The sequence below is a fragment of the Podarcis pityusensis genome (assembly GCF_964106645.2).
Source record: "Podarcis pityusensis genome assembly, chromosome: 6".
Lineage (NCBI taxonomy): Eukaryota > Metazoa > Chordata > Lepidosauria > Squamata > Lacertidae > Podarcis > Podarcis pityusensis.
This window is the reverse complement of record NC_138030.1, coordinates 30,855,362-31,143,719: the sequence shown is the minus strand read 5'-3', so window position 1 is coordinate 31,143,719 and position 288,358 is coordinate 30,855,362. Positions and strand designations below refer to the sequence as shown.

General features: G+C 41.8%; 9 protein-coding genes across 35 annotated transcripts in view; 2 read left to right on the top strand and 7 right to left on the bottom strand.

Annotated features, from left to right (window-relative positions):
* Positions 1 to 20,056, bottom strand: part of UQCC1 (ubiquinol-cytochrome c reductase complex assembly factor 1) — a 41,106-nt gene extending 21,050 nt beyond the window's left edge. Inside the window, exons 1-6 of one of the 3 annotated variants that reach the window (XM_081010409.1) lie at positions 19,898 to 20,056; positions 17,916 to 18,020; positions 15,940 to 16,044; positions 9,868 to 9,975; positions 4,433 to 4,505; positions 1,501 to 1,558 (exon numbers count right to left, since the gene is read on the bottom strand). In XM_081010409.1, the coding sequence (XP_080866535.1) occupies positions 1,501 to 1,558; positions 4,433 to 4,505; positions 9,868 to 9,975; positions 15,940 to 16,044; positions 17,916 to 18,020; positions 19,898 to 19,921 (473 nt within the window). In that variant the 5' untranslated portion in view covers positions 19,922 to 20,056. Of the gene's footprint in view, positions 1 to 1,500; positions 1,559 to 4,432; positions 4,506 to 9,867; positions 9,976 to 12,468; positions 12,614 to 15,668; positions 15,710 to 15,939; positions 16,045 to 17,915; positions 18,021 to 19,897 lie in introns of those variants that run through there. The other 2 variants (XM_081010410.1, XM_081010411.1) reach the window with 2 other exon arrangements.
* The window catches only part of CEP250 (centrosomal protein 250), a 129,324-nt gene extending 31,731 nt beyond the window's left edge, over positions 1 to 97,593 (top strand). Inside the window, exons 1-33 of one of the 7 annotated variants that reach the window (XM_081010400.1) lie at positions 54,961 to 55,498; positions 58,677 to 58,859; positions 60,295 to 60,351; positions 60,899 to 60,981; positions 61,121 to 61,286; positions 61,934 to 62,040; positions 62,191 to 62,448; positions 63,210 to 63,306; positions 64,024 to 64,122; positions 64,614 to 64,766; positions 67,657 to 67,835; positions 68,340 to 68,522; positions 68,892 to 69,036; positions 70,411 to 70,557; positions 71,938 to 72,168; positions 72,887 to 73,080; positions 73,589 to 73,716; positions 73,853 to 74,022; positions 75,712 to 75,891; positions 76,458 to 76,592; positions 77,535 to 77,678; positions 78,190 to 79,028; positions 85,283 to 85,442; positions 85,803 to 86,160; positions 88,034 to 88,161; positions 89,895 to 90,015; positions 90,660 to 90,814; positions 91,539 to 93,992; positions 94,763 to 94,891; positions 95,180 to 95,332; positions 95,710 to 95,817; positions 96,052 to 96,099; positions 96,642 to 97,593. In XM_081010400.1, the coding sequence (XP_080866526.1) occupies positions 55,472 to 55,498; positions 58,677 to 58,859; positions 60,295 to 60,351; positions 60,899 to 60,981; positions 61,121 to 61,286; positions 61,934 to 62,040; positions 62,191 to 62,448; positions 63,210 to 63,306; positions 64,024 to 64,122; positions 64,614 to 64,766; positions 67,657 to 67,835; positions 68,340 to 68,522; positions 68,892 to 69,036; positions 70,411 to 70,557; positions 71,938 to 72,168; positions 72,887 to 73,080; positions 73,589 to 73,716; positions 73,853 to 74,022; positions 75,712 to 75,891; positions 76,458 to 76,592; positions 77,535 to 77,678; positions 78,190 to 79,028; positions 85,283 to 85,442; positions 85,803 to 86,160; positions 88,034 to 88,161; positions 89,895 to 90,015; positions 90,660 to 90,814; positions 91,539 to 93,992; positions 94,763 to 94,891; positions 95,180 to 95,332; positions 95,710 to 95,817; positions 96,052 to 96,099; positions 96,642 to 96,902 (7,980 nt within the window). In that variant the 5' untranslated portion in view covers positions 54,961 to 55,471 and the 3' untranslated portion in view covers positions 96,903 to 97,593. The other 6 variants (XM_081010399.1, XM_081010401.1, XM_081010402.1 and 3 more) reach the window with 6 other exon arrangements.
* On the bottom strand, positions 43,279 to 48,743 carry GDF5 (growth differentiation factor 5). The gene is made up of 2 exons (XM_081010306.1): positions 47,133 to 48,743; positions 43,279 to 45,850 (listed from the first exon to the last, which is right to left on the bottom strand). Exons 1-2 carry the CDS (start codon positions 47,767 to 47,769, stop codon positions 44,982 to 44,984), a joined length of 1,506 nt encoding a protein of 501 aa, XP_080866432.1. The 5' UTR covers positions 47,770 to 48,743; the 3' UTR covers positions 43,279 to 44,981.
* A 1,182-nt stretch (positions 97,594 to 98,775) lies between the features above and the next one.
* Positions 98,776 to 121,478, top strand: ERGIC3 (ERGIC and golgi 3). 3 transcript variants are annotated; one of them, XM_081011906.1, is made up of 14 exons: positions 98,776 to 98,909; positions 102,889 to 102,959; positions 104,829 to 104,916; positions 105,908 to 105,994; positions 106,251 to 106,344; positions 107,184 to 107,349; positions 109,407 to 109,464; positions 113,074 to 113,088; positions 114,764 to 114,795; positions 115,409 to 115,505; positions 119,408 to 119,472; positions 120,006 to 120,142; positions 120,534 to 120,589; positions 121,018 to 121,478. In XM_081011906.1, exons 1-14 carry the CDS (start codon positions 98,822 to 98,824, stop codon positions 121,095 to 121,097), a joined length of 1,134 nt encoding a protein of 377 aa, XP_080868032.1. In that variant the 5' UTR covers positions 98,776 to 98,821; the 3' UTR covers positions 121,098 to 121,478. The 3 variants fall into 3 exon arrangements, with proteins under 3 accessions (XP_080868032.1, XP_080868030.1, XP_080868031.1); XM_081011904.1 differs by having other exon boundaries at positions 105,908 to 106,027; XM_081011905.1 differs by lacking the exon at positions 113,074 to 113,088 and having other exon boundaries at positions 105,908 to 106,027.
* LOC308480436 (CMP-N-acetylneuraminate-beta-galactosamide-alpha-2,3-sialyltransferase 2-like) lies at positions 121,363 to 135,370 on the bottom strand. Of its 5 annotated transcripts, XM_081011908.1 has the most exons (8): positions 133,239 to 133,638; positions 129,686 to 129,850; positions 129,312 to 129,646; positions 127,052 to 127,242; positions 125,912 to 126,091; positions 125,096 to 125,141; positions 123,224 to 123,343; positions 121,363 to 122,176 (listed from the first exon to the last, which is right to left on the bottom strand). In XM_081011908.1, exons 3-8 carry the CDS (start codon positions 129,582 to 129,584, stop codon positions 122,009 to 122,011), a joined length of 978 nt encoding a protein of 325 aa, XP_080868034.1. In that variant the 5' UTR covers positions 129,585 to 129,646; positions 129,686 to 129,850; positions 133,239 to 133,638; the 3' UTR covers positions 121,363 to 122,008. The 5 variants fall into 5 exon arrangements, with proteins under 5 accessions (XP_080868034.1, XP_080868036.1, XP_080868037.1 ...); XM_081011910.1 differs by lacking the exon at positions 133,239 to 133,638 and adding an exon at positions 135,219 to 135,370 and having other exon boundaries at positions 129,312 to 129,867; XM_081011911.1 differs by having other exon boundaries at positions 129,312 to 129,867; positions 133,475 to 133,644.
* Positions 135,371 to 138,443: 3,073 nt separating this feature from the next.
* On the bottom strand, positions 138,444 to 172,847 carry LOC308480431 (arf-GAP with SH3 domain, ANK repeat and PH domain-containing protein 1-like). 6 transcript variants are annotated; one of them, XM_081011885.1, is made up of 29 exons: positions 172,610 to 172,847; positions 171,709 to 171,889; positions 169,881 to 169,953; positions 167,079 to 167,224; positions 166,130 to 166,195; positions 165,713 to 165,762; positions 165,470 to 165,599; positions 163,585 to 163,670; positions 162,575 to 162,650; positions 160,751 to 160,846; positions 160,048 to 160,148; positions 158,793 to 158,862; positions 158,322 to 158,409; positions 157,389 to 157,437; positions 156,504 to 156,667; positions 155,743 to 155,876; positions 154,984 to 155,075; positions 152,747 to 152,936; positions 151,924 to 152,009; positions 150,510 to 150,625; positions 149,801 to 149,868; positions 147,759 to 147,866; positions 146,329 to 146,566; positions 145,199 to 145,360; positions 144,148 to 144,211; positions 143,143 to 143,192; positions 141,672 to 141,811; positions 140,814 to 140,932; positions 138,444 to 140,264 (listed from the first exon to the last, which is right to left on the bottom strand). In XM_081011885.1, the coding sequence occupies exons 2-29, from the start codon at positions 171,832 to 171,834 to the stop codon at positions 140,177 to 140,179; spliced, it is 2,976 nt and encodes a 991-aa protein (XP_080868011.1). In that variant the 5' UTR covers positions 171,835 to 171,889; positions 172,610 to 172,847; the 3' UTR covers positions 138,444 to 140,176. The 6 variants fall into 6 exon arrangements, with proteins under 6 accessions (XP_080868011.1, XP_080868012.1, XP_080868013.1 ...); XM_081011886.1 differs by lacking the exon at positions 172,610 to 172,847 and adding an exon at positions 172,494 to 172,589; XM_081011887.1 differs by lacking the exon at positions 172,610 to 172,847 and adding an exon at positions 172,517 to 172,581.
* Positions 172,848 to 172,971: 124 nt separating this feature from the next.
* Positions 172,972 to 231,473, bottom strand: LOC308480430 (fer-1-like protein 4). 2 transcript variants are annotated; one of them, XM_081011883.1, is made up of 46 exons: positions 231,424 to 231,438; positions 230,030 to 230,249; positions 226,965 to 227,020; positions 226,281 to 226,369; positions 224,783 to 224,882; positions 223,808 to 223,899; positions 222,684 to 222,725; positions 221,303 to 221,458; positions 220,602 to 220,662; positions 219,529 to 219,660; positions 217,910 to 217,972; positions 216,682 to 216,766; positions 215,441 to 215,600; positions 215,054 to 215,237; positions 214,430 to 214,616; positions 213,432 to 213,802; positions 211,499 to 211,607; positions 210,251 to 210,449; positions 209,229 to 209,349; positions 207,956 to 208,056; positions 207,453 to 207,540; positions 206,337 to 206,453; positions 205,653 to 205,805; positions 204,416 to 204,599; positions 203,448 to 203,572; positions 202,410 to 202,544; positions 201,718 to 201,891; positions 200,491 to 200,607; positions 199,542 to 199,703; positions 198,306 to 198,474; positions 197,360 to 197,526; positions 195,743 to 195,874; positions 194,341 to 194,383; positions 192,614 to 192,720; positions 191,541 to 191,672; positions 190,072 to 190,182; positions 188,046 to 188,173; positions 187,295 to 187,465; positions 186,439 to 186,593; positions 185,600 to 185,778; positions 184,863 to 184,948; positions 183,465 to 183,563; positions 182,858 to 183,099; positions 175,488 to 175,777; positions 174,769 to 174,869; positions 172,972 to 174,251 (listed from the first exon to the last, which is right to left on the bottom strand). In XM_081011883.1, the coding sequence occupies exons 2-46, from the start codon at positions 230,106 to 230,108 to the stop codon at positions 174,071 to 174,073; spliced, it is 6,135 nt and encodes a 2,044-aa protein (XP_080868009.1). In that variant the 5' UTR covers positions 230,109 to 230,249; positions 231,424 to 231,438; the 3' UTR covers positions 172,972 to 174,070. The 2 variants fall into 2 exon arrangements, with proteins under 2 accessions (XP_080868009.1, XP_080868010.1); XM_081011884.1 differs by lacking the exon at positions 230,030 to 230,249 and having other exon boundaries at positions 231,179 to 231,473.
* Positions 231,474 to 234,657: 3,184 nt separating this feature from the next.
* CPNE1 (copine 1) lies at positions 234,658 to 287,838 on the bottom strand. 7 transcript variants are annotated; one of them, XM_081011899.1, is made up of 17 exons: positions 287,711 to 287,796; positions 284,514 to 284,568; positions 253,042 to 253,170; positions 251,225 to 251,404; positions 249,311 to 249,385; positions 247,698 to 247,769; positions 246,822 to 246,905; positions 245,984 to 246,073; positions 243,018 to 243,116; positions 242,373 to 242,459; positions 242,230 to 242,289; positions 241,704 to 241,837; positions 240,626 to 240,680; positions 240,495 to 240,546; positions 239,719 to 239,852; positions 238,915 to 239,151; positions 234,658 to 238,284 (listed from the first exon to the last, which is right to left on the bottom strand). In XM_081011899.1, the coding sequence occupies exons 3-17, from the start codon at positions 253,168 to 253,170 to the stop codon at positions 238,168 to 238,170; spliced, it is 1,605 nt and encodes a 534-aa protein (XP_080868025.1). In that variant the 5' UTR covers positions 284,514 to 284,568; positions 287,711 to 287,796; the 3' UTR covers positions 234,658 to 238,167. The 7 variants fall into 7 exon arrangements, with proteins under 7 accessions (XP_080868025.1, XP_080868024.1, XP_080868029.1 ...); XM_081011898.1 differs by having other exon boundaries at positions 284,514 to 284,600; positions 287,711 to 287,761; XM_081011903.1 differs by lacking the exons at positions 243,018 to 243,116; positions 284,514 to 284,568 and adding an exon at positions 243,184 to 243,279 and having other exon boundaries at positions 287,711 to 287,838.
* On the bottom strand, positions 276,273 to 280,518 carry RBM12 (RNA binding motif protein 12; the record flags this gene model as incomplete). The annotated part of the gene is made up of 1 exon (XM_081011896.1): positions 276,273 to 280,518. The coding sequence occupies one exon, from the start codon at positions 280,516 to 280,518 to the stop codon at positions 277,876 to 277,878; it is 2,643 nt and encodes an 880-aa protein (XP_080868022.1). The 3' UTR covers positions 276,273 to 277,875.
* Positions 287,839 to 288,358: the final 520 nt, after the last annotated feature.

Below are 288,358 nucleotides of genomic sequence, written 5' to 3'. Positions count from 1 at the left end.
ACGGACCTCCGGAATGAATTAAGTACTTAACCTGAGGCACCACTGTATTTGAATTCTTTAAATATTTTGTCTTTTATTAAAATGTTAATGCTTGTTTCTTGTAAACCGCTTAGAGAGTCTATTTCCAATCAAGTGGAATAGAAGTTTGTTAAATAATTAAAAATAATTAAATAAACAAGATAGATATATGCTTCAGCGCTTTTGCTCATATACGGCAACATTCCTCCTCAAGAACACAGACTGGAGAGTCAAAGTAAAACAATTCCATTTGATTACAAACTTGACCTGTCAATCACAAGAGAGCATTTCCCCCCTTAGCTTCCCATCCTGGTGTCTACTCTCCCTTCCCTCACAGCCTACCTAGTATTTCCCTTTCAATGTAAGCTTAAATACATTAGTTTTTCTGTTAGCAGAAACTTTTCTGCAACATTTTTAGACATCTTAATAACTGAGGCACTACAGGACCTCACTTTACTTCAGGTACCTGGTCAGATCCCCAGTTCACCTTGGGACATAACCAAAATCCCCCCAAAGCACCCTATATTAGCTCAGGATTCATGTGTCTCTGTGTCACACCTTTATTTCCCCAAACCAGTGATGAATGTGCTCTAATAAGGGACTTTCTTAAATGCACTCATGAGATGCATACACACTTTAATCTTTCAGCTGTCTCATTTTCTGAATGCCTGTTGTAAGCTAACACCACACACCACTGGAATAAAGTTCATAATATCATTTGGAACCCTGAAGTAATTGAGAAAGCTTGGAAAAGGAGAGATGAAAAAAAAGTACACATGCTATCTGGGTCATGTGGTTACACTTTGTTCGGTGACACCTTTTGAGCGTCTATATTGGTAGACTCAAATCTAGTGCTATTAACTTTCAGAGAGGCAAGCAATTGGAAAAATAATTTCCTTCCTTCTGCATCATTGCTATATCACTTTGACCTTTTCAAACACGTAACTTTAGATGAAAACTATATTTTGCCTAATTATTTTTCTTGGCTAGTTATTTAACAAATGAAGGAAAAACTCACTTTCTGAGGTGTTAAATATTCTACATGCAACCAACCTGGCATTCACTTAATCTGTAGGTACATTTTAGAGGTGCAAATGTAAATGTCAATGGTATAATTTGTTAAAGGCTTCTGACAACCAGAAAGTAAAATCACCACAGGTTCTCACAATTCAAACCACTTTTACGTAAATGTGAGATTTTCCTATAACAGCTAAATAAGAGACCTTTCCATTCAAGGTGAATGAAACCTTTATATATTTATTTATTTTAAAGTTATTCCTAGCCATATCCTTCCCCCTACTAGACTTTAGAAATAACTACAAATATTAGGCTTCTTTGACCTTTGTTTTTTAAAAAACTGCCCACAAGTCCAGTATTTTTGTCACTAGCAGTGACAGACTTCTGTAGTTGGTATAGATGTTGCAGAATTCAGAAAATACAGCTTTTGAGGGGCAGAAAATATAGCTTTAAAGTTTTGCTTACCAGACGTGAAGCTGTGCTACTAAAAACCATGAGTTCAACGTGTCAGGCATCTGAAATTCTTAAAAAATATATATAATTATTTTTAAAATCATTACTTTAATCTTTTTTTTAAAAAAAGTAAATGAATTTACACAAATGTATTTTTTAATGTTTGACGCTTTATTATGTTTTTATATGTATTGGAAGCCACCCAGAGTGGCAGGGGAAACCCAGCCAGATGGGCAGGGTATAAATAACAACAACAACATAAAATACAATAATAAATATTGTAACAAAATCAAATGTTTTCCTATGCAAAGTTTAAAAATGAATGATAATTTGCTATGCAGTTAATACCACAAGGAAGATAAATTGCCCACCAACAAAACCTCCATCTTATCTGGATTGAGCTTCAGCTTATTGCTCCTTATCAGGTTTTAGACTGACCTAGTTTCTGTTTCACTGTTAGTGTGCAATTCATAGAACAGGGAGATGTCCAAACTGTTCTGGATGGGGCTGGATACAGTGGGGATTTATGGGCCACCCACGGCATGCAGCACCTTCAAGTGGTTAAGCCTGATACACCAGCTGCAGCCATGGGCGTAGCCACAGCGGTGCAGCTGCCCCCCATTAAGTAAATAAACAGAAATGCTTAACTAGCTGCCTGATTGTATTGCAGGTATTTTGATTTTGCCACGCCCCACAGCATAAAGCCTGCCTCCCCCTTAAAATACTGTAAATCCTGGCTATGCCCATGGCTACTGCCTGTCTTTAACCCCCCCCCCCCCAAAAATGGGCAGCAGCTATCCACACCCTGGTAACTCATCTATATTATTGCAATGTGCTGTAGTGCTTTTTAAGACTTTTTGGAAACTTTTGTTACTGAAAAATTGAAGAACTAGGCTACTAACTAGGATAACTTATTAAATAACTGTAGTGGCTGCAGTATATTTCCAGGAACAGTTCAAGGGCATTTAATGGCTTAGGACTCAAGACACTTGATCACACAAGCCTGCCCAAATTTTACATTATATGAAGGCCCTTCTCTAAGTTCCTGACTCCTAAAATTAGGTGATTACCAGGCAGAGGCAGTTTTATCACCCATTATGTGGAATGCCCTCTTGAAGGACTTTTGCCTGGTACCAAGTCTCATGTCTTTTCCAGTATATTTGCCCAGGCTTTTCAGCATGTTACCAAATCTGTTTTAAACCAATGGTTCTGCTAGACTTAATACTCTCCTGTGCTTCTATTGCTTCGTGTACATTTTAAGTTTAATTTTATTTGCTATTTAATTGTCAGAGTCAACTTTGGTTTTTCTTAAACTGGAGAATCATAGAATTGTGGAGCTGAAAGGGACCTCAAGGGTCATCTAGTCCAAACCCCTGCAATGCAGGAGTCATAACTAAATGCAGGAATCGCAGCTAAGCATATAAACATTTTAAATAAACAACAAATGCTGTATTTTGAGTGAGCAAGGTGTTAACATAAGACTGTAATACCAAGATCATGAACTATCATCATTAATATACTTGCCTTAAAATGTGTCCTGCGACCTCTCACCTCCTCAGAGGAGGAAGACAACCCCCACTGTATCCCCATGGCTCTGGGGGATTTTCTCAGCTGTGACTAGTGGTGATCAAAGAATGCTCCCTTTTTAGCCTCAGACGATTGGTCCATATAGCTCAAAATCATTTGCATGCTGACTGACAGCAGATCTTCAGGGTTTCAGACAGGAAACAGGCCTACCTGAAGATGGCAAGGACTAAAACTGGGGTGCATGTACTCTAACACTGAACTATGGCCCCCTCCCTTCAAGCTGTAGCTGACCTCTGGAATGGAGAAATGATTAGCACTCTCAAAATTATCACTCCCAAATATCCAATCTTACGAGTGAGAACCAGATGGGCTCTCTAGTTTCTGGGAGCTTCGATTAATTAAAAAACTGCAGGGATGAGAGTGGCAGCAAGCAAAGACTTATGATGAACCCAACTGGTGTAGTCCACTTGTGCGTTTGATCCTTGCTCTTCATGGCTTAAGATGGGGTGACCTAGCAGATTTCCTAAACAGCCTACATCAAGGATACTTAAAGGATCAATTCCTTCTACCAATCTTGCCAATCCACCCAAATCACTGGAAGAGGTCTTCCTACATCTCCCAACCCCATTTGAGCATGATTAGTGGGAACATGTGGGAAAACTCTGTTACGGCAACTTTTCTAGAACTCTGTATCTTCAGAGATTCATATGGCACCTTCTCTGGTGACATCTCACCACTTTTTTATTCATTTTTTATTCATTAGGCAAGCCTTCTGTCTGCAACTTGGTTAATTTTACATGTTTACTTCTTTAGTTTTTGTGGTTTTATTGATTCTGTTATAAACTGGAAAGATGAGGAAAAATGGATTAATGATTTCTGGTTGTCCACTCAATTGCTCATTATACACTGATCTATTAGTTGAAAACTACTCTCTTGTTTAACAGCCAAGTCATTAATTATTATTGCAGGGCCATATTAATGATAGCTCTCTTCCAAACATGGGCTTCACATTCCATTCTGTGCTTGAATAATTAAAGGATCATAGGATGGTTGAAAAACAAGTTGAGCATACAGGAGTGGCAACAGGGCAGGAAACTCAGTGCCTGGGTTACCTGCAGTGACAGTGAAGACTAGTGTTTTCATATTGGTAAGATTTGGTTTTTTTAAAAAAGTAGGTTGGATATGAATGACCTCTTTCTTTTCCTTTTAAATATGCAATATGTTGCCTGTATAGCGGGCTTTGTTTCATAAGAACTGTTCCTTATAACAGGCAGAAATAAGTGTAGGCATACACACTTACAAGGAAATAAGCAAGATTTGAGCATTAAACCCACGCTGCAGGCTGTCCTACTTCCTCCATAACCTAAGGGTGGGGATGTAATAGAAGTGAATAAGAGATGAGAGATGGAAAACTTACTGTTAAAGAATTCCTCATAGTCTGTTTTCTCCACACAGCATGTGTACATTCGCAGGGCTGCTATTTTGATTTTCTGGAGAGGAAAAACAATTGCTTTTAGTACTCACAACATGCATAATGTGAGAGTTTTCATTAATCACACCAAATACACTTCTTCTGCTATCAAAACTATACATTTGTTTAGGGATTGTAATAAAATAGTCTGGCTATCTTAAAACATTTGCATAAATAATTGTGGAGATGGCCTTCAGTCTTCTGAGATACTTATATTATTGTGCTATGTTTGTTGCTATTTAACTGTGAAGCACTCTCCCATACTGAAAACAAGCCAAAATACTAAGTTAACTTTTGGGTTATCATATCGATGACTCCAAATGCTCAAACTGTCTAGTCAGCAGTGCACCATTTTTATCAACATCTGTCAAGGTTTTTTGCATGCATTTCAGCTCTTCACACATTTAGGCCATCTAAATTCCTGTTAATGACAATCATGAGCAATACTGTTTTCTAATGTGTTTGCTGTTTCATTCCATTATATGGAGATCTGATGAGTAAGTTCATAAATGAAAAAATGTTTGCATACTGTACTCACTTCTAAGACTAGCCCTTCCAAGGTCTCGTTTCATGTATACCATTTATACATTGACACATTAGTCAATATTCTAGCCAATATTTTTTTCTACTCCGCCAATAAAAGTTGACACAGTTCCATGTTCTTAAGTCAAGAAACACATTATGTTTACTGGATTTTCCTGCCACAGAATGATATTTTGTTGGGCTGGCAATATTCTTAAACTTATACTGGCTAGTAGCCACCATCTCTTTTCAGTCCAGGAAATTATGACTAACCAATTTATTATTTACACTAACAATTTCTTGGGCAGTAAAAATTATAGCAATTGATTAATTAGTTCTTCAGGTCCTCTAATCCTAACCCTTCCCCTTTCTAAGAACTCCAACTTGTCTAGACCAGGTTTTTTTTTTTAAAACCAACAACAGTGTAGGAGACTGCAAGCCAATTTCCAGTCAGGTTTCTGGTGAGCCTCTGCAAAGTTAAAATAAAGACAAAGAAAGAGCAGGACGCTCAATACTCTTCCATCTCAGATCTGGGAAAAAGCAAGAGCAGCAAGAGAAAAAGACCCTCAAAGGGCCCATAAAGGAAATTATAATGAAAACAAAGATCATCTGGAAAATAAGCTGAATGAGCCCACAGTGACAACATATCAGAGAATATATGGCACATGTGAAGGAGCACATGCTCTGTGCAGTTTTGAGTACTAGGCTCAATGAATGCATGTATACAAAAGATGGACTGAGGATCTTCACCCTATGCAAATCACCCCACAAGTTTCAGCCCCATTCTATTCCCTATTATACTTGTTGCAGTGCAAGCACAAGATGTGCAAGAGAAGCAGATGGGAAAGCCTCTGACTCAGTTGCTGAAATACAAAACTCACTTCTTCACTACAGCAAAAGTGTGCTCTGGCATTAGCCCAGGCTCCACCCACTCCAGATTTTTTTAAGCCCCTTGTGTTGGCATTCCTGTGCTATGTAGAACTTTTTTTTTTTTTTTTTTTTGAGAACCAGAGCCAAAGGATTCAAAAGCACAAGGAGTCCCTTTGTGCTGCTGCTAGAAGCCCAGAGCCTAATGCTATATTCCAGAATCTAGATTGGGCTCTTTAGTTCCAATTTGATTGGCCAAGTATTTATTTAAACTGCATCTCACAAGGTCGCAGAAGCACCCAGAAATCCAGGTGCTATTTAGTGAACTAGTTGACATTCTTATTTTTTTTCCTGTGTTGTTGGCAGTAAAAGTGGAAGCACACATGCTTAGTATGAAACAAGAACCCAAATGTAATCCCTGCCATCGCCAGCTAAAAGTGTCAGGTTGTGTGTAATGTGAAAGACCCTGGCCAACATCCCTAGAGAGCCAATATAAGTCAGATGAGGCAATGCAAGACTATATGGGCCAAAAATGTCTGATCTGGTATAAGGCAGCTTCCTATAGGGCAAGCATAGGGAACATCTGGCCCATGGGGCAAACCAGGCCTGCCAGGGGTCCTCATTTGGTATGTAAATCCATTTCTCCTCAGCTACACGCATCTGACATCAAGGTAAAGCTGTGGCTACAAAGAACAAAAAGGAGTGTTGGAGTGCACTCCTGATCATTCTTCTGCAAATGGGACTTGTATTTAGCACATTTTAAATTTGGTTCCAAATTCAATAATTGCTGGGATTGGCTCCATTAAGGAAAAAAATCTTCCTTTCCAGATGAACCCTGAATTTAAGCTGTACTTGCAAAAGAAGGAAAAAAAGAATCCATGTGTACTAAATCACCAGACACCACAATGGAATCAAGGTAGCTGATAGGCAGGCAGAATAACTCAAGTTATATCTAAAACATATTGCTAACCATATTGCTATGTGAATTATCTATATGAAGCCACAGGGAGAAGTCATTTTTCTCTTCTGCAAGCTTATTCTGAGGAGACTGTGGAGCTCCTAAACCATTTGGGGAGAATGAGGGAGAAGCTTAATCCAGATATGACATAGGTACTGTGGGTGGGACAGTAGACACCTTTGTATAGAGCTTTTCAGCCTGTCCTTGACACTGTTGCACTAAACCTAAAGGATCAGTTGGCAGTTAGTTTGTATTTCCGGAATTACTGCTGTCTGGGAAAGCTCTGGTGATGATGGTAGCTTAGGCTGGTACTCCAACTGCAACCCTATGAGAGAGGTCAGATCTCGCCTCAGTCATTCATGCATTTGTCACATCCAGATTGGACTACTGTAATATTCTACATGGGGCTGCCTTTGAAGATGGGTGGGAAACCTCAGCTGGAACAAAGTGTAACCAATCGGTTACAGGTGGGTATAGTCAGAACATGCTACACTGATGTTGTATCAGTTGCACTGGTTGCCAGTTCATTTCCAGGCCCAATCCAAGGTTCTGGTTCTTACATTTTAAGTCCTGAATGATCTTGAAAAGAATGCCTATACTCATTACCTGTACCGTGATCTGTGTCACAGTAACAGCAAGCAGGCTTAAGAACAGCCCTGTTTACGAACTATTCGGTATAAGAACTCCGCAAAACTGGAAGTAGTGTTCCGGTTAGTGAACTTTACCTCAGTCTAAGAACAGAAGCCAAATGGTGGAAGGGCACCGGCGGCGGGAGGCCTCATTAGGGAAAGCATGCCTCAGTTTAAAAATGGCTTTGGTTTAAGAACGTACTTCCGGAACGGATTAAGTTCATAAACCGAGGTACCACTGTATAGGGCCTTCTTGCTCTACTACTAAGTTCAGTAGTAGAGTTATGGGACTGGAAAAATTAATCCCAAATGGAACTGTAATAACTGACAAGTAACTTCAGTATGCTTTCTTTCGAATAACCTCTCAAAGTATTGTTACATTGTGACACCATACTAACATTCCAACTATCTTCCACCAAGTTTTCCCTCAAGTATAGTAATTAGAACAGCAAACATCTAGATTTTGCTTCCATCTGTCTTTGTAAAATTTCTGATAGTTGGTGCAAGCACAGAAGCTAAGCTTTAAGTTCTCATAAGATTCTTAGTTCTTTCAAGAAGACCAGCTCAAATAAGTATCTACCACTTATTTTTAAGAACCTTCCTTTAAAGAAATAGTATTTAATTTTACAAATTGAACAACTCCATATTACAGGAATGTTTACAGTATTTTGACTACATGGAAAATTATAAGTATGACAGTTATAGAAATGGTTAATTTAGTGAAAACTCCCATTTTCACATCCCAATGCCATAGGCAGTTTGACAGTATACCACATCCAATTCCAACTTGACAGCATGGGCAGGAGGGTCAATTGTGGTACTGAAGAGAAGCACTATAACATAAACCGTACTTTTGATTGATATAACACTAGACATAGGTAGGTACAACTTTCTAGTTCTCTTTAAAAACATAGTTGAAATCCCAGGAAATTGGTATCTGGAGGGCTCAGATAGGAGGCAGATTTTTTTTTAAGCAGTGAGGATAGTTAGTGGATGAAATGAATCCAAGAGAGGTGATGGAATAATCATTTCCAGACCTCAGACTAAGTGACCGTAGGCTTGCTTGTGAACACTATTGTTGGTGCTTACTATGGAATGCAATGTTTGTGAGAGTCAAGGAATCCCATGTATGCTAGCCAAACCATCTGCTCAGTCAGTCAGTTTTTATAGATTCAGCTACATCCATGTCTATACAACATAAAATCACAATGCAATCCAAGCCAGCCAGATCAAAATTTCACAGGGCCCAGGATAGAGCTTCATACCAGCCGATGATGGTATATGGGGTCATTACTAGAAATGGGCCCTCTGAGAACTTTCCATGTTACTAAGGTGCCAGGCCAGCAGCAGAAGTGGTCCAATAATGCCAGTGGCATTATTCTTATCTTCAAGTAATAACATCTTAAAAGATCAACAGGCTTATCAAATCAATGATTGTAGAGATGGGATGGCAGACAGTTATTTTGTTGTGTAACATCAGTATATGCTCTTGAGATGTTTTCATCTAATCTAATTTTGATTCATTGTTGTATCTGGATAAAATTTTACTGCAGTGCTTTTTATATTATATTTAATGTGTTATTTCACTGTACACTGCCTTATCATGGCAACTGCCCTGAAAGGTCTATAAATCTTTTAATAAAATAAAATACACACATAGGAGAAGACTAAAAGGAACTGAAATTAAAAATAAAGCTTCTAAACAAAAGCAGCTGGTGCATTTGCTACGGGAAGAGGAGCATTCCAGGGGCTGGGGGTGAAGATCAATCTATCTCCTGGACAAAGCTCAAGAGATACCATCACCACCACACCCGGAACTGCCCCGTCCCATCCTCTTTAACAAATTTAGCAAGTCACTGTGTACACCCCCACCCCATCCTTTCAATGTATTTTTAGACAGGTCATTCAAGGTGAGATATGAGCTCTGTTGTTGTTTTAGACATATTTTATGTTTATAATGTATTTTTACTTCATTTGGCCTTTTTTCACCCAAAGAATTTTAGTGCCTTTGAGCCCCTGGGGGTCAGACATATTGATAATAAAAAAACAACAACTGCTGTAAGACACTCTGGGATTAAGTGGAATATCAATAAATAAATCAGATGGTAGTTCCACCAGAAAATGTGGCACAAATGTCCAGGCAGTCCACTATAATTGGCTGAAATCCACACATACACAAGCTTTTAGCCATTCAGATACAAATGTGAAGTAGTATTGCAATCCTACAGATGTGTATCTGAGAGTGAGCCCCTACTGTACTCAGTGGGACTTCCTTCTAAGCAGACTTACGTAGGATTGCACCGTAAAAGACATTCAGACATGTGCTTGTAAGCAGAAGTTTGAACTACTTTATTCTGGTAATCCTTCCTGATTTAGAGCCACTGAAAACAAGATGAATTTTTTACCCATTTGTTATATTTTAGTGGTCCTGTGAAACCCATTGCTTCTATTATCTTCGTGAAAGCACCTACTTTCTCTTCAGATGGCTGAGGGGAGTCTTTGGCTGTAAAAACCTATAATAAAAGCAAAGAAATATGTTAACAGGAGTCACATCTTAATCAACAAAGCATTGTCTGCAAATTAAAGCTACATTAAGCCAAAAGGGATGCTTCACACATTGGAGGAAAGGTATTGTCCAGGCCAGGCCAATCTGGAGTAGGAGGTGGAGGCTGCCATGCCTATCTGCCACATGCATGGTCCTATTTGACCAGGCCACACAAATGTGAAATCCGGCGTCTGTGTAGCCTTGGCGGTGTAAGTGACTGTGCAGTGTGGGCTCATCTGTGTTAGACTTTATGCTTCTATATCACATTTACATATTATACATGTTTGTGGGACTCTAGTAGTCCTGAAGATGGGATAAGTGTATCCCACGAGGTGGGAAAACATAATCTTTCCACATTGTTGGGAAGAAATCAAAGCCATTAAAGGTAAAGGTAAAGGTACCCCTGCCCGTACGGGCCAGTCATGTCCGACTCTAGGGTTGTGCACTCATCTCACTTAAGAGGCCGGGAGCCGGCGCTGTCCAGAGACACTTTCGGGTCACGTGGCCAGCGTGACGAAGCTGCTCTGGCGAGCCAGCACCAGCGCAGCACACGGAAACGCCATTTACCTTCCCGCTATAAAGCGGTACCTATTTATCTACTTGCACTTAGGGGTGCTTTTGAACTGCTAGGTGGGCAGGAGCTGGGACCGAAAGACGGGAGCTCACCCCGCTGCGGGGATTCGAACCGCCGACCATACGATCGGCAAGTCCTAGGCACTGAGGTTTTACCCACAGCGCCACCCGCGTCCCCTTCAAAGCCATTACATGACAATAAAAACAGTGTTTCTGATTACCTTTGTCACTTCAATAATATTCTTAAGCCTTAAAAAAACAACCATTGTTCCTAACATGGGAACACATAAAAACCACACAGCATGGTCTGCAACAGTAACAGTAACTCTGTGTTCCAACTGGCGGCTGGACTAGTTGAAGAGAGTTAGGAATGAAGGCCACATGTTTGCGTATGTGGCCACATGGTTGCCTATGAGAAATAAGACATCCAGCCCTATGAGATAATATATTATTAGCAATACATTTGGCCTTCCTGTTCTAATTAACCAGGTAATTTATGCCTACATGAACTTGAAGAAGCCAATGTGAGGCTGGCGCTTTAAAGAAATAGAGAAATCCATGACCAAAAGCACTATATGCAACATGAAAAACAAGATTCGACAAATTCATGGATATACCTATAGCTATAAGTCAGGATGAGAGGTTGCTGATCGCTGTCTAAATATACTTTCAAAACCCTGAAATGAACAATCGGAGATGGAAGATCTCACAAAAAAGCTTATTCCTGTACAGTTAAGTTTTATCTTAACAACTTTTACTGTTAAATGCTTATTTGTCCCTTTAAAACTAGCATTATATTGCCTACTAATAGCAGCATACAAGAACTTCATTAAAAATCCTTCTAACGTGCGTGTAAAAGGAACTGGGCTCTGAAATGTAGTTCACATAGTACATTGTATATGTTCTTCCTTCTAGAAGGCTGTTAAGAACTGTACAGTTGTTAATTTTATAAGCCTTAAACTATCACAAGTGAAAATGAGAATACCTTAGGTTCAATTCAGACCTGAAAAAAGGTGAAGCAAATTGTTTGCCACTAAGCAGGTCCACTAAGCACATGTGATAATGCATTCTGGAATAGACTCCTCTTTTAAGAATATTCAGTTCACTATATTTTCAAATTGTCTACCCAAACTCTTGAGCTCTCTTTTAATCAGTCTAAATACCATAATGGACTTCGAGTCTTTCGAAGTTAGTAGTTTCAGGGGCGCCGTTTCAGAAGAAAGGCATGAAAGAATATGGTATAAAGAGATTCAGCAGTTCAAACGTATCTACTCTGAGATACATTTTATCTGTTTTCATGTCTTGTAATAAAAACAAGAACAACACAGCATGGTGACTTTTTTGTAAGCAGCAAAGATTCTCTTTGGCATGTAAGCAAAGCACACAAGACCATTTACAGTATTTGTTTTCTAAAAAGATATGGCAGTATATGAAGCCATGTGATGGTCCGAAATACAAGTGTTTCTGATGAATAGTCACATGTGATCTGCAATTCCAGGGTAAGGAAAGCAGATATTGCCCATATCTACCCTCTAGAAATGGTACACCTAAACAATTATTTATTTTATTTTATTTAACAAAATGCTTATATTATTTGATTGTAATAAAATCTCAAAACAGCTCACAAAAAAATTAAAATATTAAATTAAAATGATAGAAGAGAGTTAAAAACATATATATAAATAATAAAAAGTAATTAAAATGAACAATAAACTAAAGTATTCTGATATTACCTTGTCATACAAGTTAGTGGACATACTGATTAAAGTGTCTTCAACAGCTAGCACTTTCCAGTAGCTCTGCTACTGTCATTGCAGGAGATGGTGGATTGATGCTGGCTAAAATGATAACACAGCTGCCTGGAGCAACTGCTGTTTGAGCCACTTACAAAGTGTACATATGAAATGCCCTGTCCCTGCCCATACTGCTCCCTTTTTCTGTGAAGATACTCCATAGGTGCATCACTTTGTGCCAAGTAGTCTTCGACAGGCATCAAGGACACTGGATGGATGGCCCTCACACTAGAGGGTTTCCTAATGAAGATCCAATAACAACAACAAAACTATGAAAATAAATCACAGCAGTAGGCTCTACAATTAGGCATACACCTCATTTCTTAATTCCCCATGTTGGTTTCTTACTGTAGATATGAGCCTCTTCAGACAATTATTGTAGTGCCCCCCCCCCCAAGTTGAACAAATCATAAGTCGGGGGGCAGAACCTATGATTCACAGGCCAGATGTGGCCCTCAGGGCCTCTCTATTAGGACTTTGACTCTCCTTGAGAGACACCTCTCCTTGGCCCTTTACCCTTACCAGCCCCACTTTGTCCTCTCCTGCACCCCACAGCTTACCTATGAAGTGGCTGACAATATGCCCACCCTTATGTTTACAATATGGATGGGGGAATAGATTAACTGAAGGCAGTGGATCTGCGATGGTTAATGATGTGAGTGAATATGAAAAGAACAAATGCTTGTGTGGGGATAGTTGTGTGAGAGAACAACTAGAGCATGTGATTGTGAAGGGTGTGTGTGTGTGTGTGTGTGTGAGAGAGAGTGAGAGTGAGAGAGAGAGAGAGAGAGAGAGAAAGAGAATGTAATGTATGCCTGTGTATAGGTGTGTGAGAAAATAAATGAACTGAATGGCTGTAGCCTCACCTACTTTTGACACCAGCCCCCAGAAAGTTAGCTATAAGGGAATGCAGTCCTTGGCTTGAAAAACATCACCCATCCCTGTCACCAAGATAGAAAACACTTTTCATGTTTTCATAAAGAGTAAGAAGTTAAGAGAAAACCCAATCTGACATTTTCTTTACATTCTGGAAAGAGGAAAGGTGAGGGGGTGGGACTAGAGAAATATATGGGCCTGTTCCAGCTGTGAAGCTTGCCAACTTGGCATTTTAAAAAAGTATTCAACCAGATGAACAAGTGAAATACAGTGTGCGTTTAGCTGTGAAACTGCTGCAATATTTAACAGCTTATGTATCTGAATTACTATGCAGGGCCCTTAGCATGTGACATAACCTAACTCACAATTAATGTCTCAGAGGCAGCTGAGTTAAAATGGACATACTCAGGACCAAAATTTTGTAACTGCATCTCAAGCACTTCCTAAACTACTTTCCAGATTAGGTTTAGTCAGATGATATTTTTTTAATTTTAAAAAAAGTACCGGCTATGCTTATTCCAGGTTGTTGAGAAACCACTCACCCAGTATGGAGAGGAAGAATTCACTATTCGCTTCAGGCAACTTGACAACAGCAAGTTGTGCCCATTGTTAAAGAGTGTCTGGGGTTTGTTGTTTCAAGCCCAAGTGCCGCAAATTATTAGTGCAGGTACATGTGGGCTGACAAGCAAGAAACCATTTTTGTGTCTTTTTTTAAAAAAACAACCTTTTTTTTTTGCAAAGCTGGCTTAGTTGATAACTGCAATTTAGCACTTCCATTTACAGATAGGTAGCCGTGTTGGTCTGCCATAGTCAAAATAAAAAAAATCCTTCCAGTAGCACCTTTAAGACCAACTAAGTTAGTTCTTGGTATGAGCTTTCGTGTGCAAGCACACTTCTTCAGATACACTGAAACAGAAGTTGCCAGACCCTTCTATATAGTGAGAAGGTGGGGAGGGGTATTACTCAGAAGGGTGGTGGGAATGGGAGATTGGCAGATAGCTGAGATGAGCCTGCTGACGACTCTTAACGACTGTAATAGGTCTTACAGGAAAAGGCAAGGGGTGAGAAGGTGAGAAATGGCTTAGTCATGTATAATGGGATAAGAATCCAATGTCTTTGTTCAAACCAGGTCTCTCCATGGTTTTAAGTTTGGTAATGAGTTGCAATTCAGCAGCTTCTCTTTCCAGTCTATTTCTGAAATTCCTTTGTAGTAAAACAGCTACTTTGAGATCTTGTATAGAATGTCCTGGGAGATTGAAGTGTTCTCCTACTGGTTTCTCTGTTTTGTGATTCTTGATGTCAGATTTATGTCCATTTATTCTTTGGCGTAAGGTTTGGCCTGTTTGTCCAATATAGAGAGCTGAAGGACACTGTTGGCATTTGATGCCATACACAATGTTAGATGATGAGCAATTGAATAGTCCCGAGATGGTATGTGTGATGTTGTTGGGGCCAGTAATGGTGTTGTCCGGGTGTATGTGGCAGCAAAGTTGGCATCTGGGTTTATTGCAGGCTCTGGTGCCAGTGTCCGTGTTAAGTCTGGTTGTAGTATTATTGTGGACTGTAGTATTATTAGCACTTCCATGTCAGTGTTTCCCCTGCTCTACACCAATGCTCACAACTTTTTTGTCATTCAGTCTCCTTCCCTCTTTTGCTTTATTCTCCCAGTCTGTTAACCCTCCTCACAGAGTATGGCATAAAAAGCAGACGGACTTTCACACACCAAAGGAATTTGGGATACATGTGGGCCATGCCATATGGCTGGCTTCAACAGACTACAAGCCAAGTCATTTCCACTGCACACCTCCAAATCTAGAAAAAGGAGCAGTAGAACCCTAGGGACAAGATTCTTAGCCTTATATCTCCCCACAAACAGGCAAGAGGATTATACCTAGTGTACATTATGAATTTACCAAGGTGCAAAAATAGCTCATGCCATGGTGTGTGTGACTGGTTTTGATGATAGCAAATCTACAGGATTTTTTTTTTTTTTTAAAGAATGCTTAAAATATCAGCCTGGTAGCCATGACATCAGCAGATAAGAATTTTTAAACTTTTCAATATATTTCCCCCCCCCGTAACTTAGAAAAATGGTTTTAGTTGTTTTTTAAAAAATGTTTTATCATTGGTACGCCTGCCACCCTGGGCCCCTTTGGTAAGAGGGCAGATATAAGTCAATTAAATCACAAACACCATCAGGCACAATAAAGATACGTTGACATAAGAATTGCTTTGGATAGCTATTAGCTGAATCAGACAAGATGCTATGCAAGATGCAACTAAAAACAGTTCTCAGAGATCTTTTGCCCACTCTGAATTTGAATGCATAAAAAATTGTAGTATAAAAAGCAATCTCATTTTTCTTCCTTGTGGATCTTAGTAGTCAGAATAACTTAGTACCCTATTTGTGCTATCTCACCCCTTAGCATTCTGGTTTATAGCCATTTAAGATCTTCCATGAATTTGTCTGAATTATTGAAAGTATTCTGTCAGTTTCAGCAGGTGTCACTTCCTCAGATTACTCTGGGATTTAATGCTTCTCCTGCATAATAAGACAACAAAGACTGTGCATTTAAAGTTTTGCTTGAAACCTGTTAACTCAAAAAATCCCAACCCCCAATAGAACCACAATCCTAGTTCAATAGGGGCAGACAGCATTTTTGAAATACAAGACTTCAGTTTGGTCTGACCTTGTTTGTGTGATGAAGTGTTCTGTTTGGCTGCTTTACTGTACCAATGGTTTGTATTAATCCACAGCAAACTTGGGTTAGTTGTGACTGGCCATTCTTGCGTCTCTGGTAAAACAACAAAGAGAAATAACCAAGCATAAAAAATAGTAGTATGGAAGGGCAACAGTGGATCATACAATTAGGCACACAAATTACACATTAGTGTTTCCCTATGGAAGAATTTCAGATCATAGACTTGCAAAGTTATCAGGTTTATTATACACATGAGCACAGATGAAGAAAAGTGGCAAATACATAAGGAAAGAGTTACATTGCTTGGCCTTCTAAACTTACCAGCTTCATACACCAGAAAAGATGAAAAGGTCATGAAGATACCACACACCCTCGACCTAAGAAATATTGCAACTATCAGGAATCTCTTAAAAACATAAGAAGAGCCTGCTGGATCAGGCCAAAGGCCCATCTTTTCCAACATCCTGTTTTTACAGTGGCCAACCAGATACCCATAGGAAATCTGCAAGCAGAATCTTCACACAACAGCACTCTGCCTTCTTGTGATTCCCAGCAACTGGGAACAATTACAGTAAAAGTTATCTCAATGAAACTGAAAAGTCTGCATTCTTCATTATCTTGTGAACCAAAATACTTTCTGTATATGCTTGGATGTGGTATAGAGCTTATGGTATTTATTATTTGCTTCCTATTTTCATCAACATTCAAATAGCAAATACCCATGTCAGACCATTTAAAATATTGATAACTGTCCCATATCCTTGAGGCACTCATAGGCTAAAGCAAATGATGAGCAGCCACACAGATTTCCTTTAGACTGTCTTTCTGACACAAGGCTGATACCATTTCCAGTTAGTGCACCCATAAAACCACTGAGGAGAGCTGTAAGCCTAAAGAATTACACTCAATATTTCATCTGTTTTGCGAGGAATAATGTTCCATATTGTATATATCATGCTGGGCCTCGAGAAGGGGTAAATACTAGTGTGGCAGGTCACACCTGGCTCAAACTATTCAGTTCCCTGAAATAAGAGTAAATACAAGCCATGAAAAGTTAATATTGGAATGTTAAAGAGAGTAGACTTGCTGGATCAGTTCCCAGACCTATCTAGCCCAGCATTCTGTTCCCACAGTGGCCAACCAAATACCTGTGGGAAGCTCACAAGCAGGACATGAGGGGATGAACACACTCACACTCATGTTCTCCAGAAGTTTTATTCAGAAGCAGCAATATATAGCCATTATGAAATACTAACCATTGAACCACTACAGATTTGCAAAGCATTTCTCTTAGGGCTCTGAAAACAACAACTGACAGGTTATTACGGTATTTTTCGCCCTATAGGACGCACTTTTTCCCCTCCAAAAATGAAGGGGAAATGTGTGTGCATCCTATGGGGCGAATGCAGGCTTTCGCTGAAGCCTGGAGAATGAGAGGCATCGGTGCACACCGACCCCTCTCGCTCTCCAGGCTTCAGGAAGCTATCCGCAAGCCTCGCGTGCCCGGCGGGAGGTCCCACCGGGTGTGCAAGGCTTGCAGGCGGCAGCCTGCAGCCCGAAGCACGGGGCGCGCTGCGGAGCACACCCCGTGCTTTGGGCAGATGTCCGCAAGCCTCGTGCGCCTGGTGGGAGGTCCCACCGGGCGCGCAAGGCTTGGGGCGGCAGCCCGAAGCACGGGGCGCGCTGCGTAGCACGCCCCGTGCTTCGGGCAGATGTCTGCAAGCCTTGTGCGCCCAGCGGGAGGTCCTGCCGGGCTCGCAAGGCTTGCAGGCAGCAGCCTGTTCTGGGGGCTGGGGTCGGGGGAAGCTCGGGATTCCCCCGCACCTGGGGGGGAAATATTTTTTTTTTCTTTATTCTCCCCCCCCCGAAAAATCTAGGTGCGTCCTATGATGCGAAAAATACGGTAATTCCATGATAAGCTCTAGCAAAGTTCTCAATCTTGCAATTAAAAAAAAAAATTGTACCTGGAGAGTACCATGGAGCATCCTGCCCCATTGTTGCTGAGCTAATGTCGTTTGTATCAATCCACTGCATAATGCAATCCATTGTGGTACTCCAGCTCGATGAGTCTATAAAATAATAGCCACTAATCAGCAATGATTATTTTGACCAGCATTATCAAACACCCACCTTCCTATAACCCCATGTTTGAATAATACTGTAAAAACACAAGTGCTGCTCATCTGAAGATTCTGTATCTCCTCAGCACGATTCAGTATGAACAATTATAGTTCAAAGTAACATACTGCTAGAAGTTCAAATATGTAATGGGCAAGCAGAAGTATCTGCTCAGGCAAACTGATACATTCTCTACTAAGAACTATGAAGTCTTAACTAAAATCACAAAGATATGAAGAAAAACAACTAAATGTTCCCAGTGTAAAAGGACCCACAATCATTCTACATGACTGATACAAGCAAAAGTCAGGAAATTATAACTGGCTCCATGTGTCTAAATTATTTCCTGCCTCAAGACATTGTGTGTCTTACCACACCTTGCTCACTGCTATTCTCTTACATAATGATTATATCCTAGATTATATAATCAGGGTAACATGGCTTAACTTCTAAAAGATCCTGCCTGGCCAAAGAAGATTGGATAAATCAACCCACATGTCCCTTCCAGTTCCAGCCCTTTTGCTGACTACATAGCCCATAAGAAGAATGCTATAAGAGACAATGAGACTTAAAGGGCTACTGCTAGTAAGCTAGCAGAAAAGCCAAAAAGAGGTTTAGCTTCCTATTCTTTAGGTTTAAGCCAGGAGTGGGGAGCCTTGGCCGTAAATATGACTCTCCGCAGACTCACACCTCACCAGCCCTGTTTCATACCCCAAATGTCTTTGCTTGGCTGGAATGTGTGTTTGAACTCTGATAATGCTTCTTGCTTCCCTGAATGGAGGGGTGTGTGTGTTTGTGTTTACAAATATAAACTTTCTATGTGTTGCTTTCCCCACATTTGCCTCTGGCCCTTTCCACCACTGGCACACAACTCCCAGAAGGTGGCCCAGAAGGATATACAGCTCTCCAGCTGACACGTATGCCCCATTTCTGATTTAAGCCATACAGACACAGAGAACCAGGCATGAAATGGTGCAGTGAAAACAGAGCTGAAAAACGTGGCGTTTAAGTCAAGACCATCTCTGCAAAGAGCTTTGACTCAGAGCCCACCTCCATTGCCATTACAAATATTTAAAAAATAGCACTGCTGTACTACTAATTATGACAGAGCATGAGCCAGACTATTAAATTAAGAGCTGAAGATTCTGGTTATACAACCAGAGCTTCTGCCTCAGCCGCTGAAGTTACTTTACAAGCATTGTAATGGTTAGTGTTGGACTAGTACCTGGGAGACCAGGGTTCAAATTCGCCGCTGAGCCATGAAGCTCACTGGGTGATCTTGGGCCAGTCACAATCTCTCAGCCTAACCTACCTCACAGGGTTGTTGTGGGGATTAACTGAGGGGGGGGGGACTATGTATGCCACCTTGAGCTGTCTGGAGAAAAAGGTGGGATACAAATGCAACAAATAATTTTATGCCTAATTCTGTGAAGGCCGGTGATGCTTCTACGACGGGTCCCAACATAAGCAGCTACGGCGCTTTCATCCTTCCCACAGCAACGTCTGTCACCTCGCCGAAGCCTCCAAGGGCAAAGCCTTCCAGGGCGAGCAGGAACCCTCGCTCCCGATTTCCTCAGTCTTCCCACCGCCAACCGGGTCGCAGTTTGTGGGGCTGCCCACCGACAGCCCCCTGCGGACCCTTCTCTCCCCCGCCCCAACACACGCCCACCCCGCGCCCCTTGGCTGGCTCAAGCCCACGGAGCCGGAGAGGCTGCCCGAAGCCGGCCTCCCCAGCCCTGTCCCTCGGGCCCTTGCAGGCCGAGAGAGCGGTGCCAGCACGCCGAGCTCACGAAGGCAGCGCGCAAAGGCAGTCGCCAACCTCACTCACCACAACCCTCACCAGCGCCGCCATAATCCTTCAAGGACGAGCTTCCGCTTCCGCCAAACTTCAAAGTGCTTCCGCTCCTTCATCCGATGCCGGCGCCGCCACCTAGTCCCCCCGGGATGCTCTTGCGGAGCGTGTCTGGCCGGGGGCGGCGGGGCATGCGCCTGAAGAAGCTCCTTCGTAGCCGCGATGGTAGTTTTGCGCCAGGGGCGTAATAACGCAGCTCTATTTGCGGGAGCTGCCATAGGGGCGACCTGTGCCTGCGGGGCAGCTCGTATGTATTATGGGGAAGCCAGGAGCCTTTCCGTAAGGGGTGGGGGGGGTGGGGGTTGGCTGTTGGGAAACGCCGTGAAGGTTTCTTTTAATTTTATCCTTCTCGAAATCTGTTCCCCGTAAAGCCTCGGAAACTTGATGTAGTTTTAATGGCGAGGAAGGTGCTTTCTAGCAGTACCGGATTTACGTATAAGCTAAACAAGCTATAGCTTAGGGCCCCACTCTCTTGGGAGGCCCCCCAAAAGTTATAAAGGAAAAAAACAACTGGATGCACATTTCCAAAATATAAGATAAAAAACAAATAAAACAAAACAAAATAAAGATTATGAGTCTTTGTAAATTGTGTTTCTAAAGGAACTTTTGTTATTGCCAAATGCCAATCTGTTTGCATTATTAAGTTTGTTATGAATAAAAAATCATTTTAAGTTAGAGCTTAATAATTATTTCACTATTAATATACTTCTTAATTGTATTTCAGTTCAACAATTACTTTGATAAAATACATATTTTGTTATGTGCAAATGGCTTTAGATACCTATTCGGTACATAAATTACCATATAGCATATATTCAATGCAAAAGACAGCGACAATTTGTTGTTGACAAAGGACAGCTGGACAGATAAAGGGCCCCATTAACCTTCAGAACCTTAGGACTTCATCAAACCTAAATCCGGCCCTGCTTTCAAGAATGCACAGAGTGCAATTTTCTCCCACCAGTTAGTATCCACAACCAGCTCCCCCAACACACATACCAAGGATGAGGTGGCAGGACCTAATTCTGGCCACGTTGTTCTCTGTTCTCGCCCTCTTCTTGTGCGCTTAACCAGTGCCATAACTAGCCATAACTGCACCTGGTGCAAACCATACATTTGGTGTGACACCCATGTCAACTGCTCCCAATGTATGTTTAAATTAGAACCACAGATTTATAATTACATAAGAAAAGCTTTAAAAATCAGTGGCAGCTGGTAAGATTTTGTCTAGGCAGGGCTGTGATTTTGAACCTTGTGGTTTTTTTCACAATAAGACTAGTACAGCACTCATTTTGGAAAGTGTACCATTTCACATGTACACTGTCTCACTAAAAAAACAACCTCCATCAATTATTCTCTGCGCTTTTATGGACAGGGGAAGAGGTTCTGTATAAGAGAGCAACAGCATTCCCTCCATGCTGCATTCAATATATTTTGAACTTTGCTCTGAGAGGGGCATGTTGGAAGCAGATACACTTTTTCTGGAAATACGATGACAATAATTTATTTATTAAACCTTGCTCATCTGACTTGGTTGCCCCAGCCATTCTGGGAGGCTTCCAATAAAAATACAAGGGGAAAACCGACATAAAACATTAAAAGCTTCCTAAAACAGGGTTGCCTTCAGATGTCTATGAATTTTTTTTACAGTTGTTTAACTCTTTGACATCTGCAATCAAGCAGTCTTTCCTTACTAAACAGCTGCTGCTGCTGCTGCAGTAACTTTTAATGAGTGAATGCAGGGAAATGGTTAATACAGAGCTTGTTGCTACATAAGCCATCAACCATTTCTCCTCCAGGCAAATTCACAAAAATAAATACAAAATTGATAGATATAGAGACACACAGTGTCCACTGTTCTCTCTCTCTTTCTCTTATCCCCCACCCCACCCCTAGAAAGGGCTACAAAACAAATACTATATAAGTATTTGGAAACACACTCTGTTGCTTTTCTGGTTTACCAGAACATGCTAAAAAGTATGAGGAGCTCTGGCCTTCAAGGAAAGACTGGAACCTATAATGTTTGGAGGGGAGATGTTAACATGTAGTAAACATGTATCTTCTGAATGATGGCATTATTAATGATCATAACTTTCAACTCTGAATGCCAAAGATGCAGGATGCTATCAGTCAGATGCCCAGGCCTTGAAAGTTTCCTTAAGGCTACTTCTGAAAGTTCTGCCTCTGAAAGGAGCTGTGAGGAGCCATTCATTGTGTCAGTCTTGGCCTTCTGTGGTAAAAGGCCCATTTGTGAAAGAGGAGCTAGCAAGAATGGAGTCATGATGAACATGGAACAGTAGGAAGGAAAGACTTTCTTTAGCCATAAAGTATTTGTGTTGTGAACAAACTCCATTCTTAAACTGTTTATGCTTCTAAAGTTCTATACTCCAAATACCCAGACCATTTCCAGCAGTGTATTGGCAAGTTCCCAGATAGGCACACTGCCAAATCATATTGGCAGATGCTTTTCCCTGGCCTATTTTAAAATAATTTCCAATGAAAGGAATTCCATAATCACCACTATTAACTTCTTCCACTCTCCAACAATTTTATATTTACAATTCTTTTTGTAATATTTAAGCTGAAAATGTTCTTGTAACTCAAAAACCATTGCTTCCTCCCTTACCTTCAGTAGCTATGGAGAACAACTGATCTCCATCAACCTTATAGCAGCTGTTTAGATATGTATTTGAAAAGAGTTGCCAGCTTTCTGATAGCATAGGCACTTTCAAGACTGGAACTCCTGTTGTTTTCTCCTTGATAAATATTTTCAGTGCCTTCAGCTTCAACTTAACCAGCTCTCAGATGCCTGGTTAAAACTATTTTATTCCAGGAGGCCTTTGCAAAGTGAATGCTGTTCTGATGTGTTAATCTCTGATGTTTTAAATCTCTCATGTTTAATTATTGTTTTGAATTTTTGTATATTTTATGTTTCCATTTTGTAAGCCACTTTGAGACCCAGATGGGGAATAGTTTAATAAAATAAGTAAATAAGTTAAAAAGTTGCCTTCATATATATTACATTTTAAATCCAATATACCGTATTCCTGCTTTCTTTTAAATAATCCACTTGTTTCTTAATGTCATTGCCTGAACCTAGACACAAAATTTAACTAGACGCTAATGGCACATTGGTTCTAAACAGTTGCCCAGCATTATGATGCTACAATTCTTTTGTGACATGGTACCAGCTAGCTAAGGGACGCGGGTGGCGCTGTGGGTAAAACCTAGGGCTTGCCGATCGCATGGTCGGCGGTTCGAATCCCCGCGGCGGGGTGAGCTCCCGTCTTTCGGTCCCAGCTCCTGCCCACCTAGCAGTTCGAAAGCACCCCTAAGTGCAAGTAGATAAATAGGTACCGCTTTATAGCGGGAAGGTAAATGGCATTTCCGTGTGCTGCGCTGGTGCTGGCTCGCCAGAGCAGCTTCGTCACGCTGGCCACGTGACCCGGAAGTGTCTGCGGACAGCGCTGGCCCCCGGCCTCTTAAGTGAGATGGGCGCACAACCCTAGAGTCGGACACGACTGGCCCGTACGGGCAGGGGTACCTTTACCTTTTACCGGCTAGCTATTGATACACTCCATTTTAAGTAGGAAATCAGCCTTTGCCAGCTTGGTACCCTCCAGATGTTTTGAATTACAACTCCCTTCAGCCCATTATCATAGCTGTGATGGCTGAGGGCAGTGCTTATTTTCCGAGGGGACGCAGGGGTACACATACCCCTAAACATTTTGTGAATCAAAGCTTGGCCTCATTGAGGAGCACTATTTCAATATGAGTAGGAAAATGAGAGTACTCCTAAACATTTTTTTAAAAACAACAAAGCACTGGCTGAGGGTGACAGGATTTGTAGCAGAAGACATCTGGAGAATACCAGGTTGGCAAATGCTCTACTAAATAGAGGGCTGGTATGGCAATATAAGGTTTGAGAACTAGATCATGTATTGAAATCTAAGTGTTGAATTCCCCCTCCCCTAATTTTGTGGTGCCTCTCAAAGAGGTGTTGACTTGTGACAACAGGGGGTATAAATAACATTATACAATAGTTTTTGTCACTGAGAGCAAAATTCATTGAAGCACATTTTTGTGTCTGGGTAACTTGTCACCTATGGTGACATTTCTCTTTGTGACATCTAATTCCACCTGTCATTGACTGGTTGGATGCAGAGGAATGGTTGGAGGAACCAACTGGGAAATCCCCAAGGGAGTAAGACTCAGGGCCCGGGGATTGGTGGTGGGACAACGATGAGTGATCATAGTAAGAAGACTGGGAAGAGGAGGTGTCAGAAGCTGAAGGGGTAACAGGGCTTAGTGAGCTGGGAGAGTCTGTGTCAGAGAGAAGTCCAGAATCAGAGGAGGAAGCTGTGTGAGTTGGAGGAGGGAAGCTAAGAGGCAGAGATGAGTCAGGCTGGTGAAGACTCCTGGGTTGTTTCCCTCTTCTGCTGCTCCCTCGTCTCCATCTCCCAGAACTTGAAGAGGTCTGAAACTGGCAAAGCTATGGCAGGCTGCACGCAGGCATGGTGTCCGATTGCTTGGGGAAAGCTCTGGAGAGGGGGAGGCGTAGACAGCTGTGGGGAGGCGAGGACTTTCAGTCTCGGCAGCTGATACATGGGATAAGACACTCAGCTAAGTCTGAGTCTTTTTTCTTTTTTCTTGTAATAAAGTAATCTCCAATTTCGAACAGTGCGATTTATTGCTGGTTCTCTCTTTGACACCACCAAAACCCTGTTTCCATTTGCTCCTCACCTGAGCACAAGATGGCCATTTTGTTTCAAGTAGATTCCCCCCTCCCCCCATATTAGCATGCCTGTTTCCAGCAGCTGGCAATGTTGAAGCCATGTTCAGATCTCAACAACCTGTTTAGGGGGAGCTGTATTCTCAAGATACTTAAACAACAACAACAACAACACAAGGGTCTTCAACAATACCTCTTTATCATTTGGGTGCAAGCCTAACCCAGATAAATGTAATTTAGCCTATTTTGGTATTAAGTAACATATTTTTAAATGAAAATTCACACATGCACATATAAAAAGACAGCACAAACCTTCATTTTACCCATTAGGAAACATGATAATTAGTAGGTCTTGTAAAATTTGCTCTTGCACACTTCCTGAAAATTATCTATCTGTGTGTATGCCCAGAACAGAAAAGGGTTGTGGAAAGGGAAAGGAGCAATTGAAGGGAGTGACAAGCTTCTGAATAAGATCAGCATAGCAATGAAGATTCATGACTCGAAAAAAATTGTGTTTGGAGCTAATGTGCAGGCAGACAGACACTAAAATCAAATCTAAATGACGCATTTGAAAGCACCCTTAATGAGATGAAAGTGATGGACTATATGACACTGGCTGAGATGACTGGCAGAATCCGCGACCAGGGGAAGGAGACGGCGGAAGAAGAATGGAAGAAATTTAAAATCTATCTTAAGGACTATTATAAACTTGATGAATGTTAGAATGTCGAGGTTTTGAGAAAGAAAGGGTTACAGCGATATAGGATTAGACTGAAGGGAAGATTAAGAAGACATATGTTTGACAGAACTATTTAGAAGTTGCTGGAAAATTTTGGACATTGGGATGCAGAAAGGGGAGGTATGGGGGAGTCCGAGAAAGAAGGTTTATGAAAAAAAGGTCATGAAACTATACGTGTTTGTATGTCTCTTTATATGTTTGTATTGTCTTAAAAATTTTGTAAAACTAATAAAAATTTATATATAAAAAAAATGAAAGCACCCTTAATGCATGTTGCAATATGTTTGTGTGTATGTGTATGCGTCTTGCATTCCTTAAAATTAGGTTTATGTTTTGGTTATGTATACTGCTCTGGTGTTGCAGTAGATAAATTTTGGCCTATTAATACTTTTATAAATGAAATAAATAAATAAATAAAATGCCCAACTCAGGTACACTCCGCCTGGAAGCTCTCTTCTGCAAGACAAAACCAGGTACAGTGGTACCTCGGGTTACATATGCTTCAGGTTACATACACTTCAGGTTACAGACTCCGCTAACCCAGAAATATTACCTCAGGTTAAGAACTTTGCTTCAGGATGAGAACAGAAATCGTGCTCCGGCGGCGCGGTGGCAGCAGGAGGCCCCATTAGCTAAAGTGATGCTTCAGGTTAAGAACAGTTTCAAATTAAGAACAGACCTCCGGAACGAATTAAGTACTTAACCCGAGGTACCACTGTATAGCCCAGCTTTGATTTTAAACAAATCAACTGCTCCCGGCACTTCAAATGCAAGAATAAACATTGATACCATCTTAATAAACATAATCCCCAGATGTTAAGCAAACGCATAGAAATAGCTGTACAAAGATTAATCTGGAATTGAGGTGAAGTTTAAGCTCTAATATTCATTAACACTGAGGTCTTTCCAGACTTGTCCTCTCCAGAGAAACATATGTTTGGCATTTAGAAATAAAAGTGTTTTTAAAAAAATATTGAGGATTGCCATATGCTAGATGGAACACATCCGAATTTGAAGATGTGGTTACCATAGAAGGCTAGAATCCATTATCCAATTTGACTTGTTAAAGCTACCTTGGGCATTAGAGCAGTCTACCTCTATTGCCAATGTAACAACCCCTCTGTCCTAAGCGCCTGTATGAAATTGTAAAAGACTGAGAATGTTCTGTTGTGAACATTCCATGACATTTCATCAGCTCAATCACTGCCAGAGGTTTCACCACCACAAAATTCTTTAGGGTATTACAATATAAAATTCTTGAAACCAACAAATTTAACACAGTTAGTGGAATTAATGTATTTGACACCAAAAGCAGTTTAATAATTACCGTATTTTTTGCTCCATAAGACACACTTTTTTCCTCCTAAAAAGTAAGGGGGAATGTCTGTGCGTCTTATGGAGCGAATGCATGGTCCCTGGAGCTGAATTGCCCAGGGGCAAAAAACAGATCGTGCTTTTTTTTTTTTTAGAAAGAGGGAAGGGGGTGGTGAAACAAAGCCGCTGAGTAGCTGATCGGCAAGCGACCGGGAGGGGAGATGAGGGACTCAAGCAATAAAGGAGGCTGCCTGGGAGGTGGGAGGTAAAGACAGCAAACTTGCAAGGAGAGCAGACAGGAAGATTAAAGCAATGAGGAGAGAAATTAGAAGAAAAGGAGGAGCAAAAAAACTGTTCCAGCTAAGGAAAAGACACTAAGGCAAACAAGAAGGAAGAGGGTGTTGAAACAAAGCCGCCGAGCAGCTGATCGGCAAGGGATCGGGAGGGAGATAAGGGACTCTAGAGATAAAGGAGGCTGCCTGGGCGGGGGGAGGTAAAAGCACATGGATCCTCAGGATTTTTGCATTGGGTCACCCCAAATTCACCATCAGATCACATAGCATGTCCATGGCTACAGCCTGCACCAAAAAAATCACACATCCACTGTTTCGTGGGGCAAAAACATGGTTATAAAGCACGGATCCACATGGATTCTACCCGAAACTCACCGTCAAATCACATAATATTCGTTCAGAATATTTTTTTTCTTGTTTTCCTCCTCTAAAAACTAGGTGTGTCTTATGGTCAGGTGCTCTTATAGAGCGAAAAATACGGTAGTAATGCTTCTGGAACCTCCATTTTCACTTGTGGTCTGCACTTCCTTGAGGACAAGTACATATCAAGGAAGTTGCGGAGTGTTTTTCAGGACTGAGCTAATTTAATTGAGGTTTGTTTTGTTTTTATTTGCTGTAATGCTTTCCACTATGTAGTTGTGCCTTGTCTCATGTTCTGTGATCTCAGGTCTTGCTCAGTAGATTCCCCACAAATTAGTCATTGATCATTCAGTTGCTACTTTGGACTAGACTCTGTACTTTCTGCCAGTTCCAATCTGCTTTTATCCTGTTGGGACTTTTCTTTCACAGTTCTGAAGCCAAAATCAACCCGCAGCACAAGTTTCTTGACTTCCGTACTGCTTGTTGTCACCATCCGTTTTCTATCAATCATGCCAAGATTTTTCCTTCCCTTTCCCAGCCCATGGATTCAGGGTAATAACAAAATAGGTTGGCATTTTTGTTTGTGTTTTTCATGCCAAAGTTTATCCTTCCTTTGCCTCATGGCCAGGGTGTATGAGGTTAAAATTAAAGCAGATTCCTCACAAGTCCTCTAATTTGTAATTTGCTTACCTTCAATAAGAAAATAATTTGGACCTTTCAGGTATCAGGAAAACTTTGGGGTTTGGGAAACAATAGGTGACAAAAACTAGACCTATCAAACACAGAAGGCAAGGTTTTGCAATCGTATTGGTGCTTGGAATGGTTAGTGATTTTCAAGATTGAAGCTGTAGTGGATGACGGTACAAAAATGGCAGAGCAAGTAAAGCAAGTGGAAAGAATAGCTCGGAGGGAAGAGTGGCTGTCATTCCCACCCCCACCTTCCTTTGTTGTTGCAAAAGAGGGATGGTGACATTTAGGGTATGGTGCCAATTAGCACAAAATACGGCAGCCAGACTTGTCTGGTACTCTTAGGCTGGAGCACTGAACTGATTTTACACCAACTTCATCAGCTTCCCACTTGCGTCTAGGTCCAATTCAATGTTCTAGTTCCATCCTTTAGTGTGAAATCGGCAAAGAGCAGAGTGGTCCAATGTGTGGGCCGCAAGGCCTTTTTTGGCAGCCCTCGGTAATCTTAAAATACATTTAGGGCTCTAATCCTGCCTGGAAAGCCATACACACAAGCCCAATCCCCATGTTCCCAAACTATCTCAAGGCAGCAGAGGTTGGCAGGGAAGTTGACAGACAACGACATGAAGCCAAGCTGCCACTGCGTGCCTCCAACTTTTCTCCCACACATATCAACTGCAGATTAGTGGGTACAGTGGTACCTCTGGTTAAGAACTTAATTCATTCCGGAGGTCCGTTTTTAACCTGAAACTGTTCTTAACCTGAGGTACCACTTTAGCTAATGGGGCCTCCTGCTGCTGCCACACCGCCGCTGCACGATTTCTGTTCTCAACCTGAAGGAAAGTTCTTAACCCAAGGTACTATTTCTGGGTTAGCGGAGTCTGTAACCTGAAGCGTATGTAACCTGAAGCGTATGTAACCCAAGGTACCACTGTATTCAGTATCTTATGATATAGTTATATATTGGAGCATGAAATAACACCCAGGGATAGGATCATAATATCCCCCATGTCATGGGACACTTCCAGATTAAAGTTTGTTCTGGAATTGGTGCTATTCATGCATGCTTGCATTTCCCCCCAGCACCCACACAACATTGTTGGCAACAAAATACCTGTCTGGTCCCCCCCATTTCCCCATTTAATCTGCATCTCCTGACAATAACTCAACAAATGTCCAGAGCAGGGTCATTGGAGACCAGTGTCCGCAGAACGTTACCCATGGCCAAGCAAACCTGTATTTTGGCAAATGCAAGCTTGTTCTATAGACAAGCCCTGTTCCATATTAGATTGTTTTGATCATATGCATGAATGCATTTGGTGTGAAAAAGAAGGTCAAGAAGGCTGAGGTACCATCTATGAGAAAACATTTTCCAGATTTTGGCTTTCTCTAAGGTAATATGCAAGTGCAATTAAAACAGAACCTGGAAATACAGAGTACAGTAGCCTATTCAAAGCTTGTTGTATGAGCTGAACTCCCTTCATTGATAGTTTTCCAAAACACACAGCTGCAATAATCTTTATCCAGGGGCAGGGAATAAATTAAGTCTGAACACCTCCTCTACATATAGTGTGGTACAGTGTGCAGCCCTGTACGCTGTATAACCTCTTATTGGTAATGGAAAGCTAAAGCAGGCAGGAGTGAAAAACCTGTCTGACCAGCAAAGGTTCTCTTCTTTAAACAGCACACAAATGAGAAGAAAAATCGGACAAAGTAGAGGGCAGCTTAATCACTGTTCTGTTCTGTTGCTGTAACAATGTCTGCTGGAGTCATCAAACCTTCCAGTTGGGCACTGGGCCAAAACATATTCAGAAATTGACAGGGAGGGATGAAATGCCAGGAGCATCCTGCTGGGCAGGTAGTCGCAAACAGAGCCCCCACAGATGATCAGCTAAAGTAAATAAATGTGCCATTCTAACAGGAGTAGCAGGAACCACTAGCCTTAAAGTTGGGTAAAGTTTTCCATTCGCTTCCTATGATTTTTGCCTCCATCCTTTTATTTTAAAAAGTCCACTCCTGGGACTGAAATCTGAAGACGGATCCTCTCAAAATCATGTAGTGGAGTGTGCATTAGTGACCTCTGCCCTGATACATTTGGTTTCATTATTCCAAGTTGCGGTGTTCAGACAGGGGAGTAAAACTGAACCAACTATATCCAGATAGTAAAACATTTTACAGTATTTGCTGCCTGTGCTAAGTGAGTGGTCTAAAAAACTTGGTGAGCAGAGCTCATGCATAGCATACGTCTAAAACTAAGAATCAACGACAATATTATGAGTTAATTGCATTTTAATAAGTGATGTCAAGATTGGTTTTGATTTCAAAGCCATATTTATCACTCCTATAATTGAACTTGCTCTCATAAATACACTGCCTTATTCAATGGCGGTTGGAGTCATCATCACTTCCTTTTTTAAAAAAGAAAATTCTTGGCCTCCCTTTCATTGCATTGAAGTATGACAGTCTAGTCAATAAATATGTTTAATAGATTAATTCATACAATATTTAAAACATCTGTGGGGATCCAGATTTTGTATGACACAGCATCCAAAATGCACCGCAGTACTGCTGGTACTGCTACACTCAATATGCCAGCAAATTTGGAAAACTCAGCAGTGGCCAGAGGATTGGAGAAGATCAGTCTACATCCCAATCCCAAAGAAGGGCAGTGCCAAAGAATGCTTCAACTACCGCACAATTGCACTCATTTCACACGCTAGCAAGGTTATGTTTAAAATTCTACAAGGCAGGCTTAAGCAGTATGTGGACCGAGAACTCCCAGAAGTGCAAGCTGGATTTCGAAGGGGCAGAGGAACCAGAGACCAAATTGCAAACATGTGCTGGATTATGGAGAAAGCTAGAGAGTTCCAGAAAGACATCTACTTCTGCTTCATTGACTATGCAAAAGCCTTTGACTGTGTCGACCACAGCAAATTATGGCAAGTTCTTGAAGAAATGGGAGTGCCTGATCACCTCATCTGTCTCCTGAGAAATCTCTATGTGGGACAAGAAGCTACAGTTAGAACTGGATATGGAACAACTGATTGGTTCAAAATTGGGAAAGGAGTACGGCAAGGCTGTATATTGTCTCCCTGCTTATTTAACTTATATGCAGAATTCATCATGCGAAAGGCTGGACTGGATGAATCCGAAGCCGGAATTAAGATCGCCGGAAGAAATATTAACAACCTCAGATATGCAGATGACACAACCTTGATGGCAGAAAGTGAGGAGGAATTAAAGAACCTTTTAATGAGGGTGAAAGAGGAGAGCGCAAAATATGGTCTGAAGCTCAACATCAAAAAAATGAAGATCATGGCCACTGTTCCCATCACCTCCTGGCAAATAGAAGGGGAAGAAATGGAGGCAGTCAGAGATTTTACTTTTTTGGGCTCCTTGATCACTGCAGATGGTGACAGCAGTCACGAAATTAAAAGACGCCTGCTCCTTGGGATAAAGGCGATGGCAAACCTAGACAGCATCTTAAAAAGCAGAGACATCACCTTGCCAACAAAGGTCCGTATAGTTAAAGCTATGGTTTTCCCAGTAGTGATGTATGGAAGTGAGAGCTGGACCATCAAGAAGGCTGATCGCCGAAGATTTTTTTTTTTTTAAATAATATTTATTCCAAATTTAAAATCACAGAAAAAAAGAAAAGCCATACAGAGTACAAAGAGAACTTTGACCATAACAGAGCAAAAAATAAACAAGTAAAAAGAACAATGAGATAGAATAAAAAAAAAAACTTAACAAAAAATATAAAAATGTATTAAGTTAAAAATAAAACAAAAGCAGGTTAAACCTTTACATATCCTTTTCCCTTTACTTATTTCCATTGACCTCCTCTCACCTCCCAATTTTGTATTCTTGTTCAAATCGTATTTCCAGCAAATCCCTCTAATCTTATTTTCATTTACATATTTTAAAATTGAAGTAATATAATTAAACCTCCTCTATTTCATCAAATTCATCAACTCATCTTTACTTATTCCATTATATCGTATCTACCGAAACGACCTAATATTCTTTTTCCAACCTCCTTCTAACATTCTTTTATATTGCTATACTTTTGAAGATATATTTTAAATTTTTTCCAATCTTCTTCCATCGACCCTTCTCCCTGGTCTCGAATTCTGCCAGTCATTTCAGCCAGCTCCATGTAGTCCATCACTTTCATCTGCCATTCTTCTCGGGTAGGCAATTCTTGTGTCTTCCAGTACTTCCCGATAAGTATTCTTGCTGCTGTTGTAGCATACATAAAAAAAGTTCTATCCTCCCTTCGCACCAATTGGCCGACCATGCCCAGAAGAAAGGCCTCTGGTTTCTTCAGAAAGGTATATTTAAATACCTTTTTCAGTTCATTATATATCATTTCCCAGAAAGCCTTAATCCTTGGGCATGTCCACCAAAGGTGAAAAAATGTACCCTCCGTCTCTTTACATTTCCAACATTTACTATCTGGCGAATGATAGATTTTTGCTAGCTTGACTGGGGTTAAGTACCACCTGTAAATCATTTTCATTACATTTTCTCTTAAGGCATTACAAGCCGTAAATTTCATACCTGTGGTCCATAACTGTTCCCAGTCAGCAAACATAATATTATGTCCAAAATCATACTTACCTGGCAGGGGAGACACCTTGATCATAATATTATGTCCAAAATCTTGTGCCCTGATCGCCGAAGAATTGATGCTTTTGAATTATGGTGCTGGAGGAAACTCTTGAGAGTCCCATGGACTGCAAGAAGATCAAACGTATCCATTCTTAAGGAAATCAGCCCTGAGTGCTCACTGGAAGGACAGATTGTGAAGCTGAGGCTCCAATACTTTGGCCACCTCATGAGAAGAGAAGACTCCCTAGAAAAGACCCTGATGTAGGGAAAGATGGAGGGCACAAGGAGAAGGGGACGACAGAGGACAAGATGGTTGGACAGTGTTCTCGAAGCTACAAACATGAGCCTGACCAAACTGCAGGAGGCGGTGGAGGACAGGAGTGCCTGGCGTGCTCTGGTCCATGGGGTCATGAAGAGTCGGACACGACTAAACAACTAAACAACAACAACAACTGCTGGTAGGATAATTAATGTTTTAGAGGAGTCTCATTGCACTCTACATTTCTTACTGTAGGCTAGTCATAAAGTCATTCTGTGTAAACCTGAGGGCTTGTAACCGAACAGCATGATCTACAGAATGTGTGTCTGATGTATCATATCAAAGGAACATGAAGCTAGCATAGGAACACATGAAGCTGTGTGATTCAGAATCAGACCATTGGCTCATTTAGCTCAGTGTATTTTCTACACTGACAGGCAGCAGCTGTCCAGTGTTTCTGTTAAGTTGTGGGTGAACATATCAGACAACACAGCAATTCTTCAAACAGCTCTTGTTTATTCACAGGCCAGAACTGAACTGAAGGGTTCAGCCCGGCTGCTTACATAGAGCTCCTCTACAACGCAACAGTAACAACTTTCTGTAACTATCCAATCACTGAACGTCACTTTCAATTCCTTATTTGCATATGTGGACCTGAGTGAAAACTATCTACAGTATCCCCCTGCTGGCCCAGGGTGAGAACTTCAGTACATAACAGTTTCAGACAGAAGTCTTTTCCAATCCTACCTGGAGAAGCCAGAACCCAGGGTCATCTGCATGCAAAGGAGCTGCTCTATCACTGAGCTATAGCCAACCCCACTGAAATGTGTATAAAGGCATAAATCATTAGGGACAGCACAAGTGCCATAGCTGGGGGGGGGGGGTTAGCTGGGGGTTTTTTTGCCCCGGGTCTCCTGAGGGGTGACATTGAGGCTCCCAACCTCTGTGTGTACATAAATGGGGTTTATGTGTGCTAAACTGGGTCTTTGACCCAGGTGAAATAAATGCTAGTTTTGCCCCTGGACAGCACAAATATTCAAATAGGGAACTTGAAGAAGAAGAAGGAGAAGAAGAGTTTGGATTTGATATCCCACTTTATCACTACCTGAAGGAGACTCAAAGCGGCTAACATTCTCCTTTCCCTTCCTCCCCCACAACAAACACTCTGTGAGGTGAGTGGGGCTGAGAGACTCCAGAGAAGTGTGACTGGCCCAAGGTCACCCAGCAGCTGCATGTGAAGGAGCGGAGACACGAACCCGGTTCCCCAGATTACGAGACTACCGCTCTTAACCACTACACCACACTGGCTCTCACCAGTGGCAGGCAACCCCATTCAGATGTTTCCAAGCAAGGCACGACAAAGTGGGCCCTGCTCACCTTGAAAGTGAGTGCCACACACCCCTTCCCGTGTCCCCAAATCTCAGTAACTTACCTTGGGCATAGGAAGGATGCAGGTACTGCCAGGACTCCAGCAAAGCATCTTCTCCCTCACTCAGCAGTCATTCATACTCTGTCTCTCATTGCTCAGGAGGGGTTCCCAAACTCCAGAGAGGGGTGCATGTGGTTGCTGAGTGGGGAAGGTTGCCTGCTGAGTACTTCCTGAGGTAACTTTCCTTTGGATCCAAGGCACTTTTTAAAAACAACCAACAGAAAACTGCACATTTATAATAACAATATCAAGGATAGTATGTTCCAGCCGCTACTGCAGATGAGCAGATATTCTCTGCTCTGCATTGGATAAACATATGTTCTTTACACGTTATTTTCTGGAGAGAAAAAGAAAACTGGGTGGAGGGGGTACCCATCGCCCATGATATCATAGACACTAACATCTAGTACAGTGGTACCTCGGGTTACATACGCTTCAGGTTACACACTCTGCTAACCCAGAAATAGTGCTTCAGGTTAAGAACTTTGCTTCAGGATAAGAACAGGAATCGGGCTCCAGCGGTGCAGCGGCAGCGGGAGGCCCCATTAGCTAAAGTGGTGCTTCAGGTTAAGAGCAGTTTCAGGTTAAGAACGGACCTCTGGAATGAATTAAGTACTTAACCTGAGGTACCACTGTACTGCAAAACTGGCCTCATAGCTGGGAACTAGTTTACTGTTTCCTCAGGTACTGCTTGCAGAGTTACAGAAATCTGCAAAGTTGGTTTGTGCCAGGAGCTGTGGTGGGACAGTTTAAAAAAACCACACGAATAGGGATTGAAGCTATGATGGCTCTGTTACACCACATCCAAGTCCCTAAAAACTTGCCGTCCACACAGTCTTATGAATTTTAGTGGCACAAAGCTGTTTCTTCGCTTCTGCACCTTTGCAGTCCCTGAGGATTAGGCGGCCTGTCAACTAATTTGACTGTTCATGCTTGACAATTATTCAACAATTGTTGAAAACCATCGTCACCTGATATGTAACTTTATGTCAAACTTGTAAAAAAAATACCCCTGCACTATGCAACAAGAATAACAATTCCTAAAATAAGATTAACCAAAACCACAGAGTAAAAGTTTTTAACAGCAAAAGAAAAAGAAAAAAATCTTATCAGGCTTGGTTAAGATGTTGTAAAAGCAGTATCTTTTAACACCTTTTATTATACAAGGGCCAAGGGGGTTTTATGTTTCTTAAAAGCAGCTTCAAATAGCCCACATACTGGGTTACTGCATCTTTCATATGGCTGCTGTATAAACAAGCACATTTTATACAGGAAATGACATAACCATGTAAAAGTGTACATGGAGTTTAGGCACATATTCAAACACTAATGGGAATGCATTGTTTTAAATGGCATACTTTTATGTTTACCTATTCAGCTTAGTGTTCATATTTTAGCCAAATGCAACAAAAATTACCGACACATACCTGTCTCATAGTGTACTGTTTATTTGAAATTTGGACCTTTACAAAGACTCACTAGGGACAGATAATGACCCTAGAAAGTAAATACAAATGAGACATTTTCAGTAAGAGGGAGAGAGAGGAGAGAAACCTGCCATCATAAAGGTGGAAAGCTGAACTTTTAACCTGTATTATTTTACCACTCATGTTTCTTCTCATTTTTACCATTTGGCTAATGCCAATTCCCCAGTGGACAGCAGGGCACTTGGCAATAACAATAATATGGGACGCCAGTCTTCACACTCTGTATCAGAATCTGACAGCTGATAAGAGAGTAATAGCTGTGGGGTTGTAAGCCTTTGGCGTGTTTCGGTATAGCTTTTCATGCTTCTAGATATGGGCTGCACATGCAACATATATAAATGTATATATTATCATTAAATGGGACATACTTACAGGAGAACGGGCTCATGGCTGCAGCCACATAGCATCATGAAAGCTCAGAGTTAACAATTAAAGTTTGTTCAATGTGGGAACTTGAACTTGGACAAGTGATATGTTGGATCAGACCAATGGTTCACTGTAGATCAGTGTTGTGTCTTTCGAACTGCCAAACTTCCCCAAGGAAGTTCACAAGGAGGGTGAGTTGTTGATATCTATTTCTTGTTTGCTTCCAAAATCCATTAGATGGAAGTGGTACCACCACATTCAGTAAACGTCTCTGGGGGTTTCTTAAGCCATTTGTGCTATTAGCTAACATAATGTGAATTCTATAATGTAGTTTATGTGTTATGAGAAGTACTTTAGGCTGCAGTCCTATAAAGTCTTACCTGGGATGAAGTCTCATTAAATTAAATGTGTCTTACAATGGGGGCACATGGGCTTCTGCTGTTAATTATGTGAAATCAGTTTAATAAGGGGCCCTGACTAATTAAGAGTGAATTATTTCTTTGCTCAGTCTCTTTATACTAGATCTCATTTTATCATTCTTTCTTTTCTGGTTTGCTAGAACAATAAATATTTATTGCTCATAGCCATTGCAAAAAAAAGAAGAAAATGTGTAAAATGCAAACAAACACGAGCAATGGAGCTTCCTAGTTCTTATTTAACATACAGAGTTTAGCTAAAATAAATTCTTAACAATACCTTCCGAAGGTTTCCATTTCTTAGGTTGTTCACATTCATGAATCACTTTTACAGTCCAGTTACACTTTATTGTAAAAAATCCACATAGATTCTCTCCACTGCTCCTGCAAATAATGTAGCTTGGTAACAACTTTCTTTCTTTCTTTCTTTCTTTCTTTCTTTCTTTCTTTTCTTTCTTTTCTTTCTTTTCTTTCTTTCGCTTGCTTTTATATACCACCAACTCATGTAGAAGAAAACATAAAACACTATAAAATAGTACAAAACCACCATTAAAATGATTGGCTAATCAAGAAAATGTAAACCACTGCATTGGCCTATTGGCATAAAGAAAAGTCTTCAAGAGATGCCTCAAAGTTAATAGCAAGTATGCCTGACAAATTCCTGCTGGAAGAGGATTCCACAGCATGGGACTGGCACTCCATCTCCAACTTCAAGTTGAGGCCAATGAGGCCTCTGTAACATGCCCCCCCCCCCCAAATTAGAACAAATTGTGGGGCGCAAACAATGAACAGCCCCAAAAGATGCAATGACACTGAATGCCGACTGAGGGAGGGACCAGGTAGAAGGGAGAAAGGAATGGAGTGGCTGGGAAGAAAGGAAGGAAGCAGGGATACATAGATGGCAAAAGTATAGAATGTATAGAAAATTCCTGCTTCAAACGGAGAAGCTACCATAAAATGTTCTTCACAGTAGAAGACAGAGCTGATCATAAATATCAATGGGAAAATTAAATGTTTTACTCTACCTGGGATTAGGCACAAGTATGTCCAGCCCATCTCCACCCCCAGAAAAACAAAACAAAATGGCGACCTATCCCTACCAAAAAAAGTCCACTAAGGACTAGGCATGTTCAGTAGGCGTTATATGTTTGCCGACTGTTATGCTGGCTAGGGAGGAAGGAAAATGGAGTGGATGGAACCCTGAACAGAACTACCCAGCACTGCAACACTTTGTTGCATGCACTCACTTGTAAACTTATGATCCCAGTTATCCAATCTTCTTCCCCACCCCATTCCCAACCTCAAACATAGTGGGACTTACTAAAGACAGGGGCATTCCATTAGCACTTTTAACTTTTTTTCTCTCTTTTAGGTCCAATATGAAAAAATTTCAAGTTTTAATTAGCAGTTCTGAAAAAACTTACAACACTTTTCGTAAGCTTAAAAAGATCTAGTATACAATCCTGAAAGGTGTTTTTTTTTAAGGTGGTCGGCCTCCATACATTGGCGCTATGTAGCAATGTATGCCACATCGTGTCCTCCCCACCGCCAGTCTTTCTTACTCACTTTTCTTTTCTTTTTTTTGTAGAACTATTTCCTAATATTTTTGGAAAGTTTTTCTTCTTTGGGTGGGGCCCTCCAGACTCATTTCCTTTTCCAGTGATCACTACCATGCATGGGTTGAAAATGAACTCTGCCTGCCAAGTCATCTTTGCTTTGTTTTTTTCTTCATTACATGTGGGAAAGATCAAACTATGTCTTCCTTACTTTGGAGAGGCTCACTGTGGCAATAATTGCCTGCCTCATGCTCAATACATACAGGGAAGAGGTTCTTAAAAGGAAGTAAGAAAGAGATATTTTCACAGGCCAACTAACAGTACCGGCTTAGCAGCAGACACAGAATCTAGGAATCACGATTTGAGGAGTACAGGAGCAGGACAAGAAGTTCAGAACTGGTCAGAAGCAACGAAGATGTCCCAAGAGTTTCCACATCCTGCCTGTCAAGCCTTTTAAAAAACAGAGTGTTACACTCTCACTCATGAGATTTGCTTGCTTTGCGGGTTTGCAGATGTACACTCCTCTGGGGTGGATGGGTCTGCTCAGGTCTGCAGGATTGGTGCTTGGTTCTAGGGGAAAATACTGCACTCTCCTATTCAGGCTCCTGATCAGATACTGCTGCCTCCTGAATTGCCTTCCCCCACAGCTGCCCACAGCCCAGCGCAGCCTCGAGTAAGGCTCTCCACTCAGCCAGGAGATCAGAGTATGGAACTGGCATCCTTGCCTCCACTTCCAAAGTGGCTGAAGTTGTGGAAGACACAAGATCTACCCACCTTGGAAGAATGGCAGATGAAGGTGATGGACTATATGGAATTGGCGGAAATGACTGGCAGAATCCGAGACCAGGGAGAAGAGTCGATGGAAGAAGATTGGGAAAAGTTTAAAGACTATTTACAGAAATATTGCAAAATTAATGAATGCTAGAACGATGTTCGATTGAAACTAAGTGGTCTTTAGCTGAAACGTTATAAGGCAATATGAAAAAATGGATTATAAATAGGTAAAAATTTAAAATTATAATACTTTACGATTAACGACTAGGATATACAAAGAGGGGAGGGATTTGCTGAACTAACAAACTGAACTGGAATACAAAAAAGGGAGGTGTGAGGAGGTCCGGGAAATAAGCAAATGAAGGATAAGTAATGGAAAGAATGAAGTGTTTTTAACTATTTTTATTTTGCATTTTTCTTTTTTCTTTTTCTATATTGTAATATTTTGAAAACCTTAATAAATATATTATAAAAAAAAACAAAGTGGCTGAAGTTGAGTCCCCTTCCCCAATCCTTGCTCTCACCAATCAGCTGCCCCCGCCCCACTGGTTGGTCGTTTCTTCCTCCTCCTTCGTTGGGGCCTGTCAACCCAAACCTAATCCTGATATTACTGTGAGGTGTACTACGGGTGTCACAACACTTATGGATTTCAAAAGCATGAAGCACAACTTCTCAGGAAGGTATGGCCATTTTGCCATTTTATTTATTTGGGCAGTATATTTATTTGGATAAGTGTATCCTGCTGTTCAATGAAAAAGCATTTCACAAGCAACAGTATAGGTATGCTAATTTAGAAACAATAAACAATTAAATTTTAGAAGCCAAAGAATTTCCCCGAAGCTCTCTCTTGATTTCCCCAGATAGGGACTCAGGGCTGTTTAAAGCAAAGGACAAGACTATTCTCCTCCCAGACCATTTACCTCTTATGTTGTGTCTTTTCCGATTGTAAGCCTGATGGAAGGGTCTTTTATTTTTTAGCAATCTGTAAACTTCTCTGGGACCCTTTTTTGGCTTAAGAGCAGGGTGATCTTTTAAATATTTATATAATTGGCAGTTGAATCTCAACTTGGGTCCTGGGACAGCATCCTCCGCTGTACATTGCCATAGCAGGGTAGCTTTGTAGGGGACTTGGGGGGAATGGTGGTGTTGGGGCTGCCTCCAGTGGCTGCCTCCTTCTGCCTAGTAGGGCCAGCACTAGATAGATCCTGGAGTCCGCCTGCAACTACCAATTAGTGCAACACACCCTTTTGTTTCACCCTTATCCTGAATGTTACCACGCATAATGGGGCAACATTTTAGTTTTCACAGCCAGTTTGTGTTCCAAATTGTTTCACGAGGCTCTTCTCCCAGGTGCTATAAAGACTTCTGTGGGTCCATGTGATCTTGCTCCCATCCTTTACCTGCTGATGAAATCCAGATGTTCTGTTATATCAAAAAGAAACCCTAGTGGCTTAGACGTGTCCTGTCTAGACATAAAGCAAGCCTTCACCGTTCTCTTGGGGGTTTTAGTGTAGTATTAATGGATTATAGCTAAGGGTACAATAGCTATTTATGAATGGATTGACATGACCACTTTCTCCTGGCTATGAACAGAACGCTCCATGTGTTTTGTGGAGATACATGTGAAGATCAGTCCTGTGATTGTGAATGGATCAAATGTGCATGTACTACAAAACTTGGGAAGCGTATCTTAGGGACGGACTCCTTCCTTTGGGAGTAATGCAGCTGAAGTTCTTCAGCAAATTAATTCTTGGGCCAGCACTGGACTAGCCTTGGAGGCTTAGAAGGTATACCGGCTGGGTGTATCCTGACATGATGAAGGTGCTCAGGTCACTGTGCCATCCAGATGCTTTGGACTACAGCTCTCACCAGACCCAGCCAGCATGGATGCATGGCTGGCTGAGAAGGATGGGAGCTGCAGTCCTAAACAGCTGGAGAGCACCAGGCTGGAGAAGGCTGCTGTCGAGCCATCCATGCATACTCTAGTTTAGTCAAGCATACAATCTCTTCTCTACAGGATAGTATAGACATACAGTGGTACCTCGGGTTACAGATGCTTCAGGTTACATATGCTTCAGGTTACAGACTCCACTAACCCAGAAATAGTGCTTCAGGTTAAGAACTTTGCTTCAGGATGAGAACAGAAATCGGCCTCCGGCGGCACGGCAGCAGCAGGAAGCCCCATTAGCTAAAGTGGTGCTTCAGGTTAAGAACAATTTCAGGTTAAGTACGGACCTCTGGAAGGAATTAAGTACGTAACCAGAGGTATCACTGTACCTTGGACATATTGTGGGTTTGGTTCCAGACCACCATGATAAAGCAAATATCACAATAAAGTGAGTCACACATTCCCCCCCCCCCCCATTTCCCAGTGTGCATAAAAGTTATGTTTACACTATACTATAATCCAGTGGTTTTCAACCGATGCGCCACAGCACCCTGGGGTGCCTTGAATGATGGTCAGGTTTTTCCCAGGTATCACACAGGAGAGCTGCAGAAAGAGTATAGTCAAGGGAGCCGTGGACTCAAAAAGCTTGTAAACCTCTGCTGTAGTCTAGTAAGCCAGCACCCGCCACTGGCTGCAGGGGCAGGAGGGGGGAAGCCCAGCACCAGCTCTAGCCAGCTCCACTCCCCGGGCCAGAAGAAGGGTGGCAGGGGGCTTCCTTCCCCGGAAAGTGGCCGGGCTGCCTGCAGCTGTACCCACATTATTGTAAGGAGCAGTATCTGTAAAGAGCAATAAAGCAAAGATCAATAAAATGAGGTATGTCTGTATTTTGCTAGTAGCCAGTTGTGCACAGTGCTGATGGGATAGCCTTTGTGGCAGCATTAAATCTCTCCTCTTCCTCTCTTCAGAAAGTTTTTCAAGCTTTTTATTTTTTAAAAAACTCGATTTTCAAATAGGCACAATACAAGCCTTTGATCAAAAATTGCACAAGGGAAGGGAAGAGAAAATCAGCTTGTATTCCGAGGCAAGTTTGTCTTTTGAGGAGCAAGGCAGATGAAGCCTGTATGTCTGTTTGTATGCATCCAGTGTCCTCTACCACTTATTTTGTCACAGCGTGTAAGTAGCAAAAATAAAAATAAACAGGTTTTCATGAACACTATGACTGCAATATTCACCTTTTTGAGGGAAATTAAACCTATGTTCAGTTCTGCACCGAAGACAATTTCTCTACAGTCCCTCAAGAGCAGTCATAAAGTATCGGGAAGAAAGGTGGACTGAGGCTACATTTTTTATTTATATTTTTTATCTCCCAAACTTCTTCTTCAGATATTGACTCAGACAAAGGCCAGAGCTAGCGGCCCTGAGTCACTCAATAGCTATTTACTGAAATGAAGGTAACACCCACAGAAATTTAAGTAAATACGAATATATGAAACTGGCAAACTGTCTTATTCCACCCGATCTAAAGTCCATTTAATCCACTGCTGAATACTTTGACTGGCAATAACCTTCTGTGGTCTTCAGCATAAACCTTTCCAGCAATGTTGCTTGAAATCTTTTAACGCAAAATGCCAGGGGATACTTACGTAGGTTTTTACTATATGCTACCCATGTCTTGTACAATTGTCTTGTAGCCACCATAAATTGTTAGAACAGCACACACTAGTCCTTTGACAGCTGTTAAAACAGTGGTACTTTGGTTCTCGAACTTAATCCGTTCCAGGAGTCTGTTCAACTCCTGAAACTGTTTGAATAGCAAGGCATGGCTTCCGATTGGCTACAGGAGCTTCCTGCACTCAATTGGAAGCTATGGAAGAAGCGTCGGATGTTCAGCTTTCGAAAAGCGTTCACAAACTGGAACACTTACTTCCAAGTTTGCAGCGTTTAGGAGCCAAGCCGTTTGGGAACCAAGGTACCACTGTAACTGGTTATTGTTCCCCCCTTTTCTACCCAGTTGAGTTCAAGTGAAAGAAGCAGACTTCTGGTACTAGTATATCAGATGCATTAGTAATCCATAAACCCTCACCTGCAACTCTTTGCAGTGGGCTGTCTTGTGCTACTAGCACAGGGTGTGGGAAGGAGCCAATAGGATTCTCAATGTGGCAGCCCACTGGTGGGATCCAATAACAGATTCTGGCTGGAAGAGGGGGGGGGGCGTTGCCTGAGGTAGACTGGCAGGAGAACCTTCCTATAGGCCGCTCCAAGGGTATAAATTGCAAGTACAACCATAGCAATTTCCTCACCCACAAACCCACCAGAGAAGACACAACTGCTGGCAATCAAACATTTGCGCAAGACCATAATAGCTCAGAAACAGAGCCCACCTCAATCCTAGGTTCTCTTGTTTTGTTTTCATTAATTGAACAAAACATTCAAAACAAATAGCTTTTAAAATAAAATTATATTTATGGTAACTATGGCACCTAGATACACTTAACACTGTCAATAATTTAGTACATCTTAAGCTGTTATTTTACTACGAGCAATAGAGAACAGCGTGAATTAGAAGCAGAATAATACAACAGTTTGAACGTTAACATGAAAAAGATGGATATTTAATAAAGATATGAAGCTGAAATAAAATATACATTGAAAGAAATAGGTTTGTCTGCAGTTCTCTAAATCCATGTATAATGCTTACAATTTAAAACAAATTCAACATTTATTTATTTATTTATTGGTAAATATACAGTTTTAAGAATTATGAAATGTTGCTCATAACTATTTGTGTTAAACTAGTTAGTTTAAACACTGTGGGTAGAATTAAACATGCTCTTCCAGTCATTCCATCTGTACAAGCCTTCTGGCTACCAGATGGAATGATACCCCTCTCCCTTTCTCCATGCGCTGTTCTGGGGGTTCTTCTGACACCCCCTCCCCAGTCAATGTTTTGGATCATGGGAGTAGGAGATGAGGCAATGCTCCATTGCAGACATGGGGCTGGCTAATGGGGTTCGTTATGTGAATCTTGTCCACTGTTTTGTAGAGATATCCTAAAGCACATATGAAAGTTATATATATGATGATGAAAACAGAGGATTAATCCTGCAAAGATGGATTATTATTGTTCAGGCTTCGAAACAGTGCCAGAAGGAGAAAGCGAAAATGTACAGAAGCAACTTGCACTGAATTTGCCAGTGTCCTTAGGAATTCAAAAAACTGTGTCATGTGAAAATTAAATGTCCTTTGCAGAAGGTTTTCATAGGAAAGTTGTTACTCTGGGTGAGTCTGTCAACTCTAGGCCTGCCCTACTGTATGTCAAAGTGAATCAAGCTGCTTCAGGCAGAGGAATTTAGGTGGATAGATGAAGGCAGGAACTGACTTTCAGAAGTGTTGGCTCTAGTATCTGGAGCACCATTTGGCCCTCTGCTCCAGAGAGCAAAATGTCTTGATCTAGAACAGAGTCTGGAAGTAATAAATTAGTGTTGGAATGAGTCCAAAAGGTAGATACAAAAACAATTACATTTCAGTAGATTTTTCATGTCACTTCTTCTATAAATCTATTCTAGCTATTAGAAAACATACAGCCTGGTCCTATGAGTTGTGTCACTAGTACAAACATTTAAGGTGCAGTGCAACAGATGCTGCACTGATGCAACAACATTGTCTATGGCTTGGCACCATGAGCTGATCCAAGGTTTTAATGGCTACATCAGCATATTTCAAGCTGCTGTGTTGGCAGCTGTGAGCCTCTCCAAATGTGGCACAACAGCACTGCATACAATTGCTAATTAGTGTTGAACAGGACAGACAAGAAGCATGATGGAGGCATGGTTGATGTATGGCAGGGAACAACTGAAAAATGTAGCACCACAAACAGAATTTCAGCCACCATAGGGTATGCAGTATTACACAGTCCTCCATGCCACTGAGCTTTGATAGTAGCTTGTAGAGGCAACTGAGAGGCAGCAAAGCAAAATAGGCTTGCATTAATTGCCAACCAATGCATTGCTTGTGACAGATGCCACAACAGCTATCGACCAGCGCAAACCACTCTGAGTGATATCACAGTGCTGATCTGTGTCAGTTCATTTTTGTCAGCTGCTAGGAAAGGCTTTGCAGTTAGTACTGTGAGAGATTGCACTGCTGCTACCTGCAGCCGCAGGACTCCACTACCATGTCTTCATATTGTTTGTAGACTACATTATTAGCAGAGTCAATAAACAGGATGCTAATAGGACTCAGTCTTGTCGGAACACAACAAGTTGGAGGTGTCGACTCTGGGTCCATAGAGTTCATTAATGTTTGGATAACAGCATGATTGGTGGGTTCCAGATGGGACCGAAGAGGAAATTCGCAAAGTCCTTCACAATGATAAGCTTCATATTCAAGAGGGGCTATTATCCAGTCATCCCAGCCCATATCCTTAAAATTCACATGAAGTGCTTTTTTGCTGCATCTTGTCTTCAGATTCTTGTTGGGCCTCTTTCCTTGCCGAGTTGCTAGAGGAGCCCTTCTCTTTCTTCTCTGATTGAATAGGTATTCATAAACAGTTTTGTCATCCTGGCCAGATCTGGCTTTTATTTCATTGAAGAACAAGTCTCTTTTCTTTGTCCTACCAAATACTAAGAAGAGAGCTTTTTCATTGACTTGCCTCCCTGTTCTGTTAAATCCCACAGTCCTTAAATCAACAGGCCTTCCCCTTTCAAAAGCCTCCAGTTCAAAACACAAGTTAGCAGAGTTTTTAAAATTCCTAAAAAGCTTCCAAATGTCAAAGACTTCCCATTTTGCGGTATCTAAGATGTTGACTGTCCGAGAGTCCAAGAGGATGGATGCTTGCCTGCTTATGGAGCAACTGAATAGTTTCATTTGACATGTTTTCCCATGAGAAGTAGGCTTCCAGTTGTCAGAAGGTTTTTTCCTTAAAATACGCAGTTCTGCCCCCAGTAAGCCATCCTTTTCTAATGCACTGATATCAAAAATGTATTTCTGCTTTTTAACAGCTGGAGCACGGTCATCTAAAGAGAGAAAGAGGGAGAGATGTATGTATATTGAACAGAAATTTGTTCAAAATTTCAATTTCTCTTAATAACATACAATGACCTTCACTATTAGTTTGCAGCCTTGGGAATTATAAAACATTGCTATGGAAATGCTACAAGTTCATACTCCATGGAGGTTTACTAAAACAACACTTCCAATTCAGACATAGAAATATTTCTGCATTATTTTAGTCTGCGTTCTTGTCCCCCAAAGTTAATCCGACAGTGCATTAAGGTTAATCAATAGGACTTAGTTTCCATCTGACTGCATTTGGTATTAAGATTCCAGACGGCAAATTTAATACATTTTGTTTTATTGTAATTTTGGTAACTTATGTGCTGACACTTGATTTAGCGTTTGAAGGCATACATTCTCTTTTATATACTGTCTACCTATTGAGATACATAGAGAAAGTGTGAGAGAGTCTTTGTTGTCCATTAGCATGACACTTCCTTTAGTCTAAATAAAGTTGGGTTGCATCTCTTCCGAATCACTCTACACTTCTTTATATGACTTCAAAACTCTCAACATAAAATTGTATGATCCATTGACTGATCCAAGCTAAATTTACCAAGCATGGTTGCGCAAATCATTCATTCCAATGGTGCTTGTGTCAGAGACCTGTGCACCCAACAGCACTGTCACTTGATCCATCCAGCATTCACAGGTTGCTGTGGGGCCCTGTGAGGGTCTAAGGAAGAATGTGGATGGACTCCTGATGAGGTCTTGGAGACATCACCGAAATATTAAATCTCCTGCTTATTTCTTATAACAAGGTACATCTAAATTTGTTTGATTCATAACAACAGACAAACAACACAATCCGAAAGGAATGACTGACTGACTGAAAATCAGAAAGACTCGAGAGTCTTCTTCTCCCCAAGTCTAACCCTTTAAATTGGTATTTTAGCTGAATTGGATTAATTGGGTATTGTTTGCTGCAGCAGATATACTGCCATCATACACTTTTAGTAGCATGTTCTGCAGGAATAAAAGCATTTTATTTCACTGTAAAACAACAACAACAACATAATCCTAAAATTACTAATATCACTGAGATAAAAGCATGACCGTTTTGTTTGGTCATTGTAAGCATACCAAAAAGCTGATGTGAAAAATGCTCTTTAAATCTATATTGCAAGGATGAAAATGCCTGGAGTCTGCCAAGCTTTTTGGAAATACAGATCCCCTCTGCCCTTTAACTTCTGACATGGATTTCATACACTTGAAAGATAGGCAAACATTCTATTTTCTTACCTTGCCCCTTGTCTATGAAGCTTGTAATTGTATTGGCAAGCCCAGTCTCCAGTTTTACGCTTCCATTAACACCTTTCCGTTCTGCATCAGAGAGAGTCCTGTACAGGGAGAGCATGTATTCATGTGGGGTGATCGCAGGATGCCTGAATGCCTCCTTAGATTCCCTTTGGGCAATAGCTTCTTTAGTCTTTTTGGTTTTGTAGGAGCTGGCATCTGAATTGCTGGTGCCAGTTTTCTTCAGTGGGGCCTTGGGGCCAAAGTTCTGTAGCTTCGGGGTCACCGTCCTTATTCCCGATTGTCTGTTTGAAGATTGAACTCCTACCTTTTTGTCTGTGCTCCCTGCTTTAGAGAGAGTCTTCTTTGAGTCATCAGTCTTTGCCAAGAGAAGTCCGGCTTGCGCATTATTATTTTTTGCCCTAGACTTTGAATTCCCAGCACTATATCCATGGTTCCCCGTTCTAAATGTACCTGCCCTTGGCAAGGGGTTTCTCTCCTTTCCATCTGTGTTTGACAATCCTAATTTGGATCCTGGATTGCCTTGACTTGCTTCAGCAGGACTCAGCGCTAAGGAAATGAAAACGAGGTAAAACCAGCTAAAGTGCCAAAGCAGTAGAGTAAGAAAGTGCAGGATTTTCATCCTCTGGTCTTCCTTTGAATGCCACCAAAGAAAAAATCAGAAAAGGTTCCTCCAGTTTGGCATAAGAAAACATGAAAAAAATTAAGAACCAAAGTCAGCAGAAAGCGTTTTATTTTAAGCTTAAAGCACTTTAAATCTACTTGTTTAATATTTGTATCCAGTCCCATAGTGGAAATGCTAATTTAGTCAGTTTGGTCTTCTCCTGGTTTCTGCTAGCAGCTTGTTCTTGAAAAGAGAAAGTTTACCACCCCCCTTTCTTCTGTAAAAGTGACTAAAAACTTGAAGGACTCTTGTTTAAATCGGAGAGGGTTTTTTTTCCAAGAAGGAAGAATGGCGTAATGCTGCCTCTGTATTAAAAGGTTTTTTAAAAAGTTTTGAATCCCTTCCAGTGAAAATATTTCACACACAGAAACCTGCAGGTGCTCAGAAATCTTTTACAAACCTGAACTCAGGAATTGGAAGCGGAATTCCAACAAAAACCTATTTAATTACTCTCTGATGTCATGCTGTCTAAACTAATTTAAGTGTGATATATTTCTTTTAAAAAGTCTTCTTTGCCCTTTCCATTAGCATGAGTCATACTCTGCTTCATGTAAAACAACTCTGTAGGACCCAAACTCTATAGAATATGCACTTTAAAGTAGCAACTTGTTGCCTCTTTTAGCCTTAAATGAACTCCTCATTTTAAACAAGACAAAGCCGTATAAGAGAAAAAGTAGAAGCCTTTAACAAAATCATTTGGAATAAATGCATTAAAGCATGCTCTAATTCACAGAGATGTTTTATAAAGTTCTTCTGAACATAGACGCTGACCTTTATTAGCAGCAATTTCCTTCTGTCACTGGGTGATGAAAGGATGAGAGTTAACAAGAGTATTAACAAAATAAACTCTTCTTTAATAAGCACGTTAAAACATTTATTATGACATATTTTTAAAAGTCTTTAAGAAATTAAGCAAAATCTCATGTGATGCCTAGCTAAGGGAATATTTGCTAGCGCTGCATAAAGCTTTTTAGAGTCTTTTATTTAACTGGTTCTCTTTACCAGGATTAGTCAATGTTTGAGCAGCAGTGTCCCCTGCAGGAACCTAGAGCTCCTGTGAAAGAAAAGACAGCTTGTTTAAATAGTTTAGTATAAATGTGATATTTTACAGAAAAATTAAAAATTGCTGTTACAAAACAGACTGCTGGAACTGTAAAGGTACTATATATCATAAATACCTTTATATGTGGAATGAAGCTTTCTTGCAGCATTGATTCCACAAAACAGGATATAAACTTTGGGAAAGCAGACCGTGAATTAGGCAAATAATGTCTTCTAGATTGTAAGAAAAACAGGTGAGCTTCGCTGAGCAATGTCTTCTGCGTGAAGAAGAGCATCCCGAATCTTTAATTTTGTACATGTTGCTCAATAAAATTTGGCCCCAAGATGAATTCTGCTGCATGGGGAATGTTTCAGGGGCTTCTTGTCCACCTGTGCACCACAACCTACATCACCTGCTGAAATATGCCCAGAAGTTATGACTGCTTTGTCCAATGCTTATTTTTGTTTTTATTTATTTATTTACTTTAGATGGAGGAAATGTCTGATTGGGGCTGTGTGCACCTTAGGCATTCATATGCACCTGGGTCACTGTTTCCCTGTGTATATTTTCTGTGCATCCAAATGTGAGCACTTTTAGTTTTAAGCCTCTGAAATCTCCCATGTGTTTCCCAGCCACATCAGTTGGTGGTGTTTGATGGGATTTATTCACACAGTGTGTTGCTGTCTCCTCCTCTTGATTAGGACTCCCCCACCCATCATCTTTTCCAGGAACTTGTGCTCCACTGTAGGCATGTGCACAGATATTATTTATCTTAATTTAAGATAAAATTATAGGTTTTTTGAGTTACCAAATTTGTGCAAAAGAGCAGGCAAGTAAAAAAAAAGGCGTGTGTGGCTCCAAAATGAAAACAAAATGGAAGAAGTGTGGCAATAGATGGCACACAGTGAAACATCGCCGTGTATGTAAACAAACTTGCCCATGCAATGTGCACAATGTGCTTCAATGCCTTCACAGTTAGGCCACATGTGATTTTATATTGGATCTTATTCCCTTATCAGATGATTGGCATATCAGGAAAATCTGAAAATCTGAATGGGGGGCAGGGAGGAGTGCAGGGTACCATTTGAATGAGGAGGATGTCATTTGTCAGACAAAAATACAGAGGCACGAACAGCTTCAAATCCACATTAAATTTCAGTGTGTTAACAATTACAATCCCATAAATACTTATCTAATGCATATTTACTATGAATGGAAACCGTATACTTCATGATGAATCACCCTGTATATATATTATTGTTAACTCTTGTAATAATATAGTAGACCTTTTTCTTTTTTCACTTTTTCTTTTTATGTTGTTAAATTAAAACTGTTCTTTAAAAATATTGTTTAAAAAAATTAAACTGCAGTGTAAATAAGTCCTGGATCTTCCATTAACCTTAAGGCACAAAACAAAACAAAAAATGTGTGTGTCGCTCCAAGTCAGGCAAAAAACAAAACAAAATTCAAAGCAGAGCTGGTGGATTACTGATTTGATTGGGGAAGCAGGATGGAGAGGGTTAACCCTTCTCTACTATGCCATCCCAACTCCAAACAAAATTGCCCTCTAAAGCTGTTATTAGGATGGCAAAAGGTACTGATGCACCTTGGCCCTACAGACTTTGCTGTTAAGTCTCCCAGTTGCTGCAGGAACACCACAGCTTTGTCACATGTAGTCAAGTTTTTAAATTCAGAATAATTACAGGATTTCTCCTGTATATGTCAGAAAAGTGACTTGTTTCTATTAGAAAAAGGAATGAGCCCCACCAGCTCAGAGAAAATAAAAAATAAAGGAGGTGTTAATTGGGGTTGAGGGTGTCATTTGATCCTTAAACCATTTTTTTCCTGCCAACAGTTGGTTTTGACCATGACCAGAAGCAGAAATGTTTAAAGAAAGTACTACTTCAAACATTAATTTTCTTACTAACTGTGCTCTAATAGCCTGAGCAAGCGGCATGATCTCCATTGTACAAATAGAGATTGCCGTCCTCAAACCACTAATGAGCGCTATAGTTTTTTATGCTGACGCAGCTGTTTGGGGACTGAGCAGTTCTTTAGAAGTTAAAGCACAGGGAATTTCAGCAGTTTGACAAAGAACACATGAGGTGCAGCGTTAGAAACTCAGATATATAAGCTAGGCACCAAATAGCTCATTAAACCTGGGTTACAGTCGCCAAAACGGAATGCCTAGTTGCCATTTTTATGCCAGAAGGCTCAAAAGTTGTCTTTTTCAATGACTTTTTGGTTCCTGACATTCATTCTGATTGTGCAAATAAAATATAAAGAATAGAACAGAACATACAGGATATGTTGCTAGTGTGTGAAAACAGTCAAGATCCAAGAATCCCCAGGCATGCCCTTCCAGATGGTGGAGACATCAGGCACCATTTTGGCACCCAGGCATCTTCACTTGGTCACAAGTAGCTGATAGCTAGCTGCAAAATGTGTCTAGTGCCTGGCAAATTTTGAGCGCTGGTGATGAGAAAGAAAAGCCTGAAGTCAGGTGTATACAGTTATCCCGGCTCCCCAAGGCAAGGCATTTCCCAATCTCCTCATTTTACCAGATTTTAATATGAAAACTTACTATATTTTCAGCTGAACAATGTAGACTTGCTTGAGCTCAAGAGACTTTAAAGTCAGACACAGGCAGAGGGTACAGAGGAAGGAGAGGAAGATGGAGACAAGGGTAATGGGAAGTATGTGCACTTAGGATTGGTTTAAGTGGAACAGGAATGGAAAACCTGTGGCCTCCAGATCTTGTTGGACTCCATCAGCCAATGGTCAGGAATGGTAGGGGTTGTAGTTTCGAGGGCTGCAGGTTCCCCACCTGTAGAGGATGAGGCCTAAGGGATTCTACTATTATATGAGGACATACCCCTCTTCCTAGTGTTGGCCTGGACCTTGGACCCTGCCCCCTTTAAATGCAGAGCTTTTTAGTACTTGGAAAGTTTGAAATGGCCAGGATAAAAAACATTTAAAGTGGCAAAACATTGGGGTGGGGATGTCTCCATATTAATGGGGAGACAGGCTGGTGCAAATCCACATATTGCTTCAGTGTGGATAAGCTCTTCAGTCTAATCTCCTCCAGTTAAGACTTTTTGGACTGCTTGCTAGAGGCCATCCCAAACCCTAGGATCTCTCATGAGTACTTTACAATTGTCAACCCAGTTGTTAGTTTCCCAGCATTCAGTCTGCTGGATTTTTGCCATTCTCACTCCAGCACACCAACTATCCTCCTCATTCTGCTGAGGGAATTGACTATGTATGTTTCCAGTCGGGGTCTTAATCTGCAAATGGGTTGTTGAGATGTTGTAAACAGGCAACAAATTTGTCTTGACTGGATTTTCTGTGGGAAGAGTAAATCTAGAGGGGAAAATATGGGTTGATGTTTTGATGCCAATGATGTGGCTACTGCAAAAACAAACAAACAAACATACAAAAAAACCCCACAAAACTTGCATGCATGAGGTGCACTGATCCCACAATAAATGTGTCTGGAAGCATTCTATGGTAGCATAACAAATTCTTATTATATGTCCATGGTATTACTGGTAGGTACCTCGCTCATTTTTTCCACCTACCTAGCTGTGCAATTTGAAACAATTTCCATGCTCTGTTTCCCCCTTCTTCGTTTCAGAGGCTGTGTGCTTTCTGATCCAGTGCTTGGGTACAAAACTGTAGCCATTAAATTTCCCCCCTGGCTATCTCCAGCACAAAAGCTTGTTCCTGGGCAACCAGGCCAATTCCACCCATTAAGTAGGAATAAGTCTCATTAGAGCTGTTTAGTGCTGTTACAGCAAAACCTTCAGTTTCATTAGCTATACGGACAGAAACTCTTCATGATAGGAGCTGTCCATAAATTGTACAAGCAGAAAGTGGAGGCCGAGGGACTGCCTAGATGTATGCCAAATATATGCCACAGCAGGCTATGGCGCCCAAGAATGATTGCAAACTTTTAGAATGTCTCACTATATGGAATATCCTGGCGTAACCTTAGCTATGGCAGGGCTTGAGCTTCACTAAAGTAAACAGAAAAGTGAAGAAAGAATAGTGTGTTTCAGTGTCAAGAGGCTTAGCAAATATATGCAGGCAATGTACTCAGACTGCAACAGTACTCCGGAGGGAGCAGTTTTAAAAATGGTTCCTATCTACAAATCACTGCTCTTCAGACCTTATGTTTAGCTAGTTTCAGAGAGAAAAATCCCTTTGCTAACCTAGGAAGCCACGATATGATATAGTTTAAGCCGTCACAAAAAGACATATGGCCAACCATCTTCTTTGGAAGGAAATAATAAGTTGTACAGCACTAGAACGTCACACTCTCTGCTTTGTAATAAAGCTAAGAAAAAGTTCTCTGCAGGATTCTAAAGAACTACAACTTGGGTTTCATGCTCCCCAGCTACTGGGAACACCTGCTGAAGTAGCCACTGATGTGAGTTCTATGCCATAGTTGAGAGGTAGCCCTTTATGACCAAGGAACCAAAAGGCTGCAAATACATTTTCTAAAATGTGCTCTCGTAGTGGAGGCCCCTCAAGGGTACAGTATGGATACTGACAGCTTCTGTGAGTTGTTACAAGAGACCTGAGGAAGAAAGGGGCCTCTAAGGGGCATGGATACTGTGGGCTTCTTTGGCATTCACAAAAAAGGTTACCAATAATTTCTGTCCCTTTAAATAATAGAAACCAGATGTTGCTGTTGGCAGTGTCTAACAAATGACATTTCTAATAATTGGAAAGCAGAGTCCAAGGTCTCCAGCTTCTTGGGCTTATAAATCAATAACATTAGTGTCTTAATGCAAACAGAAGCATAAGAATCTGAAGAAGCAAGTGGCTGAGTACAATAATCCAAGGCATGGAAACTTGGAGACAGAATCATGTGATTTGCTTGTCTGCAGCAGCGCCAGAACGTTATAGAAACAAGCTGCAACCAGTCTACAGAAATCATGAGTGTATCCAACAGAATTTATGCTAGATCTGAAGCACATGCAACAATCTTCTACATCTTTGAGCCAAAGTTAACATTATCCGAATATTTTCCTGATCAGTTCCATGTGGTTTTTCTTCTGAAATCAGTACTAACTTGAGAAATTATATTTTATTAATAGGTTTTTTTTAATGCTTCATATAAAAAAACAAGAGTTCCATAAAAAATCTAAAGGAATGGATTCATAATTTCAGCAGGGCAAAACACAGATAGTACTTATGTAGTAGGACAGATGTGTGGCAGAAGAAATTTTACATTTTTAAGGAAGACTTTTCAGGAAAAATAATACAGTAGTATCTTGGTTGGCAACTGCTTTGGATTACAACCATTTTGGATTACAACCACGTCAGACCCGGAAGTGCGTGTCCCTTTTTTTTTATTACAACCCTTTTTTTTTTGGATTACAACCAATTTTTTTGGGGAGGCCCCATTGGCAAAAGTATGCCTTGGGTTACAACCTGTTTTGGTTTACAACCAGACCTCCGGAATGGATTATGGCTGTAAACCAAGGTACCACTGTATGATGGAAGGAGTCTTTGGAGCCTGACAGAAACTATTTGCAGTGAATGGGAGGCTGATACCACTACTGTATTTATTTGGAAAGAAGTTCAGTTGAAATAAAGTTGTCTGCTGGTCAACAGGTTTAGGCTTTGCCATGTCTGAAGTCTGGTCAACTGTAGAGGAACTAAGATGGCAATTATGGATGCTGAAAGGCAAGGCCTGTTGGTCAAGTAAAGAACTGCTCAGCTTTGAAATTTCAACAGTGTTCATACATTTTGAACCTTTGGCACAATCAAGTTTTTAACGGTACTTCTTTAAAACAAACCATGAAACTGGACATTCTCAGGTGCTGAATTCTTCATATATACCAAATTCTGTGTTTAAGTAGTATGATTCACAAGAGGGGTTCATATGAACACCCGTGTGCTGACAGAGCAAGCAGTTGTTCAGCCAGTGTGAAAGGCCCTACAGGCATACCTTCATATACATAGAATGCTTCTAGTATAACTTCCCATTTCATATCTGTGTTAATTAACTTGGAATAACTACCCCAGTTCTGTTTTCACAGCCCCTAAAGAGATTAGAATTAGTACTCGTAAAAGTAGTTTATATTATTATTATTCACTGTACACGTTAATTACATGCTCTCAGGGCAGGTTACAAAAAACGATCAGAACTGCAAATGCTACCAAAATACACATTTACAGCAACCAATTCACAGGAGATAATTTACAACTCAGCCATCAGGTCAATTCCAACAGAGGTACTGAGAGCAACTAACATGTTATTGGGCACAGCTTGAATCTGGGCAGAAATTTCTGCATTCTTACACCTGACACCATAATCCTAACCAACTTCTTTTGGAAATGTGTCCTATTACTTTTCAATGAGACTTACTTCTAAGCAAGCATGTAACCTGATTCAAAGGCCTAAAGTGGCAATTCTAATCCCATTTACCTAAGAGCAAGCCCCATTAACATTCAATAAAACATAATTTCTGGGGTGTTAGGATTGCATTGTTCCTCTCCAGTTAAGACTGCTGCCTCATTCAGCCGATCCAGTTAAGACTGCTGATTCAGCCGATTGAAAGCAGAGAGACATCCTACCATGGTACTTGAAATAAACCCCATTTCATGACTCAGATTTTGGCAACCTTAAAGGTATTATCTGGGAGCGTATGTGATTGTTTTACATGTTTTAAATATGTTAAATTGTTTTAACTGCCTCATGTTGGGGGAAAGGTGGGACATAAATAAATATATACTAACAATAGTAATTCGGTAAATAAGTAAACAACGTGAAAGAGAACCCCTCTGTATTTTGAGCACAGGTTTGCAGCCTATCCTATGGAGAGCTTCTGTGGGCTTAAGAGCCTAACTCCGCATAGGAGTGAGCTGTCCCTCGGGACGAACCAAACGCTTATGTACCCCAAATTGCGAACAGCGGGGTCAGCACTTGCCCAGACTTCCCGACGCGGCCTGGACGGCCTTCGGGGCGCTGTGTACGTGAATAGGCGGCGGCGAGAAGCCGAGCTCTGAGGGCCCAAACGGCAAGCGCTCCACAACCGCCAAGGGTGCTTGCGTTTCGCTGGAGGGGCTGCCGTGAGAGGCCTAGCCTCGTCGCTCAGGAAATAATCGCGGAGCTCGAACTTCCGAAAAGCCACTGCTATTGCCTCGCGCTATGCCGCTCCCCCTCCCCCGCCGCGCCGCCTTTCCTGCCGGCGGCATTGGCTACTGGGAGTCGGAGCTTCCCACTAGGCCTGTCCTGCCTGTGGGGATAATGTACCAGGCCTAGACAGTCCCCTTGTTCCCCGGCTCACAAGGGGAACGTGCGCCCTCATACGCCCGGGCAGCCAAGAGTCTCTTAACTGTGGAAAAGCGGGGCGGCACAAACCAGTCGCTTGGCCGCTGCCACTAAGCGAGCGAGCAGGCGGGTTTCCGTTGCCGGAGCGGAGAGAAGAAATGTAATAGGACTCCGGCGGCCCCCTTTCCCCGCCCACGAAAGCCTGCAGGCGGCAGCGGAAAGGAAGTTTCACCATCTCTGGGGAGGTGAGCATCCCAGGTGCACGTTGAGGCGTGTTCAGGTGAGGGCGGGGAGGCTTGCTTGCTGTTATATACTAGGCAGGGCAGAACAGGTGAGGGATAACGTGCTGCTATTGACAGTTATAACGGAGTGCCATCACCTTGCTCCGCCTCCGCGCCCAACCCGTTTGCAGAAAGGGAAGCTGCAGCTTGCGATCTTCCCGGACTCTGGATTGGAAGAATCTGCCATTAATAGAGGAACCCCCCCCCCCAAACAACCGCCTCAAACTCGTGCAGATATATGTGGCTGCTTACTGTCGTTGCAAACTCAAAAGTCCTCAGGTTAAAATCCTAAGCACTTGCAAGTAAGCCCCATTGGATTCAACGGAACTTGTTTTTGAGTAAGCAGGCAGGAGATAGTGCCAATCTGCATTACAAGATTGTTGCAAATAGACGTGAGATGCATTAGGTTAGGGAAAGTACCAGGGATGCATTTCTAATGCAATTCCCAGCAAGTAAAATGCATGGAAATCCATTACACTTTAAAATAAATGTACAGAGGACTAGGCTATGGACTCTGCGCCATGAAAGCTTGGGTCTTGATAAGTTTGTAAGTGCCACAAGACTCCTAGTTGTTTTTTGCTTCCACAGACTAACATGGCTAGGATGTATAATGTTGTTCACTGTAAAGCTGAGATGGGATAGTTATCTTGTCAAGGACAAGTGTTGAGAAAAGAGAATTAATATTTATTTGTGCTTTTCACACGTGGAATTCTTGCATAGATTTAGTTCTGTGTTGGAATTCGTACTTATTCCACGTGCATGTGTGACAATCCTGCATGTTGTGATTTGCTACTATACAGAATGGACTGTAGGAATTTGTGTCAGAATATTGACAGAGTTGTGCAAAACCATAGATTATTGACAAACCATAACATGTTGTATCAATCAATCAATAGACTTTAGTTGCGTAGCCGACAGGCCATAGCATCAAAGGACAAACACCGACAAAAATACATTACAAATATAGTTACCATAAAATCTTATGACCTGTTAAAACCCTAGGTAGAAGCTGGATTATCATTCATCAATGACCCTCTGTCCCATGGGCGGCAGCCTTTTCTCTGGTAGATTGTTCCAGGTCGGTTAAGTAAATAGACCAACCAAATTGAAAGATTATAAATATAAATATAACCTCGGAGGGATAGTCAGGACAGGGAGAAAGGTAATAATAACCAGAAGCAGATAAATTAATAATCTCAGTACTTAAAACTTGGCAGAGGTAATAAAATAATAATAATAAAACATAATGATAATAATCATAAGATCCTAGGCGAGGAATCCGGGTGACGACACTGATGTCATTCAGATAGCAGCTCTCAGTCTCATTGCTCTCTTGATAAATTTGGCAACCTTCTCTGTTGTCAAGCTGTTCTGGTTGGCTAGGAGTGAGAACAATTTGGCTTCACAAGAGCGGCCCGGGATGGCAGATAGGAGCGGCGTGATGGTCTCGTCCCTGAGAACATGTTATATTGAAATTCCAATTTCTAAAAATGCAGACTGATGCATTTACTTGAGAATAAGCAGCATAGCAGGAATTGTTTTTCAAAACAAACAAACAAACAAACATAGGATCACACTTCCTTTGTAAGAAAAAGGTATTGGATCAGTTGGTGCCAGGAAGATTTCCATTTGAAACGTATTAGGCACATTTTTGCTTTTACTCAGTCATATTAAAACTTTTTAAAATGTCAGCTTGAGGTTGGTCTCTCGCATCTCCACCTGCTTTTTCTTGACTCTGTAACACACCGCTTTATGGTTTGTTTGTGTGTTTTTGGTAATATCCCCATTCTCATAAAATATGACTCAAAAATGACTGACCAAAATGTGCTAGATGAAATACATATATCTAAATTTACAAGAATTGTCATTCGCTGCGTCCATAAGGATTAGGAGTGCTGAACTGTCACCTTTGTTTCATGTGTGTAACTCTACATTCTTGTCTGGAAATACAAAGAACCATTTCTCAACTGGTTAGGAGTCCAGAGAAACCTTTTCTTTTTCCTTTTTGCCAGAATTTAGGCTTGACAAATGTCATAACTAATGCTTTTTCATTCTTTATACAGAATGGAAGCCTGCAACAAGACTGTTGAAATGGCTTTCCAGCTAACAACATTTTTTTTCCCTTCTGTTGGAAACAAAGCAAATTATTTCCCATCTTTGTGCATTTTTACTTTTGAGAAAGTAGAGCCATCAGGGCCATCTTGTCTGCTAGATTAATTAAACCAGTCTTGATTCTTTCTGCTTTGACCTTTAGATGGAAGGAGACCAAGCAGCAAGCAGTATGAAAACACAGACAGTTCACTTACTTCCAGAAGAGCAACTAGTGGCACTACATCACCAGATGGTGGAAAATCAGGCATCCTATCAACACAGACTACAGAATTCCCAGGAGGCACAGCATAGGCAGGCAGTACTTGTACAAAAGTTACAGGCAAAGGTAAAACCATTACATTTCTAGTGATATCTCAAACAAGGAGATGATGAATTTTGAGTAGAGAGCTCTTGGTGGATGGAAGAAGGGTACATGAAGAATAAAGTGCTTGCTTGAAAACAAGTTTCCTTCTGCTGTTCTTCTAAATATGCATTTTGGGCATAGAACCTTTTTCCTGACTTGGCGAATTGCTCAGTTCTAAACTTGCGATATCCCCCGTTTTTCTGTCTTTCTGAAAACCTGTACCCCCTCCTCCCCGAAGCAATGCCACTACCGAAATTCAGGAGGGGGTGGGGTTGCGGGCTCACGACCCCGCCCACACTCCCGCGAGGCTGGCCCCAGCCTCGCGGGAGCCGGGGATTCCCTTTATTAGCATACCCACGCCCTGCCAGCCAATCGGCTGGCGGCGGGGGCGGATCTTCTAGGGCCATTTAAGGTCGGGGCAGCCCTCGGCTCGCCCCTTTTTCCGGCTTTTCCCACGCGGCTTCCCACCCTCCCGCCCTTTAGGTTTGCCCTTGACTTTGCTATGGGTTTCGACTGGTCGCCGCAAGGGGCCTGGTAGGAGTTTTTCCATTTGGCTAATTGGCTGGAATTTGAAGCCACTTGGTTTTTTCGCCTACCTCGTAGCAAAACGTCACAACTCTGGGTTTTGGCGGTAGGCATTGGCAGGGGTATTGTCATGCAGATGAGATCGGGGGGGGGGAGGAGCGCCATCACCTCCCCCCAAGGCTTGGAGGGTAGTTCGTTAAAGGACTCCGAGGGGCGTCGCCTCGTCCGAAACCTACGGAGGCTAGGGCCTAAAGCGCGCCCCCGAGCGGTAACCCCTCGGGGAGCGCCTAGGGATATGCATCTCGGGTGGCTCCCCCTGTTGGTGCTTAACCCTCACCGGGTAGACCGGTTAGTCTGGTAGGGCCAATGCCTAAAGCCAATACCTCTCTTGCCTGTAATCAATAAAGTTGTGGCCATTTTCGCCCAATTAACCTAAATTCTGGTGTCCTGTGTCTTCATTTATCCACATGTGGTGGGGGAGGGAATAGCCACGCAATGAGCTGCTGTGCCAATTGGTAAATATTAGTATCATTGTACTACTTCAAAGGCACTCTGCTGTGCTTGCTGGAAGTTAAGCTGATGCATCAATAACCAGCTAATTTGCCATTTGATATAAATGGTGATATAAATGCTGGCCACATGACCTGGAAGCTGTACGCCGGCTCCCTCGGCCAATAAAACGAGATGAGCGCCGCAACCCCAGAGTCGGTCACGACTGGACATAATGGTCAGGGGTCCCTTTACCTTTACTTATGTATGTGCAATGCACAAAATCATCCCTAAACAACTTGGAACAAACTCAGAACTCTTAGAATTTCATGAAGGGTGTTGCTGCATACACACTCTAAGAGGTAATAATAATAATATACCAACTTTTCCTGTTTTATTGCAGGTGCTGCAATATCGTAATTGGTGCAAGGAGTTAGAAATGCGTCTGGAAGCAAATAGGGTAAGTTTTAAAGTATGTGAGTACCATTTTTTTGTGGTTTTGCTATTGGTAACAAAGTGTTGGAGAAATTGGTGCCCTTGTCCTGGCAAGTGATCACTGTTAAAAGAAATTAGCATAGTTCAATATATGCTGTAATGTCACAAACAATGGGCATGCTTATTTACATGGAAACTAGCAAGGAAATCAAATTATGACATAGCTTTGACTAATCTTCTATTATGAACAGCAGGTGTGTGTGGAGGGGTGGATTCTCACTGGGATAATAGTGGGGCCAAGTGATTATAGTTCCATTTTCTCCAGTTATTTTCAAAAATAAGCCACACAAGGACTAAAGTTGTGAATGACACTGTGTCTTGTTTGGCCCTTAAGCATCTTTCAGTAAGCAAGAAAAACCCTAAAAATGCAAACAAATGCACTTCAAGTTGTGCTCATCTCAGCTGTTCACTGGCTTATTGATTCATGGGACGTTAACAAGGAGATCCTGAAGTGAGGGAATAGACTTAATATGGATGTTGTTTTGATTAAATTGTCTGCCTTTTTTGCAAAGGGGTCCCATCCACACCAGTGGGATCGTAAAGAAGACCGTAGTCTAGAGAAAGCGCTGATCCAGTTGGAAGAAGAGCAGCAGAGGTGAGTGAGCTTTTGCAGAAGCTTTATCTTAGCTGGTTTTTGGGGAAAGCAGTGCAACAGCTGCAGCACCATCATTTCATCTTATTGGGACCTTTACAATAGAGATTTGCTAATCCATTGCCTTTCTCCTACGCTTCAGATGTGAGAATTTGGCTGGGGTGAACAACTTGCTCCGTGAGCACTTGGACAAAGCCAATGAGGTGAATGGGGCTCTCCGAGAGGATGTCAGCAAGCTGATAGCTGACTGGACAAGGGCCAGAGATGAGCTAGAGCACAAGGAGAGCGAATGGCATAAAGAGCGGGAGGTAGGAATGTGTCACTAATAAGATACTGGGTAGGGAAGGTGGATTTCCTTATTGATTAACCTTATATTCTAGGCACAAATACTCATTTCTGGTTTGGCAGGCATTGGCTGGGATTAAGAAAACAGTAGAATATTAATTCAGGGTGCGTACAGATGTACATTGTTCTAGAAGTCAAGACGCTGCGGAAATTGTTTCATATTTAATATACGTAACTTATACTGTAAGTTATAGACATGCAGTTCCCAGTGAATGATTTTCAGAGGTAGTGTCGTGAAGAAAAAATAACTCCTGTATTCAGTATAGATCTGAACATACCTTTAATTGATGTGGAAAATGCTGTGTATTATGAGATTATCCTATACGATCCATGCATTCTAGGTTAGAAAAGTATTTCTCAACCATTTGACTTCTTTCCAGACTTCTCAATAATTGATCAGTCCTAAACAATATAATAAAAGCTTTTTCAAATTTCAGAGAAATGTATTTTTTAACAGTTTAAAGAGACTCAGTTTTGTTGGTTCTGAAAATCTTTAACATGATTCTGAATGCTGCTGGCAATAATTAAATATGCATTTTTGAAAGAAAGCAGTTTTTGTTTTAGGCTGGGAAAATAAAGCTGTGACTTGCTGTTGTCTTTACATATATAGTTCTTTGAGAGTTATATGCGGACTGAACATGATCGTCTCTTTGGCATATGGCGGCAAGTAGTGACCTTGCACCGTTATTTTGTGGAAATGAAGACAGCAACTGACAGGTGAGGTTTTTCTGTCAGTTGAATGTGAAATCATTTGCTGAGCTAAAATAGCTGATTAACAGGGGGGGAAACTGACTCTAGCTTTTCACGTCTTTAAATCTGTAATTTAATTTTTTTTGTCCAGTATAGTATTATTTGTTTCTGTTTCAGGGATCTGTCTGAACTAAAGGCTGAGCAAGCAAGACTTTCTGGCTGTATACTTGTCAGTTGCTTACACTTAAGTTCTGGCACACAGCTCTTGGATACCAATAGTTTTGAAAAACTTACCCTGAGGGGACAGGCCCAACAGCAGCAACTTCATATCAGGCCCAAGAAGTTGGATACGGAAAAGGAAATATACCAGCAAGCACAAGCAATTGTGAGTTTGCATGTCAAAGGAGAATTAGCAAAGGAGGATCTTCATAACAGGTAAAGTACCTCCTTAAAAGGCCCCACTAGCTGCTGTCCTCATTTACTGTAGATTTTTTAAAGAGTCAGATGGGACATAATGACATAACAGTGCTGCTGAATCAGACCAAAGGCCTATTGAATCTAGTATTCTCTTAAAGTGGCCACCTAGAAGCTCCTGTAGCCAATCGGAAGCTACACCTTGGTTTTCGAATGGTTCCGGGAGTTCAACAGACTCCTGGAACGGATTAAGTTCGACAGCCAAGGTACCACTGTACTAGAATCTCAGAGATCAGTCACTGATCCAGAGAAGGGATTCAACCCAGTGTGGTTTTGTCCCTAAAAAAAATATTGACCGGTGATTCTTGAGCTGGGGGTGAGGGGGGGTGAGGAAGAGGATAAAAAAGACAAAGGCTATATTTTAAGCTAGTATAGTTGATGTCAAATGAGTTGTGAAGTATAGACTAAGTGGTTTGGTGTCTGCAACTTTGGGCATGTGAAGTTGGATAGGAGTATGTGTTGCTGCACAATTTGCTTCATAACTTTTTTCCTAAGGTGGTTGGAGATTTACATTTTTTTAAAAAAATGAAAGCTCAAAATCTGTGAGCCCTGCCTAGGGTCACCAGTGAAGACTTTCACAGGTGCAGGATTGACAACCCCTGTGCTAATGTGTTAGCCGCCCTGAGCCCGGCTTCGGCTGGGGAGGGTGGGATATAAATAAAAAAATATTATTATTAGTGAAAAGCCTAGTGTGCTGTAAATGCTTCTCTTCTTTTTCCAAGGGTGATAGAGTTGACTGCCTTGCTTGAACAGTCTCAAAAACAGAATGAGGAGAAGGAAATGTCAATGAAGACTCTCAGAGACACTGTGGAGATTCTGGTATGTTTGCAACTGTTTGAAAAATAATCCAGTGGCTGTTGTGGAGAAACGTTCCTTTGTCCTATTGTAAACATGAAGAGGAACTGCTCATTCCGTATATATATCTAATAGTAGAGACTGTCAGCACTTAGAATAGAGGTGTCTAAGAGTGAGTTGTTGCGAAGGGTTGCAATTCTCAAGTGATTCTATAGTATAGAATGCAACAACTGGAAAAAGGTTATCTGAAGTTTCTGAGGAAATCTGCTTTGCTTCTTTCTTCTGGACTTGCCTATAGACAGACTTTTTTAAAACGTATTTTCTTTGGCATCTTAGTTCTGGTTAGTGACGTAGCAGGCATTTGGAGACACTCCACTGATATGATGCTGTCATTCAGTACTCTTCTTAAACCTGTGCTCTAAAATATGAGCTATATCTGAGGGAATTGCACCTCTAGAAGAAGGTGTAAAGGTAAAGGGACCCCTGACCATTAGGTCCAGTCGCGGACGACTCTGGGGTTGCGGCGCTCATCTCGCTTTATTGGCCGAGGGAGCCGGCATACAGCTTCCGGGTCATGTGGCCAGCATGACTAAGCCGCTTCTGGCGAACCAGAGCAGCGCGCAGAAACGCCGTTTACCTTCCCGCCGGAGCGGTACCTATTTATCTACTTGCACTTTGACGTGCTTTCGAACTGCTAGGTGGGCAGTAGCTCCCTCTTAATCTCCCTTATTCTTTTTCTAGGAGGCTGATCGCTTGCGGAAAGAATATGAACAATCACTGAGCAATAATACACATGAAGAGATACTTTCACTTCAGCATGTGATAAAAGAAATAACTGAGGTAGACCTAACTGGAATCTGTCTTCATGGTTGCTTCTGTAGAATTTCCCATGTCTGTATTTAAAAACAAAATTAATGAAAGCAGATGTGGTATAAACATATGATCTAAACTTTAAACACAGGTTTTACATATTTTGCACCTGCTCGGGGCACTTCCATTTGTTCATGTATTTCAGTGTTTAAAAACTGATTTCAAAACTTTTGTGAGGACTAAGCTTGACACAAATTAAGCCCTGGTACTACTACTACTACTATTACTACTACTACTACTACTTTTATTATTATTAGTTGATTTCCCTTGGCTGATTATGTAATCCTAGATTTTGCTGCCGCCATTTTGCTGGGTTGTATTTTGCCCCATCATCATAATTTCCCATCCTTGAAAATGCAATGGATCACTATTTTCCAGCAGAAGTGAAAGACAAATAGGGAGCGAGGTGCAGTGTTTTGATTGTACAGAACTGAGAAAGTAACGTTGGTCTTGGATTTCAGGCAGTAATCAATGAGAGTGATGCAACAATTGGCACCCCACAGGATGAGAACTATGCTGAGCCTTGTAGCTTCTTGCAGTTGAACCCTGGTGACCCAGAGAGGGCTGTCCTGCTGGTGCGTGAGGTGCTGACTAGGAGAAGCAATGAAGTGCAGGTGAGAGAACTTCAGAGGTTCCCTTGCCAGTAAGACTATCACATCACCAGTAGTAAAACTCCACACCTCGTATAGCACTTTTCTCTGCCTTTGATGCTCTGCCTTATAAATTTCAACCTCTTCCTCTTCCTGCTAATAAGTATTCCTAGTTCCGTCAAGCTGGTTTTGACAGTCATTTCTTTCCCAGACAGGTCTTGCATTGGTGATTTGTTCTTTCCACTTTTCTAATCACTCCCTTTCCCCATGAGCATTCTGTTTATGTCCAATCTTACAACTTTCTCTTTTTATTTTTTTATTATAATTTTAATTAAGTTTTCAGTTTTACATTTCAAAATAAGCATTTTGCAAACTTTAAAATACCCAATGATTTCCCTCCTTCTCCTTCCATGGTTCATTTTACATGTCATACATTCCTGCATATTTTACAATAACCATTCAGATCAGTTTTCTTCTTTTACATCAATCAAATATTATTTACACTGTTGAATTTATCTTAATGATGCCAGGTTTTTCAGCTGTATACAGTTATTTTCCATTTATTCAATAAATGCTTTCTACTCTTATTTAAATATATGTTCTTCTTGCTCTCTTATTCTATATGTTAAATCTGCAAATTCTGCATATTCAATCAACTAAAGTTGCCAATCCTCTTTTGTTGGGATCTTGCTCAGTTACCGTTTTTGGGCTAACAGAACATGGGCCACAGTTGTTGCATACATAAATAACCTTTTATGACACCTTGGAATTTCTGTCTGGGTTATTCCCAATAAAAAGGACTCTGTTTTTTGGGGCGGAAATAATGTTAAACATTTTTTTCAACTCATTATAAATCATTTCCCAATAAACTTTTTACCTTTTTACATGTCTACCACATATGAAAAAAGGTTCCCTCCACTTCTTTACTTTTCCAATACGTATCTGATCTTGGCCAACCTATCTGGAGTTAAACACTATCTATGGATCATTTATAAATACTTCTCTTTTAGTGAGTAACATGCAATAAATTTCAGATCATTTTCCCAAAGTTTCTCCCAGAGGTTGAAATCTATATTGTGTCCTATATCTATTGCCCATTGTGTCATTGAAATTTTAATAAGCTCGTCTTTTGTTTCCCATTCTAATAAAAATTGCACATTTTAGACAGACGTTTACCCTTGTAAAAGTTCTTTTTCAGATTGTGAGCTTTGGTCCAGAAATCCATTCTTTTAATCTAATTTAAACATATTGTGTGTCTGTTGATATTGTAGCCAATCCGTAACCTGGCTCCTTAAGTTTTCCATTGGTTTCAGTTTGGGTTCCCTCCCTGTAAAATCCAGCAGTTCCCTGTAAATCGCCCATTGTCTATCCATATTAACTCTCTTAATTGTAATTGCTTCGATGGGAGTTAGCTATAAAGGATTTTTTATTTCCAGTAGATTTTTGTATTTCTCCCAGACTCTATACAGATTCTTTCTAAGAATGTGGTTCATGAAACTCTTATAAATTTTAGCCTTCCCATACCAGATATGCATGTCAGCTAAATTTTAATCATGGCCTACTAAATCTAAAATGTCTGCATTGCCCAATACAATTCATTCTTTTAACCAATTCAAACAAGCTGCCTCATAATACAGTTGCAGGTCTGGCAGGGCAAAGCTTCCTCTTTCTTTTGCATCTATCAGAATTTTTTGTTTAATTCTTGGCTTTTCTCCCTGTCATATGAATTTAGAAATATCTTTTTTTCCATTCTTTGAAGAAGCTTGGATTATTTACAATCAGATTAGATCAGAATAAAAACAGGATCCTAGGGAATATATTCACTTTAATGGGTGAAATTCTACCTAACATGGGGGAGAATGAAACTTTCCCTATCTCCAACTCTTTCTTAACCTCTTTCCACAATTTAAATATAATTACTTTCAAATAGGTTGAATTTGGGAATTTGTCAGCCAAATTTCCAAACACTTAATTTTTTTGCTTATTTTTAAACCAGACATCCTTTCTAAAAAATTTATCGACTGCTCATCCATGTTTTTGACCAACATTTTGGTTTTATATGGGTTTATCTTGAAACCCACCACTTCTCCAAACCTTTTATTTTCTTCCAATGTTTTGGGAACACTCTCCAAAGGTTGTTCTTGTGTCAACTCCACATCGTCAGCAAATGCCCTTAATTTACAGTCTCTACATCCCACCTCAATACTTTTAATTTCTCTATTTCTCCTTACATTCTGAAGCAATATTTCTAATGTCATAATAAACAACAGTGGAAATAGGGGACAGCCTTGTTTCGTTTCTTTTTCTATTTGGCATTTATCTGAAAGAATATTGTTTACTAATATATTTGCAGATTGATCAGTATAGATTGCTTTAATTCCTGCTAGGAAAGAATTACCTATTTCCATTTTCTCCAGAACCTTAATCACAAAAGACCATGAAATATTGTCAAAAGCTTTCTCCACATCTAGAAAGATTAGGGCAGCCTGTTTTTCATTTCTTACTTTCAGGTAAATTGATTGCATTTCTTATATTGTCTTTCATTTGTCGGCCTGGTCTCTGTGAACTGACTCAGTGTCCTTTTCAATCTACTAGCCAAGATTGTAGCAAATAGTTTATAATCACAGTTCAAGAATGAAATTGGTCTGTAAATTTTAGTCTTTGTTAAGTCACTGTCTTGGTTTGGGATCTGGGTAATGAATGTGTGTTTCCATGAAGCTGGAACTACTGCTGTCACCAGAATTCTGTTTATGGTGACCTCAACCTTACAACTTTCTCTGCCTGTACATAACATTCCTTCAGTCTTCAGCTGCTGCTTCTCTGTGGACTAATGCTTAACCACCTCTGTCTGTATATAATACCCCTTCAGTCTCTCACTTTCCCCCTAATCATTATATTTTGCCGCCTTCTGCAGCACCTGAGACAGCAGCTCTTGTCTAGTCAAAATTCTGTCAGCTCCCTGGAGAAGCAACAAGAGCAGCAGAAAGACCATTGTAAGTTCCTAAGCCAAAAACTTGAGCAGCTAGAAGGAGAGCAAGACACACTCATTAGCCAACTTCAGCATCTGCAGTCCATGGTGGAGACTTACCGCAGGTCAGACATGTAATGCTTTCCCCATCTTTAAAGACTTGTATTGTAAAATAGATCCATATGCTTCTCTTGGCTTGCAGTGTTCTTTCCTCTTGTCAAGTCAGTAGGTTGTCTCCAGTGTTAGTCCTACTCAGAGTAGACCCATTGTAATTAATGGGGAAAAGTGGCTTTTCCAATGGGTCTACTCTGAGTAGCAATTAGCTGGATTCAGCCCAATATCTCTCTGGATTTGAAGCACCTATTTAAGTTGTGAATAAACCTTCATATGTGGTCTGTGCTCTTCAAAGTTTGCCTGGGGCAGTTTGCATCCACAGGTTGGAGAGAGACAGTACTCAAGAAGTCACTCTGCCTTTCAGATGTGATGGTGTCCTCATTTCCCTGTATTCTCCAGTAGCCCAGATAGGAAAAGGAGTATGCTCAGTCAGTAGTAGCTAAACAAGTGCAATGAAACTTTGCAGTGTATCTCTGTTTTTTGTTTTTCTCTAACTGAAGACTTTTTCTTCTCAGTGACCATGTCACCCTGGATAAATCCAAGATAGAATTACAGCAACAGCTGGAAGTCTTGGAACAGGAAGTCCAGCACTTGCGCCGAAGCAATACTGAGCTACAGCTGAAAGGAGACATGGTGGATGGCCAAAAAGAAGAACAGCAGCATCAATTGGAAAGGATGCTGCGGGAGAGAGAATATATGTGAGCCTTTTGTCTTTCCCCCCCCCAAAGGGCAGTAAGTTTGTTGCTAGGGAAATACAGGAAAAAGAGAAGCTGGCAAGAGCATTCACAAACCCAGTTCTTACAACAATCCCTCTCCATTTTATGAAGGTTGTGGAAATTTGGAATCTTTGCACTTTCTTCACCCTCTTGTCAGGATTGTGTATGGGCTCTGCCATTTCACTTTTAAAAATGAGCCCCTCTGGATAGCATTTGTGAAATTTGCAAAAAAAAAATATGGTGCTGTATGAGGATTTTTATGTTAGAAAATGAAATTTGCAGCCCCGGTTAAGCTTTGGAGCTCTCATGTACTTCACTACTTAAAATAAATAAGTGTATGTGTTCATTCAGTCAGGAAGACCGGAATGCTCTTGAAGGAAAGCATTCATTGTTAAAGAGTGAGTTGGTAGCCATGAAAGAAGCACTGGAAAAATCTCACCTTGATGGAGAACTGGTGAAACAAGAAAAACATGAACTTGCTACAGCGCTGGAGCAGGTACAGTTATTTTCTTTTCCTAGTAATAGTCAAACACACTCTTGAATTTAAACAGGAAACTACATAGACACTCACTGTAGACAGACACTGGCATGTTCATTAAACTGCTGTAAAGTGGTGGTCAGTGAGCATAACAGTAGAGTTTACAAAAAAAAAAATCAAAATTCTGGTATTGTCCTGTTCTGCAAATCCAGTTCCCACAGCAAGTTTCCATGTTTCCTGGCCACCGCATGCTCCCATCTCTTTCCCCATGGTTTAGTAAAGCCTGTGAAGGACAGTTATGGAGAAACAACATTGTAGCAGCATTTGACATTAGTGCATGTATATTGGCTATATGGCTTAAATTTATGCATCTGGGGCAATTCTTTATCTTACCTTTGATTAATTTTGAGAGGCTAAAAACAGGAACAGCTGCAACTTTCCTACTTCCCTTCTTCTCTCCTGCCTGGCTCCATTGCAGCCATTCTTCCACTGAAAGTCAGAACTTCTTGGACTGCATTTGATTTTGAAAAGAAAAGAAAAAAGGAGGAAGTTCAACAAATAATGTGTAATGTCTAGTTCCAGTCTAAGTAAAATGGTGCCAAAGATTTCTACTCAGAAGTGTTCTGGTTGTACTAAAAAAAGAAAAATATATATATCTGGCAATTGGAACGTGTTTCTGACACAAGCATGTCATCCTTGTGACTGGCTCAGAGATTTTTTTAAAAAAAATAAACATACACATTTGGATTGGTTTTTTCATGATCAATCAGAACAGTGGTTTTTTCATGGCATTTAAGCTACATACTCATACATTAGTAAAGTCGTTGGGTTTCTATTTAAGGAAGAAAAGGAGGCATACTGATGGAAAACCAGTGACATAATGGAAGATTAAGAGGGTATATTCTAAATAATCCAACAGATATTAATCTAGTCTTTTCCCCATTAGAACCCTCAGTGAAGGTTCCATGCCACAGGGAGGCATTGAGGATAGAAGTTATCTTAAAAAATATGTATGTATCTTAAGTTTTACTCGAGTGCTGCCATTGAAATTAATTGTTCTAAGTTAGCTATGTCCATTAATTTCAAAGGCTGTATTCTAACTGTGACTAATACAAGACACAACACATTGCCTTGAATGGCTTCAGAGAGGCATTTGACCTTCCTCAATGGGGAATCTGAAATATCCAGCTGTAAGCCCTGCATACTATTCGGGGGAGGTGTCTCCTCACCTTCAGGGACAACCTTTTAGGGAGTGCAAGAGGTTGCTGCAGGAAAGTCCATTTGGACAGCATGATAAAATATGGTTTATTGTAAGTTAACAAAGTTAGGGGCAAGTCTTATTCTGCTTTTATTGACTGGTATTTCTTTGTTTTGTGTTTTTGGGTCCACAAGGCTGAGCAGTCCTTTGCAAAGTTAACTGGTGCACACAATAAGCTAAAAGCAGAAACTGCTCACCTTCATGATGCAGTTGCAAAGATGAGTGCCCTTAATGAAGCTCTAGCATTGGACAAAGTGAGTTTGAATCAACTTCTCTTGAAGGTAAGAAGACTGTTGCAGCTGAACTATTCTTATTCTGTGCAGCCTACAAAATATATGTAAGGAATTTGCTAATATGTAGGTTGCATTTTTAGCAGTTCGAAAGCACGTCAAACTGCAAGTAGATAAATAGGTACCGCTCCAGTGGGAAGGTAAACGGCGTTTCTGTGCGCTGTTCTGGTTCGCCAGAAGCGGCTTAGTCATGCTGGCCACATGACCCGGAAGCTGTCTGTGGACAAACGCCAGCTCCCTCGGCCAATAAAGCGAGATGACTGGACTTACGACTGGACTTAATGGTCAGGGGTCCCTTTACCTTTACCTAGGTTGCATTTTATTCAGAACGGGGGAAAGGAAGGCTGCTGTTTTAAAAAAAAAAAATTTAATAAATTTTGAATATAGAAACAATCATACAATCAATTACAGTTCCCCCCATAACAACCCCAACTATGTCCAGCTTTATTAGTAGTAATAAACTGAAACATAAATTCAATAGCTGTCAATTTAAAAAATGTTGTTCCACAAGTTCCCATGGCCTATACACATGTTTTTTCTTCATTGCAAATGAAGTAAAAGTGGACCACATTTTGTAAAACTTTTGTAGATTCTTGTGTTGTCTTCTTTCTTGTACTTTATCTCTCAACCTTCCCATCAAGATAAAGGCCCAAACAATAAGCATACCAAATTTCATATGTTTGCATTCCATATCCTCCAGTGCCTTGCAAGAGCAAGAAGTGCTGCAGTTATAATATGCATAATTAAGTCTCTGTATCAAATATAATTTGCTTCAGCTGCAGATATTGAAATAGTGCCATTTTCACATCTAATCAATTTTAAAGTAATTTGTTCCATTTCCTAAAATACCCTTAACTAGAAGTTTTTAATCTGTGGCATTTTCACCACATGTGTATAAATGTTCCTTTATCCCCACAGTTTCTCCAACATTGTAGAAAGGTATTTTTGCATATTTTACTTAGTAACATGGAGTGCTGGTACCATCTGTGGGTTAGCTTTAAGATGTTTTCTCGTACACGAGCAGAATTAGCTCAAAAAGGAAATATTTTCTCACATTCTTTCCCATAAAACATAATAAATTTCTTTTAAGTCTTTCCCATCTAGTCTTCAAATTGGAAGATTTTGATGTTTAAAAATTAATGATAGATTTATAAGCTATAAAACATTTTAAAACAAGGTTAATGAATTTGTCCCTTGTTTGCAAATTTCTGTGATACTGATGAAGTGAATGACTTGAGTGTTTACCATCCAATTGTGGGAGAAGTTTGTTGTATAGCTTTTCCAGACAAAGGGGTACCTCTGGTCTTTAAGCCAGAATATGCCCATTGAAGGCTGCTCTTTTATCAGTTGCTTCCATTTCCTTAAATGTAGATGGAGCAGGAAAAACAGGCACTTTTGGACAAAGTTGATCACCTGGAAAGACTAAGGACCTCTTCACAGAAACAGCTCAACCAGATGGCAAGAACAAATGAGGAACTAAGTGCAGACAAGACTCGGTTACAGCAGTTGCTGCACAAGGCTGAGGGAATGCAGGAAAGTTTACAGGAAGAGTTAAAAGTACTGAGAGATGAACAGAAAGAGACTTGTGAGAAGCTGAGCCAGGTGAGTGTTAGCAGCAGACTTGAGTTATCCTGCATGGACATTGGGCAGCAGCAGTGTTGTGCTTCTGAAGTTGGGTTCAGTTAGATTATGGAATTCTGCTTGAACAGTGAATAGCTCAGTTTGTTTGAAGGTGGTGCTGATAACACCAAGGTTGCAGGTTTAATCTCCATATGTGACAGCTGCATATTCCTGCATTGCAGGGGGTTGGACTAGATGATTCCAACTCTACAATTCTATGATTCTAGGAATCTTTTCAGTAGCTAGTGCTGCTCATCACAAAGTTCATTTTACTATCCTTGCATAAGACAATCTTTTCAATCTTATTTGTACTCCATAAGTGTTTCTGGGTAAAGTATGTTTTGCAGCCATTGTAACACTCATCTAGATTTTCTTCTTTTCCAATACACATTCTTTCTAAAATCTGGCCACCGGTGAAGTGTCACAGTAAAACATTAAGTGCGGTGGCCTTCAGGCAATTATATATTTTGTACTTTGGTTCTCTCCTGTGTATAGATAATCAAACTTCTCCATAGCAGTCCATCTGTAACAGATCCATTTTTCTTTGTAATGTGCAGTCAGGCAGGTCCATCTCTTCTGTGAGAACAATTTTCTATCCTTCAAAAGAAGCTATAGATCTATTTCTTTTTACAGTGCATTATTGCTTAAAGTGACAGAGCTTTGCCTTTTGCTATAAATTGATTTTCTTTCTCCTTCATAGGCTCACCACCAGCATGAGACATCTAGTACTGATTTGGAGCATGCACATCAGGAGTCAAGTCGTCTTGGAGAGGTGCTGGCCAAGACGTCCAAAGAAAAGGAATCATTAATGCGTGAGAAAGCCGCATTGGAAGTACGACTAGGGGCTGTTGAACGAGAGAGGTGGAGTTTTTCAGAGCAAGTGGCAGAGTACAGGTAAGAGGCTGACGAATGGAAGAACCTTGCCTATTTGAATAATTATTTAATGCAATCATTGTAGCTCTGGATTCTGAGAGATGACTTTCCATCAGAGGACTATGCAGCTTTTTGTGTCTTGGCTGTTCAACCATGTGGCAGAAGTAGTTCCACATCTGCAGAAAGAAATTCAACAAATGCACAACAGGAAAAATGTTTAAGTCAAGCCCAAGTTTGAAATCCTGTACACAGTTTGACAGGTCTGTTTTCCATAAAGCTGCAAAACTTACACTTAATAGTATTTCTGTTCTTCCAGACATTGTTTCTTGTATCAGCATGACAAACGGCCTGTGATTGTTGTCCTTATTGTCTGTATATTTAGAGGCTGACTGGTGCACTGCTACAAATGAATGACCTCCTTTTGTTCATAGTGTTTCCAGGGTACTCAAACTGGCTTTGCTGGGATTACATTTATGATGTCATGAGCAAGAGATTAAAGTCCCACAAATTCTGTATATGTAATTTGTAGATCAACGAAGGATCTTCTGGAATCAAGCCTCCTTCAAGCTCAGCTGCAGGTGTCTGACCTGGAAGTTACCAAGGGCCAACTGGAAATGAAAATCCAGGCAATCAACCAGGCCAAAGAAGTGATACAGGGTAAGATGTTTTCAAAGGCTTCCAGCAAAAGGTAGTATCAACAGAGCACCCTCCCTTCATGTGATAAAAGGCCAGTGGTCAAACAAGCTGTTATGCCTCATACATTCTGACTCCTGCTCTTTGTTTATTCTTACAGGAGAGGTGAGATGCCTTTGCACTGAACTGGAAGCTGAAAAGTCAAAATTTAAGCAAGAAAAGGAAGAAAAAGCACAACAGCTCTTGCAGGCCGAGCAGAAGTACCAAGAAATGCTTGACCACTGTCAAATTGTACATAAGGAGGAAGTTAATACACTACGTCAAGAGTTGGTAAGCAACCATATGGTCACCTCTTTAATTCATGATATATATATTTTTTGGGGGGTGGGAAATTGAGCAGAAGATAGAATTAATAAAGTGGCTCAAAATGCCAGATGATTACCAAGACTTACTTTTCCATTCAACTGTTATGCCTTGTACTAATTAAACTATTAGTCTTTTAAACTACCTTGCTTTGGATGGGTTGTTTTCAGCATAATGCTAAGGTGAATTGTTTGTCAGCTCAAGGATTTCTCTGTGCACAATCAAGTGCTCCCCCCTCTCCTCCCCCTGTGCACTCTCTAAATCTGTTCTGCGAACCCCCAACACTCTGGAGTAGAATTGGTGTGGGACAGATGCAGGGGGAGGAAAGGTGGGGAAGCCAGGTTTTGATGGACACAGAAATAAGAATCTTACCTTAGATTGCCAGGAATTTCCCGTTGCAGCAAACCTTAGCAGAGGGTGCAGAGAGGTGTTTTGTACACATAATGGTCCAGTGTCTTGATCTCTAAACTCTGGTTCTCTTATACATCTGCATCAGGATGCTCTCTCTGCCTTAGCTGATAAAATATTAGTGATATAATGCTATTAAAGTGTGTGAAGAGCTCTGAATACCTGACATGCACATAGGCCATGTTGTAGTGAATGGAGGGGTGGGGTGGATAGCTTCCTTATACTATCCACTACATCGTAGTTAGTGTTGTGGCTATAATAGTATGCTGCCTTGTTAAATGGATCTGGAGTAGTTGTGAGTGTGCATTTGTGCCTCCAGTTGCATGATATGTCACGTCTAAAACGTTGCCCAAAATATTTACTCTTTGTTGTTGTTGTTGTTGTTTTACTTCTAGTGCGTTTTTCAATATAAAACAAATTCATGAGGTGCTTGTATTATTGTTGCATGTAATTTTAACTTTAGTCTCTTCTGGCATTGATCAGTTCAGGAAAAATCTGTGCCTGGCAACCTTGTGGTACAACTAATTTGGCTTCCGCTACATCCAACCTTACACAGGCGCCTAGCTATTTTGTATTCTAGCTTTCCTCAACACCAAACATATAACAGCAGCAGAAAATGGAGAAAATATTCTGTTGCAACAAAGTCCCTAACATCTCTCCACACCCATCTATTGCAATGTTACTCATGATTCTTTCATATTAGCTAGGCTTGGAAAGCACCAAGTAACATTTGGAAACTGGAAATAGCCTGATATTACTTAATCCATTCCATGTTCCCCACCTCATACACACACATAAAAGGCACAAAATGCTGCCAAGAAGAGCTCACAGTGCCTCTGGCATAGCTTATGCCACATCCAGTGGTTAGGAGAACAGCAGCTGATGTCTGCAGCCACAAGCACCAAATTTCCCAGTCTTTGAAACCCCTAGGAGCTCAAGCAGATCCTGTTTGTAAACAGTCACCCTTTTGGCATGGCCGCACAGAGAAAGGAGGACTGACATTCCAGTTGAACAGTCTGCCAGTTCCATAGGCCAGTGACTAATAGGAAACCTTCATTTAGTACCCATAGGTGATAATTATTACTCTCAGAGCAAAGTGTGATAAATATCCTTCCCAGAAGCAAAACTCATAACACAATACACAGCATCTGCTAAGGTAAGTAGTAAACGTTACATCAGTGGCTAGAAGCGAGACTGTTTTTTCCTTTCTTTTTGTTCATTTATTGGAATTGGCTGAAATGCTTCCAGGAAGGTGAACGAGAACGCCACCATTTAGAACTGGAGCAGGTGTTGGAGCGCATAGTCAAGGAAAAGGAAGAGAGTGAAAGTGTCTATGAGAGGAAGCTGCTGGAACTACAACAGGAGGTCGTTGCTGTAAAAACACATATGGAAGACGAGCTCATTAAGGCTGAAAATGCCAAGCAAGAGGTAAAGTTTGATAGGTGCTTTTGACCTAGAGACATCCCCCCACTCCTGCCTTTCTCTTTTGGAACCTTGTGATGGAATGGTATCTGCAGGAAGCTGTCTCCCGCAGAGCATAGTGATTGGATTTTGTATATAAGGGATGAGACGATCTTTTAGGTATCCTAAAAGCATGGGTGTTGTCAGGTTTTATGTTGGGGAGGCAGGCTTTATGTTGGGGGATAACCTCAGATAGTTAAGTATTTTTTATTGATTTACTTGTTAGAGGGAGGCAACTGCTCCCCTTAGCTATGTCCATGCCTAAAGGTATTATATGAGGATTGCTTAGGTGTTGTATGAGAAATGATGTATTTTAGGTATTATGTGAGAAGGAAAAAAGCTTTTCTCTATCCACTTATACTACACCATGCATAAATTTATGCATCTATAGCATGTCATCATTATTCACCTTTTCTCTAACTAAAAAGCCCCCCATTTTCTGTAATCTTTCCTCCCAGGGGACCTGCTCCAATCTTTTGATCAGTTAGGAGTTCAGCTGGAATGTTTTAAATTCTCTGCTTGCTAATATCTAGGTGCTGCTAGAAAAAGAGAATGAGAAGAAATCATTACAAGAGCTTCACCTCCAAACAAAACAGGAACTCACTAGTACTTGCCAGCAGCTAGATTATCTCCGTCAGGAAATAAAGAAGAACCAAGAGAGGGAGCAGGTAGGAATAGACCAGAGCAGAAAAGCTTATGACATCTACCAAGAATCCAGCAGAAAGCTATGACGCAAATATGAAATAAAGCATATTAACATGATAGAAAGTTGGCTCAATGAATGGATAGTTTAGACCAATTACATAGTGTGTGAAAGGTTTTCCTAGGACTATGTGCATAGAATTGATTTCAGAACTCTTGCCCAACCCAACCACATTTGATAATGCTTCATTTTTGAAGAACTGCTTGTTGAATGCCTGTTAATTAAGGTTCAGACAGTTCCTGCATTTTTCCAAAGTTGTGACATGTGATAGAACCAAAAGCAAGGAGATGGGTTCTAATTCTAATGCAAAATTGCATCTTATTAGCAACCTATCAAATTTTGGCTTACGTTTGGTAACTAAGGCATTTATGAAATCCTTACACAAAAGTTTATCCAAATGGTTTTAGACAAAACCATAAATGAAGCTACTTGCAGCTTTTTCTTGTTCTGCCCTCCATTTTTCCAGTATAATTTGAGTAAGATATATCCAAAATCCGCCACCTTGTTCTTTTTTTAGAGTTCATTTTGATGTCAGTGCAAAGATTTTATCTTTCATTGCATGCTCCTCATGCTCCTCATGAACCCTATTTCTCTTTGTAGAGTATAATCCTTAATTATGCCCTACATTTCCCCTAGATACTTGGTATGATTGTTAATATGCTATATTGAAATTTGCATTTTATGTCTGCTTCATAATTGTTCATCTTCTTACTGTCATTTATTGATTTTTGACTGAAGTATTAAGTCTTCATCCCACAAGATTTGTGGCCTGACTGTTGTGAGATGTAGATCATATTATCTTGCGCAGCAGTTGCTGTACATGTATTATAATTGCACATTATAAAATAGTTCTCAAACCTGAACCTTGGAAAATAACTCAACTTTTTTGGCCGGGTGGGGAGTGCAGGATACTTTGCAAGGTTTGGAAGCTAAGCTGAAGGAGGCCCAAAGTACTATAGAAGCACTAGAAAAGAAGTACAAGGAGGAGCTCAAGTCTCTCAAAGAAGAAATCAACTTTCTCCGTAAACAACGAGACTCTTTGCAAAGTCAGGTGATTTTACTTAAAGCTATGTTCTAAGCATTTCGTTCAGTGCCAAATATGTGGTTTTTCACAAGCTGCTTCAACAAGTAGAAATGGAAATCTCTTTGTGGGGTAAAACTAAGTTATGGGAACCTTTCCCAAACCATCGTGGAAAATTACTTGAAGTACTAGGGAAACCAAAAAGCCATTATTTGAAACAGTTTTGGAAAAATTTTGATGCAATACTCCAAGAAAAGCTATGTGTTTGGTTCTGTATAAGAAGTCATAGGCATGCTAAAAATGTATTCTGTTTCTTTCATGTTACTCAAATGGGGCAATGTCTCTATCATGCTTGTAAAAAAGTCTGGCTTGGTTTATGAATCAAATAAAAAACTGCATTCTGTTAAAGTGGATGTTTGAATTGACATGAAACTCTGTTTCTTGAAATAAGATGCTTGTATCTATATTATCTCCTCATGTGTACTAAAATAAGTGGATACTGTAACTGCTGCATCTTTGCTGTTCTCCTGTCTATTTCTAGGTACAAGAGTTGCAGTCACAACTACTGACAGAAAAAGATTCTTGCCATTTGATTAGCCAGGAGGCTCAGCAGCATTTAAGTGACATACAAGAGTTGTCCAGACAGAAAGCATTGGAAGTTGCACACCTCCAGAAGATGATGGAAGCAGAAAGAAAACTTCGAGAAGAGAGAGAACATCAAAACATGGAGTTGCAGAATCAGAAAGAAGAGATGGAGCACAGAAACACAGAACTGCATAATATGCTGCAAAGTCAATGGGAGGAAGAACAGCATCTGAACAGAGAGCTGCAAAGCAAGCAGGAAGAAATTGAGCACCAACGTGCCACAGTTCAGGCCCTGGAAAAGGAGCAGAGCCAGTGGGAGAAGGCAAAGCGCCAGAGTTCAGAGCAGCATTCTGCACTCCAGAGGCAGTGGGAGGAGGCAAAATGTCAAAATAAGCAACTGCAAAATCAGAACATAGAGCTGCGGCACCAAAAAGAGGAGGTAGAACGTCAGAATGCACAGCTGAAGGCTGTGCTCCAGAGACAGCAGGAGGAAGCGGAACATGAGAGTGTGGTGCGTCAAAACCGTTGGGAGGAGGCAGAACAACGTTATTTAGAGTTGCAGAGTTGGAAAGAGAAAGTTGAACATCAGAATTCAGATTTGCAGGCCCTTCTCCATACCCGGCAAGAGGAGTTGCAATGTCGGACCATGGAGCTGCAGGCAAAGCAGGAGGAGATGGAACAGCAGAGCACTGCTCTACAGAAGATGAAGAAGGAACGGACTCAGTGGGAGGAAATTGAACGTCAGAATTCAGATCTTAAAGTAGCATTGCATGCTTTGGAGCAGAAACACACCAGGTGAGCCCAACTTTCATAATTTATGGGTGGACTAATTGTCTCAAATAGCTATCTCACCTCCACACACCCGGTGTCTAAACAGTTAGGTATTGTCAGGGAACTGCCATCGGAAGGAAGGGAAGTGAAAGGGCTCACACAGGTTGGGAGAGACTCAGCAGCTGAAGAGGGAACCAGTAGGGGGAGAGGAGCTGGGCTGAGGGAAAGGGAGCTGGAGGGATGGCTCAGAGACACTTCCAGCGAAAACAGTGGGGAGGTTTCAGGACCTCCTGTAGGGACACCCACTCCTCGCCGGAAACTGTCACGCAGAGAGTCCAGAAGACGTGTTTCCGTTAAGGAGCTTTTATGTTGGAAGCGATTCCGAAAGCAACCACTGTCGGAATCTGCCAGCGACTGACGGAGCCATGTTTAAGGGGCTCCGTTACAGACAGAGGTTTGCAAACTTGACCAAACTCTGAGGGACTAGGATTTTACACACAAGCAGCTCATCGTCCCATCACAGCATTCCGACAGTCTTCGTGAGCAGCTTGTGCAGGAGAAGGCATCATGAGCAACCCAGCCGGAACCGGAGAAGCAGGAGCTGGAGCGGGTCCAAGCCTGGAAGAAAGGTACCGGGTGTTGGAGGTCCAGCTAGCGCTGCAGACGGCGAGGCTTGAGGAGAGGAGGGCTCAGGATGCAGACAAAAAGGGGAAAGACACCCAGCTCGTCAGAAAGGTACCAGGATTGGTGCAGAAGTTTGGGGGGGAGCCCAAAGACTATCATGGCTTTCGGACAGAGATGCAATATGCCCTCAATCTGCAGTTTGATGAATTCCCTGACGAGGAATCACGAGTGGCTTTCGTGATTGGGCATCTTGAAAAGGGGGCGAGAGACTGGGTTAGACCCCTGATGGCAGCGAATAGTGACGTCCTAAAGGACACGATGAAGTTCTTTCGCGCCATGGATCTGATGTTTTCCAGCGATATTGAACAGGGAGTGGTCCGCAGACAGTTAATGGCTTGCAAACAGGGGAGCCGATCTGTCCGTGAATACTGGACTGAGTTCACCATGTTGATCCATAAATTGGGGTGGGATCTATCGGCGGAACCCATTCAAATGCTCTTTGAAGAAGGGCTTTCTTCGGCTGTGAAAGACGAACTTTCCCGGGCGCCCAGGGCGGAGTCTATGGACCAGCTGACCAAATCAGCGCTGACCATAGGAGCGCGCCAGGAGGCGAGAGCATTGGAGAGGCGGGAAGGGAAGGGGGAACGTTGGAGGGAGCTTCGCATTCCAGACATTCCAGAGCCAACTTTCCCGCCGGCAGAGCCGATGGAAATCGGAACAGCGCGCGCGCGCGCAGTTTCAAAGCCCAGTGAGGGGGGAAAGAAGGAGGGAAAAGGCGCCCGGAAATGCTATCTCTGCCAACAGCCAGGTCACTTTGCCAGAGTCTGCCCCCAGAGGAAGGAATGGCAAGGGATGGTAGGAGCTGTGGAGGGAAGAGAGGAAGAAATACCGAAGCAAGTAAAAGCCAACGCCTGGCTGCCACCGTCGGGGCACAGCAGCCAGGCCAAAGAGCAGTGAAAGTGCCCACGCCAGAACCTCCTAAACCCGCCCTAGTGATAGAAGTGGCGCTAGAGCTGCCAAACGGACACCCTCTAAAGATAAAGGCGCTGTTGGACTCAGGCAGCTCCTGCAATTTCATGAGCAAAGAGTTTGCAGCTGAACACCAGATACAGACGATCCCTTTAAGCAACCCCCTGCAGGTGACCACGATCGATGGCAGGGAGCTGTTGGGAGGAGAAGTCAGCTTGCAGACAGTCCCAATGATAATGAAGGTGGCAAGGCACACCGAACTGATAGCGTTTAATGTGGCCACCTTGGGAGGAGCTCCCATTATATTGGGGATGAGCTGGCTAGCGTTACATGATCCGCTGGTGGGCTGGCATCAGAGAGTGGTTTCTTTTGGTTCAGCACATTGCTTAGAACACTGCAAAGAGGGAAAGGGTTTGGCAGGGGCCCAAGCCACCCTAGCAGGGACTGAAGTAACGGAGAACGTGAAGGTACCACGACAATACGCAGATCTCCGCGACGTCTTCAGCGAAAGGGAAGCTGACCAATTACCCCCGCATAGACCCTTTGACTGTCAAATCAATTTACTCCCTGGGGCACAGCTCCCTGTAGGCAAGCTGTACGCCATGTCAGACAGAGAGATGCAGGAGCTAAGAGAGTTCATTGACAAGAACCTGAAGAGAGGGTTCATCAGAGAGTCCAGGGCGGTGGGGGGCAGCCCAGTGTTTTTTGTGGATAAAAAAAACACGAACAAGCCGAGGCTTGTGTGTGACTTCAGGGCCTTAAATGCAGTGTCAGAACCAGTGGCTTTCCCTATGCCCAGGATTGACGACATTTTGACAAGGGTCAGGAAGGGAAAGATTTTTACTAAACTGGACCTAAGGGGGGCGTACAACCTGATACGAATAAGGAAGGGGGATGAATGGAAAACCACCATGTTCACCCCTTTGGGGGCATTTGAATATTTAGTTATGCCCTTCGGCCTACAAGGAGGCTCCGCGTGCTTTCAATCGTTTATGAACCACGTCCTGGGGCCTTTGCTTTACAAGAATTGTGTGGCCTTCTTAGACGACGTGTTGGTGTATTCTGAGAATGAGGAGCAGCATGTGAGAGACGTCAGAGAAGTGTTGAGCAGGCTGCAAGCCAACCAGCTGTGGGTGAAACTGGAGAAGTGTCAGTTTCATACCAAGGAGGTGGAATTCCTGGGGTATCGCCTGTCAGACAAGGGATTGGCCATGGATCCCGGCAAGGTCCAGGCGGTGCTGGAATGGAAAACACCCAAAACAAGGAAGGATGTGCAGAGGTTCCTAGGATTTGGGAACTTCTATCGTAAGTTCATCCGAAACTTTGCCCACCTGACGGCGCCCATTACGGACTGTCTCAGCAGTAAGAAGAAGTTCGTTTGGACTGAGGAGGCGGAGCGAGCATTTGAGGAACTAAAAAGGGCCTTCGCCTCGGAACAACAACTCCTGCATGTGGATTTACAAAAACCGATGAGAGTGGAAACTGACGCATCAGACAGAGCTATTGGGGCGGTGCTTCTGCAGCCAGGGAAGGAGGAGTCAGAGTGGAGACCGTGTGCCTTTTTTTCGCGAAAGCTGAACAAATCCGAGAGGAACTACACGGTGTATGACCGAGAACTACTAGCCATTCATGAGGCGTTCCGGAGATGGAGGCACCTGCTAATTGGCGCACAACATAAGGTGCAAGTGTGCACTGACCACAAGAACCTAGAGTATTGGAGGACGGCACGAGTGCTCAACCAACGGCAAGTGAGATGGGCCCAGGAGTTCTCCAAATTTAACTTTGAGATTTGTTACGTGCCAGGCCCAGAGAACATTAGGGCGGACGCTCTCTCACGCAAACCTGAATATTTGGAAGGGGAGGGAGCACCCGAAGAGAGACATGTCATTCCAGAGGACCGCTGGGTGTGTGGGGCGGCATTGGTGGGACAAAGAGAACTGGTAGAGGAAACAGAGAATGATGAATACGCCCAGAATAAGCTCAGAGGTCTTAGGGGTGAGGGAGAGGAACCAGGGGGTTTCGAGGAAAGAAATGGAGCTTTGTATTACAAAGGGGCACTGTATATCCCTGAAGGAGACTTAAGGGGGAGGGTACTCAAGCAGTTGCACGACAGCCCCACGGCGGGGCATTTTGGACAACACAAAACCATGTGGTTGGTCACCAGGGAATTTTGGTGGCCTAAGGTGAGGGAAGATGTACGGGAGTATGTAAGAGGGTGTGAGCAATGCCAGCGAGCCAAAGGGGAGAGGCGGGCACCGGCGGGGCTATTAGAACCCTTACCAACCCCAGAACGACCTTGGGAGGCAGTGTCGATAGATTTTATGACTGATCTGCCGAAGTCCAAGGGGAAAACAGCCATCATGGTGGTGGTAGACCTACTAACAAAGATGTGCCACTTTGTAGCCTGCTCGCATGCAGTCACGGCGGAAGAGACAGCGAAGTTATTTGTAGAACACATTTTTAGGTTGCACGGGGTGCCATTGAGGGTGGTCTCAGACCGAGGAAAACAATTTACTTCCAGGTTCTGGAGGAAGCTCATGAGCTTACTGCAGGTGGAGGTCAACTTTTCGACTGCCCGGCACCCTGAAACCAACGGGCAGGCGGAAAGAGCAAACGGGGTCCTCCAGCAATACCTGAGGTGTTATGTCAATGACAGAGAGAATGACTGGGTAGAAAAGTTGGCGCTGGCGGAATTTGCCTACAACAATGCCGAGAATGTGTCCACAGGGATGAGCCCCTTCTTGGCTAATTATGGGTGTCATCCCAGGGCTTTCCCAGGGGGAGAAGGGGAGAGATGGGGTGTCCCGGCAGCCGAGCATTTTGTAGAAGAAATGGAAGCAATCCATCGTCAGCTCCAACTCAACTTAGAAAGGGCGAAGGAAGAATACAAGAGGCAGGCAGACAAGAACCGAAGGGAAGGTGAAACCATAAGGGTGGGAGATAGGGTGTGGCTGTCAACCCAAGGGTTGCCGTTCAAAGGAGGTTGTAAGAAATTAAGACCCAGGAGATTGGGTCCCTTTGAGGTCATTCAACAGGTCAACCCAGTGGCTTTCAGGCTCCGGTTACCCAACCACATGAAACTGCACCCAGTATTTCACAGGTCGTTACTGTCACCGTATGAGGGGGGACGAGAAGGGATGGCCACTCGGGGACCGGTCATAGAAGAAAGGGAATGCAGCAGCCATGTGGCAGAAATCCTCGACGCCAGATGGAAGGGGGATCAGGTGGAGTATTTGGTAGCGTGGGAAGGAGAACCGGAGTCAGAAAACACTTGGGTAATGGCAGAAGATATCAATGACGAGGTATTGATAGAAACGTTCCATCAAAGGTTCCCAAGGAAACCTCAGCCTGTGGAGAGGTTCCGGAGGGAATACTTTGGGACCACCGATGAGGAGGAGGAGTTGGAAGGATTCTCGGAATCGGAAGGGGAAGGGGAGATGGACTCTGAGGAGGAGGAGTACTTCGAGACCAGGAACCGCAACAGGTGGAGAGAAGTGTTCGGGACATCGGAAGATGAAGGAAGTTCATTCCGGGGTTTTGCCTCCTCACCGCCCGTAGAGGAGGGGGCGAGAGGGGATGAAGGGGGCCCTGGAGGGGAGGTGGATGTCAGGGAACTGCCATCGGAAGGAAGGGAAGTGAAAGGGCTCACACAGGTTGGGAGAGACTCAGCAGCTGAAGAGGGAACCAGTAGGGGGAGAGGAGCTGGGCTGAGGGAAAGGGAGCTGGAGGGATGGCTCAGAGACACTTCCAGCGAAAACAGTGGGGAGGTTTCAGGACCTCCTGTAGGGACACCCACTCCTCGCCGGAAACTGTCACGCAGAGAGTCCAGAAGACGTGTTTCCGTTAAGGAGCTTTTATGTTGGAAGCGATTCCGAAAGCAACCACTGTCGGAATCTGCCAGCGACTGACGGAGCCATGTTTAAGGGGCTCCGTTACAGACAGAGGTTTGCAAACTTGACCAAACTCTGAGGGACTAGGATTTTACACACAAGCAGCTCATCGTCCCATCACAGGTATGTATACATAAATTTTCAGAAACTGCACTTTTCAAAGCTTCTCTTGGAGAAATACTGGGCATTAATTGTCTACTCACTTCAGATTGCCTGATCTGGAACTTTTGGCAAAAAGGGGTCCTCCTAAAATCCCAGCCTTGGCTGGGATCAAATAGTGCACGGCGGTTGTGTCTTTCTCACACCGCCCTGCCAGCTCTGAGCTGCATTGCGATGCAGGGATCTGATCTGAATGGTTTGCCTGGTGAATCATATCCTAGCCTCACAAAGGAGTGCAGGGCTGACAGGGCGGTGTGAGCAGCACCCCCCAGAAAAATGCACCCAGGGCCATTGTCCCCAGCCCCCCCAACACTATGCCCCAGCTCTCCACCCCATTTATGAAGATTGTAACTGGAATGCCTCCTTTTCACTTAAATCCCCCTTTTTGTCCCATTACATAGAAATTATACATACAAGATATATAGTCTGCACTTGAGATTATCATTTATTTATTTTTTAATAATTGCAGTGTCTTGTGCACATATGTTGGCACACTGTTTGTTTGCCATAGCCAAGTCTTTCATAAGTGTGTCGTGTAAGAGAACCAAGGTGAAAAGCCAAGTCTTGTAGTTGCTTGCATCGGGTTGTTTTTTTTTTTCATTCTGTAATAGAAGTCCTGCTTTTTTCCGGTTTCAGTTTGGCTGCATCCTTGGAGGAGAAGGAACTCAGACTCAAGAGACTGCAAGACAGTGATAGTGCTCACCAGGGTGAAGTCACCAAATTGAATACTGCACTACAGCAAGCAGAGCAGCTGCTTGCTGAGCATAGCCGAGAAGAGCAGGAGCTCACTAGACAGGTATTACCTGAAAAAAACTCAATACAGGGTGCAATGCTGCTTTTTATTTTTCTGCCCTACTGCCAGCCCCCATCTGCTTCACATGGTGTTTCTGTTATATAGCCCCCCTCCCAAACATGGCTTCTTTTCCATAACACACTGGCTTCCAAATATACGTGTGTGTGTGTGTGTGTGTATAGAACTCATATTAATACCTGATGCCTGGTCCTTTTCACAAGCAAATTATATCCTTATCTCCTTTCTATGCAAATTATATCCAGCTTCTCTTCTTTGTTTGGTTGATTATTCACCCGGTGCTAACTTCTTTGCATTCTAGTCCACCATTCCAAAATCATTGCAAGCTGTGTTGCTTTCCCCCAGATACAATCCCTCAGGGAAATTGTGCTAGAGAAGGAGGCTGCCTTGGTAGCTCATAAGGAGCAGCTTGCCCGGAACCTGGAAGAGTCACGTGCTAGTGAGCAGTCTTTGAAGGACTCCATGAAAATGCTGGAAGGTGAAGTATCTCAGCTCCGCCTGAGCCTGAGCAGCACAGAGAGTCGGGCAGTGGCATTGGCATCGGAATGTCAGCGTGCTTGTTCTGCCCGTTGGGAGGCACAGTCTCACTTGACTAAGCTACACTCGGTTCTGCAGTACATGCTGTGCAAAAGTCCCGAGGCAAAGCTGGAGCATGGAGGGAGAGGAGACAAAGCTATTCGAAGCTCATTGTTCAGTGCAAGAGGTGAGTCTAATAAGTCGACTAGTATTATGTCCTTTGCAAGTAAATTGTTGAACATGTGACAGAGCCAGAACTCTGCAATAGGGGAAGGTACCTTTTTGTGTGTGCTTTGGTGCTTATTACTTATTTTCTAATATGATGTCTTGAAATGGCACACCTTTTCACGTTGATTCAACTTCAAATGGAGTGGCAAAGTGCCCTAATGTTGCCATCTTTGCTTAAAGCTAAGATAGTGAGTGACACCTTGCTCCTTTCAATAGCAGTGGTATAAATTGCTTATTTAAGCAGCCCCTGCCAGCATGTGGCACATGTCAAGCCATTGGCTGTCTCAGGTATACAGGATGGAATTGATCTTTCCTGAGATTAGTTGGGATAGCCCAGAGGAAAGAACAGGCTGCTGTTGGAGGCAGAGGTGACTGATAGCACCAAAAGTCTTGAGGCCACTTCCTTGTAGGGATGGTACAAGGTTTTGTGTAGAAGGAAAACTCAACTGTGCCAAACAGTTAAGAACCATCAAATGACAGAGCAGTGTCAACTGTGTCCTGAGAGTTGAATCAGACACAGAAGATTGGGGTGGTGAGACTGGCCAAGGTGTGTAGGTTAGATGGGATGGGAACACTATCATTTTTCTGTGGAATATTGCTGAAAATAAGTCATAGTGACAAGTCTTGGGCCTAGCTACAAATTACACTGATACCTTGGATTCTTGTTTGTGTGACAGCCCTGACATCTTGTGGACTGTGTAGATAATGCACTGGGTATGATAGTTACCCTGTGAGGTCAAACTTTTCAAGAGCTGTGAAGCTGTTGCTTTGTGGGTACTTCCACATGGAACACCTCTGCTGATTTCTTTCCCTTCTCATTCCACTTTTGTCAGAATACAGGGTAGCGTGGCACCATCCCCACCTTTCCAAAGTTTTTGTTTTTGTTTTTACACCTATGGTATTCCATCCGCATCAGTAGGTGGTGCATATCTGAAAGTGCCTATCTCGTTCTTGGTGATCCTTGCCCACTATTGCACATCACTGAGCATGCACAGAAAGTATGAAGCAGGGTCTGGTTTTTGTAATTGTCCAGCCGCAGGAAATGTTTGACATACAGTTGTACAATTGCCCATACATTTCATAGTACATCTCTCTTGCTGCACCTGCAGAGTTGGGTTTTGTTTTTTTTATAATAATAACTGGATGGGACTTGCACCTTGTCAACAAGCCCAGCTTATGCACAGCAGAATTGCCATCTCTTTCTCCTTCCTTTCAAAGTAAAAGCAACAGATGTGGCTATTCTGGAAATAAAATGGTTCAGATGAGCCAAACTGGAACCAGGCAGAAGTGGCTATAGAGCTCACCTCAATAAATGCCATATGATGTGTCAGAAACTACATTCAAAAATGGAATAGCTTTGCTCTGAAACAGCCGCATCTTCAGAGTTTTCGCATTTATACTGGACTTAACAGTAATACTTAGATTCTTCCAGGGAGAAACTGCTTTAACAAGGGTGGCAGGGTAGGGGGCAGATGGACTGGAATGCATACAATTCAAGCACACGGTCGTAGATCTCCCCACCCCAGAAGTGTGCTCGGGGACACTACAAATATGCAGTAAATAGTAATCCTCTGTGTCTTTTTGCTATATTTTTCTTGGAATAAGCAGTGTCATACATTATTGGTACTATGTCATGCATCTCTTCCATCTCCCCACCCTTATCTTGCACTGAAGAGTTCTTGCATTACAAGAAAAAGTGGACAGTAGCAGCAGCTCCATATCTCTTGCAGCACCTAGTTCTGCCTTCAATGAAAAATAATCCTAGAAGTTTCTATATCTTGTCTAACAACCCTTCAGCTAGATGCTGTTACAGAGGAGGTTTATTTCTTCAGAACAGGATAATGGGACGGGACTGTCTTTATCTCAGCTGAAGGACCTTTCTGCTGAGCTTACAGTGGAGAGAGTGGCAGAAGCTATTCAGGACCTGCGGCAAGAACTCTGGCAGACTCGCCTAGAGCGGGTAATTGTTTCACTTTCTTGAAAAATAATAATCATATCACTGTCCTTTATTGGCATCCAAGCTTAAATGATATAGTAAACTTTTGAAGCATAAATACATTTCCCATGGATTAAAATAAAAATAAAAAGCATGTTGTTTCAGCCTTATTATTAATCCTCCATGTGGTGCCTAGTATACATTAAGTCAGCCTTGGTCAATCTGGTGCTCTCCAGATGTTTTGGTTACAACTCCCATCAGTCTCAACCAGCTGATGGTTGTCATCCAAAACATATGGACAACACTAGGTTACCCAAGGCTGCATTAAGCACTATAGTAATACAGTGGTGCCTCGCAAGACGAAATTAATCCGTTCCGCGAGTGTCTTCCTCTAGCGGTTTTTTCGTCTTGCAAAGCAACCCTATTAGCGACTTAGCGGATTAGCGCTATTAGCGGTTTAGCGGCTATTAAAGGCTTAGCGGCTTAGCTGCTAAAAGGCTATTAAAGGCTTAGCGGCTTAGAAAAAGGGGGGGGAAAGCGGAAAAAAATCTTAAGACTCGCAAGACATTTTCGTCTTGTGAAGCAAGCCCATAGGGAAATTCGTCCTGCGAAGCGCATTGAAAAACGGAAAACCCTTTTGTCTAGCGTGTTTTCCGTCTTGCGAGGCATTCGTCTTGCGGGGCACCACTGTAATTATCAGGATGTACCATTGTATTGAATTTACTTTTTCGCTTGTTGTGTTTACAAATGAATCTCCAGCTTGCTTAATATAATAATATATGCCATATCTGTTCTCTGTCATACTAATGGTTCTATTTGACTCACTAGGAATGGAGATAAATATTTGCCTTAAAAATATTATAGTTGGTTCTGTCCATCTGAATTTTCCGCTGCTGCTTCTACTAAAAAATTCTGAGCTTAGCAAAACTTGTTGCTCCATGATTCAGCTAACATCTGTCCTTTCGATAAACTTTGCTTTTTTTAGTACAACTAGTTAACGGCTGGATATGCAGGAACTCACAATGCATTTTCCTATCAAATTGACAAAACTGTGTCCAACAAAAACTGATGACTCTGTTTTCTAAAGCAACTAAGGCAACTGCCTAGGCCTCAGTTTGTTGGGATTTGCCATAGCGTCATTTGCTGTGGAGAGATGATAATTTTAGGAACAGAGGAAGCTGTCATATGTGGAGTCAGACCATAGGTCTATCCATTTCAGTATTGTCTACATTGACTATCATGAGCTCTCCAGGGTTTCAGATGGAAAAAAATCCAAGTTCTATACAACTTTTTACTGTTGACTTGGCCCTAAGATGCTACTGGAGACCAAACTATATGATACACAGTTTTATGTAACTCTCCCCTGATGCTTTTTATGTTTAATTTTTTAAGAAAAGTAGTTGGTGGACCCCGTATCTAGAGTAGAAATTTGGTGGGCGGGGAGGTAGAATAGTGTTTTTCTTAGTAGGCAGTTTTCATCTCAAAATTTCTTCTCACAGGAGAAAAAGATTTTGGAACCTCTACCTTTTCCTGCAAAAGGAAAAGTGGTTCAAATGGGGCAATTTTTGAGATAAAAACTAGTTGGCGAAGAAAAGGTTTACAGTATACTTTATACAGAACTCTGTGTGACATATAGTTTGGCCCTGAAAAGGGGATTTTGTTCATTGTCTTTGGGGGTTCCTGGTCTTTCTCCTTATTTTACTGTTCTCTTCATTGGACATGCATAGCATACATTGTACCCCTTTCTTTTCTTGCAGGATGAGATGAGAAAGAATTCAGAAAAGCTGAAGCAAGACCTCAGTGAAAAGGAAGCAGAAAGAGACCGCGTCAGTGCCAAAGCCGAAGAGCTTCAAAAGTGGCTAGATCAAAGCCAAGAAGGTATAGACTCCTCATTTTCACTATGGTGCCTCAGAAGTGTCATAAATCTCCCAGAAGTAGAGATGTCTGCTCAAAAAGTGGAAGCTGGGGGAAATCCACAATATGAAAAACATTAGATGTCAATAAAACGTGCTGTTTCATGCATAGCAGGGGTTGGAGACAAAAAGATGCCCTTTTTATGCAGAAAGTTTTGGGTGAAATATAAGAAGGAATAAAGGAAGGTATCTAGCAGCTGTGGGACATTAAGTTTTCCAGATCAGACATCTACAGTGGTTTTTTTTTAGAGAAACGGTTCCAAAATAGTTTCCCTTGCAGGGGGCGGGGTCACTGTTCAAAATAGCTGCAGCTTGTTATGTTTTTTTGTCTAGTTATGCCATTTCTATCCCACACTTCATTGCCAGGTGCTTTCAGGGTGCATTACATAGTAAAATGCAGATGTACACAATAAAATTGAACCAATAAAACATTAAGCAGCATTAAAAGTATTCAAGTATGCTCACTTTAATCTATTCATTGTCATACAAGAACATGTAAGTCTCAAAATATTGACCTCAATCTTCACCAAAAGTCTGGAGGAAGAGGTAGATCTTTCACTGGTGCCAAAAACAAAAAAATTGCTCCTCTTCTTACATTCTCCATTTCAGAAAAAAATGTGAAAGAAGGCAGACGAGGCTCCCTAGAGTCTGCCTTGAAGGCAGAGGTCATTGCTTTCAAAGAAGAGAATGTGACTTTGCATGGGAAGGTGACTGCTTTGGAGAAGACTCTTGAGAGTACAGAGAAGCAAAGAAAGGATGTAATGGTAAGGCTAGCAGGTGGTCTGCAAAGGTCCAGTTATGAAATTGGAGAGGCTCATGAATATCTGATGGGGAGTGTTACTGTTCTTGATGTGAGACAGCATCTATTAGGGATTTACTTTCCTTCTCTTACAGCTTTTGCAGAACCATGCCCACTGAACCTACAGCATCCTCTACTTTTTGATAATGCTATACTTATCTCCCACAGCCTGTTTAATGCTTCCAACTAATTCTTTTGCATTTAACTGCAGGGACTGAACAGTTTTTGATAAGCAACTATCACTAACACAAATGAAGAAAACCCAGAAGAAATAGTAATAAAAATAATGAAATTCAGTGAAGTGTCATAGTGCTGTAGTCTTCTATTATTCAGAGCCTGATTTTTTATTAGTTGTTTGCTCCTTGTGTTATTCTGTTATGGCTTAAAGATTCTCTCCATCTGGAAGAAATATTGCATGCCCTCTTGTGAACATTTCAGAAAGTTATTCTGAACTTGTCTATTATGTGAAGTGATGCCACTTCAGCAGACATTTGGTTAAAAAGAGAGGTAATCAGTTCAGTTTTTATGTAAAGCTTATGTTGAAAACCATCCTATTTCCTGTTAATATATAGTTAACAATAAAAGTAGGGTGGTTCAGCTAACATCATAGCCAGCTTAGCACTCTGCATAAAGAGAGCAAAGAGTTGCAGTTTGCTTCTGCATTTTGAGTAATTATATTTCTGTTTCAGAATGAACGAGACTTGTTACAAATGGCCAAGGAAAAGCTGACATGGGAACTGGATCTTCTTCGGGAATCTGTCACAGCCTGTGAAATTCGAGCAAATGCCATGGAGAAGATGAATCAGTCCCTAGAACAAGAGCTTCAGGCAACTCTGTCCACTCTCAAAATTAAACAGGAGGAAGCAGAGACTCAACAAAAGAGATTTATGACTTTGCAGCAAGATGCAGAAGTGCGAAAAGGTTTGCAAGAAAATCTGGATTACCTAACTGTTACTCTAGGAAAAAGAGATGAAGAAATAAAATCCCTGCTACAACAAAACAGAGAACTGGAGAGGCACAGAGAAATGCAAAAATCTGCTGTGGAACATCTCACTAAAGATCTAGAAAAGAGAGAGCAAGAAATTGAATCTCAAAACAAACAGATTAAAGACTTGGGAAAGCAGAATAAAACACAGGAGGCTGCTCTAGAGAGACTGAATATAGATCTAGAAGAGACACTCCAGAATGTGAAATCTCAACAGGGCAAGATCCAAATACTAGAAGACCTGTTACAAAACCAAAGCACTATAATGGAAAGCCTGAATTTGAATCTGGAGCAAAAAGTCAAAGAAATGAAAATCATGGAGGAAAAAATCCACATTGCTGAAGAGAATGAGTCAGCACAAATTGGTGCTCTGCTGAAAGAGTTGGGTGACTTGAAAATAAGGTTGAGTGAAAAAGATTGGGAACTCGCATCTCAAAAGCAGCTACTTCAAGAACGGGAAGAACAGGGGGGGAAGCGGGAAAAGTCTCTTCACACCAGCCTAGAACACATGAAGGCCATTCTCAGGAACAAAGAAAGGGAGGTAGAATCCCAGAGGGGACAGATAACAAGATTCCAGCAGTGCGAGGCTCAGCGTGAGAACCATCTCCATGAACTGCAAGAGAAAGTAAAACAGATGACATTCATGTTGACCCAGAAAGATCAAGAGCTTGAGTCACAAAAGCAGCAGATAAAAGAGCTGGAAGGAGAAATGGAAACAGAACTAAAGGCTCTTCGTGAACTTTTGGGTAAGACAGAGGCATCCTTGAAGGAAAAGAACACGGAGTTGGTGTTTCAAATGAAACATGAAGAAGAACTGAAAAGGCAGTTAGGAGTTCTGCTTGGAGATGTCCAGCACAGTGCAGCAGTATTAAAGGAGAGAGATGGTAGTGCAGAGTTTCAGAAAGAGCAAATGCAGCAGCTGAAGCAAGAAGAGCTGCAAGAAACAGCTATTGATTTGTTGGAGCAACTCAGGGTGTTGCTAAAGGAGAGAATGCAAGAAATTGAGTCCCTGAAAGAGCAGCAAGAAGAACACAAGGAGGAGAAAGAAAGGCTTGTGAGAGAAATGCAGACAAATCTTGAATTAGCAGAGCATGCTCAGAGAAATGGTGAGAGGCAACTGGAGTCCTTCAAGGAGGAGAATTGCCAGCTTAAGCAACAAGCGCAAAAAGCAGCAGCACACACTAAATCTCTATTGGAGAAACTGGAGTTGAACAGATCTTCTCTTCAAGACAGAGACAAGGAGATAGAATCTTTACAAGGGCACATAAAGGAACTCTTGAGGCAGAAAGAATTGGAACAGAAAAGTATAGCAAGCCTAAAGCAGGAGCTAGATAAAATGAAGCAATTAATGTCAGAAAAGGAAGATGAGCTTCACAAGCAGGCTGAGCAAATTAGCACATACCAGGTTAAAGTAGACATCACTCTTGCAGAATTACAGGTATGCCAGAATCGGGCAAGTCATCTGGAGGAAGTAATTAAACAGAGAGAAGAAGAATGTGAGAGAGGCCACCAAAAGCTTCAGCACCAACACAAGCAGTTAAAAGAGGATGAAAAAGAAGACTTTTTAGAAGAAGGGGAGAAAGAGAAGAGAACTCAAGATGAGAGAGTGCAAAGGCTAATGAAAGATGAGATGAAGGAACTTCTTGAGAACATACAGCATCTTCAACATGCACTGAAGAAAAAAGATGAGGAAGCTGAGTGGCAGAGAGAGAATATTAAGCGGCTGGAAGAGAGAGTTGGTGTTAAAGAGAAGGAATTGTTAACCTGCAGTGAACAGCTGAAGGAAATTGTTTCTCCTCTGAAATCAGAAGAGAAGGGAGACTGCAATTTACAGAGCTATATCCAAAAAATTCTTATGTGGAAGGAGGAGGAGGCAGCCAAGAACAAGTCTCTTCAGGAAAAGGAGCAGCAGTTGCAACGGCAAAATGAAAAAATTCAACACTTGGAAGACGAGAAAAGAGTAAAGAGACAGGAATTTGATCGTCTGACCGCTATTCTGAAACAGACAGAAAGTGAAGAGATAGAATGGCGAGAGAGAGCACAGAAGCTGGGTTTGTCTCTGGCCCAGAGTGAAGAGGCCTTGAGAGCCCTGAGAGAAGAAATGGCTATTGTACAGAGCATGGTTTCGGAAAGGGATAAGGACAGGCTTCATCTTCAAGTAAGGATTTTAGTGGTGCTATTTAAAAACTCTGCAAGTTGATCTGTTTTAACAAAGGGGATTAGACAAATTCACAGAGGATAAGGCTGTGAATGACTACTGGAATGATGGCTATGTTCTAGCCCCACTAATGGAGGCAGCACGTCCCTGAATAGCATGAAATCACAAGTAGAGAGGGTATGGTTGCACTTGTGTCCTGTTTGTGAACTTCCCACAGACATCTGTTTGGCCGCTATGACAGCAGAATGCTGGAGTAGATGAACCTTGGGCCTCATTCAACAGGGCTCTTCTTACACACTCTATAAAAATAAAGTAAGATTATATTTCGTGGTATGGTTGTATCTGTCCTTCAGTTCATTTTGTACTTTGTAGTAGGAGACTGTCTTGGCTAGATAGCATTATAAAAATGGGATTTTAGTGAGGTACCTCTGTGTTGCTCTCCAGATTTGCTGGACTACAACTCCCATCAGGCCTAGTTATTACAGCTAGTGGCCAGGGGTGATGGGAGTTGTAGTCCCGCAACAATGGGTGGGCACCACCTTAGTTACCCCTGCTCTGGGGTGTAATTAGCAGGATGTGAGTAACTCATAAGATGAAGTAGGAGAGAGAAAGAACCCAAGTAGCTGTGGGTTGAACCCTGACAGACACATCCACATTTAGATACAGTTCACTTGTGCATAATACTCTAGGGACACAGTAATAACATGTTTTAAAAGTCTGTGTAACTACTTGGGTACTTAGGTAAGTGAATAATATGGTTTGTTCCGCAGGAGCAGTTAGATACAGCTTTCAGAGCTCTGGAGGAAGAGAAACTAGTTACTAAAGCTCTGGCAGGAGATGCAAGTCTGCTACTCAAAGAAATTGACATGCCAGAAGTAAGGCAAAAGGAGGTTGGAAAGGTAAGATAAAGGAACAGGTGGGAAGGATACCAAAATAGAGAACACTTGAATTCTGATGTAGAAGGGGCAGTTGTTGAGTTTCCCAATTTATGGCACATGTCTAGTTTAAGGGGCTAATTGCCTGATTCTAAAATTTCCAGTAACAACAGTGCTGAGACGAAGTTCTTTCCAAGAGAAGGAAAAGACTGTGCCCTATCCATGGAGTAAAGTGTCTGTTCTGCATATATATAAATTCCAGTATCTTTTATGGTCCCTTCTTTACCCCACCCTGTTTTCTTCATCATGCAGGATGTGAGAAAGGAGGGAGAGCTGACATGGATAGCTGAAAGGAGACTCTTATGCAAACGCCTGCAGCTTCTGCAGCAAGCTGTTGCCAGGCTGGAGAATGATAAACATGGCCTAAAGCAGCATAATATGCAGCTTAGAGGTGCACTAGAGCAGGTGAGATTACAAAAAGAAGAAGAATCAGACTTAGTTCATGTGCCTCCTCCCCATTTCCCGGTGAAATTTAAACCTACCTTAGCACTCATTGCCCACCCCTTAAGATACTGTAACGGTGCCTGCTCCTAATTTTTCCAGTGCAAACTTGTACTGATTTAATGGGCCGGTGATCTTTTTGTTCTTTTCTCTCATACTCTGTGTTCAGAGATTCGGTGCTTTCTAGAATACCAATGTCCTGTGCGACCTAGCCTGCTCAGCTCCCGTTCTTCAGGTCGTCCATTTTCACAACCTTCTTCTGCTTATCCCCGTTTGTCCTGATGATCATTGTCATAATCTCTTTTGTGAATGCCCTTGCCTGCTTTTTCTCTTGTCTTCAGGTAGAACGTGAACGTAGGAGACTGAAAAGAAGTCATGGAGACCTTTCTCTGAGCTCTGGCCTCTCCCAGGCTGATTCTGGCACCCAAAAGGTTCCATCTCTAGCAAAGGTCTGAATACTTGCATCCCATCCATTATTTTTGTTCTGTAATATCCTGTAATATCTTTTCTTCTGGATATTAGCATGCTGGTCTCTAAACTCTTTTTCAGTGCTATTGTTGTCTTCAGTTGTCCTTGGATAAATGGAAGAAAAAAATAAATTTCCTCTTTAGTACTTTTCTCCCATGTTGTAGGCGTCTTGAAAATAAGCAAGTGGCTGAATCTTGTCACTTTTCTCTCTCTAGGAAGAAATTCAGGTTCTCCATAAGCAACTGGAAGAGTTACAAAAGCAGGTGAGCAGTTCATTTCTATAGCACCCTGAGGCTTTCAGAACGGTGTGCCTCTTTCTCTACCTCTTCTTCCGTTTTGCATCTCCACTGTAGATGAGCCCCTATAGTAGAGATGGCTAACCTGTAGCATCTGCCCCTACAAGCCGTCCTTTAAAGGTAATAATAATTGGAGCTAATGGAGATTCATTGAAGCACTTTACCATCAGTGGCATCTGGACAAATCTTTTAAGGGAGAGAGGATGTATGCTTCCTCCCCACCTTAATCTGTTGAAATCTTAGTCCCTCCTTTAACATAGCTGTTTATTACCGATCATGTCACTTTGCTCTTGTTCTTGTATAAAATGTTTACTTACATAGCTTATTATGCAAACACTGAAAAATGTTAGAAATGATTAATAATAATAAACCTGGATGATAAAAAATGGGACTGAAGGTGTTCCTTGCTGAGATGCAGAACTGTTGAAAGCAAGATACTCAGAATCAAACCATCTAGTAGTTCCTGATACTATCTTTTTCGTTTTTAGGTTTCTGTTCTACATAAGCAGCTGTCATTGGAGCGGAAGCAGAAGCAGGATTACGTTGACTGCTGTGCCAAAACAAGCCAGGAGCTTTCCTGCCTACACCAAGAGCTTTCTGATTCTTTAGCTGCTGTGGCTAAGGAGCCCGAGGCTGCTGTCCTGGAACTGGAGACTCGCAAGTTGGATGAAACCCTGAACCACAGCTTGGCAGTAGGCTGGGATGGTTTCTTTTCTGGAAAACAACCAATAAACTCAACACCCAAAACAGTCCAGAAGACCTCAAGATAGCATGAAGGAAATGGCAGGAGTCAGAAGCTCTGCAGAAGTGCCTGCATCAGAACAATCTGGAAAGACTCTTTCATCAACATGAACTTCAACCCATATTGAACTGCATATAATCATTAATATGCAGGGGGCTTCACCTCACTCAACTAGGCCTGGACTCTAGGACCCATGCTGGCAATTTGTCTGTTCATTGTTTGGAGTCAATCATGTTAAAACAAGCTGTGAAATAACGAGAATAGCTGGTGGGCTGCAAAATAAGTAGCTGGAGATATGTATTGTGGAGATTGTGTCATAGAACAGAACTCTGAGCTAGGGATGAGAATCAAACAAAAAAAGAGAACTGAATTTCTGGTGGGGAGAGTAGAAGTGAATTGCTGAAATTGAGTCCTGAGGGAGATGGGAGTTCACTAAAAAAAGTTCCAGCCAGATTTTACATAGAAGTCAGGTTAGAATTGTATGTTGGGGAGGGATTCTAACCAAAGCAGCATTATCTGAATTCCTTAATAATTTTATTGGGTAATGAGATTTTTTTCAGAATTGATGTCTTACCCTGTTCTGAATGCAGCAGCTCATTGTAAAATATCGTTAAAGTTGTTCAATATTTTTGTACTAAATATTTTCTTACTATTTATAAATATATTCACTTTAACTTTTTTAACTCAAATACCCTTCCACATTAAATATGTCTACTTTAGTTGATCACTTCAGTTCCTATCATGTTTGTTTCTGTTTGTTAGGAAGCTGTACTTCCTATGCTGATTTTAGCCCTTAATGTCAGTATAAGGCTATAAGCTTGTGCTGCTGGACCTGCAACTGCAAAAAGAAACACACTCATACCTCTGAAATAAGTATGTGCTTGTCTCATACACTCCTTTTTTGAGATTTTCCCTCAGATCCTGTCACTGGTTGTTTTTGTAATGCAGTGTCCTTTCTTCACAGCTTCATCAGCATGGCAAGAACTCCTAGGTAAGCTGAATTAAAATTGCACTCTTATTTTATGTGAAACTTCTCTTTTTAAGTTTGTAAATTCCAGTAACTGCCCATGATCCCCATTTTGCTGGCTGGGAGAGCAGAGTTTGGTAGAAAGTTGCTTTTACAGTCTATTTTCGGGTTACACAGTCTGAAGCCAGGTACCATATCATCTGAAACATACTCCTGTTTATCTATAAAAAATTAACTTGCCCTATATCAAATTGATCTCAGGCTAGGGTTCATTTAAGACAAGTAATCCATCAAGAAAGAGATAATTTCTCCAATTTATTGTTTTATCTTAAATACAGGGTGACTAGTTCCTCTAGCACAGGGGTGGGGAACCTTTATTCTCCTGTAGTTGTCCTGGTACCACTTTTCCTACTCAGGCAAGAAAGAGAAAAACAGAACTGGATATCACCAGCATGTTTAATGAGAGGTGCAGGCTAAAGCTGGTCTGGGTGTCCAGCCAAAAACCCCTCCTACAAAATGTTCGGGTTGCCAACAAAAGTAGTCTTCTTCAATTGATCCCCCAAAGCCCTTTCCATTCCGCAGAATGCAGAATATATACACACACCCCCCTCGCAAAATCACTGCATTCATTCCTCTCTACATGGAAACAAGCCCCTTTCTTTCAATGGGACTTCCATTTTCAGTTGTCTCTTTAGGATTGCGGTTCACAACCCGAGTTGGGGTGAGGCGAGAGGAAAAAACCCCGTTGCTACTTTTAAATTCCTTGATGAGGAGGGAAATACGCTGTCCGGCCAGGGCTGCACTAAAAATCCTAACCGTCTAAAAAAAGCGGGACCGCATGTCTTCTTAGGGGGGTTGTATGGCATCCCACTCCTCTCTATCGTGGCTGCCATAGCAACGGGGGGCGGAGCGGCAGAGCCCCCAACCGGAAGCAGGTTGTTTTTCCGGGTCACGGGGAGGGCGGGGTGGGAGTGCCCGTCATGGAGTCGCTCGGGAGGCTGAAGCGGTTCGATGCGTTTCCCAAGACGCTGGAGGATTTTCGGGTTAAGACCTGCGGCGGGGCGCTCGGTGAGAGGCGTCGCTTGCGGGGGGCGGCCTAAAGTGTGCTCTGGCGAGGAGCGCCTTCCTTGCGGCGGGAGCGGTCTTGCGGCTCGCGGGCGGGATTCAGACGCGACTTCACTCACGATGTGCTGCTTTCATTTGCGTGTCCCGTGTGCGAGTCTGTTACGTGCAGTCGCGTGTTCGCGTGTTCAGGTGACGGGCTTGGTTCTCACGTGATGTTTCATCACTTTAGCGACTTGCAGCTGAGCTTTCCTTCCCGGAAAGCCTCTCGTGGTTGAGATATGGCCCTTCTGTCTACGGTGTTTTTAATCCGCGCTGGTTTACTCGCACGTGTAAGTCTCCTCGATGGCAGCGGCAGCAGCATCAGGAAGGCTGGGCATGTGGGTGCGAATGAACCAGCTCTGGAAGAGATGCAAAACATATAGGAAGCGGCGTCCTTTTACTATACTGCTCCGAGCGGCATAGCAGGTGTGTGGTCGGTTTGGTTGTTGTGCAGAGCCTCTTCATGATCAGGCAGGAGTGGGAAGAGGACTAATTCTCAAGAGATGCCCTTAGTCAACTCAAGACAGCGACTGGTTTAAAGAGATTTTAGTATTTAATCAGGAAATGTCTTGGGTAACACTCCTTCAGTTTAGTAAACTTACTCTCCAGCAGATGTATTTTGCTAGCCTGGCTTGCTAAGAGTCTCCAATATTTCCATGCTGGCTGCAGAGGATGGGAATCTCCCATTTTTGTGTGCCCATTATGAAGACGCAAGAGACTAGTCTCTTAGCAACTAGTTAGAAATCTATCAAGTGTGCTGGCAGAGGAAGAAAAGAGCTTAAGGGAACCATCTTCCCTTTCTGCTCATCCAACATAAAAACCAAGCAGAGAACTCCATTGCTTCTCTACTAGCCCACTATGCTCTCCCCCTACCTCACTTTCTCTTATTAATAAAACCTTAGTTCTGTAAACACCTACAGGGAAAGGAGTAAGAGGGTAAATCAAACCTCTAGCAAGTCTTGATGGAGCAGTATAGCTACCATTGCTACCACAGTACCACAGCTTGTGCTGGGGAAGCCCCTTTCCTGTTCAGTGGTACCTCGAGTTAAGAACTTAATTTGTTCCGGAAGTCCGTTCTTAAGCTGAAACTGTTCTTAACCTGAAGCACCACTTTAGCTAATGGAGCCTTGCGCTGCTGGAGCACAATTTCTGTTCTCATCCTGAAGCAAAGTTCTTAACCCGAGGTACTATTTCTGGGTTAGCAGAGTCTGTAACCTGAAGCGTCTGTAACCTGAAGCATATGTAACCTGAGGTAGCACTGTACTATCTCTTGTGGCAGCAAGGCTAGCTCAGAATCCAGTGGGTCTTTTGCCAGCCTAGTTTCAGCCCTCGAATGCTCTGTTTCATGGGTTTCCCCATGGCTACTACCTTCAATAATATCCATCTGCCATTTGAGGTGGAGTCACAGATAGAGTCAGGCAGGCTGGGTAGAGGGACAGTTGGCCCTATTCACACCCCTATTCAACACTGCAGATTGAGGAGTTGGATTACTCTCTAAACTCCACTGGACAGTATGGGGCTAACTTCTGAGTAAATATGCATAGAATTTCCTTCAAGGCTGGATTTTCCATCTATTTTTGCTATTTTCCTGGTAGATACCAACACTGAACCAGCATAGTTTATATTTATAAATAAGCACATGGGAAGCTTTATACAACACTTTTTGTAGTATTTCTTTGCATGTTCATATGGCTATACCAGGGGTTTTCAGCCAGTGTGCCATGGTGCCATGGGTTGCCTTGAATGGTGGTCAGGGGTGTTGCAGGCAACACTGGCCTCTGCCCTTCTTTCCTTCCCTCCCTCCTCTGATGCCCTCTCACGTCTTTGCCTCCCCAAGGCTTACACATCTGTTTGTTGCAGCAGCCCTGGCTTCAAGCTCCCCAGGCAAATTGTGCCTCTGGAGAGGAGAGGAGAAGAGGCTGAGGGAACACTCCAGAAAGGCGGGTGTTCAAAAAGGGCTGAGGGGCTGCTGGCTCTGCAGGCAAAAGTCGACATAAGTGGGATCCTAAGTCCCACAGGGGTGCTACAGAAAGGATGTGGTTGGGTCAAGGGAGCCGTGGACTTGAAAAGGTTGAAAACCTCTGTGCTATACTATTCAGAAAAGCCTATTGCATGTATCTTCCTTTATAAGAAAGTTACTGTATTTTTCGCTCTATAGGACACACTTTTTCCCCTCCAAAAATGAAGGGGAAATGTGTGTGCGTCCTATGGAGCGAATGCAGGCTTTTGCTGAAGCCTGGAGAGCGAGAGGGGTCGGTGCACTCCAGGCTTCAGGAAGCTATCCGCAAGCCTTGGGAGCCCAGCGGGAACTCCCGCCGGGCTCCCAAGGCTTGCGGATAGCAGCCTGTTCTGGGGGCTGGGGGGGGAATAAGAATTTTTTTCTTTATTTCCCCCCCCCCAAAAAAAACACCTAGGTGCGCCCTATGGGCCAGTGCGCCCTATAGAGCGAAAAATACGGTAATGCCCTATAGATGAGGGTAAATAACTCATAAGACCTAGTATGCCTTTGAATTAAATTAAACTGTTGGATTAGCACCCATCTTCTAATAGTAACAGAACTGGAACCCTTGCCTGGCACCTTCACTCCATATCTTTAAACACCAAGTGAAAACATTTCTCTTTAAACAGGCCTTGGGCTAATTAACATTCTATGTCCCTTTAAATGTGTTAGGGGTGTTATTGGTTTGCTTTTGTTTTTGTTTTATTATTTATTTTGTGTTCTTATTCATTTTTGTTGTTGTAAACCACCCTGGGATCTTCAGACTAAGGGCAGTATACAAATTGAATAAATAAGAACAATAACAATAGTGAAGCCGCAACTTCCAACCAAAGGACAAAATACTTACTGTGTATTTTTTAAAAAATCTACCCCTGTTTAGTATGTAATCAGTTTGTTCCAGGAAACAATGCCTAAGCCAACAACCTGCTTGCTGTGCTTTCTAGCGGCTTTCTACTGCACAGTAGATTATTTTTGGAGATAACCTTGGGGCTTATTTGCCAAGTGTTGTATTCTAATTGGTGCTTGTTTTGAGAGCACACCTCTTTTACTGAACACAGGAAACAAGTAGGATATTCTTCCTACTGTTTTTTACTTTGGAGTAATTCCAGTTCCTTGGAAGTAGTTAAGCAGGAAAAGAATTAAAACTGATTCTACCAAGATGCTTCATTCTGTTCTTAATGGTTTTTGTTTTATTGTATTCATATTATTGTACACTGCCCTGATATTTTATGAGAGGGCAGTATACAAATACTTTTACAAATACATAAAGAGAAGAGATTTTTAGTGGGTGGATTGAAGACGTAATGACCACTAAAGTAGAAAGTGATCACTTAATCTAACTTAGGCCACTCAAGTACATATCTGTTAAGGCTGGGTGATATCTGGTTTTCAGCATCATGATCTATCAACAGCTAAATATAGCTGTCTGAAAAGTATCTCGGCTGCGTCTTCCTCCCCACCTTTCTGGGCTGGAGAAGAGTGCAGCATTTTGCAAAGGGTTCAGGGATATTTTTCAGCATGCTGAACAATTCATGTGGGGGTGCTGACCAGGTCTGTTGAGCCTTGCAATCAAACTAAATGTACTGAGAGTGTACCTGCAAAAGAACACATGCAGAGCTCTCTTGTTTGCTGTGTGTTTCATGGAAAGATTAGAGGTGATGGGCATCAGATTTTTGAGAAAGCTTTATCTGACTGTTGATCTTCATGAGTTCATTATTTAGAAGATATCAGATCAGTTCCTGCTATCTCCAGGAAAAGACCCATTTGGAACCCAGGAGAGCCACTGTCATTCAGTAAAGACAATATCAAGCTAGAGGAACCAATAGTGTGACTTGGTATAAGTCAGCTTCCTATGTTCCCTAAAATATTGATAAGATCGTGTGTAGTAGAAGTTGCAAGATATGACAATATGTTACTTGTGTTTTCCTTTTTCTCTCTCTGCAGTAACTGTAGTCAGTGGACTTGTCATGCTCTTACTGTTCTTCTCGGAGCTCCAGTACTATCTCACAAAGGAGGTAAATAAGTCTGTTTTTCTCATCCCCTGTGCACACACTCCCAAATACAGATTTTGCTTTGTCTTTGTTTTTTTATGCTAGAGATTTAGATAATTGTGGATAGTGTGCTAGACTAAGGCTGAAGCGATCCAGCCATGATGCTCATGGAGTTATTTGGAACATAGGAAGCTGCTTTCTACCAAGTCAGGTCATTGATGGGCCAGCCACCATCTTTTAGCCAAACTTACTTACCTCACAGAATGGTTGGGAAGATAAAGGGGAATCCAGCAAAGTCGTTGGGTGAGCAGAGCAGCTTCCATTCACGCAATGGAAGTTCGCCTTCCCCTCCTCCCCCTGCACCCGTGCCATCTGCTGCAGAGGGTTGGAAGAACCTCAAGCAGATTGAAGGAAGAGATGGAGAAGTTTCATTGCATGAATGAAAGTTGCTTTACTTGTGCAGTTACTTCGTTAGATGTCTCCTTGAATTACTTGAGGACAGGGTAGAATAATAGTCAAATACTAGCCACAGCTTTAGTGTACAGTTTATGTAAAAATCAACCAGAATTTTCATTCATGCTTTAGCTTAGGTTTCCTATTTTTGAATAGACTTTTATTCTATAATGGGATAAAATAGACTTAGAAAATCTCCTGCCTCAGCCTGCATGCTTAGTGTCAAAGCTTTGGTGTTGTTTTCATAGATTAATGCAATTGGAATTGTAAGATGCTATTCTGTCCCTCTGAAGCTCAACATCAAAAAAACTAAGATCACGGCCACTGGTCCCATCACCTCCTGGCAAATAGAAGGGGAAGAAATGGAGGCAGTGAGAGATTTTACTTTCTTGGGCTCCATGATCACTGCAGATGGTGACAGCAGCCACGAAATTAAAAGACGCCTGCTCCTTGGGAGAAAGGCGTTGGCAAACCTAGACAGGATCATTAAAAGCAGAGACATCACCTTACCAACAAAGGTCCGTGTAGTTAAAGCCATGGTTTTCCCAGTAGTGATGTATGGAAGTGAGAGCTGGACCATAAAGAAGGCTGATCGCCGAAGAATTGATGCTTTTGAATTATGGTGCTGGAGGAGACTCTTGAGAGTCCCATGGACTGCAAGAAGAACAAACCTCTCCATTCTTAAGGAAATCAGCCCTGAGTGCTCACTGGAAGGACAGATCGTGAAGCTGAGGCTCCAATACTTTGGCCACCTCATGAGAAGAGAAGACTCCCTAGAAAAGACCCTGGTGTTGGGAAAGATTAAGGGCACAAGGAGAAGGGGACGACAGAGGACGAGATGGTTGGACAGTGTTCTCGAAGCTACAAACATGAGTCTGACCAAACTGCGGGAGGTAGTGGAAGATAGGAGTGCCTGGTGTGCTCTGGTCCATGGGGTCACGAAGAGTCAGACACGAGTAAACAAACAATTCTGTCCCTATACACACAATCTTTCACTTGCTTGCTCATTTAAGATCCTCCATCTAGGCGTCTTTCACACTTGCTTAACCAAACGAGGAAATCAATACTGTTATTCTTTTTTCCACTCTGAAGGCGTCCTACCAATGATTGTTGTGCCTCAAGGGGATTTTCTCTTTCTTCGCTACATACAGTTTCAGAAAAAGGAGCAAGACAGAAATCTAGCCCATGTTCTGGGATTTGGTTATGATTGTGCCTTAAACTAAAGTCTATAATTCTGTTAGCCTGGTTATTCTAATTCTTATTCATGTCGACCTCTGACACTGTTTCTCTTAACGTTCCTGGAAATTTCCCTCCCTTTTTAGTTCTCTGAATGTGGAATGCTTATAAAACAAACATTTACAAATCTGGACAGATGAGAATAAAACTGATTTTTTTTGGTTTTTTTGCAATTAGGTGATTTTTCATTTTCTTCATTTTTAGATTCACCCAGAATTATATGTTGACAAATCAAGGGGAGACAAACTACGGATAAACATAGATGTTTCCTTTCCACATATGCCATGTGCTTGTGAGTATCTTCTTTAACATTTGCTTTTAATTATATTAAACCATGACAATATGGTATGGCTTGGCATCTCATAGCACATTATATAACTTGCGTGAACTTCACTGGAGTCAGTCATAAACGTCTCTACAGAGAAAATGAGTGAGAGACCAGGGGTTGAACCTCGTCCCTTACACAGGATGGCATTTTCTGTTCCTCTAGTGCAGGCTTCCTCAGCCTCGGCCCTCCAAGTGTTTTTGGCCTACAACTCCCATGATCCCTAGCTAGCAGGACCAGTGGTCAGGGGTGATAGGAATTGTAGTCTCAAAACATCTGGAGGGCCGAGGTTGAGGAAGCCTGCTCTAGTGAATTATTGGTCCTTCCCTATGCCCAGCTAATGTGGATATAAGGGGTCTACATTGCTGGTTTTGGACACTAAGTCCTCTCATCAAATCCTCTTCAGTGAATCAGCCTAATTCTTAGAAAGGTCCTCTCAGAAAACCTTTGTGTTTTGTACCATTTTGATATTTGATAGCTCAGTGGGTATATCACAGTGGTGGGGGACTTTGGCCCACAGGCCTGATTAGGCTTACCTGGCCTCCTCATTTGGCCTGCAAGGCCATTTTGGCCAAGCAATGCCCACTTGCCATCGCTTATGGTATCAGGTGTGGTGCAAGAAAGATGTGGCTGAACTGAAGGGAGGTTTGCAGGCACTGACAATCAGCTGATTGACGGTGTCACGAAAGCCCTGTGAACAGTGCTTTCCAAGTGCTGCTGATTAGCAGTGCCTGCTGTGCTTTTACCTGCATGGTATAATTTCAAACCATGTGGTTTGACAGGTGAATGGCAGGTGGGTGTCCCCCCGCACCTGTTGCCCTTGGCTCTTGGAAGTGGGGAAGAGAAGGATGTGGCTTTTCTCCCAGAGCCAGATCTGCACCCCTGGTTTATCATGAAGTAAAGGAATCATCTGATGTCTCAAGAAATCTGCCTTCGCCTGTCCATTGTTGTTTTTCAGATTTGAGCATTGACGCAATGGACGTAGCTGGAGAGCAACAGCTAGACGTTGAACACAACCTCTACAAGCAGCGCTTGGATAAAGATGGCAAGCATGTGACTCCAGAGGCAGAAAGACATGGTAGAATACACTGCTCCCCCCGTGTGGGAACAGTATTGCAGACAAGATGCTAACACTGTGGCATCTGATTTAAAGGCAGCTAAAGTGACAAGCTCACACTCTTGTCTACTGTAGGGCCAGACATTTGCTGCTTCTCATGGAGGTGCACCACTGTTAACAATGGTTGGGTATGCTGGGAATCTGGGGGTTGCTAGTACAAGGACCTTGTCTGTCTTTGTTTCAGAGTTGGGAAAAGAAGAGGAAATACTATTTGATCCAAACTCTTTAGACCCTGATCGATGTGAAAGTTGTTACGGGGCAGAATCTGAGGACATCAGGTATGCCTTAATTCCCTCACTATTACCTAGAGGCAAAGAGATGAAGTTGGAAGGGAGCTGCATAATCATAGCATTTCCTGAACCTTCTAGGAAGGAGTGGGTTCCAGAATGCTTTTAGTCAAACACCAAGTGCTTGCCTATTCTGCTTACTCTGGAGGTCAGGTTGAGGATGATACTGGTTTCCTCATAGTTAATTGGAAGAGAGGATAAATAGGCAATGCGTGGATTTCATTAACCTTCTGTCTTTCAGATAACAACGGGCCGGCTGCATTTAATATTTATTTTAAATTGTTGTAACCCGTCCTGGGATCTTAGGTTGAAGGGTGGGTAAAAAATTAAAATAAATACAAAATCATCATAAGATGGTGATGATGGTGATTTGTTATTATTATTCTGTGTACATAGCTCTGCAATGGTTCGGGTTGCCTGTTTCACCGATTAGAAAGGTCCTGCAGGTTGCTTCTGTGAGTGAAGCCATAGAATGATGAAGAGGTTACCACTTGTCTGTCATCCATGTGCTAGTAATCTGGGAACAGCTCAGCATGCTGCATCTGAGATAGGGAGATACATTTTTTCCACATTATTTACTTAGGGAAGACCTATAGGGCACATCTTTTTGTGTCCCTGCTGGTGGCTATTTCTTGCTCAGCAACCTTCGCCCTCTCCCAGCTGTGAGTTTTCTGAAGCTCCATGAAGCACGCAGGAAGCAACTGGCAGGGCTTACACAGCTTAGCACATTTCAGATGGAAGTATAGACTTTTATGCAGAACCCCATTTTCTTACTATGTGCTTCATAGGTGACCATTTTTGCTGATTTACATGCTTATTCTTTTTCACAGATGCTGTAATACTTGTGACGATGTGAGAGAAGCATACAGGCGGCGTGGCTGGGCTTTCAAGAATCCAGACACAATAGAACAATGCAAGAGAGAAGGTTTTAGCCAGAAAATGCAAGAGCAGAAAAATGAGGGCTGCAAAGTATATGGCTTCTTAGAAGTCAACAAAGTAAGTGAGTCAATTTTTATCACCTTACTCCAAAAGGTCTGTTGAAATCCCAGTGACACAAGTGACCAAGAAGCAAGGGAAACTAGAAAAATGGGATCCGCACTCTGGTGTTGCCATAGTTTGAGGGTCAGTCTCTAGATTTTTGCAGGCGTGCATATTACTGTTGAGCAACATACAAGATAGATACCATGTAGAATAGAAATTAATCTAGTGATTAGCAAACGTTCACCGACAGTTTTTAGAGCCAGAACATAAACTCTTTATTTAACCCCGTGGAGAATACGGGTTGCATGTGGAGTATGCTTTTATATGCTTTGGTCTACCACAAGTTTTTGGCAGCTTAAGTCTTTTCTGTACTTTGTTTAATCTTACAAAGAGGAATGCCAGTGTCTCCCTCTAAGCTCTCTTCCAGATTCCTTATAAGTTAGATAGTTCCTAATGAAACTGCTTATTCCTTCCACATTTGGCACTAGCTTCTCTCCTGTAACTAACACCTCTGTAGCAGGAAGTGACTTTTTTGGACCAAATTTACATATGTAGACTACTAAATACTAGGTTGTATCACTAAATGATAGCTTGTACCACTTCAGACTTCTGGGTGAAGGGTACTTCATTTCTGAATATAAAAAAGAAAGGGTGAGGACCACCCAACATACACAGTAGGGAGACCAGGCTAGAATCTTTCCTTTTATTTGGGATAGTGCCCAGACCAGTTTTATTCATCATATAAGGGGGAATGGATCTAGCCCTGTTTGCTTTCTTCTCTGCTAATCTACTTTCAAATAGTGTGGTTTTGATGGAGGGAAAGATTCAAAAATGTGGTTCACCATTTGCAGACTGAAGTGGTAAAAGCCATGCTGGATTTTGTGGGTTTTGGGTTTTGTTTTGATTTTACATAATATTACATATCTTTGGCAAAGATTGAGATTGTGCCATAAAAACATTACTTCTGATCCAGAGGACCTGATTACCGTATTTTTTGCTCGATAACACGCACCGGACCATAACACGCACGTAGTTTTTAGAGGAGGAAATTACAGTCAGCCCATCAGACTATAAAGTCACCTCGCCAAAAAACAATAGAGCAGGCAGACATGGAGAAAGAGAGGCTCTCCCTTCTCCCACCTTGGCTTTTACACGCTGCGCTCAGCTTTTGCCGGCTGCAGGCAGACACGGACGTTGCGCACAGAAGCCGGAGGAAAAGAGGTCCCTTCTCCCACCTCGCCAAAAAGCCATAGAGCAGGCAGACACGGAGAAAGAGAGGCTCTCCCTTCTCCCACCTTGGATTTTACACGCTGCGCTCAGCTTTTGCCGGCTGCAGGCAGACACGGAGAAAGAGAGGCACCTCTCCGAAAAGCCTGCAAGAGCGGCTCCTCCCACCTGCATTCGCTCCATAACGCGCACACACATTTCCCTTTACCTTTTAGGGGGGGGGGGGGACTGAGTGTTATGGTGCGAAAAGTACGGTAGTTTATGAACATGTGAGCTAATTTACTTCCATGAAGGAAATGTATGTGAAGTCCAAAAGCAGTAAGCCTGGAATGGGGAAAGGGAGCTACTTCTGATGAGAGGTGCTGTTCTTCCCCCAAAGGCTTCCATGAGTCCAGAGTATGTGGTGATGCATAGTTGGGGCTGTGTCTGTTCAAGTTGAGCATTCTTATCTCTTCAATAGTCAGTGTAGCAAGCAATCTGCATTTGCAGTTTGGAGGAGGGGTTCAAAGCCTTGGATATCATTTTTGTATCTTTCCCAATTTGGTGTCTCTTGACTTTAAAATATCAACTGTATGTTGATATAGTAATTCTCATAATTCTGACTGTTTTCAATTTGCAGAGAAAGGCAATAAGATTTGTACATTGCTGTGCTTTGGACATTAGCAACTCCTGCTTGGATCTAGTTTGGGTGAAAGTGTATTGAAGTACAGTATATAGGTTAAACACTTCACCTTCACATTCCTTGTGGAGTGCCCTTTTTAAGCTTTACAGCTTCACTTTTTAAAGTTGTTACAATCTTCTATGGAGAGCAGGGCAGTTTAATGAAATGTAGCTGTCTTTTACAGGTAGCTGGCAATTTTCACTTTGCACCAGGAAAAAGCTTTCAGCAATCTCATGTTCATGGTAAAGTAGTTTGCATTCTTCTGAGTGGGTTTTTTGTAATGTTCTCTTTTTACTAAATATCAGGAAATAATTGTAACTCATGCACTAAAGTAGGTATATAGAATATACTGTTAAGGAGGAACTTTCTGAAGGGATGTTCTGAGAAGTATGTTGGAAAACTGTGATGTTTCTATTCACATGAGAAAGAAAGTTGTAACATTAGATCCTTTGAGGCAGTGCCTTTCTTCTATAAATGGGTTTTTATCAATAGCCACTTCTGTCCTGGCAGTGGTAAGACTAGCATTTCAAAGCAGTTCAAATCCTGTTAATAATCTGCTGCCTTATATACAGGGTTATTTGACAACATAAATGTTTTAAGTAATGAAATAAAAAAATATTGTTATCCTCAGAGCCACGCCGGTCAGGTTGGCTTACAAAATTAAACCAAAAATAAGCACAAGTATACTTACCATGCACAGCACACATTATATTTCAAAACAAATAAATAGGATATTTTAAGATCAAGATTGAAATTGCATGCGGTAGTTTGATGCATCAAAATTTTTAAGCATACATTTTATGGCAGGCTGTAGCATAGTTCTGTGAGCATGCTGAGCTTATTCCATTGCCATACAAGACGAGCGGAAATTCGGCTTGAATGTGCACTTCCAGTATATTAAGATTTTGATACAAATGTTAGACTAGATCGACTAACACAATTCAGGAAAAAAGTACTTTGGCATCTGCAGCTTTTTCGAAATTCAGAATGCACATAATGCATGTATGTGATAGTGAATATACTGTCTGCAATCACTGTCTGAAGGTTTCCTCTTCAATTTTGTACTGAATATTCTCCATTTCTGGTTTTCACTCCTGGAACATAGAAATGGTTCCTGCCAAAGTTTCTGTGTGACAGTGCTATAGAACAGTGGAGTGTGGGGAACCTTTGGCCTGGCATGGGTCCCAATTTTAGACTGTAAAACTGTTTTCCTCAGAACATACGCACCTGCGTTATGTGATCTCAGGTGTGCGCAGGTAGAAATGTGGCTGGATCAGCTGCACAACTGAGTTTCCAGAGAGAACTCAATTGTGCAGCCAATCCCTGCAGGAAGCATCTTTGCCAGCCCTGTGATTGGCACTTGGGAAGCACTGAGCACAGGGTTTGCAAAGCACTTTATGCAGTGCTATCCGAAGGTCCAACTGCTAACTAGTTGTCAGGTACTTGCCAAGTGCTGAGCACAGGGCTAGCAAAGCCTATTGCACTGCACTTTCCAATTGCCCAACAACCCTTTGACTTTCAGACACTTGTGAAATGCTGCGCAATAAACTTTGATAGGTGGGTAGGACAACCCAACTGTAAATTGTCTGACATAATAATGGTAGTCCCACCTACTTGTCAGAGTTGGCCAGAGGGGTGGTGGTGACAGATAAAGCACTGGCCCACTGGGCCAAAATGGTTCCCCACCTCTGCTATAGAATATTACTCCTTATTGCTTCTGTTAACTTGTTGAATGTTTTCTGCTCTAGCACTTAATCAAAGGAAGATAAGCTTTATTATTTTCTGTTCCTCCCTCTCCTCTCAAATGGGAACTTTGTCAGGGAATTTCCCCTTCTCCTTTTCTGTCTTGACATCTTAGTCTTTTACCAAAAGTTTAACAAATGGCACTTTATTACTGATGAGTTCTTATACATCTGACTCGAAAAGTCTCTGCTGCTGAAAGGAAGTCAATGCTGAAATTCTCATCTTTTTCTGGAATCTTGTTTTAGATACCCTGCCAGTAGTTTAAGATCAACATGATTGTGTTTCTTTTACAAACCATCCAGCTTCTTCCTCCTGTTTGCGTGGAAGAGTAGTCTAGTCCAGAACAGCATAACATGGGATACAGTAAAAAAATATTGATATTGAACAACTGTACTCTTGCCTTCATGTTCCCCTTAAACCATAGCCTGTGCTAGAGGAAGCTTGAAAAAAAAAAGAGTATCTAATGTTGAGAGGCTGCTGCTTTTGCAATAACGTATATTATCTCTGCTTTAGATCCTTCTGGAGCAGTTGAGAGCAACCACCACTTATTGATAATACTGATTTGTTTAGTTAAATTTTAATTGTAGCTTCATAGGGTTTAGACTCTTCTTTTCAGAATATGAGCATTGCTCTACAGCTAGTATTTTATCAGCTGAACTACATAGGTCAACCAACTGTCATTTAAAAAAACTATTAACCTTCTATCTTTTTTAAGTTGGGAAAATATGAAGGTATAAATAATACTATGGGCCAAAGCATTCTGTTTCTTTTCTGTGCACTGTCTTTTTAATTTTTCCTGTAATAATTGATTCAGTTTAAACATGATTACACTGGTCCAAGCTCGTCACTTCCCTGCATAAACCTTGTTCTACCTGTTTCAGTTGCATGAGCTCCCTTCTGAAGGAAATAGGTTTCGGAATCTAGCAATCCGCATGACCTCAGTTGTAGTTCATGGTGCTGATCTTTGCTTTTCAGCATCTCCACCATCTGTTAAGGATAATGGATGTCATAATTCTGGTCCATTATTAGGCTGTTAAATATCACTTATATTAGATGGAACTTCTGTAGCTTAAGTTTGTGAAGGACTGTAGCCATGTGCATTAACCCTTGTGGCTGTAGAGAGAAGATGTACAGTATAGGTGTTTTCCAGTGATTAGGGTACAGAGGTTGTGCATGGTGCTCAGCCCCCTGGCTCACAGTCTCATCATCCCAAATAGTTGATCCTTTGCTTATTACTGTTTCCTTGCATTACTAGCTGACAAAATCAGTCATGGAAGAAAGATGAGTTGTTAGGGAGGTTTAACCAAATTCTGATGTGGATGATTTGCATCACTTATTCTGGCTGCTCAGTGGTGTAAGACTTGAGATTTCTCCCAAATATGTGATACTAGGACAGCTAAAGCCATGCCCATTTTTCTTTCACAGTTGAGAGGCAGTTGGCCAGAGGCAAAATAATTCCTTGGTAGAATTCCTGTGCTGTAAGTGTCAAGATCCAACTTGCTAATTGTGTTGCTTGTGAAGGGCCTTTGCCAGTGCAAAATGTTTCACTATGCACAGAAGCATTGGCCGGGCAAAAGATGGAGATTGGTTGAGATTTGTTTGAAACCAGTGATCAGTGCCAATTCATAATGTTTTCCATCCTCTAATCTTTGCTGCAAGACTGAGCATTATAGACTTCTGTGTTCCACAAGGCCATTCTTACCCCAGCCCCTAAAAGACCTAGAGCAGGGACAGCTTAGCCTTGGGAGGGCTGTATAAACACATGCATTCAGATCATCATATAGCATGCTGGTTTCCTCTGTGGGCCTGTAGTTGGTGCCCTGCAGCAACTGAAAGGGCAGCCAATGCTGTATCTTTAGGAAGCAACACAGTGTTCCTTTTTAGTCCTCAGGCCATAGGTATATGTGAAGGTTCACATGCGCGATTCAGTGCTGCTTTGTGCCCCTTCACAAATTGCTCCAAGCCCAGAGTTTTGTTGGCAGAGTAGCCAGTGCTGCTTCAAAGCAAAACTAATGCCAAGTATTGCCTTTGTTTTTACATCCTTGCTTTTCAGTATGGAGCTCTGAATGTTTCTCTCTTTCTTTTCTTAACCCTGCTCATTTTTGCAGTTCACGCTGTTGAGAGTAAGTGTTGCTGACTTATTTTCTTTACTATTTCTGTACTGTCTGTAATTAAACCAGTTAATTTCTCCAATTCAACCTTGGTGCTCCCTAAAGATTTGACAGAATTAAAGTATCAGTAGACACTGCATGTTTTCAGTCAAGGAACTGCAAATGGTTTTCACGTGGCTTTAGAAGGTCTCTTTTGTGTAAAAAATGTCAGGTCATTTCCGTTCTTATCTTCAAAATAATGTTCGTTGAACATACGGAAGAGAGTGCAGGATTAAGCCCTCTGCCCAGCCAATTGGATCTCACAGCATGTAGGAAAAAAGAGGACAGCATATAATATTTAAAAAGTCAGAAACAAAATTTAGCTTAGCTTTATATTGTGCTCATCTTAATACTGAATGAAATGTATCCATACCCTATAAAGACATTATGCCTAGACAGGGGACACCTAATGCGTGCAAGGACCTTGGGACGTATATCAGGCTATACATGTTCAGCCAAGCACAGAAGCCCCTTGGAGACTTTCTTCTGCAACTGGGGGGTGGAGCAGGTTTGCGGTGCAGGGTATTTTGAAGGCAGGGCCAGTGCAATTTGCTCTGAGGGCATTATCTGTGTTGCCGTAATGCTTGAACAGCACATTTCTTTCTTCCCATTAAAGTGTGAATGTGCCTTCTGAAACTGCTCTATAGATACATATTTTACTTTAGTTTGCAAATGCGAAGACCTAGGCAGACTGACCGGTTTGGGAAGCTTTGCAGACAACTGAAGGCAGCTTCACACATTTTAAAAATGCAAACCTAAAGACCTTGCATGGCATATTTAAAAAAGAAATTGATAGGAATACATACTCCAGACAGCAGGGATTGGTCTTAGCCGCCACATCTACACGCAGTAGAACATGCATATACACACAGATACCCCTTAGTTGTAAGCCTGAGAGTGGAACATCTAGTATCTCTGTCCTAAATTCTCAAAATGTTAGTAGCTTCATTCCCAGTTGGATCTGACACTTACTGCTGAATTGCCTTGCTCAAATCCCTATCTTATATTACAGTCATCATAATATTGTATTACTATTATAGATTTGGTTGATAATTTGCAGTGGATTTCACTTACTTAGATTTCCAAATGTTAGTTTGCATAGAGCTAAATAGCATAAAAAAGCGGGAAGTATTCTATTTATTTAGAAGAACCTATTTAAAGGGATTAACAACTTGCTATCTGAAAACTCCTAAAGTGGAATTACAACTAAACTGGGATAATTTAGCAAAGTTAAAAGCCTGCTCTGAATGCATTCAGAAATTAACATAAGCTGTATTTGCAGGTTGGGAAAGAATAAAGAGCTGCAACCTTGAAAACACAGTTGAGAATTATGGTGGGCAGTATCTGGTGATGGAACAAATAGGTGTATTCTAATCCTTGTACATATGCTTAGAATGTGGCATATGAGTTGAGAAGTTGTAAACTGTTCTGAGGTTTTGTTTACAATTCAGGAATACATATTTTGTTCAACAAATAAAATATCTTCCAGTTGCGCAAGGAAGTTTGTTGTGTCCTTTACTTGGAAACATGCTAGGATTGTGAAAATTTGCAGGTTTTTCTCTTTCTTTTAAAAAAGAACAGAGCAGTTAAATAACTTTAGGAAGTCTTTTCCTTTATGTAACATTTTGTTGTCTTGCATCTCTTACAGTTCATGATCTGCAGAGCTTTGGACTTGACAATGTAAGTATCAGGGAGAGACATATTGAGTTTGAGATACTGATTCACATCTGCAGAGAAGGGAGTAAAGTGTCAGTGCAGATGATTTCCCCTTGTGCTTACTGGTGTGGCACCTCTAGTTTTGGCAGCAGCTGTGTAAATGATAGGCAAAAAGAACAAAAAGCAACATTTAGAACAAAACTGTTTCCCCCCAAAAGGTGACCACATAATTCATTGTATACTGGTGCTTTCAGAATCCAGTGAGTCACTAAGCATCTATCCTGAGCTCCTTCCCTTATTTTATTCTCACCCTGTATGCCACTGAGCACGAACACCTCATCTCCTTCCTGTGACTGCAGTTCCCAGAGGAGAAGAGGTGTGTAATTACAGGGAGAGGAGCGTATTTCTAGCAGGGCTTCTACCCTAAGGTGGTAAATGCATGAAAATTGCGCAGAAGAGAAAACATCATTAGCTGTGCTCAACTTGCATAAGCAGGCACAGGTGCTAAAATCCTGCTGCTCTTATTGGAGAGAGTTGGTGAAAAACACCTACCTACCTTTTGATCATAGGCTTAGTACTCTGCCTGCTCTGCCCTTTGCTGGTTCTGTTTGAACATGTTTCCCTTTTTTTGTTTCAGATAAACATGACCCATTTTATCAAGCACCTGTCATTTGGGAGGGATTATCCTGGCATTGTGAACCCACTTGATGGGACAGTTGTCACAGCACACCAAGGTACTGGTCTGAAAATAAGTTTTGTTATAGTTTGCTTATATACAGCTTTTGCCCCCAAAGTGATGAATACTGTACAGTGGTACCTCGGGTTACATATGCTTCAGGTTACATACGCTTCAGGTTACAGACTCCGCTAACCCAGAAATAGTACCTCGGGTTAAGAACTTTGCTTCAGGATGAGAACAGAAATCGTGTTCCAGTAGCGCGGCGGCAGCGGGAGGCCCCATTGGCTAAAGTGGTGCTTCAGGTTAAGAACAGTTTCAGGTTAAGAACGGACCTCCAGAACGAATTAAGTGCTTAACCCGAGGTACCACTGTATTAATAAAAAGAAAGGTGCAGTAAAATACAGTAAGTCAGCTGTAAAAGCAATATAAGATAGCTAATAATAATAATACCATACTTTTCTGTGTATAATACTACAGTGGTACCTCGGGTTAAGTACTTAATTCAGGTAAACATAACAGCAAAAAATCTAAGTCTATTTAAGGACAACTATGAAAAATGCTGGACAGAAATTAAGAGAGACTTAGATAGTTGGTCAAAATTGAAACTTTCTTTGTTAGGCCGAATTGCTGCTATTAAGATGAATGTATTGCCAAGGATGTTGTTTTTATTTCAAACACTTCAGGTTTTGGACAAAACGGAGTGCTTTCAGAAGTGGCAGAGAGATATTTCTAAGTTTGTCTGGCAGAGCAAAAAGCCCAGAATTAAGTTTAAGATATTAACTGATGCAAAACAAAGAGGGGGCTTTGCCCTGCCAGACTTAAAGTTGTATTATGAAGCCGCAGCGTTCTGCTGGCTAAAAGACTGGCTACTTCTTGAAGACACTGATGTGTTAGATTTGGAAGGGTTTAACAATGCTTTTGGATGGCATGCATATTTATGGTATGACAAGGTTAAAGCAAATAAGGCCTTTAAGAACCATATTGTCAGAAAATCACTGTTTAATGTCTGGACAAAATATAAAGACTTGCTGGAAAATAAAACCCCAAGGTGGCTTTCACCTTTGGAAGCTAAGGCCCGAAAAAGACCCAATATGGAGGCTAAATGGCCAAAATATTGGGAAATACTAGAGAAAGATGGAGACAACTGGAAATTGCAGAGTTTGGAGAAAATGAAGGATAAAGTGCGAGACTGGTTACATTACGCTCAGATTAAAGAAGTTTTTAAAAATGACAAGAAACTAGGGTTCCAGGTGGAGAAATCGAAACTAGAAACAGAATTGTTAGAACCAAAGACCAAGGTACTTTCAAGGATGTATAACTTGCTGTTAAAATGGAATACACAAGATGAAACGGTTAAATCGGCTATGATAAGGTGGGCACAGGACATTGGGTATAATATCATGTTTGAGGACTGGGAAAGGTTGTGGAGTACTGGATTGAAATTTACTGCATGTAACGCTTTGAAAGAAAATGTAATGAAAATGATTTATAGATGGTATATGACCCCAGTCAAACTTGCAAAAATTTACCACCTGACTGACAATAAGTGTTGGAAATGTAAAGAGTGTGAGGGAACGTTCTTCCACCTCTGGTGGACTTGCCCTAAAGTGAAGGCGTTCTGGGAAATGATTTATAATGAACTGAAAAAGGTATTTAAATATACCTTCACTAAGAAACCAGAGGCCTTCCTTTTGGGTATTGTCGGCCAAGGGGTGGTAAAGAAGGACCAGACATTTTTTATGTATGCAACAACAGCAGCAAGGATACTTCTCGCAAAGCACTGGAAAACTCAAGATCTACCCACACTGGAAGAATGGCAGATGCAACTGATAGACTACATGGAACTGGCTGAGATGACCGGCAGAATTCGTGACCTGGGAGAAGAGAGGACTGAGGAGGATTGGAAGAAATTTAAGAATTATTTACAAAAATATTGTAACTTGAGTGAATGCTAAACAGGATGCTAGATCAAATAACTGAGCACCACTAAATTTAGATGATTTTAAGAAAATAAGTAAGATTGTGAAAATATAACTCTTTTTGAGAACTAGAAGATTATGAAACATAGAAGGGATATAAGAATGTAAATAAGATAATAAATTGCTGACAAAATGTTATAACGATGAAAGTGGGAGCGGGAGATGTGAGGAAGTCCAAAGAAAATGTGAAATTATGTTAAGATATATGTTACATTGTTTATTATGTTCATTTCTATTGTAAAACCCAATAAATTTCTTTAAAAAAAAAAAAAAGTACTTAATTCGTTCTGGAGGTCCGTACTTAACCTGAAACTGTTCTTAACCTGAAGCACCACTTTAGCTAATGGGGTCTCTTGCTGCTGCCGCGCCGCCGGAGCACGATTTCTGTTCTCATCCTGAAGCAAAGTTCTTAACCTGAAGCACTATTTCTGGGTTAGCGGAGTCTGTAACCTGAAGCGTATGTAACCCGAGGTACCGCTGTTTTTTTCTTTAAAAATCATGCTAAAAAGTGGAGGTCTTCTTATACATGGATAGTGCATAGGGTGAACGTTTGATTGATTGCTTCTGCAGCTGTCAGCAGCTATTGTGTGTGTTATTGGTTGCTGTGTCAATGGGTGGTGTTGATTGGCTGGCGCTGGGGAAGTTGGGCGGGCAATTGGCAGCTCCTGCCATTGATGGGACAGCCGTGAGGTGGAGTTTGTGACGTGTGCGGGTGAGTGATTCTTGGCAATCCCCCCCTTAAAAAAGCTCAACCACCCTGGGCAATCCTTCGCAACAGAAGCTCAATAACTCTGTGCCATCTCCCCCCATTTTCTTAAATTTGAGTCCCCCCAAATAGGGGGCGTCTTATAGACAAAAAAGTACGGTAGTAGTAATAATAATTCCCTTCCCTTATAATAGAACCTAAACAATGAACTGGCCAAAATATGATGGCTACTGTCTAACTTAGGACTGTCTCACTTAATCCAGTCACCATCTTTTAGCTCTTTTTAGTTTCTATCTCCCTCTCACTACATCAGGGTAAGCAAGCAGACCCTCATGTTTAGTTCATCAACCTGCTTGCTGGTCCAGTGTGCAGGATCCTGGTAATCTATTTTCTAAACAATAGGCCATAGGAGATTTAAAATAATAAAAAATTAAAAACAAAAATGCATGCCTCTAATGCCACCCACAAATCATACTGAACATTGCTTCTTGGGCTGTAGTCGTGCTCTCACCACAGACACAGCGCTTGGGTGTTTCTACTTACATGCACTGAAGGGTTAACAGCCTATGTTATAAATAATAATTGTAATAAATAAAATATTTTAGTTAACAATATTAAATTTAGGTTTGCATGAGAAGGGAATAAAACCTTGTAAGTGAAGACTATCACATTTGTGGTAATGCCACACAAGTTATGTATATATGCATTTATTTTAATATAAATTTGGGCAACTAACTGACTAGCTTCTGGCTCAGTAAAATGGGAAAGATGCCAGCAAGCTTCCTCTTCCTCCTGGCTGACAGTAAGTTACAGGCAGGGGTGCATGCATGAAAGAATTGTCTTTGCTCTTTTCTCCATTCCCCCCCCCCCTTTCTTTACTTTCTAAGCCATTCCCAGCTCAGAAAGATGGAGTTATAGGGACAGAGACTCTTCTCCCCACACCCCACAGCAAAATAAATCTGGATAGGGAGAGGGAACTAGCCTTGCCTTTCTTCCCTGGGAATGAAATCTCGAGTTTCTTTTCTCTCCCTCCCTCACCTGCTCTTTCATAAGACCCTGCTGGTAAGATTGTAGACTAAAGTCATTATAGCAGATATTATTACTATGTAGCTTGGACCTCAATAGAATTCTAACTTCCCACTTCAAAGTTATTGCTGCTTACTAATTATCTATTCAAATTCCTTCTTGCCCCGTATCAATTTTGTTAAGTTCTGTATAAGGGGACTCCCCCCCCCCCGAATGGCTCCTATTAACACCGTATTTTGCACTTAGCATCCATGATGTTCCAGTACTTCGTAAAAGTGGTCCCCACAGTGTATATGAAGGTCGATGGTGAGGTAAGATCCCCACATTTTCTTTTAAAAACAAACACACACACCAAAACCTAGCATTATATTTTAATATAGAACAGTGCTGTCCAGGTTACTGCAGTGTAATTACGGGTTGGGACATGAGGAAATGAAATTGCAAAGAGTTTTGTATATCTTATTACCAATAAGCCTCTGAACAATCAAAGCTCCAGATTTGCAAAAGTGTGGATGACAACCACATGGGGATTTCTGAAAGAGAGAGGTCTTTATTGCTGTGGACCCAGTTTCCTCAGGCTAGAGAATGTAGTGTGACGACAGGACAGTTATGAGTCATGGGGGGAATTAGCTTGAGTGTATTGTAGGACTTGGGTAAGTGGTTTCTTTGTGTTGGGCAGAGGGGGGTGGAGAGAGAGGCCAAACTAAGGTATACATAATGCTTCCTGCCGGGGAAGAAGCATTGTGGCAAGATTCAACCCAGCTCCAAATCCTATATAGGCAATTGTGTGTCTTAACTTGTTATTTAGAAAGAGTAACATTATGTTCTACTTATGTTCTACTAGGTGGTGAGATCAAATCAGTTTTCAGTAACACGACATGAGAAAGTAGCTAACGGGCTAATTGGAGACCAGGGTCTCCCTGGAGTATTTGTGCTCTATGAGCTTTCTCCCATGATGGTGAAACTAACAGAGAAACACAGGTGAGAAGTTTTCACATGAACCCATTTTACAACTTGCTTATAAAATTACGTTTCATTTATTCATCACGTGATGCATACAAATAGGTTCTAGAGGTAGTTGCAAAAAGCTTCCATTTGAGGCAGTTAACATTTTGACTGCCTTTTGAACCTAAGTGTTCATTGGACATGGTCAAGTGGGATTGAACTACTGTATTTACTCGAGTCTAATGCACCACTGAATCCATTGCGCACCTTAATTTTTGCAACGTGATTTGGCGAAAAAAGGTGAGCATTAGATTAAATACGGTAATCCATGGGTTTCACCCCCCCCCCCCCCAAGTTTTAACTTGTTCATTCATAATGTACACATTACATGGTAATCAACTTTTTTTTCCCCCGTCACCCCATATAGGTCCTTTACACATTTTCTCACAGGAGTCTGTGCCATCATTGGAGGGGTATTTACAGGTATTTGAATATTTTAATTGTTCTCATCCATCTTGGATCTAAAGCTTAGCTTGCAAATGTTTTGATCAATACATCCTAGGCATTTTCAAAACTTGTTTTTACAAAGATGGCAGAATCATCACTAGTAGTACAATGATTGTTGAAATATTATAGTACATCTGTTTTCTATACATATAAAATGAGCCAAAATGCAACTGAGTGGTGCTTATCAAAAAGTGTCTCCTACTAGTATTTAGTGAGCAGCATATTTTGGTTGTGTGATATGGCTCTTTGGGCAGTGCACTATTTCCTCACTGCTTTGACAAATTTAGGAATCCCACCCCCACCCCCCGAACACCTTAAAGCAACTTTTTGGAAGAAAGAGGGGGGTTTCTTTTTTAATTTAGGGAACATATATAACCTGACCTTCCTTTTCCTCCTTCTTCCAGTGGCAGGACTCATTGATTCTTTGATCTATCATTCAGCTCGGGTCATTCAAAAGAAAATAGAACTTGGAAAAACAACATAGATTATCAGGTGCAATCCCCTCTGAAGAACTTGAAGGAATTAAAAACAAATGGTCAGTGGTCATTTTGAGGGTGCCAAGAAGACCCCTGGACTTGTACCAAGACTGGAACTATCATCCGTCTCTCTTCACAAGTAAAATGGGGGATTAATTTAAACATCCATCTTTTGTGGCAGTGCTGTATACCCTAGATTTCAGTACTTGTCTTATATGTTGGCCTATCTGTCAACTTCTAGATCATGAAATGAAGAATATGGAACACAAGACCTTTTACATGTGTAAAACAAATATTTTCTATTTAATTTGTACACAGTGCTACCCTTAGGATGTTTGTTTGGACCAAATTCTCAGGAAAAAGTTTTAATAAAGTCGTGTAATATTTGCTTTCTTTTTACTTACATTTCAACACTCTGTATCAAATAGCATTACAGCCAAGAATATTGCTCAGTAGTCTGTGCTTGCTTCCCTGCTCCTCTGATACCTTATACTTAGCATTTCTTAACCACTTAAATAACAGTGGCTTTAGCACAAATGTAGGCCTGGGAGGTACTGTCAATATCAGCTTTTTGAAATCTCTGTCCAAGGATAGAGCATCCTACATTGTCCATAAAATGCAATGAAAGAGAAGCACAAAGTCAGCTATCGGGGATAGCCTCTGTTGTCCAAATTTAAAGAAAAAACATTTCAAGTTTTTCTTGCTAAGAAAGTATTCTGTTCAGAAGTGGTGTTACATGTGTATGTTTGTGTATATACATACATACCTGCGCCGGGTGCAGTAGCGCTGGGCTGCTGAACTGTGCTTCGATCTCTAATCCATCCACCTTGTTTCTCTTGTGGCTCAAAAGACCATCATTGGTCCTAGGTTCCTCTTTCTTGGACTAGTGACTTTGAAGTCTGTGGGGCACTGGAGCAAGCTATTTATAAAATGTTATTCTGCCTTCAACTGCTAGTCTCTCAATGAGTGCTAGTTCAAAAGTGGCATTGTGGACTCCAGTCCTGCGGAAAGCTCCAGCGTACCGATTCTTTTCCCAGTAGTGGTGCCAGTTCCCTCTGCTGTCTGCGCCGAAACCAAATGCAGAGACCTGCCACACAAAACATTATGGGGAAGGAAATGAGACTATGAGGCCTATGTAGCCCAAAAGCTGCTACCTAATCTAGCATTCTGTTTCTCAGAAGTCTGCAGGCAGGGCACAAGGGCAACAGACCTTTCCCAGTGAGTGGTGGTCAGCTACATGCAGCCATCGATAATAAAAATTATTTAAAACAAAAAAAAACACGTTTTAAAAAAATTGTTCATCACAATAACATTGTTGCAATAAAAAAAGATAAATACAGTTCCCCCACCCTGCTCCCCATGACTTTCCTCAACTCCCTCTTTTGGTTCATAACATATTAACTTCTCCTACTTGTTTTGTTATCTCTCAATAAAGCTGTCGTAAATTTAATAATCGATAATCTAACCCTGCAAGGAGTGGCCACATTTTACGGAAGCAGACTCCATTATAGAAAGATAGCAGTGACGAGGTTAATTTCGGCAAAGATTTTTAAATGTGAAACATACACTACTACATTAACAAGCAGAATTTACTGTAATAGCTGCTTAATAGATACCCTTCCTCCAGTGTCACTCCTAATTTAATTTGGGGCTTTGTGGAATTTTGGTAGGTTTAGTTAGTTCATTCTTTAAGAGATGGATTTTTATGCAAAGACAATGAAACAAAAATGGAAAGTCACACTGCCAGCTTGTAGCATATTCAGCTTATTATCAGGGCCTGCTTGTTTCTGTATAATTTGAGTAATTTTTAGGGTGTTTTTTTTAAAAAAAAATTCTTACTATATTGCAACTTAGTGATCAAGACATAAGACATCCAGCACAGTTTCAATACCAGCCACATGCAATCTCTTCAGTCAACTTTAGTGTTTCAAAACATGGGAGAGGACTATCTTGTTTTCTGAAGGACTCTGCCCATGTACTTTTTGAACTACCATTCTGTTACCAAATCAGTTGTGAGAAAAGTTGCTTTTTTAAACATGGCCCAAAGAGGCAAGTTGCCTCACAACCAAATGCACTACACCCCAATAGCAACAGCAGCCTGTATCTGTAGACATCTGGAGATCACTGTACATACCTGTTTGCAAGTATGGATAGCAAAAAGCAGTGCAGCGAATCCAGTGGATGGATACCTTCCAAAGCGCTTCATCCATTTATCGTGAATATATTTTAGGAAGGCAGGGTTCAGTATTAAGACCTGAGGAGAAGAAAAACATTTGGACTGAGAAGCTCTCGCCTGTTGTCATAGCCTCTTCTTCCTCAAATTGTCCCACCTGCCACAAGCATAGCTAATGAGAATGAGATGGTTTGTGACTCTGATGCTCAGCATATTAAAAGCAAAGGTGTTGGTCTTTACTTAAAGCAAATTCATGCTGCTTGATAAAATTAAATCTCCCAAGAAGTTCACATAAACAAATGAAACATCAGTTCATATAAAAGTACGAAATATTTTGTATTTCAATAAATATTTCCTTAAAACTTAAGTAAAAGCAATCACAACAGCCCTTGCCTTTTTAAACATTAGTTGCTCCAGTCAAGAGTAACCTAAGCCCAATTTGTATTAGTTTTTCATTTCTGAACTTGTGCTATAGGGCTTAGGAGTGTTGAACTAGGACCTGGGAGAACAGGGTTCAAATCCTCACAGTGTCGAGAATCTCTGTCAGAGATCAGTCACACCATCTCTCAGCCTAACCCACCTCACAGAGGTCATGTGATGACAATGTGAGGAGCAGGGAAACCACCTGGAGCTCCTTGGAGGGAGGAAAGGATGTAAATAATAATACAAATACAAGTTTTCCAGTACAGTGTTTCATTAGACTCAAAGGCCTAATGCAGTGGTTTTCAAGCAGTGTGCCGTGGCAGCCTGGGGTGCCTTGAATGATGGTCAGTGGTATTGTGGACAACACTGCCCTCTGCCCCTCTTTCCTTCCCTCCTTCCTCTGATGCCTTGTCGCGTCTCTGCCTCCCAAAGGCTTGCACACCCGTTTGTTGCAGCAGCCCTGGCTATGAGCTCCTCAGGCAAATAGTGCCTCTGGGGCTGGCCAGGGGGTACTTCCCAGGCCCCTGTGGGGCAGTGGGAGGAGGCACCGCTCTCTTTGTGGGGGGCAGCTCAGAGACCGGGGGGGGGGCAGCTGCAGCTGCTCAGAGGACTCCCAAGGAGAAGAGAGGCAGCTGAGAGAACACTCCACAAGGGAGGGTGTTCAAAAAAGGGTGAGGGGCTGCCAGCTCTTGCAGGCAAGGGTTGACATAACTGGGCCTCTGAGCCCCACGGGGTGCCGCAGGAAGAATGCAGTTGGTCAAGGGAGCCATGGACCCAAAAAGGTTGAAAACCTCTGGCCTAACGATTTATTTCAGAAGGTAAAACAGAATTTTACTCTTGGATTGTTGAAATTAATGAAGCTGTTCATTTTCTGACGGAAACCTCAAGACTTCCGTTGTTCCACTCCATAACCTTTTCCTCACCCCTAAAAGCTGGCCCATTAAAATTACATTTTATGTAAGCTCTGTAGTTGTGCTTTTAAGTGCCAATGTGGTGTTTTTTGTCTTCTTTTGTTTACAGAAATTGCCAGTGTGGGGCCCCCAGTCTGGATCAGGATTCTAGCATAGGGGTTGGATGGCTTTATACCCACTACCCATCCTCACTTGAGGATGAAAAGGCCTCCGTTCAATTTGCACTGCAGTGAAATCTTCCATTTGCTTCAATGCTATTCCTTCCACCCCCCATAAAATTGCAGGGGAGGATATGGATTGGGAGCATAGTTGGGGCAGGAGGAGATTAAAGCTCCTCTACCTCCATTCTAGGGTCCTGGAATAAGACTGTGGGGTCCACATTGACAATTTTTGTAAAAACAACCAAAACACTGCAGTTGCACATATCAGTCCTTAAATTCACAGAATAAAGAAGCAATGTCAGATCTGAATCAATGTATTGCCTGCATTCACAGCTTACCTTACTTTTGTCAGCTTCAATGAAGGGCTTGACTCTTTGGTATGTACTATAAAAGAAATGGAAGAATAGCATTCATAATTTTATTACTTTTACCATCAAACTTTCTATTTTTTCCCCTCCAGTGTTCAGTATACATAAAACCCATTCCTGGAGAGTCACGCAACTCCCTGAATAATGAATGACCGGGTGCGCTCCTGTTATTACAAGCATATTTCCATACATTTGCAGCACTGACCTAAGCCCATAGTGGACAAATTTGTAGTCTCACTGAAGCTTTTAAGGGTCATTTCAAGATTTCCCTACTGACTGAATGTAAAGGCGCAAAGAAACCAACTCTGCTCTTAGCAAGGGATCTTTATCGTGAGGAATGAAATCCTCATCATGCACTGTTTGGAGAAGTACTTCATTTTGTCTGTCCTGAAACTCCCACCATTTCGCTTCATTGGTGACCCCAGATTCTAATACCATGGGAGAGGAAGAAATAAAGCTCTCTCTCTCTCTACTTCATCTATATTTTATCTATGATGTCTCCCTTATAAATCCCTTCTAAACTAAAAAACACCAACCCCACAAACATTGTAACATTTACTCACATAGGACATGCTCCAGCCCCTTGATATTCTGATTTCTCTTTTCTGCACCTTTTCCAGCTCCATGCTGTCTTTTTAAGGGGTTCAAGCAGACCTGTACAAAATATCCTCTCACAGTGCTGAAGTTGCGCCCAAAGGAACCTGCCCCATAAATGAATGCTTAAGGTTTTGTTCCTGCTGTAGTACATGCCTAGCTTTTTGTACTCCAATTAGACAAAGTGCTCACCGCTTAATTTCTCCTGAGGAAAAAGCACTAGCTAGCCATTTGAGATCCAGAGGTTTGAAGGGGACGAGCACAAGATGGACGCCAGCGTGCAGGTTCACAGCACTCTCTGGGTACATGAAATGGTGCGTGGTTCTTGTACCAACATCTTCCTCAAAGCCTGCAGTTTGTGCTGTGTTCATCCTCAAAGGACATAAGAAACATGATCAGATGCTTCACAAAATATCCAGTCCAGAAACATGGGGACGGTCAAAGTCTGAATCTGACACTTGATGGGCTGAGGCCTAGGGACATCAATCAGATGCCATTCTTCAGGACTCTAGGTTACCAGATTTTATTTTCAAATCTGGAGTTGGGATTGTTATTCCCAGCAACTATTCGCATATGCAACTTTTGTCACACACATCCCAACTTCTCTAGCTGCTTCTGCCTTTGCATTTCCCCACCATTTCAGAATTTAGACTAATCCCCATTCTGGCACAAGGAACTGTTCTTCCCAGGGGCCGGATGCAGCCCAATCACCTTCTCAATCCGGCCTGTGGATGGTCCAGGAATCAGCGTGTTTTTACATGAGTAGAATGTGTCCTTGTATTTAAAATGCATCTCTGGGTTATTTGTGGGGCATAGGAATATAGTCCAGCCCACCACATGGTCTGAGGGACGGTGGACCGGCTGACCCCTGCCTTATGCACTCGAAGGGTCTAAATGATGCTGATGATTAGAATAGCAGCAACCATAGTAATCCTTTTGAATTACAATTACTGCTCAACAATATTTTGTTGGGTAATAATCCTATTAACCCTATTGGAAGGTGAAGGCTTCATTATTTTTTAAAAAAATACAAACTGAGAAGCATTAATTAGTTAATGATAAATGGTCCCTTCCAACTATGATTCTGTGGCTGAGCCTTCAGTGTTAACCATCAGAGAGAGAGATTTAAAGTATCAAGAGATCATATCCCCAACAATTATCTCTCATCAGCCCATCATTCTGACCTATTAACAAATAATCTCCCTAACAAAGGAATGGTTTCTCATCAGCCATAATACTACATTATAGCAGCCACACAAAAATACTTTTCAGCATTATTCACACTAATTTTATGAAGCCCAAGGTAGGGCGTATATACTTTACTCCACTTACCTCAGCACAAAGTGGTGAGAGTCAATCTTTTTTCCATATTTGGAGCCCTTCAGCCTCCCTGAATTGCCCACCACAGCACATGTTCCACACTGGCTAAAATCCTGGGCTGTAACAGGAGGGGAGTGAAGGATGTCAAACAAGTGCTTTATTATCTTCTGGAGTTGGCTTCCATCCTGATATCCTTGCAGCCTCTAATGAAACAAAGTATGCTTTTTGTTGTTGTTGTTGTTGTTGTTGTTGTTGTTGTTGTAATTTCCCCCCAGTAATTTCCCCCCAGAGACACGGGTGGTGCTTTGGGTTAAACCACAGAGCCTAGGGCTTGCTGATCAGAAGATTGGTGGTTCAAATCCCTGCGACGGGGTGAGCTCCCGTTGCTAGGTCCCAGCTCCTGCCAACCAAGCAGTTCGAAAGGACATTAAAGTGCAAGTAGATAAATAGATACTGCTCTGGCGGGAAGATAAACAGTGTTTCCGTGCGCTGTTCTGGTTCTCCAGAAGCGGCTTAGTTGTGCTGGCTACATGACCCAGAAGCTGTACGCCGGCTCCCTCGGCCAATAAAGCAAGATGAGCGCCGCAACCCCAGAGTCGGCCACGACTGGACCAAATGGTCAGGGGTTCCTTTACCTTTTATGTTGTTATGACCACCCTGGGCTCCTTGAAGAGGATGAGATATAATTATTTTTATTATTAATAAATACTAACAGAGGACATTAAGGAAGGGGGTGTAGAACCTGCTTTCCAATAGCATATTTTTTATATATAAAAAATGGAACCGCCTGCTTAAACAGATCACAAAAGAGAAATATTTGATGGTACAATTGACTGACTGCAAACTATTCTGAATAGAGATACAGAACAAAGGCAAATATCTCTAGCGAGAATGCCTCATGCAAAGGTGGCTCCTGTGCTGTCAATCAGGAAAGCATTGTTCATGTGCTGTTACTGCTGCTTTTATCATCTCAGAAATGGAAGACGTTTCTGCTGGGTGGCTTCTCCCTGCCATGCAACTATGAAAGCACAGGAGCTCTCGTTGGGTAAAGCAGTTGGCCTCTGTACATCTCCCACCCAGTGGCTTTCCTGGTGCTGCAGCCAGGACTCTTTCCTCATTATTGAGAGACTCCTGGGTATATGTACAAGAGAGAGTTAATGGAGCTGGAAGGACTGCTTAAGACTGGTCAAACCAGCTGGCCAGATCGTCCTTTTGTTAGGGAAATTATGACCATGGGCTAAATGATGAGTAATGGTTGCTTTAATAGTTATAAAGCAATAAATAGTGACTATATTTATTGAATTTATATCCGTGCCTTCCTCCCAGAGTTGCTCAGGGAGACAGTTTGCTCGGCTAAATATTAGCAAATATCATAGCAGTGTACAACACTGCAATAAATAAAAATGGTTTCCCAGAAAAACTGATCCATGAGTCAACTTATCCTTCTAAGGTAAAGGGGAAAGGGAAAGGACCCCTGGACGGTTAAGTCCAGTCAAAGGCAACTGTGGGGTTGTGGTGCTCATCTCACTTTCAGGCCAAGGGAGCCGGTGTTTGTCCACAGACAGCTGTCCAGGTCATGTGGCCTGCATGACTAAACCGCTTTTGTCACAACAGAACACCATGACGGAAACCAGAGTGCACGGAAACGCCATCTAAGAAAGCCTGTAGTAATAGGAGAGACTTTGGTATCTGATGGTTGGACTTCATTAATATTTTTTAATGTGATGCCCTGTGCAGGGCCAAAATTGGGCACCCCCAAATGGATAATCTCAGTTATGGATCTTCTCAATTTTGCGCCCCCTCGGCATAATGCCCTGTGGGGGGAAACTGCCCACACCACCCAAAACCCAGTGCTGATCTGATGAAATGTAGATGTTGGAGCCTGCCTAATTTCAATGGGCTGGATCTCCAGCACAGACAGGTGAAGATTAGTGGCCTGAACAAATGCAGAGCAGGTAAAACATTTGCCAACTCTTCCTGCTCTGCATTTGGTGCTGCTATTCCTGTACGAGAGGGGAACTGCAGGACCATTTCTGGAGAAGGGACCCACCTCAAAGTAATTTACAGCAGCTGGCCTTGATGTTGGACCTCCTGGTGAAGTTGGGAGTTAAAAACAAAACAAACACCAAACAAAAAAAAGGCATGCAGTGCACTGCTAGAACCTCTGAGCACTCAAAGAAGTAAGGAGATGCTCTGTGTTTCATTTCGCTCAATGGACACAGCAGAGAGGAGCCTTTCTGCGTGTTTGTCATTAATGTGGTGCAACACTCACCAGCCACCACTGCAGAACCTCCGAGGGGACCTCTGGATTTCTAAGAGTCAGCAGGCAGTTTACTGAGGCATCAAAGTGATCACAAAACCAGTCCAACTTGCTATGCTCTGTGCACCTGTTCTGGCTGCACATCTTTCCCTCCCAGGGAGACTCCATCAGCGGCCATTCTCCAGAGGAAGGCGAAGGGTCCATATACACAGCCTTGTAAACCTTCCAAAGGAAAAATGCAAAGCAGAGGGCCAGGATGCACCACAGCTTTTTCCTGAACTGCATCCTTCACTCAGTCAGCTGGATCTCATAGTTAAAAAACCTTCTATGAGGCAAAAGCATCATGCAGTGTGGTTTAACTTTATTGCCTATGTCAGACTTTTTGCTCTGCGAGTTTCCTGTTCACATATGATGGGCAGGTCGCTTCTTGAGTAGATACTGCTCCACACAGATGCACAGCCCAGCAGCTAAAAACTCAGAAAAATCAAGGTTCGACTCCTTCTCCATTTATTCAGCCAGCCAGTGTTCTGTGGGTGTGAACCAGTTAAAGCCTCACATCAAACGAATGCTGAAACACACAGGAAAAAGTGTGATATGACGTTAGTATGGACTACAAATGGCAGAGGGAAATGCTTGTGGCAAGATAAAGTTATTATTTTCAGACATCGTTCTGTACATTAATAAGTTTAATGGTGCAATATTTTCCTAAATGTCCATGCTGTTGGTCCCAAGCTTTCCTCCAGTTATGCTGCATGCAATTCATTAGCAGTTTACCAGATGGGACAGAACTGCAACACTACCTTCCCAGCAGTAGCATTGCTGCCATTTACTGAAAGGGCTGAGTTGGTGAACAGGTCAAAGGTGCTCTACAGGACTCTACAGGCTTCAGAATCACAGAGTTGTAGAGTTGGAAGGGACCACAAGGGTAATCTAGCCCAACCACTTGCAATGCAGGAATATTTCAGCCAACAGGGGGCTCAAACCTATGACCCTGAGATTAAGAGTCTCATGCTCTACTGACTGAGCTATCCCTCAACTCCCCAAATCACTGGTGCATCTGCACAGCCCCAACCTCCCTCCTGCCTCCCCATCTATGTTCTGGTAAGCAGCAGCAAGACCATGGCCGGGAAACTAGAATTGTGGCTCTGGGTGAGCCACTTCGAGTGTGATTTGTACCCAACTGTAAAGCACTGTGTGCAACCCATCCAGTATCTATTTCTGGTCATATCCAAGATTTGTGTTAGTAATAAAGTTAGCATCTCATTAAACACATCCTGACATTTCCATAATTTGCTTCATACATTCTGTATTGTCCCATATCCCAGCCAGTTAAAAAGACAGCTTGTTCACCTATTCACCCATTCCCATCAATACTTGCGTTTTCCTTTCCCTCTTATTGCAGGGTTTGTAGATTTTTATGATATTATACGGTCCTAGTTATTTTTAGATGGAGATTCCTCTCCTCTAGCACTCCAGTAAGCATATACACTGGCGTATCCACACTAAAAACCGAGATGACTCAAAATAACCTATTCCAAAGCAATAAAGCAAAAGACTTGTAAAGAGCATGTCATTTTGTGTTGGGGGGTTTTGGTTTCAAAACTAGACTCATCAAAAACTTGCTTTTTTGCTTTAGAAACTGCCACGTGTAAGTCAGTCAAATATTAGCAGAAAGCACAAGGGGCTGTTTTGTGCTGGAAGTCGTTCAAAGGAGGGTCAAAGGTTTTTCCTTAAAGGAAGGTCAAAGGTTAATCCTTCTTCTTAACCAAGACTCTCCCCTTGTGCCTAGTTAAAAGGGTGGAAGGGGGAGTGAAAATATGGTCTGCAGGTCCAGCTAAAGAATATGGGAGTTCAACAAAAGGCTGTGGAGTCAGAAATGTAAAAAGCTGCAAGAGGGAAAAAGTGATTAAACCATTTCAGAGACCTGAAACAATGGGAAGTGTTAGGAAACCACAGTTAGGAACCACAGCAAAGGAGCCCAGAGAAAACTACAAAGGGATGCAGAAGCTGAACTGAGGATGCAAATTTTAAGTATTGGTTTGGTCAGAGAAGCAGACTGGTTTGTTTTTTGTTTGTTTGTTTGTTTTTAAAGTATTGTTTCAATAAAGCATTTAAAGATTTAAAAAAACAAAATAGATAAATCAACTACTCTTATGGGCAACTGCTAAAAATGTAAACCATTTTCTCAAAAATGTGTTGCCTTGCTAAACCTGTAAGTAAATACACAATGTGTTTTGGGAAAGTTTGGTGTGAAGTCTTGTTATTCACTCCACACACAACTGCCATCACACACTACCCAGTATTGAGAGTAGGATGGGTCAGCTGAAGTCCAGGTGGTTAAAAAGCTGTTTAGTGGGTAATGGGGGTAATGGGGGGGGGGGACGTTAGGGGAAATTGGGTGGGTGGGGAGATATTTTCACCTGGTGGCAACAGTGAAATTAGCAAGGAGGAGAGGTTGGTTTGCTTACAGGCTACAGCCTGTACTGTCAAAGGAGAAATCAAACTAAACTGGAAGAACATGAAAATAGAATGCTTTGGGTATGTTTGCACAAGCCTGGATTTTAACAGAAAGCCTTAGTAATGTGAAATGTTCTCATTTCAGGAAAGACTTCTAAATATTAAAATAGTGATGCAGAAAGGTTATCTAGAAATGTTCCTTTAAAATGCTCTGAGTAATATATGTGCTGTTATCAAGAAGATCGAAAGCTAACAAAAATCCCTGCAAGGCAAATACACACTGGTGCCACTAGATCATTTTGGACTCTGGACCTAATGATATTGAGAGAAGGGTTTCGGTGGTAAAGTTACTGCAAATGAGAAACACAAAATGCACCCATCACCTCCAAAGGTACAGAATGCACTGTGCCACCTACACAGGGTTGTATGCAATGTTAGTCCTACTCAGATGCATTAAAAATAATGGTCATGGCTAACATTGATTTCAGTAGGTCTGCTCTTGAGTATAACTTAATTGGACACAATTCACATGGTGTGAATCCTGTGCAAAATAAATCCCACTATGCTCAGTAGGGATTATTCCACAGTAAAAGTTTGTGTCAGGTTACAACAATTAAATCACAGCCTCATCGCACAAAGTGAAATGTTGAGCTGGGACACCAGAAAGAAACAAAACACACAATGCCAGGAAGAGGGGCATTTATCTTACCCACCCCTTTAACTCTATACTTTGCAACTACTGATATGTTGTTAGAGCAAAAGAAAGAAAGAAGACAACTCTGAAGAATGAAAAAGAGAGATAATGTGCAGAGCTTCACATTTTAAAATGGGACCCGTGTTTGTTGCTCTGATGCTAAGGATGCTAAAGTATAAAATGTTATAAATGAACATAAATGAACCAGGAAGACTTATGTACGGTAACTGGTTACAAATCAAGTGCATAAGTTTCCCTGGGTCAATAGTCAAGAACATTGTTGGACCTGAAATTAAATTATGCAGGACTGAAGGAAACACACTCTGTACATGTTTTGGGACTTTCATCTAATGACTTCACAATCCTAGGCACATTGCTTAGGAACAAGTCCTATGAAACTCAGCAATATATTCTTCTGAATAAAAGGTGCCTAGGATCTGGCTGTAACTGAAGGGGGGACGGGTGTGTGGAAGGAATTAAAAACACAAATTACAGCTGCAAACACACTACACCTTTAATGCACGTTTGAAGCACGTTTCCTACTCAAAGAATTCTGGGCATTGTAGTTTATCCATCACAAACAATTCCCAGCCACTCTGAACAAACTACTGTGCCCAAAATTATTTGAGGGGAGGAAATGTACTCGGAATGTGTTTTAAAGATATGCTAACCGGATGGCAGGAAGTGAATGAAGACCAGTTTGTGAGCAATGAACAAGCAAATAAGAGAGAGGAAGAAGGCAAGGGGGGATATTAACAAAAATGAAAGAAAGACACAACCCTCTGCACACTTACCCGGGAAGAGCAAGCCCCACTGAACGCATTGGGATTTACTTGTGAGAGTCAACACGCACAGGCACCGGTGGCTGCCCCAAACGGAAGTTTTGTTGCAAATTCAGCTGAGATAGTGGAGTTCCTCTATCGAGGGAGAAGCACTGGTTCCAGCAACGAGGGAATTGTTTCCCATTTCCTGCTAGTTTATCGCTGCAGCGTGGAAAGTTGCTGCAAGCACAACTATGACTCACTTGGAAAAGGAGGTTGCTGCGCTTGGCACCACTGCAAATAACAGCTTCCGAGGAGGGATCTTCTTCAGGACTTCAGCAGGAGATTGTCCCCTTCCCCACCTGGCTGAGATAATCACTAGGCCCCCCACCTTGCACTAAGGGTATTTGCATTTCAAAAACAAAAACTAATGCAGACACTTTCTGGCTCTTTCCTCTCCTTTGTTAACCAGGCAAACTTTTTAGCATAATTGAGGTTATGTTTCAACAAGTTCAAGGACACCTCAGCAGACTCTACAGTGTTTTCAAAAAACAAGGACCTGCAGCGAAGACTGAACAGGCTGTTGTTTCAAAGTCTGCAGCTACGTTATCTCGTGTCCCTGAAGTCAAGTCAAGCGACATGTTGCTACTATCTTTCAAGCAAAAAACATAGCCATGAGAGTCAATTACTGCTCTCCAAGGCAGCTCTGCGTGACAGTCCTCAACTTCTGAGGGAAAAACTAGGGAAGGAATTGTGTGGGAGGAGGAAATCCTGCTTGCACCCCGCCAACTACCGCAAGAGGTGATTCAGTGGAGGCAGGAGTTTGTTTTCCCACACGAAGCTTTCATTGTTTGATTAGTCTAAATCACTCTGTAAGGTAAGCATAAAACCTATAATGGCCAAGCACCCTATCATTTCGCACAAATCAGAGTTAACATCTCCTATTTTTGTTTATTCACATTTACATGGATTTTTGCACATTTCATCAGAAAGCACTACAGCTAGCAAATGCACTGTGAAAAATGCTACAAGGCAAGTCCTATCCTCATCTATCCTTTCTTAAAGGGTGGAGGATGCAAAAATGATCATCCTCTGAGACCCTTTTTTGTGTGCTTCCTCCATGAGAGATCTGGAGGGTGGCAACATGAGAATGGGGCTCGTCTGGAACCTCCATTACACATCTTTAGGCACCAGGTGAAAATGTTTCTCTATAGACAGGCCTTTGGCTGATTAACATCCTATGGCCTTTTAAATGTGTTTGTGGGAGGGGAGTTATTGGTTTGCTTTATTGCATATTTTGTGCTCTCATTTTTCATTTCTTATGTTGTGAGCTGCCCTGTGAGCTTTGGATGAAGGCCGGTATACAAATTTAATTAATAATGATAATAATAATAATGCTGACAGTGAAAAGAGAGGTTCGTGCTGGTTGTCAAGACAAGCTTTTATTCATTATTTCCAAGCACTGTGGAAATATGGGCTACAGATAAGCAACTTCTACTAAAAATAATTTAAGGCATTAGGCAGAGTACTTGTCAGATTACTGGTACATGGTTATGTATTTATTTTATTAATTTAATAAAATTTATACACTGCCTGATTGTGTGTGGGGGGGGGTTTAAACCACCCTCAGAGCATTTTACAAATACTGCAAAGGAACATTTGCTCTTCTTATGCAAATACTTACTTTCAGTTTACAAACTGCCAGAATGTCCCATTGATTTTAAAGGGATATTTCCTGCATTAGCAACATTTATGTGTGTCCAAATGCTAGTTTAATAGGGCCTCTCCCTTCTGTGCAGTGTCAAAGCAGCATTGCTTTGGAGTATAATTTGACATTTTACAGCAGCTTGTGAAGCAGAGCACAATTACTCCTGAAACACATATTCACAGAGATACATGCACTATGTCTGATGCTACTCATTGCACTGAATAGTGTCACAGACCCTACACTGAGAATCCTAACTGTAGCTGCTGAAAGATAGTTTGCTAGTGTTACCACCTGCTTACCTTAACCAAGTGTTGGAGATCACACAGCCCGGGCAAAGTGAATTATTGTTCTTCCTCTTCCTTGGTTGCACTCAGAATATTAATGAAGATTAAAGCCACTGCCCATGGCTGCATGCGGTAAGTGACTCATTTTGAAATAGTGCTTTTGAACAGGAACTATTGCAAAAATAGAAGGGGAAGTTAACAACCCAATGCCAACCACATCAGACTGAGGACACATGCTTTAAAAGCAAATGGTATTGTTTAAGCTGCAGGAAATGCTTCCTGCAGCATAGAGGAGGCCACTGTGTGGCTGGTCACACCTGCAGGCAGGCAGCCACTGTTGACTGCATTAGGCACATAGGAGGCTGCCTTATACTGAGTCAGATCATTGGTCCATCTACACTGACTGGCAGCTGCTCTCCAGGGTTTCAGGCCAGAGTGTTTGCCAGCTGTATCTGCTGATGCCGGAGACTGAACTACTAACTACTGAGCTACAATCCTTCCCCAAATCACACTCTCCTCCTGCTGTTGCAAAATTGGCTCACACAGCTGTTCTGCTTAACCAATCAGAATTATCAACCAACTTTGGCCGCAATAGGCACCAACCCAACTCTCCCTATTTGTCTTCTGATAGTAGGTTATCTCATATATTTTCAAGCCCTGTTGGTGGGAAATATTGGAATTCCTTGAAAGTTTCAGGAGGCTCCACAGTGAGAAGATCAGTAATGGTGGGCATTCACCACACCTTTCATCACTGCTAGGAAATCCATTGGAATTCACAACAGCTGGGGAGTGTTGGGTGTATTCTAGGTACACTCTCAGTTTGCCAGGGGAAATGGCTAATTCCAGCAGGCTTACCCAGCACTCTGTAAGAAAAGAGCATGTACCACAGAATACATACCAAAATCCTCTTTAACATACAGAGTTAAGAGGAGGGTACTCCACAAGCAGGCTGCCACTACAGAAAAGACCTGTTCTCCATTCCCTAACTCAGTGGATCTTGGTAAGTGAAGGGAGCCCCCCCCCTACCCCCAAGTGGTGTCTTACCAGATCTTAGGGCTTTGAGAGGCATGTATGCAAACAGGTGGTCCTAATAGCAATCTGCCAGCAAAAGCTTCCTGCAACATGAATCCTTTACCTCTCTAGCTGCTTGCTAGAGAGGTAGCTAAGTGAGTTTCCTTTATAAGACAGGAGGAGTCAAACAGAAATCCCTGATCCTTGTTCTTACAGGTTTCATTTGTGCAAAAGAAGGAACATGGTTAAACAGAGGTCAGATACTTTTACTTTCTCTTATAGGTTTCCTATTTTAGGACAACAGTTTGAACAATAACATTTATTCGCCTGCAAGCTAGATTGCATTTCTGATTAAAAACTGAAGGTGGCATTTCAGCTGCCTGAAAATACTTGTTTTAAATGTAATCTGTCGTCTGTGTGTGTGTGTGTTACACTCCAGACCAGGATGTTTAGTTTTAAAAGCCATTAATTTATGCAGACTATATAGGCTGTATAAGTCTGACCAAACTGCAGGAGGCAGTGGAAGACAGAAGTGCCTGGCGTGCCTTAGTCCATGGGGTCACAAAGAGTCGGACACGACTAAGCAACATCATCATATAGGCTTTCAGTCATCAGCCAATTTATTAACCTAACCTGCTTTCCCCCCTCATTTTCCTAGAGTTTCTTCTCTTTTGTAGCAACACAATAACAGCAACACAATAACAGCAATGCTTTGGGTTTTCCAGAAAGTGGTGATGTCCACTGTATGAAAGGTGACTGTCAGACTTGGCCTCTGCAGGTGGGAAGAGATAAGGATCTGACCCACTGGCCAGATCCGAGTTTCTCACCATAGAGAGTGATATAATTTAGTAAGTTTAGTTTACTTGTATTTAGTAAACAAAGCTGAAAGCTCTAAAACTGCCAAACTTGTCTAATATTTATTTGTAGTTGCCATTCATTCATTGTTACCAATGAACTTTGGAAATGGAAAAATAAAATGCTGAAAAAAATTGTCACTAATTAACATTCATGATACCATTCTTAACAAAGTTTGATTTATAAAAAGGTGTCACATTCCCCCTCACATAATAGGGGGGGAAACCGAATTTGATGAGGTTGTATATGTGAGTGTGGGAGTCCATAGTGGTTTGATGGTGATGGGCAAAGTATCTGATGAAGCTGGAACTTCAGACTACCTGGAACATCCACAGATGTGGAGGCCATCAGAACATGTAATTCTCTTTTGTCAGTTTTTCTTACTATGCTTTCAGGGAGAGGTCAGTAACTCTAGACTGTATTTTAGCTTTCAGGCATTTATCTATGTGTAAGTAAGTAAGTAAATGCATCATATGTAAGTATTGAAACTTAACCTTTATTCTTGTGTTTTTTTATATTGTATGTTTTTGTTGTGAACTGCCCTGAGATCTATGGATGAAGATATACAAATTTAATCAAACAAACAGACAAACAAATAATGATTGATTGATTGTACCAGGTACATGAATTGCCAGTTTATTTCCAGGTCCATTTTAAAGTACTGAGCTTATTCTTTAAAGGTTTGGGACCAGATTACCTTAGAGTAGGGCTAGGAAACCCTTTTTAGCCTAAACTGCATGCCACTGGTGGGTAGGGTTAAAGATATAAAGTGGGTGGAGCAACAGATATGACTCTTACCTTTTGTACAGAAGGCTTCATTGCAGCTATGCAAAAGTCTCCATCCTTCATCCAGGCAAAAGCACTCGGAGAGTGTGCAGTAAGGCTGGTGGGAAGGGGGTATGGGTACTTGTGAGGGGGCTTATTCTTGGAGAGTCCCAAGGCCTAGAGGTTCACTCTTCCTGCCTTCACCTGTAGTCTGCTCACACTTTGAGATCTGCTTCAGAGACTCTGCTTGTGTGCCTGACTGTAAGAGCAATTAGGCTGATGGGAATTTGGGAGAGGGCCGTTTTGGCAGTGGCCCCATGCCTGTGGAACTCTGTTTCAGCTGAAATATATAAGGCTCCATTATTGTAGACCTTTAAGCAAGCCCCAAAGATCCACCTATTTACAACTGACTCCTCTTAAATAGTAATTTTATTGAGTTGAACTATATATGGTGCAGGTGTACAAAGTTATTTAATATCTACATTTCTTTTTACTATTTGACACACAAAGCAGGTTTTCAACTTCCCTCAAAACCTTCCACTCAGAAGTAACACAGGAAAAGTGTGATTTCCAATCTCCCTTGGTAGTTTGAGTAAGCAGCATGAGACGTAAGCAAAAGAAAATTTATTACAGGAGTGGTGGTGGTGATAAAACATGCATTCAGGTGTCCCAAAAATTTTAGGAAATAAAGAAACATGAGACAAAAATTAAATAGTATACAGTTTTGGACTGCAGTACATTTTCTTCTCAGGTGGAATCATATCATTTGAAAAGATAGATAGGAAAGAGCTCTGATGATTCAGGCAATCCGGATTACATCTATTAACGCAAGGCAGCTGTAAAGATGTCAACTGCAATTCTTGGATATTTCAGGTTGGGCAGTCTTAGTAAGAATAGATAAATAGGGTTACTGTTATGTAAAGAAATGGTAATACTTTATTTGCAATGAAGTGTTTAATGCTTGTGCTGTTCAATAAGGATATACAGGGTGAGTCTTTTAATAGAGGTTCCGTGGAACATGTGTACTCTGTATCCACAGGGCCTCTTTTAAAGGACTCACCCTGTAATTAGATCAGTTAGAACTATTATTTCTGAAATCACTGGTATGAATGGTAAAACTGTCCCGTTAAGATTGGAGTGGGATTAGAGATGGCTTGGAAAGCCTTCTAAGGAACAGGAACCAATGGCCCTCCAGAGGCTGCTGAACTCCAACTCCCATCAGCCATAGTCAGCAAGGGCAAGGATGCCGGGAGTTGAAATCCAACAACATCTGAAGGGCTAAAGATTCACCATCCTTGTGTTATATAAGCAGCAAAATCTGAATTTATTCACAGGGTGGGATACATTTGCAAAAACTGCAATATATTTTATGTGAGGGTTTGTTTGTTTTTAAAGGAAGGTGGGGCTCCTTGCATCACTAGAAAAAGGTTGCTGCATGGGGTGCACATGGGATTGGAGACTTAGCTGATGGATTTTGCTTCATGGACTGGTTGATTGCTATGTTGGAATTCAAAAAGAATGTTTCCCATAGCTTGTGGAGGGCAATGAAAGGGGGCTATTATGATTTTGTCCCACTTGTTTCTGCCATCAGGAACTATAGGCTCAGCAAGTATCTTCCGCTGGTTAACATTTGGGTTGAGCTTCATAGCCTTTTAGTCCTTCAGGTTATATGATTCTAACTCACAAAGGGAGCTCCACATTGTTGAAAATGCCTATTTTTCCATGCAGTGGAAGGGAGTAACAGTGAAGAGGTGGAGCTTTCCTAATAGAATACCTGGAACATATTGATCCCATTCACAGATACACAGTGTGGAAGCTGCTTTCCTATGGAACAACCACTGCCCGAGTGTGCATGAATGAAGCAACCACCTAGAGAGGTAACCTAGAGGATCTTTCCCACCCAATTATTACCTAGCTGTGAGGTTTGAGAATGATTCACTTGGAAAAGATGCAAGGAGTTGGCTTCACTCTTGGATGTCTGGCATTCATACAGTAAACCATAGCAATGACGGATTGAACCACCAAAAAAAGGGCTCCTGTGCCACTCTGAGTGTGTATGAAAGAGGCCAGTGAGTTTGTCAGATAATACAGCGTAGCTACAATTCTATTTAAATCAATGGACATTTTACCAGTGGCTTGAATGAGAAGTGGATTGCACTTTAGTCTATGATGACATTTCTGCATCAGTGAGCCTGATTCCTGGTCCAGCATGTCGTCCTACAGATTGGTGACCAAGTTAGTAAATGTGAGAGGAACGCTACTGAAGTCTTGGCATGCTGCCTTCAGAGGCCACTCTTAAAGCAGAGGATTATATTTTCAGTAAATAATACAGTGTTCTTTCATCAACCCATCCTTCTATTCATGCAGAATGTAAACAAAGGATGCTGGGAATAAACCTTTCCTGGAAGGCTGCCCTTCAATCCTGCCACACTGCAAAGAAAGAAAGAGCAGAAGGTGAGGCAGTTTTAACACAGAGAGAAAAACCTCAGTGCATTGTAATTACAAGTCTTACAACGACTGTATTTCTGAGACCATCATTCCCTATATTTATGGGATTGGGATGCGATGCAATATGATGACTGGAGGCAGCACCCGGCGTCATTGGAAAGCAATTGGAGCTCCAGAGCCCTGACCAGGGTCGTTGCCAATGCAGACCTGACTTTCTGAGCAGTACTGGGTCTATCTGCCATTTTAATATTCAATACACAATATTCCCTCATGCTCCAGGGCATTGTGGGAAATTAAAATTGTGTCTGGCAGCATTGTTGAAAATAAATGGTGGATAGATCCCCTGTCTGGTGCTGAAGCTGTTGCATGACACAGCCCATCAATGCTAACTCCTGCCAAGGCCCACTGACCACAGGGCACTTTGCTGAGGACCCCCTCAAACCTGGAGCTAGTCCCATGGGGTAGGGTAACGATCAGTGCCATGATAAGGAATCCCCAGCAATCACCCAGAAGAAACTGTCACATACCCACCAATTGGAGTCCTCCTGTCCTTCTACTACAATTATCTCTCCGGTCTGGAAGGTTAGCTCATCTTCATGGTCAGCCTGGCAGTCATAAAGAGCTCTGACCCGACACACACTGGAGTGTTTCTGAAAATGGACACCAGAAAGCAATGTCAAGCTTGCAGACACAGATAATGTAGTTCAGGGTTGGGGGAACTTGTGGCCTTCTAGATGTTTTTGGGACTCCTAGCTTCCATCAGCCCCAGCCAGCACAACTAATAGTCAGGAATGATGGGAGCTGTAGTCAAGTAACATCTGGAAGGCCACAGGTTCCCCCAACCCAGGTGTAGTTCATGTGGAAGGCCTCAGTCACTTACACATGAAGAAGCTTTATAGCAAGAAGGAAATGCTCAGAATGGAAGGAGTCTTTGTATTGTTATTTTTGGCAACTTGTTATGGATTCTTATCAAGCAGGGCTGAACGGTACATTTGCAAGCAACTGGCATCAATTTAGTGAGTGAAGTCTCCCCTCAGTTATATTGTGATGCAGACATCATCACAATATGGCTGAGGAGAGGGGCCACCACCATGCAATTAATTTCTTCACCCCTGAATCCTGTTAGTGACAGACAGATTTCATTACCTCATCGCTTTGGCTCACTTGGTGATTTATAACATCCTTGGGGTTGACAATTTCACATTAAGATACAAAGTACAGACTACCCCCCATTCTTCAGAAGCTTAATTCACACACACACACTCCTACAGTAGTCAGAGGCAGCTTAGGTCGCTGAAAGGCAACCATCCTTAGCTAATAGTACACTAAAATGAAGAGGGAAAATGAAAGCACTTAGTAAGAAAATGTAAATTTAAATGAAGAACACACCAAACCCCCCCTTTTTGGCAGTGGTGGTGGGACATCATCTGATGATTCAAAGGATGATTCCAGTGAGGGGGAGGAAGTCCACTGGCTTTTTCTTGCATGTTGATTTTGCTCACAAATTGTCCCCTCTTCCTTTAAGGCAGCTGCAACACAAAACACAGCCCTGTTGTGTTATTTCATGTTGGAAGTGCAACAGTGGTGATCATTCTGTGTGCAACTTGTAGGTGAATTCTGTCAGTGTTAAAGTCAACTAGCTAAGAGGAGGACAGGTTAAGGTGTTGCTTAGCAACCATGCAGAGTACCATGTTGTTTGCTGAGGTATAACATGCTCTTATTGAATGTGTAGTTCTGCAGGAGATTTCCTCTGTATGATTGGTTAAATGTCTCCCTGCTATGTGCAAGGCCTGAAGTAAGAAAAACAAACCTCTCCATCCCTTTCTGCTCAAATTATGTTTTCTCTGTGGAATCTGGCACTAGAGTAAGGTTGCATTACATATACTACATATTTCAGTTTAAAAAAAAATGAAATTAGCAAGTGTTGTAGTTTACCCCTGCAGCCAGTCCACACACAGTTTAAAGACAAAAAGAAAATTGACACAGAACTAATAATTTACACCTGGTTTTTACCTTGCAAGTATAGCAGGATTTCTACACAGTTTCAGGAAAATCCAGAACAAGAGGGATGGCATTTTAAAACACCTAGTAGTGGAGGTGCAGTCAGGTAATAAATAGAGGCAAGGTTACGCATCACCAACAAGCACCTCGTAACCAAGTGAGACAATGGTACTATACTGGTTCACATCTGAAAGGATTGAACTACAATTCAGCAGAAGCTCCCCACAAAGTACTTGCAAACCAGAGCAATACCTTGGGTGAGGAAACACAGGGATGCAACAGTTAGGGGAACATATCACCTAAGGCACTTCCAGACTGTTGCTGTTTTGGGGTGGGATTACAAAACAGCAAATTTAGCTTGTGCAATCCTAGGTGACTGGAAGTTATGTGCAACAAACCTGGTTTCCCCCCAAGATTTGACTTTTTGCAGTAAGGAAAGTGATAGGAAAATGCACTTTAAAGTGTGGATAGCATTTGCTTTGATGCAATGTCATTTAATCTCCCCAAAAGCAAGTCAGGCTGAATGTTCATCAAAAGCCAATGCCCTGTCATCATACTGCAATCAGGAGGAATGCTCAATAAACAGGTCATTTGGAGGTGCCTCTAGATTTTGAAATGGTGTCAAAATGGAAGAACAAGGCTGATGTAGGAACACCTTGTGCAATTGAATACAAGGAAATAAAATTCACAAAACTTATGATATAGTAGAAGTCCATAAGTTCAAAAAGAAATCAACTTTAAAAGGAAAGAATATGTGAAATATTGTTGGAGAACTGTAGTGGAGAGAAGGAAGTAGCTCAGATGGTATTTGCTGGGGGGGGGGTTGGAGAGAGAGAGAGAGAGAGAGAGTGAGTTTTACCTTGTCGCCAGGAATCCACCACCACTTCAGGGAGTTCAGAAGAATCAGAACTAAAGGAAATAAGGGGGGGAGTGTTCATTCACCTTGAAGAATCCCTCATTTCCTAATCGATGTGCTTGAAAAACAGCAGCCACCTAGAAACTCATACCAACTGACAGGTGAGCAGAAGAAAGGCAGCTGTCTTGCAAATGAGGATTCTGACCAATATAAGTTTTATATTCACAATGCAAGTTAAAGTTGCTTCCATACTGTCACTATATTGCAGGTATGATTCCATCATATACCAGAAACTTCAGTTTGCACAATTAAAGTAAATTTGGTGCTCTTGCAGAACAAAACAAAAATTTTGGTGGTCAGGAAAGTATACTGGAAAGAATGGGATGACAGCAAAGTTGGGCAACATTACATAACCTCCGTGTAAATTCTGTGCAAATGAATCAGGATGAACAAACAGGAAATCTGGAAGAGCCCTAACTGAACTGCTTTAAAACCTCATTCTCTGCTCTTGAGCAGTATATACATAGACAGACAGATTGACAAAGACAAAGATTGCCCAACCACCCTATTTCAAAACACAGCTGGGGTGCACCAGGCAATCGGCTCTACATCATAGGGCCCCTCCACAACTGTGTTTTATCGCAGAGGCATTCTGCAACATGTTCTTGACACAACAGTAGTGGTGGATTTATTCTGCTTTAGTTTGTTCTGCAGTGCTGCCCCAATGCTACCACATTATTGCTGTCCAGGGGGGTGCGGCAGTGCAACAAAAGCGGGACAAAAATAAACCAGAACAATTGTAGTATGCAAAGTTGCTGAATTTCAGCAGTAAGTTACAATATATGAGCTGGCCAAAAATGAAGCCAGGAGACTGCTGCAAAACATTTGCAGCTGCAAACAGTATTGAAAGTGGGATCACATATGACAGCCCCAATAGCTTCATGAGCACAAATCATGAATGTGCAATAAAAAGGATGTCTGGAGGAGCCCCCAGACACCCATGGTTACCTCAACCTCCTAGATGAGGCTCCTTCTGGAGAATAACGTCTTGGAAGCGAGAAAGATCTAGGGTCTAAGACAGAGACAAAGGGACTTTTCTGTTTATAAGCCAGCATCAGGTCAGTTTACTATAGCATAAACTTATGAGCAAACAATCCTTTGATGACACAGTAAAACCAGTTGAGTCCCCCCCACCTTGTTTACCGCGATGACTAATTTTGTGAATGTTCTGACCTGCCTCTGATATGCACATGCCCAAAACACATCTCACAATCTCTCAAAAATCCTTCCAAATGTGAATCCACCAAGAAGGCATTATAAAGCCGTCTCCACATGTCAAAAGATTCACAAATCCTGTCACTGCAGCAAAAACCCAACAACCCCCAACTTGTGGACACTTAACAGCATCAATGACATGTCAAAATGGCTGTGAATTAGAGTGATGCATTCAGGATAGTTGTGGTCCATTCTCACTATCATGCCATGTCCCTGACTTTCATGTAATCAACTTGAAGGTTATTTGCTATCTCAAGAGAATGCATTCATCCTCTCTCCATTCTGGATTGTTTGGGATGCTTCTGAAGTGATTCAGTATATTAATTGATGGGCATTTTTAAAGAAATAGCTAATGTGCTAAAATAAACCCAATTTGATTTTTAAAGGGAATTTTAGCCAGATGAACTGAATTTGTGAACCTGCCACATCTTGATTAAAATAGTATTTTTTGCAGGTTTGCAAGATGTGGTGGCCCACATATTCAAAGTGTGTCAGAGCATTCACAGATAATCAACATTTAGAAATGGTGCAGGAAGGCGTATGAAAAAAAATGCCTATGTTTCCTAACTACCTAGAGCTATGTTTCCAGATTTTAACACACTGGTGTCCTGTGGTAGTTTGTGAATAAGAAGAGTTAATGTTCCTAGTCAATGTCAGTAGTGGACCAACGATATACCTCAGCATAAAGCCTCCCCCCCCCATAGATCTAGATTTAGATATATTCCTGCTCCTCATTTTTATAATCAATGCAGCAATCTTCAGCTGATTCAGTGAGCTCTCTTACCTGCAGTTGGGCTGGTAGGATTGAGTGGTGTGCTGGGAGAGGGCTCTGAGGAGGTTCGCTTATGTCGAATTGTCAGAGGTGGAGGCAGGATCTTTCTAGGTGCTGTGTCTGCAGGGAGGACTGACCAGCTGGATGGGGGCAGTGGAGGAGGGAAGCTGGGGGCTGACCAAAAAAAGAGAAAAAGTCAGTGATAACACTCTTGTTGAAGGTTGTTGGACTGCAGGTCCCATCAACCTCAGCCAATATGCCCAGTGGTGAGGCTTGATGGGACTTGTAGGTCAACAATGTCTGGACAGCCATGAGTTCTGCACCCATGCCCTAAAAATAAAGGAGCTGGCCATCCATCCATAGGTGCAAAATTTAAGATATATTGTATAGTTTGCATATAAATAGGAGATGCACGACACTGCTCACCATGGCAGTATTTACACTTGAAAGTAGCAATCAGTTACATCTTCTTCACACCCACAGAGGTATGTGAAAGAAAGGATATCAACCTCTGCCTCCCTGTCTTCTAGGTCTCCAAAATCCCCATTAAAATACATTCTTGACCAGAGTGAAAATTGGATATGAATAATGCACCTTTGCCACACACCCCTGCAAAAAAGCTGTAGGGTACACTTTGCACATTGTGGAGAGACAGAAGCCAACATCTCTACCTAGGCAAAATGGGAGTACAGTAATTCGCTGTGGGTTAAACCACAGAGCCTAAGACTTGCTGATCAGAAGGTCGGCGGTTCGAATCCCCACGATGGGGTGAGCTCCCGTTGTTCGGTCCCTGCTCCTGCCAACCTAGCAGTTCGAAAGCACATCAAACTGCAAGTAGATAAATAGGTACCGCTCCGGCGGGAAGGTAAATGGCGTTTCCGTGTGCTGCTCTGGTTCGCCAGAAGCGGCTTAGTCATGCTGGCCACATGACCCGGAAGCTGTACGCCGGCTCCTTCGGCCAATAAAGCGAGATGAGCGCTGCAACCCCAGAGTCAGCCACGACTGGACCTAATGGTGAGGGGTTCCTTTACCTTTATGGTACATCAGGGAATTAGCCAACATAGGAATGGTGCAGTTATAGCACTATAATTCTGTAGCTATAAAGGCAGTGATGAAATAGGACATTATCGATGCTGTCTAACCTTTAGGTGCATTGCGCGGTGGCAGCGGTGGGCCTGTACAGGCAGGGGGCGATGTTGCCACAGTGGGTTTAGAGGCAGAAACATGTGGCACAGCGTATAGCTCACGGAGCTTCTCCGGGGATAGTGGACTGGCTCCCTTTGAGAAGTCAGCTGGATTTTTCCATGACTGAGAGGCTGTTCCAGGCAGATTGTAGCAGCTCTGAGGACGATGAAAGCGATCTTTTTTCGCTGGACTAAGCTGAAATGAATAAATGTTAATAGAGAGCAGAATAAAATACTAGAAACCTTACCCAAGAACAGCATCGCTAGATCAGCAGCCCAATTTAATTTAGTATTCTGCTTCCAAGAGCCTCCAGCCACCAGGACGCTTTCAAGAGGTCACAAAGGGCAACAGCAGTTCCCTGTTGTTTGGTATACTACTTCTGTACATGGAAGTTCCAGCTGACAGGATGCACACAATGCATGTAGAATAAATGGATGAAGGGCTTCTCCTTGAGACGTATTCATTTTTTACAATTCCGAGGTCCTTGTTCAAATAAGAACTAATAATTATAGTCAGTGCCTGATCCTGGAAACCAGAAGCTTGTCTATTTTGGATCTAAGTTTGAAACACTTAAATTGTGTGATGGCCTTTTAAATGAACTTTTTCTCTTCAGGCAAGCGCCTCATGGTGAAGACTGAAGCCTTATTCATGTTTAATGCCTAGCATGTGTGCACAGGATTGCAGCCCTATTTTCTAATAATAATGATGATGATGATGATGATGATGAAGTAGCTCTCCTTTAAAAAAAAGTAATAATTGCAGTCTTGAGCATGATAAAGAACTTTCCTCTGTGGTGAATCGCTCCCTGCAATCTTTGATTAAAACATGCAGGCCTGTATTCAACTAACGTGTTGCACAGAAGCAAGTGCAAGGATCCCCACTAATGCAACAGGATTCCAACCCCCCTCTCCTGCTCCCTCTCCTATGCCCTCCCCAAATCTGTTCCAGATGGTTTGGAGAATTCCTAGAACAGTGAGTGGGAGAGGAAAGGGGAGGTTGTTCCCTTGTGCAGGCAGAAATGCTTGTGTGAATGGAATGACCTCCTTAGCACTATGTTGACCACAACCCATGGGCTGCAACCTAGCACAAAACCAAGCATGCTTTAAATCTGCTGAAATCAATGGCTTTGAGTGGCCTTGGAATACATTGATTAAAATGATTCACATTAATAACCCCAGTAGTGGATCATTCTTGGGATCCTGCCAATTCTATAATTCAATGACTACAGAAATATCCATTCAGTTTTGGCTATTTTCACAAACTCCCTGCCAGAAGAGGCACGCATCTTTAAGCGACCAAATGTGTTTTAGGAAGCTGCTGAGAAATGGGAAGCAATGGACAGACTTCCAGGTCACAAAACAATTGATCAAAAGTGCTGGGACCTTACCTTCTCATCCAGATCATCATCGCTTTCGAACATGTCTTCTTGGCCCAGCCGCCACTCATATTCCACATGAGCTCGCATGTTGAACTGATCATTTTGAGCCTGCAATAGCTGCAAGAGAGATGACACTCACTCTAGTATCTCTAGGTGCTACTGGAAGGATTTTTTTATTTTGACTATGGCAGACCAACACGGCTACCTATCTGTATCTAGTATCTCTTCACATTCTTTCTTATTATAGTTTGGAAAAGTTCCAAAGCAAACTTTAAGTTTGCTGGAGTCCTAGCTGCTCTCTTTTGTATTCCAGGGTTCTAGTGGGAAAGTGGAAAATAGTACTGCCGAAGGACAAAAGGTGCTTTCAGCTTAATAAGAAGGTTTAATATTGTAAACAGGCCACTGAGATATCACAAATGGGTCATTGTTTTCTTTTAGTTTATTAGATTTTCCCGGGAAAATGTAAATCCAAATTAAAAGAGGGGCAGGTCAGGATGCAGGCTGCCATATTAATGCCAATGATGTTGTGTGGATGCTGCAATATTTTTTTAAAACTTGCAGGCATGATGAGCAGGTATCCCACAATAAATAACCCAATCTGGAAGCACCCAGAAGAGAAGGGGTAGTGGGGGCTATAATCCCAACACCACAAATTGCCAATAAATTGTTGGTGAATTGGGGCTGTATTACTGTCACTTCCTTAACTACTCGCACAGAAGCATGTTTTTCACTAAAGCAGAAAAAGCTTTTACAAAATGCAAATGAAAAGAAGCCTTGCATATATATATATATATATATATATATATATATATATATATATTTCTATACCAGCCTTTATCCGAAGATCACAGGGCGGTTTACAATATAAAAACCCAAAACTATATAACATAGTAACAAAAACAAGACCCCCTTCCAGTTTAGAAGGCCATAGATTGTTTAATTGGCCAAAGGCCTGGGAGAAGAGGAATATATCTAACTTGGTGGCTACCATCTCCCAACTTCTCTCATTTTCGTTTTTTTTAAATTTTTTAAAAATTTTAATTTTATTGTTAAAATAGTTCATCATTAATCCACATATATTACAGATATACAAGCATACAAACATACATTTCATACAATCCTTAAAAGTGTTCAAACATACTTACACTCAATCCCACAAATAATTCCTTTTCCCATCACCATCCACCACCCCTCACCCCACCTTTGTGTTAGACTTCCAATCTACTCAATTGCAATTTCTTTCCACTTCTATTATTTTCTTTCACACACCTTTAGCCTAATTTCATACTTCTTTTTCTATTACACATTGTTATCCATCTTATTCAGTATTTCAGTGTTTGAAACGGAACTTGTTTATTCTAATAGGAGTTCTGATTTTTCGATATGGTTTTGCAAGTATCTTTTAAACACCTTCCAGTCCCTACCTATCTTCTCTTTTGAGATCCTTCCAATTTCTCCCATTGTTTTGGATATATTGTAGTACTCCAATAATTTGGCAAGCCACTCTATTTTTGTTGGTACAATACTACTTTTCCAGTTTTTCGCTCTCTCATTTTCATCGGTGAATTCACACAACTGCACTACTTTTACAGGGTATAGTTTTAAAGTGCTAGGTAAGCCTGATAACCTTGTTTTCAGCAAAGACCAAGTGAGAGTGTGCACACAAAATAAGCACAGGAGCAATGGGCAATGACAGTTTCATAGTAATTTGAATCTCTTGAAAATACAGAGCTCTAGATATTTAATTTTGCCAAGAGCTCAATATTTGGGTATGTCCAGATTCCAGACACAGGAACATAGGAAGCTGCCTTACACCAAGTCAGACCATTCGTACATCTGCCTTAGTATTGCCTACACTGACTGGTAGAGGCTCATCTGCATTTCAGACAGGGGCCTCATTCAGTCCAATATGGAGATGCCAGAGTCTGAACCTGGGACCTTCTGCATGCAAAAATGATGCTCTATCACTGAGCTATGGCCCTTTCTAAATACTTCTCAAGCTCATTACTTTCCTATAGCGGCAAAGCAGAGATAAACCTCCCATTTCTTACCAGATTTTCACACACATCGTGATTCATTTGCCTAGCAATATCGAGGGCTGTCTCTCCAGCTTCATTCGCTGTTAAGAAATATCAGATGACACCAAATGAGTAATAATGAGAGCAACAGACTAAGCTCTATTGATATTACCATAGTTTTAGGAACGGGGGAGAAATTTGATTCAGTTCACATTTAAAGGTGAATCTTTCAAATTGATACTTTCCAAAAGAATATGGGAACTGAAACATGTCAAAATTTACATTTATCTGAATTTTTTGACTCAGTTCTCCAACCAAACAATGTTTACAAGAATGCATATATTAGGAGGAAATGTGCGTGGGAGAAATGAGGGGAGCTTGTCACAGCAGGAGGGGGAGACACTGCATGACTCTTCACTATCCTGATTCATCTCTGCCTCGTGATCTCCCTTCTCCCACTCACCTGCTTTAGCTTCTGCCTCTGGTCCTTGATTCTCTCTGCCACAGACTCTCCTAACTCACTAAGCCCTGTTCCCCCTTCAACCTCTGACACCTCTTCCTTCCAGGGCTTCTCCCTCTGACCACTCAGTGTCACCAATCCCTGGGCTCTGAGCCTTCTTCCCTTGGTGGGTTCCCCAGCAGGTTCCCCCCACCATTCCTCTGCGTCCAACCAGTCTGTGACAAGTAAGCAGTTATTTCCCCTCCTAACTCAAACAGTAATTTTTGTTTGGTAACCACTTACTGATTGTGATGTTGGCTCTGGCCCGCAGAAGGAGTTTTATGCATTCAGGTTTATTGTGAAGGCTGCAGTAATGAAGTGGGGTGTTGCCTTTAGAGGTCTGCTTCACCAGGCTCCCACTGGATGAGAGACAATTATTAGCCAGGCAGACTGTTTCCCATTTATAGAATACTTCATTTCTTTGATGGCTTAATTTACCAAGGACTGGAATCTATCTACAAATAACTCCCCCTTACTAACATTCACACTCCAGATAAATGTACATTTTTGACAATATATACAGTCAGTGAGTCTAAGCAATGCAATGGTAATGCAATGGAGTATGGCTTGAATATGGGGAGCAAGTCTTGGGTTATGCAATTAAATACTGCTGAGAACTGGAAGAGGAAGAGGAAGAGATATACCTGGACCTTGCCATTACAGTGGTACCTCGGGTTACAAACACCTTGGGTTACAAACACTTTGGGTTACAGACTCCGCTAACTCGGAAGTAGTACCTCAGGTTAAGAACTTTACCTCAGGATGAGAACATAAATCGCACGGCGGTGGTGTGGTGGCAGCGGGAGGCCCCATTAGCTAAAGTGGTACCTCAAGTTAAGAACGGTTTCAGGTAAGAACAGACCTCCAGAATGAATTAAGTTCGTAACCACAGGTACCACTGTACTGTCACAGCTTCAACAGCAGCAACTGACATCGCTTTGTTCTCTCCAACATTTCATTTCGTCATTAGCCGAGGGAGTTAGTGTTGCCATCACCACCCCTCCCCAGGTGTTGATAAATGCCATTACACACACAATATACACACACACACAGCTGATCCAGCTCTCCAAGAATTAAATTCTGTTTTTGTCCAGGGACTCAATCTTCTAATTAACATGACCAAATTAAAATACATGCATATAATTGTCAGCATCATTTTCAGGACTGGAGACTCAGAAGATAGCACAACAGCATGTAACATATAGAGAATGCCTTTTGGCACACACCAGGCACAAATTCACACGTGCATGCTCAGCACTGGATGACATGCTCAGCCTCATGATGATTTACATGAAGGAACATGCCAGTCTAGTTCAAACACCATAGAGAGAACTTTAACATCTTTTTCAACTCAATGGTGAGAGTGCTTTAAAAATAATAATAATGGGGCAGGGAGAGGGGGCTGAAGAAAACTTCAGAAGAGCCCAAACAGACAACACTTCTTCAAGTCCAAGTAGCTTCCCTTCCTCCCCAAACAATGCAGAAGCCTTTTTGCAAGGAAATAGAGTGTGTGTCTTCCTACTCTCATTCAGGACCTTTCTGTTGTTGCAAATAATAATAATAATAACAGCAACAACAATAATAATAATCCCAAAACAAAACCCCTCAATAGTAGGTCTTGCCTCAATTTATCATGAGGCCTAGGGAGTCAGCTTACCTATTCTGCACCAGAAAATCTACAATATGCAAAGATGTTCGGTCACATACTAGAACCGCCAAATGGAGAAGTGTCTCGCCTGGCTCCTTTAAACAAAGAAGAAGAAGAAGACAAAGTGATTGTGCAACTATCTTTTGCTGCTTTCTTTGCTTATTGAAAAGTCCTAGCCATTGCTCTTTAGCATCAAGGAAATCACTTCCTGATGGCATTCATATGGCTCTAAAAACTTCAGGGGAAGGCTTAGGCAGGCTCTTAATTGCATTTTGTAATCAGTTCCTGGCATAAACTTCAGGCTAAACTACATGCTATGTGTTAAAATGTTTATACACTGCAAATTATGCAGGCAACTCAAGACAGTTCAACAGCAATATCCAAAAATATAATCTAAATAACCATTAAATAAATAAAGTACAGTGGATCTGCCATTATTTCTCCCTGACAGGGTTTTTTTTTTTAAAAAGGGGAAGGGAGGCAATACTGTATATGAGATGCAAGAGGCAATAGAATACACAGAGGCGAAGGGGAATATGACCCTGGGTGCCAAATGCTGAGTCAAAAATAATGAAAAGGAAACAACTGTGTGCTTTATTATGCAAGCAAAAGGCCTTGGAGAAACAGCCAAATAACTAAAGCAATGCTATTCAGTGACTCAGAGTTTATGAATCCCCTTAGTGTATAGCCTAGGCGCAAATACCTTCTTACAGGGTTCAATAAAACCTGTTCTGGTTGGACTGTGTGTGCTGCTTTCCTCCTGCAACATTGGTGTTATCTCTGCTAAAGTGTAGGTGTGCTTGTCAGCTCTTTGGGGCTGCAGAAGCCTCACCTGCTTGTACTCCAGGAGGGCCTGATTTAAATCCACCTTTTCAGCATATGCCTGAAGCAAGATAAATATATCCTTGTCTTTGACAGCATCCTGCAGATCCTTGAGCCTGGCAGCTGGGCTCTCTGTGGTCCTCCGAGCAACATACTTCCTATCAACATACTTGGAGATGATAAAATCCTTCCGGAGAGCCCTGTAATGGTGCAAAGCACAAATTGGAAACCATGGCTCTAATGGGGCATTTTGATGCAAAGCCAGCAGAAAAGCCGATGTCAAGAATAGCCTCTAAGTCAACAAGCAGCAAAAGTTCAGAGCTTCAGTCTATGGGTAGAGACTATGGGCTTCACCAGATGACCTATTTACTGAGCATTCATCATGATTTGCTTACACAAAACCTACACGGTATTTAGGCTATGCCTGACCTCTATTGAGCATTTGTTCTGATTTGTTTGCAGGGTGGTTATACAACAATGCATTCATGTTGAATTTGTCCTGATTTGCTGACACGGCAGTTATAGATCTTCCTGTTTATAATTTGTTCATCCCACACATCTTAGTTCATTTCCCTGTCACTTTCCTAACTGCAAAAAATATGTTTTCTTGAACAAACAAAAAATAAATAAATGGAGTCATTGTGACAGACTGCTACGATCCACTTTAACTGTGCAAACCTATATTCCTGAAATGTGCTAGAATTCCTCCTCCGAAACATTGACAGTCTAGAGGCAACCTATTCTTTTCTTTCCCACTCCCTGTTCTGGCTCCCCATCACATTGCTTTTTGCCTCTAATCACAGCTTCGGGTGGGAAGAAGAAAGACATTTTCAGAATTTTTCTCTGTGGAGTGCCAAATGTCACACCTGCAGATCCATAGAGCTAGAGGATCAGAAGGTCATACAGACCGATGGCTATGGCTTTCTTATCTTAGAAATCTTCAACCCTGTTCTAGTACTCCAAAGTCAAGGTGCTCTTATCACTTGACAAAGCTGGTAAGGACCAGTTTAGGATATGCTTTATATTTTATGTAAAACATCTCACACCTTGCCCATTCAGAAGCAGAAAATAAATCATTGTTTTAAAGTGTTCTCCGATAAGGGAATTAAGATCAACATATGAAACCTGGCTTCTTTTTCCTTAGCCTAATTATTATTGGCTTGCGGTAACACAGAGACAGGTTTTTCACTAGTGTCATTGAGAACGCTGACCTTGCTGAAATACAAGAGAGGCCCATCAGTATTGGCATGCTGCCGGTTTTTGAAGTCACACCTGTTTAGACAAGCATTTGTTTGATCTTCTGCTTTAAACCTCCTGCTTTAATTGTTTTAATTGCTGTTTCAGCTCTTTTAATTGTGCTGTTTTAATAGTCTTGTCTTAGGGCTTATCTATACTTAACTGTCCTCTGTGCTTTCTCATCATGGTCCACACTTTAAAACTCTGTGTCTGAGCACTCTTTCTTTCTGCCCTGCGAAAACCTACGTACCCTTGAGTACCCCCCAGAAAAAAGCATTTACTACTACTACAACTACACAACAGGGTTCCTATGTTTAACAGGGGTTGGGGGCAGGGTAGGCTAAAAAACTACCAGGATTTTACCAGGGATCTTCCTATATACCTGGCTCTCTACATCAAAACAGCAGTGCAGGAAAGTCTGTGTCCAGACAATCTCTAAAGCCCAAGTCCTCAAGTGTTAACCTCATATCCTTATTACACATTCACTCTCTACTAATTTAACCCACATCATTTGTAAGATATTCCTATAAATTAGTCAGGCAAAATTTACCTATAGTGACACCATGCTGCCTTATTGTCTATCTGCTATCTTCTCCTACATATCTAAGAATGCACTCTAATAACATTGACAGTAGGACCCTGCAAACAGAGAGGTAGGACTTTTGCCTTCGTTCCCTGCTTTTACATTTCTCAACTGGATTATGGACTTGATGAGTGATTGGGTCTGACCAAAGTATACCAACAAAGTATAAAATATCTATTTTAATAGATTCCATAGTTGCCATCTCTCACTTAATGCACTGGATGTAATAAACCCTCTTTGAAAGTTCTTGCCACAATCAATTATAGACAATAAATCAATGGGTGTCACCAAAATTTGTTTTGTTTTGACATTTGGCTTGCGGTGTAATGTCCGACATGTTTGTGCTTCTCCCACTGCCCACTCCCCAACACTCTTTCCCACTCACCAGAAAAAAAACAGGGGGAAAAAACAGAATTAAGATTATTTACATTGCACTATCAGTAGAAGGCTTTAGAGATGCGCTGGGAAGATTGGCTTCAACAATGTCATTAAACTGTGTGTTTCCAATATTCTTTGCCAACTGCAAAACAAATAAGATGTAATTTAACACACAACAGGAAATAAAAATATAGCTACGTCAATGCCAAGCATGTGCCTACCCACAAGCTGCATCCTGGATGGGTCTTATGACAGAGAAAATCAGGTTAGATTAGGAGAAATGTTGAACTATGGCAACATTTGAATAGTACCTCTGTGTTATTTATGCCCTGCTTAGCTTAAATGTAAAGGAAGGAGTAAGGAGGAAAGTAACAACAGACACAGACACTGTGTGTGTGTGTGTGTGTGTGTGTGTGTGTGTGTGTACACACTATGCATTTAAAGTACATTTAAACCCCATGATGCCCCCCATAGAATCCTGAAAAATGAAGTTTGTCAAGGCTGCTGGGAATTGTAGCTTTGTGAGCGGCAAACTACAGTTCCCAAGATTCTCTGAGGGGAAGCTATGTGCTTTAAATGTATGGTCTGGGTTAGCAGGCAAGGTGAAACCATGGTAACATCACAGAATGTGGCAGACTGCAAAATAATTGGGGTAGAGAGGAAAACAGCATAATCACCGAAGGAATGTTGGAACCAAAACAGAGCTTATTAAAGAGGTGAATCAGTTGTACTTGGAAGGGGAAATGCCATCATGAACTTTGAATGGAAGGTGGTTGTAGTAGTGCAGAACACAGTCAGAACACCCTTACCAGAAGCTCTGAGGTTGCCAGTTTGTCCAAGGCTACTGACTGAATACGGGAATGATGGACACCCATCTCTCGGTGAATGCCAGAGCATTCAATGCAAATCAGGATTCCCAAATTAATGGAGAGCCAAGCTGGGTCTGTGCGGAGTAAGCAAGAACAAAACAGGTATTGTCACCTTGCTGAAGGTGATGGACAGTATGGTAAGAAATCTTCACACTTTCACCTCATGGAATGTTCTCAACACCTCTGAGGGCCCTCAAAAATGTCAGTGGAAGGGGTGAACATTTGCTCAGTTCATTATAGAACAATTATCTTCAAAGCTTCAAACACATAAAAATGAAATGAAATAATAGGATGCTTAGTGAAAACTAATGACTTCCTAAAAATCACTGCAACCTCCCCATCCCCCGCCCACATGCCCTGGGTTGCTGTGCGAAAGTGAAACCTGGCGGACAAGCAGCGGCAAAAGAGACCCATCTGCCATGTCCAACAAAGTCTCTTGCCAGGACAATTCCTTCATCCACGATCATGTCATGGATGGCAGTGGTCTTATGAATCATTGACCTGGCATTGACTAGACCCTGAGGCAGGGATAGTCCTCAGACAATGACAGTCCTCAATAATGACATGATCTGGTCATAGCATAAGTCCTCCTTCTGCTTGTGATCACTGAGATTGGGTATCCCAATGCATCCCCCTTTGTAGAACCTGCCCCAGCCATCCAGGGTCAAAATGGGAAGTAGTTCAGCTGTCTCCTTTTGCACCTGATGCTGAGCAGTCACAGCACATGCTGTTTCCTGGCATGCGCTTTATCTCCTTGATGATAGCTCCAGTCAGGTCGTCCATGCTGCACTCTTCCCTGCCTTGTGCTTGTTTGAATGCCACGTTGAGAGCCTCTTCTTTACTATTGCTGAGGACAGAGACCCATCTGCAAGGCAGAAGGAAACTGCTGTCAGATAAACTGAACTTCCTCACCCTTTCAGTCGGCCTAGGCCTCTGTACTGTGGACTGCATGCATGGCTGCAAGTGGAAGTAAATCGAAGCCACAATCTGTAAGGAATCCAAAGTAAATACCTTCCCCATGCATGCCACTTCCTTAAGCAAAGGGATGCAAGGCAACAGATGAGCTTGAAGATGGCACTTCAAACCACACTATGATGTTGTTAGGACACTTTGCTAAGATGGAAGATGCTGGACCCATAAGCAGAGGTCCCACCTGCACCTGGGCCACTATAGCAGGAGACTGCAGTTCCCATCATTCCTGACCACTGACTGTGCTGGATGGGGCTAATGGACGTTGGTGTCCAACAACATCTGGAGGGCCACAGGGGCCCCATTCCTGCAGCTGGGGGATGCAGGCACACATATATCCTTGTGAGTTCTGTAGGTTTAATGTGATGGAGGTCAGCCTCCCCCTTCAAATTCAGTCTCAGTATATTTTGTTTTGTTTTTTTAAAAGTCTACAGGAAGAATAACAGAACCATGCATAATGTGTAGTTCTGCTCAAAGCCCTGTTAATAGATCAAAAGTAAATGGTTGGGGCTTTCCCCTAACATGAGAAAACAATAAACATGGGAGAAGTGTCACCTGTTGCACTTTTTCAATCCACACAGGTCTTAAGGGCTCCATCCCTCCTCCCCAATACTTACATGGTACATTCCTGTTCGTCCTCTGCTAGAAAGTGGTATGTTCGGTTATCTGAAATAAACACACACACACACACACACAGAGAGAGAGAGAGAGAGAGAGAGAGAGAGAGAGAGAGAGAAAGAAAATTTGTTTTAGAAATATTATCAGAACACAAAATGATCCCATGGAATCTCCCAACAAACCATGGGCTGTAAACCAAGGTTTGTTTTTGATTTACCACTCATGGTTAATTAGGAGGTGATGAAACATGAGCCATGGCTTGGCCCTAGGTTGCACAACTGCAGCACAGCTGGGGAGGAGCAAAATGCTCTGGGGACCTGCATGTTTGCTTATTCTCACTAAACCATGATGAAATATACTCAGAGTCGCAAAGTGATTTCATGCTCTTTATTCAGCTCATAGTGGTGAGGAGGAATGAATGAAAGTCCCCTCAAAGTATCTGCTTTATATACATTATTTACACAATGGGCTGCACATGATTGGCTAATTCTGGAATTCTACTGTAAGCCAATCAGGTTGTGGATTCACTTATATCTGGAGCATGACTGGGTGGTTCCTGCCAACCAATCATACTGCTGCACTGTTCTAGGACCAATCAGACTGCTGCATTCTGAATCCTATTGTTCTAGGACCATTCAGACTGCTGCAATTTGGATCCTATTGTTCTAGGACCAATCAGACTGCTGCAGTTTGGATCCTATTCAACTCAGTACATAACACCTGATTAGGCTTACATTATGTGTAAATGAGGCCAATGGCTAGCCAAGGTCACCCAGTGAGAAAGGAATGAAATTCAAGGATAAGGTAAGGTTTAAGATGCATTCCCTTCCCGGACTCCTACAAAAAAACCCCTCTTCACCTGTACCTTTCCTATGAAGCACTATAGAAAAAGGGTGCTCTTTGAAATGCTTCCTCAGAAAATGAGGACTTACGTGAAATAAGATCAAAGCACTTCCTGTCATCCACGTTTGGCTTCACTTGGCAAGTGAGCAAATTCAGCTTGACTGGAGTGCGATTTAGCTAGGTGATGAAAAAGAAAAGAATATTGTAAGTCAGTTTCAACACTGTCCAGCTACACAACCTGCATACAATATGGATTATGCACATACGAAACAGAAATCAGGTGGATCTCCACTACACACTCATCATTCTAATCACCACTAGACCAAACACTGGGGTATGAAGAGCAACAGCAAACATTGTCCAGAACCAGGAAAAACTCACTCCTGACCCCTGGGATAACAAGTACTTCTTTTAAAGGGATACTTCCTGTTTCACTTTTGTAGGGAAGGTGAGCTTTGGAAGTACCCTAATAAAGTTATTGTACGTAACTGGTTTCTGAAGAAGCTTATTCTCTAATCCATCTACACTGAACAGGTTCTAAGACGAAGCATAATGCCTACCGTGCTGTGTGAGATGGTCAGGTAGCCATACCTGACTGTGCATTTTCTCTTCTGCCAGACCTTTCTTAAGCTGAAAGTTAAAGGTAACATTACATTAAACAGAAAGTCTCAGGTGGGAGACCCAACCCGTCAAATACTAATTCCAACCACTTCACTAGGGTAAGTGCATCAAAGGGCATGGTGGAAATAAACACGATGGCTGTCATCCTAAATTAATTTACAGAAGTTCATGGGAGGAGTGTCTACTGTTGTTTTCCCCTCTTACACTCACAAAAGTCTCTCCAGAGGACTCACTTGAACAAGCATCTTAGTGGCAACATCACATCTCTTACTTAGCCCTTGGTACAACCACATAGGATATTTCTAAAATGACATCGGGTTACATACAAACATGACACAACTCAGTCTGCCAATTTTTGTGAGGGTAAGGCATGGACCTTTCACCAGCAGCATAACAAGCAGGAATTCAGCACCGCATGTCCCTCTTCTCAACATGGAAATGCATGATGAGAAATTTCATCCATTGAAGTTTCGCCTTTTTGGTAGTCGCTTGTTTCTTTGTTTTGTTTATAGTCTGCCGTGCCGTATAAAATCTTTCCAAGGCAAGCTTACAGAAATGATTTGGTTCACATGTCACATTAAATCATAGTTAAAACAAACAAACAATGGTTTAATGTGAGCACATGGTGTGCTGGTGCATGCTGCTGAAAGGGTAGACACTTCTCTACTCTTTCACTACCACTGCTGGGAAGCAAGCCAGAGTCTGTTTTGTCATGCTGCCCAAATCCAGGTTTGTGGTTTGCTTCTCTCCAAACAAACCATGAGCAGTGAAACTAAGGCTTGCTTTTGGCTTGCTACTCATGGTTTGTTTAGAGGAGAAAAAGCATGGTTTAAATATCACAACAAGCCAAACTCTGGCTTCTTTCCTGGCAGAATGGTAACAGCATGGGTGCAAGAGGAGTAGACAGAACTTTTCAGCAGCATGTGCCAACACACTGTGCATCCACGTTAACCCATTGGTTGTTTTAAACTATGGTTTAATGCAATGTGTGAACCAGACCTATGAGTGTGGAGAATGCTGCTGAGTTCAGGTTCTGCTTGCAGGCTTCCAATAAGTATCTGGTTGGCCACTGTGAGAACTGGACTTACATGAACCATTAGCCTGATTCAGCAGGCTCTTCTTATGATTTTGTTGTTGTAAACTGAGCTCATAAAATATATTTGCAGTTGCCAGATCTGAAGTGGTTTCACTTACCCATCACTTTTCTTAAAGAGACTCCCAGATCTCTCTGTGCCATACTGCTTATTTCCCTGTAACTGGTGCATGCTGTATCTCAATGGCTTGCTAACAGAATTCTGTTGGGAAACAGAACAGGTTTGCAGCACTTTGTAGTTTTTCTCAAGTACAAATCTAATATTGGCCCAGGGTTCAAAAATCCAAACTTCATGCCCTTACAATTATTCCAAACCTCTGTTCACATTCACCAAAAACATTTGTGAAATAGAGTTCCTTATTTTCTGACTCCAGCACACTAGAATTTTAATGTAAACCCACTCAATTTGCACATTCTGAACCAAGATGGAAACTGAAACACAGCTATCTCTCAAAATCTGTCCAAATTTTGCAATACAGATCTCAAACCTAACAAGATACACAGAATTGCACATATTAAGGGAAAGCGTGCAGACAAAATGAGCTTATTAGTGAAAGTAACATGGAAAAATACATATTGGGGGAAATGACTTGCCCAAATCCATATCAATGGCCACGATGCATACAAAATATGTATATTAGGAGAAATGTGCACAAAATTGCATGAAGATTTTTGAGAACTTTTTTTTTTAAATCACACTGATGAGGCAACTGAACTTAAGATTGAAACAATGTGGAACTAAGGGAAACCAAATTAGCTAATTCATCCATCCCTATTCCTAGGCAAAAGGAGGTGCTCCCTCACCAGTTTTACCTCTTTGGGCTCCAGCTGCAGCGCTGCTTTCAGCTGATCGCGAAGAGAGCACAACTGCTTCTTCTCCTCATCCTGCTTGGCCTTCATCTGAAAGGGCAGCGCAACAAACATTCCATCAAGCAAGGGAGTTCTTCCATCTGCTGCTGCTAAATCCCTTCAGTAGGCATTTCCTTCCTCTTTTTACATTCTGCACTGAGTAACTCTGCTATGTTTACTGCAGAGATGGGGAGGCTGTGGCCCTCCAATTCCCAAAACAGTTCCCAGCCAGCTTGGTTAATGCTCACTCCCAATGGGAGCTACTGTCTAACACCAGTATCACTTGGAGGGCCATAGGCTTCCCACACTTGGTCTATAGACTCTATAGGAATGACCAAGCTCCCACTATTTCATATTATTTAAACAAAGACTAAAAGTAACTAAGGTTGATCACCACTTGCACAAGTCCCAGCTTAGATGTTCATATGCCTGCACTTTTGGGCCACATCCAGTTCTGTCACACTATTACAGTGCTCTTCTATGGATCCACATGGCTGACACGTACCAGGGCAGGTGAAAAAACAGGATATGCATTTTGTATTAATAATAGTTGTGTCCTCTGCACCTGAATAGAATATCACAGGTCAGTGACCTGACAATGGGTATTTTCTGCTCCTCCTCCTCCTGCACTGTATAATGCCTCTTCTTCTGTCATACATGGAGCAGCAACCATCAATTGTTTCAGAAGTCTTGTCAAGACTTACCGTACCTTTTTGCCTCTTCCTGGCTCATAACATTGGAACCTGTTTTACATGTTTGAATACTCTCATTTTCTGTTTTATTTCCTTTTATGTGTTTATAATATTGCTGTTTTATTGGTTTTAGTTCAATGATATTATACTATGCCTTAAAAGCAGTAGACATGGTGACAATATTATTGTGAAGGGGGAAATACATAAAATTTGCCTATTCTCCTGCTGTAGCTTTTATGATTTGATTATGTTCTGATTTTTAGATAGCTTTTGAGTTTTTGGTTGCTTTCATTTAATTCTGTTAGCCAGCTTAGATCCTTTTTAATGAAAGAAAGGCAGGATATAAATCTTTTACAGCGCAATCATTTACCTGTCTACTCAGAAGTAAGCTCCACTGAGTTCAATGTGACTTACTTCAAGGAAAGTGTGTATAGAATTGCAGCTCTACAGTAAGGGCCTACTGTGACTTTATCCCAGTAAGCATGCATAGAATTGCAGCCTTAGTACCTTAGAATAAAAAGCATCATGTTACAGTGAAAATTGCTCTGAGAATGATACAAAAATAATGGCCATTCAAAATCTCAGGGTGCCTCCAGACCATCAGCAGTTTGCCCAAACAACTCAGGGGCATATTGGAACTAAAGGTTTGCACAATTAAAGTGGATTGAAGTGCTCTGTCACCCCAGCACAAGAAATCAGCTTAAAAGCCAACAGAGTTTTTGTAGTTTTGAAAGTGACGTGGAAATGCATAGAAAAGTATGGGATGAATGACTGATTAACAGGAAGACATCTAAACACTCAACAAGCAAATCAGGATGGATGTTCATTGCCTTTTAACTACCCTCTAAAAAAAAAAAAAAACACAGAACAAATGCTCCACTACCTATGGATGAATGGTGAATCAACAGATCTTCTGGAGGAGCCCTGACATATTCTCTAGTGCTGCTGTATTCAACTAATGTTTACTTAGACTAGACACACTGAAATCAATGAACCTAAGTTAGTCACGACCATTAATTTCAGCAAAGTCTGCTCTCAGCAAATGTTAGTTGAACATAACCCTCTGAAACTGATAAAGCATACTCACATTCTGAAGCTCAGGAGTAAGATTCTCTATAAACTGTTTGTGCTTCTCTGTTGCCTTTAAACATGCCTGGAAAAAACTGTCAGAAAAACATTGTGGAACAAAAGTAGAAAAAGGATATTCCCAGTTCCCACCCCAGAGGCAAAGCACAGCCATCATAGCTAGTAGCCACTGATACCCTTTATCCTCCATGAATTTGTCTAATCCTCTTTTAACACATTCTGAGTTGGTAGCCATCACTGCCTCATGTGCGAATGAGTTCCATAGTTTAACTATGCACTGTGCAAAAAAGGGCATTCTCTAATCTGTCCTGAATCTTCCAACATTCAACTTGGTTGGACAACCACAAGTTTTAGTGGTATGAGAGAGAAAAACTTTATCTACTTTATCCATTCCATGCACAATTATATAAACTTCCACCACGTCACTTCATACTCACTTTTTATCAAAAATATAAAATCCTAAATGCAACCTTTCCTCATAGGGGAGCCACTCCACCCCCTCGATCATTTTGCTTGCCCTTTTCTGAGCCTTTATCAGCTCTACAATGTCCCTTGGAGGTATTCCAAACATGGCTGCATAATCCAGGGCTTAATCCAGATTGGAATGTTCTGGAACTCCCTTAAGGCTGGGATGGGATCTTTTTTGAGTCTGGGGGCTGCAGTGGAAAACTGTAAGGGGCCACATTTCATAAGCAAGCAGGGCAGCGCAGTATCGCACATCTTGAACACACAGGCACAATCACACAAGTTACTTAATGCAGACATATACTTAAGGGCAAGGCTTAAGGGTTGTAAAGATGTAATGTGGGGAAGCTCTGCTATGGGGAAAGAAGACTGTTCAGAATAAAAACAGGTGTGTGGAGAGAGAGATCTCACACACACTATAAATGAAAAATAAATGAATATCATAAGGCTCTCCTACAGAAGCTCATGATGTAATACTGTTGAGATGCTCAAGAATTTATTGCAACGTTGTGAGGAATGAGAATATAGGAAACTGAATGCACTTACTTGAACTGGGAGTTGCAGTGATTGATGTTGTTCTGCAGCAAGTCAACTCCTTTCTTGGTGTTAATCTCATTCACTTTAATTAGGTACTGGAGGGAAAGTGAACATGGACCTGCTGAGTTTACTTATTTTGTTTTGTTTACTTATGCCTCCTCTGCTCAAATAGAAAACAATGTTCTGCAGTGATTTGCTTTGTTTAAAAATACTTCCCCCAATTTATATGACATAAGATTTCTTTTGTAAATTGTGCCTTGCATCATTAGCATAATTAATTTGCTACATGACCTATATAATACACTAATTGTTCTTCAAAGACAGCACAATAAACTGGCTAATATCTAGATTTCTTGTAAGCAGAACTCAAAGGAAGTTCCTGCTGCTGGAAAGTGGCCACATAGGTAATTTCCCGCTTATTCCCTCTTCCCTCTGCAGCCCCTGTGCCATCCAGAAAGCTGCTCTTAAGGACCAGGAGACTCACAGAACAAAATGGAAGGTGGTACAAAGTAAGAGGGCAACAATCAGGAAAAATTGCCTCCCCCTGTCCTTTCCCCAGTTGGATCTTCCACTGGATCTCAGTCCCTTCCATGAATGAAAGGAGCCCTTCTGTTTATGGAAAGACAAATCTGGATCAAACTTTTTGTATTTAGATAACTTAAATCAGTTCCGTTTCCCCTCCTTCAAATTCTAAAAAAGGCAGATATTATACAGTGTTTACATTGTCTTTTAATTTACCCTTGAAAACTCATTCTTACTTCCACAGTTACTAGTGTAGAAGGAGTATTTTCCCCCTAACAATGAATAGCAAACACATTCAGTTGATGCTGGTGGATATGTTGTTAAGATATCCCTTTAAAAGTAAAGGACCCTGGACAGTTAAGTCCAGTCAAATGCAACTATGGGGTGTGGCGCTCATCTCACTTTTCAGGCCAAGGGAGCCAGCGTTTGTCCACAGACAGCTTTCTGGGTCATGTGGCCATCATAACTAAACCACTACTGGTGCACAGAGGACCGTGACGAGTGCCAGAGCAGCACCTATATAACCACATTGCATTTTACCAAAGGGAATACACTCTCTGGGGGAAGCATTGCATTTCCCCAGGTACAAAACACAAAGCATTAAGACTTCAAATGCTGGAGAAATCTGATAACCTGGCAACTGAGCCACAATCCTGAAAACTGCACAGAAACAAAATAGAGGTCCAGTGCTGAGGGCCTTCTGGTGGTCCCCTCACTGCGAGAAGCCAAGTTACAGGGAACCAGGCAGAAGGCCTTCTCGGTAGTGGCACCTGCTCTGTGGAACGCCCTCCCCCTAGATGTCAAAGAGAACAACAACTACCAGACTTTTAGAAGACATCTGAAGGCAGCCCTGTTTAGGGAAGCTTTTAATGTTTGATGCATTACTGTATTTTAATATTTTGTTGGAAGCTGCCCAGTGTGGCTGGGGAAGCCCACCCAGATGGACGGGGTATAAATAATAAATTATTATTATTATAGAAGCAAGCACACATTTATTGTAGAGAAATGTCCTACATCTGGACTCAACTTCTGTTTGTACTGTAATATTTTTTTTTCTAGGTTGGGCACAATATCATGTAGGAACCATTGTTTCATTCCATCAACAATGAATGTAAAATCTTTAGCAGAGGAGAATGCCTTCTTAAAAAAATTCTTGCATCTACTTGGCCTGCAAGTGCCCTGCTTATGGAGTTCAGAGATGCTTCTTTTTTCCTAGATGAAGTAATAGTTTGCAACTATTATTATTTACATAACAATTTAAATAATCTGATATGAGTATCTGTCTCATAAAGGGAAATATCACGTGTTGTCAAGCAGACTGATCCCCACAGGAAACAAAAGGAAGAAGCACTTTTTCAACTGCCCCACTCACCTCACACATGTGTAACTGGAACATCCTTCGTTCCTTTTCCATCTCCTCAGCAATCTCCCCTCCTGCAACCTCTGTCCGTACCATCCCATACTGTTTTGCCAGCTCTCGTTTTTCCTTCTCTATCTTTGCACTGAAATTTAGAAAGAGACAGTATTTATTAATGGCTGTGTGTAGGTGTATTTTGCTAGAAACAATTCCAGGTACAGAAGCAATCACTGGGTTAAGGGGGAAAGGCCAACTTACAGTTTGTTCTCATAGTCTTTATAGGCTTTCTCAAAAGGCTTTTTAAAGTCCTATCAAGAGACAAAGAAACTAAGACTTAATAAATCTAGTTGTTGTTTTATTTCTTCTTCCCTATTTCAGTACTTTCAATGCACCTCATATTTCATACAGATTGCTAAACTGTTATGCTGCCCTATATGGGGTGAAGAGAATCAAACCTTTACTGTATTTTCCCTGCCTGCTATTTTCATGCTTTTTATAGTGCATCTCAATACTTGATCCCACAGGATTAAAAAAATGGAAAGAGAGCCATTTGTGCCTCCTTGAAGTTCTTGGAGGAAAGACAGAATGCAAATGTAAAAATGAATGAACAAAAATCTAAGCAACCTCACAGTAATAACAGGACAGAAACACATTTTTCAGCATCTATTTACTCACCCCTTTAAAGTCTCCCTTGATCAGTGAGTCCAGGGAAAAGTGAATGTTGTGATATAGGCTCAGCAACTATAAAAAGAGAGAGTTCAACATGTAGCTAGCACTAACAGCTTCTTCGTATTATTGAGTGCTCTCCAACAATAGATGATAATCTCAGGCATCATTTTCATTTAGAGAATACAATACTGCAGATTTAGGGCTTTGTTTGCTTGTAACAACCTAAATAAAAACATAGAGATCCAACTGGCACTATGGGAATGCAAAAACAAGTGCAACAAGCAGGCAATCTCAATCTTTTGAGTATTACCCCAAACTCTTAAAGCATCTCTGTAGTCCAGTCCAAAACTTTACAGATCTCTTCAGAGGCAATGTCTTTTCTCAGAGATGCCAAACCAATTTCAGTAAAGGAAAACCAGAAGGCCTATTGTATGAGAGGCATTAACACCAAATAGTCTTGTCTATTTGATATAGCAAAACACCAGTAATATGTGGCTTATAATGCCACCTAGTCCAGGCACATGCTGGAATCTGCTGGATCAACCCAGTGGACCATTTCTCACAGTGGATGTCCTGGAGGTCCTGGAGCATTTTGTGCTTTAGAAATGTGCGTTGTATTTATGATTTTTATTGTAAGCCCCCTTTGGAGATCCAAGTTTTAACTGAAAGGTGGGGATGGAAACGTTTAAAATAAAGTAGAACAAATAAAGCAAAAATAATTGTATTATTGTTTTAGCTTGTCAAAAAGGAATGGGAAAGGAGGGAATCAAACTGTAGACTTATTTGCATGCCCTAATTTCAGTAAGTAAAGGCAAGGTAGCCTTTTGAGATTCTCCCATGGCCTTTGCTCTTCTCCTTAGGGCCCGGAAGGGAAGACTGACACCATTGACCATGCCCCTGTCATCATGCTTCTGTTTTTCAGACAAATCTGTGAGTGCGGAGAACAGTTTCATACCAGGCTCTTAACAGCATCAAGCAGCTCCCGTGAGAATGAAGCAAAGGTGATGAAGGCTTCAGCTAGCTTCTCATCACTGTTGTTGTGATAGTTCCCTGAAAACCTCTCCTGGGTAATAATGTGAGCTTCTAAGTGGTTAATGAGATCTGCAGAAGCAAAATTTGTTTGAACATTCATGTACGCCTTTCTGAAACAAACAAAAAGATTCCCTAAAATGATAAAACAGTGAGCTACCTGTTTGACTGAATTAGCAATGAAAGCCCTGACACATATTGATTCAGGAGTAAGTCAAGTGGTTATGCTTTGTTAAGTTGCTTTCTTGCTAACAAACAATAAATTATGGAGTGATATTTTCTTAATGGCAGCTATTAACTACAATTTGTTTGTACATGGCAAAAGAAAGGTACAGTTTGGGCAGAGTCAAATAGAGGAGAGGGGCAGATGGAGAGAGCTGCCAATACGATGAAGGATTTTGACATTGTGCAGCTGCTGCCTTTGGGAACCTGACCCAACTGCAGGACCAGCAATTCTGCAACCTGTTTTTAGGAATCCATTTGTTTCCAAGAAACTCTACTTGTATTATTTTAAACAGCTGTTGTAAAGATGACACCCCTGGATTTCACATTGCTCAGGGAAGTGAGGAACATGGGGAACTACTGATACAGTGGTACCTCGGTTTAAGAACAGTCCGGTTTAAGAATGATTCAGTTTACAAACTCCGCAAAACTGAAAATAGTGTTCCGGTTTGCAAACTTTACCTCAGTCTAAGAATGGAATCCGAACGGTGGAAGGGCACTGGCGACGGGAGGCCTCATTAGGGAAAGTGCACCTCAGTTTAAGAACGGTTTCAGTTTAAGAATGGACTTCCGGAATGGATTAAGTTCGTAAACCGAGGTACCACTGTACAGAGTTCTGATCATTGGTCTGTCTTGCCTATGCTGCCTGACAGTGACTTTCCAGACAAGAGTCTTTTCTAGTTCCATCTGGAAAAAACAGGAGCTCTGCCTGGGACCTTCCACATGCAAGGAATGTGCTCTACCACTGTTGCCAAATTATAAAGATTTCGTTATCATTTTAATGTGGTTATCACACATTTTAAAATATAGGGTAATGGTTCCCTGCATGGAGTATCCTAAGCACAATATGACTTGTTGTGAGTAAAGTTTTTGAGTGTGCACACATCAATAAATAATGATGATGATGATGATGATGATGATGATGTTGCACTCCACCCCAACCTCCAAGTGGTGCTTACTCAGAGTTCTGTTTCCTTGGAATGAGGGACAGCACCGTCTGTAGTGTCTTTAGGATATATGGTTTAGTAACACATATGGACAACCTGAGCCTAAAATGAGGGGGTTCACAGCATTAAAACCTCAAAAGATCTTGCTTCTGCCATAGCCACAGCCGTGGTTTCTAGCAGAAATCAAGCATGGCTCTCCCTCTTCAGCTTCTGCCTGCAGACTGTTTTCCTCTCTCACACACAAGTGCCCTGGCACTTCCAACTACCAATTAAGTGAGGGAGGGGGCCCACCCATTTGTTCTCTGGCACAGAGTAACTTGATCCTTATGGCCATTAACTCACAAACACAAAAAAAACCTTGCCTGACTAGTTCAACAATGAGATCCTCCAAGATATTTTAACCCTTGCTGGTTCCATGATCCCAGGAATTAGAAGGGAGTCAGGCATCATGCAGATTAACCCCCCACAACTCACAACAATATTATGAATGCAGTATGCCATTTAATTGCCCAAGCGGCTTGCAAGTTGTTTACAAAATCAACTGCAAAAATATTAGCACACTAATCTAAAATATTGTTATAAGTTTGAGGTGTTAAGGTATGTGCCAGACTCCTCTAATCTCTGGATCCAGCAAGTGTTAGAATTTAATCAAGGCTTTTAATTCTTGGAATAGTCAGGCTAGTGATAACCTGGATGACAGGCCATGAAGAGGGAATAAGGGGCTAGGCACAAGATGGCAAATGGGTGGAGCCCCCTCCCTCAACAAATGAAGTCAGAGTTTAGAGTGGAGAGTTGGAGCAGTAATGTGACACAGAATCAAAGCAGACAGAGAGAGACAGACAGACAGACGAGAGAGAGAGAGAGAGAGAGAGAGAGAGAGAGAGAGAGAGAGTGTCATCTGCTTGAATCCAAGATTGCAGCTATGGGAGAAACAAGACCCTTTTGGGGTGTTGATGCTATGAAATGCGCCCCCCCCCCATCATAGGCTTAGGTATATATGGGTAAATAAACCATATACTGTATCATAAAAGCACAACCCCACAGTCTCCACTGTGACTCATTCCAAAAGGAAACACGAACCCTGAGTAAGCGCCTGGCATCTCACAACACTAGGAGATTGGGATGGCATGCAATAAAAGAAATCCATTAAAACAACACAACAATTTAAAGAACAAATTAGAACTATTAAAACAGGAGGCTCCGGTCAGGAGATTAGGGAATGCTTGTTTAAACAGGTGTGTGTATGCATAAAAGCAAGATGTGTCTTTCAAGATCTTACCCTATCAACTACATCTATGGTTGCCAAATTCTGTCTGCAACCCTATACATACTTGCCAAAGAGCAATTATTACCATTCAATTAATTTAATAGGATTTAATAGGACTAGTAGACATGTATAATATTGCATTGTAAGACTCTGAGAGGGATCGTCTTCCTATAAGAATTGATAAGTGGACACTGGTAAAATTAGCCCTTTTAAGCAACCCTTAAAGGTACAGGAAAATTCTCAGGGCCTCTGGGCTGGGCAGCCCATAGCACACCCCCAATGGCAGTCTGACCTTGTCCAGTTGTGTGCTCTGCTTTCACTGCTTTCCTCATTTTTTGCAGAACGATTCGATCAGAATCTAAAGCCTAAAGGCATTAAAGAAAAAAAGAAAAAGACATCCTAAGCACAAGCTGCTCTCCCAAAGCAAAACAAACTTTATAAATATACAAAAATTATTATACATGATAAGGTTATATTTTTCTAGGTGCAAAAGAGAATTCAAGTTGCCCCAAGGGCTACTGGGATAAATAAACCAGTAAATGACCACTCTCCTCTATTTGGAAAATCAAATCATGTTGGTCTTCTATATCACGTCCAGCTGTATACCGACGCCATTGTTTTGAGGAGGAACTCTGGATAACTCAAAAGCTTTGTGCCCCTCACCCTCATTACTTTAACATTCTAAAGCTGCTCTCTTGAAATTATGGATGCTGCTTTCGATATTCCTGCCTCTCGTGCACACTGAGTTCATGCAACATTTCCGTTTCCTGATGTGCAAGCTTTTCTTTTCAGCCCTCAAACTATTCATATTTCCAAATGGTTTCCTGTTTCCAGCTTTTCATTTTATCTTAACATACTGCCCTAAGGCTCTTTTACTGTTTTGTGGGTTCTGCTAAACTGCAATATGCAAAGCTTGATCAGGTATCCTGGCCTTTGGATTTCGCTTCACAAATGAGCCCAACATTTGGAAACTGAAGAGCAGATATGCAACGGATTTCATAAGAGGAAATGAGAAGGTGAGAAGGGCAGAAGTGGTTTCAAGTTAGTCAGAGGACAGTTTGGTGGTGGCTCCCACACTCCTACACAGATAGCTGTGAGATATAATTGCATTTTGAAAGGGTGCCCTATAGGAACACAGGAAACGAGGTCAATGTTGTCTACTTTGACTGGCAGGCAGCTCTCCAGGTTTTCAGACATGGGACTGCTTGGAGAGGCTGAGATCTGAAACTTGGACATTTTGCATGCTCTACCGCTGAGCCACAGCCCTTCCCTTATAGATGGTAAGAACAATGTGGTTTAGTTAGTATCAGAGCAAAGCAAACAGATAGATCACATGGACAACAGTGCAATTTATTTATTTCTTTTAACACCAACAGTGCAATCCTATACATGCTTTCTTGCCCCATTTTAGCCCTAGGTATACAATTGCCTTGCTTGCCAGTCTTCTAATAAATGCAAAGTTGCTGAGGACAAGGACTTAAGCCACCAAGCCACTGAATAGGGATGAGAATAATTCCGAAGGCAATTTTATGTCCTAGGTCACTGTGACAAAGGGGCAAGTCAGCATGTCTTAGGATGTGCTTTCTCCTAGGTGACTTTGGTACCCATGGAAGGGGCCTTCCTTTGGGTTCCTTCTGTCAGTGAGGAGAAATCTGACAAGATATCAAGTAGAGGCTCTTGCCTGCAACATAGCTATGGAATCTGTTCCCCCAGATCTGGTCCTTCGGTCATTAGAAGGCAAGTGAATACTGCCTGTTTAGAAGAAGTGGTTTCTGTTAATTTCATTGGCTGGATGGGCAGCTTTGTACTGAATAAAAGTTTCCCTGAAGCTTGTGCTATTTGGTTTTTCAAGCTCATTTATGGGAATTGGTTGTTCTCTGTTAATCTCTATGGACATTGTGCAAGCTGTTTTTAGCTTCCTCTTTTGAAGGAAATGTGGGGTACAAATCCTTAAATAAATAAAAATAACTGCACCCATCTTCGCTCCTCAGTTTGTCTATTTCCTTGCACAGAGTGAGGAACACCCAGCAGCAAATTCTCCTCATGGGATCCCAAGATCTCCCCCTCCGCTTTGGCTTCGGCCCAGCCACCACCACCTCCTTCCTTGAACCCTCTCTTACCTCCTCTAGGCTGCAAACGGTGTTCCTGCATTTGCCCATGTGGCTGGAAAAGGAGGAGGTGGTCGGAGAGCTGAGATCCTCTTGGGTCTGGGAGATAAAGTCCTGAACAGAGATAAACTCAGGCATCCTGCTTCCTTAACGCCTCGTTGCAGATCAGATCCAGAGAAGCAGCAGCGTCAGACTGCCAGGCCACAGAAAAAGGGGAACTCAGGATTGAGAGGAAGCAGCTAAGGGTAGCTGAGAAGGCCACAAACACCAGAAAGGCAGAGCGACGGACGCTGTCCCTCCATGTCCACAAGTTGCAAAGAGCTGGCCTCTTGCCACTGCTTCCCTGCCCCCAAACACACACACAGTACTACTCAGAGTTTGTTAAATACTGTTTAACATGGGAGCCAACTGCTAGGGGCTGGGGTCCCTTCAGCCTCCCCAATAAAATATTTGAGGGGACTCCCACCCAAAAAAGTTGATTCAAATGGTATGTGTGTGCCATGTCTAGTGATTGATTATGTGGGGTGGGGCTTACCTGCCCCTCCCCCCAATATTTTATTCAAGTTGGCACCCCTGACTGTTTCTGAATCCTCACTGAAACCTAGTAATTCTCTCTCTCTCTCTCTCTCTCTCTCTCTCTCTCTCTCTCTCTCTGTCTCTCGGAGTAGGGTTATTCATTATGTTTACTACTTGAACAGCTACATTCTGTTTAAACCATCCAGTCCTACTTCAAATATAAAGAATCAAAATATGGGGGAGCAGGAGAGGCCTTGAAATCACCCATCAACACTTAGTACCTGAATAGTACAGACCAGGTTACCTGGTCACAATTTTCTCCACTATAGTGAGGTGTATTGCATTTCTAGTCGGCTGCTTAACCCTCGAGTTGCTTTTTAAGCTTAATACTGCTCACCCTCAGTTGCTTCTTCACCTGCAGGGGAGAGAAACACACACACACACACACACACACAGAGAGAGAGAGAGAGAGAGAGAGAGAGAGAGAAGATACAGGAACCCCAGAGCTTCATCAGAGTTTTAATCCAAAATTGCTAGAGGGCACAAGGTCACAGAAGGCTAATCTACTTTTTCAAGAGCAGAAGTAGGTTGTTGGACTGACACAGTGTGTGTGTCCCCCCCCCCCCACCACAATTGCCCCAGCAGAGCAGATCTGCATTTGGAAATTTGCCTCTATGTGTGAATCACTCTGGTTGTATCAAAAAACACATTTGTAGAAATATGCATTTCTGGGGAAAAAACACCACCCTGTAATTTGCAAAAGTGGCAGTGTTATTTATTTTTAAAGTGCATGTAATCTTTAAAGAACAGCAAAAATCATGTTATATCAATGTCACTATTTCACAGGGTAAAAAGACACAAGCAGCATTTCAGCTAATACAGGCAATACCTTTGTCAAAGACAGTTTTCTGTTGCCAAGACAACACATTTTCTTTGCTCCAAAAGTGCAGTATCTTGCTGGGAAAATCGAATCGTTTTGCTAGATAATGCTGAATAGTTTTTCACACAATGAGGTTGCACAAATGTCAGAGGCACCTTTTAGGCAGTGCTTGCAATGCTTAGGAGTAACATAACCCTACTCCTTATCCCTCCAATCTGTGATTTATATATTTACAAATATCATTTGATGGATGAACTTGTGATCTAGCTGCCCTGCTCTACTAACAAAAATGGAAAACAGCACAGCTGTCTCCCACTTCCAAACATGATGGCATGTATACTGCTTATTGCACTAGAGTGTAGGGATGGATGAGAAATGTGATCCGCATTTTAATGCAAATTTAGCAAATCCACATTTCTCAAACCAATACATTAAGGAATGGGGAACTGCCAACCCACAGACCAACTGAGAACCACTAGGGGTATCAATTGGACATGCCAGGCGATTCCTAGCAAACCACACCCACATACCAGACTCATATGATATGGAGACACAGACAGCAGTGGCATAAAACTATAAATTCCTTTCCATTTTGCTAGGTTTCCATGCTTCTATATCTATTGCTATAGGTGGCCTCTTCTTATTTTCTTCTTAAGTGACAGTTGTTTGCTTTAGCTATAAAGAGTTGCAGGGTCATAGAACAAGCATACCATCTTAAGAGCTAATGAAAGGCAAGGCGTTTAATGAATAATTCCAAAGGCTCTTCAGAGATAATTGTCATCACATCACAGATGTGAGCAGGATGCCTGACTGCCTAAATGTGGGCAGTCTCTTCCCTTACTCTGACAGTTGCATTTTCAAAGTGCTCCAGGCACAATCAGCCAGCTGCACATGCTCCTTAATGTCTTTGGCACAGAAGTCACTGTTATCTTCCTTTGTCAAGTCCCAACTTGGGGAAGAGGACAGAAAGCACTGTCTTTAGCCGTTTATTATCTTCTCGCTGATGTATCCCGGCATTGTGTAGAGTATGAGAACCAAGAATATGGTCAAAATTGCAATAATAAGTAGTGCAATTATGTACTTCTTGTACCGCTTCCAAATGAAGAAGACAAAAGTCTTCATGGGATTCACAAACCAGTTGAAGGATGTTTTTGGGCGGCTGGGGAGAAAAGAAAGGGCAAGACTCAATGCAGGTTTGGACAAGGGTGTAGCAACAAAGTTAATGTTGGTAGCACATAGCTAGCCCCCCCCAGCTGATAATAGGTCAATGCTCACAGTGAAGACAAGTCAACCTATGCTTGAAAGCCTGGAAATCCAAAGGTCATTTTGCATTTAATCAGCTTTCCTGTTATATAGTGTGTTCCAACAATATTAATGTATTCCCTTTAATTCACAACTGTACAAAGCAGGAATGGGGAACCTATGGCCCTCCAGATGCTGCTGGACTACAACTCCCATCATCCCTGGCTGATGGCCATGATAGCTGGACTGATGGGGGTTGGAGTCCACAGATTCCTCCATCCCTAGTATAGAGCAGGGGCTTCCCATAGGCTTGTATGCTTCCCATAGGCACCTGACCACCATGATAACAGGATGCTGCATTAGACGGATCACGGCCTGAACCAGCCTGGTCTTCTCATTTACAAAGTCATTTATAGAAATCTTTAGATACTTACTTGGGTTTCTCTAAGGGTTCAGGCTCTTTCCGTGCCCGACCAACTGGGGCATTCTCAGCCTCCTCTACAGTCAGTAGCTGGAATTCGGCTTCCACTTTTCCCTAGAGAGAAGCACACTGTGAGCAAAATGTCTGACATACTGCAAGAGTCTGCTGTGCTTCAGAGACTCTCACCCACTTGCTGCCAATGGTGGAGATCCTGCCAGTGGCAGTTCTGCCTTACACAGAGTGGAGTGGGGGTTCTGGGCCAGCAGAGTGACGTTGGCATCGCTCTGCAGGTGGAGGCCAGTGGAGCTCAGCAGGACTTGATGGAAGGGGAGTCCCACTCAGCCCAGGCCACAACGAGTGGGTGTGGATTGCACCCTCAATGTACTACAGTGGTACCTCTGGTTACGTACTTAATTCGTTCCAGAGGTCCATTCTTAACCTGAAACTGTTCTTAATCTGAGGCACCACTTTAGCTAATGGGGCCTCCCTCTGCTGCTGCGCCACCACCGTGCGATTTCTGTTCACATCCTGAAGCAAAGTTCTTAACCCGAGGTACTATTTCTGGGTTAGCGGAGTCTGTAACCTGAAGCGTATGTAACCTGAAGCGTATGTAACCTGAGGTACCACTGTATTTGATTTGTGTTGTATGCTGCCTAGAGAAACGGCTTAACAGATAGCTAATAAATGTAAATAATTATAAAAATAAGTGCATCTTCAGTGAAGTTCTCTTACTGTAAGGATGAATATATTTCCACTAGGATCTGAAAACTCAACGTCTTCTGGTTTTACAGAGCTCCTCCACTTCTTCTTCTTCTTCTTTTTCTTCTTCTGCTTAGCCTCCCTCTCTTCCCTTTCAATGTCTTCCTGGCCCTTGAGTTTGATGAATGGCCACCAGCCTCTCATTCGTTTGTTTCGGAAGATAGAGAAGCGGGGCATGGCCTTCTCCTTGGCCATCTTGATGGTGCACTGCTCTGAACTCTTGGCGGCTCTCACCATATCGTTCAGCTTCAACTCAATGGCTCCTTGAAACACAACAAAGTTGGGATAATATCATATACTGGCCACTTATAATGGGAAATTTGACAATTTCCCCCCAGATGGCTAGGAAACACAGTATTTCCACCCACAGGGAATTGCAGGAATTTTGCTTGAAGCTATTGGGCTACGATTTGATTTACAGAATGCAGCCACTACATTTTTGTAGAGATCACAGCATTAGACTGGAGCAAACAGTCCCCTGGTTCAAAACAGGAACTTCCATCATAATAGAAGTAGGTAGAAAATGCACAGCTAAAAGGTGCTTACAGTAGGGTTACCAGGACACCCCAAAAGTTGTTGAGCTTTTGGTCTTTTCATTGACTTGCCTAACATCCAGGACAAGGCACCTTTCAGAAACTCCCACTGTATGTCAATTCCGCCTTTAAAATCCCAGTAATGTATGGCAGCCCTAGCTTACAGGGTAGGGAAGCCTGAGATCATTGTCAACCTGACTGGGTGGAAAAAGTATTTCCAAACCCAAATACAGCAGTTTGTCTTACACAAGTCAGCATAGCTGGATCAGGGGAAAATTAAGGACCATCTGGCAAGGAATGAGCAAACAAAACTGAGCAGTATTCAGGGAACAGCAAGGCAAAGGAAACAAAGAGTCAGAAAACAGATTCAAGGCATAGCCCAGGAACTACTGACCAACTAATCAGCAGCCTCTTCCACTTCCTTTTATAATAGCTACTAGGAGGCTGGAAGGCACAAAAGTAGGGAAGCTCAAGTAAGCCTGCATTCCAAGGCAGGGTGGGGCAGAGGAACTCTTCCTCAGCAACCAAGACATTTTACTTCTGGAGACAGAGAGCACGATGGCGCTGCCCCACAACTCCACATAAGAAAGCCAGCCAGACTAGCAACTGAATGCAAGAATGCTTGGTGGTTCATGGGGCACCACAACAATGCTGGTGCCCCTTGCAAGAGGGTGCCACAGAAATTTGAGAGCCCCAAATCCACCACTGCAAAATGCATCCACTAAATCACCCCCTGGTGTATTTGTACACCACACAACATTACATTAAAAGGGGAGGGGTGAAGGAACACAATCGCCTAAGCAGAAAGATACCTGGGAAAATCTTAAATGATCCTAACGGGTCACAACAGAGGCATCAAGAAAAAACTATATTGTTATGTACTGAGTTGAATAGGATCCAAACTGTAGCAGTCTGATTGGTCCTAGAACAATAGGATCCAAAAGGCAGCAGTCTGATTGGTCCTAGAACAATAGGATTCAGAATGCAGCAGTCTGATTGGTCCTAGAACAATGCAGCAGTATGATTGGTTGGCAGGAACCACCCAATCCTGCTCCAGATAGAAGTGAATCCACAACCTGATTGGCTTACAGTAGAATTCCAGAATTAGCCAATCATGTGCAGCCCATTGTGTAAATAATGTATATAAAGCAGATACTGTGAGGGGACATTTATTCATTCCTCCTCACCACTATGAGCTGAATAAAGAGCATGAAATCACTTTGCGACTCTGAGTATATTTCACTGGCGACGAGGGTGGGATCCCGCTGAGCTGACTGCCACACACAGCACCGCAGCACCGCCAACTGCCGCACCGCTGCCTCGCACCGTGTATCCAGGCTTCAGCTCCGGGGCACAAGGAACTCAGAATGGCAGCCAACAGCAGCTTCTCGCCATTCAACCCAGCATCTGGAGACTGGGAAGCGTACGCCTCCCGTTTCACCTTCCTCCTAGAAGCCAAAGGGGTCACCGACGAAGAAGACGCCAAGAAGAGGGCGATATTCTTCAGCGTCTGCGGAGAGGAGACGTTTGAAATCGCCCGGGCTCTCCTTGCGCCTGAAGACGTCGCTACTGTTCCATACAAAACAATAATGGAACAGCTGAAGGGGCACTTTTCGCCGCAGCCCTCAGTGGTGGCTCGTCGAAATGCCTTCTACGCAAAGCGGCAAGCCCCTGGGGAAACCATAACTGGGTTTGTGACCTCTCTCCGCCAAGCCGCCCGGTTCTGCAACTTCTCAGAGCTGGAGAACATGCTTCGTGACCGCCTCGTCGGTGGCCTGAAGGATGAGAAGCTGCAACGACGCCTCTACGCTAAGAAGGACCTAACGTTCCAGGTCGCTCTGGAGGAGGCCCTGGCAACAGAAGCTGCCGAGAGGTCGACCCAAGAGGCACGGCCGAGCCTGCCATCCCAACCGAGGGTCCACCATGAAGACCTCACCGACGACTCAGGATCCGACAGGGAGGAGGTGCACCGAGTACAGCAGCGCACTCAAGCAGCGCACAGACCACAGCTGCCTCGACGAGAAGGAGGGAACTGCGCAAGCTGCGGGGAGAGTCACGAGAGGAGGACCTGCCGTTTCCGCAACGCAGAGTGCAGGCAGTGCAGAAAATCGGGACACATCGCCCGGGTGTGTCGGGCTCGGCCCACCCGACACCAGGCATCAGATGACCAATCCAAGAGCCCCAGGTCCCGGGGCCCAACGCACCAAGGCAACTCGACGGAGCTCACGGACTTCCAGGTATACCAGTTGCCCCACCCCAACGTAGAGAAAATTTATGTAGAGGTACAGATAGAGGGGGCCCCATGCCGCATGGAGCTTGACACGGGTTCAACTCTATCCATAATCTCGGCAAGGACCTTAAGGAAACTGTGTCCCACTGGGGGTCCCAAACTCAGGCCGGCCCCATTCACCCTCCGGGACTTCCAGAAACGTAAGGTCCCCACAATGGGGGTGGGGACCTTCAGGGTGCAATACCGAGGGCGGACGCGGCAACTGGACTTGCTTGTGGTCAAGGGCCCCTACATTAGCTTACTGGGATTGGCATGGTTTGGACCACTGGGGCTAGCTGTCACCGGGGTGAACCACACTAGCTTACAAGTGGACGTGGACGCCATATGCAAGGAATTTCCAGGGGTTTTCGATGGGAAATTGGGACAGTATACGGGCCCCCCCATTGCGCTACAGCTTGACCCCGCAGTACGACCGGTCAGGCTCAAGGCCCGCCGGGTCCCGTTCGCCTTGAAACCCCGTATAGACGAGGAATTGGACCGACTCGTAGAGCAAGGAGTGCTGGAGCCGGTGCCTAATGCTCCCTGGGAAACCCCAATCGTCACACCCGTCAAGCCTAATGGTTCGGTCCGCATCTGCGCAGACTACAAATGTACCATAAACAAGGCCCTCACGGCCCACGCATACCCAGTGCCAGTGGTCAGCCATGTCCTTGCCACCCTGGCTGGGTCGAAAATTTTTGGCAAGCTGGACTTGGCCCAAGCATATCAACAGCTGCCAGTAGATGAGGCCACAGCAGAGGCACAGACGATTGTGACGCACAGAGGAGCGTTCAGGGTAAAGCGGCTGCAATTCGGTGTCAGCGTGGCACCAGGCATATTCCAGAATATAATGGACTCTCTCCTTAAAGGGATTCCTGGCGTCACCCCCTTCTTCGATGATGTGTTGATTGCCGGCCCCACACCAGAGGAGTTTGAGGACCGCCTCCGCACCGTTCTGCACCGTTTCCAGACGGCGGGTCTCAAGGTGAAGCGGGAAAAATGTCTACTAGGAGTGCCTCAGGTGGACTTTCTGGGATTTATGGTGGACGCAGAAGGGGTCCACCCGACTGGGGACAAGGTACGGGCCATTTGTGATGCCCCAGCGCCCAAGAGCAAGACTGAACTTCAGGCCTTCTTGGGACTATTGAACTTTTACCATTCCTTCCTTCCCCACAAGGCGGCGGTAGCGGAGCCCCTACACAGACTCCTGGACAAGCGGGCCCCTTGGGTGTGGGGCCAGCGCCAGGAGGCCGCATTCCAGGCAGTCAAGGACTTGCTTGTCTCAAACTCGGTCTTGGCACACTTCGACGAGAGGCTGCCGGTGGTGCTAGCATGTGACGCCTCACCCTATGGCATTGGAGCTGTCCTGGGGCACCAACTCCCGGATGGAAGAGAGGTACCGGTGGCGTACTTTTCCCAGACACTCAACACAACCGAGCGGAACTACTCGCAAATCGACAAGGAGGGTCTGGCAATCGTAAAGGGAGTAAAAAAATTCCATGATTTCTTGTACGGGCGGCCCTTCACCGTGGTGACTGACCACAAGCCGTTGCTTGGCTTGTTTGCCCCCGAAAAGCAGACCCCCCAAGTGCTGTCTCCTCGCGTCCTCAGGTGGTCAAATTTCCTTGCCAGCTACCAGTATGCACTGATTCACCGACCTGGGAAGGCGATGGGCCATGCGGACGCCCTCAGCAGGCTACCACTACCGGAAACAGGCCCTGACCCAGCACCTGCACAAGAGGTTATGAGCCTGGAGCTGCTTCCCGACCGCCCCATTCAGGCACAAGAAGTTGCACACCATTCCAAGAAAGATAGGGTCATCTCCCGGGTCCTGGACTGGGTGTGGAGGGGATGGCCCAGCAGCAGCCCCGGGCCAGAATTCGCCGGCTACACAACCCGCAAACATGAACTGTCGGCCCACAAGGGGTGCCTGTTATGGGGAAGCAGAGTCGTTGTTCCCCAGCCCCTCTGCAAAAGGGTCCTCACAGCCCTACACGAGACACATCCAGGGGTAGTAAGAATGAAGGCCCTTGCCAGGAGTTATGTGTGGTGGCCGGGGATCGATGGAGAGATAGAGGCCTGGGTCAAACACTGCCAGGCCTGCCAAGAATCCCGCCCAGACCCCCCAAGGGCCCCAGTCCAGTCCTGGGAGTCCGCCCGAGCACCATGGTCACGCCTGCATGTGGATTTCGCTGGCCCCTTTCAGGGGAAAACATTCTTCATAGTGGTGGACTCCTACACCAAATGGCTGGAAGTCGCACTGGTACCGTCCACTTCCACGTCCGCAGCCATCCGGGTACTACGCAGGCTGTTTGCAACCCACGGGCTCCCTGACACTCTCGTCTCAGACAACGGGACTGCATTTACGTCAGGAGAATTCCAAACCTTCACAGCGCAGAACGCCATCCGCCACATCCGTTCGGCGCCGTTCCACCCTGCCACCAATGGCCAAGCAGAACGCATGGTGCGGACCACCAAGGACACCCTTCGCCGCATGACGCAAGGGGACTGGGAGTACCGCCTTGCCACATTCCTTCTAGCACAGCACAGCACCCCCAGCTCAACGACTGGCCGGAGCCCCGCTGAACTACTAATGGGTCGGCGCCTTGCAATCAGATTGGACCGCCTTCACCCCGATAGAGCTCAGGATGAGGTAGTGGTGGGGGAAGGCAGGAACCCCCGGACCTTCGAGGCCCAGGACCCAGTGTACGCAAAGAATTTTGGGGCAGGCCCAGCATGGGTACCCGCCACAATCACCAGGGTCACTGGCCCCGTGTCGTACGAGGTGCTAACGGATGGGGGGCAATGCTGGCGCCGCCACTGCGACCAGATACGGCGACGATTCCCGGGAGAAAACCAGGAGGAGGACAGGTCAGAGGAGTCCCAAGGGAACAGCGGGGCAGTGAGGCCCATAGAGCAGGAGGGGCCAGCAGGAGAGGCAGAATCAGTAAATACAGAGAGGACCCGTGAGGCCGAAAGGACACCGGAACCAGAACCACGACTGAGCGAGCCGGTTGCACCAGACCAAACAGCCGCATCACAGCCAGCATCCTTGGAACACGAGCCAGAACCCGGAGCCCGGACCAGGGAACACCCCAGGCCACAACGCACACGTAGGCCGCCGGCATACCTTGAGGACTATGAATGCGACCTCCCGGGCAGGACTGGAACTTAGAGGGGAGGGGTGTTATGTACTGAGTTGAATAGGATCCAAACTGTAGCAGTCTGATTGGTCCTAGAACAATAGGATCCAAAAGGCAGCAGTCTGATTGGTCCTAGAACAATAGGATTCAGAATGCAGCAGTCTGATTGGTCCTAGAACAATGCAGCAGTATGATTGGTTGGCAGGAACCACCCAATCCTGCTCCAGATAGAAGTGAATCCACAACCTGATTGGCTTACAGTAGAATTCCAGAATTAGCCAATCATGTGCAGCCCATTGTGTAAATAATGTATATAAAGCAGATACTGTGAGGGGACATTTATTCATTCCTCCTCACCACTATGAGCTGAATAAAGAGCATGAAATCACTTTGCGACTCTGAGTATATTTCAATATGATATCCTCCACGTGCTTCTTTCCTTCCATCTCAAGCTTTGTGATGTTCTTTGCCATCACAGCTATTCCAGAACGTTACATCTTCATTGGTTAAAAACATTCTTCTTCAACCTAAATTTGTCTTTAGCGTGCAATTTCTTACCACTAGGATGTTGTAAATCCCCATATTACATGAGGAAACAGTAGGATGTACAGAAAGAGGAAATATGCAAAAAGATGGCATAGTAGGAAATACAGCTGAGATCTCTTTGTTGCTGTCCAATTTCATGCATTCAGTGTAATTGATATCTGGGCAGCAAACCATGTTCAGAATTTGCAACTTCACCCCAACAAAATCAGAATGAAGTTCAAAAATCTGCAGTACCTTGATCAACCACTAGATGGTGCTGCCTATTAGTTTTCCCTTTTTAGAGCTTGTTCTTGCCCCAGTGTATTTACAAAATTTCATCCATTATCCCATATTGTTTTAATTCAATTCCATGCAATTTAATCAACAGGAACTGAAACCAAATCAAAACAATATGGAGTCATGAATGAAAGGCTTTGAGTGGTGTTTTACCATTTGTTTGCTTGCAGCAGACAAGCTTTTAATAGCTGTACTGAGAATTTAGACACAAATGGGCTAGATTACTTTTACTGAATATAAATTATTTGTATATGAAGGTGAAAAACAGATGGACTATAGAAAGATGTGCTTGCCGAGCACATGCACTCTCCTTTTCCTATCCCTGGAAGCCTCCTCAATTCAGATTAGCCATTTTAGGAAATTGCACTGCTAAAAAAGCCTCTAAATGGATGAGTTTTATGCAGGCAGGGAAGGAGGAGTAGAAAGAAAAGGAGAGTTTCAGAAGCTTTGTAGGGCCAGTTTTTAACTTCCCTGCAATATATTTGTTGCACACCCTTCTGGAAACAACTAAGAAGAAGAAGAAAAACATTTATATATGCCCCAAACCTTTAAAAGGCACAGTGAGCATTAAAATACCTAGAAAGTCATTTGCTGCAATCCTATCATAGTCCCAGACCTGAAGGACCAGGACAGCTGGCTCCCGAAATTCCGATTCCTCCAGAGAGAAGATGGAATCCTTCTTCTTGTAAGTTATCTCTTTTTCTGTTGGGAGGTAGTCAAAGCGAAACACAAATCTCCAGTTGAAGTTGCCTTCCCCAGTCAAAGAGTTAAAGTGAACATCTGTCTCTTGCTTGTCCTTCTCCAGTCCTTTGATCCAACTGCAGAAGAACCTTTATTAGAATCTAGCAATAATTTAGCATCAGTTCCTGGCCCCACCTCACAAAAGGCACAAAACCCATAATTTAGGGAGTACATGTGGGAGAAGGGGGAGGGGGTCCCATTGTGCAGGTGAAAATGGGACAGTTACTTAGCACTACATTGGATACAACCCAATATTACTTATTAATCAAAAGATTTAACTCCTGCTAAACTAGCAACCCACTGTATTGAAACCAGAACAGTTGGCTGCTTATTCCATCAGGAAAATCCTCATGTTTCTAAAGAAATGATAAGCTATACTTATCATTTCTTTATCATTTCGGACTTATCATTTCGGACTATCTGAATCTATTGGTGAAAGCACCTTTTCACATAGATGTCACTGGAGATTTCTCCTGTTATTGGATTGACGTCGTCAAGGACCACATCGTCCGTGTTCCAGATAATGACACGCAGCTCATAGCTAGAAAGAATGAGAAAATGCAAAGTTCTGTTCAAAACTTATTTTCTGCATCTGTAAATTCTGGACAAAACTTTCCACAAAGAATGAAGAGTACCCTTTACCAATATGAGGGGCCAGACTACCCAGTATGTGAACCACAACAGAAGCATGCCAAATGATCGTAGGGTAGACAGGGTGCAACTGAGTAATTTTAGTCCTTAGACCAGGGGTAGGGAACTGCATCAGGAAGGCAGGTTAGATCCTTCTCTCTTCCACCCCCTGTGGGCCAGCTTGTAATGACATCAGGTGGGTGAAACCTATCAAAGCTCAAAAGAGGTTGCTGTAACCATCAGTCAGTTGACAGTTACAATAACCTTTTTTTGCAGCAGCAGGTTTAGTGTCAATGAGCTGGGTTTGTGGCTTCAGAGAGGCTCCCTGTAACTTCCAATCAGCTGATCGCTAGATTGTGAAGTGTGAAGTTTCTGCAGCAGAGGAAATGCTTTCAAAGCCAGGTAATTTCCCCTTCTGCAGAGAAAGGGTGCATGCAGAAATACTCCATTTAGAGTCCAAGCTGTTCCTCCCTTTTTGCTGCACTAGCTGTAACACCCACTGCCATCCAAGAGCATCAGGTCACCTGCCCAAACAAAGGTCTTGTCAGCTGACTTTGAGTTGGTGGTGGTGCAGCTCCTTGGTGGAAATGCACCCAAGTGCCACCAATGCCACCAATGCCAGCTGACAGTGTGTTTATAGGAGGGAAGGTTATTGTTTTGTTTTGGCTTTCTTCTAACTATTTCTTCGTGCTTTTATTCTGTATTTTTTATCTTGTGAACGGCCCTGAGATTTTCGGATGAAGGGTAGTATATAAATTTTAATAATAATAATAATAATAATAATAATAATAATAATAATAATATAGTAGTTGGGGCTTCAGCTGTTTAGGGCTCTCTTTAATCAATAGTTGGTGCTTGTTGAGAACCTTACACTGTGCTTTGAAGCCCCAACAATCAGTTGATCGCTGGAGCTTCGAAACATCTTCCAAAGGTCTCTGCGTTTAAACTTGCTTCATTTGCATTTCACCGGCACGTTAAAACAGAAGAGACTCCTCCTCTTTAAGGGGATACTATTGCATAGTGGCAGCCATTCACATAGCAATTCCTATACATTATTAGCACAGGCACCAGCAGGTCAGGTGCCTGTTGCAGATGTTTTTCTGCAATAGTTCCTACCAGGCGGCACACAATGTAAGAAAACGTTCTATAAAAGGCAAAGCAACAAATAGTTTAGGAATTGGCTCTCTTCCAGTTCACTAAGGGCCTTTACCTGATTGGGAGTCGTGGTTTGATGTTGACAGGAGGTGGTGCAGGGACATCGTTTGGAAACATATCGATCCACATGTGGAGAGCACCCTGGGAGAAAACAAGGTGTTTGTTTCTGAGATTCAAGAGCAGTTGAATCTATCTAATGAAGGGAGAGGGAAACGTCCAGAATGGTGCTAACAAGTATTTATGAAATATTGCAGACATATTTTGAAACTCAGGGAAATGATTTTTACTCAACTTCAATGTTCAGGAGCTAATTTTCTTTTTGTTTCGAAGTGGCCTGGGATTAGTGCAACAACTCTCACTCATACATTCCAAAGTCTCTGCATAAGGTTTTACAAACAACGTCTACGTTGACACAGGTATAATTTCCCAAGGCTTCAATGGAAAGGGAAGAAGCTAAGCCAGTCTTTGCCAACCTAGTGTCCTCTGGTGGCTGGGGCTGATGGGAGTTATAGTTCAAAGCACCTAGTGGGCCCTACATTGGTAATGGCTGGCCTAAAGACCTTTATGATTGTGGAAGAAGGTATGCATTTTTGGTCTCAAGTGCTGCCTCTTGCCATACCACCCTTTCTGTCTATATCTGCTATGTATAACAGCCTTGCCCTCCCTACAATGGATATAACAGGGGTGTGTTTTCCCCGCTGCGGTTGTGCTATTGCAACATTCCTTGCACATGATCCTATAGTACCAATGTGCAGAAGTTGTATTATGAGTAAACCAACAGTCTCGTCTCACCTGTAGGAGACCCGGGCTGTCTGGATTGTAAAGGGACCGAACTTCTACATGTTCTGGTACTAATTTATATCCATATTCTGGCATTTCATCCCAGTGTTGAAGAACATACAAAGCCTTGTGCTCATCATAAGCAGACCAGGTTTCATCTTCGTTTTCTTTCTTGTCTTTTACAAAGGCTTCTATAATAAATTAATAATAATAATAATAACAACAACAACAACAACAACAACAACAACAACAACCAGAAGCCCCTAAGAAAGGGGACCAGACAGAATCAGTACTGTTTATCAGTATCAACCAATGAAGAACGTCATGGCAAAGCCTAGGAATTATATACCGGTAACCTTTAGGAGGCATCTGAAGGCAGTCCTGTACTGTATAGGAAAGCTTTTTAAGGTTCAATGTTTTACTATGTTTTTATATGTGCTGGAAACCAGCCAGAGTGGCTGAGGCAGCCCATTCAGATGGGTGGGGTACAAATAATCAATTATTATCGTTATTATAAATAAATTATATAGGAATTTCAAAGGGATCTCACCACTGCTCACTTTAGCAGCTTTAGCTTTATGTTCTCCTTTGAAACACTGAACAAGTGTGTTGTAGTGGTTAGAGTGTCGGACTAGAATTGGGTAGACCCATATTCGAATCCCCACTGAGCTGAGATGTCCACTGGATGACCTTGGGCTAGTCACTGCCTCTCAGCTTAACCCGCCTCACAGTGTTGTTGTGAAAATGAAATAGGGAGCATGAGAACAATGTATATCACCCTGAGCAACTTGTCAGAAAAGTTGGGTAAAAAAAGTTTTTGTTTTTTGTTTTTTTTTAGCATAAACCAGTACCTTCAGGAAAAGCTTCAGGAGGGATCTTAAAAATCTTGTTGTTTACTTTGACTTCCTCCCGCCTGTACTCAGCTGAGGGGAGTGAATTCTTCTTACACAAACTGTCCAAGATATGTGTGGGTTTGAAAGCATCACGCCACATGTTGTAGCCCTCTCTGTAAGGAAGGAACAGGATCAAACTTATTGGCCTGGTCTGCACATAATACTACACCATGGTTTGTTAAGTCAAAGTATGGTTTGTTTGAACATCTGAACCTAGCAGATTTACCATGGTTTGTTTTCTGAAAACAAAGCACAGTGTGAAACCATGGTTTGTTTTCTGAAAACAAAGCAGTGTGAAACCATGGTTTGTTATTGGCTTAACTCATCATGGCTTGTTTTAACTTTAGCATGGCATTATGTCTGAACCAACTACCTTGTTTAACCTTGTTTCATTTGGTGCTCATCTAAGCTACAAGGCAAGATCAGATGGAGAACAAACTAAGCTTTGGAGAAATAAGCTGTGGCTTGTCAGCTCATCTGTAAGATGACCAGTGGTTTGCTGAACAGTTACATCAAATGATGGCTTAGTGTCACATGAGGCCATAGCCATTACCTCCTAATGGGTATAGAACTGAATGTGAAGCTGGTTTATTTCATCTTAGTGCTAGCATTCCAGGAGACGTTTCTATAGAGCAGGGAGCAGAGTCCAACCCCTACCCACCACTATAGAAACAGGCTTCCTTGGGAAGGCTACAGAGTTGCTACCAGCCACTTGAAAAAGCAATACTTTCTGCAAAATAATAATTTAAAAAATACTAACAAAATGACAAGAAGGGTTTGTGGTTGCCTTGCTAACTCCTTCTACATTACATACGTGTCATATTGCGAGGCCACCCCACAGTTGGCTCTGTGATTGCTGTAGAATCGGTTCTCCAAGTCGATCTTTGTTTCCCCAATTAAGTCATCTGATCCGACCAAATCATGGTCAAATATTGATATGGTGAGTTCTGATTCTATGGGAAATGATATGCTCAGCTCCAGCACTCTGAAGAAGAGAGAGAGGCAGACAGGATGAGAATATATATGGGCAACTAAAGGATGGGAAACAACCTATGGAAGTAGGCTCTCCACCCTCACTTTAATTCTTGTTGTAATAGAACCTGCACCATTTTAAACCTATGTATCATATCTGGGTAAAGTCACACACATCCATCCATGACATCCAACTGGCACAAGCCCCCTTTAACAGACCCTTCACCTTGAAGACCCTGAACTTGCCAATTTCCCTCCCCCATCTCACGTGGTCAAGTCATTGGCAGAACCCAACAATGCTCTTGTTTGTTCACCCCTCATTTCCGCTATCCTTTGATAACTGCTATACCCTTCCTCATCTTCCTATAGATCCAGCCCTCTTTCCTTCTTTGCTGCACCACCATCTTGTTAGAGATGCATGCACACATAGGTGGTGCTGAGAATATGAATCCCTCCCTTTTGCATCTCCAACAATGGGACCAACACAAGCTACCCTTTGCAGTTGCCTAGGTTTACCTAGTGGTAAGGCAAAATCTGCTATAAGCAATGTGGAGAGGATACAACTCAGATGCAAAGTAAAGCTGCATTCTTACTCTCCAAAGACTGGATGCAGCTGCTTTGGGATGTACCGCTCCTTGGTGTCTTTCTGTTGCTGCCCGATTTTAACCACAAGGTAGGGATCTGCCTTGCCATTGGGGTCTGCTGGACTGAGATTAGTTGCCTAAAAAACATAATACGTGGCACTATAACATTGGTGGAACAAAACCATATAGCCATAGCTGTCAACTTACAGATTTGAAAATAAGGGACCATCAGCCTTGAAAATAAGGGACCAGCAGCCAAAATAAGGAACCTGCATCCTCACCTGTTCCAGGCACTCCTGTCCTCCTGTCCTCCTGCAGTCTGGTCAAACTCATGCTGGTAGCTTCGAGAACACTGTCCAACCAACTTTGTAACCAGAGGTTCAACTGAACAGAATCTGAATCACATGCATCACAAGGCCTATGCAGCCTCAACTTAAGATGGCTCCCCGGCCTGGCTTTGCACTGCAAAGTTTGCAGCAGCACGTGCAACAAAATGGTGCCCAGCATTCAAAAACCCCCTCAGCTTGTATTAACCAGCTACACACAAGGCATGCAAGCTCCACCCCCAGTCGTTCTTAGACTTCTTATTGGGTGAGCAACACAGCCAAGCAACACAGTTGGAGCCTCCATCCTCCCTGGCCGGCAGGGAGGGAGGGAGAGGAGCTACTTCCTTTGAAATTTAAGGGACATTTAAGGGACATCCATCAATAAGGGACAGCAGCGGGACATGGCCCTGGAATAAGGGACTGTCCCTTCAAATAAGGGACACTTGACAGCTATGCATATAGCATTACATATATTTGTCTGGAAACACCTTCATGAAGCTTCAGCTTGAATTGGTAATGAAAAACTACTATTGCAAAAGATCACTGACCTGTGTTACGTGATCAAAACATCAAGTGTTATAAAATCATAGAGTTACAAGGAACTCGAAGATCATCATTTCCAGCCTCAGGAGGCAGAGCAACCTAGAAGTTAGCCGCTTTTCCCCTTCCCAAAAAAATTATTTCCTGCCAGCCAGACCAATATGTCCCAAACAGGAGCAGAACAACAACTGAAGTGCTTGTTACTTCAGAAGGCTTGCTTGCTGAAGCTAGGACACATGTTACAGGCAAAACTATGGTCACTAACCAATCAGACCTGAATGGAGTGGGGAGGAAACCTAGGGTTGCCATACTTCAAAAAGTAAATACTAGATGCACTGAAAGAGTGAGACAACTCCTGAGGGTGAGACGACCCTACTTTCCTTCAAAAGCAGTACTGTTCTAAAGTGGAAAAGAACTGCTATGTTTTTATGGTGTGCTGAGATAAAGGAATATAGTGCAGGGTCTTCTTTATTTAGCATTCATCCTGATTATTTTGCACAAAGGTTATGCAGCATCCATGCTGATTTCTATATAGGACAGTTATATGACAATAAGCAGTCAGCCTGAGTTCATTCTGATTTGCTTGTGGGGTATTTACATGTCCTCCCATTAATTATTCATCCATCCCTCACTTTTCAATGCATTTCCCTGTCACTTTCCAAACTGCAAAAAGGCTGCTTAAAATGGAGAGGGAGATTTGATGCATTGGGATGATAGAGCACTTTAATCTACTTTAACTGTGCAAACCTAACATTTTCATATGCACTTGAATGCCTCCTGCAAAACACTGGGAGTCTGGAGGCTCCCTGCAAAATACAGAACATTTTAGAATGCTGTTTGCATCTCAGAATGGAATTGATGGCACTAGCAGTCCCAAGTCTCCTCAATCTAAAGGCAGAGTCTGGAAATTCCAGGGGCTCCTTCTGTGACATCTCATCTTCAAATTCATGAAAGCAAAATTATTAGGAGCAGCTTGAATTGAATGAAGGGTTTAAATCACAGAGCTACTATCCATCTTGGGAGATCATCCTTGCCATAGCTCAAAGGAGATACAAACAGTGACAACAGAATCCCAGGGGACTTTGCAGGTTGTGGGATGGTTATGAATTCATTATCTGGTAATTGTAGCACAGGTTTCAAAACTCATGCCATTCCATACAAATACTTACTTTTACAATATAAATTCGGACAAGGACCTTAATGGGTCTGTTTCTGGGGATGCCCTGGGAGATCTTGTGCTCTGCACCTGCCTCTTCAGCCCGATAGACATAGAATGAGCCCTGCAAAAGAGGGATTAAATAAAAGGCAATCTATATCACTCTTTCTAGTAGAATGATATTTTGAATAGCCCTACACCTGTCAGAAGATTTTTCTTCTTGTTTCCTAGGAGACTGCAGCATGTTGAGTCCTGCAGTATCACAGCTCTACCACACCTCTGGTGACACATATATTGGAAGTGCAATAAATCACAGGAGAGACAGGAGAAGGAAAAGCACAGTAAAAGTAAAGCTATAACTCCATAAGGAATAGACACAAGGAGGTTTATTACTACATTCTAAGCAAAGTATTAGCCTTCATCCTACGGAGCAGGCTAGATCATAGCTGTCAGCTTACAGATTTGAAAATAAGGGACCAGCTGCCTTGAAAATAAGGGATCAGCAGCCAAAATAAGAGATTTTAGTCAACCAGCTGAAATGCGAAGTTAAAAGGGACCAGATAATTTTGGAGAGCAGCTCCGGTTTTTAGCCCTTCGTTTCCAGAGGTTGCTGCTCAAGACACCAGCTGATGAAACACTGCAATTTAATAACTACAAGCAGCAACCACTTTTTGCACAAAACGAAGTCCAAGCTATGAAGATGCTGCTGCAGTTCTGTATCTTTTCTCTCATGCTCCATCTGCAGCTCTCAGTTCCATCAGGCGGGGTGGGAGGAAGGGGGGGGGGAAATAGCGCCCGAATTAAACCCGCAGATCAGACCATCTATGCTAGTCTACCACTACAAATCTATGGGAGAAGCGCTTGCGGTCCTTCCTCCGCTTTCCCCCTCTATGGTTAGCCCTTGGAACACCTGCCCGCGCCTCCGCCTCCTCCTCCGCTTCCACCTCCTCCTCCTCTCTCTGAACTGCTTTCTCTGTGGTTGCCCTCGCTCTCCTCTCAAAGCTCCTCAGCAATTCTTAGGCCATGCCAGGCTGCTCATCTCATCTGGGTCCTTTGGCGGCGCAGCCGCAGTGCAGTCTAGCGGGAGTGGAGGTGGCGGGCAGAGGGAAGGCCCTAGGCAGAGACGCTCAGTTCGGCGGCCGCTAGGAGGATGGTGGCGGAAGGGCCCAAGGCTCCCATCAGTCCTGGCGGGGAGGGGCTCCTGGGGGCTGAGGCTGGTGAGAGGAGGTCAGGGGGGGAAGGGCAGGCAGCCAGGCAACACAGTTGGAGCCTCCCTCCTCCCTGGCCGGCAGGGAGGGAGGGAGGGAGAGGAGCTGTTTCCTTTGAAACCCGGGAAATTTAAGGAACATCATCAATAAGGGACAGCAACGGGACACTGCGCTCGGATAAGGGAGTTTCCCGCAAAATAAGGGACGGTTGACAGCTATGGGCTAGATCTGCCATTGCGTTAGTGCACAGGGTTAGTTGAATCCAGCCAGCTACCTTGTATTTTCCCACTAAATTATCCTCTTCATTTCCATCTTCATCTTCATTGGCTTTCCCACGATGAAGTGGAAAAATACAGAGCCAGTCCTCAAAATTGTCGAACTCGTTTTCCAGCTCTGAACTGTAGATCTGAAATGAGAGGTGTGTTAATTTTAGAGCTTTCTTGCCATAACAGCTGATAATAAAAACTAGTAGTACAGAGAACAGTTAGTGCAACCAGAGGCCTCTCCCCTCTAGTGATCTGTTTTCAGTTCTATCACTGATCAAGTGAATAGGTTATGTCATGTTGCTACAGGTGCTACAGGTCACTACAGGTCTCTACAGCATTTTTTAAGTGGATCCATTAAATCCATTAAAACTTGTGACATAACAAATATGTAGTCTTTAAGATGTTATAAGATGATCTTTGTTGGTTTTGAAGAGCTAATAAAAGAGCAGTCATCCACATCTCTCCTTATCATTCTTCACTGTGGTCTCAACCTCAAAGACTGACAGAATAGAACATTATGAACATTGGTGCCTTAGTCAAAAAAAATTATGAGACGGTGGTATATAAATACTTTTATAAACAAATATCAATACTCACATAAATAAGACCGGCCACTCTTTCCTGGCCTGAGCAAATAGTGAAGTAAACAATTATTTCCACTACTCCTTTCCCATTTTTGTTTGTTTTTTGTGGTAAATGTCAGGAGCAGACACAAATCAACTGGCAGGAAATGCCCAAATTGATGTGCATAATATACAAATTGGGGGGGGGGGCGGGCGGCGGCACTGAAATACACCAGCCCTAGTCTCACAGAAACCAATAGGAATATAGGCAGCGCCTTGTATCTAGTCAGACCATTTGGAAGTTAGCTCAGTATTGCTGACACTGATTGGCAGCAGCTCTTGAGGGTTTCAGGTGGGAATCTTTTCCAGCCCTACCTGGAAACACTAGGGATTGAACCTGGTGCCTTTTGCATGCAACCCATGTGTTCTGCCAATGAGCCATGGCCCTTCCCTTACTTATCCTTAATAGGACATACCCTTGATTACTTAGGACAGGATTCTGTCTCTGAAAGACCTACCTTTAATGTAGCTATAAGTTTCCTTTTGGGACGAGGTGGCTCAACCTCAACTATCACGCCATCGTCCGCTTCCACGTCAAGAGAAGCAACATTTAAATTCCCTCCATCTAAATAAGACATTGAGAAATTAATGGGATAATTTGCTCAACTCATACAGTCAAATATCACACATATTTTCCATTCAATCCCTGCAGCTTTGAACAATTTCCAACAAAGTCAATGACGAGATTGTCGCTCTCCACCCCGTTCTTCTGCTTTATTCTTTTTAGCATCAGGCATTCATGCTTGCAATTGAGAATTCAGTGTGAGCACTGCGCAAAGAAAAGCTGGAAGTGGTTCCACTGCAGACACCTGTCGCAGCTGACAGAACCAGGGCACACTGTAGGTAGGCACTGGGAGGTTTCTGCAAGCATAGTGCTTCATTAAGATGGCTGAGTGTGAACCAATCCTATGAAATCTGAAAGGAGCAGTTTGCCAGCCAAAACCAGTGTTACAAAGAGGTTCTAGACAGAGAAAGAGGTTTTTGAGAGACTGAACACCTATTACTGTGAATTGACTCTGTGCCCAGTTATAATTCCTGTTTTGTACATTTGTACATAATTCATTTTGTACATTTGCAAATACACCGATATTCACAAAAAGCACCACTGGTCTCTCTCCTGCAAAGGATGTTAGACCCATCAACTGCTATACTGGGGCCCCCGTCTGTTGTTGATACTACAGTGGTACCTCGAGTTATAAATGCCTCAGGTTACAAACGCTTCAGGTTACAAACTCGGCTAACCTGGAAGAGTTACCTTGAGTTGAGAACTTTGCCCTAGGATGAGAATGGAAATCGTGTGCTGGCGGCGCAACGGCAGCAAGAGGCCCCATTAGCGAAAGCGTGCCTCTAATTAAGAACAGTTTCAGGTTAAGAACGGACCTCCAGAACGAATTAAGTTCGTAACTAGAGGTACCACTGTACACCACACTTTGACTAGGTTGAGCAGCAAAGTATGCACAACTCCAGCAGAGTCTTCCAGCAGAACATCAGAGTCTTCCAACTTTCCAATAGTCAGTCTTTTCCAGAATCCCTGGTTAAGAAAACTCCCTTTCCACACAGTCCAGTTCAAAGTATAAAGTGTGTTTTGTCTCATGGTGCAAGACAAGCATAAACACACTATCTACATTAACTTTAAGAGACGCTGGTACATCATGAACTAATCTACTATAATACAGTTCTTTGGTTTTAGAAATAAACCTCGTAAAAATCCAAGTTTACAGAGAGATTCACTAGCACTTTACTATGCTAGCTCACTATGCTGTACTTGACCATATAGCATGTAACCTTTGCATTTGGTAAATACCGCACAATCATGCCAATATGGCTGAATCCAGCCTTGACTTTATACCGATCACTGCATGTACAAACATTCCTTAGAGAAAGGGAGAGTGGATGAGTAATGCTTTAGGCATTTGGTCTTGGGTGGATACAAATAACCCAAAGATGTTTTTAACCACCCAGTGCAGCTGACATGCTAACCCTGAACAGAATCCAGGCGCAATTTCACCAATTTTTCCAAATTACACCAACACAGGGAACCGTGCTTCTCACAGCTCAGGGAAGCGGAGCACAGACAGAACAATAATAAAAACACCACTTTGGGATGGGTATGTCATTTGAACACCAGATATTCTGGAAAGTTCAGGTCCTTATCCTGGCAATTTCTACAGTATGAAGATCTCACCTGGATCATTTGGGTCCTCTTCCTCTTCCTCATCACTGTAGGACTGTAAAATAGGATAGTCATTAAACAGACTACGACAAATAACAATCAGTCACTACTAACTGAGCAAATCTATTAACAATGTGAGATGAATTTCACAATAACACCACCCCCAACACTCCAGAAACCCATAAAATTTGCTGCAGAAAACAGAAGCTGTATAACACAAATTTTGAGTTGTCTCCAGTATTAGACCTACACAGAGTAGACCCATTGAAATTAATGAATATGACCAACTTTGGTTTGTTAATGGTTGGCAGGAGAAATGCAGAAGGGGTAGCTTTAGCTTATTAGGGTACAGCTGGGACCTCCATCAGAGTGGAGCCCTCCCACCACCAGTGCTTCTCTCTTGGACTCTGGGCACCATTCTAACCCCCACCTACCCCTCATTCCAATTCAGTCTTTAAAGAATCCTGCTTTGTACTAGAACAGGGATGTCCAACTCCCCAAAGACTGTGATCTGCTCCCACTATAAAAACACTGGCAGTAATCTACCCATCGGATTGACCAGAGTTGTTAAGCTTTTTTTGGGAAGCCCTCATCAAAGGTCTTGAGCTTTTTTGGGGGAGGAACACGCAAAGTTGACCTGTTGGACATCCCTGTACTAGAACACAAAGCTTCACAGGATATGACAGTTTTTTGTTGTGGCCTTGCTGGGAATCCTGCAAGGATTTGTGTATGCTAAGGAGACCTAAACTGATTTATTAATGTGTGATGTTCTAGAAACACAGCACCATTTACTTCACATCCTAACCTCATATATTGAATTGTAAACAAAGTACAATAAGGCAGGACTCTTTTTGTGATGATACAGAATACGGCCACCTCTTTTGCACCTGCCTATAGCAGCCATTTTGTGCTGGCTGGCAAACACAGCATTTCTATCAAGATATGATTACTGGCACCTTATTTTTTTAACCAAAAAAGCACCTTAGTGTTTGAAACTGTTTGTTTGTTTTTTCATCATTTAATTGCCTTCCTGTTTTTTAAGTAGTTCTCAATCCATAAAAGAGCCCATCTTCTTGCTAAGTTTATTTAAGGACCTTTCCTACTCCCCTCCCATTCTTCTTTCTTCTCCTTCTCCAAAACCCGTGAGGGGATTGCAGTATCCTGATGGGATATGGTTTTTCCTGCTTCCTCCTACCTGTCCTATGTAGTTCTCTACTGCAGTCATTTGCTTCACACCTGAGTCCCTCCCCCCTCCTCAATCTGCTGCCGTTCAGATTTTTTGGACTACAGCTTCTATCAGCCACAGCCAGCATGACCAGTGCTCAGGGATGAATGGAGCTGTAGTCCAAAGCATATGGACGGCAGCAGGTTACATTCTATTGCAAATACAATTCAGTAGTTGAAATCCCATTACCTGGTTGTTTAATTCCTTTAATGATTCATAGTACTTAGACCACCAATCCAGCTCTTCTTTCTCAGGCTTTTCCTCCTCAAATTCTTCCTCCTTCGGCATGAGTTTATCAATTGGGAGTTTCTTCAGAGGTGCCTGAGAATAAATTATCTCAATCTATCAATGGCATGTGTGAACATAAGGGCCCAGAAGCTCCATCAGGTCCAGTGTCCTTCTTCCAACAGTGTCAATGAAGCCTATAGGCAAGCTCTAATCTATTCGTGCAGCAATGAGTAAGAGGTAAACTGCTCCCAATCATGGAGGTTCCATTTAGCAATCTGGAATAACAGCTGATGGGAGCTGGAGTTCAACAGTACCTGGAGGGCCCCTAGATTCTGAATTCTGGTCCACATGTTATTGCTTTACTACATCATTGCTTTCCCTAATTCCAGATCATTTATGAATACATTAAATGGTACCAATTTCAATAGCAAATCATTGGAAGACCCTGTTGCTTATATCCCTTCTTTGTGAAAATTATCCTTTTAATGGATTTCACTGGATTCTTATTCTTCAGTTAGTTACAAGTCCACAAGAGGACCCATCCTCTTATCCCTGTTATGTTCACCCAGAACTCATTCATGAAGGACTGTGTAGAATGTTTGCTACTAAAATGCTTCTACCGACACTCTCAAATAATTCTAAAAGATTAGTGAAGCAGAAATTCCATTTGGGGGAAGCCATGCTGAGTCTTCCTTAGCAAAGCTTGTTCTATAGGCTTGATAATTCTAACTTTAATCATGCTTTCCACCGATTTTCTGAGCTTCTTATCTCCCAGATTCTCCTAGTTTTATGTTGACTGCTTACTAATGCTCTGATATGGAACTGACTCACATCCCTTAAACCAGGTTACCTCCCACAGTTGTTGCATGGCTTTTCCTACAAAGGAAATTTCTGACAGGAAAGATCAAAATGCTTTCCCTGGGGCAGATGTGCATGTGTAACATGCATAACTCTCTCACATACACACCACAACCCATGCCTACTGCTAGAGAAGAAGAAGAAGAGAAGAAGAGTTTGGATTTGATATCCCGCTTTATCACTACCTGAAGGAGTCTCAGTGCGGCTAACATTCCCCTTTCCCTTCCTCCCCCACAACAAACACTCTGTGAGGTGCATGGGGCTGAGAGACTTCAAAGAAGTGTGACTGGCCCAAGGTCACCCAGCAGCTGCATGTGGAAGAGCAGGGAATTGAACCCGGTTCACCAGATTACGAGTCCACCGCTCTTAACCACTACATCACACAGTAACAAAGGACTGCAACTCAGCACTCCCTTTTGTGATAAATACCTGGGATTTAGGATAAAAGGATGTGTCTGAGAATCTTCCCTGGGGACCCTACTGAAATCTGTGAAGATCTGTTTCCAATGATATCTATTTGCATTTACACCCCTGCTGTTTGTACCCCCCCCCTTTTCTGCTGCTCAATATGGTTCCCCCACCATGAAGTACCTAAGCTTTTTGAATGATTCAGCTATGTGGAAAATCCATTTCTGCAATGTGGATTTAGAAAGGCACTTCCTATGAGCCACAACACTCCTCTAACAGCAGAACCTGTGACCATCCAATTGCTGCACTCACCTTTGCAAGCTTAAGGGGATTTACTTTGCTACCTATGTCTCCAGCAGCTGCACCAATATTTATTACTGTCTGACCAGCAGCTGCACCAATGTTTATCACCGTCTTCCCAGCAGCTGCACCAAGATTCAGAACTGATTTGGAGATTTTCGGCCGTGAGGCTTTCCGTGCTGTAAGAAAACAGTATAAATTGTATACTTTAGTATGAATACATGCCTTCACCTGCTGAATCATTTCCACTCTACTAACCAGTTATGGACACACCCACGCCATACATTTAAAGCACATTCAGTGCAAATTTAAAGCACACGACTTCCCCCAAAGATTTCTGGGAACTGTAGTTTCATCCTCCCTGAGCTGCAATTCCCAGCACCTTTAACAAACTATAGCTCTCAGGATTCTTTGGGGGAAGCCATATGCTTTAAATGTGTGTTTAATGTGCTTTAATTGTATGGTGTGGCCCTGCCCTTTGCCACCCACCCACAACTTTCCTCTAATTAACTGACAAAGAGAAAGGATGTTGCATTTAGATGTACCACTGGCATGACTCATCTTAAAACTCCTTCATGAAATACAGCCTTTATATGTTCACAGCATGGGTTTTAGGTGGAAATAATACAATCTGGCTCTGAGAAGATATTAAAAAAGCAAAATGGAGAAATACTGAAGCTCAGGTTGCTTGCACAGTCTTGCTACCATGCTCAACTTAGATTTTTCTTTCAAAGCATGGTGCTTTGAATGTTTTCTGCCTTGGCTTTGACCTTCTGGCATAGGAATGCCAAGAAATTAGATATGGCCATGAGCAGAAGATAGCTCTAGTCCAATGCCATGTGCAGGGTGTCACACTCTGCAAATGTTAAATCCCAGCACATCAAACCCTAACTTGACCCTCGCACAATTCCACCTCATTGAAAGGTCCCTTAAAGGAGTTGGGATTCTAAAGACTCACTTTTGGATGGGCTGTCGTCTTCCTCTTCCAAATCATCTAGCTCTTTAGGAGCAAATTTCATAATATGGGAAACTATGTGAGTTCCGACCATGACAGAGCGTCCAAAGGCCCTCTTTTCCACCACGAAGATACTGAGAGGTGGGTGCAAGTACACCTGCTCTGGAAGCTCCTGTGGAATACAATCAGGTGCCACAAAACAGATTATTTATTCATTATTAGTCATTTATTGATTATACATTGCTTGATGCCCAGATGACTTCTAAGCAGTGTACAAAGCACATACGCATATAGCACAACATTGTTAATATACAGTAAATTTAAAAATACACCAGGATCAAAATACAGGCGGCAACCATTTTGTGTGCATCCAATTGATGCAAGACCAAAGGGGGCAGAACAAGGGCAGGGTGGGGGCGGAACAGGCTTATGCATAACCACTGACATGCACAATGACCTGGCATGCAGCCCCAGCACAAACAGGGAGTTGCCTGTACCCAATAAAACAATGTAGTTAAAACTAACATCCATGAATAAAGTATACAATAAAGCAATCCTTTTAAAACAGCCCAGCAATGACAACAGAAATTAAAACAGTAAACTGAATTAGTAATCTTGGTCAGCAGTTAATATAAGGTCCCAAATAAGATTATTTACTGTATAAAGTGATTTGATAACTGGTGGGATGGTTCTATATCCTAGTTCAACAAGATACTATGAATGTTTCACATCAACCCTGGCAACATTAGAAAGAGAGGTCAAGTCAAGTAAAAGGTATGGATCAAGAGTCAAAATCTCAGAAATAAATCCAAAGCTGCTATAAGTAATCAATTCAGGCATTAATCACATATACTGGTTGGGTTGCATGTTTGCATGTGTGTTCTAGTGGTATTTTTAATGCAGCTTTTTTACTGTGGCATGGCCTTTCAAGAGCAGCAGCTTGCTCCATCATTGGAGCATCCACAGGTATGATAGCAGAATTCTACAGCTCTGCTCAAGACCAAAGTATCAGCCATTCAGCAACATTCAGGTTGTTGCTCAGCTATTTCTACTGATAATCAAGCACATGAAAACCTCAAAGGTTCTCAGTGGATGGGAACATTATTTAGCAGAAATGTATACAATGTGGAGGCTAACTCAAGATAATGGGAGCTTCTAAATTACTGCCGTACAACTCTGGTTTTGTTAATCAGGTAATGGAAGGCGATCCCAGTCTTTTGAGATCTGCCTCTTACTCACCACATCAACAAATTTGACAAGTTCATTGAAATTTGGGTTCTCTTTGTACACTGTAATCACTTCAGATTCCACTTTCTTCCCAGCACATTCAATGATCACCTGTGGCTGGTCAACCTCAAATAAGTTCACACGCTTCAGATCTCTCAGGCCCCAAAACAAGATCTGAAAAAAGAAAGAAAGCAGAAGAGTTGACTCTTCTGGGTACTCCATACAGGGCCCAACACCCTCCTTCTCTAAAATGGTCCTCTTCTCAAAAACCACTGAAGCACCTTTCCCAATGCCCACTCACAGTTGCATTCTAGATTAACAGACCTATATGACACCCACCTACTCTCTCCTGTTCTCTGTTTGTTGCAAACTAGCCTACGGTTGCAAGCCAAACCCCAGCTGAGGAACAATGGATCTTAACACGGTGGTGGTGCTGGCCTGGACAGAAGGCAGGGGAGTAGGCAAATCTCTGTGCTAATGTAGCAATTGGGCCTGGATTAGGCCTCATGTAAACACATGATGGTCGTGGCCTCAGTTCATCTCTGCCCCAGAACACCACCAGCAAGGATCCCACCAGCAGCATTTTCACTCACCCACACATTTGGTGGGCAGAACAGAGAGTTCTGTGCTATTGGAGTGACACTGGTGGAGACACCTCCATCCAATCCCTCCCACAGCCTGGTGCAAAGGGAATTTGGATTGAATTCTTAGTTACTGTGTGTCAAGCTAGATTCCTTCATTCTCTCCTCTGTTTATTTCCTTGCTGCTTTTTCACAAATTGGCTCATACCAGATGCTAAATGAGCAACAATTAATATGATAATTGCAATAACATATTAGGAATGATTAAAAATAATCATCATGTCAATACGTTTGGGGGAGAATCCTGTATTTGAACAGGTTAAAAACAAAATGGTTAGATTAAATACATCCTTTGCTAAAAGAAGAACAAATAATTTTACCTCTATACGAAACTCTTTAAGGATTGGTCGGATACCTTCAGGGATAATGAATCGTCCAGAACGGGGGTCTCCCAGATATTCTGGCTCCTTGGGTTCTACATCACTAGGCACTGATGGCTGGACAGCACAGAACAACAATTTTAAAGTCTTCTCTATAGCTATGTAGACTTAAATGCCCACCTGTCAATTTATCCACCAATTACCATCATAACCAATCCTCACTTTCTGAAGTGAAAGCTGTCAAGCCTTTTCCCTCTGATCCCAGATGTATGAGCAGCACTGGTTGTGGGTGGTTAGCAGTGAGAGATGGTCATTGGTTATATACTGAAAGGAACTTGGGCACTACCTGTCTCATATCAAGTCTTTCCATAAAATTCTTTCCCATCAATGCTTGAGGATCCTGTTCTAAAACACAAGGCCCCTCTGCTAGGAGAACATGATGAACCTGAGAACTTGGTTTTATCACAAATTCTGGTTAGTTTTAAAACAAGCCAACATCAAACCAGGGGATATGAAGCTGGCTTGTTTAACTAGCCAGAGTTTATGATAAATCACAATCCCTGGTTTACACACAAGGCAAAATTAAATTACAGTTAGGGATAAGTACATCTATCAGTGTTGGTGTCTCTCTGTTTCTCCTTACTCCAATCTTAAATTCAGTTCTCCACATTTCCATATCCATTTGCAGTTTCTTTTTTTACAAAGTCCTCACAATAGAGATGTCCATATGATAGTTTGCCTAATATGCACATCGCTGCAAGCAAATATTGCACATTTTGTATGTTGTTATCACTAATAAATGCATTATAATAAATACATTTTACACCAGTGTATACATTTTTGCACACATTTCTTGGCTGGAGAACTGCATTGCAAAATTTGGAGACGGGGGAATGTTGAAGGATGGTTGTGTTTTGGTTCATGTGGAAAGTGTGAATGCAGTAGATCTGCCTTTAAATGCAAACTGAAACAGATTTCTCCCCCTTCCTTAATTACAATGAAATGAAACACTGGCAAAGTCTTCCAGCACTGCGCAGGATGAGGTGATGGAGCACATGTCCATGAGGTTTCACTTAAGCTCAGTCCAGCTCATCAGCACAAAACTTTACTGTTACATGATATTTGGGCCATTTTTTATTATTATGAGACTATTCGCAGGCTGTTCACAACCTATTCGAGCTGCCAAACACATCCCTGTAGCCATGAGGTGGCAATGAGCCCACTTACCTCTAAGTAGCCACTATAATCCAGTTCAATCAGCTCAAAGACAGCAATTAATTCCCCAGCTGCTTTGTGTCCCTTGTAAATGTCAAAAAACTGGAGAGAAGGTTTGCTGTATGGCTCATCTACCAGCTTCACCAGTGGTGTAACAAAGGCTCGGCCAAGGAACACAGGTGAGCCCTGGAAAGAAGAGGAAGCAGCTATCAGATATGGCAAGAAAAATTATTTCAGGAACCCAGTTTCCCATTAGATCCAATGATGGGCATTTTACCCACACTGCAGCACCCTTTGTATCTAAGAGCAATGAGCTCCCTTACCTCCATCTTCACTGTATCACAATCCTGCCTCTGCTTTTTACTTTACTCATGCAGAAAATTCACACAACTGAGCACTGCTCAGCAAGCCTGCTGCTAGAGTGACTTAACCTCTCTCCCAAGTCATTGTTTAGATTAGGAACTAGATTAGTATGAACATTCAGCCCACCCAAGTGCTTGACTAGATCAACTGTATTGGTGTAGGTTTTTCTGCAACATGCCATGTATATTATTCCTTCAACCTGCTGGTGGTTCCCAAACCATTCTGAATTGCTTCTGCAGGAAAGTGGGGTTATGGTCGATGTGAGTTCCTGGTCCCCGAGAAGCTATTGCAGCCAAATAGAAAATTACACAAAACAGGTGAGTTTATATGTTCAAACTTACAAATTTATTGTAGTCAAAGATATTGACAACAGCAACTGGAGTCTCTGTCTTCAAGTCCTCCTTCTTTCCATCGATAATGAGCTGGTCATACAGAAGTAATTCATTCCACATTGGGCTGAGTGTCTCTTCCAAGATCTGAATTAACAGAGATCAAAGCTGCTGTTGAAACAGTTCCTTTAGAACCAGGCTGGACCCATGCAATCCACAGTCATGTATATCTTTCACCCAACTTACTTTTTAAAACAAAAGCTGCCCCAGGAGTCTGTGAAATTAAGTAAAGGGATGGACTGCTTAAACATTTCCCTTCCATTCTGCTTGTGGGCTTTTCATCGGTATCAGGTTGAGCAACCTGGAAACTAGTGCTGGACTAGATGGGCCATTGGTCTCATCCAACAGGACTCTTATAGTCTTTTACTATTGTTACAAAAGCCCGGTGCCTGCCCCTCTCTCTGCCAAGCAGTGGCAAGAGCTCATGGGGCCACAGGCACACCCTTTGGAGAATGGAAGACATGGCAGAGACTGTCGTACTTTAGGAAATATGGTTTATTCGCCTATTTACACCTTTAGTCTGCATGGAGGGGGTCCAGATCTTATGGCATAGTCATTCCAAGAGGCAGCAGCATAAGCTGCTTGAGGTCAGCACACTCCAAAGATGGTTCTCCCCTCTTCTTCTTTCTTCCTCCCAGAAACACCTTGCTCCCCTCCCCCAACAGTTACCCTGGCAACCTTCCAAATCCCCATTTTCAGGTCACACCTGGGGCAAGAAGTTTGTAACGACCCTCAATGGCTCTCTATTGTTTCCTTAACAGCCCTAGCTTGGCCAGGCTACCCTTTGCAGCTTATATTTCTACTTTCATAGCAAAAATAACCAAAATAACCATTTATTAATTTTATCCACATCTATAACACCATTTCCCCACTAAAACACAAACAAAAACATCTCCCTGAGCCTTTTCCCCACCTCTATCCTGTACCATTTCAATATTCATCTGGGCTATCAAATTTTTTTACTCACAAGTCTGCTGCAAATACACTTACACATGTAGTCTGGCACTGAGTTGAAAACACCACTTTTGCAAATGGATCAGAAAGGCCATTTTCATCAGCTGGGAGAATCCCCCGAGCCTGGTACAAATGGGCTCGCAGCTGAAAGTAACTGAAGTCTGCAAAAAGCAAAATGCATCTGTCAGCTTTCCAAGATGACAGCCATGTGTGAGGCTCACACATTAGACAAGACTTTTATGTGAATCATTGCTGTTTCCAACTGGTTTACAATGGGGCGGAATGATAAGTATATCCAACAGCATTTACGGTGATCACGAAAGAGAAACTGCTAGAACTCAAAAAAAAGCTCCACATGAACATTTCATTTTTAAAGCTCATTGGAGTCTTGTGGCACTTTGAATAACTGACTAATTTATTATGGTGATACAAACTTTCATGGACCAGGATCCACTTCAGATCCATTGAATGCTACCTTAACTAAGTTGGTAGGTATATGTTTGTGTGTGTGTGTCACACAAACATACACCTGCCAACTTAGCTAAGGTAACACACACACACACTTGAGTGATGAGGGGATGTTAGCAGTGAGCTCACTAAGGAGTCTTCCTTTAACATATCAGAGGCTGTATTTCTTCACTCTGGTATGAAATTGTTGAACAGTAACATACCAAAAAAATTCAGTTCTGTGTGGCATGAACGTATGTTGCAGGTTCTTATCTCACTATGGCGTTTGACAATAGTGGCATGTGTGATAAGGTGGAGCCGCTCTCCTAGCACTGATGTCACTGCTGTTTACTGGAATGGGATAGGATCACTGCCACCAATCAGCTGTGCCACAGCTTTGTACAACCAGCCATGATGGTTAGGGCTGATGGGAGTTGGAGTCCAACAACATCTGGCTACCCTTACATCAGAATCTTCTATCTTGTGCTAGTTTTGAGTTATGTTATCTTTTCATTTCTGAAAGGACTGGGAGGTAACAAAAAGCAATATGGGCTTACCATCTCTGTTGAGCTGACTGGGTGGGATGTACGCTGGAATCCTTGCGGCCTGCACAGCCTTATCATATATTGGTTTGAACTCCTCTGGTAGCTCTGTGGTGCTGTTCTTCACATATTTAGTTACCCCAAGCCACATGTAGATTTCCAGTTTTGCAAAGATGTCACCACTCCGTGACCCTGGAACCTTTAAGCCCAAAAAAATATTTTTTTAGTTAAAATATGGTGAGGGCAAGAAGTGTTGATATAGTAAAAGCATGAAATAAATTATTAGGTCTGCTTCCACACATAAAGCAATGTTCTAAGTGTGTGTGGGGGGGTGTCAGACCGGGTGATAAACATGGGTCTCTTCCAAACCTATGATCCTGTGTATGTGAAATTAGAATCTATGAGAGAAAACCTGCCATTTATGTGTCAAAAGAGGTTGCCCTGTTGCATAGGGAAAAAAGGATGGGCCTTTTCTCACCTCACCTGGCGGGATGCTATGCCACCCTAAGAGGGAGAGCAATAGGCCAAGTGGGGGTTTTGAGTGTGTGAGTTTGTGGCTGGTGCTGGAAGCTGGAGACACAGAGGCTTTATCTTGCTCTATGCTAGATCCCAAAGCTATGGCCTGGGGCTATCCCTAGGAACCTAATGGGAGGCAAGAGCTGTGGTGCCCCTCTATCCTATGCTCAGGTTGTATATGTGTGTAAATAACACCATATATCCTAAAGATACTAGTCTCCAATGACCATTCCAATACAGTGGTACTTCGGGTTACATACACTTCAGGTTACATACACTTCAGGTTACAGACTCCGCTAACCCAGAAATAGTACCTTGGGTTAAGAACTTTGCTTCAGGATGAGAACAGAAATCGTGCTCCGGTGGCGTGGCAGCAGCAGGAGGCCCCATTAGCTAAAGTGGTGCTTCAGGTTAAGAACAGTTTCAGGTTAAGAACGGACCTCCAGAACAAATTAAGTACTTAACCCGTGGTACCACTGTAGCACTGTATCAGGAATTTTAAGAAATGTTTTGTTTTGTTTTGTTTTTATATGTGGTGGAAGCTGCTCAGAGTGGCTGGGGAAACCCAGATGTGAGGGGTATAAATAATCGTGTTGTTGTTGTTGTTGTTGTTGTTGTTGTTCCAAGGAAACTGAACCATTGGTAAGTAAGTGCTGGAATCCCTAGAGTCTCTTGCTGCTTGGAGGGTCAGGTGCATGCAACAGAAATTTAATGAGCAAAAATGGTGAGCACCCACCTTGAGAAAGACCGTTTGTATCCTGGCACAGTCCTTGCCTTTCTCCTCTTCTACCACTGCATAAAGGATGTGTTGGGCAGGGATCCGAGTGTATGCGACACGCTTGTTGTTGCTAAACATCCAGATCAGGACATCAGGGATAGGACATTGGGGCTGGGGGCGGGAATGAGAGGGAAAGCTGAAATAAAACTAGCTTAATTTTTTTTTAAAGTGCAAACATTCTTTTTCCTTATCTGTGGGGGGAGGGAAGAGTTGAGTTTTTGTTTTTTGTTTTTAAATGGAACTTTTGGTTTGAGACGAGACCGAGAAGTGAAGGAAGGTGTGATTCATGGGCGTAGGCAACAGATGTAGGGACCAGAGTGAGAGCTGAGCTTCTTCGAATTCATCTCAACCCTTGATCCTTTCATGCACCATCCATACACCTTTTGGTTTGGAAAACATCACACTGAATTTCTCACATGCACTCATATTTCTCCCCACCCCACTACCAAAAGGACCAGAAACCTGTTTGCTTTCTTCTTTCAAAACATAAACAGAAATTCTAAGGATTCTAGGGTATTACTAGAATATCATGCTCTCTGGTGCAGTGTTTCCTTTCTCAGTTGCTTGAGCTACCCAGCTTTTAATGTATAAAGTATAGGAGCTCCCAAACCTGATTGCATTCCCACACCTGCAATTACATACCTCTTTAGCCAGGAAGCGCAGCTTTGACAATATTATCTTTGTCTCATTTACTTTCTCCTTGACATTGGTGCGAGTCAGGCGCCTTCTTATGCGCATCCCCTGTTTTGCATATAGTATCTGAAGACAAAAAGATCACATCTTCTAACCATGAATTTAACCACATAGGGGACCAGGCTGAGAGGTCCCATCTTCTTTTTCCCTCCATCAAAAGGTGAATCCCTTCTTCTGCTCTCCCACACCTCCTTGCAAACTGCCCACAGCAGAGAATCTCCAAATTCTATAGCTCTAAGCTGTAGATTGCTGAGGAATTTGTGTTTTCATAAGTAGAAAGTACTAGTGTAATTTTAGAAATGTTTATTTCACTCAGAGAAAGGGCCTCTCTAGGTGGGATCACGTATGACTGCCCCAATACCATCATGAGGACAAATCATAATTAATGCACAATTAAAAAAAAGACATCTGGAGGGGCCCTGAGTTTGAACTCGGGGATTGGAGCAGTAAGGGGAGAATAGTATGGGATGGAACAGTCAAGGCAGAATGCAGCAAGAGGAAGAAGGATGGAGGCCATGCACTGATACCAAGGGTTAAAAGGAAACAAAACAAGGAAGAGAGGCAGGATAAAGCATAGGAAAAAAATAAGCCACAGTGTTCAGAATAAGGAGGCAGTTATTCCTTGCTTGGAACTTTTTCAGGTCCTTTGATCAGGAGGTCCTTTGACAAGTAGACTCTACTTGTTAGAGAGACACATAGTTATGTTTTCAAGTAGGACCTGGCTGCAGCCTGATTATGTGGGGTTCCTATGATTTGCTTCTCCCTTGCAATATTTTTCTCAGCAAGTGCAATTAGTAGCTGTAAGTGGGGGGGAGTCTCCCTATGAATAATTAATTGCTACATTAATGGATGCCAATTGGTAATCTAGATCCACCTCACCAATGGGTTTCAAAGGTATGCACTGATCTGGGGAAACTCTGATAGCCACTGAACCTGGCAACACAATGAGGGTTCCATGTTTACATTGGGCTAGATGAAGGTCAGAGTATTTGTTGTCACATGGAACCTTCAGATTCCTTTCGGCTCCTCAAGAGTGCATGCACACAGCTTGATCACATGACTTACAATGTTTTGTGGGAGAGATTTCATCCGGCAACGATCAAGGTTGTTTGGACGGGCCATGGGCTTTTTGTCCACGTTAAGAGAATACTGCCTGGAATCAGAGAAGCTGTGAGTTCTGAGCTCATGACAGCAGCACACACATACCACACAGGCTGTAGCTACACATATCACATGAAAACATGAGCTGAATTTAATACAGGGTTGGGGACGATTCCGGTTCACTCTGCATTTTGGAGTGAACTTTCCCATTTCACCTCCCTTGGACCCATGCTTGAATCAAAATGCTGGCCTGTGGATTAAGCACCATAATCAACAGCCCAAACCACACATGGGTCTGTACTGTACCTACAAGATGGTCTGAGGGTTGCCTCTTTCTCCCTTTTAGCTTCTAGGATTTGTAGTTCTTGGACTCCAGGATATTATTTCAAGAAGATTGCAATTATCTGTGGCTGAGGGAGCTAAAAAGCCAGCTTTATGTGAAAAGAAATCAAATATGTAGTACTAACCTACATCCAGCTACAAACTCCTCTAGCACCTGCCGAAGCCTCTCATCTGCCTTTGATCTTGGTCTCCTCAGGAGCTTCTCCACCTCTTCTAGTCCATGTTCCTGTTACGGCAAATACAATAATGATATCAGTCCCAGAAGCAACATGTATTCTCTTATGTTATTGAAGTGTTCATTTATTACACTACATAATTGTGCTGAAGGGGGGAAATGATTAAAGCAAGCTGTTCTCACATGCATAAGCAGGAGGGATCTAGCTGGTCATTAACTTGTCCATTAAGTTATTCAACCCATACCTCTGGGTTTTCTCTCTGGCCAGATTTAAAAGAAAAGGGAGGTGCTTGCAGAAACCACTGGCCTAACTCACATTGCAGTTGTGGGCAATGCTTTGTAACAGCAATTAAAACAAGCCAAGAGCTAAATCAACTGGCAACTGCCACATTGCTAAAATATTGTTATGAGTATGCATAGACTGTACTGTATGCAGTTACCCTCCCACCCACTGGGATCCTGCAAGTGTTAAAATATAAGCCAGGCTAGCTTCCTGTGTTGAAGTGATAGCCTGGATGATGAGCTATTAATGGAAACATAGGAAAGGAGCTCTGTGTGATACAGCAAATGGGTGTGGCCCCTCTGCAGCTCATAGTTAGTTTGGGGGGGAAAGTCAGAGTTGATTTGCAATGATGTAACCTAGAAGGAAAGCAGCAAGCTGGAGAGAGAGCCAGAGCAATGTTTGATTTCTGTTTGAATCCAAAGCTGCAGCTATGGGAGAAGCAAGACCTTTTTGGGGTGCAGATGCAGTGAACCCCTTCACTGAAGACTAAGGTTGTAGATATGTGTAAATAAGCCATATATGATAAAGACACCACAGTCTCTGCTGTACCTCATTTCCAAAAGGAAACATGAATCCTGGGTAAGTGCCTGGAAACCCTGGAATCTCGCACTGCCCAGAGATGGGGGTGGGGAATACAAATCAGTATAAAATCAACAGAGTTCAATAGAAAAGCTAAACAAAGCAGGGGGAAAAGAGCTCCTTAAAAGTTGGAAGTGCAGGGACCATACATACTTCCTGGTATAAGGAATTCCAAAGATAACAAAGCAAGTATCTCATATATAAGCAGCAAGGATGTCATCCTTCATCAGGAACAGAGCTGAGAGTACTCTGAATCTAATCTCAATCATGCTTTTTCTCAGTCCAGTTAAGGATGTGTGGTGCAAATAAAGCAAGTATATCAGGGATTGACAGAGCCTTTAAAGGTAGAGCAATACTTTACCAAACGCTCTGCTATTTTGACAATCCAGTTGGAATTACAGAGTCTCCAGGTATAATCTTCCCAGTAGCTCCAAACATACACACAGGGCTTCTCATGCAGCATTGGCACGCAGCTGTAAGAGCTAAGAGCAGCAAACAGAGAAGTTTTACAAACCTTCTACTAATAGCTAACAACTGTCTGCATACCAGAGTTATACTCAGATATATAATATCAGTAAGGTAAAGGACCCCTGAATGGTTAAGTCCAGTCAAAGGTGACTATGGGGTGCGGCACTCATCTCGCTTCAGGCTGAGGGAGCTGGCGTTTGTTTGCAGACAGCTTTCTGGGTCATGTGGCTAGCATGACTAAACCGCTTCTGGCGCACGGAAATGCTATTTACCTTCCTGCTGCAGCAGTACCTATTTATCTACTCGCACTGGTATGCTTTCAAACTGCTAGGTTGGCAGGAGCTGGGACAGAGCAACGGGAGCTCAACCCGTCGCACGGATTTCAACTGCCAACCTTCTGATCAGCAAGCCCAAGAGGCTCAGTGGTTTAAACCATAGCACCACCCACTCCCTAATATCAGTAGGGGTGGCTTTACAGGATAAAGAACTGCTTTCCCCTTGATGTTTTCTTTCTTTAAAAAAAGCAGTGCCAAAGTACAGAAATATAGAAAGCTGTGTTTCTGCTACAGAAATTTGACATAGATGAAAATCCATTCCACTTTCCCATGCCAAAATTAGATAGTAGCATTGAACAGTTCCTTACTGGATAATACAGTAATAATTAAAAGGCTTTTCCTTATAAAAGGCTTTATAAGAAGGGCTTATAAAGTTCTATGCAATAAGGAAGTTTGGGGAGATGATGCATGCAATGACATTGGGGGGCAAAACTTGTGAGTGTGTTTCTGTCCCCTTATACACTTTTGCACTCAGGTGTTCAGACAAATGCCTCAACATAATTTTTTGAATGTATTACATTAGAAATGAATGAACGAACAAGAAGACACAAACAGGGCTAAGAGTATGAAGAATAATTACTTGTCATATTCAGTGGGTTCAGGTCTTAGGTTCTCAGTCATAGATTTATCAAGCAAAGGTGTACTTGGTGCTATGACTTCAATATCCAGCTCATCATCTGAACTGGGTTCCAGCAAAGGTTGCTTGTCTTCACTCTTTTCTCCCTTCTCATCTTTCTTGGAAATTTTGGTCATCACTTCTTCAGCTTTGCCATAGTTCCCTTGAAGATGAGTATAGTTATTCTTTATTCTCATTAACATTTCATATTTATAATGTTATATAATTATAAAAATAAATTTATAATATTTATAATATTATAAATATCTCTGGAGCATTAACAACTTGTGTTCATAACATGCATGCTCTAGTATATTGTAATCTATGCTCTGAGTTAGAGAGCCGGGAGAAATTCAAATCAGTTTGTCGTAAAAGCTAAACCTATCAAATTCACACTCATATGAGAACCAATACACAGCTTTCCTTAAAAATCCTTACTTCTCCGAGTTTTGCGATGCAGTTCTCCAACCAAACACCGCTTACAAAAAATGCATATATTGGGGGAAACTGCATAAAAATTAAGATCTTCGTGAAAGTAGCATGCATTAAGTTAGGGGAATTTTTTTTTTGCAAAAAAAAATGTACATTAAAACGGCTTAGAAAGATGTGTTTATTAGGATAAATTCACATGAAAATACTGATGAATTTCCATGAGGATTTTAAAAATAAATAAACAAATAAGTCTGCAAATTGCTGCAAAATGTGGATAGATTAATAATTCTGGAAAAATTAGAAACTGAGAAAACTCAAACTGACAGTTCCTTCCATCCCTCATCTGAGTAAAAGCAATGAGTTCCCATTTTCCTAGACTGTTCTCTTGCTTGTACTTACAGTGAACAAACACCTGCATGGGTAACCAAAAGCTTCCACTTTCTCAGGTACTTTAAGAGCAATGACAGTGAAGGCAGAGGCAAACAGGGCCAACTACGTGTGGAGATAATCCACTGGGGACATTTTCCAAGCCATTTTGCGAGTTCTAATCCTTAAGCAAAATGTGCCAGGCTGCAAACCTGGCCAATTTCACTGTGGCCTATTGCAGACAAGGCTGCATATTTGGTGTAGTTGCAGAGCTAAGCGTATACAAGGTAGTCACAAAGAGAGGGGCATTTATATAAGAGAATACGAGAATAGAAAGCGTGAGAGAGAAACAAAAAAGGAGACGCATTGGGAAGAAACTGTTTTAAAGTGAACACAAGTCTATGTCAAATTTACCTATGGAGATCTCAAACTTCACAGGCTTGCTACCTATTGCTGGCTCCATCATAGTCACCTCAAAGAAGGAGGCAAAGAGAAGGAATTCTTCTTTCACGCCCAGGGCATTCTGAACAACAACAAAGAAATTTAGTTTCAAAACAACCTAGCTTTACAATATTGACCTCCTCAAATAATAATTCAGAAAACTAACTTGTGGATAAATCCAAGTACTAATTTGTGATGGCTGCTAAACATTGACACCAATTCAGACTTCACACATCTATTGCTTGTATTGCAAGTTTATTCATGGCCTATTCATAGCCCCTTTGGGCTGGGCTCTAAAGAGAGACTCATAGTAGGGTTTCTCTTCGTCCAACAGAAGGCTGGGTGGGGAAAACTGGAAGCTGGATTCTAACTGAAGAGACAAGGCAAAGTTAATTCACTGTGTCTTAATACAACACACTAATCTTAATACAAATGCCACCCAAGACAAACAAGGGCAAACAGCTGTGGGGTTCCATAGGTGATTAGATTAATGACTGGCTGGCTCAGCTCCGTTTCTGTTTTACAGGTCAGTATATGGATGATATCATCTTGGGAGGAAGATGTGAATATTGGAGAAATAAGTCAACCACTTGATCTAGAGTTCTGAGTGCAAAAGAATACTCATGCAGAAGTCGATGCATTAGATGATCTGTCTTCCTTATATGTAAAGGATGCAAGTGCCTGTGAAGGCCAGAATATTCTGGGACCCATATGACACTTTCTTCTGCACATGGGACTTAAGCAGCAACTAGTGGTAGCCACAGACACACAAAGCAACAGAGGCATTTATCCTGTCCTTAGTCCCATTAACCCCACATCTGAAATCTGTCATACAAGACAGCTCAATTGTTTGTTTGATCCAAAAGTAGGGTTGCCACCCATCCCTTAAAATACAGGTTTGTCCCATTTTGGTGGCACAGAGTCCCTTGCCTGTTTGTCCGCCTGTTTGTCCAATTTTTGAAGCCATCATCTTCCATGAAAATAATAAATCGTCATTTGTTCACTCCCCCTAACCTGCTTGTTTGGTGCAGCCTAACTTGCTAGGCATCTCGGAAGCTGAGCCTGCCCTCTGGTTAATTGACATTCCAGGCTCAAGCCAATGGCTCAAAGAGAATGAGGGAAACGTTTGCTGGAGCCTAAGTCTATAGTTTCAAAGGTCTGTAGCTGTTTTTATTAAAAGAAAAAAGAAAAAACTTCCTTGGAACTGTAAGTCAGGCAACCTACTATATTTACTTATTTCATAAAATGTTATTAGATTTGCAGCCAGACCAGGAAGGGAAGGCTCTATGACATGGGTGTGGTGCTTTTCTCATTTCATTTGTCCTTTTCACTGTGATAGAGCAGGTCAGAGCTCTTTGTCCTTATCTATATAATTCTGTTGTATAATCACCATCTCTACCTGCTCACTGTTCCCATTGCAAACACTGTATGAATTGTAAAGTGCTGCATAGTTACTGTAAAAGCACATGTGTACCAAACACTTTCCTTTCCTCCACAGAGTCTAAGGGGAGCGTTATCTGCTAGATTAGGGATGGGGAAATCTTTGGTCCTTCAGATGTTGTTGAACTATCATTGACTATGCTGGCTAGAGCAGCTTTGAGCTGGAGTCAAACAGGAGGGGCAACATATTTGCTTAAGCGTCTTGAAACAATTTATCACAACTCTTTAAATTTGAAATGTGAAAGAGATGCTTACAATTTCAAGATTTCAGAATTTCAACTTAGTACCTACCTTGCAACATAGTACCTTTGTCTTACATAGTGCCTTTGTAAGAGACAATTATATTACTTTTGTAGCTGTCCAGGAAACGTTTCATCTCTATTCTGGAATTCACATATATGTGTGTATAGAAGAAGGCAATGCACACAGCCAGAGCTTTGCTTTAAGATCTAAATATGAGACTTACCTCTGGGAGAGGATGGAGGTCCTCTACTTCCACAATCACCTCACTTGGCTGGTCAGACTCCTCCAGGACGTCACCCTCAGCTTGGCTTCGTTGCTGCTCTTTGACAGAAGCTTTGGATTTCTCCTTGGCCTTTTTGCTCTTTTTCTTCAGCTTCAGCTTACTTAGGGCACCTTTGAGAGCTTCCACAGGCTTTTTCTCTGCTGCCTGGATAGTGCTAAAGATCTCCACACTAATGGCCATGAGAAGACGCCCGCGATAGAATATGCCTTCACCCAGACCTTCATTGAGATCTTTGTGTACATCTCGCAGGGCAGAATTCTTGGGTGATCCATATAAATTCACCCAGGTTGGGCCAAAGGTGGGATTAAAGCCTGTGGGAAAAGACATTTCTGAATTTACTGTTATTTGGTTCAGAATTTCACACATGTCATTCCCCACTACGGATCAGAGCAGAGCAGAGCAGAGACTCTTGGTGACCCTCCTAGATACTGGCTATAACCAAACAGAATTCAGCAGGAATGACTGTGGCCATATCCCATGGATTGCCTACGTACCATACACGTAAAGCGCACACACCCAAATCTTGGAAACTGTAGTTTGTTAAGGGTGCTGGGAATTACAGTTCTGTGAGGGGTAAACTATAGTTCCCATGATTATTTGCGGGTATATGCTTTAAAAGTGCTCTAACTGTATTGTGTATATGCAGCCTTAGATTTGGGTGCCCATCAGATCTCCCCTACTTCTGCTTCTACACACACAAAGATGGACATATTTGCATACCCGGCCAGCTGAGCTGTAGTAGATAAATTAATATTTATTATATGCTTGTATGTATTCCATCCTTCAAATATATTCCTTGGACAGGTAGCTCAGAAGATAAGATTAAAGATATAATCAAAAAAAAATTTTTTTAAAAACAAACCACTCCAGACAAATAGGCAATGAGTGAAAGAATCATTTGAACATTCAGAAGTGCCTGCTGCTCTGAGGGGGCTCACCATTTCTGCCAGGGTCAGATATTTGCTGCAGATCAATAAAGTGTGTGGCAAGGGCAACATCTCCAATGTTGGCATCATCCAACATTTGGACTTTTATTTTTCTGACAAGAGGCGGGAACATTTCAATGAAGCTGATCTGTTCATTCCACACTGGTTCTGTGGTACTGCTTTCAACCGAAGTTTCTCCCTGAACCAAAGAAATGAATCAATATTGCACGCAAGGGAAAACAATAGACGTTTCCACTTTGAAACAACACAACATTAATTTTCCATTCATAATAACGTGTGGACATCCAATGAGGTGAATGTTGGAAGATTCAGGACAGACTTTTGAAAGCACTTCTTCACACAGCACATATTTAAACTATGGAACTTACTCGAACAGGAAGTAGTGATGGCCACCAACTTGGATGGTTTAAAAAAGGATTAGGCAAAGTAATGGAGGAGAAGGTTATCTCTCTAATCAGTTTTCTAATCAGCTTCCTACATTCTTAGTACATACCCTCTCTCTACTATGATGCATTAGAAAAGCATTTGTTCAAGTTACATAGACTGGACTGGTGTGAGCCACAGAACAAAGAACCAAACATTTAACAGAAATCAGTTGCTCAAGCTTAAACTTACCTGCTGACCAGAAAAAACAACTTGCACATATGGATCAATGAAGACTTTCTTCTCACCCACAATCTTTGAAAAACCACCCATGATTCCTGCACTCATGCTGGGCAGACCCTCTGCCTTGTACATTTTGATGCAGAATTTCGCCCATGGCCTTTCAGCTGGGACTCTTTTAGGCAGCAGCAAGTTCCTGAAAGAAATATATTTGAGCTCTAAATAGTGTTCACAGCTCCTAGAAAACCAGAGGCTAACTAAAATTGAAAGAAAGGAGATCACTGAATCAGAACAATGGCTAATTCCATCAGTTCTCTAATCTTGAGTAACATTAGCTATCAATCCCTTGCCAATCCTTTGGGAGAACACACTACATACCTCTCCATAACACAAACTTACTTTTCAATGTCTTCATTCTGACTTGTTGAGGTAGTGGGAAGGGAACTCATTACATCCCCCCGTGCAATGACAGAAATGTTGCATTTCACAAAGCCTTTGACTCCTGCCCTGGTGTCCTTGGGGTCATGAATAACAGCCCACTTCTGGTAAAATCTGTGATCTAAAAAGGACATAAAGGGAGAATATCTGATTTACAATTTTCTTGGATCCAATACATATTATGATGACAACTTCCATCACAAGTTCAAAGCCTCAGAGAAAAGCCAGCAGAGTTGTATTATCCTCACAAAGTACCAGGGAAGACACTTAGCAAGCAAAAATCAATATCCATTCCCTGAAACCAACAGAGCTCTGCAGATTTACGGGAGGTTATGCACAGGAAAGATGAGCTTTACTGAGGTCTTTCCATGGGCACGGTAGAAATTCCATGGAGCTTTCAGTTTTGATGAGGCAACACTTTGCACAATAAGGCTCATATATCCCCTGAAGAGTCAGAATCCTGGCCAAGAGGGCTGTAGAGGGTTCAGAATCATGAGCGCTGGAGGCAGAGCCAAGTTAGCCCTACCACAGAGCAAAGTAAGATTGGCTGTCACAGACAACAAATGCTGCATACACTCCAACATTTCTCTGATGAAAATAGGGGCATTCCATTCCATGATGATAACCTGGGCAGCTTCCAACATATAAAAATAATATTAAAACATTTTTGAAAATCCCTACACAGGATTGCCTTCAGACCGCTTGGGGGTTGAATAACTCCATTTGCTCCAATGCAAATAGGGACAACCTAAGGAAAACTTGGACATTCTGGGGTCAAATCAGAAACCAGGGTGGCTTGTCTAAATCAGGGACATCGCTGGAAAATAGGGACACTTGGAGGGTCTGTTGGAGGTCAGAGTTGTGTGAGCTATGCAGCCCTGCACCCTCCTCCCCACTTGCAAGTCTGCTACCCTTCACCAGTGTTCAAGGAAGATTCAGCTGCTGCCAGTCTGGTTGCCTTTTGTACATGGAATAGGGAAAGGCACAATGTTATCCTTAGTTTTCAGCAAAAATGTATCAGGGCTGCCTTGACTAGGCAGATGAAAACCCATTTTACAATGTTCTCATTCATTACTTAATTGTAAATTATGTTGTTGTGAAAGAAAGAGTTCAAAATAGACCATAATGCAAGGGCAACTCATATCATAGGCTCAAAGCAGATAATGGAAAAGGAAATCAAGAATCACTTCCAAGTACTGTACCTGGCTGGTTGTATATAGTCGCTAGATCAACCTTGAATATCCCTATGAGTGCACCTAAGAATCGGATCTTCTTTGAATGGAAGACCTGCACAGTAATACAAACCACTTTCTCAGTATTGTCAAAAGGTGTGCAGAACGTGTTTAATGCTACAGTAGTAGCCCTCTATCAGCAGTGGTGGAGGGAACTGAGCTAATAGAATTGTTCGGTGGTTCCAAAGGATAGGGGGAGTGGCAAAAAAATGGCCAAGTTAAACTGTACTATATGAAACAGAGACAAGTTTAAAGGATGAGGGGTGTATTTCAATGTTGTCAGTCTTCGCTAATCTTGTGTTATAAGTCTACAAATAAATTGTAAAGCTATTTTTATCAACAATGGTATGATTTGTCTGGCGCTTCTTTTCAATTTAGAAGTTTAATCAAATTATTTTTCCTTCTGGCAATGTCAGGATGTTAAATATTAATAAAGTATTTGAAACAGAGTGTGGAACACATATGTATGTCGTTTATAAAAGCAGCCTCTATTTCAGCATTCCAGAGGACAGATACGAGGCATCGTCACACAGATGATCAAACCGTCCCATGGAGATGTTGCAAGGTTGGGATGTTGCAAGGATTTTACAAGGCAACCAGCTCATCTCTTCCACCCAATATAGAATGCATTAGAAAACTGTTTCCTAGGTACTTAGAATTCCTACCTCCTAGGACCAAGGCAGCCCAGTATAGCTGAGGTTCAGATTACTTTAGCTGCTCCTTCAAATTTCTCCTAGAACACACCATTTTCACTGGACATTTGGCTTAACCCATGAATCCTCATTTTCAGCCATAACAAAACTTTGGTGCACATAATTACATTTTATCTCATTTGTCCCTCTCCCACCCCTTTGTTTGTTGTGTCTCGCACTTCTAGATTGCATGCTCATTGCAGGGAGGGACCTCTCTGATCCTTCTGCAAAGTGCCACCTACACTTAAGGCACTATAAAATATCATGAACAAAAATAGTACAGTAATGCCTACATTGGTTTGGATTGTAATGGTTTCCACTGAGGCAGTCATTCTTATGAAACTAAGAATCAGCAAAACTTTGGAAAAAGAGGAAGGAAACCTAAAGCAGAGGCATGGCTTAGTATCCCACCTATTTTGTTATGGTTCTTAGCACCCATGTTGCTATGCAATAGGCTCATGTTAGCTCTCTCCCCATAACAGTGACCCACAATGGCTGATACTTACAGAAATCTCTATGAGTCTGTGGAACAAAACATCTCTCGGTTCATGGAATTCAAATGTAAAATACTGGAAGGGAAAGGTGAAGAATTCTGACTCATGAGTGCTATCATATTCCAAGGACCACAGTTGTGCCCCCCCCCCCATGAGATGCTTTCTTTAAAGCAGGGGTCATCAAACTTTTTCATCCCATGTGCAAATTTGCAAACTGGGGAAGCTGCCATGAGCAACACGCAAGCACTGCAACCATCCGCATACTGAAGCCATTCACACCTGCACACTTTACAGCCACACATATATGCACACATGGCATAAGGTAAAGGGACCCCTGACCGTTAGGTCCAGTCGTGGACGACTCTGGGGTTGTGGCTCTCATCTCACTTTACTGGCTGAGGGAGCCAGCATACAGCTTCTGGGTCATGTGGCCAGCATGACTAAGCCGCTTCTGGTGAACCAGAGCAGCGCACGGAAACACCGTTTACCTTCCCGCCGGAGCAGTACCTATTTATCCGCTTGCACTGTGTGCTTTCAAACTACTAGGTTGGCAGGAGCAGGGACCGAGCAAAGGGAGCTCACCCCGTCACGGGGATTCAAACCACCGACCTTCTGTTTAACCCACAGCACCACATGGCATACACACATGCATTTGCTGCAATCTTGCACACACCAGTCACAACAATGCTCATACCAGCAATTAGGCTTGACAAAAGTGTTTTTGCTTCCCGCCCCCCTCCAAGTCTAACTGAAGGCAGAAGGTGGTATTCCTGGAGAAGACACCCTTCCCTCCCCAACTGCAACCCCTCCATCATCCCTCTTCCATTGTAATTAGGCCTGGGGGGAAACATTCTATTGTAGTCAACAGAGGACCTCTTGTGTGGGAGGCATTTTGAGTCAGGAGGCTCACAACTGGGGGGCGGTCACCATTAACTCACCCTTCCCTATTTGAGACCCCCCTGCTGAAAATGTTCCCCACCCCCACAGTTAGGCTTCATTGAAACTTTTTGGCTACAATAAGTTTGGCAGCCACTTCTCTAAACTTTTGAACCCATACCCAGCCCACCTCACTGAACCCTTCCCTCCACCCATCAGTTGGCATTGCCCAGTGAAGAGAGCTGATTGACAAGTGGTTATGGTTTGGGGGGAAATGGCCTCACAGGGGAAACTGGACGTGGCAGGGCAAGATTTGTCCATAGGCCAGAGGTTCCCCACTCATGCTCTACAAAGGTGCATAAGCGTAGGACTTTCTCACATGTTGCGAAATTTCTGTACAGAAAGCACTCTCCCGAAGGAATAAATGGTTGACCCACATGCTGATAATCCAATAGGTGATCATGAACACAGGGTAATTTGATTTATATACTCCTGGCCTCCACGTGCTAGTAGGCTGCAGCAAAATTTTAGCAACTGTACACAGAACCATTACTCAAGTGTGCAGCTGCCAACCTTGATAATTTAGTTATGACTTGCATGTTAATGCAACATCTTTTGTGGCATATGCAAGAGCATGCGAGTCTTTTGAGAGAAGTTTGCAGCCTGCAGTCAGCTGCCTAACAGTGGCCAGGATATGTACAAAACTAGAAGTTCTGAGTGGTGGAGTCATGGAATCTTGCCTGTACATTACATACCTCATTGTAAAAGGGACAGTTGGTTGACTTTTGTGTTGCTGTGCGTCTCTTCTCATCTCCGATTTTCACAACTACAAAAGGGTCAATATTCACTCCTACCAATTTCTGGGCTTCAATAATGTTTATGCCAATCTGTGGAGACAATACACTTTCTAGGATCAGTCTGAGGATGTCATCATTATGGGAGATGGAATTAAATAAGAGGAAGGAGAAAATTGCTTGTTTCAAAGGCGCAGGTGTCTGAGTTTTTTCACAAGTTACTGGTATGTCAGGGTCACTTGGGAATTTTCTTTCAATCTGCAGGCAGAGATGGGGAATCCATGGCCCTCCAGATGTTGTTGGAATCCAACTCCCACCAGCCCCAGGCAGCACGGCTAATGGTCAGGGATGATGGGAGTTGTAGTTCATCATCAAGAGGGGCACAGGTTCCCCCACTCCTGATCTAACATGTCCTGGGCTAGTCTAATAGGAGTTTGATAACTTGGGAATAGTCCCATAAAATATCACATGCCCTCCCAGAAATCTTAAGGCAATATGAACATTCCCTTAAACCAGTGGTTCTTAAAGAGTGTGGCATGACACACTGGTGTGGCAGGAGAAAATGGCAAGTGTGGCCACAAAATTCAAGGGCATTTGAACAATTCATTTCTGTTGTTGAGGAAATGAGAGTTTATCTCAGATTAGACCTAATATAAATGAGGTTTAGACCCGGCAAAAGCAAATTCACATCTCTCATTGAGTTTGTATACATACTTAAGGTACATACAGTATATCAGAGGCACATTTATAATTGTATTTTGGGAATGGTTCATGTTCTTTTGTAGCTGCAATATTTTATACTTTCTGGATGTCCTATGATCATATTATAAAATAGTTGTGTTCTATCTTATAAATCAAGCACTGCTAGGAGTTTTCTTTTTGTTTTCCAATGTATTTCCTACCAATACAAAATTTGATGTGGTATGAGCATATTTTTATTCTGAAAGTGTGGCCTCGATATATATATATATTTTAAAAAGTTTGAGAGCCACTGCCTTAAATAGTTTACACAAGAAGACTGGCAAGTATAGTACCTGGAAGTTCTGTGGTCTAGGAGTAGCATACAAGTCCCATTTGGAAAAGACCCTAGAACGGCTGCAATGGAAAGAAAACACTGATTAAACACTTCAGCAATGCCATTCTCTGTAAACCATTACTTTATTTTGGGGGTAAATAAGTAAAGCTTTTAGTTTGATCTGTGACCCATGTTAACATAATTTAAAAGGGAAGGATAATAGAAGAAAACGAAATGTTGACTTAAAATCAAATGCTTTTTATTGTCATCGCTCTTTCAACAGAAATTCAGCAAAGCACTTTCCGCTTTAACTTTTAAACATTTCTGTGCCATCATTTTGTATTTTTATGTTATGAACCACCTTGTAATCTTCAGATAAAAAGCAGTGTACAAATTTAGTAAATAACACTAATCAGGTTTATGCAGACAATTAAGAAAGTGTAATCTGTAATTGATAATCTCTAATTCCAAATTTTTAGTGGTATTCTAGATGCTCCTCAGGGTCCCTTCCAACTCTATGATCCTATGAAATATGCTGTTTCTATTGATAAATGATGAAGGACCCTCATACAGCACATACACACTGTTCTGAAAGGTACTCTGTGCCTAACACCAGGTTCCTTTTTTGAAGGGATATCAAATAACTATGTGATGAAGTGTCAAGCTAGCTAGGAACATGAAGACAGACCCTTTTGTGTTAAAGTGCTTTCAGAAAAGTACCTCTTGACAGGAGTGAAGACAATGCCGGAGAACTCCATGTCAGACACATCATAATAATCATCCTCATCATCATCAGTCTCCAAGCCTTTGACGAGTTTCCTGCCAAGTACTGCAGCCTTCCTATCCAGATCAGCAGCTCGCTTCACTTCATCAGGGCTGCAACAAACACAAGCTCATGCTACATGCAAAGGGAACTTTAAGAAGCACAAGATATATGCAGTTCCTACAGCATCACAGTTATCAGCCTCTGAAGCTTTAAAAAAATCTTATCTATATCATTCATGACCAAAACTGAGCGTCTAGTTCTTCCCTTTTTATTCATTTTTATTATCTTCATCAATAACAACACAATCCACTCCAAGTTAATCAATTTTAATCAATTATTACAGTGTCAGAGGTTTAAGGATGTCTTCTTTTCCTCTTGATCTATAAGACATAATAATGCTTAACTGTGGCTAGACCTGGAGTTTCCCACCCCCCTGCTTTCCAGTGAAACAAAACAAAAGAGCCACAAACCAACTAAAAACAGCATACAGAATATAAAAGCAATTTAAATCAACCCAGTGTTGAAACAACACAATGAAACATCCAAAGTTGTGCAGACACAAAACATACTATAACTTTGAGTTTCTGGAGTAAAATATTTTCATATTGTGGGTCCTTCTGTGTATTCCATCACAGACCCATTGCAAGCACTCTTTGCCCACTATGTGTCATATCACAACTATGTTTGGCATTGCTACACTGCATCTAGCAAATCTGGTAAGTCACCAACTTCGCAGTGTTGCTCTCCCAGTGCTATCCTGTTGTAGTGCCCCAAGCTGACTCACAATGTAAGAGCAATGCCCAAACTCAAGGGCGTTGCATCCCTGATTGCTGCCCAGGGCGTGCATGCATGCATGCAGAGGGGGATGTATGCACCAAGTGGGTGGGACATGCTGGGGGCGCAAAACTCACCCACTGGAGCCTGCTGGAAGCGCCCTGCTCCCTCCTGTGCCAGATCATCGCAGCATTGGAGAGGGGCAGTGGCAGCGCCTCTCTGATGCTTCCACGCTGTGTGTGATCGCAGCATCTGAGAGGGGCAGTGCCGCCACCTCTCCAATGCTTTCGCCCCTGGGTCAGGCCTGACTTGGGAGTGGAGCAGCTACCGCCCACGCCCCATGCCCCAGCCCCGAAGGCCAGCCTGGGCACGGCTTCATTCCATAAGGGAACTATAGTGGTTGTGCCCCCTCAAAAAAATGCACCCAGGACAACGGCCCCCTCCCAGCCCCCCACGCTGCACCACTGCCCCAACTTGTGGTTTTGAACCAGTGCATAAAAGCTTTTGTATTTGATCGAGTAACTCAGAATATCAGGTTATAAAATGGAATAGGACACTTACTCCAGCTCCTCAAATCCAGGGTTGCGGATTATAACCTCTGAGCTATATTAAACAGGGGGAGAAAATGAATAATGACAAGCATGCACTGACTGCAGAAAACAGCTCTCTATCCAATTTAACCTTTCTTGGGTTATTTCCATAATAGGGCCCTTTATCCCTGCTGAGGGTTTAAATTTCTGCAGTTAACTAGAAGCTGAATAATGACTATGAGTACACACACAGTTTAAACTGTTGCTCTAGTCTATTTCCCAGTTGGGACAGGGGCATCATAAACAAGATATTTAAAAAGAAAGGATGTCAACTGTGAAAACCCTGGAATGCAATTGTTTTGTCTCCACTCTCTGGAAAACCTGAGTGAGTGAATGATATCAATGTTAGCTGCACTGACTGGTGAATCTTCTTAATGGGTTGCAGTCTCTCTTGGCCTAACATTTCATACCAACAGAGTGATTCTGATGGCAATCAGAACCCCTCAGATTAGTGGTTGAGAGAGGCCAGTTATGGTGCAATTACTTCCAAAGCAACATTATGAGTAATATGCTTAACTGTGACAAATTCTCTTTCATGCCTCAAAACCCACATTGCCTGGGGCTAGTCATTCATTTTGCACTTGCATGAGCCCTGTATGTGCTGAAATCTTATCTTTGCTGATCTTACATTTCTCTGCTTGTTGTAGAAATGCTTTGAAATCTCCTAACAGGGGAGAGTACGGTGGAGACATACCTGTAGGAATGCTGACTGAATAGCAGACATCTAAGTCTGTGCTTTAAAACTAAGGGTATAATATAAACTCCCCCCCTCCCACTGGTGGGACTTTGTGGAGCAGTGGAACCACTCCCACATTTGTAACCCTGCTGGTTTCAGCAAATATGGGGAGGATGATCAAAGTGGATGCCATCTTTCCGGCTATAAACTGGCTCCCAGGCAAGCTCAGTCCAGCTCTAGCCTTTCTCAGCCCTTGGAACACCCATTTCGGGATTCTGCCAGCTGTTGGTAGGGATCCTGCCCACCTGTTTGGTAACTAGGAGGAGGCTGACTGAGCTAGGTTTCCTGAGTGGAAGGACACTTCTGCCTAGTCCTACCTTCTGCCCAGTGTAATTTTCTTCTCACATTATATCCAGTACCTGTCTTTCATCTGATAGACAAAATCTTCTTCAGCCCATGTTCCTGCGGCTCCATCAGGAGGCTGGTATCGCAGATCTAGTTCAATATATATCTATATGGGAAAGGCAAACCATAGGAAGACCACAACTGTTATAAGGCAGCTGGCTTGGGGAGGTTTTTTGCCCTGAAATACAGGATGTAAATTGGTATGGACAGTGTTTTTTTTTTCTTTAAAAAAATGTTTAGGGGTACTCTCATTTTGACTCAGGAAAAACACCATTTTACAGATCAAATAAGGAAAAATAAATACAGTAAATGGACAAAAGTACAAAGATTCACAAAATATTTAGGAGTATGCATCCCCCTGCATCCCCCCCATAAAACAAGTATTGGGTATGGATAAATGCATGCATGAAATATGTAAGAATATTTTAAAACAGAAGAGAATATAGTAAATGCACATACAAAAGTAAGTAAAAAATAACAGTGAGCTAAATTAAGTGGAGGCCTAGTATCTCAGCCTAACCCACCTCGCAGGACGGTTGTGAGGTAGGGACCATGTATGCTGTTCTGAGCTCTTTGGAGGAAAGGCGGAATTAAACATATAATAAATGGACCATTTTTTGTGCATGCCCAAAACCAAAATCTAAGAATGTTAGCAATGGAAGATGTCTGCAGAAAGAATCTTCCATAACTCATGTAGGATCTCTTTCGAGGAAATAGGAGCCTAACACGTATTAAGTGCTTTGTCAAGTTAGCTGTGGCACTCAAAAGCCAGCTCACTGGTGCTTTTCAAGTGTCCCTGGGCATAGCCAGGATTTTTGTTGGGGGGGCAGAACTTTTGTTAGGGGGCAGAACTGATGTGATTGGTCAGTTAGTTAAGTATTTCTATTGTTTTACTTGAACTGGGGGGTGTGCAGTTGCCCCCCCCAGCCCCACCCTTGGCTACACCCATGCAAGTATCCCAGTATTCTGATGATAGTCAAACTACTTACACCTGTGATGCTGTGGTTTTTGTCAACCAGAGCCTCTCTGATGTTTAGTCGTCCAGATGTTACTAAGTGCTGAAGGCTTATAACTAAGGAACCAAGTAATCTACAATGAAAGAATAAGCAATGTTGAAACAGAGTACTAATGTATGCTGGGGGATGATGAGACATGAATAGAAACATATCGGTGTGAGCTGGTAATTCTGCATCATGGGTAGCCAGTGCGGTACCCTCCAGATGCTATTAGACATCAACCCCATCCAGCATGACCAACAGTCAGGGAATCAGGGATGTGGAGCTCAGCAGTCCAGCAACATCTGACTATTCCTATTCCACCCATTGAAAAGACTGAGGAAGACTACATTTCTTTGTGTGCAGGCAGGCATGTATACACATATGACCGTTAGGGTACCCAGGTATCAGCCAAGAGATCATGGATATATCTTTAACAGGGTAAAAGCACTTGAGTCTCCTGCACTTGTGCCACTGCTTCTCCAGTCCCTTTACTGTTTCTCTTGCTGTTTTGGAATGTTTAAGGGTGTCTGAGTTGAAGTGCTGGGACAGGAGAAAGGTTAGACTACCATGTGAGCCCTTCTTCTCCCCTGCTTATAATGGACCCCCTAGGAATGCACCTTTTGCCGTGCACTGGTGGGTGTTGAATTCAGGCAGCGGCCATTTTACACGCATCCAACTGACACGTGACCACTGACCTCTGGGTCCTTTTGTCCTGGAAGAGGGCAGAATGGGAGGCAGAATAGGGTGCAGTGGGTGGGGCGTAATGGGCTGTTATGGGGCAGGGCAGGGCAGGCTTATGCATGCTCTGTCGATGCATGGGGAGGGGGGGCAAGGAACAGAACCCCTGCTCAAAATGGTTGCCATTTGTACAAGCAAAGGAGTAGTGTTTGAAATCTTAACCAGTTCTAATGCTCGCACAACTTGATTGCCTTGCAATTGTTCAGTGGCAATGTTTCTCAACAATGTCCACTTATGTACCTGCCATTGAACCTCCCACACCCTGGTGACTTCACAAAATGTGATCCCATATTGACATTTGACCTCTCTGGGGTGGCTGCCTGTATGTGTCAAAGCATGAGTATTTGGCTGTAGGCAAAGAAGAGGGTGGATATGGATTAGGGATTCATCAGGTCAGTTTAGAACCCACCATCTGCTTCAGTTGAGCTCTGATTTAGACAACTCACAATACTCCTGCATCCAAATCACCAAAATTTAATTCTGTTGATATTTAAGTCAAGGGCATATATTTTAAATCCACTTAACCCAGTTGTGCCATCCAGAGTCCACTGGAAGGTCATAAAGTCATAAAGAACACAATTTGCCTGAGGCAAAGTACAGCAACAAGACCTTCCCAATGGAGGCATGTGTTGATTTCTGTGAAATTTGTGAAATGGACACATACATTGGTGACATCAGCCAGGCTTGTTGCCCTAAGCCTAAATCTAGCTAGTGCCTCATAGTCACCCGCTTGAAATAAATATGAACTTACCTATTACTGAATACCTTACTGCAGTTGTAAACTTTAACAATCAGCATCTCTTCCATAATCAGCTTTCCATAGTGTGGCCAGCGAAAAAGCTAAAAAGAAAAGACGAGCAGCAGAATTCAGGGTGGGCTTCTGGAGCTCCTGAAGAGCCCACTTCCCGAGTTCTTTATGGCATATACCAGCCTTCACCAACCTGGTGCCCTCCAGATATTTTGGACTATAACTCCCACCAGCCCCAGCCATGTTGTTGAGGCAAGTCATCCGAAACATCTGGAGGGTAGTGAGGGCTGTCATATATAGTTAGATGGGTACCAAGGTATAGGGTATCTTAAAACAACACATGAGAGTAAGGCAGTCATCACATCTTTTGAGTCACAGAACTTCACACATTAAACAATGGTGAGAGAAGGCTTGTCATCACTTTCTCTTATTGCTCAGTAACCTATCTTAATATACTGGGGAAATTATAACAATATATGATTTAATAAAAGTAGACTGTGGGGCAGAATGAGATGCCTTCAGCCAGATCATGCTGCTTCAAGCTATTCATCAGCCTGGGGACACTATTTTGCTGTGGTAGACATGTCAAGTGTGAAGACGCTTGTCCACAAACACTTTGGGAGCATATGCTAATGTGTCATAACTGAAAACTCAATCCTCTTTGAGCACAATGTAATGCTTCCTCACCTCTCCAAAGACTACTTCCTGGCCACAGTGTATCTTCTTTGTCTTCTGAGTAAAACCTTAGGGGGGGAAATGCAGAGTTTGTCATTCTAGAATAGTGGTGAACCCGTTCTCACAACAGCCAACCCAGATGCCTATGGCAGGGATGAGGAATCTCTAGCCCTCCAGATCTTGTTGGACTCCAGCTCCCATCAGCCCCAGGTAGTATGACTGACCAACAGCCAGGGACGACGAGTGTTGTACTTCAATGAATCTGATGTTAACAGAAGCTTCTCTCTAGCCTTAGCATGCTGCTACTAGCATGTGTTTAGAAAACAGAGATCCAAATAATTTTGCCTAGAAAAGCACCACAGCTCAGAAAACATTCCTGGTCACCCTTTGCCTTGCACTTGAGTTACCTGGTAAGGTCTCCTTGATAGGACTTCCCATGCTGCTGTGCAGGGAGAACTCAGAGCACTGACACCTTTGATAAAGCCACCTGTGTCTTTTTGAGGTATATATCAGACTTGATCATAATAGCACACCTAAAGCCAATTGCTATCTAAAGAGTGTTTTGGAAACTAGTTGTCTGAAGGGATATGCACAGGTGATGTCTCAGACATCCCACTGTTGTTATTTAAAAGAAACAGAAACGTTATCCTTGCCATTGTGTATGCCCCCTTGCATTTTATCCACACAACAATGCTGTGATGGCTGAGAGTATGTGGCTGGCCCAGTATCACCCATGAAGCTTTGTGGCTGAATGGGGATTTGAAGCTGGGTATTCCTGATCTAAGTCAAGCATTCTAATTACTGTTAGTACCCTCATTACACTAGTACCTCAGGTTACGTACTTAATTCGTTCCGGAGGTCCGTTCTTAACCTGAAACTGTTCTTAACCTGAAGCACCACTTTAGCTAATGGGGCCTCCTGCTGCTGCTGCTGCACCACCGGAGCACAATTTCTGTTCTCATCCTGAAGCAAAGTTCTTAACCCGAGGTACTGTTTCTGGGTTAGCGGAATCTGTAACCTGAAGCGTATGTAACCTGAAGCGTATGTAACCCGAGGTACCACTGTATAGATAACAAAATGTTCTAAGTTTTCCCCGCTAGCCATGGTAGAATACATGCAAGGAGGAAGACTAAATAATGGTGACTTTAGAAGCTTTTCCCATAATTGAAAGCAAAACTCTAGCTTGCATTCGGTGGTGTGAGCTTTTAATCCACTGTCTTACTGGACTTTTGTACACAAATAACTTTCTTTTAGCATAAGAGGAATTATCCCTGGATATACGGAGAGGAAGCCTCTGCATAGTGTTAGAAGTTGTTGTATGACATGAATGCTCTAAATAAGGGGGAACCAGGGAACAAGGATTTATGGGATTATAGAGAGTGTGACACAGGGGAGGGAGACAGGTTGCTAGATGAAATTATCATAATTTTTGGTTTTAATTTAGAGGGGGGAAACTGTTCACCTATCTGGGTTTCTTGGTTGTTCAAAGGAAACAAAGCTTACCACACGGATTATCACCATAACTAAGACATGACCTGATAATTCACTGCCACTTTTTAACAAGCAGATGGGAACACCTCTTTCCTTTAGCAAATATTTCATTGCAGTGGAATGTACACAAAGGATACTAGGCTGTTATCAGCTACTGAGTCAACAACTACTGGTGAGTTGCTGGACTTAAATAGAGACCAAAGAGGAAATGACTGACTGACAAAAAAGCTGCAAGAGAAATCCCTCCTTGGACAGAGAAGTGAAAATGTTTCTGAGGTGGGTAATTCAAATCACTGGAAGCATTGCCTAAAAGATCTAACTGAATCCTTGTAGCCAGAGCATAGTTACTTGGAGGTGAATGTTACTTCATACATTAGGTTTTTCCTGCACAAGAAGTAATCTTCTAGGAAAAGTGGGATCTTTTGATAATTCCTATATCTTGCTGACCTCCATTAAATTAACCTCCAATTAAGATTAACATTGCAGAATGGGTTTCTATATGTTTTTTTTTTGCTGTCCTATCTCCAGTACAAAATATTGTCCATTCAGGTGATTGGACAATCTGAATTCTGCCTCCACACCTTGTTACTAGTAATGCATACATATATGAGGAACGAACAGGCCTTTTTTTAAAGGTAATTTAGGTTTTTTAAAAAATTAGCTGAATTCACCAGAACTCAGTTCTGGTACCTGTCAGGTGCATAGCTGTCAACGTTCCCCTTTTTTTTAAGAGTAATTCCCTTATGCCGAATAGGATTCCTCACAAGAAAATGGAAAAGTTGACAGCTATGCTCAGGTGGGCACCATTGTCATTACAAGAGAACAAGGGAAGCGTTCATGGTGAGTTCCGGCACCTCTTTTTCTAGAAAACTTGGACTGGGAATGACTATTTGCTCCTAGGTGGTTATAAGACTTAAGAGGTGTTTCTTTTGAGGGTATGTGTGTATGTGACTGAGGAGAAAGTTTTTCTTTTTTTCTTAAAGAGAGCTGCTTCTCACGACAAATTTTCTATACAGCTAAGTACAGCCTTGTAAGAAATTAAGTTATGTGCATATACAGTCCTGTGTGTTTAACATACACACGGCTATTTCACCACATATTAGAGTTGAGGGAAGCCCTGCATGGGGGCCAGCTCCCATAGCACACTCTTGCAGTGAAACAGACAGAGATCAGTATGTTTGTTACATGTGATGTTGTACACACAGATGCAGGCACTTTCAAAAAAGAGAGTGCTATGTGTGTTGTTTTTTTTAAAAAATGTATCATATGTGAAGCGTTCCTCGGTTTCAGAACTTTCTTCAAGGTTACATGAACAAGCATATTCCATGACAGAACAAGCAGGACCACAGCTCACATAACAGACATGTTCATATAACTGAAAAGGAAAGGCAGTGGTACCTCTACACAATGCACAGAGTCCCACACATCTGCATCTTGGCCCCCTGATGCATTTTCATCACCTCAGGCTAAAGCAAACAGATTCCTGGGCTACCAGTTCCTTCTCCCCTTCCCCAAACCTTGGATGCATTTCCTTTCCTTCCCACCTCACCCCGACTTCCTTCCCCGCGCCTCCCCATGCTCCGCACCTCGGAAATTCAGTTGCACCTGCCGCTCCCCTGTCCCTGGCAGGTGGGTGACCCTCTTGACGCTGACACTCAGGGCCATGGTGCTGCCAGGGCTTGGCTCGCTTCAGCACTGACCAGGCGTGAGGGCTGGCTGCTAAACAGTCCAGGGCTCCACCTGTCTCGTCACTCAGTGAGTCAGGCCTGGGGACTCACCAAGCAGGTTTGGCTGCCCAGACCCCACCTGCAAGTCACACATTATCCAATATTGGCAAGTACGTTCAAAGTGGGTAGGCACCAATCACTCCAGGCTGTATTCAGTACTACAGTGGTACCTCAGGTTACAGATGCTTCAGGTTACATACGCTTCAGGTTACAGACTCTGCTAACCCAGAAATAGTCCTTCAGGTTAAGAACTTTGCTTCAGGATGAGAACAGAAATCGGGCTCCGGCGGCGTGGCAGCAGCAGGAGGCCCCATTAGCTAAAGTGGTGCTTCAGGTTAAGAACAGTTTCAGGTTAAGTACGGACCTCCGGAACGAATTAAGTACTTAATCTGAGGTACCACTGTAGTGCTTCTCAGAGTAGGCCCATTGAAATTAATAAGACATGACTGAATTCTTAGCATTAGCTATAGCCCTCTATCCTCACCACTCTGATTCTCCTTAATACAAGCCATGTGCCTAACGAGCATAAGTCACAGCCAGCTGAGGAACAGCAGCCATTTCCCCCTCAGCAGGTCAATGAGGTAATTTTAAACTCTGGATTTAATGGTCTGATTGAGGATGGGGGCTCTTCAGATATGTGTATTATTCACAGACTTTGGACCCTTTCATCCATACTTTTTATCACACATTCATGATTTGTGCTCCCCATGCTATCCAGGTGCTCATACATAATCTCATTTTCAATACTACTTATGCCTGCAAAAATTTTGGGGTGGTCACACTGCTTCATTTCCAGTCAGTGCAAGTCCCGTATCTTTCTGCTAAAACCTTGTGGCTTTTTATACCACAAATATGGTTTATTTTTGCCATGCTTTTCTTGCACGAAAGCTCATCTGGACAGTAATTATATGGTAGGACTGGGTAAGTGTTGCAGAACTAATAACGCAGAATAAATTCACCACTGATCCATTACTATTGTGTCACCAACATATAGCAGAATGCACCCACAATGAAGCAACAGTCTGGAAGGGCCTTTCATGATAAGTAGGCCCTGTTGTGTTTGGGGGCCCTCATTCTGCTATGGGGCTCTAGACTTCTCTCCCCCGCCCCCCTGCCACCTTTCTCTGACTCCACCACAGTTATTTGTTCAATACATCTGGGGCCCCATCTATCTTTCCACTTGACCTTCTATATAATGCCCCCTCCACTCAACCAGTGGAAGTAAAGTGTCAGATCAGAAGCTGCAAATTTACTTCAAGTGATGTATTCAGGTCTGGAGCAGTGTGCAAGAGCCCTAATACAGTGGTACCTCAGGTTACAGACTCCACTAACCCAGAAATAGTACCTCAGGTTAAGAACTTTTCCTCAGGATGAGAACGGAAATCGCACGGCGGCAGCGTGAGACCCCATTAGCTAAAGTGGTACCTTAGGTTAAGAACAGTTTCAGGTTAAGAATGGACCTCCAGAATGAATTAAGTTCTTAACCAGAGGTACCACTGTATTAGTATCATTTCTTCATATATATTTAGAATATCTAGTGAATAACATAAATTCACCGCCAATCCTAAATACATTTGGAGGTTCCATAATTTCTGCTTGAGTGCCATAAACACTTCCCACAGTCCATATTGTGTTTCCCCTCTCTTTTCTAGTTGTTGACAGAATAGGTGGAGCACATGTGACTTGCCTCCTGCTTAGTTCCAAGATTCTGTTTGCTTCCTTTGCTGAGAAACTTGAAAATGAATTCCCTTGTCATGTACATGTTTGCAGTATTATTCTGTCCTGTTTCTTTCTCAGACCATTTATTCTCTCTCAATATTTTAGTTAGTTCTAGCCACAAGGGCTGGCCCATCTGTGAGGGAAGGTGAGGTAACCTCCTCAGGTAGCAGATTCCGTTGTAGAACTTCATTCACCCTTTATTCCCTGGCAGGGAAGGGGGCACCATTTTGTATTGGGCTGGCCCTGCTTTTTGTTCTGAGGAACTGTAGCCTTATGAGGCTTTGCCCTCGGGTGGGAAAAATATTGCGCCCGGGAAAGGGAAGTGGGTGTCAACAGACACTCAAGGAATAGTTTCGGAGAAAAGGCTTTTATTTCTACCATCCATGAACTGGTAGAAGGAGCAAGTGTGATAGTTCACAAAAGCATGCACGAAGTTCACAGTCATGTGCACAAACATATATACCCCTTTCCAGTTCCCTCCTCCTTTCTCCTCCTTCCAGAGTCCTGCCCCATGAGTTCCTCTGAGCATGAACAGAAAGCTGTCTTGGGACTATTGTGGACTCTTGGCACCCTTCCCAGGAAAGGGGAGTGAGAGTGGTTCAGCATGTCCAACCGAATGAGATAAGATTCAGTTTCTCAGGTCTGCTTTGAACAGAGCCTATGCATTAGCTTTTTGAAGCCTTCTCGTACAGATAAAAAGTAACGGTTTGCCCTTGCAACAGCAGAGCAAATGATTTTGAAAAGTTTTGAGAAGCTTTGAGCCTGCTTTGGGGGGGGGGGGTGACTTCGGGCCTAGGTGGGGTCACCTGTCCTCACCTTCCTTCAGAACGAACTGAAGAATTATCAGATCAGGAGCTGCAAATTTGCAGACACATTTTCCTATATTGCACCTGCTTTGTGGTTGTACTTCAGTGTAGTTGGGACAATGTGCTGGGAATAGGTATGTGAATGGTCCTGCTTTGCAGCAGGGGCTTGGTCTTTCTGACCTCTTGGTCTCTTTTACCCCCAACACATAACCAGGGGTGTAGCATGTGGGAGGGGGGCGCTTCTGGAGCGATTGCCCTGGGTGCCTTTTTGGGGGGGGGGGGAGGCATGCTGGTCATGTTGCCCTCCTCAAGTCAGCTCTGCACCACTTTCCAAGGTCTGAGGAACTGGGATTGATGCATGGCTGTTGCGTCCTCACGCCACTTACCCCAGATTCCAGTCTTGCAAAGTGAGTTCACAGTCAGAAATGTATCTAGCTAGTACTCAGCAGAGTTATCTCTCATCAGTCTACCTCTGATGAGAGAAAATCAATCTGCCATGAGGCTCCCTCTCCCGGAAGTTTAATTTAATTGGTTTTCTCTTCCCTCCCCCCTCCCGAACATAGCTGTGCCACACTGGGATTTATCTAGGCAAAGGGTGTTTTCATATTGCACATGAACCCTCGGTCCACCCTTTCTCTGTTGGAGCCAAGCAGTGATGATTTATATATGGCATGGAATGAATACCTAAGGCAATTTTCTCTTTTTCTTGTGTTTACACCTTCTGGAAACAAAGCTCATGGGTGTGTGGAGTGTGATTTATGATCGAGAGAAAAAGGGCGATGTCACGAGTTGCCACTTCTGTGTATGGCAAACAGCTGCCTACTAGGAAGCAGGGTAGCACAGAGGACTTGCTTACATCTGGGTTCTCAACAAAAAAACATCAGTTTTAGGACTGATTTCGTTAGCTGCTTTTTTTCATATAATTTGGTGATGTTTGAAATCACAACCTGGTGAGCTCAAGTCCAAGACTGAATAATAGATCTCTCCTCCATGAATTTATCTAATCCCATATTAAAGCCATCTAAGCTAATGATCAACACATCTTGCCGCCTTTGCAGACTACCTCAGTGTAACAGGTTTACATTGGCTCTGCATTGTTATTTTTACTGATTTTTATTTTAGTACTCTTGCTTGCTGAATACTGACAAGGAATAATTTTTTTTTTAAAGAATGGTAACGAATGCTACCTGCAGAAAGAGGAGCTTGTGTAACTTGAAGCAACCTGATTGACGCAAGGATTGTGATTTAGTACTTCTCCAGTGCTGTGCCAAATAGGAACTACGTGGTTGACTTGAATGACATTAAGTTTATAAGGACTTCTACACATACTGGAGGTAAGACCATTAAAAGGGGAAACTGAAGCACCTGTAGGCTACAAATATGCTGTGTAACTACATTCCAACCACTCCCCGTTAGGCTAAAGGTATAAGCCAAGTAGGAAGGCAGCTGCATGCGTCACAAGTGAACAGCACCAGAGGAACATGGATCCTGTGTTACAGGCTTTGCCACCATTGAGAATAGCTCTAAGTCAAATCTCATTTTGGGGAACTTTAAGCTTAGCAATTTAGCACCACTAGTGGGCAGATAACTGCATACACTCAGCTCAGATGTGCTTCTTACTGTGCCCCTTTTAGTTTGCAGCACACTAAATGCAAGGAAGTCACACCTCTCTCTTCTGCTCACCTTGTGTATGACTTAATTAACACATGAGCACACATAGCCCAACATAAAAGACATTACCCCCATTTGGGCATTCTTGCTCCTGTGTTTGTCAATATGAGAGTGATGTGCTGAGGAGCTCTGCGACCCTCCCTCCAATAACCTTTGCAATAAGAACCTAACAGTTTGTAATGACAGAGTCTTTGCACATGGTAATGGGGGTTTCAAGTAACAAAGAAGCCTTAACATCAATTTCCATCTATACCTGTGAAATTTTATTAAAATTAAGAGACTGAAGACACCTTGAGTTTGATAAAGAAATTTAATGGAGTTTGTGGTACACAAGATGATAATTCTTACATGAAGAACTGATTCTTTTCGGCATTAATCAACCAAACCAAGCAGTGCAATAGAATATCAATGTACCGTAATAATTTCCAAAAAAGCAAAGCATACTTTGGTAAAATACTCCATTTTCTACCAAAGAACCAGGCTGTCATTCCAAGTTGGCCAATAATATTCCCAGTGAAACAGTATGTGTGTAGCATCTCCCCCATGAGAAGGTCCTGCCAGTTATGCCAGCTGAACTCTGCCAGACCAGCAAGAAATGATAAAGAGAGCCCCAGACTGCGACAACCATGATGTATGAAAGACATAACTTATTCTGGCTGCAATCAAGACTGTCTTAAAAGGGACTATAGTTTACTAGCAGTGCATCTGCTTTGCATGCAGAAGGTTCCAGGTTCAATCACCAAAATTTCTAGTTAAAAGGATCAGATGAGAAAGACCTCTGCCTGAGACCTTAAAGAGATGTTGCAAGTCAGAGTCAACAATACTGGGGTAGATCCATAAACAGCATTATCTGGAGAGCTAGTCATACATATATTCTGGCGTATAGTATTGGGGATTACCAAACTATGTGCCAATAGGGCACACTAGTATACTGCAAAATAACACACAGCTCACACTATAGCTACCCACAAAGCATCACAATTGCTCAAAAAGCACTAAAAGGAGAGCAAGATGCTAATATGCTTTATTAACTCAATTTGCAATACCTCCCAATTTTCCACAGAACTGATTAAGAATATTTATGTTTCTGAATGTTAAATGGTGTGCACTTCTCCTGTTAATCCAGGAGAAAAGACCAATGTTGTGCCCTAGGCACCAAAAGTATTGACTACACTGACATCTGCAGAAAATCAGGACTGCTATAAAAGAATGGCAGCTTTCATAAGGAAAGGCACCAGCATTTCAGACTTCAACATAATCCAGTACAGACCAGCATTGAACAAGTACCTGTTCAGCCAGTAAATCACTGTTTAGCTTTGGAAAAGTCACTATCTGCAAAATGGAAATGTGAATGGCAGAAATAAGTGGTAGAGCAATGTAAGCATTGTATCACAGTGGTTAATACAGGCCAGAAGAAAAAGAAGCAAGCCGCTTTCATCATAATGCATTATCACTTTTATTGTACTGAAGAAAATAATAATCACATTAGAGTTTAATTCATCTGCACATAGCATCTTTCTTAAGGTTCAGAAATGGACAACTTTCAATTGTAACAGATTCAGCTTCCTCAACCTTGGCCCTCCAGATGTTTTGAGAATACAATTCCCAACATCCCTGACCACTGGTCCTGCTAGCTAGGGATCATGGGAGTTGTAGGCCAAAAACATCTGGAGGGCCGAGGTTGAGGAAGCCTGGTGCAGCATATACCTGCAACAGAACAGCATTCTGAGGTGGCAACAGGAATTATACTATTTCAGAATGCTTGGAGAAGGTGTCATTTTTAAATGTTACCCCAGATAATTTTTTTAAAGGAAATCTCTAAGTTTTCTACCTGCAAGAAGAAGTTTGTTTGTTAGTTTTTGTTTTTAAATGCAAGGAAGCATTAAAAATATTGAATGCTACTTACTGTACATGCAGTCTGGTGATACGGTCCATTCTCCCACTTTAGAAATCTACCACCTCATTCTCAGAAACTGTTTGAACACACGCAACCCACCAGAAGTAACAGCAAAGGAAGGTCCTAGGCTAGTATTCACTGTATATTTTGTTCCTGGAGAACTAAGTGTACATTTCACATAGCTGTTGAAATGATAAATATTGCAGTTCTAATTGAAACCTCTATAATTTGTATATCTAATTTATATAGGATCAAATTTATATATGGATCAAATTGCAGTTTCAAAAGAAGAGGCTATTTAGGTATTGTGCAGGGATTTTACTCTAATGTAATCTTCTTATATTTTGGAACAGTGATTAGTAATTAGTTGGTAGTATTAAATATTAAAGTTCTCCATATACTGTTTTTCTTAAATCCAATAAAGATTTTATATGTTTTAAAGTGCTTAAATCCAAAAGCTGTAGGGAGCATGTAATACATTTTATAAACAATACAGCTAAAATAATGTTGTCTAAAGCAAGCATCCAAGCTTTTGCTACAAATAAAACTACAGGATTGTAAATATTGCAATAAACCTGTGACAGATAGTGCAGCAGTTGCTTAACAGTACATCCACACACACCCCTTTTCCCAGGTGATAATTCAGAGACAGAAACACAAATTATCTCACTTGTTCTCCCCTGCATATCAGTGCACAGCCCAGTTTGAAACACACTGACCAAAATGCCCTTGAGAAAGAGTTTTTATATGTAAACAGCACCTTTGAAGCAAGAATCTCTTGATTTGCAATCAATTTTGGGACCTGAAGCTTAAGGTTTCATTGTAAATAAAGTACTAAAAAATTCATTGGCATTCCATAAAGGCATAGTAGAAATTAAGGCAATCAGTGATTTTGGTATATATCATTGCAAAATGATTTCTCTTTCTAGACACAGAAGAGACCATCCAGCAATACATGGTAAGTAATATATAACTATATATGTAAACTTTATAGCAGCTAGATTTCAAATACATTCTAAACTGAGAGAAGCAACCACTCACAAGACAATTCTTTTTAGTGAGCTGTATGAATACCTGGCCATTTTTTCCCCTTTTAGGTTTTTTTTTTGTAATTTTAGTACAAATACCTGGTGTTTTCATAATTTGTTATGAATGAACCTTCACAACTGACTCAAAAATGCAGTGAAGAGTTGAGCAGATTAAATAATAATATGGGAATGGGATATAAATCAGCAAGGGACAGAAGCAAGCATTAGCAGCCATTTTGTGATATAAGAAGTTTCACCACCTTCTGAAAGCCATGTCCCAAGCTCCATTCAGGTTCTGCGACTTCAGCAGAAAAATTAAAATTAAAAAAGCTTTCTTTTAAATCAAGAGCTAGGATCTTGACTTTTAAAAAACAAACAAACCCAAAATTCTTCATTAGGATTGTGTGCTGCACAGCATGGGCAGGTAGACAGAATGCAAATGGATTTGGCCATAAGGTATTCGTCAGTTTTCTAATAAGAAATGCCAAGAGCACTAGTATTCCTATACAGTGGTACCTGAGGTTACATACGCTTCAGGTTACACACTCCGTTAACCCAGAAATAGTGCTTCAGGTTAAGAACTTTGCTTCAGGATGAGAACAGAAATCGTGCTCCGGCGGCGAGGCCGGAGCCCATTAGCTAAAGTGGTGCTTCAGGTTAAGAACAGTTTCAGGTTAAGAACAGACCTCCGGAACGAATTAAGTACTTAACCCGAGGTACCACTGTATATTGTCTGCAAATATATCATATTCCCCATATATGTTGGAAGTACAGAAATATTGTTTTGAATGCAGAGTAATACATAGGGGAAAGGACTATTCACTGGAAAGCTCTATATGCAATATTCTTTTCCTTGTAAATGAAAGGTATTGTGCTTTATGGCTGTTTTTCTGAAGGCAACTTCATGGGATTCAGGCCAAGCATCTTGAAGTAGGATACCAGTTGCTTAGGAACTTCAGCTAACACTGACTGGTTAAGTGCCTCACGAGGAGCCTGTAACGAAGAAAGAGCAAGACAACATCAGTGACGACAAGAACAAGAAAAGGAATGGTTTTCATAGTTGGCTTTGGACATTATTATTAATTTTTTTAAAAAAATGTGCAAACAATGCTGTAAGAAATTCTGGGTCAAACTACAGAGTATGGTTTACTAAACCATGGTTTAGCATTACGTGTGAACTGTGTCCAACAGTCTCACTATGATTTGTTTACTGCCAACAAACCACAATCTGAAGTTATAGTTTGTGGTTGGATTATGAAACTTGGCTTGTTTTGCCTACATTGTAGCATTATGTGTGAACCAAAGAGTTTTCAAGAAGTAAATAGTATTGCCTGCTGACAAAGTACAAAACTACAAGAAAGAAGATTCCACCTAAACATTAGGAAGAACTTCCTGACAGTAAGAGCTGTTTGACAGTGGAATTTGCTGCCAAGGAGTGTGGTGGAGTCTCCTTCTTTGGAGGTCTTTAAGCAGAGGCTTGACAACCATATGTCAGGAGTGCTCTGATGGTGTTTCCTGCTTGGCAGGGGGTTGGACTCGATGGCCCTTGTGGTCTCTTCCAACTCTATGATTCTATGATTCTAAGTATAACTATCTGGAAGAGTTAGGTATTCTTCAACTTACATTCTGGAACCTCCTGAAGGGCACAAACTGGACAATATCTCGTGCAGCTGGTTCCCCTGACAAGGACTTTAGAACACCATCGTCTCCATCAAGGAATTCCATGGCATTGAACTCAGCGCTCCCAACTCCAATGATAATGATAGACATGGGCAGCTTGGAGGCATTGACAATGGCTTGCCTGGTTTGGTCCAGATCAGTGATCTCCCCATCTGTGATTATCAGCAAGACAAAGTATTGCTGCAAGAAAATTAGATTAGTCAATAGAGGTTGACTTCAAATCTTAGGCAAGAGTTAAGGAAGGGACTGAAGGGCTGACGTTTTTATACTTCTGTGTTTGCTCAAATATAAAGAACGATCTGCACACTGTGTCTCACAACTTCGTAAAGCATGAAAGAGTAAAAAAAAACCGTTGTTTACTGCTGAATCAGAACAAACATCACTCAGGTTTTCTGTGGATTGACTTTGTTCTGATTCAGCAGTAAACAGGTTTTCCCGGGGAAAGCAGTGGGAGAAATGTAAAGTGTCTTGGACCCATGACTTGAAATCACCAGACAAATGGAAGTACAGTATGTCCTAACTCTACCACATGGGAATGAATTGCCGAGAAAACACAGAATTCAGAGGGTAGAGTCTGATTACAAATCCATTCAGTATCTGAAGTTTCATGGTAGACTATGGCTTCACAACAGTGAAGTAATGAAAGAAAACTAGCACACCTTTAAATAAATGCCTCTTGTGACTCCCCCCCCCCAATCCATCACTTAAAAACAAAAACATCCAAAATATTAAATCAAACAGACTCACAGAAGCAGTATTTTGCTGTGCTGCCTGAGCAGCAAACCTGGCAACATGATTTATAATTGGGGAGAAATTTGTTGGACCATAGAGACGAATCTGAGGCAATGCCTGGCGATATGCATCCACAATTCCCTGGATTCCTGAAAAATGGAAACATCAGTTGTTATTGCAATAGTTTGTATGTATGCTGCTTATTGCCCACTGTTCTCCGTAAATCCTCCACAGTTATTCAACTTTTATCCTTTCTCTGTCACAAAATGGAAATGGCAATCTAATGTGTGCACAATAACTGAAGCTGAGCAGACATGCCTTCCCCCATTTCACCACATTAGTAGGGTGTGTAAATCAGTTATTTTCAGAGGATGGCAAAACATGTACTGACTGCAGCACATAGCATAATTCTTGGGGCCTTGCAGAGGTGGTCACTGGCTGCCAAGAGGACTGTGGCTACAGAACAGGTGGAGTGGCAACGAAGATATACCAATAGTCATGCACTTTATCCTGACAAAAACTCTAGAAGCCCTGCTGGTCCTGTTCTTTATTTTTAATGGAACATACTCAGATTCTTGGAGCCTTGCAGAGGTGGTCACTGGCTGCCAAGAGGACTGTGGCTACAGAACAGGTGGAGTGGCAAAGAAGATATACCAATAGTCATGCACTTTATCCTGACAAAAACTCTAAAAGCCCTGCTGGTCCTGTTCTTTATTTTTAATGGAACATACTCTCTGATGCACACTTTGTCAAATTCGATTACTGGGTCATGAAGATTACTAAATGCTTACCTTGGCAATAGGGATTTGTAGGGTTAAAGTTCAATGCAAATTCATGGGATACCTGGGAGAGAGACACACTTAGTCATGTAGCCAAATACCAATGCATTTGAATTAAGAAACACTTGAACTAAGAAACTCACCTTCCAGTCTGGAGGAACTTGAGCTCCAAACCCAAAGGCAGGGAACAGTTTGTCACTGAAAGATGTAGGGGGTAGAGGAGGAGGAAAGATAGATATGTTACCTTCAACGGAACAAAAACAATTCATAGTTACCACTGCTGCAAGCTGGCAGAAACTGCATGCTACCTCAGAAACCAAAACTGCTAAAAGTGAAGCAAGCAGTAAGAGTGCAGGGGAGCGAGGCTTCCAGGAGCCAATGTTGTAATCAAGTTGACTCCTCCTTCAGTTTAAAATGTCAGGAAAAAATGCACATTCATCCCATGAGCAGTGATCATTTTCATTTATACATGACTGTCTACAGCTCCTGCTCTCAAGTATCGAAACTCAGTAGTGTCATTTTATGAGCAAGCAGAAAAGGAAAACAATCACTTATGTCAGATGCTGGTGTGGTTGCTCGAGAGTAAACAGGCAAGACTCCGACCTGTCTTTTCCAGGCTTTATTCTTGGTGCAAACTATTTACAGTGAAGAGCATCATAAGTTCATGTCTGGCTCAATCGCTAGCAGAATCTGGGAGTGGTCGGTTTTTGTACCTCCCCCAGCATCAAAGTCGCGTCACCCCCAGCCTTTTCCGCCCCTCCCTGCGCCGAAGCCTACTGTGCAGAATGGGCGATAGCAGGGGCGTACTTCCCTCCTCTCCGGCTTGCTCAGGCGCGGTGTTGAGGCTCTCCCTAGCATCCCCTGGTCCCTGCACATCTTCTCCACTGGAGGTGGGGCTTTCCTCCTCGACGGAAGAGGAACTGCTTCCCAAGATTTTTGGAGGCTCCCTATAACACAACTGCCCTTCCATCTCTCGCCTCTGAGCTGATGGCAGTTCCCTGACAACTTACTCTCATGAAGGAACCAACAAAACAAAGAACAATCTACTGCAACTCTCACTGAATTACCGTTCTCAGCAATAACACAAGATGCAGGAGATGCATAATCCATAAAGGTTGAAGGGACTGAAGTTACTTAATCAAATACATCACTTTAACTCTATTAAATTTCACTTATTTCTAATGCTCACAGCTAGAGCAGCTAAAAATAGTTTTAACATACGTGTCATAATCCTGTACCACGTTCCCCACACACCAGATGGCGGTCAGGTATTCATTTACTCCATTTGGACTGATATAGTGAAGAGATTCTGGTGACTTTGGATCTCCATTGGAGCCGGTGAAATCTATGCCCACCTGACACAATAACAAAGAACACAAAGATAAGATTTCGTTCTGGAAACAGGCAACCAAAGAAAGCCCAACATTCATGGAAGCTGACTTCAAGCATACCTAACAACAGTGAAGAATGCTGCTGAAATAACCACTAAAAAACTCAAGGCAGCTGAAGAAAGGTCAAACATTAGGTTCCCCCAAAATGCAACCAGGGAGACTATGTATTAGAAAGATCAGTGAATTCATTTTGTGTAGTCTGGCAGATATACAACAGCAGACTTATTCACTGACAGATCTAGTAAACAGGTTTTTGTGCAGTTTAAGTGCAATGGCTTTTTCATGGGAATATATAAATGCTTGAGTTATGTTTTAACTTAGGTAGAAAAGGCATGTGAACAGGTGACCCAACTCACAGTGAAATTAATTTGGCAGCCTCCCATGATGTAATCCAGGAAAGAATATTCCGTTTCAATCTGAAAAAAACAGCACACAACTGTTACAACTTCTACCCTACAATCACAGAATAGCAAACTCTTCTGTATGAAATGCTCCTTACTTTGCAAGACTTCACTCGAACAATGCCAGAGTTTTTATAGCTCTTCTTCTTTCTCTTCTTCTCAGGGTGAATACACTCAAATTCCACCTAAAAAGAAAGGAACTTCTTCTAGTTAATGAAATGAAACCACATAGTTCACATTTTAAGATACACAGGACAAGACCCAACTTAGAAAAAATAATGGTAGCCATGCATACTGGCAAGTGATCACAGCTTGACCACCAGGTCAGCCCGGCACCAAATGGAACCATGCAGACCTGTTGGGAGCTCACTTTTGACCTCTGCGGGAACCCTCAATGTCCTGGTTGTCCCCAGGACCTTCTCTGGGGCACTCGTTGCCTGCGAGCTGCCTAAAAACTCTAAGAAGCAGCAACCAGTTCGCTGCGATAGCAAACCTGGCTTCCTTTCCCCCTCATGGTAAACCAGGAAGTAGAAATTAGGTATCTTAGGATCCTAGGATCATTTCGCTTGGGTTGCTGAAGAACACAGATGACTTAAAATACAACATCTATTGCTTCCTAGGAACTGTAAAGGGTGCTGGGAATTGTAGCTCTGTGAGAATAAATTTATTGTTTCTATGATTCTTCTTTGCAATGAGAAATAGGTTCAATTAGTTAATAAAAGAAGGTAAAAGTAAAAGCTCACCGGAGAGCTGCCACCTGCCTTCTGTAGCTGGGAGAGGTTAGTTTCAAAAATGCCTATCAAGTCATGTGACCCATCACTATCATAATCTGAACAGTGCACCTGAAAGGAAAGAAAGAGCAGGCAATGGACAAGCAGAACTTTATAATAGAGAATGACTGCTGCTCACCGCTTGGTCTCTCGCTTCCAACAGCTTTGCAGTGGCGCATGTGAACTCCCCTATCAAATCTGAACTGGTGCTGTCATCCATATCACTAACTGAAACCTAATAGTAAGAGAGAGACCCAAAAATGAGTCCTTGAGGAGAGCCACGGGTACGAACCTGTTTAGTAGGCAATGGAAATGCAACTAAAATGCTAAGCAGATTAAAAAAAAGAAGAAAATGACTGTTCTAAAGCTAAATTAAGTAAAAATCCAGTTATAGAAGCCAAGCAATCAACTGAAATTAAGTCTTATATAAGCCTTATAAAAAGAAACAATGGGAACAAAACAAAAACAGCACAAAACCCCAAGACATTCAACAGCAAAGAAGAGCTTTAACACAAACCGTACAATCCAAAGTTCCCTCTTATTTTAAGAACTTTGCATGAATACTCTTCCCTGGTGATATCTAGCCATGCAAAAACCTGCAAGCCTCATTCTCAAAAGTCAAATGAAATATGACCTGAATGTCCATGCTAAGCAGTTCAGATAGTCTGCAGTGGAAGGAACACAGGACTCAATTGAGAATTGCTATGTATTTTGTGCTTAAAATAACTTTGAGTAATGCTATAGTTTAAACAACAGGTAGCTTTCAACACTGCCCTTGTTTACCAGCAGATTGAAAAGATAGGAATTACATCTAGATACAATATATGGCTTACATATAAATGGCTTAATTGTAAATATATTATCTTGAATTCACATCCCTCTAATTTGTTTGTGACCAACATTCAGTGATCTGTTTTTAGATTAGAGATTTAAAACAGCACAAGCCAACAGTGTGCATCCTAGAACACCATCAATTGAAAAGCAGTACCTTTCAGTAATGGCATAGATAGGAAAAAAAAACGCAGCCTTCTTACCAGATTAGGAGGTGACAAGTGCTCCTGGTTTACACTTGAAAATCAAATTGCAAACCTGACTGAGCCAAGGAGGCGATGCTCCTTTCATCTTTTATCCCCTGGTCTATCTACACACCAACCATTATCACTCTTGTCTTGGACTTAGTTTCAATTGGCTCTGCTTAGTTTCAATCTCCCTTTCCTCAGGCAGGGAAAGCTTTTGCAAGTGCAGATCCAGAAAGATACATGAATGTAAAATGCTCTTCTCTCCTTGCTTGGGTGGGAAGGACATGCATATTATGGGTGCAAATTTGGTGCTGTCATCCAGCATGCTAATGCATTTTCTGAATAAATAAAGAAGAATGAGAGCACTCCGGCACAACCCCAAGGACAGTTACTAGAAGGTTATTAGAATGACTGTTCACCTGATTCCCCTGGGAATGGCTGGGCAGCTTAAGAGCTGAGTCAACTTACTGCAGGCCTATTTACACATGCCGGGTCCCACAGTTGTACTATCAACTGTGTTCTTACAAACCCCCTAAAGTCAAAATTTCCTTCATTAATCTCCAAGTAGAGATAATCTACTGACACCGCTAACACACCTTCAGTTACATAACCAGGACATGACCCAAGTTAGAAATACCCAATCTAGTTGTGATCACCAAAAATGGAAGGTTTGACAATGAGCAACAGCTGAGAGGATCCTCAACATTTATGTTTTATTCCTCCAATTGTGACTACCTCACTAAAGGTATCTAGCATCTTCCATTCCTTTACGTGAGTGCCATACTCCCTCTTCCACATATACAGCTCAGCTTCTCCCAAGCAGCCTTAACTTACCAAGACAGCCAGCACAAAACATAAGAGCTGCCCATCTGGATCGGATCAAAGGACCATCTAAGTCCAGCATTCTGTTGTGACAGTAGCCAATGTCAGGGGTGGAGAGCTGTGGCACCTAGATGTTATTGGACACCAATTACCATAAGTCCCAGATAGTATGGCTAACAAGCAGGGGTGATGGGAGTTGTAGCCCAGCAACATCTGGAGGGCCAAATGTTGCCCACCCAAGGGCTGTGAGAAGCTTGCAAGCAGGCTAGAAAGTCCAGGTTGTGAAATTTGGTTGGCCGGCATATTAAAAATCCTATTTTAAATGGCAATTTTACTGGGCAGTGGATATGACTTCACTTCTGAACACCAGCAAATTAAGCATATTAAACAACTGCATTAGATACTTTGAAGTGCATTTTTTAAAAAAGCAATGGACTCGTGGAGGCTTTGCAGTCACTATATAGTTTAGAATGTTTGGGTATGAAGATAACGATTTCATTTATTAAGCCACAAAAACCATAGCTTAAAAACAGAGCCAAGCATCCTCCAAAGGGCATTTTGGTACACTCAGGTCATATTTTCAAGCTTTCCCGCAGAACCAGCAATACTACAGACTTACTTTTGAAAATTCAAGCTGCTATTTAGGTCTTCATGATCTTGGTCTTCCATAAAACTACATTTAAGCGTGTAGGATTAAATAATATTATTTATTATTTTCAGACATAGTTGTAGTCCACAGTGGATGTACTGCAAAAACTAGTCTATACAGAAAGACAGCTCTGGCAGAGAATGTTTCCAGGTTAACCAATAAACAGAACAAAGGTTCCTGCTCAGTTAGAGGGATGGAGAATAGCTCATATTGCCAGTATTCTCAGTGCTGCAAGTATATTTCAAAGAAATAAATGGGTAAGCACACAGAAGGAAATCTGGTGCAAAAAGAATGGCAATCTAATTAAATTACTGGGCAGCCACACATTATTTGGTTTTAGTTCTTTCACAGTCAGACTTCATATTGAAAAAGATGTTTATAATTAAATCAAATGGGTTCTCTAACCTGTATTTTATTTTTATTTTTTAAAGTTAAATCATTGTCATCACCTTCATTGGTCTGTTGAAGTCACCACCACAGAATGTTTGAAGAGGAACACTGAACTTTCTCCAGCAGGGATTTAAATTGTTCTTAATTACCTATAAAAGAAATCCAATTACAACCAAGCACCTGAGATCTCTCCTCATCCTACAAGTACATTATGACAATGGCATTCCCTCACCTAGAATTTCCGCAGATTATTATTTTTTAAATAATAATTCTGTTCCAATAGCTGCATAATAATTTTCTGGATGAAAAGTAGAGTACCATTATGATAAGACATAACTCATTGCTTATAGGCAAATATCTATTAATACACTTGATGTATATGTAATAAACATATATGTATTTTCTGTAATTTATTTAGCCAATTTCTAGTTTCATACCTAGATAAATTTAAACATGCATCTCAGCTGAATGTGCACAGTTTGGCATAAGTATGAGATTTTGGGTGGCTACAGCTGCAAAATTTAAGAGCTGCTGCAGTGCCTTCCAGACATCCCACCTGGCTTGCACATTACTGCCCAAATATGAGGAACTTATAGTGGGTTGAAGTCTGAGAACCACTAGCAGAAGAAATTACTATGTAATGCAGCCCACTTTGCCCACTGAAAAGGTGTTTCTGAAGGTCGGAAGCCCTCTGGAAGAGTGTGGGATGAGGAGGTATCACCCAAAGTCCGGCTGAAGAATCCTGGATTGGCAGAGCTCCACTTATGCATAATGCCTCTGCCTGATTTTGTCCAAAGAAGTAGCAGCTCCATTCTTTTTGCAACTGAGTTCATTCAGAGTTCATTAAGATATAGCAGCTCCTGAAGTTCAAAAGTTGAATCACTGTGTAAATCCTACCTCTGATCGGTAGACAAGCTGCCATTTTCCACCATCACTCTCCTTATAAAACTCCAAAAATGGATCAGATTTGCCCAAAAAATCCTGTGTAGAAAAAGAACCTTGATCTTTATACAAATAATAATTCAGCTTGTAAGAACTTCTAGAGCAACATACCTTTCTGCTATTCATAGTATATCTATTATTACTGGCAACACACACACACACACCCCCCCCAAGCGTTCAACAAATAATGGCTTATTTTCAGTCACAGATGTTTCTGTTCGGTCCTTTTGTTCATTTAGTAGCCTGCAAATAATGCATGTCTATGCTCAGCTAAGGCAAACTATAAAGTGCTTTAAGCACCAAAATCCATGGTAGCGAGAGCTGAAATTATTATGCTTCTCTAGGAAATCTGTACTTCAAGAATTAACTTCAATAAATTAAAAAAGCTTTACAAAATAAAAATAATAATCACTTTTAATTTCAAGTGTGGTCTACACACATGCCTCTCACATTCAACCTCCCCCCCCCCCCCAATTCCTTCGAAGCAACAGATAGGTCCATTCTCATGTAAGCCCTTAATTACTACACTTATTGCCATTTCCTTCTTGATGTTTCTGTCATGACATACCTTGTGAAACCTATTCACACAGGTACTGCTATAGAGCCAGTGTGGGGAAGTGTCCAGGGATCTAGTCCCCACTCAACCATAAAGCTCAGTGGGCCAGTCAAGTCTCTCAGCCTAACCTACCTCACAAGGTTGCTGCGAGGATAAAATGGAGTGGTGAGAGCTCTGTACAACACCTTGAGCTCCTTGGAGGAAAGATGGGATATAAACGTTGGTTCAAGTACCGAATGAACTGGAAAGAGAGTTACTTTCAATATATCATTTACCTTTTTGTCTAAATTCCGGGCTTCAACATCTAAGGACACAACTCTAGTGTCTGTAATCTCTTCTGCAGAAATCTAAAAATTCAAGGGGAAATAATTTCAGTGTGATTTTGGAAAGTATTTCTAATGTGAATAATGCAGGCCGTTCAAATACACAAATTATAAAACAAATTCACCAATGTACTTCACAATTAGCTTAATCAAAGGAGAAATATGTGAAGCTATTATGTTCCAAATACATTCGCATGAAGCAGCAGTGTTATTTACTTCCTAAATTCCTCCTGTGATAATGTGACTGCTGTGGAATCCAGAAGCTGTCTGAATTACTTGCAAAACGGTTTTGGTTTTTTTAAAGCAAACCTGAACCACTTCATACTCCACACATACATTTGACAATAATGAGGTTAGTTGTCCTGTTTCATTCCCCTCATCTTTTCATTTTTTTTTAAAAAAAATGTTTAACTATCAGAGGTCTGATTTAGCCCTACTGAAATGAATGGGAATGGGAAACTACAAAATGTCTATGCTATTCCCAGCAACTTCTCAAAGTAGGATAGACAAACCCTTAGCATTCATGACTATATAATGAATTCTCTATCAGTTACCTATTTTGGTTTTTTTTAAAGGCCTGTAGATTCCTGCGTACACACAACACACCCACCCACAATTACAAAAAGGATCACAGGGGTTTATTGGTCTCCAGGAGTAAATTTCAACCTAGGGTTAATTCTGCTTTGCTTTGACACAGGCGTTAATATAGTCTAAACTTGAAATGTTTATTTCTTATTTGGAAAAAGAAAATACAAACAGCAAACCTCATTAGGCCATTGAGGTTATTGAGGTAGAATCATAGAATCATAGAGTTGGAAGAGACCACAAGGGCCATCGAGTCCAACCCCCTGCCAAGCAGGAAACACCATCAGAGAACTCCTGACATATGGTTGTCAAGCCTCTGCTTAAAGACATTGGCCCACTTCCACTATTTACTATGAGGCCAGTATTTCACTTAGGTATTATTTGGTTTCTGTGTTGTTTTCTCTTCTGTTATAAGCCAATATCTCACAGTTCCCCTTTTCTCCTCCAGGGCTTCCTAATAGCCCAATAAAGAATTTAAATAGACATTGAGATTTCCAATGTACCCCAATAGCTTTTGTATTGGATCACTTTTTTTAATATGACACTTAAAAAACACTATTTTGTCTGTTAAACTGGAGTAACTGTGAAATCGATCATTTTTAAATTTTTGTTTATTTCAGGTAGTTCTATATCACTTAATATTTAAATTAATGGTATATATATTCTTAAAAGAAAAACACTCACAATTCAATTTGTTCATAAAACCAGAAAATTACCTTAAAATGCCTGCTGAAATAAGGAAGACTTTGTCATGTGATTGAAGTTCAGCAAAGGATGCCTGTCTAATCTCAGTTGGGAGTGAATTCCATAAACGTGGAACACCCCCCGCCCAAACACTGAATGAATGGCTCCTAGTAGTTACGAGCCATGCAGCTGAGCTATGGGGACCACTAACAAGGATTTTAAAGGGTTCCCCAAAGCAATTATTGGTGAAAAAAATTGTAGAGGAACCTTCGACTAGCCAGAAATGAGTTTCTTACCGTAACAGTGCCTTTTCCTGCAGGTTTTCCTTTCTTCAGCATTAAAGGCTGAGTGACAGTTTTACTCGACACAATCTAAAGAAGAATGAAATCTATGCATCCATTACAAAAGTCACATAAAGTGATATATTCTACCCTGAGGCAGAAATGTGAAGGAAGAAATATCATCGGCAATAAGCCAATTAACATGCTGTCAACACAAGAGACATTTTTGCAGCTATCAGTTATAACAGCCAATCATAACTATTTACATAGTGTGAAATTTTATCATGAATCCCAAAAACATTTGCCAAGATACATTATATATAAGTGTAATGAGAAACTGATTTCAAGTTTTACGTGATTTAATCATCTGGATTTTCAGACAGTTACTAAAGCCTCAGGATGCTTTATTTTAAATTAAAAGGACAAACACAATAAGGATCAAGTAAACTCACATGCCAAGGTGCTGAAAGGATTGTGTAACTCAGCCCTAAGAACAACATCCAATGCTGTAACAACATGTTATGGCAAATGACTTGCTGCCACCAGCGCAGCAGCCCCTTATCCAGAGCTTTCATTGTCAGCAATGTAATACTTCTCCTTTACATCCACAGGTGTGGCAGTGGGTGTGCTGGACTGTTGCCTTGCCTTGGTAATAGACTGGATAAGAGCCAATAAAGTGAAGCTCAATCCAGATGAGACAGAGGCTCTGTTAGTGGGTGGTTCCCTAGACCGCATGGATAGGAGGTGGCCTGCTCTTGATGGGGTTCCGCTCCCTTTGAAGGAATAGCATGGAGGTGCCACTGGATCCACTGCTGTTGCTTGAGGCTCAGGTGGCCTTGGTGGCATGGAGTGCCTTCCATCAGCTTTGGCTGGGGACCCAGCTGCACCCCTATCCGGACAGGGATAGCCTAACTTCTGTTGTCTATGTTCTGGTACTTGGGGTTGCCTCTGAAGACAGTTCAGCTGGTGCAGAATTCAGCGGCCAGGTTGCTTACAAGGGCAAGACGGTTGGAGCATATAGCACCAATCCTGGCTGAACTGCACTGGCTGCCAATTAGTTTTCAGGCCCAATTCAAAGTGCTGGTTTCAACCTATAAAACGTTAAACGGCTAAGGACTGCAATACCTCAAGGATCGCTTTCCCCCATACGAACCAACTCAAACCCTGCAATCACTATCCGAGGCCCTTCTTCATGTGCCTCCTCCAGGAATGGTCAGGAGGGCAGCAACACGAGAACTGGCCCTTTCTATTCCCTGCTTGTGGAATGCTGTCCCAAGGGAGGCTCGCCTGGTGCCTTTGTTATATATCTTTTGGAGGCAGGCAAACGTATTCCTCTATGGCCTTTTAATCTCTCTCTCTCTCTCTCTCTCTCTCTCTCTCTCTCTCTCTCTGTGTGTGTGTGTGTGTGTTTATATTTTAAATCATCCAGTGATCTTTGATTAAATGGTGGTATAGAAATTTAATAAATAATAATAATAATAATTGTTATTATCCTTGCTGCCAGCATAACATTGCTGCATTGTAAGTTTTCCTACCTTATTTCATTGGCACATGTGGGAGTGAGCACTCCTGTAATGCCATGCCACCCCTCACATTTTGGGTTACTTTGAGTCAGCATACATCAGGCATAAGGTCAACATTTATTTCGAAGCCGAGGGGTGGAGATGAGAACAACTCTATCATGGAATGATTGTCACGTGCGTTAGTCACAGTGAGGTCTAGTTTTATGGTTGGCAAGACCGATGTTTGCTAGTGTCCAGCAAACAAGCAGGTCCATAGAGTCCTGCACCACCACGCAAAAGGAGGCAATTGATGCAAGTAACTTCTACACTTAACTGAAAGCTTTCAGAAGATTAACTCCTCCTTTCATCTGTGTAATTAAAAGATTAAAAAATAGCATGTAGCATTACAGTACTTGTTTCCCAGTACCTGTCCCAAGGTGCACTCTGCCCCTCCAAGAAAGTCGTCATCATTTAAGTCATAGGATTTGTTATCAATGTCGTAAATGCCAAATTTCAGTTTCTGAACTTTCTCAAAATAATAATCAATTCGCAGCTTCTTTGAAAATTGAGGATTCTGGCAATTCTTTATTTTTTCAGTTCGATCCAACTGTAACAATACAACAAGAAAGGGAAATGTCATGCTTAACACTCACATTCTTCAACAGAAAACTAGAGGTGTGATCTAACCAAAGTTAAGTACTTTCTAACTTCCACTTTCAGTGGGGGAGATTTAAGCCTGTTCTTAACCCCTCTGAAACTATGTGGATTGACAAGTGCTTCGTTTTAAATTAAGAGGAAGAAAAATGGTTGAATATGCCAAAGTTATTGCAATTTTAGGTGTTTGGCTGCATCTCCTGTTGAAATTCTAGAGCACCTCTGCCAGCCAGTGACAAAAATACTGAGCTAGAGGAACCAATCATCTGACTTGATATAGAGCAGTTTCCTACACAACACTTTCCTGTGGCTGCTTACTACAGGGGAAACAGTTCATGGAAGCATATCTTCCATGGTGGTCTTCTCGTTAAGGACCAAAGAAGCAAAAATACAAAGGAAAACACCAATGTCCTTTCTTTCTGTAGGTTGTTTAGGTCATAAACTGGCCTGAGTCACATGGAATGTTAAGTCAAACTATGACATATTTTGAACAAGCAAGCATGCAAATACACAAAGCAAAAATTATGGCCACTTTGCTCCTTCCCTAAACCATAGTATGAGATTAAAATTATGTCTGATCCTAAGCTCAGTGTTTGCCTCACTCCAAGCAAACCACAAAGTGCAGCTAAAGTTTGTTTTTGGCTTGCTGCTCAAAGGCTTGTTCGGAGGAGACAAAACCATTAACCTGGGTTTCCCATGTAATGATATGCTAAACCATGGCATGGCTTAGTTTTGATTAGTGCAGCAGCAGTAAGCCTGGGTTGAGCAGCAAGGCAGCTGCAGATTTTGTTCTGTGTGCTCACATTCTTGCTTGCTCAGGCTTAGTCATTGTTTTGGATTGGCACTACATGTGACCCAGGCCAGTACAGAAATATACTGCCTTCAATCTTTCCACTGTCAATTACTTGTAGAAGACACAAAAAATAACAAGAGTTATGGGCAATCATGCTGGTCCCATATATATATATATATATATATATATATATATATATATATATATCCCCACAAGCTGCATAATAGTAATAGTTTTTTGTCAAAACAACCAAAACACCAAAGTTGTGAACAGGCTTCTGATTTCTCCTGAACACTTACTCAGGTTGGATGTTGAGTAAAACCAGAAGGGGAGGAGAGGAAAAAGTTGGGTATGTTGACTCTGGGGCAACTAAAGATGTATTGTCTCCAAATGCAACTTCAAACAGTAAAAAGATTTGATAACATAGTGGAACTTTCAGCATTACAATGGGAATATTAAAAATGCTGATGCTTTGTTGTTGCCGGCCTCCTTTCTACACCAAAAACCAGAGGAAATGAATTAGCAAATACAAAATTCAGTTAAAACTAATTTATAAAAACTTCCATGATTAAAAAGCTTGGGCTACGTAAAAGCCCTGTAATTTTTTTATTTAAAAAAATGGGACATACAAAAAAAACTTGTGAGATTTTGTTGTCATTTAGCTCATTCAATTGCTTAAACTTGTAAAATATTAATCCTTAATTAATTTTAATCAAAACGTCCAAGTGTTCAGATGTGTTCAGAAAGGAGACTGCCAACTTCTGGTAGTTTTAAAATTACTAGAAACAATTCCTTACTTCGGTCCATTGGTTTCCACCAACATCTTGAAGCAGGACACATAGAGGATCAGATTTTGAGCCAACATCTTTATCAAGCAGATTATCACATGATATGGACAGTTCCACCTTTGTCACGCAGTGCGCCATCTATTAACAGAGTGAAAGGAGAATGTTGAATACTCATTAAACAATTAGGTCATAATAATAAAAAATATGCATACAGAATCACAACAAATCTTCAGAAAATGTCATCTGTGCAAACTGTTTCAGTTTCCTAATACTTTCTTTGGACTGCCATGTATTCTCTTGTCTTAACAGACCATAGAGCTAAATACATTTTCCTCCAAAAATAAAATAAAGAAATAAAAAAGTAATGATCAGGTACACTGCTTCAACTACTTGTCTGACATTCGCAGAAAGATTTGGCCAAATGCCATTTAATACGATGGTGTTAGGGTTGCTTCATACAGTCAGGTTTTCTAGAACATGAAAACTGCATGAAGCTGCACTTTGCTGGTACACATGCGTATTTTCCTGCAAAAACATGCAGTGTAACATTCAAATGAACCAAATGCAAAATGTGATAATCTGCACATCAGTTTCACACTAATGTCAATATACAACAGAAATTGTTCAGGGTTTAACATACAAACTGACAAACTTTCAGACCGCATAGCTCATTACTTTTCTGTTTCAACATCATCACATGCCCATGGGCAGATGTTATGGAGAGGCTGGCTGACTTGGGATAACCCTAAGGAAATCTCAGATTGGTTGGAAGTTAAGCAGGAAGAGATGAAGCCCTGCTTCAGATGCTACAGAAGCAACACCCGGCCCAACCAACCCTTTCATGCATCTAAATTTAGCTGATGTAAAAAGGGATTGTGTGGGGACACCATTTAGGCTTCCCAAACCCACTGCAAAGAATAGCTGTGCACACCTGAGAAGGTGCAAGAGCAACCAGAAGGTCCCAAGAACAGTTAACGTCTGTTTTGTCTCCATTTTTTTTACTGGACACCCTCTCTCTTGTCTATAGGGCCCAGCCACCACACAGGCTTAACCTGTGACAGTAGTTATTTTACCATGGGTAAATATAAATCAGGAAAACCACCACTAAATATTTTATTATTCATGTTTCATTCCTTGTAGCTCACACTCCTTCACACATTGCCTCCACAACTGGCAAAGTCAGGACATGATAAGCAGATGCCATAAGACCATCACTTGTTACTCCTGTGATACGACTGCAAATCACTTTCTCACACAAATACAAAAGGCGATTCATAAGTAATAATCATCCACGAGTTCAGAAATATCCAAAAGAAAAGGAAGCCTCTGGGCAGATAGGACACCTTCTACAAGACAGGCACTCAAATCACGTGACTATGCACACTCAGAGGAGATATCAGGGTTTGGCAGGCAGATATCTCTGACTGGTCTGTAATCCAACAGATGAAAGGGGCTAAATAGGTTTGAGGCCCTGCTAGATTTGTTCATACTTCATGGAATGGCAGATTCAACCCTGCCAGTTTGTTCTGGTTTCAGAGCCTCATAGATCTTCACTTCCTTTCAGAACTCCCACATTGGAAAGGTGGAAGGGAAAGACTTCACCAAAACCTATCTTCCCTCTCATATCAGCACCATACAACAATTAATCTGAAAGCATATGCCTTGGCAGAATAGCTATGCTCCTTTAAAAAAAAAGCATTTTTATTCAAAATTTCAATAGCATACAAACATAAATGGACGCAACACAAAACCCAGTACATCTGTTGTTATATTTGCCATATAGTCCCAAGCCAGCTATGTTTCTTCAAAAATGTCCTTTTCTTAAATCACACTATTATCAGTTTATGCAGGTTCTAGGCAAATCTGCTATCCCTTGCAGTTAACCAAGTTTATAAGGGCTGCAAAGTTCCCATTCTCCTCTCACTTAAAGAAGCATTAGCTACTTTCCCAATGGCACTGCTAGAAGTAGCCTGCAACTCACCTACATCAGGTACCGGCAGATTTCAGGCTTGTGGGATCTTGTTTTTTTACTAGAACCCCAAGATCCTTGAACCAGAGTCAGATGCAAAACACACACACTAAGAATTAAAGAATTCAGAGCCTAGGAACCCATTTTGAGGACCTGAATCGAACAAAGCTCACAGTCCTTCCACAGAGGTTTCCCAACCTTTCTTCATTCCAGCAGTATAATGTGTTGGCAGCACTTGTTAATTTTGTTACTGATTTCGTCAAGCAACTGGGAGTCAGAAATTCTTGTAGAATGTCCTGAGATCTACCAGCAGACACAGATCTAGCTTCTGCCTACCCTAAAAGGAAGGAAATTCACCACAAGTGCTACTGCTGAGAAGGCAAGGGACACTCAACCAGAACTTTTCTTTGAAAATCACCCCCAAGTTAGGGCAATAACAGCAGTAAAGCAGAGAAAACTCATCTTCTTTCCAGCCACTGATCAAACTCTTGTTTGAGATTGCCTGGTCATTCTACAATTTACTATGGTTCTGCCCAAGGCAGACTGGACTAAGCAATCTTGCATTCTAACTAGGGGGCTGGTGAGAGTTGTAGTCCAAAACATATGGAGGGCATTAGGTTTTGCAAAGGGTGCTTTAAATATTACAAGCTACCCATGAATGTCACATCCAGGTAATATTCAAGTATCCTTTTGCAACATTTCTTTCTGCAGAAGTATAAACCAGGATGTGTCCATCCAGCATAAGTTCATCCCACCTTGGGTCAGGTTATAGAGGTAAGGCCCCAGATAGCTTCTACTTGTGTTGACCATTTCACCTGGAACATCTTACAATGCTCTTCCCAGGGACTGGACTGACTAGCCTATTGGTTTCTAGTGGTGGGTGATGATGCTGTTTGCTGTTTTGAGTTGTGTCCACATAATACGAAAGCCCTGGGAATAGCTTGTTGGTAAATCTTTCTGCCTGGATTGAAGTATGCCACCAGCTTATCTCCAATCATCCTTTGCATTTGCTTTAATATCACCATTACACAGTCTCATAAGAGGAACCATTTTCAGCCTCTGGAAAATTAGGAAGCTGCCATATACCAAAACAGGACAATTAGCGCCTTACTGTCTACACTGACTGACAGCAGGACTAACATTCCTAGCCATACCTGGAGATGATCAGGATTGTACCTGAGACCTTCTGCATGCAAAGCAGATGCTCTACCAATGGTTTGGTCAAGTCCTTTAATAAAACCCTCCTGTATATACCATCTCAACCACAAAGATACAATTCCTGATCCTGTGTTGTTTGCTTTTCAGGCAGTCCCACAGGTCTCCCTGGAATTATCCCCTTCCTCTCTCCCACAGCTCACAATCTTCCATAGGGGAATCATGGGACAGAACAAACACAGCAACCCTGGAGCTTCAGATACAGAAATCAGTAGTGTTTATAGATGGTGTTGATTATATACAGAATAGCTTGATTAGGGTTCAGATCAGAAAAGGTACCATAATAAGGAACGACAATATACCTAGGGATAAGGATTTTTAATAAGCCTAATGTTACACAATACTTGTCAGACCTCTGAAGTATTTGTTGCGTGGCTGGCATGAGAGGAGTATTTCTCTCAACTCACCTGGGACAGATGAATTCACCAGGGGGCATCAACTGAATTCCAGTTTTCAGCCAATAGGGATAAACATAATGCAGCCCAGGCAGAATAAGGGCAGTGTGCTAAAAGAATAGGCAGCCTCACTGATGTCAAATCTGCACCACAATTTCTTTAATCCCAGCAATACAATACCACTCCTGGGAAGGTGTAACTGCCCAAAGGAATGCAGGATGCAACATACAACAACAACAACAACCTTTTATTTATATCCCGCCCTCCCTGGCTGAAGTCGGGCTCAGGGTGGCTAACATCAGATATATAACATTGGTATAAAATCAAATAATAATTAAATTACCTCCTAAAAACAGGTCAAAATCAAATTAAAATCTAATTAGATGGCTTTCCGCAGGGTTAGGGTTAGGAACAGTAAGTGCTCATCGGCCCAACTGTTTATGATGATCTTATATGGGCCTGTGAGAATGCTGGGAGGCCTCTTTCATATTAGTTCTTATACAAAAAGAAAAGGGGAGTCAGGCTGAGCCCTGACCAAAGGCCTGGCGGAACAACTCCGTCTTGCAGGCCCTGCGGAAAGATGTTAGATCCCACAGGGCCCTGATCTCTTGTGACACAGTGTTCCACCAGGCCGGGGCCAAGGCTGAAAAGGCCCTGGCCCTGGTTGAGGCCAGCCTAATCTGTCTGAGGCCCAGGATCTCCAAGGTGTCATTCTTTGCAGACCGTAAGGTCCTCCGTGGGGCGTACCAGGAGAGGCAGTCCCGTAGGTACGAGGGTTCTAGGCCATATAGGGCTTTATAGTGTTTCAGGAAATGCTGAGTTAGAATACTGTGGAATTATGGTGTAGCCTTATTGTATTGGTCCTCAAGCTAATGGCTCAACTTGGATCTGGCAAGATTTCTGGCAGGTCAGTGCTGATCCCATGTTTTGTGTTGGTATAGGCTGGATAAAGCCTGTTTCATCCACATTCATCCTTTTCAACGGAAGACTATTGCTTTAAGAGGATGTAACTTCAAGACTAGTCGACTGCAATGTCCTCTACATGGGATTTCCCGTTTTTGTCCGGAAACTGCAGTTAGTGCAAAATGCAGCGGCATGATTGCTGACAGGAGTCTGTTGGCATATTACACCTGTGCTTGAAGATCTGCACTGACTGACAGTTCACTACCAGCCTGAGTTGTTCTTATTGGTATATAAAGTTCTTAACTGTTTGGAACCAGTTTACTTAAGGGATTGTCATACCTCATGTGTGCAGATTCACTATGATCTGCAGAAGAGGCACTTCTGCAAGTGCCATGCAATATCCTTTCTGCGTTTGTAAGGAGTCTTCCTTTGGCACCTATACTTTGCAGCTCACTACTGACATTAAGCTAGAACCATCACTATACTCCTTTTGATGCCTATTGAAAACTTTTCTGTTTTGGCAAGTCTATCCAGGCAGGCAGTTTGGTTATATCTGTTCTAAATTTTGCTTCAGATGTTTGATTGTGATTAGATGCTTTTAATATATTTTTTAAAATTAAAAGGTCCCCTTTCAATAAAATTTGTAAGCCAGTTTCATGGCTCCTCTAATGTAAAAGTGCAGAGTAAGCACTAAAATAAATTAAGCTATTTTTGCCTGTCTTGCTCTCACACATAGCCAGCTCAGAAACTGATCACAGCAATAATCTAAGAATACTTATCCAAGTCAGACCTAAGTTTTAGGTAAGCTAACAAGAGAAACTACTCACTTCGAAAGCTCTAATCCAATTGCCAGTGCATACTGAATTATTAGCATATGGTATTAAGGGAACATAAAGTACAATTAAATTTTATATTGATATAAATGCTGTATGATCAAGGTCTGATCACAGAATCTGTAGAGAATACATACAATTAAAAACCATCCACACAAACAGAAGCAATATATGAAAGCTTGCATTAGAAGAACACAGAATACTTTATTCTTCCTATTAAAGAAAACATACATCTTCTCTTTCTTGCTCACAAACTAAAGTAGATGATCAATGGTATCATCTAGTGTATTATTCTTATTTGTGCTATTGTATTTGAATTGCCTTCTGTGGACCACTTTGAGCGCCATGTATTTGTGTAAGATGCAGAACATAAATACATACTATTGGCAACTTCCTATGTTGCATCAGTTGCACCATTTCAGCAAATACACTGGTGGTTACAGCTTATGATTTGTCTGGAGTGAGACAAACCACATGTCCAAGTTCAGATGATGCACTAAGCCAAATTGTGGCTTAGCTCACAGTAACACAGCAGCAGTACCAGTGAGGACAAGCAAATCAGACACTATCTCTTCTCAAGGACCGCACCTTAGTGCCAAGCCATGATTAGACTTACCATTACATGTTAACTGAGCCAATGTCTCAATACGCCCCCACAATTAAGGAGAAAATCCCTACAAATAGAAAGCTAGAATACCAGGGTGGCTAAGCTAAAACCTTCTCTGCAAATGTGCAATTTGTTACTGGAAGCAGGGCCAGTATGGTTGCAATTATCCACCAACAATCTGTCATCTTTCTTTTACATTATGCAATTCCTTTAATTGCTACTATGTTCATTCAGTTTTAAATAATTGCTGTCTTTGATAAAATGAATAAATAAGCTTCTCTTTAACTCTAACTCTATGCAGACCTCAAAACATATTCCCCTAGGCATATTATTACACTAGAAAAAAGGAAAAGGTTTAAAGGTAAGATACCATTTTGTACATTCATATGAAGTATGCTACACTTCCGAAGCAAGTAATTCTTTTCAAAGGAAGGAATAGCTCCTAAGGTCACAGAACAAGGCAGAAACAAGTTTTTATAGTTTTTATAAAGGAGTGGGGAAATGTGTTAGGTGCTTACTCTGCAAAGTGAACTTGTATTTAATTTGAGCAAGAGGTAAGATCCTCATCCACTGTATTCCACACGATACGAAATTGACTTCTTATTTGTGATTCTAGGAATGCATAATCCTATAACTACACAATGGATGGTGGTGTTATTTGCTACTTTGCTACGCAGGTCCCACTTAACAAACAGAATGTGTTCTCTGGAAATTGTTCATTAGGCAAGCATTCACATACCAGATCTACAATTTACACTATTTCCTATGAAAATATTTCTAATGAAGGATTTTCCAACCTTTCCCCATTTCTCTCCATGGTTTTTTCCTGAAATGGCTGCAGCCTATCAGCAAGAGAAAGAGAAAGGGGGAAAACGGATTTATCTGATCTCACCTGTTCCCCGATTTGTCCACTCTCTCTTACTCTCTGATTTGTCCTATCTTGCCCCGCCTCCCAGCCCTCTTTCTGTGGTTTCTACCCAAAAATGGCTGCCACCAACCAGCAAAGCACAAACAAGGATGTTGTTTGTTTGGATAAGTGAATCTGGAAAGTGTACAGCAGGTTTGGGCATAATTCTTTATGTGTGACTAAGTGAATCTTCGGCTAGCGGATAGCCGGACCGGTGTATATTGTTAAAGCCCTAGGAAGGGAGAACTAAAATCAAGCAGCATGAACAAAAACATTTTTAAATCACATTTAAAATCTAAGTTTAGAATTACTGTCTTGAAAAAAGTATTCTATTTTAAACATATCTGAGGGGTAGGCATGTTAGTCATTTGCAGCAAAAACAAAGATTCTTGTGACATCTTAAAAATTAACCAATTTATTATGTTACAAGCTTTCTTGGATTACAGCTCACTTCATCAGTTGCAAGACCTGGAAGGAGAGAGGGATTGGAGTCACAGTGGTTTATCTATCATTATTCTACCCCCTGACCCAGGTGCCCCAAGAACTGTCTTCCTGTTTACATTGTGTCTATCTAAGGTGTGTATTTAGGACAGAATATGGGTTTTGCTAGTGTACCATGCTGTCTATTAACCTCCATTCCTGAGCTAAGGTATAGTCTCAGTGGTAGTGCTACAGTCCCATCATCATGGTATGGTTTAAGCTTACTGAGGCTCCAACCCTCTGCTGGTGTGAGGCACCAATTAAAACGGCCCATCAGAGAAGGCTCTTGGGGGTTTGCCTTTCACTTCAAGAGGCAATCCTGTTAAAGCACTGGTCCACCTTCGAAAAAGGGAAAAGGCCTGAATAGTTGACAAAATTACTCATGAGATCACTCTCTGGGATTTTTCTTTTTTGGGGGGTGGGGAGCAGGGAGTGATGCAATGAAGGAGGACAACAGCTAGAGCAATACTGGCAAAAGACTCTGAGCAAGTCCAAATGAATACAGGGTAGAAACCGTCTGAAAACCTACTCTATGGCAGCAAAGAAACTGCGTTTCTGCCACCACTGCATTCTACAGTCATTCAGTGCAACTTTTTTGGGTGGTCAATGATCAGTTACATCTTGTTTCATGAAATAATGAAGACAGTACCGAATGATTTCCATCCAGTCTCCAATACTCCATTCTTGGGAAAGGTGCTCAGGCATGTGGTGGCATCTTAACTTCAGGATTTTTTTAAATTTAAGACTAATTATCTAGAGCCATTTGAATGTAGTTTCAGGTTGGTTATGGGATGGGGGCAGCTTTGATCCTCTTGGTGGGCAATCTACTCCAGGAACTGGACAGGGAGAGCATGTCCTTGGTGGTTCTGCCAGACTTCTCTGTGGCTTTTGTTATTATCAACCATGGAATCCTATTTTTGTGAACTGCCTGGTTGTGATAGGACTTGGAGGCACTGATTTATGGTGGTTCTAGTCCTTTGTGCAGGGTCAGTTTCAGAAGGTGGTGCTAGGGAACTCCTGTTTGATAATTTGGCTGCTGGGCTATGGAATCCCTCATGACTCCATCTTGCCTCAGTGCTAACCACTGTGTGAGAGCATCCGTGGTTTTGAGGTTCCGTGTTAACAATATGCTGATGATGCTCAATCCTACCTTTCCTTTCCATTTAAATCCAAGAAAGCTGTTCAGATTCTGAATCGTTTTTGACATCTATAATAAGACTGGATAAGAGTGAAGACATTGAAGTATGATTCAGACAAAGCAGAGTTGGTCCTGGCCTTACTCTTTCTTAAATGAGATAGCAGACCTCTTGGACACATGTTTGCAGTTTGGGTGTGTTCCTAGCTTCAACCCTGAACCTGGAAGCCTGTGTCAGTGGCAGCCAAGTGCACTTTTGCATAGCTAAAGTTAGAATGCCACCTGCATCTTCTCCTGGCTATATCAGGTCTTCTCACAGTGCCACATGCTGCTCTTCTATGCCACAAACTGCTTTCAACACACAACCAATATATATTATATATAGTATTATATATCAGTATCACAAACACCTTCATGTTGGTGTGTATGCATGTGTAGAGATCTGATTTCCAAGGTTAGGCATTATAAATGCAAGAAAAAGGCCTTGTAATGTATCATTTTGCCTTTCCATTTGACCGAGAAAGTCATGAAACATGACCCAGAGACATGAGAATACAGGAATGGCATCTTGTACTGCACCAAAATTGTCCACTAAGCCCTTGTAGTCATCTGCAGCCTTAGCCTTCAGGTAAGTGATCCTGTAAGTGATCTTTGTCTCTAAAAAGATACAATTGTTTAGTGCACACAAACTGCATGACCAGACATTTTGGATCATATACTTAGGATGTATAACAAGTTTCAATTTTGTAGCAAACCAAAGCTTTAATCGCCACAAGCAATTGCTTGTCCAGAAAACATGGATTTCAAAAAGGGAGACTTAAACTGGCCTTTTTTCATGGAAATGTAAATCAGGAACATCTACAATGGCTGTTGGATGACCCCTGCCAATGGGAAATAGGGAACGCCTGGCAATCATTAGTGCTTCTGAAGAAGTACAGCAGTAAAAAATCAAAGTAAAAAAACTTCCTTAGAATGGATGGATGGGGAGAGAAATGTGTAACTTATCACCAGTGATGCTACAGACACTAGCCACAGGCTGCCAACCAAACTATATTCAATGCAAAAGGTACATTAGCTAGCTTCTAAAAACCCAAACACCACATTACTGAGAATGGCAGTAAAATGTTTGGCTCACATATGCAACTGTAACTGGGTTATAGTTACAGTGCAATAAGACAGTCTGAAAAAGCCCTAGAACTGTAAAATGCATTCAAAATCAAATGATTTTCTGAATATTCTCCCCTTTAGCACAGAAGAGTATGAAGATAAACAGGACTGCTGTAGTATACAGTTGCTTTTTCCTGCAACACTTCAACTGTTTTGTAGGTTTTGTGCTTTAGAGACCTCTTTTGGAGTCTAGAGGTTCAGAGTCTATTAAACCCTCAAATTTTAGATTTGTTGCTTTTATCTTGATGTCAGAGTTTATGAACAGGTAGCCCACCAACAATTTGTAAGGTTGAGAATCAGCTCAAAAGTTTGCATTTACTTATTAAAAGCTGAAGAATGAGTCACAAACATATGTCTGAAAACATGTTCTGGAAGCAGTAAGAATTATTTCATTAGTTTACAAGCATTCAGACAAGTAATACTGATCTTTTTACTGAAAAAGTCTAATAAGGAGAAATATGTAAACAATTACTGTGTAAGGTAAGGTCTAAACCCAAAATGAGTGACGCCACCCATGGATTCAACAGTGGTCAAGCTAACAAATTCTTTCAAATGCTCATTCTAACTAGTCAAATGGTACAATAATGAGACACAGATGCCTTTTATAATCATATTTCTCTCTGCTGTTAAACTATGAATCTACCCCAAATAGTTTCTTAATCTGCATTTCAGACAGGTGCTAAGAGTTTACAAGAGAAAGGAGCTAAGAACACTAATTTACAAGGTAAAATATACAATGGGTGGCAAACCTGAAAGCAGGGTGCAATGTGGCAGAGAAACCAACAGCTAGCTATCACATAACATAGCCTAATCTACACTATTTGCTACTCTCATCTCATTCGACTGCATCAAAGGATAAATGCTCTAGTTTGTTACACTCTTTGAACTCTGCATGTGACACATATGCCAAGAAGTTGTCTGACTGATACTCCTCGATGAATTCACCATATTTCCTTTCTACAGCTGAACAGTGCCAAGATTTAGTTTCCACAAATGCTTACTAGGTAAGGTCTAAACCCGGGCCAGAGTTTCTAACCTAAACCTTTGAACAGGGATTTTTATGCATCATAACCCTAACTGACTGAATAGCAGGTTAGTTTCTTTTCTAGAAGATAGGAAATTGAAACAAGTGCCATCATGGAGCAATATATCTTTTGTTTACTCCCATTTAGTAATGTTAAGTCAGATCACATATATGCAGTGCTTTTTTTCCTATATATAAAAAAATGTTTAGGGGTACTCTCATTTTCCTACTCATATTGAAATACTGCCCCCCAATGAGGTCAAAGTTAGATTCACAAAATGTTTAGGGGTATACATACCCCTGCGTACCCCCAGAAAAAGGCACTGCATATATGCATGAGGTTTCAGGTACTTCTTGGCAAAGAGCCAATAAGATGTTATATGTTATTTCCATTTTCTAGACCTTTTGAATATAATAGTGTCACTAGACTTTATAATGTAATTTATACAGCAAAAGCCATTTCTTTGTGCCTCTTTGTTAAGTTCATTCTTTCAGAATGGGCATACGAATCTTCCCTACTACACTACCGACACATCAGTCTGGTCAATTAATTATATTTTAGAATCAATAGAGAATCATGAATTTGGGTGCTCATCTTAAATTGTTTCTATTTTCATTTTCGTATATTTTTGATAAGGCAAAGCTAAGATGATTTGGCCAGAGACTGTGTTGTACTGGTTACATCTTATACTTGTACTATTTTTTAGCTTCTAATAACTTTTGACCACAGAAATGGCCTGCTGATATTCTAGTAAATCGCTTTCCTGTCTACTTAAAATTGAAAACTGTGTAGTTGGAATAATTATCAATAATTCTCAACAGATGGACATTATTTTGCATTTCTCAGTCAGAAGCACTGCTTGCTTTTTGTTCATCAGCTTAATCCAGACTGTTCAGAATGTTCCTTCTGCATTTTGGTTTGTATTTGATGCATTTCTCATACTTATACCCATTTTCCAGATGTGAAAAAAGGAAAGCAGTAGTAAGCAATAATGTGACATGTATCTCAGCATCATTGGATCACCACAGTACTTAATTGAAGCGGTGGAAGAAATTGCTCAAGAGAATAGCACAGCAGTGAAAATGTTCAAAGATCAATTTATGTAGCAGCAGTTCACTTCTTGTTTCACTACACTGATGGTTTTATTTAGATTTCTACTGCACTCTCTAAACAAATCCCCAGGGTCACAATATGCACAGAATATGGATAGCAGCATTGTTCAGTGAATCAATACACAATGCTGTGTTATTTAGTCTGCTGCACTCAACAGGTGATTTCCTTCTATGAGGAAGGTGGATTCTATAGAAATGGGGCAACAGAGCAGGCAGGTAACTAGGTGAATAACCCAAACCCCTATCCTTTTCTTTACCCACAGACGCTATAATGCTATGCCTATATTTGAGGTTATCTACCACACTTTGATTAGCTTAAGAATTCAAAGACTTGCTGTGTGAGCTTTAGATGCTTAAATGAAGCATCTCACATCCCACCCCCTGACCTATCCCAAAACACTACCCACAACATACATACTTCATTTAGCGCTGCAGAAAGAATCAACTGCACCATTCTAATCCCTCCCCCCAGTCACAGAATCATAGAATTGTAGAGTTGGAAATGGCCCCGAGGATCATCCAGTCCAAGTCCCCTGTAATGCAGGAATATGCAAACCTGCAACCTTGGTGTTATTAGCACCACACTCTAACCAACTGAGCAATCCTTTATATGTGAGCACTTACCAGCAAGTACATTGCTGCAGATTATGGTATTGCAAGATGAAAAACCTTACTTGGTTGAACCATCATTTACTGCTTCCAATGTATCATAGAATCATACTGTTGGGAACCTGAGGATCATCTAGTCCAACCCCTACAATGCAGGAATCGTTTTCAATTACCCAGGCCACTGCATACTACAATCTCTACTAATCCATTCCTAATTCTCAAACCTCATTAAGGTTATAGATTGTGGCTTGAGTTTTACTGAGAGTAGACCCATTGAAATTAATGGGCATGTTAGCCATGTTTATTATTTCAACAGGTCTACTCTGGGTGGAATGAGCATCTTTAGTGGCTTTCTACGCTCCCCCCACCCCCACAACTGCCAATACGGCAAGTTTATGGTGTCATGAACCACTTACTTCCTTTGCCATGAGCTTGTTGAATGCTAAGGAACTTTGATTGTATGAAAGGGGTTTTTAAAAGAAGTTTTCCACTAAGTTTTCTTAACTCTTACCGCCTAAGCTTTCCAGATCAGTAACTCCCTGATCTGTAGTTTGCAGTTTCATACAGTTGAGTTAAGCTGACCAGAACTTCATGTACTACTTAAGATCAAGAAATGCTATTATTTTCTAACACTTCCTAGCCTGGGTTTATTCCTTAAGTGATATAATCATCACACAATAAACTAAGTTGAATTCCATATTTCACTTGCGTTTTTCAATGTTGCTGTCTCATTTTAGATTCTCCGATTTGTTGCCGCACATGTAAACAAATGTTGCTCAAATTTCATTTTCAAAAACCAGTTTAGCACAATGCTAAACTATTCAGACTTTCTAAAAAGCTGGTCTTACAAGCCACAATATTGGTAGGTAACTATTATATTTGCTAACTAGAAGGGGTGGGAAGAGATTTGTGGCTAGTATACAACCTAGTTCAGCAATGTTTTCATTGCCTTCATAGCTTTGGCATGAATGTAACTTAAGTTAAGAGTCTCTCATCTGCAAAATAGTTCTTTAGTTAAGTAGAAATGTATTGAGTCTCTGATGAATTACATTTTCACTTGTGAGTGGTCTTTCTATTTTAAACATGTCTTAAACATGTCTGTTTAAGCTATCTACTTAATAATGTCTTTGAATTCACTTGACAAGGTCTTTTTTTTCATTCCTACTTTTCTAGTGTGTGTGGGGGGGTGCCTTTTTCACTTTTAATACTGCTGTTATTACTGGGCTCCTTCAACCTGCCTATATAGTGTAATATTATTAGCATTTCATGTTTGCAATATATTGTAGATACAAATTTTGGAACTTCTGTCCCATCGCAGCAGGCTGTGTGTGCAACCTGATGCAAATGCTCATTCAGATGGAAGCAAGACATTGCTATCCACATTTCATGTTTCTGATTTCAGGATGCTCATTGGTGTCTGCATCGCAGTGTCGATGAGAACACACATCCATGCTGCTAATCTCATTCAACACTTAATACGACGGCTGAACTGAAATCCGTTTCCTCCTCTCATTTTCTGTTATTCTCATTCTCGCACAGCGACTTCAGTGTTTCATCCAAAAATGGCACTTCATAGGGTATGTATGTTTGAGTGTATTTGCTTTAGAAGTACAATACCCTGTATTATTCAAGAAGCTGAAGCAGTGGAACCGTGATGGGAGATTTCACCTCAATGACAGGCTTCTCTGCTTTCCAGATACAGACCACTCTTTCACAGACCAGGTAAAACATATAGATCACTTTTGTTTAGAAGCATGCAACTAGCCTTCCATATGGGAAATTTGTCAGAGGTTACATTGAAGAGGAAGCTGAATGTTTATTACTTCAAAGTTCAGTTTACAGAGATGCTTATTAGCTGCACAGTCAATGCATCTGGCCATGCATATTGCTCATCTGGCCATTTCCCTCACTACAGCTGGGGATACAATAGGAAATGATGCTCCATCTCTCATTGCAGTTATGAACGATGGACAATGGGCAATGTTCTCCTGCATTATTATTGATTCCAAAGTGCCCGACAGGCAAAACAGTGTGACTATTTGAAAAAAATAACAAACTGCTTTGTGCTGCATATACAAACCCCAGCTGTGCCTTCAGAAAAGAATCTGAAATCTGTTTTAATCTCCTTCTTGACTTGGACTCAGAAGGTTTTATTTTACAATTAATCCTCTAAATGCCTATTGTTTGAGCAGTTTCAAATCCCAGCATACCCATGACTCTTCATGAATTTAGGCACGGTAGCAGACGTTTAATCAAAAACTGTAGTGTGAACACATTGAGGGACAGCCCAATTGCAGAATCAGCTTTGCAACATTGGCAGCAATAGTTAAGACTACAAATAATTTCCATAAGCAGGATACTCTTGCTTTATAGTTCTACTAAATGGGCATATTTATCCAAACTCTATACACATCTAACAACCACGAATATAGGCTAAGCTTATGCCTGTGCAAATCCAGTGACATCTGGTTAGTCAGTCTCCTCCATGAGAACAAGTTTTCTACTACGCTTAAAGGAGTAATCCCTGTGCCTATCACTGCTGCATTTACATTTTTCTGCTGCTATTTAGCAGTAAGGATTTCGAATTAGAACATACAGCATTAGTTATTCTTGCTCCAGATTCAAAGCTGTGCAACTAGTGGTAGAAATGGATCCCCTTGTAGAGTTATAGAGTAGAAGGCTGAATTAATTTTTCATCAACTCCTGCTAAGGTGTTCTGAGGAGGTCATATATTTAGAAGAATACATAAAAATCAATCACCAGAGTAACTATGGATAATGCAGCACAGAGTGCAATCTGACAATTAAAATACTACTACGCTGAATAAAAACACCAAGCTTAAATGCCAAGGACTCCTTTGTAGGAGACGCTATGGCTGTAGGTGAAAGAAGCAAATACCAACATAAACCAGTCTTCTCTGAGTATGTTATACATACCCAAACATACAGCTACACATAGCAAATATGTTTATGCAAAAACGTTCAGTTTGGATGTCATTTCTACTTTTCCTCCATCCCAACCTACCTTGATATTGCAATACTACTTTTTTAAGTTTACTGTATCCTTCCTTGCAACACATTACTGACAATACTTGTAGCATTTTACTTCCAAGTAATATATGATTTCAATAAGGATATTGCCACAAGCCAAACCACCTTAATGTACATTTAAAACAGTTTACGCACAAACCTAAAAATGTGTGTATGATGGGGCATATAGAGTGGAACACACATTTGCAACCAGGCAAGTGAAACAGCTGCCAAGTCATCTGTCACCTGCTCTGTATTCTCTGAAAGGCTACCAGCAGAGAATGCAAACTAGCTAGTTTCTGTCCTGTAATCCCACAGAAACCAATAAGCCAGTGGTTCCCATGCTTTCCCCCACATGGGCCATTTGGAAATTGCTGAAGGTCTTGGAGGACCACTTACCAACTTTTCTGTTGGTTGTGGTAATTGTATTGCATTATGATATATGCTGCATGATTTTAATTGTATTTTAATTGCATCTTTGATTTTACATATTGTATTACAATTTGATTTCCATAGAATGTAATAAATAAAAGAAGCAATTAAAATACAATTAAAGATCAGTATGACTATTTAATGAAATGGATGTGCAGACCCCCACATTCAACCACAAATCCACAAACACACTGTGGACCACCTGAATGAAGCTCAGTCCCCAGGTGAATTTGGGAATCCCTGCAATAAGCCATTATAGATGCAGTTTCATTATCTCAGTGAAACCTTCAGTTCCCATTTGTGATGATGATCAGCATATCCTCTTCCCTAACTATAGAGAAAACAGCCGCTCAACTTAGAACCTTATTTGTTATTTACTGTTTGAAAGTTGGGGGATTTTGCAAGCCTCCTCTAGCTGAAAACCGACCAAACGCCAGGATGTATTATTGTTTAGTGTATTTCCCACTATTTCTCATTGTGTATGCTTAGTTCATTCTTTAGCCACTTGTTTCTTTCCAGCACCAGATCTATACTGCAAGTACTACATGGTAAATTTGTTACAAAGACAACACTGGTAATGGTTCATGGTTGTCTTTAAGATACCATTTTAACAAAACCTGAGTCTTGTAACTCACCTGTCATCGACTGGCAATCAATGTCTAATCTTCACCTTTTAGAAGTTACTGTATTGAATGCCTGGAAACATCATAAGCTTGGATACAAAGCAGCTTCTGTAGGCAGCATGAAATGCTTCTGCATACATGTGAGGAAATTCAATGGCCACCTCTCAGTTCCATTAGAAAAATCATGCATTGGTTAAATAAAAAACTCTCCCTACTAAGCAAGTGCATAATTTGCATATAGTTATTGTTAGCATTTCCCTTTGGAGTAGCTCTATCAGGAAAATCTATAATTTATAATTTTTATTTATTGAATTTGTATACCACCCTTCAACTGGAGATCACAGAGTGCACCAGTGAAGCTAAGCAAGAGTGAATCCAGTTACTGGGTGGGTAGGCAGAAGGCTGCTACTTAAGCTGCTCTGAGCCTTCATTCGAAAGAAGAATTCCTAACAGCCAGCCCTGCACAGAAATGAAACAAAAGAATCCTCAATTCTTAGCAGCACCAAATTTTAGGTGGTTAACTTTGAGTGAATAATTTTTCCAGTGTTGACTGCACATTCCTTATTACATGGAAATGTGTTCTCTGGTTTTGTCTAATTTGAATTTCTACCAAATTTGAGATTATGCAGAACTCTTCCCTACTGAATTTCAGGTTCTTGACAGACTTTCCTGTTTCAGCAGGCACTTTATTTATTTATTATTCTTATTTCATAAAATGTATACCTGTATGCCAGGGGGGAAACTCTCAAAGCAGTGGTTTTCAAGTAGTTTCTTACTGCTATTATGAATTTTAATCATCCTTATCCTTTTTTAAAAAAGTACACCACTTAAGACATTCTAAATATTAAGTGAAAGATAAATGACATAAAAATAAATAAATAAACCTCTTAGATGAAGATAGTATTTAGGTTTACAAGAGGTATCCAACAAATATAAGGAATGTTGAAGAAAAGAAATGCACAATAATGATGGGAGGGGCAGACTATTCTTTGTTCCTGGTGCATTTCAAAATCTATTTTTTCAAGGGATGTAGTCTTTACAATGACCTTAAGGTAGCTGGTACTGCTCATCCACACAATGACCACAATTTTTTCTGCACTAGTATTAAATCCGCAAAGTTCAAATCTATCATAGTATCTGTTCTTTAGGAGATTTGACACTTGTACTGTCTTGTGATGGAGTGAGAAATATTTTTGGTCATCATCACTGAGTGGGTAAGCAGAGCCAACTGTCTTATAGCTTATAGACCTTTGAGGTGGTTTAGGAATACTACCATGAGGGCCACATGAGTCATAGATATGAACAAAACACTTTGCTAGAACCCTGAGAGCTAATCCAAGCAAATTAAATGCACCGACTGCCAATCAACCATGTAGCTAGACATTTTACCTACCTTAACGTGATGTATATTAAATGTGATGTTATTCTCTGGATTCTTTAGCATCACAACCGTATTCTTGATAGGCCAGTGTCAAAATACCACCATTTTCCAGTGATAGAGCCAACAGACAAAGGATGACTGACAACACTGAAGTTTTCAATCTATACAGCATATTTTCTAGTATTCTATAGTCAAAGTTTAGATTCTAATTATGTTGTCCATAGTAATAACCAGATCCAATACACAACACTAGACCTACAGTTTAACAGTAAAGAATGCAAGAAAAAAATGTCTGAATAATCCAACCAAAAAAGGATAGTTCTCCCAAGGGCCATGCATGCACCTTAAATTAAGCATCGCATTACTTGTATGCAAAGTTTCACTGTTCTGAAAACTTTAACAAGGTTCTATAGCAAGGGTTTCTGAACTGTGGTGTGCAAGCTTCACCCAGGTGATCCATAGCATGTCCACAATAAATATTCATTTGAACTTTATCTTTTCATTTCTCATATAGTATTACAATTTTATTCTCTGGAATACAAGTTGTAATACAATTAAATACAAGTAAAAATCACACAGCATCTGCAAGTGCATGACAATTGCTACAACAGGAAGAAAAATAACTAAGTGGTCTGCCAACCAATTTTCAAGTGGCCCATAGGGGGAAAAAGTTTGGGAACAACTACTCTGGAATTAATCTATATGTATTTGAGAAATATCTGTTAACTACACCTAAACAAGTTTAAGAGAAAGGATCATTCAGCAAATCCTGGTTTAAAAGGTAGAGCACACTCATATTGAACCTGCAAACTAATGTTCTGCTGCACCATCGTAACCAATTTTAGCACAAAAGTATCTGTCTCTCACATATGACACATTCAGTTTTTGGTGGAAGGCCCATGTATTAATAAACTTGTGAGCTAAACCATCTAAGTGCTGAATACATTTAAACTTGTTCTGAGTAAAAGAAGTACAAGTCAGAAGAAAGGAAAAACAACAATTTTCTAAACTTGTTGCAAGTAACTATTTCACCAAACACTGTACTGCAAAGGCCAAAGCTAGCTAACCTAAAAATCTCAAAATCCACAGAAAGGACCTGAAATCAAAAGAAAGGCTGCCCGAAAATTGCCGCAATTGTAGCTTGAGTACCTGCAACCTATCACTTTTCATATGCTCAGGCACATTTTGCAATAAACTTTATTGCCACCAATTAGAACTTAAGTCTTGAACCAAAAATAATAGTTAACAACAGGGGACAGTTGTGCACACACACCTAAGCTACAACAGAATTTTGTTGGACCTATGAGAGACCCACATTCAAACCCCCACTAAGCCATGAAGATCACTGTGTAAATCCTTGGACAGTCACTATTCTTCATAAAGGCAGCTGTGAAGATATACTGGGAGAGACACATGTCCTTGGCCACACACACAACAAATAAAAAAATAAAGCTGCCTGTATACAAGTCTGCATAAATACATAAAACCACGATTTACATGAAGACTTTGAATATAAAGTCCAGGTCTCTAGGTATCATGGACAGAGATTAAGTGCATGGGCGATAAATAAAGAGAAGCAGAAGCAAGCAAAATTAAGCTGTGTAATTTAGACAGGCTGCAGGAATTTTCTTCTTTTAATGCAGAATTTTGCTTTTAAAAAAATACAAACACAAAGCCAAGTTCCTCGCACAAGTAATAATGCTATGTAGAATAGAAACACCAAAATAAAGCATTTTTCAATACGAGAAATTATCACAATTTCAGAAATCTGGCAGTGTCCCTTCCATATGCTCTTTACAATCAATCACTTATGCAGTGTAAGGACTAATGTCTTATGCATTGGCAGACCAACAACAGATCAAAAACAAATTTCTGTATGCTGCAAGTCAGCAGTGTTTTCCTCTCACTTTAATGAGTGGATGCTTATTTGCCAAAATCCCACATGCAGTCCCTAAAAAGTGGCCTGCCAGCAAGCTGATGCCACAGATACTGCAGCCTCAACATCTCTTCTGCCTCTGTGTTGCTGGCTGAATGAATTTGGCACAAGCACTTCCAGCTGCTGACCCCTATTTAGTGTACTGAACTCAATACTGCCTACAATGCTGTTAATGCCACACCTTCTCTGGAACGCAATTCCTTTCGGCATTATACAGGTCCCTTTGCTGTACTATTTTTGGTGCCTGCTAAAAACTTCTTCGTTGAGGCAGTATTTATTCTTTGTTGTAATATTATATATTTTATGTAAACTTCTTAGAGGTGCTTACAATTAAACATGATATAAATTGTTAAATAAAACAGAAATCTGGTTAAATAAAAAATACACAGAAACCTGCTTATGTGCATAGGTTTCCTTAACTGAATCACCAAGTGGTAGCTTTATTTTCTAACACAATACCTGATATATTTTTTAAAAAATTGGGAGTGCTTGGTTTTAACACAACAACGTCTTCTAACAGAAATTATTTTAAGTCATTATAAATAGTTGTTTAACAGTAAAGTGTCATAACAATGGGCACCATCATGTTTGGTGTCCTCTGCTTCTCAAAAGCCACTAGCTCACTTAAATGGCTCTACTGTTTGCTCCTCTTTATAAATCAATATTGCATCACATCTCAAAACGTCTATCTTCCATAAAGGCTTCTCACCCAAAGACAAAATGCCTAAATGTGTGCAGCTGAACACAAAAAAATATTCCTTCCACCTTTATCTCTCTTCTATACGTTTTTCTTCTTTCTCGTAGTTAGAATTTAGTAAGTAGGCTCCTCATGGTGAATAACTGTGTGGTATTGATTTAATAAAGTGCCGTATACTCTGGCAGTGTACTATTAGGTGTTTTTCCTGAACGCTGCTTCAAACACTCTAAAGCAGAAAGGCAGTTTATAAAATTCTAATCAAAATCTAGAAAACTGGGTTATAGAATCATAGAATTGTAGTTGGAAGGTACCCCAAGGGTCATCTAGTCCAACCTCCTGCAATGCAGGAATCTCAGTTAAAGCATCCATAGCAGATGGCCACTCAACCTTTGCTTAAAAACCTCCAAGGAAGGAGGGTCCACAACCTCCCGAGGGAGACCGTTCCACCGTCGAACAGCTCTTACTGTGTGGTTTTTCCTGATGTTTAGTTGGAATCTCCTTTCTTGTAACTTGAAGCCATTGGTTCATATAGATGTATATTAATTTCATACTCTTAGAGAACATCAGCTACATGTTGAGAAACAAGACTCACTATGCCTTCTACAATATTGCTCCTTAAATAACGTTAGCAGAGCAAAAAATATAATTAAATCCATCTAATGCTCCCCAATGTGAGCTAAAGGCTAGCAAAGTTAGGGGCTAGCTAAGTGGTTCTATCAATTTATTCCATCAATTGGACATCACCACTCACAGCACCCTATCCCCATTAGTCATCCACTGAATCTCCAAAAGCAGGGGCACCCACAGTAGGGTCTCTAAAGATCTCAAGGAATTTAGATATTCGCACAGAATCAGACGCCCTTCAGAAGCCCCAATTCTGAACTTTCAATCAAGACTAGTACTTTACTTGTACTCAATGGCTTGGATCCAAAGATATTTCCTAAAAGCAGAAAGGCACTTCCATTTGTACAAGGCAGCCTCTCAATCTGTACCCATTTTCTTCTGTAGTCACATGCCCCATCAAACAGTGTTCAAAAGGACCCTTGACCTTCAGGAACAGCTTTTCAGGGGAAACAGAGGATTGATGTGTGGAAGATGAGCCAAGAAAACCCCATTGTGCGAGCAGAGTTCCACTCATTTTCTCTCAGGATCCAACCAACTGAATTAAAATTAAAACATAATATATACTGGCAGGATAAGTTCCAAGCAGCTATTTCAAGTGAAGTTTGGACATCCTACATACAACACTATGCAGTATGGATGTCAACAGCAAAGATAACTGTAGAAAGGCGAATTATGCCCAAGAGGCACTGCAGCAGGCACACTAGGTGAAACTGGTGTTTCATTTAACAGATGCCACTGGGACCTCCAATATTAAAGACAAATCTAACTGGAATCTGAAAGACATATTGCTTGTATTTCTCTGGCCTTTCATCTCTAAACAAATATTATTTAGCTACTCCAATGAGGGTGACAATCTGTTGTACACTGGAAATCATACTGCAAATATAATCTTATACATAATTACCTAAGAATAAGTCCCATTGAACTCAATGGGACTGACTTCTGAGTAAATAGGCATAAGATTGCACTGTAAAAGTTTTCTTAGATAAAATAAGCAAAATTTAGCTGTTTGTTCTACTCATTGAGTTGGAATAAAAAGGGACTCTAGTATGGGAAGAATAAATGTCTGTTAATGCAAGGTGGGTCCTATGGTGTCTTGTAACTCCCTCCTCCATATACATAAAGATCCTCTAATCCTGGAGTGGGTGAGACAGCACATTCTGTAAGTGGTTTCTAGGATCCAATCCACCTTGCAGAATTTTCCAGGAAAACATTGTCTTCTCGTCAAAACTTTAACACAAGCTCCCAAATTAATTTCAGCTTGTACACCACTAAGAAAACCCCTACAATAACATCACATGAATTTTCCAGTATCTGATGTGTATACTGAGGTGTTAAAGTGTCAATATAGCCACTGACCAGAGGACATGATTAATTGGACAGTATATAAACACCAAATATAAATATTAAGCTTTGAGTATAGCTTTTGCAAGATCAGCTGCAATTTTAAAAACTTCAGACAAATATATCCTCTCATTTTAAAGAAGATTTACTAGTGCACTATTTTTTAAATTTTTAATCAGTATACAGGATATGAATCAGATGGGATTTCAGACACCATCTGCATAACAATCTGAAGAAACACGTCTACAAGAATTTCCTAGTACCCTGCTGTATTTTCTAGAATATTTGCAGAAGTATCCTAACAATCCCACTTCAAAGTGAAACGAAGCGTTCAAAACCATTAAGTGACAGAGGACTAAAAACCACCAGTTTAATTGAAGTTAACATCAACAAAAGCAATGCTAGGATTTTTCAATATTTAAGTATGGTTACCAATTCATCTACATACTACTTTCAAAATTCAACCAATTCTTGAAATAAAACATTGGGCTAAATCCAAAGGTTCCATTCCACTCATTAAAGGGATGCCCATCCATGGAAATAGTCATCAGTGATTGAAAGAAGTCATTTCATTCATGAAACAGAACCTTTCAGTTCAACCTCATGATTTTACTTTTCAGGATTTGTATTCCTGCAGTCATACCCGTATGATTGCAAACTAGTTGGCAATTAGAGAACAAACTTTAAAAATAGAAGTAGAAAATGCTCATTCCCTATTCAGGCCATTTCCTCAAAATGTAATATTTTTATTGACCGTTCAATAAAAGAAGTCTGCTGTTGAAACACACCAGACAATTAAAAATAGATAGCAAGAAACTTCAGAAAGACAGTTTTATTAACAGGAGGCTTAGTAATTTTAACAGTGTAGTACAATCATGTCATTTTTCAGGAATGCACCATCTCTGTTCCTGTCAAAACAGTTTCAAATCCATGAATTACAAAATTTGTAATACAGCCACCACTTCATTGCAACACTTTCACACAATCCTTGAATTACTGTACTGCAAAATCCTCTCATGATGCAGCAATTCAGCATGTTTTTTCATTCACCTAACACACTGGATGACTAGAATAGAATGGTTGCCGCTTGCATGTCTACATTATGCCAGGCTGTGCACTTCGGATGTTCCATCATACACAACTCAAATGGACACTGTTTCCCTTTAACTGGGATCAGAATAGCTTAAAATGTTTTTTAAATATACAATGATTTGCAAGTGTTTTTTCAGGCAACTTGTTGAATCTAATCATGGACAGTCTTTGATTTGCATCTTCCCTCTTTCATAAGAGAGTTCTACCAAGAAAGTGACAATTCTACACAGAATTTGAACAATGTAATCTATTGGAAAGACTTTAAGAACTCAATTTGTGACGGGAGACATTTCAATGCTTTAATATATTAAGTGATCATAGCAATAATTCACAAGATTTCATGGAATCATAGTAACACAAATGATTGCTAACATTAACACTTTGCATCAGTCCCTTATGTTCACTTAATAAACCAAGAGATTTCAGAAGGGTGTGGTTCAAAAATATACACAACATACAGAGTGTACAAAAACCAAGTGATGAGGATCCTATCCCAACTGTAACATACAATCCTAACAAATCCATCTAATCAAACAGTTATACTTTCAAATTGTGGCATGGTATGGCACCTCCATGTATTCAATATTAAGCATACAGTAAAGATGCAGAGTAATAAATGAAGGTATCTGCACTTGTGGCAAAAGCCTTATTCTATACAGTCAGTTGAAATATGAACTAAAATTATTCCACAAAAGCTGGAATTTTACAGATTGTTCTGTTTATGTATAGGAAAACTGCCTATATGTTTCTCAATGTACATAATTTCACTGTCCATACACCAAGAATCTTTGAAAAAATAAGGTACATAAACAATCTGTGTATACTTAGACTTTATTCAGTTGCAATGTTAAACTCGGGACTTTTAAGCAAAATAACCCCCAAAAAACAAAAAAAACTTTGACCTGTGTAAACAAAGAAATTCAGCCAGCTTTTAACCAACTCTAGAAAGAGCTACTTCCTATTTTACAATAGCTTGCAACAGCACCCACTAAGAGATCACTAACTTCACCAAGACAGTTTTCCTCATCCAAGATTTCAAAAAACAAAAACAAAAACACAATCTAGACTCCTTGATAAACATTGCATGGTTAATTTAGCATTAGCAAACTTTTTCTACTGATGAGAATCCTTCTTTATGTATCTGTACTGGTAGAACAACTGCACATTTCCTCTTGCAGTGATTGCTCTGTAAACAATTAAACCAGTCAAATCAAAACAAATGGAAAGTTTAAACAATTTATAGGTTCTAACCTGGAGCTACTATAAAACAGTCTGAATGCATAAATCACAGCACTAATATCTATTCTACAAACATTTTATATTACCAGCTACCCTAGAACAAGTTTGACTTTTCTTGAGCCTATTGGCCTGTCATTCAGATCAACAACAGCTGCCATTGCTTCATCACGAGATTCAAATGCAACCATTGCTTCACCTGTTGGCATGCCCTTTTCATTGTATTTTAAGCACACTGAACCTGGGATTACTTGGTAACCATAGAAGAAATCCAAAATTTCATCCACTGATACAGTAAAGGGCATATTCTGAACTTTAATGACAGTTGGCCCTGGCTTTCCAGAGCCAGCTCCAAACCCAGGTGGCCCAGCAATATGCAAGTTTCCAGGTCCAGGTCCAAACCCTGGAGGTCCACTTAAATGTCCAAGCGCACCACCAAGACCTGGAGGTCCACTACCAAAGTTAGGAGGAACAGTTAAATTACCAGGCCCATTTCCAAAGTTCTGAGGACCTCCTGTGAAACCTGATGGCCCAGTTAAATTGCTAGGCCCACCTCCAAAACCCGGAACATCAATTCCTGAACCAGGCAGACCAGGCAGGCCACTATTTCCAATAGAAGGCATCCCTGGCCTTGAATCACCAAAGCCACCTCCTATTCCTGGAGGTGGAAGAGGGGGGCCAAATGCATTAGACCCACTGAAATTGCTGGGAAAATGAAAAGGAGGACCACTGTTTGCATCTTTGGGGCTATTACCTATGAAAGAATGTTTATCCCCACCAGCATTCTGCACTCCTGGCATTAGTGCACTCCCTTGCAATGGCATTTTCAACATTTTTTTCCCCTGGGAGGGAGGATTTCTCTCAATTTCTCTCATTTCTTCAAGGGAAATCACTCTTAGCACAACATCTCTCCCATTTAGTTTCTTTCGATGCAGGCGCTCTGATTTACGAGCATCTTCTTCAGCTTTGAATTGGACCAGTGCTTGTCCTAAACCTTGCCCATTACTATCAACAAGAATTTGTATAGAGTTCTCTTCCACTGCCAGTCCCTCTAGAAACTGAAGGATTTCCATTTTAGTAATGTTGTAGGGGATATTGGATATATGTGCACAGAGTTTAGAAGGGCCAGTCTCCCCTTCAGTATTCATAATGATCTCACGCTGATCATAGTTGAAGTTCTGCAGTCTTTTCCGAATCATTTCTATCTTTTCTAACATAGCTTTTTTTGTTATGGGATGTACTTGAATGAAACGATTTCCAATGTACTGCTTATGATGACATAAAGCTGCTTTGTAGTCAGTTTCATTTCTGAACTCAACAAAACCTTCACCAAGTGCTTTCCCATTGGGTCCATAAGCTATGTAAATACTGTCTTCCACAATATCCAGCTTTTTAAAGAAATCTATTACATGCTTGTTCTCAGATTCAAAAGGAAGTCCTTTTAAATAAACACAGAAGCCCTGGTCATGTGGTGATCTGGATCTGGATCTTTTCTGACCATTAGGTGATTTAGACATAGAGAGAGACTGAGGAGAAGGATGATTTTGTCCAGAAGGACCCATGGTTTGCTTGAATGTTATATGGCCTCCTGCAGACACCCACTGTCTCTCTGTTGCAGGACCAACTTCGACATAGCGCTGAATCATCAGCATCCTGTTTCGCTTCAAGGCTTCAAATGTATCTTGAGGAGAACAAAACTTAACTAATCCATTTCCATTATTTCGTCCTACATGATCTTTCAGTATATGCACTGCATCCACACGAAGTCCATGAAAAAAGTCTTTCACGTCAGATTCTGTTGCCGAGAATGGCATTCCATGCACACTGACATACAGATCATCTGGATTGATAGGAAGTGATTTCACACCACTTTGAGAATTGATCTGAATAGGATTTATGGGACTCATAAACATTGGATTCAAGTTAGTGCTCAGATTCATGGCTGTTCCAGATCCATTCATTCCTGTAGGCAAAGGTGCTACAGGTGGGGGGTTCATTGGAGGCATTCCTGATAAAGGAGGCAGAGGGGTCATAGGTGGCACAGGAGGTACAGGAGGTATTGGGGGAACTGGGGGAACAGGAGGCAGTGTAGGTACTGGAGGTGGGACAGGGATGGGAGGAATGGAAGGCATTGGGGGCAATGATGGCAGAGCTGGAATTGGAGGTATTGGTGGAGGTGGTACTGTGTTCATTGAGGATGCTGTACTAGGTATGGTGGAACTAAAGGTGGGACTTCCAAAAGTAGCACCAATATTAGGAGGAGCAGTTCCCATACTGGCAGTGGAGAATGTTGGTATGTTTTTGTTGCTTTCATGAACTGAAGTAGCTGCAGTAACTACACTAGGAGAGGGACTGTTAAAGTTAGGTACTGTCGTAGGAAGAGTCACCCTGCTACTTATTCCAGAACTAGGTGGAGGCCCAGACCTGCTAGCATTTGCTGGTGGCATATCTAGATTTGCTGTTTCAAAGCGCCTGCGACTGAGTTCAATCATATTCTGCATTTCAGTTTTACTGCTCAGCAACAGTGTTACTTTGGACCCTTTAATGGTACCACCTGTGCGCATCATACCCAGCCTTGCATCTTCATCAGTGGCAAAGACGATGAAAGCCTCACCCAGCTCACCCCCTACAATATGCACGCCCCCATCAGGAATGGTCAATCCAGAGAAGAAGTGGCGAATGTCCATAGTCCCCGCCACAATTGGGAGACCTTGTAAGCGGATGACCACAGCCATGCTGCGCTGAAACACACACACCTGCAGATGAGAAAAGGCAACGGCTAGGTCAGACTATTTAAGACACCATATGCTTAACCTAGATACTTATGTTTAAAAGCTCCTGCAGATCTTAAATCAATTTACAATTTGTGATCTCTATTCATGCAGCTTTCTCTACAAGGTACTTTTAAAGCACAATTGCATCAAAGCTTTCCAGTAAATTGCAATATGGAATGTTAAAGGCTGTTGACAAGAACACAGTCAAAAACTGGAACCAAGACAAATCCTTCTGGAGAACACCAGCTTCAGATATGACAATCCAAAAGCAAACTTCTTGCATTAAGCTCATTTAGAGCAAGGCTGGAATATTTTAGGCTCCTGTGCACCAACGAACTTTTTATTTTTAAAACACTTATCTTATGTCACAATCTTATACTTCAGTCCCACACAGGAATGCATAACTACTTCAAAATTCCTATACATCACATTGCTTGGTATCTAGAGACATGAAATCTCTCCAGCCTATTCCTTGCTCCTCACTTTTGTTTTTTTTTTAAAGAATCTCCTCCTACTCTGCAGCTTTCACAAAGCCATTAATTCCTTTATACAAGCAAGCCAATACTTGGTTTGGTGTTTGGATGGAAAACTCTAGAATTACCAGGCACTGCAAGATGTATTTTAGAAGTCAGATAGGAACCAGTAATACACCTCTCCTGCACCCTGCATTTGATTATGTTGCTGTTCCAGATAATGCCACTCTGAAATAGCTACATAGTACTGTTAAAAGCCTTCCTAAATTAAAAAAAGGACTGGCATCTCTAGGAAAAATAATGTGATAAAGGAAATAGTATTTAAAATGTTCATGATTTCTTTTTTTAAAAAACAACCCTTTTTTTGTTAAAAGAAAATGCTTTTAAAACCATTCATCAGCTTGCTAACATGAAGGGATAAAAGCTTACATAATTGCTTTTGAAGTATCATAAAATTTTCAATAAATTGGCTTTGATTTAGTTTAAGCTCATCAGAAGAACCTTCCTTTTTCCTTATGGTTGCAGAGAGAACTATAAAATGAACTTTAGCTGAAACAACCAAGTAGCCAGTAGCCAGAAGTATGAAAAATAAATGCTCCAACGGTCCCATGTTGCCTGGGATTTACAATCACATTTTCCCATTACTAAACAAATCAGGAAACCAGCTTATGCCACCAGAATACTGGAAGCAAATTTCATTTAAACTTTTTTTCAATATATCTATGCTAGATCAAAGAGGCAACGTTCAAAGTCATCCACTAATAATGCTAAATCTCATGAAGATACAGAGAGTACTTCACATTCATCCTAATGTCTAAGTGCTGGAAGGGCTATTGATGTACTGGATACTGTACATCATATTTGGTGAAAATGTGATGTCACAGTCTTTCTGAAGTTCATTTAGTTCCTGGTAGAAATAATTATAATTATAATAGTTATTGTTTTATTTAAACCCTTCCCTTCAGGCTGATAACAGTGGTTTTGTGTTGTAATATATTTTGTCCAGTTTTACAATGTTGCTTATATTTACTGTAGTAAGTACTCTTAATTAAAGAGTTTTCGTTTAAAATAAAACAGGTTTGAAATCTGCAGTGTCACCTTTAAGATGTTATGACAGTCACAGATACAAATTACTATGCAATAGATTTGCAAATGAGAAATAGGAAAAGGCTTTTAAAAAGTTTATTAATCCCTAATTTAAAAGCATAAGAAAATGTAGATTATTCAAATGCAAGCAAACAATTTAGTACAAGTTAAAGCAAGCATTCAAAACTAGTACAACATATTAGCGGAAGATGCTGTATTGTTTTTAATATTCAGTTGGAAGCCACCCAGAATGGCTGGGGAAACCCAGCCAGATGGGCGGGGTATAAACTATTATTATTATTATTATTATTATTATTTGGACAGCAACATCTACAAAACATTTATTCTGCAGAAGTGTTATAATCATAACCTAAGCAGCAAAATCAAAAGAGTGAATACAGTAGAATACAGACCTCAGCACATCATAAAAAGGCTAAAACATTTTTGTTAAAAGATCGAATAAGCTGTAAACCATGTTATATAATATTGAGGGTGTCTATGACTGGAATCTTTGCACAGAGGCTCAAGTTCTATTAATATCTTCAACTGGTTTTTGAAGAACATTCAATTTTGCATGTTCAAGACCCACCACAAATATACAGTGGTACCTTGGTTTAAGAACAGCTTAGTTTATGAACAACTTGGATTAAGAATGCTGCATACCCAGAAGTAGGTGTTTTGGTTTGTGAACTGCTTCCTGTTGAGTGTGTTCCATTTGTAAATTGAGGCCCCCGCTGCTATGGGAAAGCACGCCTTGGTTTAAGAACACTTTGGTTTAAGAACGGACTTCCGGATTAAGTCCATAAATCAAGGTGTATTGTCTGAAGATACCTTGTTGCATACCTTATTACCACAGTTATTCAACTGGTGCTCCAGGATCTAAAGCAGACTGCAACAGCAGAACTACTGCCAAACAAATGTGGTCTGTGGAAGTGGTCTGAATGCAAGTTGGGGGCGTAAAAGAGTAGGCTTATGTACGCTCCGATGTGTGCAGGCACCAGGAATGCAACCCTGCGCAAATAGGACAAAGCCTGTATGATGAAAATTAAGTATAAATGCCCAAACACATGTCTGCACTTTAGACTGGTCCTTGGTCTGAAAAAAGTAGAAGCCTCCTAATCTGACCTACATAAGTATTTCACTTGCACTATGTGCACCAAAATTCTGATCTTACACAAAAACAGGGACATGCTTTCAATCATCACAAGTAAGCAATAGTATTGTTTACAGCCAAATCTTTCTCTGCAAGCATAAGGAGTTTTGAGATAAACCAGTCCAGATATATACATTCTATTAATCAAAACTATTAAGTCTGTCTTAGGAACCTGCTGAAATATTGAGACACCAAAGTCTTGTTCCATACTTCATCACCAGAAATGTCACTGGTAGACCATAGGAACAGGGCCTTTTCTGACAATGTGCAAATATTTTGGAACGTCATTTTGAGAGATGTCTACTTGGCTCCATCTTTATTTGTTTTCATGTGGGTAGTTCACAAAGCTTTTGTCTTTTATACTTACCAAAAAGCTATGCTGGGCTGTTTATTTTATACCAAACTGTAGTTACTGATGTTTTAGATTTAATAGCTGCTTTGATTATATTTTAGATGGAGAGAAGGATAAAAATATTTGAAACTAAATTATTAATCTTTGGGCCATTATCTCAAAGAATGCATTTCTTCCATAATGTCATAAAGCTGCCTAACATGGCCTTCCATTTTAAATAATTCATTCATCTGGAGATACTTATTAAAAAATACAAGACACAAATGTTTGCACAGCCATTTAACAACAGTTCATAAATGTTACATAGAAGACTGAGCAGCAAAATAGTACAGTTCTCCAGAAAACAACAGGCTGTAGATATAACCATCATGGTATATGTAAAGAATGTATTTTGGGGGGCACGGATATATAAAAATCTGACTTTGCAAATATATAGCTAACACTGATGTGCATCACAAAATGTATTAATTATTTCAGACTAAACACCAAAGAGCTACAATTATAATAAAAATGTATTCAAACACCAAATGCAAATTAAAGACTTAGCTGCCAAGCTTCAGCTAGGAGAGTAGAACTCACCTGGGTTATGTTTGTTTTTAAACCTACACGACTAGACAATTTGGATAACTAACCAAAACTTGCTATACAGAAGAGTTAATGGTGTTTTAAAAACCACATAACCCTAAAAAGACCTCAATCTTAAAGAATTCTACCCACAGAAAGTTTTACCAAAAAAATCACAACTTGAGGCCAACAAGGGGGGGGGGGGACCTCCATATATTTTTGGTGATTTAAACTTTTTAAAGTAACTCATGTACTGGCTCTATCTTCCTGAGTACTTTGAATTATCCAAGCGTGTTCAGTAAGCATAAAGACATCTTCAGTATCTTACCTGCCAAGAGAGGTGTGTTTTTTTTCCTTAACAAGTAGTAGAAGCCAAGGCAATCCTGTGGGCAACCAATTAAAACCAACTTTTAGACTGAAATAAAGAATAAATGGAGGCAAAAATCAATGCAAGCAACACATAACTAAAAGTTAGCAGTCCACAATGTGCTGTGTATTATGACAGTCTGGGACAATGTCCATCATAAGGCACTCGAATACATGGGAACCACAAGTTTGAGAGTGCATGAAATATACATTCCTTGGTCTTTTCCACAGCTTCACACATTTTGATAGCAACAATTACTTTTATTTTAAAACAAAAAATATTCAACATGAGAATGAATACAAACAAAAAGCCAGAACACATTCATTAAAGAAATTAACTTTGCATTCTCTCTTCGGATAGCTGATTTGTCTCATTTCATAAAGAGGGCTAGTTTATTTTTCCTGATCAAGAAAACTAGAATAGTTTTCTAATGCTACAACTTCTCACCCAATTAAGAAGTACTTTAAATAAACCAAAACACAACATCCTTTCAAAGTCATTTCACATTTGCTGAAGCCAAATCAGACTGCAAATACCTTACAATACGCTTCCTCCTATTTCTTTAACCTTGCTTATTTTAAAGCTGCAGAATCAAAATACAATCCAACATAAATTGCAAACAGGACAATCTTCTTCTCAAAGCACAGGACCAAACAGTATTTCACAATCATTGTGTCCAACGTTCAGCAAGTTTATATACACTAGTACTTAAACACACACAACCCTAATGTAATCTGGAAATCCTGATCTGCAGATCCTGAAAATATTTTCCATTTAAAGAAAGGAAACAAAAACGAATACTGAATTCCACACATCTCATGAATGGCTTGACAGGCAGTTCTATGAACAGGTGATATCTGTAATTATGCCTTATTTAAAGAAAACCGTATATTTGCTGACCACAGGAAATAACAATTAATCGAAACAAAGACTTTCAAGGAACAAATCAATATCAGCACCACAAAACTTAAACAGTGTGAATTCCCGCATAAAATCTGAAGTAAAACACCTGTCTGAACAGCAAAACCCAAGAACTCATTCACTACCTGACCTTATAAACTATTTACAATTCAAGATTAGGACATATGTTAATTCATGTGAGAATTATTCAGCACAAGCCAAACTTCAGCATCTGAAATCTTTCAATTATCCTGGTGACAATTTTTTGTACAATTCGAGAGATCGCCATTTTTCATTTCTAAATAGCTTAATAATGTTCCACATGGTCATTTCACTGCAAAATATAAATGCTAACATATTTTTCTCCAACCAGTTCCCAGTGCATATTTCTATTCAACAAAAGGCTCTGCCATCATGCTCAGTTTTTCCCATAACTATTTTCTGTGGTTTATGCCACATGCATAATTCCAAGCAAGCATGTTCAGAAATCAAAAACCTTTTCAAAAAAAGCATACTACCAGATATGCTGAGATATTCTGTCATATTAATTTATCCCTGGTCTTAATGACTCCTTCATGCCCAATGAATACTCTTTGTATGTTGCCCCTGAGTTCCGAAATATACACCAAAATCCTATAGAACCTATGATAAGCTTCTTTTTTACTCATGAGGTAAGCAGAACATTCCTAAGTACAAAGTAACTTTCCAACACCAAGCATTTTCTTGGAGCTTTGTTTCAAACAAACAGTATTAAAAATGTATGATTACTATGCTTATCAGTAGCTGGGGAAGGGGAAGGGAAAGTGTGCTGGAATAAAGGGATTCACAACTGAAGACTCAAAGTCAACACAAAACTAAAGCCAGTATTTCCTAATAATCAAAATACATAAGAACAAATACTTTTTTAAAAATGAAAAGCCTTTTTATAGCATCTTAATAGTTTGTACCTATATGTAAGTTTAGCTGTTCTATTGTCAATTGGCAAATTTAATTCCTATCACCTTCCTTTATCTTTGGCTAATAATCATCAATTACTTTACCTACTTACAGCAGCCCTATTGTTTAAAAAGCAAATAGCCTTCCATTTATGTCCCTCAGAGGAAATAAAGAAACTAGGAAAATACAGCAAACAATGAAGCTCTCTTTCATGAAGTCAAATTTCGGAACGATAAATTAATTTTGTATACAAATGATATCCTTATCGCTCTATAACATATGAATTTGTTATATAACCTGATGAGCACGCCCATGTCAGTGAAGATATGAAACAGATCCACCCCAGGAGTCCTAAAGAACAACCATAAACTCTGAAGTCATCCTCCAGAACCAAATGTTTCTTAAAACCTTTTTAGCCAACTTAAAACAGCGACACCGGGTTTCACATGTAAGGTATCATTTCATGCCGCGAATTTAAATTTTTGTTAACCACGAAGGGCCCAGAAATTTCACAGAGCGCAGTTAACCAAAATAACAACCAGTGGTGTGTGTACCTGGAGACCACCCCACCAAAACAAAACCGTGAAAACAGGACGCTAGATCTCAATCGAAAGCTATCGAAAATTCATCACGGCGTTGTTCACACTGAGTCCAGTACCACTTCGAATCTGCACAAGGACGAGTCTTTATTTGACTTGGACGCCAGAGAATCCGGCGTACTGCGGCAGCTTTTGGTCGATGCAAAAAAAATAAGGGGGAAAAAATCCCCGCAGCTCAGGCCATTTTGTTTTACACTACCGAGTTCGCTTCCATTCGCCCCCGTCATCCCCTACAATGGGAGCGCCTGCACCGCCCTAAGACCCGGCCCCGGGGATGCTCCCAGGGAAGCCCGGCTTAGTCAGGCCACTTATGAAGGGAGCCGCCGATACTCACCTACCCCCAAAAGAAACGGGGGTCACAAACCCACGGGGCGCATAGGCGGCTCTTCCACTACCCCGAACCAGCACCGTCGCCCAGGCGCAGCCAAGCAACCCTGCGCACCAGGCCCAAAATGCCTTAGCGAGGCTAAATGCCTGACCAACCTACAGACCCCACGCGAGAGTTACAGGCCAAGGCCTTGAGGAGCCAACGAGGCTCCGGAGCGCGGCCCTCACCCCCCGCTCCCTTCAGGCCTCGTTCCCGCCCTCCCGCCCTTTGTGCAAGCTGAGGTGGGAGGGGAACACGCTCCCCCTCGCAGCCGAGCCGGACAAGCCCGGCTTTCCCCACCTATTATTATTCCCCGGCGAGCCGGAGGCGCCGCCAGGGAAGTGCTAAGTTCTTACCGAGGGGCCTGTACGGGAAAAAAGTGGGTTAGAAAGGAAACTAACTCGCCACTCAGGCCCCGCTCCCCGCGCTGAGCCCCAGCGCCAGCGACCGAGCAGCGCCACAAAATGGCCGCCCGCCTGCACCGCCTCCGGGCCGTCTGCGGCGAGGAGAGGAGGGTGTGGCCTGCGGTAGGCGGCGCCGCGAGAGCGTGTGTGGCGAAGGCAAGCGGAGCGACCGAGGGGGATCGTCCCTGGTGAGGGAAAAGCGCGGGCGCATCTTCGAGGTGGCCTGTGGTACCTTCGCAGTCTTCGCACATTTGGTGCGGCGAAAGCTTTCAGGTGGTCAAAGCCACTCCGCCAAAGACAACAGAAACGTAATCAGCAGTAGCCGAAAGGGGGTGGGGTGGGGAAAGTTTTGTAAACATTAGGACCGACCTGCCATGAAATACAATAGGTGCCAATACTTCTGTCACATTTCCATGTGATCAAACCCAAATATATACAACATAAAAACAGAGAAAAAGCAGTCCCGTGCATGCTTAGCCGGCAGTAAGTTCCGCTGAGCTTCACAGGGGTTACTCACAATGGTGTTCAGAATCGCAGCCCCATTCACTTATAGCTGCAAGGAGGGTGCTAATGTCTTCCTGCTTCTGTTTATCTTCTTCT

Excerpts from the sequence above, each read along its gene's own strand:
- GDF5 (XM_081010306.1), bottom strand. The coding sequence starts at position 47,769 with ATGAAAATCCTGCACTTTCTTACTCTACTGCTTTGGCACTTTAGCTGG. Across the intron at positions 45,851-47,132 it reads CTTCATAGACAAGGGGCAAG|ATGACCGTGCTCCAGCTGTT; the intron begins GTAAGAAAATAG and ends TTCTCTCTTTAG.
- ERGIC3 (XM_081011904.1), top strand. The coding sequence starts at position 98,822 with ATGGAGTCGCTCGGGAGGCTGAAGCGGTTCGATGCGTTTCCCAAGACG. Across the intron at positions 106,028-106,250 it reads TCCAGAGGCAGAAAGACATG|AGTTGGGAAAAGAAGAGGAA; the intron begins GTAGAATACACT and ends TCTTTGTTTCAG. Across the intron at positions 119,473-120,005 it reads ATATGAAGGTCGATGGTGAG|GTGGTGAGATCAAATCAGTT; the intron begins GTAAGATCCCCA and ends ATGTTCTACTAG.
- LOC308480436 (XM_081011910.1), bottom strand. The coding sequence starts at position 129,584 with ATGCAGTTCAGGAAAAAGCTGTGGTGCATCCTGGCCCTCTGCTTTGCA. Across the intron at positions 127,243-129,311 it reads AGGTTCTGCAGTGGTGGCTG|AGGCTGCAAGGATATCAGGA; the intron begins GTGAGTGTTGCA and ends TTGTTTCATTAG. Across the intron at positions 123,344-125,095 it reads TTGAAGCTGACAAAAGTAAG|GTCTTAATACTGAACCCTGC; the intron begins GTAAGCTGTGAA and ends TCTTCTCCTCAG.
- LOC308480431 (XM_081011885.1), bottom strand. The coding sequence starts at position 171,834 with ATGCCTGAGTTTATCTCTGTTCAGGACTTTATCTCCCAGACCCAAGAG. Across the intron at positions 165,763-166,129 it reads TCAAGGGAGACTTTAAAGGG|GACTTTAAAAAGCCTTTTGA; the intron begins GTGAGTAAATAG and ends GTCTCTTGATAG. Across the intron at positions 157,438-158,321 it reads GTGCTTTGATCTTATTTCAC|ATAACCGAACATACCACTTT; the intron begins GTAAGTCCTCAT and ends TGTTTATTTCAG.
- LOC308480430 (XM_081011883.1), bottom strand. The coding sequence starts at position 230,108 with ATGGCCCTGAGTGTCAGCGTCAAGAGGGTCACCCACCTGCCAGGGACA. Across the intron at positions 208,057-209,228 it reads TCAAAATAGCAGAGCGTTTG|GAACATGGACTAGAAGAGGT; the intron begins GTAAAGTATTGC and ends TTGCCGTAACAG. Across the intron at positions 202,545-203,447 it reads CTCAGTGCCAGACTACATGT|ATCTTGGAAGAGACACTCAG; the intron begins GTAAGTGTATTT and ends CTGTTAATTCAG.
- CPNE1 (XM_081011897.1), bottom strand. The coding sequence starts at position 253,170 with ATGGCGCACTGCGTGACAAAGGTGGAACTGTCCATATCATGTGATAAT. Across the intron at positions 243,117-245,983 it reads ACTTCAACAGACCAATGAAG|GTGCACTGTTCAGATTATGA; the intron begins GTGATGACAATG and ends CTTTCCTTTCAG. Across the intron at positions 241,838-242,229 it reads GCTGCCAAATTAATTTCACT|GTGGGCATAGATTTCACCGG; the intron begins GTGAGTTGGGTC and ends TTATTGTGTCAG.